Raw genomic sequence first — 258,500 nt, 5'->3', positions numbered from 1 at the left:
CTTGAAGTGGATTAGCTAATGAGCACTCTTGTCCTCTCCTCACCAACCCTGTTCCCTTCATCTCTTCTCAATGTGCTGTCACCAGCCGCTCAGGACAGCCCATGATTGATTCCCCCCTGGGCCATCACGGGAGCAAAGTACAAAGAGTGGGCCGCTCAGAATATTATAACCCCTGCAAACCAAGCTGTCATGTCCACACTCTCACATGCATGGGGCTGGATTGTATTGTATATGCATGCAAAGAAATGCACACAAAAAAATCTGCACATGCACAACACGCCATTTGCACACACACACACACACACATGGAAACGTGAAGCGATGGCCAGAGGGGGGGCGGGTCAGCTACACACTCATCAATAGCTGTCAGTCACATTTACCCAAGATAGCGGCGCAGAGACAAGGGAGGACAACGGCTTTATCAGCTAGTTAGTCCTCTCCTGGTCTCATCACCTCCTCTACCTCACCTCGCCCTCTCTAATCATCGTAACACTGCTGCCACAGCTGAGGGGATTTTATGTGTGTGTGAGGCCGTAAAGGATGAATAACTGGGTGGCGTGTTTATGCCGTTATCTGTGCAAACCTGGAGTTGTGGCTTGTTGTTCTTTTTGTTCCTAAGTTGCCTTCCTACGTGACCTGTGGTGTCGTGTGGGAGGATGGGGAGCTAGCTGCAGTAAAGCCACAGTACACTCTGACAAAAGCAGCGTTTGGACATCCACTGAAGTCTGGACATCTCCCTAACATTTTCTGAAGAGGCTGACACATGATACAAATATCAGTTCCTCTGGGAAATTGTTTGGAAATCTTCTTGCCAGTCCCCACTTGAGGCGATTCTTGTCTTTCCATCTCCTTCCTGTCATTGGTGTAATGTTTCATATCCATCATCATATCGTTGGAACTGGCAGGTTATGGAACATCAGGACATGCGTCATTTGTTCCCTGTGTTTTTCGTCCTGCTTCTCCTCAAGCTCTCAGCAGATATAACAAGGAACTTATGTCGCACTGTCTAATAGAGACTGACATCAGGGAAAGAAAAGTCAGCATATTACTATACATATCTGTAAGCCTCAGGTCTGCAAGGTGTGCACAAGCTATATTTAGGTAAGCATATGGGAATTCCCTCTGCCCAGATAAGTGAGTATGTGGTTAACTTGTATACTTGCATTTACACACTATTGCAGCTCTGCTTATTGTGTTTTCCATCACTACCTTGTCATCTTGTTTAATATGTTTCTGGTTGTAATAAACCTTTTTTTGTGTGAATCCTCCCCTGAGCAGGATGAGACACACTGTCCCACAGAGGTGAGTGCATGCAAATGTCTTGGTGAGTTGCTCTCAATTGAACCACGATGAGGCAGCTGCACCGTTGACTGTGTTAAAATTGAGTTTGACTTTGCCGTGGGAGCGAGATCATGCAAATTCACACGTGGTGCTTATTAATCCGACTGGAACAAGCCTGCAACCAGACGCATTAGAGCATCTGAAACCAGGGTAAATATTCTCTTTTTCTTTCCTTCCTCTTCCTTTCACAAAATCAGTTCACCCCTCAAGCTCATGTAGTCTCTGTTATCATCACAACCACGCTTCTGTTGTTCACGGGACAATTGGCCGTGACCCATGGCAGCTCCCAGAGGTCTTTGGGGTCAAAGGGGACAGGACCCTGACAGGCCCCGGGGTGTGGACGTTTAGCAGCCGCCTCCAGGCTTCCGATGACTGTTTAAGCACCTGATGCTCGGCGGCGGTGCCAAACGTTAGCGCGCGTGAGGCTGGAAGGTCTTAAACCTGCTCATCCGAGAGACGAGGGGCCATGATTCAACAGCCCGTGTGTTGACAGTGATGGAGACGGTGAAGGATGAGTCGGGCACTCAGTGCACTACCGCAGCTAAGAGTGGGTGTGTGGTGCGTCATGCTGTGTGTGTTCCGCGGTGCATTTTTCTGTCCACGCGGGCCACAGGGAAATAGAGTGTCTTGGCCCCCCCCCCCCCGTCCAGCCCCCGGAGCCGAAGTCACCCACCCACCCACCCCCCCCCTGCAGCTCTGAGTCATGATTGCTTTTTGACAGTAGAGCTGGAAGACAGACGCCCCCCCCCGTCCTGCTGAAACATTCATGAAGCCTTATGACCCTCTCCTCCACCTAATGTACCCTAACAGGCCTTTATAGCTCCTCTCTATAGCCTAGCACCACCTTAGTGCTGCTTCCCGGCATCTAACTTCTTATCACCCTGCCGCCACTGGTCCTCTTTACGTCCGTTCAGCAGTTTGGTGGAGCAGCCCCCCCCACCTCCCAGTAAGTCCTCTGTAAGGCGGCTGCAGGTTGGTGGTTGTGCTGGTGTAAGAACGGGTTCTCAGCCTCGTGACCTCTTTTTGGGGCAGTTCAGGCTGACTTTGTCATTCCGTGTCCCCGCGTGTGGTCAGTGACAGATTTTGTAATGTGACTCCCTCGGAGGTCCCCATTGATCTGTTAAGATTGTCACTTTAAAAAGAAAAAAGCCCCATTAGGGTTTAAGGTTTAACAGCTGATATCAACATCCGTTAGTGTTGTGACAGCTTTAAATGCCCTTTGACCCCCCTGTCCCGCCGCCCTGAAAACAAATGAACCTGGGTACTGGGTTGGTCTGTGGATGAGAAAGTTGGGTAAAAGTGAGTTCAGGTGCATGATGGGACATCGCAAGAGTCAGAAGACATAAATCAAATTAAAGGAAAAGATGCAAAAGAAGAGCTTCCTGTGTGGAGCTGGATGACCTCAGCTTGTCATTGGACCTCGACACTGTGTCCTCTGTGTGTGTCCACCCTGTGTGGGTCCACAGGGAGATCTGGTCTGAGCAGTGTGTTTTACTACTCTCCTGGCCTCCCCACTGTGTTTACCTCTCCGTGGTAAAAATGCCATATGCTAAATGGGCTTGTGTTACGGCTCTGGTTACCGGGCGGACCATCGGCCCCACACACACACTCCACCATCAAGCAGAACGGATATCTAAGCCATATCCAAGCCTATAAAGTGCAGCTCCATTGATTTGTTTATGCTTTTTTTAACAATCTCCAACACATGAGATTCATCTCGGCCGCAGACAATCTTCTGATGGTCATTGATTCATCTGGTAACAACAGGACAATTAATTAGTGGTGGCAATCATTGATGCTTTTTGTCGTCTGTCGTTATCACAGCATCGGCATTATTTCATTTATAAAATATTAAATATAATATAAATAAACTGTTTGATTTGTTCGATACTTAAAAAGAAAATCACAAAGCTTTACTTCATACAAACTATACATCCCAGACTACATTATTGACAGTGCTCTTATTGACTGAGGTAATAGAAGTCACAGAGGATGGCTCACAGTCAGGATAGTGGAGTCAGTCTATATCTCTGATAATGTACATTCATCAGAGGGAAACTGCAAAGCTCGGCAAGAATTTTCTTCACTTTAGGATCTATTTTCTGGTGCGGACATGGTGCCGGTGGAGTGGCTGGATTCCGGTTATAAACTCCGCCCTGGCTGCTTTATCGATTAAAAAAAAAGCACATTATTCTATAAAGACGCAATTCTTATCAACATCCATTCTAAAAGCAGAAAAAACCCATTTATGCCTATTTATCTATCACCACTGCATCATAACAAACACGTCCAAAATGCATGCAACAGAAATGTTTGTTTGGCAGGATTATGCGAGAACAGCTGACTGAATTAAAATGAAACCTAGTGGGACGATGCAGTGTGGGTCGGGAAAGAACCTGTCAAATTCTGATAGGATCCACTTTACACTGGGAGATAAGTTATCAAATAATAATTCATGAATCTTGATGAAATGCATCATGCATGTTTTAAGGATATTCAAATGTATTTATAATGCTTTTTTTTTTAGTGTGTGCAATTTGTGCCGAAATTTGGATCCAGTGAAAAATCTAATCTCATTGAGTCAGTGTATTTCCTGTGTGTTAAACTTTCCTTTTTTATTTCAGGACACAGTTACACATGTGCACATGCAGCCAAAAGATCGGCTTAAAATAATCACGTATCATCATCATCAGTGGCTGAATGTGGCCAGGATGTGACACCCAAAACGACCAAGTGGGGTGAACCCCACAAAAGGTGTAGCTAATGGTTGAGTCCGGACAGAGTTAAACTCCACATGCAGCCATGTTGTGGATTTGCTTCACCACAGGAAGCGAATATCAAATTAGACCCACTTCTTATTCGCACAGAAAGGAAATGACCTGGAGATGCAGATATTTTTTGAGTTTTTAGACTTTAAAGTAAACTGACAACCGAAGGACTCCCAGAAAACAGACAAACAAACTTAATCTGTAACCCCCGAGTCAACATTTTCACATCCACCTCTGCTCCTTCTCTCAGGTTCCAGATCGGCTCTGCTGCCCCTCCACTCTGAACGCTCCAGCAGCAAGATCAATGTCTCTGAAATGGAGCCGACCTGCAGTCACATTAATGGTGCACACATTATCTTAAAGAGGCTCTTCCCAGAAGACCCTTCCTGCTCACACTCTCCAACACAGCAGCAAGTACAGGGGGAGACACAGAGGTCAATACAGGCGATCCAGGCTTGTTTAGCCTAGCCGGGCCTGCTAACAGTTAAAGGCTTACATTACAAAGTCCTGCTCATTAAGGACCCTGACAAAACCAGAGATGTTTCTCAGACATGAGGGCGTAACTTATCGTGGAGATGGGGGGTGGGTCGTCTTATGATCTGCTTCTACTCTGCAACTTCTTCTACTAACATGAAAAATGAATCAATAACCTTTCCTTTCAGCCCATTGAAAGCTCTGGGGAATCCTGTTCCGTGGATTAACAGCTCACATTCAAAGGATATCTCTCTCACAAGTGTATACAGTAGGTGACACGTGCGCTGACTGCTTCCATTGGAGCTCACATTAGCTCCATTGATGAGTGTCTTTATTCTAAAGGGCCTGGTGGAGCTGTAAGCTCCTCAGGGGAATACGGTTTGGATCTGCTTCGGCCTCCTGGGTGCAGTGTGAGGGCCTGCTGAGATTCAATAAATTGGTGGAGACTAAGACCAGAGAATAAGGAATGAAGGGTCATGGTTTGAGCATCGCTAAGTCATCGCTCAGACCAGGTATCAACATACATCCTGTGTGATCCAGTCACAAGTGGTCGATGCTACCATACAGATCTAAATGTGCCTGAATGCATCCTGAGATCCGGACACTCAGACCACATTTGGAGGTGGGCTGGGATGCATGTGGCTTTTTTGCTGTGTGAATGCAAATGTATCCAGGGCTATAGATGAAGAACTGCCTACTCAGAGTTGTCCACAATGAGTGAAACGTATTCTTAATCCTCTATAGCAACCATATGTTGATTTGTGTTTTGTATCATTGCCTCTAATCTCTGTGACACAAACCGGCTCATTGGATTATTTAGCTTCCATCAAGTAGAGAGAAGTGAGAACTGTTTTTTCTGCCATAATTAGAAATATACTTTACAGAAACCTCAACTAAAAAGTCGTCAGGAAAGAAACTTTGCATAAAAGGATGGATTGATAGCCAACACTTTATCATTTCTTTAAATGAATGCTGTCCTTTATTTGAAAGTTTATGTACTGCTTTGAATATTCCAATTAACTGCTGTCATGTCCTGTATTGTCTCTGATCATTTCAAACCCAAGGAATCACAACTTTTCCAAAGCAGCCATCGCTCATCATGAAAGTCAGGGCTGGAAAGCTCCAAAGCCTCTGCGACTGAAAGTAATCCTGAAAATCAATCCACCTGTCCTCCTCCTCCTCCTCCTCCTCCTCCTCCTCCTCCTCCTCCTCCTCCTCCTCCTCCTCCTCCTCCTCCTCCTCCTCCTCCTCTCTCCACAGAGCAGCGGGATTGGTTCCACACGCCGTTCATGTGTGTGCCGACTCTATCCCAGCTGCCGAGCACAGGGCAGCCGCACTCTCCCGGTCTCCCCCTCTGTCCTTGCAGTGTTCGGGCCCAGCGCCTTATTGATCAGAATGAGTAAGTTAATAAGCTTTAGACTCATTCATCAGCAGGGTAGAGACTGGAACTGCACGCAGCCGGCTTAATCAAGTCATCAGTGCCCGTCAAGCATGAACACAGTAATTAAAGGAAGAGGGAACGTGGAGACGAGGGGAGAGGAGAGGAAAGAGATAGAGAACTTTAGTGCTCCATTTGTAAGGCACCATCTTTGCAAAGGACACAGTGTGGAGTCGTTACTCTTTCGCCTTTTGCCATATATAGCCCTCACATTAATCTGGCCTTAGTTAATCAGCGGCTGAAATACAATCAGCCAGGTGATCCAAACAGTGACCCGAGGACAGACGATTCATCCCGCTGTGGGCCGAGGGACGAAGAGCAGCACACTCCTCCCTCCTGGGGACACACTCCAATGATCATCGTCATCATCACCCTGGATATCTCAGCACAGTAGCAGAGCGAGGTCCAAAGGGTGAGCTCATTTGGTTTTCTTGGCGAGTGGCAGATGCCTGTCAGATTTACAGCGACTGGCCGTGAGCGATGCTGCACCTCTCGGCAAACAGAAGCCATCAGTCGTGTCTGGAGCAGAGGAGGAGAAAGGCCGGGGGACACTCTTGATGGGCTGCAGGCCCTGATTGAGAGGCTGTGACTGTGGATCCTTGCTGTTTCCACAAAGGTAACAGTGTGTGAGGGATGTTAGACTGGAGCTGCTCCGTGAGGTCAGGGTCACTCGTGATAGGCATCCTGCTTTGGAAGGTGTTTTAAAGGACAGGTTCAGGTTTGTGTCAGCACTGTTGTGATGACTCCTCCAGTCATAGGAAACCATTCCAGTACAAGGAATGTTACCAAATTCACAGTTCAGAAAGTACAACTACACACAATGTGATATTTGTTGTCCCCTTAATTTCATTTAAGTCGCACCAAATTGCAAACACTCATATATAAGTCCCCTAAATATGCTTTTCCTAAAATAATCCCGGAAATATACCCTTTTGAATCAAGACCCAAGAACTTTAGACTCTGGTGAATCTATTAAAATGCAAAATAAAAAATACCCTACCATGTAGCATGTCCCTTACTTCCACCAAGATTTGTCAAAAATCCATTCAGTAGTTTTTACATGATCCGAACAAAGAAGGATTTATTTAACTATTTTAAAGGACATATGTGCATGTGGACTGATGCTTTGAATGATAATATTATACATCCTCTCCTCTTCAGCTGACCAACAGAAAAAGTCTCCTGCTTCCATGTCTGTTTATTCTTTTTTGTGCAGCCTCCACTCTACAGTCCATGTGTTTATACATTAGTGAGGTTATAACAATATGGAAACTGCAGGTCTTACTCAGGTGCTCTTATCCCCCTGTGGCCTATTAGCCTTAAACCTGACCATTAGACTGTTCCTCCAACTCCTGTTAAACACACACACACACACACACACACACAGACACACAGACAAACACACACACACACTCACGCACTTAATGAAGGCAACTCCCAGACTCATTGTCCATTAACTGTGACTGTTGTTGTCCTGAATCCCATCTCCTGCTGGATGCAACTGCCTTGTGTGTATGTGTGTGTATGATTGTGTGTACGTGTGTGCGTGTGTGTGTATGTGGTAGTTAGACAGTATATGTCGCCAGTATGGCCTTTGTGGTGAGGGAGCTGACAGGTAACATTAGGATCACAGGTGACCACGGAAGCATGGAAGGCCACAGAGAAAACATCCCTCACACACACACACACGCATGGTACACACACATGCACATACCCCTACACACTCATAAATACTTTTTAATCCAATACTACTTTGTTAGTATCCCCTCTGAACTCCATTCACATTAATCAGGTTCATGTCAGTGTGTTTTATTAAACACTTTCCCCCCTAAAAAACTGTATTTATGTGGCAGTAAAATACATATTTTCCTATTTCTTATATTCTTTTTTAATTCTACAATTTTTATTGAGTTTTCATATTTATTTTATAACATGTGACATTCAGACGAATATAAAATGGAACAAACACTAATGGCATTCTCAGAAATGTACAATATATTACATTTTAATTCCTTACCTAAACAAGTTGGTTACTTGTTCAAATGATTAACTTTTTCCAGCTTTTATTATATTTTTAACTCTCAAACGTTAGGTCAGTTTTTCAATTACACTTACAGTTTTTGGAACGGTCATCTTTACACTATTCTGTATTTGTTGTTGTATCTTTTCTGCTGCTAAACAGTAAACGTTTAGCCATGTGCTTACTTTTACAGTTACTTTGGTTTTGTGCAACTCCATGAAATAGGTCTATCTTGAAAACAAAAGTCTCACTAATATGTTTTAACAGCTGAGAACCACAAACCATGTTACATGATTCACTTAATCGTAAATAAGGTATTTCTTTAAACTTTGTCCCTGTGTTGATTTTTATGTTTCTGCCTCTGTGCCTAAAACATGCTTGATAAATAAAACTGCCTTGAATGTAGTCAAATATAATGGAATGACAGTATTACATACACATGAAGGGATTTACTTGCATCTGTCTCTGCCTTTGTATTAATTTATCCAACATCTCAATCCAAACTCAAGCCTCCTCCCCTCTCCCAGTCTCTCTAATCACACAGCGCAGTGGAGACACTGAATACTGGTCTCCCTCTGGGACTCAAACCAACAACCGCAATCACAACCTGCTTTACAACTCATAATTAGCACAGGGAGCCCATCTCCCTTCTGGGTCACCAACGTGAAAAACACTTTGAAAAGAGAAAAGCAACTCTGTGTGGCCAAAGGGAGCTGATAATCCTAAACATGCACACATCAGAGGCACGCACACACACACACGCACACACACTCACACACACACATACACACTCCCAGAGAGCAACTCAATTACAGCACGAGTCCCTCATAGATCTGTTAGCTTATCTGATAGTCAGATCACCTGATCGATAGGGAAACAACCACTGAGGGTTTGTTTAAGCCTGCCGATCTTTAATGTGGGTCCTGCAGGGCGGAGAGTGGAGACCTGTTGAAGTGATCCGACACAGATTAGCAGCACAAACAAGGGCAGAGCAGGACGTGTGGAAAGATCACCAGAAGGGTTTTACAAGAGGGAGAGTGCCAACCCAACCTCTCTCACTTTATGGGCTGGCTGTTCTGCAGGTTTCCATCAGAGCGGGTTACAGTAGGAATCACTGGCTGCTCGCCCCATCTCACACAACAGTTGCCCCTTCGCTGTATTGATCCTCATCTAATCATTGACAGAGCCATGATGGGATTCAATTAAAGGCTCGGCCCCCTGATTATTTCTTTTTTTTTTCATCCACCCTGTCCAACACCACCTCCCTCACGGCCTCAATGGCGACAATTAATGGGTTACTAATAAATGAAATGAATGGCCACTTGTTTCTCCGCCACAAAGGCCTGCGATGAGAGGGGCGCGGGCCCTAAACACCGAGGCACGAGGCAGCACACTCCGGTGTTTGCGTTAAAGTGTCGTATAAAAGTTTGCCCCTTTGTGTGGCATGCTTCCTGGCCCACGCGGGAGCTTACTGCCACAAGGCTAATTGTGCCTGTTTTTTTTAAGGCCCTTTGAGGCGCAGCACACTTCTCTTGTGTGAGGTTTGGGGGGGGGTGAAAGAGAGACAGTCCTTTGGAGGAGTTTTGGGGGGGGAGAGGAGAAGCAGGAGGGTGGTGTGCTGGTTATAATGAAGGAGCAGGCACGTATGACCGACAATGGATTCCACGGATTATGGTCAAGACAAAGACAGTGTTGCAGTAATTACAGTGCAAACACTGCTGCATTGTGCGTGTGTGTGTGTGTGTGTGTGTATGTGTGTTCTGACGTGTTGGTCGGGAGCAGAAGGCATTGCTCTATTAGCAGCTGTGTCTCAAGAACCTGATTACTGTAAGAAGGAAGTGTGTGTGTGTGTGTGTGTGTGTGTGTGTGTGTGTGTGTGTGTGTGTGTGTGTGTGTGTGTGTGTGTGTGTGTGTGTGTGTGTGTGTGTGTGTGTGTGTGTGTGTGTGTGTGTGTGTGTGTGTGTGTGTGGGGGTGTGTGGGTGTGTGTGCGTGGTGATGGTGCAGAAGAGGGAAGAAGAACAAGGAACTTGCAGCTTTTGTGTTTCCTCTTTTTTTTGTTATCATCGCTTTGGGTGGGGGGGTCATTACAGCGAATATAGTACCCCCTGGTTAAAAGGGTCTGTCTGTCATGTTTTTGTTGCAAAGACTTTCAGCTGCTGATGTGATGAGATCTCTTCTCTGTGCTTTGTTTCCTATGATGCTGTGAACTGACCGGCTGCAACTGATGCTGTCTCAATCTGCCCTAATCGACTTTCAAATTCAACAAGTACTTTTTTAACTTTGCTATCTGGAAATCATCTCAAAACCCTGTTTCTCACGACAGTGTCCTGACCTCTGGTTTGGGAACATCCTCTCTAAACCAGGTGCACTTCATAAGGCCTCCCAAATACACAGTTGTGTTAATTTGAATTTAAGGTTGTTGCTTAAATATCACACACACCAAGTCTCTTCCAATGCCTCTTTTCTCATTTTGTATAACGTGTAACGAACCTCACTCTCCATTGCTGTTCAAACTCCCTAACCTGCTTCTTCTTCACACCCGTAGTCTTCAGGCCACCTCCGCAGGCGGAAACACACTTAAGAGTGGAAGCTAATCAGCTGTCCAGGTGGATATTGATCTTAAATCAGCGTATCCATCAGGATGATGCCATCAAAACTTTACAAGTTGTCAAACTGAGGCTTTTGGCCCCTGGCTAATCAGTTTCATTGAAAAGCCCCTATATCCTTTCAAACCCCCCCTATCCGTCCCAGGCCTCCCTCTGTCTGCTCCTCTATCCGGCCTTTTCCTCCCAGCTTAGGCTGATTAACAGGAGTGGCCCATTTACAGTATGGCTAGAAGGTAATTAGTGGGATGAGCTGGGCAGAAGGATCCTCTTCAGGGGTTAAGGAGGCACATTCTCAAGTGCCTCTGGCTTCTGAAGTTGTGTGTTTGTGTGTGTGTGTGTGTGTGTGTGTGTGTGTGTGTGTGTGTGTGTGTGTGTGTGTGTGTGTGTGTGTGTGTGTGTGTGTGTGTGTGTGTGTGTGTGTGTGTGTGTGTGTGTGTCTGTGTGTGTGTGTGCTGGGGTGATATGACAACAATAGGACGGGATTTCCCTTTAGATTTAATGCAACCTGTTCAGAGGGCAAGAGGTGACAGTCACCACCACTCATTGATTCAATGAATAAGTCACATTTATATTAGTTCTCAAAAACTGTACTTAGGTCCATATTTGTGCTGCAGATGTCATGATCTGATGTGACTGTATTTAAAGAAACATGTTTTCTTTCCCATGACAACAGAAAAAAAACAACAAAGACGCATTAGTCCTGCCGATTAAAACTTTTTTCCAAGTTTTCCATCTGAAGAGGATCTGTGTCTTGTTTGTTGTCGGTCACTGAGGGGGCATCAACTTCTTTAATTGCTATCTCTGGCAACTTTGCTTCCTTTTCAAAATAAAAACAAACAATAGGTGGGGGAAAAAGTTTAGCATTTCTTTTCAGCTGTTAAGCAATCAGATAAACTATCTGATCAGCTGTATGCACATAACATTCACACACATACACACATACACACCCTTTAAATCATACTGGGACCTACATATTTTTGTTGTTTTATATATATATATTTTATTGTAGTTTCTACTCCAGCAGCACAAGAACACTTCCCTACTGGACACTGACACAATCACATCATTGCATCCCATTCCTGTATCTGTATATATATTCTCCGTATGTGATTCATGTATGCATATCAATGAGGTGTTTAAGTGTTAACTCTATAAGCTACTGGATGATCTGAATTTCCCTCGGGATTAATAAAGTATCCATCTATCTATCTATCTATCTATCTATCTATCTATCTATCTATCTATCTATCTATCTATCTATCTATCTATCTATCTATCTATCTATCTATCTATCTATCTATCTATCTATCTATCTATCTATCTATCTATCTATCTATCTATCTATCTATCTATCTATCTATCTATCTATCTATCTATCTATCTATCTATCTATCTATCTATCTATCTATCTATCTATCTATCTATCTATCTATCTATCTATCTATCTATCTATCTATCTATCTATCTATCTATCTATCTATCTATCTATCTATCTATCTATCTATCTATCTATCTATCTATCTATCTATCTATCTATCTATCTATCTATCTATCTATCTATCTATCTATCTATCTATCTATCTATCTATCTATCTATCTATCTATCTATCTATCTATCTATCTATCTATCTATCTATCTATCTATCTATCTATCTATCTATCTATCTATCTATCTATCTATCTATCTATCTATCTATCTATCTATCTATCTATCTATCTATCTATCTATCTATCTATCTATCTATCTATCTATCTATGTTGCACACTCCTGCCGGCACAGCACTGTAACCCTCCGTCCCTCTAACATTTGAAAGCCCCTCTGCTCGAGGCGGCTGAAGGGGATCTCGTGGCCCCGGGGCCTGAAAAATGCACACATACTTCACTTGGTAGCTTAAGCCTCTAAAGAGCAATTATTCCATTCATATGGAGGTAATTGTGTCCCATGAATATGAAATGTTTGCCAGTCCCTCCTTTAACATTGTGAGGGCTGTGTGGATGCTCTTGGAGGAGGACAAAGCCCCGAAGGTACGGCCCATTTCCATATGCGTTAGTGGAATTGAGGTGGGCTTGAAACAGCCTAATGTTTACAGTAAACTCAGGGTCTGCAGCTTTTTCCAATTCATAGCAGCAGCCCAGCATGTGTCCAGATTATTTCTTGCATGGTACAATGTATATTCTGTTTACATTGAATATATCATTTCATTTCTATTTATATTGTGTATTTATACTGCATGTTTACCTATTTATAACTTTACTGATCATTGACTGTATGTTTTGCATCTGCATCACAGCACACTTCCCTGTTGTGGGACTAATAAACAAATACCTTCTCATATCTGGAGAGTCACTGACACTTAACGTCTATGGGTCTGAGGCATTAGTTTAACAAAGTTGCATCATTTCACTTAGTAGTTACACATTAATTGTGAATGACTGTGCGGATGAGCTACCACTGATCCGCCTCTCAGTGCAACATTGATCGGGAAGCAGCTCACAGTAATGATGTGATTGAAAATTAGAGTTGCGTGTAATAACATCTCCGTGCACGCACGCACGCACGCACACACACACACACACACACACACACACACACACACACTCACACACACACACACACACACACACACACACACACACACTCATTTAAATTTATTTTAATTATATGTATTGAATTAAAGAGACTTTTCCGTTTTTTGTTAATGAATATTCTCATTAACATACAAGAATATTCAATTAAACTCACAAGAAGTAAGTGCCACTGTTTTGCTTTTAAGAAATATTGAATAAATTTAACTAATACTTGAACTTTTCTTGATCCAGGAATTAGCAGCGTCAGAGAAAATGATCAGATTGAAAAAAATCAGTCCAATGTCCCTCCAGCTCCCCCCTCAGCAGGGAGGAATTCCCGGGTTGTTCTTGCTAATCGAAGCTGTGTGTTATCAGTGTTAAAGATCCAATCAGGGAAAAGGAGCTGTTGTGCTCTTTTCATAGCAAGCCACATATTTGTTATTGTCCTCGTGATTTATTAGGAAAGAGACATTCAGTGGGTCTTTGTCATGGAGTAACCTGTGTAGATCCACTCATTGGGTGACCCGGCCCTCCAGTCAGGCTTTCAGAGGTGAGGGGGGGTGAGGACTTTTGCATAAGCATGGGCCCCAATCTGCTGGGATTGCTCTGCACAGTGAGGGGGCCTCTGCAGGCTTATACTAGGGGTCTTTATTTGGGGGGGAGCCTTGCACTTTTTAACACAATTACTACACCACCCTTCTGTCCTGACCTGCTCGTCTTATTCATATGCATCAGTCGCTCTCTGGGCTGCAAAGTTTCCGGATGCAAGTCCTCCTGAATGGGTAAACTAATTTGGGGAGGGGTCCTGCCTACAAACCCAGGAAGAAGAATACCGACCCCAGAAAGCAGCAAAGAGACGATGACTAATTTAAAAGGGAGCCTTTCCCGGAAGCAGAGTGTGGTAAAACAGTTCCACGGAGGGTTATAGTTTAAGCATAGAGTCCTCTTATATCTGTTGAGTGCTGTTGTAAAGCCATTAGCTGATTAAGCCGAGCAACAGTCGCAGACAACTGGGTTGTTTCCTTCGCGTCTCTTCACTGATGCAAAAATAGCAACAAGTCAAGGGGTCTCCAGGTGAAGAGCCCAGTCAGGAGTTTGGATTCTTTTTCAGATGAAGTATCACATATTTTGAGAGGTCCTGGAATTCATCGCCCCCGACTTCCAGTTACACATGCATACACCTCAGCGTCTGCCATTATTGTATTTTCCCGTATGTTGCTTGGCTGACGCGATAGCCAAGGCTACGTGCTGCTGTGTGTGTGTGGAGGTAAACAGCGGTGGGGGGGGGGGGGGGGGGGGGAGTGCACTGTATATTTATGAACACGCATATCTGTGTAAGTTTGGTTCCCTTAACAGACACTGAGATACAGACAGTGTTTCATTAGTGATTCCTGTAAGGTCAATAAAGGTGGGATGGTTAACAGGAATAGTGTGGGATGGAGCAGGGGGGGGGGCAGACTCAAGGCCACGGGAGGTGTCAGACCAGGCTGCAGAAGATGATGATGATGTCATCGCCTATCAGCTGACAGGAAGCACTTTTACCAGACACGGCAAAGACTGATTCTGATAATTGTACTAAAAGAAAGAAAAAGCTAACATCAGTGACATGCTGCTTATCACCAGCTGTTAAATAATATATAGAGCGACAGAGGAATAAATATCCTTAGACAGTTCAAAGTTTTGTTTAAAACATGATGTTGATGATGATGATGATGATGATGATGATGATGATGATGATGATGATGATGATGATGATGATGATGATGATGATGATGATGATGATAAATATGCAGAATAAATCAAATCTGTACTACTAGAATAATGAAGGCTTCACTAATAAAATAAGGATTGGCCCACTCACAATGAAGACATAGTAAGAACAAATACATTTTTCACAGTCTTTGAGTGTATGTGTGTATGTCTGTGTGATGTTTTAATAACAGCTCATACACAATCCATGCAGCAGAGGCAAAGATATTTCCAAGATGCTTCTCGGTAGCATCTTTTGTAAGAGTCTGGATTCACTCAATCAGTCCAGCTCCGTTCCCACAGCTTGTAAAGCAGGTTTAAAAAAAAACTGTGATCCTTCAGATAATAGACAAAAAATTATATAACAGAAATGATATATCATCCCTCTATTCTATACGTAGATTTTGTCTTCACTTGAGATGATATGATGGACAAATATAGTTGGAGGAATGTTTAATGTCATATTACATCACAGGGCCGGGTCTAGACAGGCATGTATGAGGGGGCAGCCACAAATCTTGAGGGGGCATTGTGCTTTATTATATTATTATTATTATAAATTGGGAATTAGTTTGAGGGGGCACAACATTTATTTGAGGGGGCCAGGCCCCCTCTTGCCCCTGCCTAGACCCGGCCCTGTTACATCAACCTGTACACGATGTACTCAGACCTCTGTGTGATGCTGAGAATCCTAAGTACACAGCGTCACCTATGGGCCAGATGTGGACATTACAATCCTGCTGCAGGTCCTGGCTTCATTGTAAACGTTTATCCACCAGAGGGCGGTGTTGAGTCGTTCTCCTTAATGGACTTGGTTCAGTGCACTGCTCTATCAGGTCAAAAAAGATAAATCCAATAGTGCTGTTATTGATTTACAGTTCCATTAGAGTTTATTTTTGTAATAACTCCTCACATCATATTTAACCCTTTGATACACAAGCTATGCAAACCCCTTCTATGGCACAAAATGGGACATAAATTACCCGTATTGACCTACAATGTTATTTCATGCATGGCTGAGTGTTTCTTTGATATATTTTTGGAAATCAATTTATTTCATCATTTAATATTCAAAATATTCAATTCATCCAGGTATGCAAGTGTGATTAAAAAAAAGACATACTGTAAAAATAGTTTTGTTAAAAAATATTATTTTAGCAATGATTTGGACCAAATAATTACACATTTAATATTTGAAATGTTTATTTGTCACTTTGTCTCACTTACACATAGCATACACCATACAACTGATAAAGCTGATGTTGAACTGTAGTGAACTGTGGTGAAAAGAAAACTGATTAAATAAACTCATATGGGTACAGTGCAAATTGCCATCTCAGTGCATACATGCCTCACAAATGACTATCACATGTTTGTGCTCCTTGCACACAGGGCTGGTGCACTTGGAACCCCAGCTGCTGACTTTTCGGTATTTGGCAGCTGGGAAGATCTTGGACCTCTTCCTTTTCAGTTGGCCCTCCAGTCTGATGTCCTCCTGTGGCTGGGTGGTGGCAGCGTTAATTTTTCTTAACCCACATCTTCCCATTGCCTCTGTAATATGCATACAACCCTGTGACTCTGCCGTTAAAAAGCGGCATGAAAACGGACAACTTTTCTGCCGTTAAAAAGCGGCGTGACCCTGAGACTCGGGACGCTTGACCGACCCGTCTCTCTCCATTGTGTACTCGAACTTGTTCCTGCTCAGTGATGCGAAGAAGACTTCTAAATAACTTTATTTAAGACACATTGTCAAATAGCTCTTAATCAGGGGCGTCGTTAGGCCTGTTTTAGGGGGGCTGAAGCCCCCCTAAAATGTTCTTCAGCCCCCCCAAATAATTTTTGGGATTTTTTTTTTTTTTTTTTTTTTTTAATTTAAAAAAAAAATGTAACTATTGTTTTACACATGGACAAGTTAACAAGTTCTAACATGCTACATATGTGAGTGCGTTTCTGCTTTGTATGTTTTCTCCCACTTCAAATTACAATCCAATAGCCTCTCATCATACTTAACAATAAAAGACAGGGCACTAGGACCTTGGGGAGTCTGCATCGCTGCTGCGCTGGCTTTCTCACTCTGCCAAGTAACGTCTCTCATCAAGACAGCAGGATTACAGCCAAGGAGTTTAGCTCATAGTAAATGATGCACGGAGTGAAATTGTAAGTACAGGTGGTTACAGAATGTGGCTATCTGTAGTTGTTAATGATTGTTACCTGCTTAAATTTAGGTTTACCTGAGGCAAATGAAAGGGAATATTGTAATGAGCTATGTTAACACTAAGCTAGCTAGCTAGCTATTTTGTTAGAAAATGTCTCCAGTGAGCATTAATATCTATCTCTAGTATTTTAAAACAATAATAACAGTGCCTATAGAATGTTGTTTATAATCAGTTAATGCTAGTGAAAACTAAATGTCATAGTGTCCCTCATAACGCTATTGTAGCGGTATATCATCCAATTCATTGACCAGATGGATATAAGAAGATTCTTTAGCAGAGGGGACAGATAGCTTCTGTTATCTTATACTGAATGAATGCAAGCAAAGATACAGAGAAAAATCACACTCTTTTTGATTGAACCAATCTATGAACTGTCTGAAACAATGGATATCCGCAGCCCCAAAGGAGCCCAAAAAAAATTGCGCGCAAACATTTAGCTTCCTTAGGGGCTAAGCCCCCCCTTTCTTTCAATCCTATACACGCACACATCATACACCAACCCTAAAATTTTAAAACCAGTGACTGGTTCTCCCCCAGTGAGCACAGGACCTGTCCCACCCCCCACACAGCCCTGAAACCCTCCAAATTGTTAGTCAATGTAAAATACGCATGTGCAATACTCAGCCGAGCTGCCACCAAACCCCTCAAACATCGCAGTGGATCAGTCCAGCCTCCCCCAGCCATTTTGTTCTTTCGACTAATCCAGGTTGCCATTTTTGCATTAGAAAAAAGAAAATTCATTAAAACCATAGTATGTTTTTTTTTTGCTGTGTACTTGGGTCCGAACACAAAAAGTGGCAAAGAGAAAACCTCTCCTAAACCCCCCAACCCCTCCTGCAGTTGTTTAAACATGTCAGCTAACCTGGGACAGGACACCACTAAGTGTTCCAGGGTGTCAGGCAGTGAGCAGAAAGGACACCGCCCCCCCCTCAGTGCTTGGGTCCAGGTGAGCTCTGTATCTGTTTGTAGCTAGAGCTCCATGTATAATTCTCCACTGGATGTCTGCCATCCGTCTCTCCACAGGAGGTTTATACAGGACCCGCCAGCTGCCACTAGGGGAATAGTCTGAGCCAAAAACCTCAGTCCATCTCGACTCCCTGACTCCTGCAAGAGAACATCAGGTCAGGACCTTCACACAGCTATGGTACAACTGTTTCCCTCCAGAGGTGTTGAAGGTGCCCAGTGCTGGAGTCCTGAGGGTTAGCAGTCGGCCGCTCTCTTCTCTCCACTCCCCAGGACTCAACTTCAGGATAGGGAACCTGTATTCTTGTGTTTTGGTCCACTGGTCAGCCTGACTTTGGATCTGGGCGAAGGTCCGCAGAACCTGGGGCAGTGCCTGCCACACCTTGTCCACGAGGCTCCGCAGCACTCTGGTGGATCTTATTCCCGTCACCTCCGCCAGCCTCTCAAGTGACGTCCGTGTCAGGTGGCCCAGCTTCACTATTCCTGCCTTCCTGAACTTGTTTTTTACCGTAGTTGAAGTGGGTGTGGATGTCCGGACTGAGGTGACCAGGAACCCGTTATTGAACAGTGGCTCCTCAAAGAGCCACATCCCAGGTGCGGTGTCAGGAGGTCTCGTGAAGTTAAGAGTCCTCCAGGCATCTATCACTGAGGTATAAAACTGTGTGAGTCCAGTTAGTTTGTGCTGAGGAAGTAGCAGAGGGGGTTGTTAATCAGTTTCAGCTGCATTGGTGTTGATGGAATTAACAACAGGTGCACTAGAGGGGCAACAATGAGACGACCCCCAAAATAGGAGTGGTTTTGCATGTGGAGGCCATTTCAAGTTTTTCCCTCTTGATCACTTCCACTGGTTTTCCATTAGTGTTGGCTTTAGCTAGAGTCATTATCTGTACTGGGAGCATGAGGCGATTTCTTAACCCTACAGAAGTTGCACAGATTGTCCAACTCCTCCAGGATGGCACATCCATGCGTGCCGTTGCAAGGAGATTTGATGTGTCTCCCAGCATAATCTCCAGAGCATGGAGGAGATTCCAGGAGACCGGCAGTTACTCTAGGAGAGCTGGACAGGGCCGTAGAAGGTCCTCAACCCATCAGCAGGACTGATATCTGCTGCTTTGTGCAAGGAGGAACAGGTTGAGCACTGCCCGAGCCCTACAGAATGACCTCCAGCAAACCACTGGTGTGAATATCTCTGCCCAAACAGTCAGAAACAGACTTCATGAGGGTGGCCTCAGGGCGCGACGTCCTGTAGTGTGCCCTGTGCTCACTGCCCAGCACCGTGGAGCTCGATTGGCATATAGAACACCAGAATTGGCATGTCCGCCACTGGCGCCCTGTGCTTTTCACAGATGAGAGCAGGTTCACCCTGAGCACCTGTGATAGACGTGAAAGGGTCTGGAGAAGCCAAGGAGAACGCTATGCTGCCTGCAACATCGTTCAGCATGACCGGTTTGTTGGTGGGTCAGTGATGGTCTGGGGAGGCATATCCATGGAGGGACGCACAGACCTCTACAGGCTAGAGAACCGCAGTCTTACTGCCATTAGGTATCGGAATGAAATCCTTGAACCCATGGTCAGACCCTACGCTGGTGCAGTAGGTCCTGGGTTCCTACTGATGCACGATAATGCCCGGCCTCATGTGGCAAGGGTATGCAGGCACGATCACCTGACCTAAACCCGATAGAACACCTCGGGGACATTATGTTTCCGTCCATCAGACGCCGCCAGGTTGCTCCTCAGACTTTACAGGAGCTCACTGTTGCCCTTAGACAGATCTGGGAGGACATCCCACAAGACACCATCCGTTGTCTCATTAGGAGCATGCCGTGACGTTGTCAAGCATGCATACAAGCACGTGGGGGCCACACAAGATATTGAGAAGCATTTTGAGTTGCAGAAATTGAATTTTGGCAAAATGGACAAACCTGCCACATCACTTTTTCACTATGATTTTCGGGGTGCCTATAAAATTGAGCCCTCTGTAGACTGAAAACTTTTATTTCCATCAAAGATGTGGCATCCTTTTGTTCCTAAGACATTAAACTGTCCATATCAGTATAAATATCCAACATAATTTTTTTTTACAATGAGATCTGATGTGTTTTCAAAGTGTTCCTTTAATTTTTTTGACCAGTGTAGCTTCTGTTGCAGTAAGAGCAGGTAGGTTGCCACCACTAGGGGGCGACGCTAGGCTGGTATGAGCCATCAGCGCGCACCTGAGGGAGAGAGGAGATCACAGCCAGCTTCAATCTTACCGCCTTTATTTCTTTTTCTTTAAAACAGAAAATGATTGCTTCACAACAGGCCTCATTAAGCAAACCCTCACGTTAAACTCGGCAACACCTACAAAACGGTATCAAAAGTGCACCATAGTGTTAATACATCTTCTCAAGGTCTAACATGTTCCAATGATAATATTATCTTTTAATATTTATACAAATACCATTCTGTACACTGTAGAAATACACAACTCTGCGTTCTCCGCAAGTGGGACACCCCCCCCCCCCCCCCCCCCACATGTCCTCCTTTCCATCGACGATCAAAAGCATGATCCACTCGCAGTAAATCCCAATGCACAAGAAGAGTGTGTGGGGGGTGGGGGTGAAGACACCAGGCCAATATTACATCATATGAATTATTAAATACCCATTCAACCCCACACCCAAGGCAAAAACTAATACGCCACTCATACCAACCAACATCTGTACAACCCTCATTTAACGTCTCCTTTTTTAAAAACAATCTTGACGTTTTCATTCATTATCGTCTCATTGTCTCTGCAGCAGCAGCGGCAGCAGCAGCAGCGTCCAGCCAAGGTGAAGGGTATGATGGGAGAGGAGGGACACGGGGGGGGGGGGCAGAACTTCCACGGCTGAGCTGCGGCGCAGAGTGCTGAAAAAAGCACAGGTATGGATTACAGCTGCTGTGGTGCGGTTATGGTCCGCTGCGCCGCCGGAGAGGGAACCGAGCATCTCTCCTGGTTCCCCTGGTGAAACGCTCGGTGACCACATTCAGTCTCTGGACTGGTAAAAGAGGATGTAGCCCGACTCAGAGTTCTTGGAGATTTCAGAAGTGAGACCGTAGAATTCTTCTATGGCCTGGGCGTCGATTTTCTACCAGAACACAGATGGTGACATGAAGCACAGTTAGATTTAATTACACAATCAGACACGTACTTGTAGAGTCTAAAGCAAAGTATGACAATAAAGAAAAACACACTCACCTCCACAATATCGTCATCAAACAGCAACCAGAAGTCGTGACTTTTCACAATTGCAATGTAGTGACCCCTGTTCGGACCACTGAAAAGAAATAAAACAGATTATTAACTCTATGGGGTCAAATTTAGCCTTAAAGGTCCAACACATCCATGACCCACCCTCTTGCTTTAAGTGATTAGATTCCATCCCGGGATAATGAGTGTGTGTTACGGTCACATTTAATTCAATGGAAGGATCTGATCGGAAAGATCCTGACGTCATTAGAAAACTTGTCTCACTGCAGATACTGTGAAGATTAAAATACTGAAAACTGACAACATACCACCACACCCATTAAATATGAGTATAATTACACTATAATTACACTGATGTGTTGGTTCTCCCACATACACATCTGTTTTAGTGAGGGGAACTTGCCTCGTGAAGTTTGGTGACATTGTGTAACTCCAACACAACAAAACTCATTTTAATAGACCTCTTTACTTAGAAGCCTTTTTGTGAAAGTTATTTGGGGGAATTTTGGCTTTTTATTTGACAAGATTCAGCAAATTCAAACAGGAAGTGAAGAGAGGAAATGGGAATGAGATGCAACAGATCTCTGGCCTGACTCAGCACGTTGTGGCTACTTCCTCAGCAGCGTAAACCACTTTTCAACCAGGACACACATAATATGAAAATGTATAACATCAAGAAAAGAAGGGAATAATAACGTTGAAGCATTTCTCAGACTTTAACATATTACTAATGGAGCAGCTTGACTTAAATACTAATTATGAAAAGTATAATAATGTGTATTGTGATCTTGGAGTGGGATAAACTCAGTATTTTGGTTTGAGTACACTTGATCATGCCCTGTAATATGTCTGTGTTAATTACTGTCGGTTGAAGTAGATAAATAAAATTGTTGCATCACTCAAGGATAATCAGCGGAGCTTTCACTAACGCCCACTCGCTCTGGCTCATACCAGGCGAGATGATGAGGGTCGTGTTTTCTGCTGCGAGTTGTGATTTTGAATCTATTGCAAATTAAAATGATTTCTCTGTCTCCCTGCGTGTTGACCTACACACCTCCCACAATGCACCACCACGGCCACCAGGTCATAGAGCCTCTCGGGATTGGTGGCGTCCCCGGACGTGTTGAAGAGGCGGAGCTCCAGGGGGAAGACAACGCGATAGGACAGCTTGGTGTAGCGCTGCAGCTGCTCCATGTACTTGAAACGCTTCAGGTGCAGAGCCAGGATCATCGGCAGCTTCTTCACACGCATCCTAAAAATCACAAATTACAGCATCACACACGGGACCTGAATATACTAAAAGAACAATTTTGAAATTCATACACAGAGACTGAACCTGGTCACTGACCTCTTGTGTGCTTCCTGCTTGCTTCTACATTCTTCACAGTAGTATTTGTACTCACTGCACAGCGTCTCTGTGTTACTGAAACCTCTGAAGAGAAATAAAGAGAAAAACTTGTCAGTTCACATCTGCGAATTAAGGTCTCACTTTAAAAAAAACTGGATTCTCCTTATGCAGGCTGGTGAAGGACAGAGCAGAGAGTAACTTCACCTCATGTTCTTTATTAGTGATGCAAAAATGGTTTTAAGCCTTAAGCCAACAGCATCTGGCATGGGTCCAATATCAAACTTAAACAAAACTTTACACTTTACTGTAATGTAAGAAGAGGACGCTGCTCCTTCCCTCACGGATGAGTTGCAGGAACCAGCATGTTTGACATTTTAGCTTGAAATGACTTTTTGTTGCTTTTTCATACAGTTGCAGATTAACTTTCTGTCAATCAATCAACAACAGTACAAACTCTTCTCCCTCAGCTCTTGCTGCAGGTCGGCCTCTGTGTGGCTGTTGTACCTGAGGCAGTGTGTGATGGAGGTATTCTGTTCTACATCCACTGAAAGGTCCAGAAAGTCCTCATCTTTGCTGCTTATCTGGAAAGAAAGGACAACATCAGAATTAACTAAAACCAAATACTAGAAAAACATGAAACTACAAGCTGTGGCCATATGGCATTATAAACTCTGCTGTATGCTGTTCCATTGTATTTACTCAAAATACTGCAAACAAGCACACACTGACATAATTTATAGCTCAAACACAACCTTGTGCCAACAATCGTCATCCGTGTGAGTTTACTTATCACTGACATGAGCCGCAGGATGGTTCAACGTGAATTAAAACTTTAAACAAGCCTCTGGTGACATACATTAGAAGATGTTTGATGTAATCTCACTCAAAGTTGAGATGTATAGTAGCAGTGAGGCATCCTACCGTTTCGCAGGTGAGGCAGCGTGTCTCATTGGTCAGAGTGCCTTGGAAGATCTCGTGGACCCAGGTGGGAGCGGGCGTGGCATTGCTGTTGTTGTTCTGGGAATCCAAGGTGCCATTGGCAACGCGGCCATTGGTCTTGTCCTGCTTCCTCTCCTCTTGCAGCAGGTCAGCAATGGTGTTGAGTAAGTAGTTCAGGAATTCGTGGGCATCCTGTTGCATGTAGTTGTCAAACAACTCTGCAGGAGAAAAAAAATTTGGAGAAACGCTTTAGTTAATTCAGCTGATTTACGCATTCAGCAGGTACTTCAGGAACTTCTGGCCATCATGTTCTCTACAAACTCTCAACTAACGAGGAGAAAAAAGCAAGTAAAGGTGTTTAAATCGGTTGTTTGGGGGATGAATTGACACTAATCTTCATGAATTTATCCGTTTCCTCTCACCATTCTCCTTGCGTAGTCGTGTGATGAACTTCTTGGGCGGGATGACGCCCACTTTCCTCTTCTGGTTGGCAATACTGTGGAATAGGTCAGCCAGGCAGGTGAGCAGGTTCTCCTTCCGCCGTGGCTGGCTGCGGTACGCCAAAATCTTTTCCCGAAACGGCCGGCAGAAGTACAGCGCCTGCAGCACCGAGTTGCAGTAGCAGGTGTTTCCAAACTATAATTAAAATGTGGAACAGAGTAGAATTAGAGTAGGACACAATGGAAACTTGTCCCTGAGAGTTTCCCTCCTCCATCACGAGTCCTGTTCGTCATTTGTTGACTACTCTGGATCTCTACGGATATTTCTCTATGCATCCGGCTGAATGTTGATCTATGGTTTTATTGACTCTCCCTATTTTCCCATATAAGTACACAGAGAGGCCTCTGAAGGTTGTTTATGGCCTGAAACAGTTACAACTGTGACATGAATTCTAAGTGCTAAGTTTATATATTGTACATTATTTTTCTATGTTTACTTATATTGACAAAACTATGAAATTCTGTTTCGCTAATACATCATATGGTTTGTTCAAAATGGTATGTGGGAATTTAAGATGGCAAATCTGTTCTTTATCAGAAGTCTGATGAAGAGCCTTGTGCTCGGGACGTCACCGGCACAAATAAATCCATTAACTGGAGCTTTAGCTGTGCAGATCTTCTCTTATTCAAACACGTTTGGTGGAACTGTAAACAACAAGACACTGGATATGCACATGGTATCATCTGCTTACATTGACCAGGCCGAAGTAGTGCTCGTTGACCGGAAACTGCTCAGATCCAATCTCTTTCTCCAGAGCAGAGGCATTGGCGCCCTGCATATACACAGAGACAAAAACAACATACATTATATTCAATGGTATTTATACAAGTACAGTGTCAAATCAGATTGGCAGCAGCTTTAGGTTTTCAAGGTCACTTGTTGCTGAGATAAAACCAAATAAAAACGAATGGGCGCTTGAAGGTTTCTGAGACAAAAGCATTTCCTCACACTGACTCCTCTCTGGGCTTTTAGAGCTAGAAGATAATTTTTTTGTGCACATAGTCCAAGTAGAACTGATTCTGATGGGGATGTTCTTTTGGATGTGTTGCAGGTCAGTGAGGCTGTTGAAACGAGACCCCCCCCCCCCCGGGATGTGCAGACAGCAACAGGCTGTGCAGGGAGGCGGACGCGGACATGGAGCTGCTCCGCAACTGCGTAGCTAATGAGAAACCATGTCGTCATTGCGCTGCGTTAATAATAATCTGGTGGATCGTCCGGAGGCCCAAGATCTAAACTGGCCTCTATCTCTTCCCACAAGCTGCAGATGAATCGACCAGTAGCCACCACCCATCAACCAGCTGTGTCCCAGTTGTTGCCAGGGCTGTTACGCTGGTTTTTAGCTTCGGCTACATTCACGGCTAGCTAGTTAGCATCGAGCCCCAGCAGCAGGTGCGCTGTCATTGAGCTTAAAAGGAAACTGCGATGAATAACACGATAGGCTAACTTAGCGAGCTAGCTGTTAGAGAACCACAAAGAGGGGGCGAGTGAGCTGCTGTTAGCGGGAAGGAGGCGAGGGCGGCTGCGGGCTTTGCTGTGCCAGGGGACGGGAAGCTGCTGGGCGAGCACCGCTGCTGGGCGAGCAGCTTCCATTGACGATCCCGCGGCTCCGGGGCCCATTAGCGGCCGGGACGCGGGCCCCCGGGCGGCCTGGGGTCTGAGGGGTGTCGGTGCGAAGCGGCCGGGCACTCACCATCGTACAAAAAGAGGCAAACTTGGAGACTGTCATTAGGATTTCCATTCGGCTAGCGCCATCTTCCTCCACCCCGCTGCGCGCTGACAAGACTGGGCTGGCTCGGTGCGTGAGAGCAGGAACAGCTCGGCAGCCAGAGGAGAAAAGACGAGAGCGTTCACTGCCACTCACTTCCGGTTTAGCTTCGTACAACGCACAAGCGGGTTGCTCCGTTTTCGCCCCACAAGCGTCAGCACGACCCTTGTTGGTAATCTATTTGGACAATCTTAATCCTTAAATTTCTTACATGAACAATATCATCTTCCTCATGGGGTGAAATATCACTTTGGAGGCAGTAAATGGTGAAATTCCAACCTTTCAATTATTTGTTCGTCGCTTAGAGGTTCAGTGTTTAGAGTTTAGCGGCATCTAGTGGTGAAGTGGCATGTTGCAGCTGTACCCTGAGTCCCAAACATGAAAAATAACCTGTGGGAGCCTTCAGTTTTCATAAAAACTCAAACGTTTGTCCAGTCTTGGCTATTGTAAAAACATGGGTGCTTCTGATGTAATATAAAGTATTTAAACATAGAGGTACAATTCAGATGATCACACAATAATGAAAATGACTATTTAGCATTCAATTTCGACTAATAGATCCCTTTCACCTAAATCGTACACACAAGACTATTAAGAAAATTAGATGAATGTACTGTGACAAAGCAATGAAAGTAAATCCTAAGTGTTATTTTAATTATTATTATTAGGGCCCGAGCACTGACAGGCACTGACAGACAGTGAGGCCCTATTGAAATTGTAAGGATTATTATTTATTTTTTGGGGGGAAATCCCCCTAACATATTATTGACATGTTGTATGTACTCTCTGCTATAATTTTGCATGTAGTTTGTGTCTGTTTTGCGGATCAAAATAAATACATTAAAAAAAGCCACATGAAGTTACTTCAAAATCTTTGATGAGTTATTCATTTGTGTTAAATAAGTTAAACGTTAGATAGCATGCCCAGGTGAGCTTAGTTTTCTGGGTTTGCATGATGCACAAAGTGAAAACGTTTGCAGCTGTCAACAATTAAACCAAAAACACAGACTTCTTTTCCATAATAAACAAGCAACTGCACCGATTGGTGTTGTTTGTTTCTCCTTCTATCCACTAAACAATGATAAACTGAGAATTCGCTGCAGAGACGTCCCGGTCAAAATCTGATCTTAATGCAGTCCACGTATATCTCCGTGTCTCTGTGCTCTGCTGTTATCGATAAATAAACTGACTCTGGATCTTCTGCCCATAGATATCATATATAAACACCCTTATATATATATGTCTATGCTTCTGCCTGTTTCACATTTTGTTTTTCTAGGGTCTTACTGTCATTTTGTTCAGGCAAAATCGCGGACTGCCTGGATTGTATTTTACTAGGCGGAGTTTGGGGGCCTCCTCTCTCTCTTTCCGCCGTACCCGCCATCTTGTAGCGACCGGGGGTAAGATCTTCTCCTCCATAAATAACATTTTCTGAGGTATTATCCCAACAAACCTACATAGTTACAGTTAAATACGCACCACACATGTATCCTGACACGTCACAGGCAGGATTCATGGGGAGAACTCGCTCCTCGGAGGGATATTGTTCGTGTAAAGTGAGCAGGAGCAGCAGCGTGGCTCTCCATGTGGGAGCCGCTAGCTCAGAAACAATCAGCATAGAAACTGTATTTTCCTCTAAATCCTCGATTCCACCACTTAAACGCAACTTCACCGACATTTGTATTAAACGCTCGGTCTTATATAACCACAACACTGCGTACAAGTCCCCTACGTAGTTACTGTAGTCCCTAGTTTATCATGAATCTGCTCATAGGCTGTTGAATTAGCTGCCTGGTTGCATAGCGTCAAATTAAACTGCTCTAGATCCACGTATATTTACTTTTATCCATTAACGTGTTTCAGGCACAATGAGCTCAGCTTATGTAGCAACAAGGTGTGGACAGGGTATTGGCCTTTGTAGATTGTCACTGCAATCAAATACACGTTACCCTTTCTAGTGAATTTTAATTGATCCTTTTTAGGACCCTAAACAATACTGAAGTGACACATCTCTGACAAAACAAAGTACACTCGGGCACTGACATCACTTCCCATTATTTAAAAGTAAAATCCTTACTTTAACCCACCATGGCTGACACTTATTTTCTCTCTCTCTCTCTCTCTCAGTAATCAGGCATCATGACGAACACCAGAGGCAAGAGGAGGGGGACCCGGTACATGTTCAGCCGGCAGTTCCGCAAGCACGGTGAGTCCATGGTTTTAAGTGCATTTGTTTTCATTGTTGTGTAACAAAGTTTATTTGTTACAACCAGGAGCAGTGCAAAATAACATGAATTATTTTGCATGTTCTCCACAGGCCCAATCCCCCTGTCCACTTACATGCGTATCTACAAGAAGGGTGACATCGTTGACATCAAGGTAAGACAGTGGGGAAAGTGAAATGCTCTAAGGTCCATGCCATTATGATTTAGTTAAATGGTTAACATGGCTGTTTGTAATGTATCGTTACATGTGATTCTTTCCAGGGCACAGGCACCATTCAGAAGGGAATGCCCCATAAGTGTTACCATGGCAAGACAGGACGTGTCTACAACGTAACCCAACATGCTGTCGGCATCATTGTCAACAAGCAGGTCAAGTAAGTCGGAAGTTGCAATTATTGTGTGAGATAAATGAATGTGTGCGCTTGTGTAACTTTGAACTGGCTCACACCCAAAAACTCAACAAACAAAAGCTGATTACATTTAGTAATTCAAACAGTTTTCCTATTTGTTGAAGCCACACATGTGTTTTGTAATCTCTATGAAATTGCCTGGCATACAAGGACCCAAAATTAAGAACCAACTCTTATGTTTGTGTCTATACTAACCCCATGAAGCCTCTAAGACCAGATGCAACATGATCTTCTGCACAAATTACGTTACCAATTACCAGTAGATGTTGGCAACTTGTGAGCAACATTTAACAGAGTACAACAATCATTAAGATGAAATCCACAATGCAAATACAACTTGAAACAAACCTTTTCAGAGGATATCTTGGGTATTGACTATAAAGAGCCACTGTTCAAAGTTGCATTGAATGTCTGTTGAATAAAAATGTCCTTTCTTTTTGTGTATTTGCTCTTAAACGTCATTTATAGGAAAAATAACGTGACCCCCATCTTCACTTTGCCACCTGGATTCTTAATGTCCTCAGTGGTCATTCAAATGGGGAAAATTATTTCATCCTTAAGCACCCCAGTCTAACTTTTGTTTGACCTGGGGCTGTACTGAGGGGACAGCCGAGTAAAGCAGATCTTTCAATGCCGCTGCTGTTTAGTTTTGTGCAGTCTATATAAATGTTGTATGTGTTGGATATGAACATGTTATCCTCTGGGATTTCACAGGGGCAGGATCCTGGCCAAGAGGATCAACGTGCGCATTGAGCATGTGAAGCACTCAAAGAGCAGGGACAGTTTCCTGCAGCGCGTCAAGGAGAACGAGAGCAGGAAGATGGAGGCCAAGCAGAAGGGCAGCTGGGTGGAACTGAAGCGTCAGGTATGTCTTGGTGAAAACACTCAGGGGAATTCAGATTTTAAATTAACAGAAGAAATGCAGTTGTCATTGCATCTACTTTATTTAATTTGATTTAATTTCTATTTCAATGACCTAAACGTCCCTCCTTGTCTCTGCAGCCCGCTCCTCCTCGTGATGCTCACTTCGTCAGCACCAAGAAGAACGTGCCCCAGCTGCTGGAGCCCATCCCCTTCGAGTTCATGGCTTAAAGTGCTCACAAGAATAAAAATATTTGTACACACAACTGCTCGTCATGGTGTCGTCTGTTCACACTTGTCAATGTATGTTTGTGTGTCATGATTAACTTTTTACTCTGCCTGATGCCTTAAAATTAAATCAGAAGTAGATCACTTAACTGGGCTGAGACCCAACCGTTCCCTTATGGATACCACATTTCATAACCTAGATCTGGTTTTTTTTGGGGGGGAGGGGATCTGCATTAAATTGGACACATAAATATCAGTCCCCTAATCATTCACAATGATCAATTTATCTGATTTAATTATCACATTTTGGAAAACACTAACTTGCAATGTCTAAAGAAAATGTTTTCTGGAGCCTCCTGATCCAGTTCTGTAGTAAAATGAAATGAGTTCTCTGACCCATATTACTGATATAGATGTGAGTCATCCAAACTATCAATCAAATCCAGAGGAAAACTTGGGTAACAAGACTGACTTCAGTCCACCTGCCTCATTTGTAGGGTTCTGGTCTCCACACTGACTCTAATAATGTTTTTCTATAAACGGACAACACGTGTTGTTTGAGAGTCAAACATCTGCAGTGAACTGGGGTTGATAATGTGTTGTACCTAAATGAGTGTTACTGATTACACTTGTGTTTTACTACCTCAACTGATTAACAAGGAGAAATGTTGGAGCACTTTTGAAACCTCACACTTCAACGGCAATGAACACAAGTATGTGTGTGTGGTTATTCAGGCCGACTGATTGGTGCTGCTATATCTGATAAAGTAAATAGTTCACAGCGATTAATGATATATAAACTCCAGAACAGCAGCGTTGAGATCAGATACAAGAACTGGAAACAGTCATGACAACAGGCAAAATATCTGTGATCGTGTCAGGCAGTGGAATAAGGGGATTTATTGTTTAACCTTGAAACCACTCAAGGGGGGAATTAAAAGACACTGGATCTAAGGGCTTTGACTACTTAAATAAATGCTTGTCAAGCTCAGTTCGTCGTGCCACTGAAAGGAGTTGTAAAAGAAAAAATAAATACAATTTAGTTCAATTCTAGTAGTGGATGCCACAACCAGTAATAGTTGTACTGTGTTAGTGCAGTAGGTGGCAGTGTGCACCAGGTTCTGTGAAGAACTCAGAACATGCATTAGGTTTTTCTCTGCTTGTGCTAGTTGATGGGAACAATATGTCATTTATTTGATCACTGAATATAAACTAGAAGGTTTTGCAGGAATTTTCAGAATTATATTAAATTAAACGTGTCCCACACTGTGATTCTTGTAAGGCTTCAGAAGCCAAGGTTGGAAACTACTGGATTATTCTCTAACAATAGGTTTTAAAGCATGTTAAATCATCCAGTATCTAAAATCCAAAAATATAAAAGTAACTTTTAAGTAAGGCTGTCAAATATATGTACTAGAGTAGAAAATACAACGGTTTTCTCTGAAATGTGTATCAAAAGCAGCATTGAATGACCCAGACACAAACACAATAATGTGTCCAGCTCCTTATTGTGCAGTTTCTCATGTGGGCATGCACCTTTCTGTAAAAACATCAGGCCACTCAATCAAGTCATCCTCATCCAATCCAGACACTTCCAAACCTGACACAATTAAAGCCACCAAAGCCCAAAGCAATGAAACATGAGCGTCAACTCGAATCGTTTTCCAGTACAGCTCGACAGTCGCTGTGTGTCCTGCAGTAAACGTACCATGGTGTTTCCGTTTGATCTGGTGCGCTCGTGCTTTGGCCTGGCTGTACTTTATTTTTCAATCTATTGTTGGTCGTGTAGGTAAAAGCCTGGCTTTTATAACGTGCACTGAGGAATGCACATGCACATGAAATCCACCGAATCCAACAAATGTTCCTCCTTACAGTTTTTTTTTTTACTTTCATGTTTCAAAGGATGTTTTTTTACTTTTTGTGTTAAAGGATGTTTTTTTACTTTGAATTTTCAAAGGATGTTTTTTACTTTATGTAGTGGCTATTTGTCCAAAAGATGTTTCTGTCAAAATAAACTCAAGAAAAAGCCACTGAGGCAGCTGGCTAGTTGGGTTGTACTCAAGCAATTAAAGAAGTCCATTGTCATTGTTAACACACCTGCTACCTTTATTGTGAATCATACCTGGTCTAGTGCGTATTGCCCCCTAGTGTCTAAAAATATAAAGGCAAAAATAACAAATAATAATAGTCACAATATATCAACTAATGAAATCCTACAGATGTGAATATGAACACTATACCACAACAAAGTTAAGGGTTGATTGAAGTAGCTATTAATTATTACCATTAACATTATTAATAATAATAAGAGGAAGATTCGATGTATAAAAATGACTGGGTATTTTGTTTATACATATATATATTTGTGTGTGTTTGTGTTTGCTAGCCGTGGTGTTGCAGCACTGTGTGTGTGTGTGTGTGTGTGTGTGTGTGTGTGTGTGTGTGTGTGTGTGTGTGTGTGTGTGTGTGTGTGTGTGTGTGTGTGTGTGTCTGTGTGTGTGTGTGTGTAGAGCACTTGGTGTGTGCTGTTTAATCAGTGGAGGCTGAATGGCTGGCTGGTTATGTGACAAATAGGTTATCTCATCCCACCTCAGTACTTTACCCAATATTTACACGAATTAGGACCAGTTTACAGAGATAGGGGCCAGCAGCTGACAGGATGAAGTGTCTGTGTGTGTGAGTGTGAGTGAGTTTGAGAGAGAGAGAGAGAGAGAGAGAGAGAGAGAGAGAGAGAGAGAGAGAGAGAGAGAGAGAGAGAGAGAGAGAGAGAGAGAGAGAGAGAGAGAGAAGAGAGAGAAGGCCCTTACTGAATCAGTCCAAGGATTTTGTCTAATTCCTAGTGGTGAATCACTTGAATTTTCTTTATTAAGAAAAGTCGAGGATGAGAGAAATAAAAAGCGAGAAGCTAAATAAATGAGGGGAAATAGCACTAAAACAATCCTGGAATGGATCCTTGACGATCAATCTGCAGAGGTCGTCTTTCAACACCTTCATAACCCTGCAGGCCTGAGGTCAGGGAATTCAGACGCGGGTCTTATCAGGGCAGAGTAATAAGTATCCAACAACCCGAGGAGATAAAACCAGGAAAAACAGATAGAAAAATAAAATGCAATCCATCAGTGAGTGGGTTGGCAGCCAAAGCCCTTGGTATTGATCGGTTCGGTCTGGATTTAGCTCTGAGTATTTAGATAAGGGACATTTTTATCTATACATTTTTGTATATTCCCACAGCTTTTATCACTGTTTAATATATTAACTTAGCCGCAAAGGGGATTTGTACTTTGCTGCTTTTCGCAATAAATCATTTAACAATTTTACCAGGAAAGTTGAAAACAATCCTTCTATACCTGTGTGGCCTCATTTGATCAGATTTTTTAAGAATATATCCTGTCTATGCATCTACAGTAGATCCTTTGTGTGTGCGTTCTCACAGATACACCAGAGTGTCATGTGTGGCACTGACTCATGGAAGTTACTGATTGAAGGAAGAAAAAGTCAACAGAGAAGGAGAGAAAGAGAGAGAGGGAGAGAGAGAATGCAAGCGGAGAGGGAGGAGGGCAGAGAGACGAGGCCTGTGGATAAAAGCTGTGGAGCACTATGAACTCCTTAATCACACACGTTTGACAGACACAGATTGAGTCTGTCAGCTCAGCCAGCAGCTCGGAGCAGCTGTATCGACTCGGGGTGTTACATATTAACCAAACACGCACACACACCCACACACGCACGCACACACACACACAGGGTAGATAATTGGATATGGACACAGACTTCTAGCACCAGAGGAGTCGAGCATGATATGAAATTTTACCCATCATAATGCACGTACGATTAAGGGCACTTTCATCCACATAATACAAATACATTTTCCCTCACTTATCTCTGGAGTTACAGTCACATACCGTGGTTTCTTGTGACAATCGTTTGACATCTGTTGCTGAGATTTACAATCGAGATTAATGGGATTCTATCCGTGGGTTGAAATCTCTCAACAGGAAAGTGACCCTCCAGAAAAAGTGGTCTGTGTTCACTGTGGTCTGGATGACAATAAACACAACAGTGTTTTAGATATTGCTGTTATTTCCATTGGATTCATTGTTCTTTATCTAGTGAGACACTAAAGTAAAAGTATTGGTTAGGAAACAGATTAAAGGATGCTACACTGTAGTCCTGGGTTTCTGTTTGGATGTTTCAGAATACTGTGGACGTTGCATGTATAGTAAGAAATCTGCCTGATAACGAGAAGAATTATATAAAAATATGTTTATGCAATGTAAAAAAAACTGTTACTATATAATATAAAAGTCCAGCATCAAAACTATTGTCACAAAATATTTTTTAGAAATAAAGTACTGAAAATGATCAGAGTAAAAGTGTGATAGTATCATGTATTATAAGATTAATTTATTCATATGAATGTGTTAATGTATTATCAGAATATCAGTGTAATTTTGAAGTGTTTTGCACCTGTAATGTGTATAGTATTTTATTAGATCACTGTGTTTTTTTTAATACAAAATCGTAATTTGAAATAAATAAAAATGAAATCTAAATACTCAAGTTAACAACAAAAATGTGGAAATCTGCCTAAATACTTTGAGAACATATGAAATTAAAGTAATTTCCATTGTACTGGGGTGAAGTCCCAGAAGGGCTAGCTGAGAAAAAACACGTTCTCCTTATCTCCCTCATGCTCGCCACAAGAAAAAAGACCTTCATTGGTCATGACAATAATATTTGTGACTGTGATGCAAGTGTGCAAAGGTGTGACAGTGTGTGTTGACATGATGTGTGTGTGTGTGTGCGTGTGTGTGTGTGTGTATGGGATAGGCCTGAGGCTTTGACAAAGGCACAAGGAAATCCCACCTCAGGCCAAACAGAGTGCAGGCTGTATCTCTGTGTGTGTGAGGTGCGGTGATAGAGTCTGTTCGGTTATCAGAGACGGGGGAGGCATGGTCATATATGTGGATATTGGGCCAGCTGTATTGATCCCGGCCCTGACAGCAGAAGAGGAGGAGGAGGAGGAGGTGAGGGCGACCGGAAGAGAAGAGGAGGAGGCTGATAACAGAGTCAACTGACCCAGGCATGTTCACCTGAAGCATGGGAGGGCAGCGAGTTAACGCCCAACAGGCTCTCAATAGGCCTCATTCACAAAAGTCAGTCAAAGGTTTCATGTGAGAGCATGGCATGGGGCACAGGGGTCATCTCCAGCGTTTGCACAAGCAGATAGTGTCACCGGATTGTTAGTGCACTCTGAATTAGTCTTTTAGGCCTTCAAATTTCTCTTGTTTTATTCAAAGCATGACTAGTTAATCTATTTGATCTTAGAAATAAAATTCATAAACAAAAGAAATGCATCTTGGCTAACTTTAATACCCCCAACACACAAGGCAAACATTGTTTTGGACCAGAATTGGCCAACACATGGTTTTGTGTTGTTTGTGCCATATTCACTATTTACCACATGAGCGGTTTTGGGTTCCCATCCCGATCACACCTTTGCCTGGAGAACAGCATGTTTAGCATATTCAGGTCCTCATTCGTTTTGGGATATTTGGTATTTGCTTTTGTACACGTAGGCAACATTATGCTTACTCCATGTTTTTTCAGGCCACAAAAAGGCTGAATCTGAGGCGACCCACATTCATGTGCTATCTAGGTTGGGTGTTTCTGCCACAGGCTTATTTGGACTAGTTTAGGAAGAAGCTTTAGGTGACTAATAGTTACTAATGTGGGCCAAAGTTAGGGAACTTTAAATAAAAACAGCTATAAAACAACACTGCTAATTCAGTCTGTTTGTTTTGTTGACTCAATCTCTTCTAGGTATTGTGCAGCTGTTAAGTGTTTTAGCCGTTTGTCATAAGCTTAAACAGTTGAATTTCTGTTTCAGTAGCATTAGCATCTCCTGTCCTATTATCTGCTTTGGAAAGCAGATTTATTTATAACCCGGAAGCTTATGTTGACTAGAACAGTGATTAGTTTAGGCTAAAGTTAGCAACCTTCAAATAGATACAGACACTGCTAATGAGATTGGTTTCTTTTGTAGATGTAATGCCCTCTAGTTGTCTCACTGTCAGCATGCACACTTCTACTCTCTATTTTTAAAGAAACTTAGACTTACCTCAGATAAATATGGTCTTAGTTGGATAGAGGTGGTCTAACTCTCCAGGATGATTGTGTAAACTTTTCTAAACAGTGGCTACAAATATCATACACTAAATAAAATGCTAAGCTAATGTAACAGTAGCACAAGTGGAGAATGTCTCTAATAGGTGTTCTATATTGACTGTCTAAAAAAGATGGATGACTACTCCCCAGAAGTGAAGCGTCTCAATCTCCACCTGGTGGTTGGCTGCTGTATAGATCCCAAGTCCTGCCTCCTCCATGTTGGGACATGGACAAAAAGTCAAAGAACACATCAAATACATTTCACTTGAAAAATGCTTCCTGTGACATCACTGATGGTCCAAGTTATTTCATAAAAACAAGTCGAAATGTCACGGCTCTATCCTCCAATCGCTATTGAGCAGACTCAAAATGCGCATGTGGCAGAGTTCATTTCTGGAATATTTTGGCTTAATTTCTGGAATTCGATGTGTCATCCATCTTCATGTACAGTTTTTATTGTAGAAAAATATATGAGCCATAAACTGGTCGTATCTAATAAGACCGATAAACCTGTAGAATCTTGTTAATCTCTGTGTTGAACTGTGTATTTTATTGCTTTTGACTTTACTTTCCACTTGTAAGACTTCATATTCTTGCTGTGAGAGTTGATTTAGTTTCAGCTCTGTGGGTCACAAAGGGCCTCAGTGGAGACTAATTTCTTACAACAATAAATCTCACTTATCAGAGAGCAATATTAGAAGGTTGATAAGATTAGGATTAGAGCAGTAAATTCACTATGTGTGTGTGTGTGTGATTGATGGAGACACACAGTCGCCTCACTCCTCGCCCCCGCAGGCAGACGATAGGGACACACACACTGTGAGAAGCCTGTGTGACATATTTAAAGCCCGAATCAATAAACACAGGGGTAGGAGTCATGAACGTTTATAATGTTTGGATATCAATGGGATCACTATTAAACTCAGTGGCTTAAATCATTTTCGAGCAACTGTTGGATCAACTGCACAGCTGAGGGTCTGCTGAACACGGCCCATGAAACAGTACATGGTTTTTCTAAGAGTGTAAATGTTTTAATAAAACTTGTTATTGTCTTGAAAATGTTTATTTTCCATTTTTCAGTTTCAGTGAGGTAGGACACCCCTCTTCCTTCTTCCCAATTGGTACATCCCAATAAGGTAAATAGAGCACAGGTGAGTTGCAGGTTGTAGGTCAGTAAGTGTCCTGCCCCTTAACAACTAGTTTTTCGTGTGTGACCACAACACCACATCTGACATATCTTATTAAAGATGGGGGAGAGGTTGCAAACGCAAAAAAACTACGTTTGCTCATTTTTCGATTGTGATGCTCAATTCACTAAGTCGTGGAAGCTTGAGGCTCATCTTTGCAAACACACAGGATTGGTAAGTGGCTCTGAAGGAGCCAAACAGAATAATCAACCATGAATCCAGAGACAGATTAAAACAGGGAGTGTTTATGTTTGTAGTAAATGTTGATTTCTGTATTGAATGTTCCTCTAACCTCAGAAACCGTTCTCCTGTGAGAACTGTGACAAGAGCTTTTGCACTCGCCATCAACTCACCAGACATGAGCTCGGCCACAGTGGGGAGAAACCACACAAGTAAGACACTGTCCCGGTTTGAAAGTAATTGGCAAAGTAAAATATCGTGTGTTTTGTGTTTCTCAAGCTGCTTTTGACTGTTCTGACCTGTTGTGATTCCTGCTGTGGTCTCCAGGTGTGTGGCTGCCGGGTGCTCGGAGGCCTTCGTCACAAAAAACAGATTGAAGAACCACATGGCTCGGGTTCACCAGCACCAGGAGAAGCCATACAAAGTATAATGATCTTCAAAAAAATGTCTTGTTTTCCCTCTGACGTATGTTGGCCTCTTCCTGTCACTTTTCTTGTCTTTCAGTGTGACCGTCAGGGCTGTGGAAAAGATTTCAAGAAGAGGAACCAGCTTAAATCCCACAAGGGCGAGCATGATCAGGTCCTGCCTTTTCCGTAAGCAGCTACACGTCTGACACAAGAATAACAATCTCATCTGTCCTTGGGCCATCTCTAATCTGATTGTGTATCTTTTGATCTAGCTGCACTTTCAGTGGCTGCACAAAAGAATTAGCCTCTCACGGACAACTGAAGCATCACAACAAAATTCATGACGGTTTGTTGCTTACAGAAAGCGTCCATTTCCTTTTATTAATGAGGTGAATGAGCCCTGACTGTCTTTGCTGCAGGTTACCCCTGTAAGGCGGATGCGTGTCCTTTCCGAGGAAAGACGTGGACCGAATATGTGAAGCACCTAAAAGAACACAAAGGTATGAGACTCATACAGGGAAGTGATTGTTTTGTTGCATTTCATATCTTCCTCCTAATGCTGCAGAGTCACAGATGACAAATACATTTTTGGGACTTCTGTGTTCTCAGTCAAGCTGCCGTGTGACAAGTGCAAGAGGCAGTTCAAAAACGCCTGGTTCCTGCACCAGCACGATCTGCACACCCACTCTGGAACTGGGAGGACGCTGCCGTGCCCCAGAGAGGGGTGCAAGAGAAACTTCACTCGTCGTTTCCAACTGGAGAGTCACGTACTGGGGGACCATGAGGGAAAGAAGCCGTTCAGCTGTGCCTACGCCGGCTGTGGGAAGAGCTTCGCCATGAAGGCAAGTCTGCACTTAAGTCATTTCACCCAAATCAAACCACTTCCTGCTTGATGTAGCCACTGATTTTTTTTTAGGTTGTACTTGTAAAATGTATTATTGGCATGTGCTGCATCCTTGCTGAAACGAGGGGTAAAAAAAGTGCAGATGAAGGAAACTAAATTTCAGTAAGACAAATTATGGTTTGTTTTCAGTTGCCAGTCCAGTTACTAGATAATCTAGCTCTTGTTCTACAACCATTTTTGTCTGGAGCTGTTTTCTACAGAGGAAAGTTAACTGTGATCTGTGAAGATGAACAGATGCTGTTATTTTCAGTAACATTAATTATATCTGGTCTCTTTTGCATACACATAGAAAAATGGATCACCTTAAACAATGTACCTGGTTAGACATCACTAAAAATATATATTTTCTCACACTTGATCCATTAATTTGCTCTTGCTAGTGTCTCTGTTAACTGGTCTCATTGTTTATCAGGAGAGCCTGTGGCGACACGGGGTGGTGCATGACCCAGCAAAGAAAAAGCTGAAGGTAACGTCCTTGTAAACTTTTTCTTTTTTTAACCAGACTTTTTACTTTTTTGGCTTTGACTTTTCTCCCTTTATCTTGTCCTTTAACATTTAATGTTATTCCTCCCGATACAGAACCTGCATCCTAAAAAGAAACAGCAGGTCGGCCCGGCAGCTGCAGCCAATCAGGCGGATGCCAACAAGCTCGCTGCAAAGCTGAGGAACACAACTTTACAGGATAACAAATCTTGAGGCTGTATATTATCTTTATAAATATCCACTTGGATGCCTATGTGAATGTTGCAACAAATTTCAGTTGATTTCTTTATTATTTATGCAAATATAAAAATAAAGCCTCGTTAATACAGCACTATACTGACGCACGTCCTATGCTTGTCTCTAAGTGAACGTTGGTAATAAACGGCCTCCTGCTCTTATCAACCACACATCTGCCTTCTAATGGTCAACTCACACTGATGGAAGAGCAACAATAAATCCTTTAAAGGAAATGTTTATTAACAAACTCACATTCACACATGTAGAAAACTCCAGCTGATGGGGCAGCTGGTTGCCATGGTGATGAGGCCTAGGGGTAGTTGAGCCCCCCCCTCCCCCCCAGGGTGAGGCAGGTTTTCTAATAAGGCCCGAGGCTTATTCAGCTGGATACAGAGCTGGTGTTGCAGAACATCTTGATTAACGTGATTATAGGTCATTATCCTCGATGACAGAGGATCACAGGCTACCTATTACATTTTTCTTAAAATTCTATCTCTACCTGCAACGATGCATCCACCTGAATACAGCCCTGGATTCTACAACTGCCTGGTGAGATGAATACAGCACAGATCGCCTGTTAACAGTTGAAGTACCGTGCTCCCCGTGGGAGTGAAGACAACATGACCATATGAACACAGCAGTCTGTGTGTGAGTGCAGTCTGTCGAGTGACGTGGCACGATCTGGATCAGGTCCCACCTGGTCAGGACAGGCTTCGTCCTGCTGGGTCTACTACAGTTCTGGATGCTTTTGGTCCTGGATTAAGCCCGGTATGGAGCGATATACAGTAGCGTGTACCAGTTCACTTTGGCCAAGGTCGTTCCCAATATAGAACATTCTGGGTTCGGAATCTGCGTGGTGAGCAGCCTGCTTATGTTCTGGCCCAGCTACACCAGGCTGCCGGGCCAGGAGACCACGGTAAGCGCCACCCGGCTGCGCTGCTCCTTCAGCATGGGCACCAGCGCAGAGTGGCTCATTCCTGCTGTCGAAAGGCCGTTGACTGCCACAATCATATCGCCGCATCTAGGATGACACAGAGACAAGTCAGAACGGGAACATTATGACAGAGGCTTAAAAAATACACTTAAAGGATGATTCTTCCATCTTTTCCAATAAAAAGAGTGAAACCCACTAGAGCTGAAACAAGTCAATTATTTCACTAACTGACAAATGGTCAAAAGAGCAACAAAAAATATGATGCTAATTGTTAACTCATTCAACTTAAACTAAATCAGTTCCTGCATCACCTCAAAAACTAATATCTAATAGTTTTGATAGTTACTCTGTAAAACTACAAAAATAACCTGCAGACATCACCTTAGGTTCTGGGGACTTCTTATTGATACACTTCTCTGCTTATGACATTTTACATATGAAACAGTTAATAAATGAATCAAGAAAATTGTGTGTGTCATGCATTTGCTTTCAATAGTATTGTATTAGGACAACAATCGACTTCTGGCACTGAGGAATATGAGGCTCTACTGACTGTTATTTGTTGATATTGGGAGAAATATAAAATATAACCACACTTATCCTGAATCCCTTCAGTAGAAAATGACCTTGAAAATTACTTTTTACTGCAGCAACAGAAGGTAGAGGGAAAACCCTGGGGTCGAGCATCCTGACAGAGTTTAACCTCAGTTCTGTGAAGGGAAATGAAACTGAACAGCTATGGAACTTGTTCTGGAACTTCCAGATTAATGGTTAAAAGTTGCCCATTTACAAAAAAAATGTCAAATCTTTTTTTGTCTGCTTTTTTACTACAGAGGTTTACTCACTTTTTTTAAAACCTACAATAATCAACCTACCTTTTCTTAAGTTAAAAATAAACAAAAGTTAAAAAATAAAGTTGACATTGACCCTTTTAACCTGCAATAGATTATTTTATTCCTGCTATTATATTCAGATAATGATGTGATCAAACAGAATGAATATTGATTTATTGGTAGTTGCCTGCAGTTTGACAATAGATAAGATGCTGATAACGGCAAAAGGCCACGTCTGTGATGTTTGGTATGAAAAGGGAAGAGGGGAGAAAAACAGAGTACGGTAAATACTTTGGTCGATCGTATCTCTTATTAACCGCCTGGCGTTATCACTGCTGAGTGCTGACACAGAGCCGTAGACAATCATGTGAAAGACGGCTGGTCGCTCACTTGAGGCGCCCGTCGTAGTACGCAGGCGTGCCGAGGACTATGGTCTTGATGAAGAATGCCTGGTTGCCGTGAGTCTCCTCGTAGCCGCCAACAATGCTGAAGCCCCAGCTCCCGGGGTGACTCCTCCGCAGCACGATCTCATGACTACTGTGCAGGTAGCTGCATGAAAGGACAAGAGAGGGAAAGTGATGGGAAATGTTCTGTGATTTTTTAAAATTTGTTTTCAAACGTCCTTTGAGACATTTATAGAAAGAATTAATTTTGTAAAAAGAAACTTAAGTATACTCTAATACGGGTGTATAATAAAAATAAAGACGTTCCAAACCATTGCGGATTCCTTTTTTAGTTAGTGGTCACAAATACACATGAAGTGAGAATAACTGCAACAACCAATGACAAATAAAAGCCCACAGTGCCCTATAGTTAATTACAGTATGTTAGAAAAATCAGGAATAATCCATAACATGATTTACAGTCCATCTTTGTTCACATTGCTCAGCTTTAAGAAGAAAAAAACATCTGGTTGATTATGTAAATCCTTTAATGTCCAGAGCTGTGGGATTTGGGGATGTTTTCTCTCCCGTGTGTTTACCTGGGCAGGCCCAGCCACATGACCCACGACGGGGACCAGTTGGCGTCAAAGTCACTGTCATGAGAGTGAGGCAGCAGCTCGTCTCGCTCGTGCTCCTCCAGCATGCTGACCTCCAGCACCCGCAGCTGCACCGAGGGCGAGGCGGCGCTGGCCTTCAAGGTGCCCACTGCCTCGCTGTGACTCAGATACGTTAAGTCCTGCCCGTTGATACTGAGCAGGACGTCACCTGTTGGAGCAAGGAGCCTCTCGCTGTTATCAATGATCTGCGTGGTGAGTAATGGGGCCTTGCAAAATACTCTCTGACGCCGCAGCCGGAGTGCTCACCTCGTTTGATTCGTCCATCCCTGGACAAGCAGCCGTGTGGTTGGACGCTGGTCACAAAGATCGGCAGCTCCCCGCTCTTACTGCCCCTCCCTCCTGCGACGGTCATGCCCAGAGACTCCAGAGGTTCCTTCTTCACAGTGATGTGTTTCTCTTTACAGGTCACACACTGGGAGAGGTCCTGGGAGTGTAAACACACAGAGGTGACACGCACACAAATGAGCCTCAATGCAACAGTGAAGGTGTCAACTCAGAGTCAAATATGGAGGAATCCACTTCCTATTTGACTGATTTTGAGGCAAGAAAAGCAGCATTTTTAACTGATTTTCAAATTATTTGAGGGCTTTTCATGCTGTTAGAACGATGAGGAAAGATAAACACACAATTCAACCCATTTCTACCAACACACACACACACACATAAAGATAAGTCCTCTCCTCACTCTGTGGGTGCTGGTGCGAGACAGGCTCGTGGGCCCAGGACTCGGCGTGTAGCTGTGGTTAGGCAGGAAGTGATCAAGGCAGTAAAGGTCTCTGGTGGAGCTTGATTTTGGCGGTGGGGGTGGAGTTGGTTTGTTGGGTCGGCCGATGAGCAGGTGGACTCGCTCTCCACTGGCCTGCGGAGTCAGAGGGATCAGAGTCAGTGTTTAAGATTCAATCAGATTTATTGTGCTCTTTTCTTCACTCAAATGTCATTGTGTTTAAAGGGAAATCGAGCATGAATGAACCTGAATAATCTGTGCGGCCTGCTCGGGGGTGCCGTGGCGGAGGTCCTGCTCGTTGACTGCCAACACGCGGTCATTACTCCGCAGTCGGCCGTCCTTCGCTGCCAGGCCTCCGTCCAACAGGTCCAACACAAACACCCCCGACTCATCCGTCCGCCGCACCAGCTTGATGCCGAGCTGCTCTGTGGAGTCCCGCTTGCTCAGGGTGATTCTGAGCGTGGCCGGGCTGGACGGCGCCCCCTCGGGGGTGGAGCAGGGGGCGTGGGGCACAGCTGGGGTCGAGGAGGAGGAGGAGGGAGGCGCCCGGGAGGCACAGCGACGCTCCCGGAGCACGGTCAGCTGCAGGGTGGTGCAGGGGCGAGCAAGCGTCGAACGAGCAAAACTGTGCGGCACGTTACTGATGTCCACATTGTTCACCTTAGAAAAGAGACGTGAAATACATCAACTGAATTCTGATTTTAAATGCTTTACTGGGTGATGCCACACTTATACGTTCATCTTGGTTGATTTCTTCATATTTGATATCGTGATACTTTTGTACTTCTTCTTCTTATTTGTATGTATATGCATGGGCGGCTGTGGCTGAGGGGTAGAGTGGTCGTCCTCCAACCTGAAGGTCGGCGGTTCGATCCCCAGTCTGAACCATCTGCATGCTGAAGTGTCCTTGGGCAAGATGCTGAACCCTCAATAGCCCACCATAGAATAACAAAGTGCTGCAAGTAGATGCACTGTATGAATGTGTGTGTGAATGGGTGAATGTGAAACTGTACTGTAAAGCGCTTTGAGTGGTCATCATCCGACTAGAAAAGCGCTATATAAATACAAATCCATTTACCAAATCCCTATATCAGTGTGTGAGTGTATAGATAAAACAACTGAGGAGTAAAAGTCTAATATGAACTTTTCTTTTTGCTCCACCTGAACTTTTCTTTTCTGCACCACCTTCTGAGAGACAAGGGATCGTGACCTCAAACGTCTCTCACCTGTAGAATCTGATCCCCGGCCAGCAGCCTCCCGTCTCGTGCGATGACCCCGTCCCTGTACACCTCCTGGATCACGATGTTGATGAGCGGCGTCTCGTTACCCCCGACGACGCTGATGCCCAGCTCGACGTACGGGTTGGCCCGGTGGACTTCTATGGCAGTTATCTCTCCTTCAGGAAGTGAGGGCAACTTCACGCAGCCTAATGGAAAAACGCAAATCACATCACACGGCTACATTTCAGACTTTAATCTCCACCACTGTATCGTAATGTGATTATCCTGCTGTCTAAGATTACAGCACTTACACTCGTATGGGGAAGATAAGCAGCAATATTTCAGATCTCAGATCTCTAACATGCAGCCCCCTCGGGAAGATGCTCAGTAAAACAGAGGAAGTGATGTCTTACCCTCTTCGGCGGAGAGAGGCGGTGACTCGGCGCAGTCCCAACCGGAGGAAGTGGAGCTGACGGAGCGGAGGAGGTGGATGCAGGGATTACTGAGGGGCCGCTTCACCCTGGGGACCACGCACTCCAACCCGACCACACCTGGAGACATGGAGAGATTAAGAGATTAATGCTGTGTTTATCAATCTAAACTTTGTTGACTTCATTGACAAGTTTAATCTCTATCACGCAGAGGACGGAACTGGGGATCGACTCACTGTCTTCCTCTGTGCTCTCCTCGAAGGCAGGGTTGTCCAGGCCGGCATCGTCCGTCCACACGGGCCCGTTGCTGCCGGCGTTATTAGGTCCATCGGGTGGCGAGGGGGTGCGGTCTCTCAGGTCGGTCTGCGGGGAGCACGGCGACCGGGGGGGGCTGGTCACCATCGCTCGCTCGTCCCCGCTCTCACATCTGGGGCCGTCCACGCTGGTCTGCTGACACCGCGTCCCGGGACACCTTTCACCAAGCAACAGGTGTCAGTTTGTTAGTCCATCTGACGTGTAAAGAAAATCAGGTTCAGCATCAGTTAAATTAATGTGACGGAATTGATCCATAGCAGGGAACTTCTCTTTTTTTTTTGTGCACAATGCAGGTAATTCAGTAATACACACTGATCTGTCTCCGATTAGAGACCAGAGAACATTTCTGCATGGCCTCTTTTATAGATTCTTTAGATGTGAGGAAGCACCACAGAATAAATAAGCATTTATGAGAGGATGTCTGTAGGGGCATGAATATTTATGTGCATATGTGACCATCTGTGTGCTATGTGAATTGCACCGGCTCTGACATTTTTCTCCCCTGAAACAGTAAATGAAAAAGGTCAAAACCAAAGATTTAAACACGATGCGAACAGAACAGGAATTAACACCATGCGGTGGTACGCCTGAGGCCACAGTGACATTGACCTTTGTCCACCAGGATCTACTCAGTTCATCCTTGAGTTCAAGTGAACAGTGTACCAAATTTGGAAGGATTCCCTGGAGGTGTTACTGAGATATATTGTGTTCACAAGGCAAAACAATGTTTTTGTAACGTCACAGCAAATTGTCTTAAAGACTTTGGCTACCAAACTCTATTCAATTCAATCTTCAGTCTGAACATTTGAGCCAAATTTAACGAAATTCCCTCCAGGTGCTCTTGACATACCGTGTTCACAACAATGGGATGGAAGGAGAACCTGAAACACAACTCATGCCACTGGCTGATGCCGGCACGCAGACTTAAAAATCCAGCCATTTATCAGATTTGAGAGGATAGGAAGGGAAAGAAATAATTCAATATAATATATATATGATGTAATGGTGACAAAAAAGTATTTGCTTCAGGGTTTTCTTTCTACCAAAACCAAAATAAATCTGGTGGAGGTGGGTGTATCTATCCTGTCCCACAAATAGAAACTCTTAACTGAAGAACAATTAAAAATAAACACAGGCAGGCAGACTCAGGGGATCAATGTGGTCTCAATCCTTAATAGACTGTGAAGTATTTACTCTAAGTGGCAGCCATACGCTGTTTGAATTATTTAAATGTCCATGTTCTCTCTCTTTCCTTTCCTTTCCTTTCATCTCTTTCCTTTCCTTTCCTTTCCGTGGCTGTCCCATGATTATCTTCTCTTGCAACTATCAAAACAGCAAACACAACCAGTGGCCATGTGACCTGCCGTGATTTGTCACTGTGGGTTTCTTTTCTAAATTATTGATCATTCACATCTATCTTTGACCCACAAACGTCTCCAGAGAATAACTTTTTAAACAAATACTCGGCCCCTGGACAAGTTTAGCTCACACAGAGGCTTAAACTCAACGTCTATGGTTCAGAAACTTTGAAAACTCACCAGCTCTCACACAGACACACCCTCGATAATACGATCAACCGACCCACCTCTCGTCTTCTAATCCTATGTCCAGTGTCCCATCCTTAATCTTTACCATAAACATTTTTGTCACACAGCCACAGCAGGCTCTTGGCTCCTGTTACTAACCTAAACCCTAAGTCTGAGGGGGCAGGGGGACGGCGAGCCCACGAGGGCGACTGAGGTCTAATCTTTGCTAAAGAATGTCCCGTTAGTCCTCACAGTGACCTGCTTAGAACTGTCTTAAACCACAACTCCTCTCCTTCCCAGCAACTAGATGTGTGCAAACTGCGCTGAGACGTATCCAGTTGCTGTACAGAATACGGATCCTTAATTCCGATAGATTTACTTTGAGAAAAACAAAGGACTGATCTCTGGAACTTCCATATTTCCAAACACGGATAAACTTAAAGGACCGCGAATAGATTTCGGACGTTGAATTAAAAGCACTGGATTAAATACAATTGGATATTTTGTTGCTATGGCCTGATTTGGTCGCGTACAGCTTTTTGCCAGATGGGAAGTGTTGAAGAATGGTGTCAGAGGCAAGAAATTATCGCATTTTCGGGAAAACTATGATATCAGATTCATAGCTAAGAGAACAACAATATTTATACTGTATATACAACCAATAAATAAATTGCTTATCTATGCGCAATACTTTCAACAACTATTTAACAACGCTAACAAATCTAGCCACATGAAAAAAAAACATGGTTCAAGCTCCACCTCTGAATCGCTGCCGGTGTCGCCAACACCCTTCGCCAGTCTGCCAAAAATGATTGGCTGCAGAGAAGTCACGTGAAAAGAGATACGGAAAAAAACAACAGACAAATTGTACACGTTCACGTATATTAACACAACAAGCATGCGTATACACAGACACTTTATTTTACGAAACTGGTGATAATACTGTTGCATTTTAGCCTAATTTATCGTACAGAAGAAGGACATAGACCAATATCTAGTAATTATCACTTTTTACACTGTAACTTTGACACTTACACTTTTTTTATGTTAGAGACAGTAAAAACGTAAAACAGCTGACTCAGAAAAGCTTTTAACAGCTTGTAAGCATTATCTTGTTAGTGTGAGCTTGTTAGGGAAAATCTCTTCGACTTAGCTGAGGTGTCAGGAAGTCACAGGATAACGAGTCAATAAGTTAATGTCAGAACACCAGCGGACGGCTCCTTAGCAACAGACACCATCTTTAGAAATTTAGTCGTAGTTACGCTCGAATCTACCAATTATTACAAACTCATTCCAACTCAACTTAAATGACGGTTTTACACATTTAAAGCAACTTTTAACTGAAATACCGTGTAATGTTAAATCTTACAAACACTGATTATTTATCCTCCTCAATTTAAACTCCCACTATTCATTTAACTACTCAGGATTTCTTTTTGGCAATGTTGATGCATAGACATATACAAACACACACACAGACACACACACTGCTCCATGTTTCTGTACAGGACAACAGAGGAAGCTAGGAAGAGAAAGTAAGTAAAGACAGACGCAGAGAAAAGAGGGAAAACTTGAGAGCGAAACGCCTTCTTGTTCTCCCAAGTCCCGCTGACCTCTCCTCCAGCCGTGTCGGACTCACCACAGGCCCGGGTTGCCCTTGGCCGTCTCACAGAAGAAATGGTTGAAAAGGTCTCTGGTGTTGAAGTTGCTCAGCATGATCGCAGAATGAGAACATGGAGCTCCTGGTCCGTCAACCCATGACTGTGGTAGGGAACCACTAATCCCTCATCACATGACCTACAGCCCAATAATCCCCTCAGGGTCTCACAGCACCTGGTCCAAACGGGCCCAAAGCCAGAGCGGGTGGACGGCGGGAAACCTTTAAGGTTGAGGCCAGTGGGAATTGACCTGATCTGGACTGAGATTAATGATATCTCCAAATGGTCCTGCCAGAAACAATGAGGAGTGGCTGGTATGGTTTTTTAAGTATAATGGGCATTTTCATTATTTATTAAAACAAAACACAAAAGCATTTTTTTGTGTGTAAGTTCAAAACCAGAGTGGATGAATCAAAATAACAAAATTTCACTCCTATAAATAGATAAATGGTAAATTGATGGAGTTTTTGCTGTAAAAGATTACTATAATGATTAGCATCGTAGTAACTAAGTGGCCGGTATCTTTGCTAATCATCTTATGAGCACAATAAAGCTGGATTACCTGTATAAATCTTAGTAAATCCTGCCAGTCAGGCATGCATTGTGTGTGATCTGTGAGTGGGTGTGGGTGTGTTCATGCTCTTATGCAAGTCTCAATCTATTATGTCTGTGTGTGAGCTTTATTACCTGTGCTTGAGGTGTGCCTCCAGGTCACAGCGTGGCATGCTGAGGGAGCAGACTGGGGTCAAAGGGCAGGACACAGACAGCTTGTCCAGGAGCTTGTGAACCAGAATGCTGGATCTGCGGCACGCCTGGAGCTGCAGCCGTGTCCTGTCCAGAGGACAGAAGTCCCTCTCCTGGAGGAAGCTGCGCAGGCAGCGGGCGCAGAAGGTGTGTCCACACGGCGTGTCCAGTGGCTGCACCAGCGGCTGCAGGCAGATGTGGCACACCAGGTCGTCGTCCACCTCCAGGCGGTAGTTGTAGAGGTGGTTCTCCCTGTTGCGGTGGATCTGGCCACACTCGGAGCACAGATCTTCAAGTGCTGGCTCCACCGGCCCGGCTAGACCCACCTCGCAGCCCGGGCTGCCCATCCCTGTTCCCTCAGCACAACTCAGCTTTGGCACAAATGACTCCAGTGGTGCTGCAGTGTTGGGAAGGGGCACACACTCCTATCCCATAAGCTTCATCAGAGGATGAACAGGTTGCAGAGAGGACAGATGCCCCCCAGTGGCTGATGGCACATCACCCTGTGGGTCAGAGGGCAAAGCAAGAGGGTTAAACAGCTGTTTCAGAAAAACAACAAGTGTCTGATATATTTATTCATGTGGCAAATGCTTTGTGCACGTGGGCCAACGTGTCGTCATGAGATCGCGAGTGGTACAGTCTGTGTGCGTGTGTCAGTGTGTGTATGTGTGTGTGTGTGTGTGTGCGTGTGTGTCAGTGAGTGTGCTGAGATTATGTATTGCTGCTCCTGTCCACTAATCTGACAGTATAATCTCTCTTTTGCTCTCGCCTGCTGCAATCTTCCAATTCCACAGAGCGGGAATTATCTGGGATTGAGGCAGAGAGAGGACACAGATCAGAGGAAGTGAGAGGGGCAACGCAACAGAGAGGGAGAGTGGCGCCAGACAGAGGAGGAAGCAAGAAGAGAAGAAGAGACAGAGTGGGGAAGAAGGGGAAGTGACAGGAGGAAGGGGGGGGGGCGGGAAATGCATGGGATGTGAAAATCTGAAAGAGCCATAAGACAAGACAAGAAGAGGAGACAGGGAGAGGATGGGAGGGAGCATGAAGGCAGTGAAGTAGACGAAAGAGAAGGAAATTCTTGAAACATTCCCCTCAGAGAACTTGATATTTTTGGCTCAGGCCATGTGCAGGAGATGCACTCAGTCTCCTCTGCAACAGAGAGAGAGAACATGCCTGAAGCAAAGTCTTGAAATAAAGCACTCCAGTGAGCAGAGCCAGCCCCCACAGCTAATGCACCCAGTGTTCGCTGATCACTTCCACAGCGTTTCACATCCACAGCCACTCGCGTCCTCAGCCCCCTCGATCAGCCGAGCCCCCCCCAGTGGGCCCCGGTTGCTCTCAGCAGACGGCAGAGGGCGTACGGCGGCACGCAGCAGGCCAGCCAAGCCACACTGACTACCTGCCTCTGTTCCAGTGAGGGTCTGCTCCTGTCTCCATGACGACCCGGAGCCTGTTCTGTTCAGTGGGGCTTGACATTCAGAGTGGAGCTGGAGACGGATGCAGAGAGAGGAGCCACCAAACAGATGCACTTCTTCTCTCAGCAGGATGCTCTCCTCCTCCCTGGTGCAGCCCGAGCGTTTGTCAGGCGGCCCAGGCGAGGATGAGAGGCCCCTTGGTTTCCTTTTCGCTGCTTCTTGCGTCTCGTCTCTCCGTCGCTGCCCATTTCCGTGACAACCTGTCTCTCCTGTCTCCTTGGCGACCGGACCTGTACTCACTGATTTCAGCCTCCTTTAAGTACGTGCTCCTGTCTGTGTGTGACTGGCTGCTTCTGTCTCCATCCCGCAGCTGGACATGAATTAATCATGAGGACACAAGGCTTCTCTGTTCCTATAACAAAGCTGTGACATCACCACATCTCACACACTCACACACTGACTTGTGGACAAGTATAAATCTACACGAGCAGAACCAACACTCACACATGCATGATGCACAAGAGCTTTTGAGGTACCTGATCCCGCGAATGGTCTTTATCAATAAGTAAAGTCTTCAGGTTTTCACCGTGGCAGCAGTTTAGAGCGTCAGCCATGAAAAGCACTTAAATCTATTTTAAACACAGCTGGACTCGGAGGCAACAGATTCCTTCAGCCAAGTCATAGGAACAGTGGGGAATGCTTGAGGCAAATCTTTCTGTTTAATCTCACTGTGCATGCTTGCGTGTGAGAGGCCAAGGCCACACTGTTATTGTCATTGCACTGCTTTCAATATTAATAAATAACAGTGCAGGCCCTGCACCTGTGCCTGCTCCTTCTATTTTCATTTTTCCAGCCAAGGCAATCTAATCTTACAACCAGCTCCTGCACTACCTCACATGCAGGAATGACATTTTCAGATAAGATGAGATGATGTTTGAGGCCACAGATTTAGAATCTGAGGTCCTCTCGGCTTAGCCTACATTCTCATAAAACCCCATCTCATCCTCTCTTATCTTAGACCCACACACACCATAAAAAAAAGGCTGTTAGCCACTTGGCAAAACCAGGCCTGCTGTTGTTCTGTTGCTGCTTCCAGACATGCAACAACAACACAAAACACACACTCATTTCACTGTAGAGGTGCAAACCCTCACACTTCCCCAGCCCTGAATCACCTTGGCAAGGCAGCAGCTGCACTGTCATGAGCTGAGAGCAACCCGGAGGCTGAGGAGAGCAGAGCCTCTGGAGTCATTGTCCCCGTCTGTGTGTCTCCATCCCTCCCTGCAGCCGCGGAGCAGCGAGGACACAAGAGGCGACCGTGGGGGGATCAGAGCCCGGGCAGCCGCTCAGTGACACATGCACGTCCCCCCGGCGGATGTTGTGCAGATGTGATGTTACCTGATCTTCGCCGCTCCGGCCCCAGCGAGGGGGGGGACGAGTATCAGCCGCGGGACCACGATCACGCATCCACCGCAACGGACCGATCCGCAAAACCCGCACGAAAACGCCCCCGTGCCTTTGGCGGTGCCGGACCCGCCCACTGGTGGCCCGTCAGCGGAGAGGGGCGGGGTCTGCGGCTCTGTCACTCCAGAGCTAACTCGCAGGGTGGCTTCCAAACAGCCTGTCAAAAACACTGCCACTGGTTTAGATGCACTTTGTTGCATTTGGACCCCTTACGTTTGCATAGGTTGTTATATTTTTTTGTAAAAGTTAAGCTATCTTAGGATCAAGGCCTTTGTTTTATTGCAATAAACTATTATGCAAAAGGGGGGGGGGCTGGGATCTTCTTGAAACTTCTAACTTTTTAACGTACAATAAAATTTGATATGATCACTCTGTTATTGAACTGAGTTGAATTCACTTTTTGCCATGGATTTTGTGAGGCGCTTTGGAACCTTGTTCAGATACAAATAAAGTTATTGTAAAATAAATGTTATGATAAGACACAATAATCTTCTATTAGTCCCCCTATTGGGGAAATGGCTATATTCATGCTGCATGAGTGTAAATAGACACTAATCAAAAGTCATCAATCCAATGAGTATGGATGGAAATAAACAAATAAAGCAAATGGTGGCTTATGTCAGTAAAACACATTGTCTGTTGTGCACACAAGTTTTTAAGTTGTGACTCGTGGCGTTAGGTGTTGGGATAGTGAATACATAATTTGGTGATGAGTTGCAGCACAGTTGGAGGTTATTAGTATAATGCCCATGAATTTCTCACCTACAAATTTCTTAATTTCATCCTACAATTCTTCATCTTATTCCTCTTTGTTATTGGTAAACATACAGATAAAATATATCTTTAAAACACCTCCAACAACTGCAGCATTAACAATGATAATAGTGCATGAAGTGAGTATTCTTTCAGCAAATGCAGCTAAAACATGATGATTTGATGGACAGTGTTTAATTTTAGAACACAGTCTGTAAATTGTATTAATAGTAGGGTTTTTCTAAGTTACTTAATCCTATTTTTTAAATCCATTTTGCATGTTACTCGTGTCAAGTTCGTGAAGCAATCAGGCATAACAAAGGACAACCCGGAACGCGGGGTCCTCTGGTGGAAGGACCCCGCAGAGAAGTAAACACAGCAGATGTTGAGTTAATTGAGTCGCAGGCATCGATTTCCAGATGAATTAACTTTGTTGCAGCGTGTAACTTGTTGACATCTCGATGGCGGAAGACAACGAGCTGGAGCAGTGAGTGTTATCGTCCGTGTGTGTGTCGCCAGTGAACGTGTGTACCCGCGGTTTGCCCACAGTGTGTGTGTGTGTGTGTGTGTGTGTGGTGTGTGTGTGTGTGTTTGATTCCCAAACCCTGACACCCGTCCATCATCCGGAGGAGGAGGAGGAGGAGGGGCGGGGTACTTGGGGTCGACAGCTGTTGTTTATGTCGTGTTGAAAGATGGAGAGTGTGTGTGTGTGTGTGTGTAGCGGCTGTAAGTGGATCCTGCTAATAACCAGATAGTGTTAGCTGCCGGGCCTGGTGGTGAAAGGTCGGCTGGGACCAGGGTCCTCCGCCGGGACTCTGCTGACTCACCCGGGGTCAACCCGGGACACCGCCGCTGTCCGTCCACCTCCACCCACCCACCAATGATTCACTTTCCTCCTCCTCCTCCGCGGACCGCATCACTTTGTCTTCTCTCGCTTAATTAGATTATTCTCCTCTGAGGCTTCGTGCCATGTGTGTCCTCCACTTCTCCCTCCGCCCCCCCACCTGAGCCTTGTCTCTGTTTGCCCCCCCCCCCAGGCGAGCGATCGAGGAGCTGCTGAGGGAGACGGACCGGGCCCGGGTGAGAGCAGAGACCATGGGACCCGCAGGATGGTGAGCACCGTGTGTGACATCCCATCTGTCATATCTGGACATGGAGCTGCCACTTATCCTCTTAGCTGTGTTGCACTGGGGGGGGGGGGGGGGTAACAAAAGTATTAACGACAAACAATGAGATTAGACAAAACAACAACTCGAAACGCTCCATGATCCAGACTTCACTGTAATATTTTCACTGTAGAGAATTGAAATCGTCATTTTAATTAATCATTTCTCAATTCACACCCCCAGTGGCAGATCAATGTCGACTGGATAGCTCCTCTCCATTGGAGTCTTTTTAGATAAAACCAGTATATGTATTTACTCCAACTCGGGAGGTTGAATGATGGAGATAGATAGATAGATAGATAGATAGATAGATAGATAGATAGATAGATAGATAGATAGATAGATAGATAGATAGATAGATAGATAGATAGATAGATAGATGGATACTTTATTAATCCCGAGGGAAATTTAGATCATCGAGTAGCTTATACAGTTAACACTTAAACACCACACTGACATACATACATGAATCACATACGGAGAATATATATACAGATACAGGAATGGGATGCAATGATGTGATTGTGTCAGTGTCCAGTAGGGAAGTGTTCTAGTGCTGCTGGAGTGGAAAGTACAATAAAATATATACATATAAAACAACAAAAATATATATATTTATAAATATATAAGAATATGTAGTGGTAAAGTCTGTGCATGGGGCTAGTATAGCCAGTAAAGGGATGGACAGTTGGTTGGTTTATAATAATAAGATGAGAAGAGTAGAGATTGAGGTTGTTTCTTACTTAAATAAATCCAGTCATTTTATTAAATACTAAATAATGTAACTAAATAATTACAATTCAATTCCATGTCACCATTGTTTGACTGTACCTCATAACCTGATTTAGCTCTCATAATAAAATATTTCTTATCTTTCTAAATGGTTCTACATGAGCGCAAATAAACATTATAGTCAATTTTTCACTATTTAAATTTGTGGGAGTCCTGGCCATTTCCAAAACATCCTTGTAATGATTCAGATTTTTAACAAGCATGTTATTAATCCATATCAAATGCATTGTTTGCTTTTTTACACAAGTCTTGATATTGAGCTTTATTTAAGAAAGAATTATCCTTAAGATCAACATCTTTTTTTTTATGGAGGAAATCAATACTGTCCTCAATGACTTATTAATGATAACAGTTTGATGCCTTCTAGCTGCTAATGATCACATCCCTTGTCATCAAGATTAAACAAACACATGTCCCACTGTTACATCAGGGTTAAAAGCTTTGTTCCCTCCTCTGTCAGGTTGAAGTGTCCGCTGCGGAGCACCAACAAACGCTTCCTCCTCAACACCCTGCGCTCCACCGGCCTGCAGCGGCGCTCCAGCGAGCCCAGGGCCAGTCACTCTGCCACAAGGTCGCCCACGAGGAGCAAGAGTCAGGACAGAAGCCTCCACCGCAGCAGGTCACCTCCCAGAGACCGAAAGAGCAACGGAGGCCACACAGAACAGAAAAAGCATCACAGGGAAAGCAGAAGAACTAAAGACAAAACAGAGGACAGAGACAAAGAGAGGAGTCACAGACACAGAGACAAAAGAGACAGGAAACACGGGGACGACGGACAGAACAAACACAGACTTCGTGAGTGAGGCACCTCTGCTTATAGAGGAGGAACACTGCTTTACCAGAGACCACTTCCTGTCCAGGGGGGACAGAGGTGGACATCCCTGAGACTGTTCTCTGTTCAGAACGCACACCTGCCGAGTCCTGTTCACCAGGCTGTTTAAAAGGAGGCAGAAAAGACACTGAATTTAACTTTTTACTAATTCAAGACCTAACTTTGTTTCCCCACAGAGGGACAAGCCTGACAATCGTCTTCTACACTTGTTAATGAGTTGTTTAACATTTGAGGTTACCAACATATTTTAGGTTTAGTTGATTCCTTGACATCGCTCACGCAACCAGTAGTTAAGATTTTCTTTCCCCCCCCCAAGTTTTGCACAGAAGTTTTAAGTAAATAAACTATGAAGGGGCCGTTACAGCTCAGGACATAAGAGCATTTGATTTTTTTGTCCATATCCTCCCCTCTCAAATGATTCATGATTTGTTGTAATTCTGTTTCACTTACAGTAAAGGAGGATTGATTTCAATTATAATGTGATTACCATTCTCCTGTCATCATTCACTTGCCTTAATGTTTACATAAGCCGCGCAACTGTCGCCACTGGGTAAGCACGTTTTATCAGGTGTCTAACTTTCTGACATGTAGACACCGGCTATCAGAAATGCTTTTGTTTGTCAAAGGAGAACTTTTATTTTTTTTCCTGACACTCTTGCTGGTGCCTACGTCCTCAGATCCAACATGAGTAGGTTAATTATCATTTAAATAGGCTGTAACAGAAATAATAGTAAAAAAGACTCACAATAATAATCCTCTCGCTAAACAAAGGTATTCACTATTTCCACATGTTTTAATGGGGTCATGGGGCTTTTTAAAAACAGATGGATTTGCTCAAGTGTTGAAAATGTAATGCCGTTTATATCTGTCCTATCCATGTGGTCAAGGTTAGGCTTCCTTCTTTTTATTGTTCCTCATCCTGGTCATTTTATAAACGTCTTTATGCTCACATATTACCCACATGTCTATTATAGCAAAGTGAAGCTGTGTTTCTCCGGGCCTGAAGCCATTATGCAGAAACATTCTGTCTGTAAAGGGGACTCAAATGCGTTTAACACCCCTCATGCTTCATAAATCACGTTGTCCTTCTCCACTGTAGTGGGGGAATAGCCTGGGTTAACTGTTTCCTTCCTCTTTGCAACAATGATCAAATATAAACACCATTAAGCCATAGTGCAAGCCAGGGGATGATTTATATGGAATTGGTTTACTTGAACTTTATTGCGTCTCTGAGTGCCCCATTAAGATACAGTGGAAAATGCAGCACTTGCTTTTGAAGAACTCAGTGCAAATAGTGTGTCGATAAAACACTATCAAGTTAAAAGCCTCATCGGGCTGCGGCTTACACGAGGAAAAGCTAAATGACACCGATCTCACAGCAGAGGCCCAGGATGTTGCATAAAGGCGCAGGTGAGCTGCACACACGCTCCGTGCACTCGCCTGTTAATTGAGTTCTGTTGCTCTCTCCAACCTAATTGGTTTGACCACGAGAGCTGCTGTTAAATGGGGCGAGCACACACACACGGACACACACATCTGCTAATGGCCGGCAAACATGGTGAGAGTGCAGGCGGAGTACAGCGACCGCTGGTCAAGGGCCCATCGTGCAGGGGACACTCGCTAAATGGTGTTAAATGATGCATTTGCAGAAGTGTCATGGGAACATTTTAAAAGTCACGAAGGTGTAGACAAAGAGGAGGAGGAGGAGGAGGGAGTGAGGTGATGTTTCACCACAGTTTCCAAGACAGCTGTCTCTCTATGCAGGTCTCTTATCTCGCAGGTCAACCAATGTTTGCGCCCATCCGCATCGATTTATCTGCTGCAGTGTGCAGACAGGAGATACATCCCTATAAAGTGTCGATGGGTGCATGTGTTTGAGGGCAAACCCTACATGGGGAACTAAAAAGTGGCACCCCTGACCAGGCTCTTTACGCATGGGTGTAGGGTCCCTGCACAGCTGGAGGGGGCAAACACATGGGTTCAGGTTGTGGTATTTACAGAGGGACATTGATTTTTACGCGCTCACATGCGTTCTGCTCAATTCACTGAAGAAGGAAAAAAAAAAAAAAAAAAAGAAGCTGGACAATATCCTGGAAACTGGGAGTCTGGAGCCAGGTCTGTCGTTGTGAGCAAACAGTGAAGCCAATGGCCTGTGCGCTGCAGAGTCACATGGTGGCACAGTGACACACCTGTGCGGAGCCGCCGGGGGCCACGCAGTTGCGCCAGAGGCAGGTGAGAGGAGAGGAAGGTCCGAGGCGAGCCGAGGCAGGCCAGCAGCTCCGGTACATGTGCGAGCAGACCGGCCCCAGAGCCCCGGGTCATCCGCAGCCATGAATCGGGAAGATCACTACTACCCCTCGCAGGTGTTCAAAGACTCCTGCGCCTACCAGAGGCCGCAGGGCGAGGACTACAGCCACAGCCCGCCGCCCTGCCTCTACATGAGCAGGCAGGTGCACTCCATCTACACGCAGCCGGCCATGGGGGCCCTGGAGCAGTCCGGGCTCTCTGACATCGCCCCCTCCTACAACCTGCCCGGCCTGCGGGAGGACCCCGGGGTGCCACAGCTGCACCACCCGCAGGGGCTCCAGCAGCAGACCCTCCAGCCCGCCGCAGGCTACGGAGACGCGGTGGAGCAGAGCAGATATCACCTCCCTTTCCCCTGGATGAAAACTACAAAATCCCACTCACACACCTGGAAGGGACAGTGGGCAGGTAAACCCCATCAGTAATTAATATGTATTAAAATAAATCCATAATTTAAACCAACTGAACCTCAACAGGGGATTTCTCAGATCAGGCCTAATCGCTCATGTACGAGTCTTTTCAATTCAAAATCCATGTTGAGTTTTTTTGTTTCCAACATTACTGTGTAGTCATTGCACTCACAACTGAGTTTACACTGAGTCTCTGTGACGCCTGAATAATGACATCATGCTCCCAACAATATGATCCTGGGTGGTTCAGTTTACCTTGTCAATCAATTTGTAAAAGGCCCGGAAAGCCAGTGCTGCTTTTTAAAATATTTATTTGTCAGGTCTTATCATCGCAAACAATGTGTGTTTCGTCTTTACACAACATGTTCACAAATCTCTGTATCACAGACACACAATAGATGGAAACTCTAATACTATAATAAGATGTTAAAACGCCCAAATCTGCCACTTCCATGTTTGATTAATGACTTTAAAAGACATGTGGAGATTTGATATTAAGAGTGATTTTAAACTTTTTAAGTATTTATTTGTCAGGTCTTATCATCGCAAAAAATGTGTGTTTCGTTTTTACACAGCATGTTCACAAATCTCTGTATCACAGACACACAATACATGGAAACTATAAGACTATAATAAGATGTTAAAACTCCCAAATCTGCCACTTCCATGTTTGATTAATGACTTTAAAAGACATGTGGAGATTTGATATTAACAGTGATTTTAAACTTTTTAAGTATTTATTTGTCAGGTCTTACCATCGCAAACAATGTGTGTTTCGTCTTTACACAGCATGTTCACAAATGTCTGTATCACAGACACACAATAGATGGAAACTATAAGACTATAATAAGATGTTAAAACGCCCAAATCTGCCACTTCCATGTTTGATTAATGACTTTAAAAGACATGTGGAGATTTTATATTAACAGTGATTTTAAACTTTGCAGCTCAAATGACTTAAATTAATCGTTTTGATGTATAAAGGAATCCCGCAATTTGAATGGCTTTATTAAGGTTTGCAACAAGTGCACAGTATTTGGTTTTGCGATAAGGGAAAAAGTACGTGCTGGTTTTGTTTCCCGACTAAAAGTTTCCTGGAGATTTTTACTTTTTAGACAAAATTCTCAGAAAATCTAAAAAACATTTGTTAGGTTTTTGTAAATTTATACACATGATATTTTAACACTGAGTCTTCAAAGCCAATCACAGCTCTCCTTTAACACAGTTCCCTGCTTTTACGCACAGATTTTTGATTAAGAATGCGTGACTATTAGAGCATATTGTGGACATAATGTGTGTATTGTTTATACCTGATTAATTCCGATAATTTTTTATCAATAAACGGCATGCAATTGTGATATAAAAAAAGTTGATATCGTTTTTTTCTGCCATGAACTGTTAATGGCCTAACACGATTTGTATATTCATAAAAAAGTTCAAATTATATTGTTAGTGTGTAAAAATATATTAATCACAATAATTAAAATGGGGCCTGTTTGGACTCAATTTTCTTACCCATATAATTGAAACTGGACTGACTAAATATGTGAAATATATTAAATATCTGAGTGATCACTGATTTTAGCTGAAACATTTCTAAAGGTAATCAGGGTATAATAATTGCACAATACTTATCTTGGATAAGGCTGAGTAGATTAATTTCTATTTGGGTAGGAGTTCAAGATGAGACTTTGGTGCTATTGGTTAAATTGGCAAATAAATAAGCCCAAGTGACCAAAAGACACAAAATTTACTTTGTCCACAGTTACAGCTAATATAACCAAAGCAGCACAACAAAATTATCTCAACAAGCTTTGCCCCAACAAAATTAAATAAAAGTTAACTTTGTAATTTAAAAACAAATTTCCCCTAAAATAACAAAACAGTGTCCCCATAACACCTGCTGCTTCCCAGTTCCAGCTCGGACTGAGGACGTATATTTAGAGCAAATCAAATTTCCTTATAACATAACAAGTGAATAAGTGTTTATTCTAGCGGCTATCATAAGGCAAATATACCCTGTGGTTTCTGCAGGAGCCGGCATGTAGGTCATCATAACAACACAAAATGCGATATAGGTTAAATTATCACAGACAAATTGAAATTATAATCCAATCAAACATGATAATAAACCTCTACGGTCCCATGTGTAAAGCCTGTGTCTGTCCCTATAGGAGCCTACGTCATGGCTGAGACCGAGGAGAACAAGCGCACCAGGACGGCCTACACGCGTGCGCAGCTGCTCGAGCTGGAGAAGGAGTTCCTGTTCAACCGATACATCTCGAGGCCGCGGCGCGTGGAGCTGGCCCTGACCCTGGGCCTCACCGAGCGGCACATCAAGATCTGGTTCCAGAACCGGCGCATGAAGTGGAAGAAGGAGGAGGACCGCAGGAAGGTGAGGGTCGCGGACCCGGACCAGGACTCCTCCATCACCTCCGGGGACCAGGGGGAGGCCGCGGGAGGCGTCTCCTCCACCAACGGAGCTCACGCCTCCTCGCCGCCCGTGTCCCCGCTGCGCGCCCACTCTCTGTCCGCTGCCGGGTCCCGAGAGACCGCCTAGACCACAGGACACTTACTATGTAAAGGACGACCCAGAGATACTGCAGGGACATTTTTATCCAAGAATATGGAGAGGCGGTGGACAAGTGGCAGAAACTTGGACTATAGGCAGAAAAGGTCTCTGGTTCGACTCCATGGAGAAACAACAAAAAGACGAACCTGGATTGATCTGTCCAAAAATCCAAGAGGATTCTTCCTACCCTGTCTAGTGCCCCTGAGCAAGGCACCTTACTCCCCCAACATCTGCTCCCCGGGCGCCGTACATGGGTGCCCACTGCTCTGTGTGTCCTGCACCAGATGGGTTAAAAGCAGAGGTTAAATTTCCCTCCTTGCATGAGTGTGCTTGTGCATGTCTGTGCATGTGTTTGGGACAAATAAATGTATCTTAATCTTAATATGGAAAACCCCAAATGCACAATTTGAGAGGACTGGTAAAACTCATGTTCCCCCTCTGCTGAAGTTCTTGATCTCCCCCAGGCGCCACTGCAGCCCCTCACTGGACGTCACACTTGGATGTTCCCTAGCTGGACTGAAGGGACATTGCTTTAATCAACTTCTCCATGCATACCCCCCCCCCTTCTGTTTAGAGGCAGCAACATGGATTCAGTTGCACAAACTTGTTTCTCACCTCAGAGATGTGAGAGGACTGTATAGTCACCATTCTGCTAATAAGTGTAAATACACATAATATGACAGGAAGAGGCTAAATATTTGCAATGATCGCATGTGTATATAAGCCTATAGTGTAAATTCTAAAACTATAATCGATGATCCATATATTTTATTGTTTAAAAGATTAATTTCACAGTATAAATAGTCTGTCGCACGTACATTTAGAATAAAACGAATATCATGACGTGTATCTGATAAACTTGCACAGGTGAGATTCAATAATTAAGCCTGTCGTTCGCAAGGCAGCTAAGATTGGACCGAGTGAAACAACATGTTTACTAATGTCCAAACTCTAATGGGATCTTCTTCAAGGACCACTGTAAGCCCTGTGGATGTCAGTTGATGGTTGCTTATCTGGACTGACGGGACATTGCTTTATCTTATGTCTTAATGCACATGTCAGCACACCCCCTCATTTCTGTTTAGAGGCAGCAACATGGATACAGAACCCTGTTTCTCACCTGAGAGACGTGAGAGGCCTGTATTGTCACCATTATGCTTAAGAATGTTGATATACATATCATGAATGTAGAATAAAGTGTCAAACTATAGAATCAGTGATCCAAATCTTTTAATGTATGGATGATTGGCACATAAACATTTGGAATAAATCAAAAAGCATGTGTAGGTTTGATGGCACTGAGGCTTTTAGGGTCATGGTGGGTCATGGCTCACGAGGCCTTGGAGACGCAGGCGGCAGATCTTCTTCACCTCCTCGATGAGTGCTCCTCACGGGACTCCCTGCTCAGAGTGCCCCTCTGGAGGTCCCTGCCCGCCAGGACATTGATTCACCTGAGGAGGCCCTCTTTACCTGGACACATGTTTACTCAGGTCTGTTAATATGTCTATCTACGCCATTACGCACAGGGTACACGTCATTTATATGAACTAAACCCCCTTTAAAGTGCCACTAAACTTTTCTTTGGGGTTGAAATATAAAATAAGACAAGCACTTATTAAATAGTAGCTGTGTCTGTGTCACCTGACTCTTGCAGATCAACAATGAACTCACTAAACGCAGCCTCCAAAGAAGACAAGCTCACAAAGGGACGACTGGACCACACTGCAACAGCTTTTAGGGGACATTTCTCCACCACGTTACCAAACATATTCATAAAATCCTCATAAGACAGAGTGTTCAGAGTGTTGATGTCAGTGTGGAGCATCAGTACACTCTTCAGGGACTTTATGACCCACTTAGCAACAAGCAGGACCGGTTCTTCTGCACTTCAGGTGAAAAATAATTACACCACAACTTACCATAGCAGCACAACACACAAACGCCAATATGCCATACACATAATTGTGCGAGATCACTAGTGCAATCTAGTGCAACTCTAGTGTGCTCAAAGTGCAAACAGTAAAGGACCCATGACGCAATATAGGCCTTTTGCGGATCCATATCATGAGTCATGGCAGCACATATAACTATTTTCCAATTAATCCAATTTCAGCTCCTCAAACCAAATACCAGTGCAAATCTCTTATTCACCAACTTTCTCTTGTGCATCAAACGCACATGCATGAAATATATACGCAGGAAAATGTCCTGAAAAAAAAGATTTGAGATGTTGATAACTCACATATCTGCATATTCCTGTGTAGCTGCTGCCAGAGCCAACTTAATGAGCAATGGTGACACCTGGTGGACGAATTCTGAAATGGAAGTTAGCCCATGGAGCTTTAAGGAATTCAGGACCTGAAGTATTTTATTTCTACCAATATAAACATTTAATATTTGCTAATTTTTGCTCAGATTGATTTGTGGATTAAAATACTTATATATGAAAATACGTTTGTCGTGATTTCTGTATATGCTCTTTAACTATGACTTACAATTCTGATAATTCTAAATGACAGTATTATTTTTTTACTTAGAAATGTAAATATGCCTTGATAACACGTACGCTATGAGAATGTTTAATGGTAACGATAACCACTCAAAGCCTTTACAGTACAGTTTTGCCATTACCACACACATTCATACAGTGCATCCATGTCAGCAGCACCCTCTCCATCTCACAGTAATACAAAATCTTGCCCAAGGACACTTCGGTATGCAGAATAGGGGTGACCGGGGTCCAACCCCCAACCCTCTGGTTAGTGGAGGACCCGCTCTACCTCCTTTATTGTCTAAAAAAGTACACAGAGTAATGGATGAATACCTCACACACATTGGATATAAAACAAGTATCACCAGCATGTAAATGTTTGTTAGTAATGACTGGAGCAGGAGAGATTCCGCACTGATTCAGGGTCATAGCTTGTTTTGTGTGTCATGACACACAAGGCCTTGGAGACGCAGGCGGCCGATCTTCTTCACCTCCTCGATGCCGTGCGCCCTCTCCACCGTGCCCTCGTGCTGACAGCGCTCGGACAGCTGCCGTAAAATGTTCTTCTTGTCGTTCATCCGGGCGCAGATGACGAACGGGAACCCGAACCGCTCTTTGTACTGCTCGTTGAGCCGGGCCATGCTCGAGGCCTCAGCTGACTCCAGCGCGTCTAGGCCGGCTCCTTCCTGCTCCTCAAGCGACTCTTTTGTCAGGGTGCCCCTCTGGAGGTCCCTGCCCGCGAGGTCAGGGTGACACCTGAGGATGCCCTCTTTACCTGGACACACATGGTGACTGATTATTGCTCTGGATTGTTCATATAATGTCTATCTGTGCCATTACGCAAAGAATAGAAGCCATTTGAATGTCACTCAAAAGAGCCACCAAACACAATCATGACATAATATTACCAAACCGTAGGTGTGTGTCTCACCTGACTCTGGCAGAGCATCGATGAACTCACTGAACGCAGCCTCCAGAGCAGACAAGCTGGCAAAGGGACGACTGGACCACACTGCAGCGGCTATGATGGGACATTTCTCCACCACGTTACCAAAAATATTCCCAAAATCTTCATAAGACAGAGTGTTCACTGTGCCGATGTCCATGTCCACGCGGGTGTGAGGGTCCTCAGTGGTTGCAGAGACAGTCTTTGAACTCCACCGAGGTCAATACACTGCTGGACACAGAACCAGACCCCGGACGCCTGGCTATAGGTTAATCATTTATTTGTCATTTCATGTGATGCTGAGGGGAGGAGTTTGCTATAGAGCTCAAACGCAAGGGGCAAACAATTACCACTGGACATAGTGCGATCAAATGACAGAGGAATGGAAAAACAACAGTGAATGTGTTCTTTAATTTTGTACTTAGGTTCATATCCCATCCACTAATATAGAGGAGGGTGAATTTATGACCTATGTAAGCGACAGTGTGGATGGACAGATTTTCTGGTTAGAGAAAAAGCAGCAACTTCTCACCTTCAGATGAAGATTTATTCCAGACAGGAGGAGGCTGCAAACCTGGCAGAGGATAGTGGTAGATTTGTTTGTGTGAGAGTGATATCTGCAAAACACACGATAAGAATAATTATTTCACGTAAGAAACCAGTAATTTAACACAGCAACAGGGATTAAACGTTATGCCACGAATTGACCACAGGGGGGCAGTGCATGCAAGTGATATAGTTACATGTCACTGGGCAAACAGCCACTGACAGAACAGAGGTGGAGCACATACACTCAGCTCAGGGGCTAAGCTAACAGGAGGCTAACTACCACACGAACTTCTAAACTTTAACTTTAATATGAACAACCAGCGTCTAACTGCAATGACACGTCAAATCAGGTTTAAGGGATGATAACTTACTGAGTCACCGACGCTCTCTGATCAAACAGATATTGAACACTATTGCAAAACGGACCTGTCAGACTTGTTCACTTCTATCCAGGTAACATGAGCTGTACACATGCGCACGAGGTTCCAGCGGAACAGAAGCAGAGTTGCCTCATGGGAAATTTGGAAGAATCCACCAGAGATTCAAAATGATTTTATTTTGAGAAAAGATGTCGTCCTAACAAGATACATTTTTTTGATGCTGCCTATTTGTAACAGTTTATCAACCTGACCACATGACTGGAAGGGCCATCGGTTAGTGTAAAGAAATAAATTACCTTAGTGACCTTAGGGTTGACCTTAGTGAGAAAGTTCCAGCTCCACCCAGGCGCTGATGGGCCAGTGCCTTGTAACGTTTAGTGAGACTTTATGATATCCTCATCCACAAGTTGGTCTGGAGCCCGCACAGCGATGTTATGTTCAAGGACCCTGATAGTTTTACCTCTGCCATCTTCACTGCTGTGACTAACTGGTCCTTTTTCCGATGTTCTCTACAAATTGGCACCACTTTATTTTTCGTGATTTTTAAAAAACCAAGTTGTTTCAGCCACCATCTGTACATTGCAACAACGACCCCAGGCCTTAGTATCACAGCCTGTGAGAGGCTTTATCCACCCAGTAAAACTTGGGTCTCTTTCCCTTTCATGCCTGTACTTTTGGTGACAAGGTTTAGGTTGATCCAACAAAGACTCTGCCCTCCTCTTCGTCATAATGTTCATCTTTCTTTTTAGCCACAAACACTTTAAAATTAGCGAACACGCAGGGGTGAAATTGAGCGGCAGGAGAATGTGATCCTAAACAACAAAGGGCAAGATGCCACTTCAGAACGTGAGAGCAAGTGATCGTATTCAGGGCTTGTCGGGAAATGCAGTACATTGAGATGGCCAAGACCAATGATGGTAGCTAAGACTGAATACCACTCATAATACAAAGTGTAGCCAAATCACCAAATTATCGTACATTATGGGACTTTTTGTCATTATTGATCATACATTGTACAGAGGGCAAAATTATCAGACAAATAATTATCATTAATCTGGCAACACCGAACACGAGTGATGAGCTGTGACGTTGATCGTGCTCCAGCAGGGAATTTTACCCAACCTGTACTGCAGCCCTAATGTTCAATCAAACGACTTAATTTAAACAGTAGATAGTCAAATCATTCAGGAAGGACAAACATGCATTGCAAATTTTTTTCTTTTTCTTATTTATTATGCAAAGTACATTATGTTGAAGGTGTTAGGCATAAACTTTTTAACAAAAAATAACAGAAAGCTGGATTAAAAAATATGAATGTATACAAAATGGTATTCAAACTGCCTGTAGCTGCTGATACAAGAATAAGAGCAAAACAATTCCGTTACAATATCTTACAACATATCAAGACAAGGGGTTGTTGCCATGGATAAAATATATTATACAATTGAATAGCAAAAGTTGATCAGTCACTCCATAAACCTGTGAAGTCATAGCTTACATGTCTCCATTTTCGTCCAGAAAATATTTAGGATCCTTTTCTGAAAACTTTCTTTCAGATATAGCTGCACAATTAAACACTGTAGAATAAAACAAATACTGTATTTACATTCAGTTCTCATTATAATTTGCTGAAATTGTAATGCAATGCACAATGAAAATGTATGCTCAGTTTATTTGAGAACATGTAGGATTCTACTATATTTCCTTAAAATACAAAAAAAAGCGCTTTCTGCTGTAACTCTTGGGCTTATAATGCGAGGAAGAACATTGTTGAACTGTTTTTAAAATACGTTCCCTTCAGTTAGAGGCGATCACTCTGTATCAGATGGCTTCAGAGGTTTCTCCCCAGCTGCCACGTTGTCAGAGTCGGACATTTCTGCTTTGCTCTCTTGGGCTGCTTTGGTTTGACAGTAGTCATTCCTTGACTGCGTCTTGTTCTCCTCCTGTTTTGCCAAGGCAGAGATGTCCAACACGGCCCGTGCATTCTGGTAGATGCTGGACGTCTGGTCGATGTTGTGGTAGAGCTGAGAGAGGAAGAAGGTTGGTTAGGAAGAGGAATAACTAGAAGTGACATTCACTGTTCATTGGTGAATGGAAACGACTGAAACTCTACTTCAGGAAGATTATTTCTAAATATCTCTTGTTAGTGGATCCTGCACAAAATACTTTGACCTTGCTCTGCAGACCCACCTTCTCCTCTCTGTCCGTCAGCTGATCACACACAAACGACACCAGTTTGGAGAAAGAAGGGCGGTCACAGGGATCCAGGGTCCAACACTTACACATCATCCCATACCTGCAAGATAAGTGGAAAGATTAAAAAGTCATTAAGATGGTAAGTTATCCATAATATCTAGAGGTCTGCTGGATTTCGGTTCAGATAGACAAAAGTAATTAAAATATTCCATTGCAAGTAAAACCTTTGAATTCATGCATCCAGAGATATTCTCACCAGATTCAGTTTTTAGTATCAAAAGTAATGTAAAATGACTACATTATACTATATTTACTGTATATTAACTGATAATTCTCATTCATGTATTAATAAGTTTCCCTTAAATTAAATCAATATAATCAGTTTCTTGTTCAAGCCATCAAAAGGACTGATCTTGAAGAAGGCTGCATTAGAATTTAAAAAAAATTAATTTTAACAAACTGGGATTTGCATTGAAAACAGGCTGGAATATTCCCATTGCACTGAGAAAACAATCCCTTTGAAATGTAGTAAAGTAGAAATATAAAATACTAATACTAAAGTAGAGTACAAATATAAAAAAAAAGTTAATTGCAGGTACAATCTATGTTATAAAAACCTCCACCAGCATCCAGTACACCTACTAACCCTTTTGTTTTTTACCCTTTCATTTTTTGTGCAAATGATTGAAATATCAGTTCTGTATTGTACAGTGTCAAGCACTGCGGACACCCACACAGACTCGTTGGCGTAGTACGGACACTCCATCTTGAATCCTCTCTCAATCATCGAATAGAACGTGTGATCCACCTTCATCCCGGGGTACGGAGTGACACCTGATACCATCAAATACAAGAGAGACAGACTTCATGTTTCGTATTGCAGCGGGAGCGGTTTTAAACATTCAGCTCGCGGAGAGTATTTGTCTGTGAAAGCTACCGAGTGAGAAGATCTCCCAGAGCAAGATGCCGTAGGCCCAGACGTCACTCTTCATGGTGTACATCCCATGAAAGATGCTCTCTGGTGCCATCCACTTCACTGGTAAACGCACCTGAGGGACGACAAAGCCATGTCACTTGTCACATTCTGTGCCAGAAGTGATAGATAGTGATGTCGCTGTTTCACTTACGTTTCCTCTCACGACGTAGTTAGAGTCGTTGTCGATGTCCCGGGCCAAACCGAAGTCACCGATCTTGACAAGTCGGCCTTTTGTCACTAACACGTTGCGAGCTGCCAGGTCTCGGTGGATACACTGCGGTTGCACATGACCGAGTGTCAATATATTCACTCACACCACACATAACACGTACAAGGACTAGTGGGGCTGCAACTACAATATTTAATTGTAATTAATTATTCTTTTCTGTATTGATTGTTGGGTCTAAAATGTAAAAAATCGATTTGAAAGTAGAAAGTAGAAGTCGATGTCTTAAAATCACTAATTCTGTTTGATTAACAAGCTAAGAACACCAGGTTATTCATTTATTTTCAAGTAATAAAAATAAGAATATACAAAATTATTATTATTATATAGCAGAAACTTGGCATTTTTGCTTAAAAGCCGTTTGTCTCTTACATTCTTGGAGGAGAGGAAATCCATGCCCTTGGCCACTTGGTAGGCGAAGCTCAGCAGGTCATCGAAGGTCAGGGCCTGCAGCTCCTCGGTCTGATCATCGTTGTTCAAATACATCTCTGGGTTCGCACATGGGAAAGAGATGATTTACGATCAACACAGTTCCGACCAGGAGCAAAAAAACATGCATGCTCTCTTCTCATGAGGTGTTTACTGACCTTCGTAAACATCCATTTCACCTGAGCTGAGGGCGAGGAGGGCGATGTCCTCCTGCCCCCTGGTGGCATTATGATACATGGGCACATACGTGTCAACTGCTGTTTGCAGCTCACTGTGAAAATAAAAATTCAGATGTGAGATTCTATAACATCAATAGAGACTTCCAGCAGATCTGCACCTAGATAGAAACTCTATGTTCGCTCTCTCTTGTTCTGAGCAGTGGTGGAGGAAGTACTGAAGTTTAGTACTTAAGTAAAAGTACAAGTACCCAGGAAAATATATACTTAAGTAAAAGTAAAAGTACTACATCAACAATCCTACTTAAGTTAAAGTAAAAAGTACTTACTTTTAAATTTACTAAGTATTAAAAGTAAAAGTACTCACGCAATGGGTTGTCTCTCAATGTCTAGGCTGTGCCATTTTGATAAAGAATGCAGATATAGCTACTGGTAATACTCATGCCTCTACAGATGTCACTACTAGTAATAGTTGTAAGCAGTTGAATGTTTTTTCAGCAAAACAGGCAAGGTTGTAGTGCTGCTGCCAAACGCGCTGTTGCAGGTAGGGCCTGCCCCTTTAAGGAACGGGCCCAGAGAATGACTTAGTGCACCTGGGTAACTTGCGCAAGAAGTGTGTGAATACGAGAAGTGAACGAGCACCTAGAGGTGATGAGAGTGTTGCTCCGGTGGCCAGTCAATAAATAAAGTGGCGGCGTTAAAACTAAAGAAACGTCTCCTCCACCTTCTTCACGGAGTGGTCCGGACGGCTGCTTACCGGCCACTGTGTGTGACTGTGTGTGTGTGTGTGTGTGTGTGCGTATGTGTGTGTCACCCAGATGCGTATGTGTCTGTGTGTGTGTGTCACCAGATGCGGAGCTGACGAGTGGGCACCCTCCGTAGGCCCAGCGCTAAAGTAAAATCAGAGTAGCTGATGGTTAGATAGTGATCAACTACGAACTTTAACAGGAAGAGTGGAAATGTTTGTTGGCGTGTGTGTGACTGTGTGACTGTGTGCGCGTGTGGAGCGCTGGCGGTCAGTGACTGAGCCGCTCCGTCACAGCAACATTTTGGCGAAACTGTGATCATAAAATGTAACGTGTAACGACACATATTGTAGAAATGTAGCGGAGTAAAAGTATAGATAATAGCTGCAAAATGTAACGGAGTAAAAGTAAAAAGTATGCACTATTATTTTTACTTAAGTAAAGTACAGATACGTAAAAATGTACTTAAGTACAGTAACGAAGTAAAAATACTTCGTTACATTCCACCACTGGTTCTGAGTGTGTGTGTGGTTCCCACCTGGAGCCTTTGCGAGGCTGCAGGTTGTTGTACAAGCTGCTGAAGCGGTCCTTGTTGAAGGCGTCGGTCACAGACTTGTTGTAACGCTCGCTGTTGTTCTTCAGGTAGTTCAGCAGGTCTCCATAACAGCAGTACTGGAAAATCAGGTATATGGGTCCTATATAGGGAAACACAAACAATAATAACAATTATCAGCAATAATGCATAGATATTGTAAGCCGAGTTCACTCTAAGATCATGTGATATTGTGATGGAGTTTGTTGTGTATGGTTCTAGGTATCAGTGGTAATTTTTTACCTAAATCTGTGCACGCCCCAAGCAGGTTCACAATGTTGCCGTGCTGACCGATGTGAGTCAGCATCTTCAGCTCGGACATCAGAGCCTCCTTCTCCACCGTCTGGTGTTTCTCTGCAGAGTCAGATATCACATCAGCCACTGACTTGACCTCCTTAACATTCAACATTTCCCTCATGGAGTAAGTGTGTGAAACGCTGACCTTTCAGCATCTTGACAGCCACCTGCTGGGACACCCCAGGCTTGTTGATGCCATAGGCTGTAGCTTGAACCACCGTGCCAAAAGCCCCAGAGCCCAGTTCACTACCTGCACATGACACAGAAACACACTGTGTATGATTTTCATTTTTATCAGATTAGATTCATCCTTATAAGAATATATAAATGCTGTTTTGAGGTATTTTGCTTTGCATTGTTATTTATAATACCATCTACTCTTCTATTTACTTTTCACATTAAGTTTATACATTTAGAAAAACATAGGATGAGCTTTAAAGAATAGTAAGCACTTGAAACTTAACTTAAGTTTACTTGAGTATGATTTTAAATTCAGGGCTCTTACTAGTAATGTGAGTATTTTCACATTATGGTTTAGTACTTTTAATTGATGATCTGAGTTGCTTGATGTCTGGTGTAATTCATACCCAGCTCTAGATTCTCCCTGGGAAACTCCCATTTCTGGTCGTACAGAAAGTCCTTGAAGTTGATGTAGATGTAATCGTTGTCACTGGGTCCCACCATCTGGATCATCTGCAGCTGGGGCTGATACTTGGGTTTCTATGAGAAGCACGAAGGGGGGCACTTATGTCATCATGTGTTTCTGTGAGTATCAATGTGTAACATGCAATTTCTTTTCTCTTCTCTTTTTATCCGCACTGACACTATAAATTCAAGATATTATTATTATTGTTACTATTAACATATACCTTCTTTTTCACAAAGTACAAGAGCACCACACTGACTACTGCCAGAGCCAGAAGCAGAAGGAAACTGCCGACTTTCAGCAGCAGCATGTTGTCGTCCTCTGTATGCCGGCCACCTAAAAACACAGAAGTTTCTAATGACATCAGTGTCATCAAAAAAAATAAGGTAAATGAACAACTTATTCTGAAATGTGAACTAGATCTACCTATGGAGGCCTGTGGTGAAGGTGAGTTGTATTGCGAGTTCGAGCACCAGGAGCCGACTGAGTTTGAGAGGCAGAACTTTACATATTTGTCAGTCGCTTGGTCTCTTCTCAGTGATGTATTGATTGTTTTGTTACAGGAGACGTCAGAGTCTGTCCGATTGGTGTCGGGGATCTTTTCCCAGGAAGAATCGGCTTCACACCTGAATGGAAGCAGTCTGAATCAGAGTGTGTCTGTGCGCGTTTCATTTATCTCACCAAAACTCAATCACTTTTCGAGACTTAATGAGACTTTAGGGCTACAACAGTGACAGTGATCATACCTGCCGTCGACTGAAGAACAAACCATCCAGGAATAATTTGCCGGAACAAGACTCACAACCTCCAGGTTGAGGTTATTATCAATTTCGCTGGAGACGAAACTGAACTTCGGTGCATCTGAAACAAAAATGTGTAGATTTATACATTTTGTGCCATTTAAAACTGCTAAATAAAAGATATTGAAATAATAATAAAAAATTATTATTATTATTAAAGAAATAGCAGATGTGCACAATAAATGTCTCCTACCGACAACACACACTGATATGGTCTTTGTTTCTTTTTGTTTTCCGGCCTCCAAGTGTAACTTGTAATCTCCAGGTTTGAGTGAACCGCAGAGCTGCACACTCCTGACAAAACAGTGTTGTGGTACATGGTAAATAGAGTGTATTCATAACGAGCTTGCTCAAAGCAATACCAGTCATATTCACCATTCATACACCCGCGTTCTCTAGCACACACCATTGATATACGATTGGGTTAATATCTTGCCCAAGGACACACAGCCTGGAGGAGCCGGGGTTAAAACCAATGACCTTCTGATACGTGGACAACCCTCTCTTCCTCCCGAGCCACAGCCGTCCCACAAGTCACAGACTTTATATAAACCTTCACCTGTGTTTCGTCACCCATTTGTCTCTTTGGCATTTCGTGATGGTTTTATCAGGAGCCTCCCAGGAGCAGCTCTGGAGCACAGGGTGGTAGGAGACCTCGGCTTGCAAACAGGAGCTGGAAGCTTTTTGTGCTGGAACGATCTTACTCTCATTCAACTGGACCGAGAGGAAACCTTCAGCTGAGGCAACACAGAATAAAAATCAGGACAGAGACGGATGGTAAACATGAAACTGAATATCAGAGAGAAGTGGAAGCATTAAGAATTATTTATTGGTGACAGTCAGATCAGTTCTACTAACCCTGGACTTGAATGTAGACAGACTTAGTTTTTTTTTTTGGATGCCTGCAGGTGTACATTCCACCGTCCTCCACACTGACTGACTCGATGAACAGGTAGGCCATCTTACTTCCAGAATGGGAGTCATTTTTGATGCAGCTCTGCAAACAAAACATACAAAAATGAAGCGTGAAGGTCATTACAGTTATTTCCAATTTGTGTCTCGGACTAAAGAGTATTAAAATATGATGGATTAGTTTTAAAACCAACATAAAGGGAGGGAATTCACATTTGTTCACATGTTAATTTTAGTAAAAATCTCATTTGTCTTAGTGGAATATCACATCACCTTCTTCTTGACTGTAGAAGAGCATCCTAACGTTTTGGCGTTCAGTAGTTTGCCACCTTTCTCCCAGACAGGATATGGATCTTGATACGTTTTTATCCGAGAGCGAAGGAGTAAAGACTGACCGGGACCCACTGTCACATTAGAAATCTCATTGTCCATTTGCTCACGGTCTAGATCTAAAAGACACAGTAAACGACAATGAGTCACACGACAGATTTGACATTTGATCGTCTGTTTAATTTGGTTGATACAATATCTCAAATTACAAATAATCTCTGAACTGCAAACCACTTTTCGTCCAATTTTTTCAGGGGGTTGAAGACCCAAACTGAGAAAATAATTTTCATTCTGCAATAGTTCATTATGAAATCCTATTTTGTAGTGTGCATTTAATTAATTTGTTTAAATATTAAATTACCATAGTCATAAAGTTGGGAGCACTCTTGTCCTTTTTCATTAGTGGCACAGCACATCATTCCTTCAGCATAGTATTCAGTACTTGATATTTTGCTGTTTGCATTTGTCCCAACTTTTTTTCTGTTCAAAAACAAGGTGAAACATGATTATTCAGAAAATCTAATCTTACTATAATTAAATGGTTGTAGATACACTCTGGATTAACATCTTACCCAGACCATTCGATTTTAGGCTTCGGACAGCCCTCAGAGATGCAGGTGAAAGAGGGGGACGTCATTCGGATTTCGACATCCTGCAGCATCAGCTGGGGTTTTGTTGGACGCCCTGCAAATAATTTCAAGCAAGATGTTAGTTTTACTACCACTGAGGTATCTGCTGCAGTTGTGTTGTTGCCATGTTAACTGTGCATTGTAGGGAGGACATAAAACTGTATGATGAGCAAAATATTCATTGAAATGCCTGTAAACACACCCGGCTCACAGGCTACTAACTTAAACACAGCATTAAGTTTCTGAGCAGCAGTTGGCACATTGGGTTGTCACTTAATGTAAAAGGTTAAATGCAAATAAAACCAAAAGTTAAAAAGCAGAACACATTTAATCTTGGAAGGATTTCCTCAAACAGGCATCTCTTTGCATTCAAGGCAATTTGAATTTAGAAGCAGAAATTCATACCAAGTGTTTTGACAAAACATGAACATCTCAGACATTCTGTACCTCAGATGCCGCCTGGGCTTGAACTCACCCATTACATGAACAGACACAGTCCACGAGGAACTGGTCCCATTACTGGCTTCACAGGTCAGTGTGTACTCCCCAGAATCAGTCTCAGAAAGTCGTGTTAGGACAATCGAGTCATTCCTTTTTTTGGGATAGTGAATGAAAACCCTTCAGTTTAATCAGACTTACTCAAAATAGGAAAACACACCTGAACACAAACACAAAGCATTCACTTACACTTTCAATGGCGGGTGTTCTCCTCGGATCCAGTGACAGACAGGGTACCCGCTGAAGCCCTTCAGTGAAATCACGAGTTTCATACCAGGGCACACGTCTACGCTGACGTGTCCAGATGTTTTCAGGTTACTGGTTAGCTCCCGACAAGCCACCTGAAACACAGAACTCATTTCAACTCTCCCTTCAAGCAGAGTCCTGTGAGGGGGCATGAAACTATCCACTGTTAATTTCTGTTCTGATAAACAGAAACGAAACAAGAGCGGAATTAGTCAGGTTTGTGCCGTTTCCCTCACTGATGTTTTACAACCTTTTTATTTTTCCTGTTGCTAGGTGAATGATATTCTCTCAAATATATCCAGAGTATGTCTCTTTAGTGGGAGGACAGAGGCACTTGTCAACACTGATACAAACATGTTATTACATAAAAGAGCAAAGAAATAAACTCATCTGAAATCATCTTAAATTAAATCCAAAAATCTAAAGGTTGCTTTGTAAAACCTGAAGTGCAGTCTCCTCTAGACCATGGTAATCATGCACATTCTCATTCCATTACAATCAATTAGCGTATACCACAAACAAACCAAATTAAGTGACTAATATAGGTTAGAACAGTTAAACACGAAGATCCTGGCAGCTGTTACCTCATGACTGGGGACACATGGGAGATTCTGTGCTGACAGGACGTCTGAGCCGAGAACCCCAACAGCACAGAGCAGGAGAACAGCTTGAAACACAGAACATTTTAAGGTTAACTTTATTTAATCTATAAACTCTTATTTACATATTATTTATCTAAGATAGAAATGTTTATATAAGAAATGTATGTAAATAGCTTTCCATATTTGAAAAGGGCATTTTAAAGATATGTATATGAATGCAAATTGAAAACAGGTTTCATGGGATAAAGTTTTAGAACCTAACACTTCGAAATGAATTGATTATTTTCATTTTACTTTTCTCTACCTCAACTTATTGATTAACAAACTATATATATACTAAAACTTTTTTTTTTTACCCTTAATATCATGTAAACTATAAAACGTAGATGAAATACACTTATTAAGCGGATTATTACCGGGACGCACGGCCCTGAGAGCCACTCACCTGCTGTCATGTTGGTGTTGGTCTGCCTGCACACGGATGCTCTGCTCACATCCTCATCTCTGACTCACACTTTGAAGAACCAGTTGAGTTCAAACACCTTTTAAACAGAGGAACTGGTGACGTCACCAGCAGAGTTCAGCTGCGCCTCTAAATCCTGTAAATGAAGTTGTCAAAGTGGAAGTGCAGACGGCCGTGTAATATCTATATATATATTATATATTTATACATTATATTTGGCACCACTGTAAACAGAGCGTTATCATGCATGGGACTTTTTTTCAAAAGAAAACAATAATAAAACACTCCATAAGTTTGCAGAGTAAGCAAATGTTATTCTACTGTAAGGTGAAAGCAATTATTCTGTGAAGTAGTGAGGGAGAAATCCCACTAAGTAGGAATCAATAAATGTGGCTGAGAGGTTTGCAGGAGTTGTATTTATAGAGAATACTCAGCATGTAAAAATATATAATATCATATTACAAAACTGAAGCAATTTATTGAAATATTTTAAGCTGATCATTTTAAGTCTAAATAAACTGTCGAGTATTCCCTTTATTATCCTGATGTTCTGTTCTCATGCATCTGGATCTTATTTGTAATGCAGTTATAACCCTCTGCAGCGGACACAACCTCACACATGTTCACTGGAACTTTAGTTCATCATTTGAATCCTGCAAACTTCGCTCAGCAGCCCTGAACTCCCCGAGCTCCAGGTGCCGCTTGGATTCTCCATCTTTAACTTCTCGCATGTTGCCTCTGCAGCAGTGAACTCTCTGTACCCACAATGCAAAGCTATGCTAACTGTAGCACAGCAGCTCCACTGTGAGCAAAAACAACAACAGGCTACTCCGAGCAGGAGGCAGCTGCATGGATAGCGACCGCAGCGACGAGCGGGATCTCACTCATGCACTCGTTTCTCCTTAAACCAAAATGAACCCTAGCCTTGTGATGTGAGTACTGTCGGCTCTAACGCGTTCTGCAGCAGCTGAAGTCATTTTAACACGTTCCTTTAAGTTGAAACTGTTTGCAGGCTAGCTGGCTAGCTCGCTAGCTATCTGCCTCTCTCTATGTGTGAGTGTCTTCCGGCAGCAGCGGCGGCGGCGGCGGTGCCATGAACAGTGGACTCCCAGTTTCAGCTGCTCCGCTCGGGGGTGTCGGGATACCCAATGTCAAGGTGAAGTTCTGCCGATACTACGCGAAAGACAAGACGTGCTTTTACGGAGAAGAGTGTCAGTTCCTGCATGAGGATCCGTCCATGACAAGCCTGCCGCTGCACGGTGGCGGCAGTAGCCCGGTCCCGATGTCTATGGCCGGGGGTGGCGGGACGCCAGCGGGGTATCCCCTCGGAGGTCCCGCGGCGGCCTGCCCGGGTGTCGGGGGGACCGGCGTGTCCAAGAAGAGCGAAGCCTTGGGGCCCGCAGTCGCGTCGCTGGAGGGACAGATGCTAACCAGTGAGTAGTGATCACAGCACAACGAGGCCTCGCATGGACTGACTGGCTGTGACTTTACTTTTGGGCCTTGTGGGGCTGTGTAAAAATTTAGCCCGAGGACTCATGGAGGCCTCTTCACCCCCAAAACAACGTGGGTCACATTTCTCTGCCCAGCATGATCCAAACCTGTCGGTATGCAACCAGCACACCCTGCTCTCCCGGCTGTGATGTGAACAGTGTTCCGGTAGCTGTAGCTGTGCTTGGTAATAACATTAACCTGAGCCATGCTGCTGCACTGGAGGCCTGCTGTGTGACAGCTGTGAGTGGGCACAAATCAGCGAGCTAGTGCGGCTATTAGCCAGCTAGCCTTAGCTACATTAGCATTAAACTGTTTTTAAGTAGCGTTAGTGTTTTTGACTTTGTCTCCGGTGATACTTTGTAAGTCTCAGCGTTGGTGCCGTCATTTCTACTCCAGCTCATATTTGATTATGTGAACTATAGTGTTTCTGTGTAGACGTGAGTTTGAATGTTTGCTAACATTAGCTTAGCTGAGCTAGCTGTCCACGGGGCTTTGTTTTGTGTTGTCTTTTCCAAACCTCCAGTAATAACAAGTTACTAACATTAACCTGCAGCTCCACTGTAAGAAGCTGCTCACGTCCATTTTAACCTGAATCCCTGAAAACCAGCAGGTGCAGTTTCAAAGTTCGTCCCTCTCCACACGTAGTATCCCTCCGTGACAGCATGTTAAACTCCCCCCCTGCAGTTGTGGAAATGTTCCCATGCTCTCTAATGTCTGCTGGAATCTGATAAGCAAACATTCAGTAGTGGTGACTTTGCCTTTGATGTCTGACCCCTAGGGCTTAAGTTATTCTAGGTATTGGAGCAAATATTACAGGTTGAACTGTTTGTCTCTGTCCTCCACAGTCGCAGGGATGGAGGGCGCAACCCTGAGCGATGCCAGTCTCACCAACTCTTACTTCAGCAGCAGCTTTATTGGGGTCAATGGGTTTGGAAGCCCAGCAGAGTCTAAATACTCCATGATGCAGGTACAAGAGGGAATCTGTTGATGTATAGACAATGAAAACGCACAGTGTGATTACAAATAGATGCCGTGTGTTTACATAGCTGTAATTCTCTAGATGACCTGAGGATCTACATTAGTTATTATGTGGTTAGTTGAGCCTGTTTGGTTTGGCATCACACATTTTCATCACAACAGTAATTAATGGCGACAACTGTTCTTGATGGTGCTCTCTTCAGCGAATGACTACCAGCAGCAGCTCCCCCAGTCTCCTCAATGACGGTGCCAAGAACTTCAGCCACAGCACTCACGGTAAGCCAGTGCTCTGTGAAGCAGCAGTCACCACTCGTCCACTGAATATTGTAAGCACCGCTGCACAGGTTTTAACACTCCATGGCCTTTCACAGATCCAGTGAATTCTCCGACCTCCTCACTCTTCAGTGATTTTGGTGCTCTCAGCATTTCTCAAAGGAGAAAGGTGAGCGCACAAGCATTTACTTCAAGAAATCCCAAATAAGTTTAAAGTGCTTTTGAAGTTCAACACAGAACTTGTATGAGCATGTACACAAAACTTAAATATTATGCATTTCCTGCCGTAGTTTGGTCTCTGAGAGCAGTGGTTGACTTTTCATCTTTTTTCTTGTGCTACCAGGCTCCTAACCCAGCAGCGAGTGAGTTCATCCCTAAGGGAGCTCCACGTATGGCCGCCATGCCACAGGCCCCTGTCCAGGCCTTCCCCTCACCGGTCTTTCCACATCCCAGTCTCAGCAGCTCCACAGCTGCAGCACTGGCTCCAGGTGGGTTTTTTGGGGATAAAACTACAACCTGAAAAATCACTGTGCTCCACTTTTTATTGACTATTTATTGAGTTTTGTTTTCCATCTTCAGCTCATTTATAGTTCAGCAAACTTGGGAATTCCCTCTCGTATAAAGCACCACATCTGCTGTTGTTGAAACAAAACTAGATCTCTTTTGCTTCAGTGTTTCTTTCAAACATTTTAATTGATTGCAGCCAGTTAATGCTGGTTTTTCTCTTTTTTCCTGAAAATAATATTTCCTCCTGTTTTCCATTTCAGGCATGTCCTTGTCTGCCGGCTCTTCTCCCCTCCACTCCCCAAAAATCACACCACACACCTCACCCGCCCCTCGTCGGCGCAGTCATACCCCAAACCCTGCAAACTACATGGGGCCCAACAATGCAGCGGACCAGGGCGCTCACATTATCCAGAAGGAAACTGTAGGGGGGACTACCTACTTCTACACAGACAACACCCCAGCACCGATGGCAGGGATGGTATGTGCTGCACCTGCTATTCCATTCTGTGCTTTAGTCAAGAAATATCCGTGTACTGAACCTGGCAAAGCACAACAAAAAACGTACAAAGACGCAATATGACTTTGTGACATTTGCAATTTTTAAAAAAATTGTAAAACGTATGTAAATCTGTATGTAAAAACATGATTTGATCTTAAGCTAAATCCTTAATTCGTTAACACTACGCTTCAGTTCAAAAGCTGCTTTAATTTGGGAATAAATCCACAATATACCAGTTATTTGTCCTCTAATTGCATTGTTATTGTTACCCACTGAACTCAGTTTTGTTTCATCACATTCATGTTGCCAAATGCTTCTTGTCGGGGAGAAGATCTACATGCGCGATCACCATGGTTTTCATTTCTCAATAAATAGGAAGCTGTGTTTTTCTGGTTTCGTCACAGGTGTTTCCTACGTACCATATCTACCCCCCCACGGCACCCCATGTGGCTTACATGCAGCCGAAAGCGAATGCCCCGTCCTTCTTCATGGCTGATGAGCTTCGACAGGTATTATCCAATCGCCCTCCTCGTGTCTCACCAAACATCCCCATTGTTCTCTTCTCTAGAGGTCATTTATTCAAGTTTTTGCCTCCCTGTTTCTCCTTCAGGAGTTAATAAACAGACATCTGATAACCATGGCCCAGATTGACCACTCAGAAAACCCAGGTAAAAGGTCTTCTCTGTTGACACAACAAAGGTGTGTTTTTCGATTCGATAATTTATGTGTGTGCAGCAGAATACAGCAGGCTGACAATAAAACAGTTCCAAATAAAGCTTCATATCAAACCAGAGAGTGTTTTGATGCTCTGTTGTTCACAAGCGAAGAATGTAAAAGTGCTGGCTTATACAAACGTGAAGTCTCTTTAGGAGTTGGCCTCATCATGGTTGTGCGGAAGGGTGTTGTGAAATATGGTTTGAAGTTTGTTAACCACATGTGTTTTTTCTTTTGTGTGGGTCTGTTGTCCCTTAAAAATAAATTGCGAAATTCAAAATCTACTGCTGAATTAGTTTTTCAAAATACTATTACTACTTCGATGGTGTGTGTTAATGCAGAAGCTTGTTTGTCGTGTTATTTACAATTATTTGTTTTTGTTGGTCTGAAACAGATGTACCGTCTGAAGTGGACAGCTACCACAGCCTGTTTCCCATCGAGGCCCTCCCTCCACCAAACCGCATGCAGAAGACCAGCAACTTCAGCTACATCACTTCCTGCTACAAGGCCGTCAACAGCAAGGATGACCTGCCTTACTGCCTGAGGAGGATACATGGTCAGTAATAGTCTTTCAAAGAAGCACAATGCAGATGTCACAGAACCCAAATAGCCGGGGTGGCAAATTATGTAGTTAGGTGTTGACACTTGAAGAAAGCAACATTGGTCCCCTCCCTCTTTAAAAGTAAAACAGAAGCATCACTGTTGTGCAGCAAACACAAGCTAACTTGATTACAAGGCTTATTTGTTAGTTTGGATAATCAGTGCAGGACATGTGTGACTCTTAAGTCAGAAAGAACTCTAAATGTGTGGGTTGTGACCCAGTTGTCACCATATCTGTCTGTGGCACAGCATGTTGTGATCCTGTATGATTTCTTATTGCCTGTATGTTTGTTGTGCATCTTTAAAATGTGTTCAGGTTTCCGCCTCGTTAACACCAAGTGCATGATGCTGGTCGACATGTGGAAGAAGATCCAGCACTCAAACTCTGTAACACTGAGGGAGGTCTTCACCACCAAGGCCTTTGGAGACCACTGTAAGTGTACAGGACTTCTGTGAATCTAATTATACGCTTCTGACAGTTTGTCTTTGTAAATACTGTTCGTCTTAGCACTTGTCTCAGACATTAAGCTTCTGTATAGATGATTATATTTTCCACTTTAATTGTATTTATATCTTATTTGCTCTTTTAGTATTTAGCCCCATTTTTTTCATACAATGGTGGTGATATATTTGTTACTTTATGGCACAGGATAAGTGTAAAAAAGTCAGGGGAGACTCTATCCTTATGCAGATCAATTATGATCTGAAAAACGATGACCTGGCAGCATTAGAACAGCGGAATCTCTCCTGTATCCCAAATTGAGATGACCGACTCACTCGCAGAGTCAGGCTTTTCATTTTACGAGGTTAGCCACTTGCATTCCGAAACTAACCACTAGCGTACGTAAGTGTGCTCCAAAGTAGAAGTGGAAATGTGACCCGGAAGACTCATAAGGAAGAGATTCCCTGGCCTCTCTGTCACCAGCACCAGCTTTTCAATGGTTGGATAAGTAACTGAAGCTTAGAAACTCCATCAACTTCTCTTAACTTTGTTCCTCACACAGTGCCATAATTACTGTAGTACTGCATGTAAACGATGTATCCTTTATCAGAATTGGCCAGGGAGTTTACCCACAGAACTAGTTGAGATTTGCTGATTTTTCAAAGCTCTAATCCATGTCCACTTCTTTTTTGCCTTAGCGTTGGTGTTCTCTTACGACTTCCACGCGGGTGCAGAAACCATGTTCGGCAGACACTTCAATGACCCAGCAGCAGACTCGTTCTTTACGAAGAGGAAGTGGGGTGAGTCGGTCTTGCTTCCCCTCCGCCCTCGCACTGAAATAAGCCCAGCATCACTTCAGATCCCTCTCTGCTTCACACATTTAGAGTGTGACAATTAGGTCATTGCCCAGGGTCTATTTAGGCGTGTGTTCTCACATTTTGCAGTTTGTGTGGTTGTGCTTACATGTTGTTAGATTGCTTTTACGTGTTTATCACCACACAGCAAATTAATGCACATTCTGCCATAAGTTAAACGATTTAAACTTCTCTCTTGTGGTTGTCTTGACACTTAAAATAGGATGTTAATATTTGGAGACTGTTAAGCCTCCTCAGTTTGACAGTTGACATGCATGTGTGAAAGAGAGAGAGACATGAGGACTTGGAGGAAACTGTGGCTGAAACTGATCTCAGGACAGGTGCGGTAAGGCCTACCTACAGGCATTCAAAACAGAGGAAGCAAAACCATTCGGACCCCAGTATCTGTCTAGTCTGTAGTAAACATGCATCATGAAACACGTGAATTCTATAGAAGCAACAGTTTTGGCTTTTAGAGGAACTAATGTTTCGACCAACTCTTACACTCAGTGTGACATTGTGGCTTTTGTTGTGCAGTACACACTCCAACACCATTGCACAACCGCATGTTGTTTATCAGACATACAATCTATGACAAGACAAGTAATAGCAAGATCTGCACGCTATCGCAAACAGAATGATTGTCAAGGACGATTAGGTGACAAAAGATGTGTTTGTTTGCAGGACAACATGAGCCTCCTCCACCGCGGCAGCACGCAGGTCTGCTCCCAGAGTCTCTGATCTGGGCCTACATTGTTCAGCTAAGCTCGGCCCTGCGCACCATCCACACCGCGGGCCTTGCCTGTCGTGTCATGGACCCCAGCAAAATTCTCATCACTGGCAAGACCAGGTATATCACACACACATGAACCCCCTCAGCAGACAGTTCATCACTCAGCATGAGTAGATGGATGTTGATATTGTTGTTTAAAGCCTGTGTCTCATAACCATAAAAGGCGATGTATTTCTGAATTTCAAGTTCAAGCTCAGAAAATGTAGATAAAAGTGAAGCGGACACGTATTTTCAGAGCAGGCTTCCTTTTTCACACCATGTGATCGTGTACACACATGAACACAAACTAATGATAATGTTCTCTTATCTCTGGAGGTTACGGGTGAACTGTGTTGGAGTGTTTGATGTCTTAACATTTGACAGCAGTCAGACCAATCATCTTGCCCTAATGCCACAGTACCAGGTATTTTGAATGATGTTGCCCACTTGTGGTCAATTACACATGAAATCACATCACATAAACATCATGCACAATGTGCAAATGGCGAAAGTCGTTTTGCATACATGTGTGTGGTTTACGTTATTTAAAAAAAATGGGATGTTGGATCATTAACACAAGTATTTCTGTGATGTGTGTGTTTTCTTGTAGCAAGCAGACCTAGTGTCACTGGGCAAGGTGGTGCTGGCGTTGGCATGTAACTCCCTGGCTGGCATTCAAAGGGAGAACCTGCAAAAGGCCATGGAGCTGGTGTCTATCAACTACTCTTCAGACCTCAAGAACCTCATTCTGTAAGGAACATGCATGAAGCAGCATTTGTCACACATTTCAGACAGCACTCTCTGGGGCTGTTGAATTTTGCACACAACAGAGACTTGTTGCTTATTGAAGTTGGAGATGACTCAGAAAATAAATGCCACATATACTCATTGGACATTTCTAACTCACCCTGAGGCTAAACTCTGACTGCTTCTCTGTTTTGTGCAGGTATCTGCTGACGGAACAGTCACGCATGCGCAGCGTCAATGACATTATGCCGATGATCGGAGCCCGATTCTACACACAACTAGATGCATCGCAGATGAGGAACGATGTCATCGAGGAGGACCTGGCCAAGGTATAAGCGGAGCACAACATCTATGTTCAAAAACATGGACAGAGTTTGTGTCTCAATTTGAAAAGCACGTTTTAGTAGGAAAGACTCAGTCACGTTGTTTACAGACGGATGTTGTTTGACGTGGTCAGAAGAAGGCAGGCAGTTAGTTAGTTAAGAGGGAAGTTGTGTGTGCACACAGGATGTTGGACGGTAGATCGCTTTGCAGTCTCACTTTGAATTCAGTTTCCTCATGCTAGTACATGAACCGTGGACCAATCTACTCGCACCTCACTTTTTTTCCCTATTCATTCTTCCCCTTTCCTACAACAACACATCCACCGTTTGTAAATGCAAATGAGGTCAGTTTCCGCTTTTCTTTAATGTCCAGACGATTAAGCGTGACTGTTCCCAAACAAATGCATAGTTTAAATGGGAAGATGTCGATTAAACCATTTAAGAGAACAGCGCAATATCCAGGTAATAACCTTAGTATTTATTACTACAATGGAGTTACAAAAACTATGTTTGGAAAATAAGGTAGCAGGCCAGTGATCTATCTGTGCTGGTGTAAGTGTTCCCTGTACATCAGGCCATCTCTGTTTGATTTAAAACTGAAACCTTTTTTTATTTAAACAGAAGGACACAATGTGTTAAAAATCCTAACTCTGTTAATGTGAGCTGTGACACAGGTTAGTTTTATAGGAAACTGTTGTTGGGATTTGTGGCTGCATCATTGCAACATCACTGTTGTGTCAAGCCTCTGGCTGTGGTTGCTGGGTCATAACATATCATTTTTTGATTTTTCATTTATTAATCTTATGTTTCTTAGGTTAAAACCTTTTTAAAACGTGTTTTTAGAACTGTTGATCTTACACTAGCTGACTTTATTTTCCTTTAACACAGCAATTAGGTTTTTGATGTTATTAAAATTGATAGAAGCATATATACCAGTTTCTTCAAAGAATTATAATTGCAGCTCTGTTTTTCAGCAATAAGTGTAAGTTTCGAGCTACTGTGGCCAGAGAGTTTGGAAAGTATCTTCCTAAGTGCACGGAGGAGGACGTTTGCACCTTCTGTCTTCAATCATATTCACCTTGTCCAACTATGCAGAAAACGTTTGACAGGGTGAGACAGCCAGGGACGAGGAAGGGAAAGGAAAGGCATGAGTAAAAATATATCAGCAGAGATGGAAGGTGAGCTATAACCTGTCCACAATCTGATTTGAGACCACTTGCACATGGTCAGTAGTTCAGCAGCTTGTCGTCTAAACACTGAATTATCTGATCTAGGTGTCCACAGTTGTTTCTGATGTTTAAGCTTCCTAAAATCATCAGTGACGTTGGAGTTGGCCCCTGTTGTCTTTTGTTTCCATAAATCAACAATCAGAGATAAGACTGCATACACAAATAGATATATTTACAAGAACATTGTGACTTTCAAAAAGAAGGAAGTGTCAAATGGAACCTGTGAGAAAACAGGGTCCGGCACCATGTATAGACAGAAGGTCAAGTGACAGAGGTTTCAGTTTCCCTGCAGTGATAAGTTCTTTTTTTTTTCTCTTTTTATTTCAAGTATCCACTGTGTTAATGCTTCAGGGATGCTGCCTGCAACTTTCCACTTATATTAAAACGTTTTTGATGAATAAAACCAGTGTTTACTCAATTGCAGGAGGTACAAAATGGCCGTCTCTTCCGTCTGCTGGCCAAACTGGGCACCATCAATGAGCGTCCAGAGTGAGTCGAGCGTGTGCACAGACCAATTAATATGTGGCATTTATATTCCTGCTACTCCTCGATAACCTTGGCTTGTGTGATCAGGTTTCAGAAGGACCCATCCTGGTCAGAGACGGGGGACCGCTACCTGTTGAAGCTTTTCCGGGATCACTTGTTTCACCAGGTGACAGAAGCTGGGACGCCCTGGATAGACCTCAGCCACATCGTCTCCTGCCTCAACAAAGTCAGTGAAAGTTCCTCTTTTCTTCACGCCCTTATTTGTTGTTTCTTGTACATTTATCACAAGCTGCTAATTTGTTATTTTCTCACTTCTCTTTTCTGATATTTGAAGCCGGTGTAAAAGGGACATTCTGTACTTAACAAACATTTGAGTTTTCGGCTTTATTAATACCCACAAACTTCACACCTACACCAACGAATCTTCATGTGCTTATCTCAGCGATACAAGGTTCACAGTGTTTGTGAGAAGCACAGAATCTTATTCTCTGCATACAACAAGAAGTTATTTTCATCGATTTATCTTCCTCAGTTTTCTAGATGGTGGTAGGTTTCTTCCAAATTTAATTTGAACAACCACAGCTTCCTGAAGGGCAACAAAGTCTAGTCCAAAACCTAACGATGTGGTTTCTATCCGTTAACAAGGCAAATAGGAGAGGGGGTGATACTTTTGCTTGAAAAAATAGTCGCTGATTAATTTGTTTTTATAATTATTCTGAAAAAGATTTTCTTTGAGGAACAAAACAAGGGATTTGTAAAAGTTGCTAGCTTTTTTTTGAACGGTGCAACTCCTTACTCCTGGAATATGCATAAATAAGTGTTGACTTTGTTTTTCTTTAGCTGGATGCTGGTGTTCCTGAGAAGATCAGTCTTGTGTCTCGGGATGAGAAAAGCATCCTGGTTGTGACCTACTCGGACCTGAAGCGCTGCTTTGACAGCACCTTCCAGGAGCTGCAGGCTGCAGCCTCTGGCTCTCTGTAGCGCCCTCTTTGGGCCCGGGGTGTGTCTGCCCCGACCTGGAGCACACTATTGCACTACAGCGGAGGACCAGGCTTAAAAAGATGACATCAGCATGGCGAAGGCAGCGGGGCAGGGCTTCGTGAACCTCAGTCACATACACTGACCCTGTCCACCAGGATGGCTTTTTCTAACGTGTATTTTTTTTAGTTTTCCTAAACCCTGCAGCTGAAAACCGAGATACAAAAGGAAAAACAGAAAAAGGACAAATATGGAAACTGTGACAAACGAGTATGATGACATTTTTTTAGATTTGGGGAACAAAACGAGAAACAAACCACGAGGTTTCGAACTTCTTTCCTGCTTTTATTGTTTCTTTCTACAGTTGGGGTTTATTTTTCTGAGGAGGATGCACTAAGATTTTAATTTTTTGGTTAATTTTTTTATTATTATGAAATGTGTGGGTGGCCTACAGGGTGTACAGAGAGAGCTAAAGTCACACACAGACATCAAAACCAGAGCAGACTCCCAATTCAAACAACGACAGAAGGATCCAGCTTTTTAATGACTGCATCTCTCTTCCGGCTGGAGACCACACCCCTTCATTCTGACGCACAAGGAGACGGGACGCACCACTCGAAGCTTTCATGGGGATATCTGTTTAATGAAATGGGTGCAGCCCACCTTTGCCTTGGTTGTTGGTTCCCCCCCAGAAAGGACAAACCACTTGGGTGGGAGGGAAGGGTTCTTAAAACTGGAAATAAATATGTGGATTTCTGACATTTTAGTTCAGCAGATTGTGAACTAGCTGGCGCATATGTGTTGGAGGGTGGGCTAGCATGGACTGGGATTAGGTTTCATGTGGTTTCTGTTGGCATTGAGGAAGGGGTGTCTTCTCCTGATGCCGTCTACCAAGCGTTTGTTACATACGCAGCAACCACCTTATTGTTTAATGGTCGCCAAGACATGAACTGCTGAATCATGGGTCATTTTGGTTTGGCTGTCCAGCACTTGGTCGTAGACTGTGGGTGGGGCTTCTGTTGAGGTGGAGCCACAGCTGCCTCTTTGTGGAATGTCCTTATTTTGTCCCCCACCTCTCCGCCTGCCCTCATCATCCCCTTACCTACTCCACCTCTCTTCTGTCCCAAACTCTGTTTCCCCTCGGGGGGGTTGGGGTCCTCTGCTTTTGAAAACAAAAGTGACACTTTTTGTGAATTTTCTAGCCCTTTTTTCTCTGCTGTTGTGCAGGAATGCATCATGGGAAATGGGAGGGCAATTCAATCTTTGCCTCAATTCAACTTTTATTATTCTGTGGACCAATTCCAGTAGAGGTTTAGGAAAAAGAGGAAAGGCTGGAGGGCGAAGGTTTGTTTTAGTTGACTTTTTTTTAAAGATCATGCAACGTGCTGGAGACAAAGCAGTGGTGCTCTCTGTGCCACTCACTCGAATGGCTTGGATTTCTCTCAGGATGACAAACAGCTGGAGGGGCCCAATGATTGAATGTGTTTTGCTGTCATTGGCTGCCCCCTGTCCAGTCAGATAGATGAGCTACAGTGGAGTGGGTGGGAGGTTTTAGGAATTTTACAGCGTGGAGAGACGTAGAGATCGCGCAACGAGGGATTTTCCTGTTGCCCTAAAGCACAGTTCATATTCTGTTAATCCGAGTCAAAATTGGTTGAATGAATTTGGTGCAAACCCACTTTAACCCAGAAAAAATTGAACCCAAGCTGTGTCAAATCGCCGTTGTTGATGCCTTCGTCTTGTTCTCAGTAGCTGTTGAATGTGTAAAAACATTAGACTGCAGAACAACAGGGGTCGCACGTCAGATACGGGACAAATCAAAGTGAACGGCGCAAACGTCTTGGCTGCATTCAGTTTCACGTCAACTGTTCAAAGTTGTATCTGATGTCAACGGTCTCTGTTCTTGAGGGCAACAAACGTGCAGGGAGCCAGCTGTGGTAGATCATGTACTACTTCCTCTGTTTTAGTGAAATGAACAGACAAAACATACTTGGTGAATGTGGTGCTTTAGAAAATCCTCAATACACACACACACACACCCACAAACACACACAATCCTACACAATCCTCCCAGACTCGGCCTACACAACGTCAGTGCTCATATCACTCTCCTCCACATGGTAACACATACACACTCCAGTTAATATTAGTGACAACGTTCTCCTCCACCACATCAACAAACCTACAATCACCATCTTAGTATGTTTTAAGCCCCTCTTGTGTTCATTGTCTCAAATTTTGCAATATTTGTGTGTACAGCAGTATTTTAATAAAGAATACCAAAATGGATACATGAGCGATGTTGTCTCGGTTTTTTTTTTTCTCCCAAAAATGTCACGTTTACATCAAAACACTTTATAGCATGTTTATATACGACGAAAAGAAGAATACCAACGTTAGTTTATACCTCAACCGTTACATTCAAAGTGTAAACTGAAAAGATTAGACACTTATTACACCATTAGACACTTGAACCCATATTAAACTGGTAAAACATCAGAAAAGTTTATAAAAACTAAATGCAAAAGTTCATGGATAATAAAAATGTTAGTACTGTAAATATTGTTTTTTCAAGATGGCAATGTTAACCAAGTGGTTTAGACGACAGTATTGTACTGGTTGGATCTCCTGTAGTGGTGCTTCAAACATTTCCTCCACCAAGAAGTTTTCTTTCTGTTAGTTTGCAGGATTTACTTACAACTCCTGCACGGATTTACACAATAGAAGGAAGTGGTGTATAGATCAGGAAAGAACCCATACAAGTTTGGTGCAGTTCTCGATCTGAAATCCAGGAATTGTTTTATAACTTTTATTTAACATAGTAAAATCAGACATTCTTCAACTTTTTCATCCAATTTCCCAGAGAATAAAACATAGACGTTGATGAAAAAAATTTGGCATATTAAGGACACTGAAATAAATACAGATAAGATACACGTACAATACTTCAGTGAGTAATAACTTGTCCAGCATATAGTGGCTGTGTCAGAGGAACGGTTATTTCATACAGCAGTGTTCCTCTGCACAAAGCTCAGAGCATGAGGTACCAGTATATTAATACGCTCAGTGAATACATTCGTTATAAGTGATGTCAGGCAGCTGCTCTGATCACTCTGGTTCATCATCATGCAGTTGTAGATTCTGAGAAAAAAAACTAATGTAAGCTTTATTTCTGACCTAAAAGAAATCAGAAGAGATGATTAATTACAGGTTTTATACTGAGGTAGTGGATGGAAGCAGCGAGTGTGAACAGGCAGAATAACATGTGAGGGAATTAAAAGGAGGAAAGTGTTTACCCTGTGTGAAGTTAGAATAAGAGCAGAGGCTAGAGGGAAGGGTAGAGGAAGGCGGAGTTGTAGTCCGGAGGAGGGGAGCCACCTTCATCTGACTCCCACTCGCAGGGCAGGATGGACGGCTCGTCGTCACGGAGACCAGTGATGTCACTGCACAGGAAGGGCACCTGGTTGTCCCGACACTTGAAGCCGAAGAACCTAGATTTGTGAAAAGATTATATAATCATTGATGATTCTTGAGTGATTGCCTATATCGTCACTCGTCTTTTAGCAAAATGATAAATATTCTCCTGATCCATCATCAATCATTACTGGTGAGGGGAGGGGGGGGGGGGTGTTATGGGTTTAGAGGTGAAAGTCTCCACCTGCTGAATTTCTTGGTGTTGGTGCTGTTACTCCACGTCATTTGCTTCAGCTCCTCAGATGGAAGCACCATGCCACTGTCACTCTGCTCGTCCTGAGGCCGAGAGGACGCAAACATCACAGCATTATTGTGTGTGTGTGTGTGTGTGTGTGTGTGTGTGTGTGTGTGTGTGTGTGTGTGTGTGTGTGTGTGTGTGTGTGTGTGTGTGTGTGTGTGTGTGTGTGTGTGTGTGTGTGTGTGTTTGTGTGTCTGGTGTGCAAGCAGAGGTGAAGAAGTAAAGGTGTTCCTCTTACATCAAGGGTTTCCGGCTCCTCACAGGGAAGTTCCTCAAAAGTCTGAAGTGTGGCCATACCCCTCATGTAACTGTTGGGATTCAGATAAGACGAGTTACTCTACTTTCTCCATCTGTTTCCTGTCGTGTCTGTTGTTACTTTCAGTCACCGCACACACATCTCTCCCATTAAGCCAGCGTGTCCTCCAACGTAGAGGATGCTCCGGCTCAGACCTGCATGCTGCTGCATTTTCATTGTCTCAAGTCCTTACCTCAGGTTTGTGACTGCTAGAGGCTTCTCCATCAGGGTCTCACTGCGACCTTCTCCAGCCATGAACGATCCCAGAGGAATATAATCTTTACCATCCTGTTAAAAGATGCAACGACATTTTTTTAGGTCCCTATACTTTGTGAGATTGTGTTTTTCTGTATCTTATCTAAATGTTGACAAGAAATAAATCATGATCCCGAGGGCTGACCTGCTGAACTCTTGCTTGTAGCAGGTTTCCCAGCGTCTGCACCAGGTCAGTGAAGGTGGGTCGTTCTGAAGGACTGGCCTCCCAACATGCTAGCATCGTGCTGTAACTGTAAACACACACACACACAGGGATAATGTGTCGGTGAAACCATGAACCCAATCACAGTCTGGGCCACTACTGCAGGGTCTTCGATCAAAAATGTGTTTTTCAGAGTACAAATGTGAACAAGATGAAGCTAAAGGCTTCATCTTCATTACACCTCTTTCCTTCCTGGCTGATTTTCAGTGGGTTATAATATTTGAAAAAATATATTTCAACCCACATGTCAGTGGTGCTGTACTCTGGCGCTCGCATCCTGGTCCCGTCCTTCAGCCGGTGGCAGAACTCCTCATCTATGTGAAGACCGGGGTACGGGGAGGCTCCTGTCGGGCGAACACACACATCGGTTCATCAATATGTGAACCTAATATTTCAGAAACCATATTTGAGAAAAATGAATTTAATGTGTGCTTTGACTTTTTAATTTGGTTCATATCCCAACCATTTACATGGAGGAGGCGGGGTTAAGAACATGTTCCGCAGCCAGCCACGCTTTGGCTTCACTTTTGGGGGGGGGTGGGGGGGGGGGGGGTCTATGTTTGAGAACAGTTGGGTGGTGGCTCTTACCCAGAGAGAAGATCTCCCACAGCAGAATGCCAAAGGACCACACGTCGCTCTGGGTGGTGAACAACTTGTCGAAGATGGACTCAGGAGACATCCACTTCAGAGGGAGGCGGGCCTGTCAGCCAATCAGAGCACAGAAGCAGATTTAACCAGCAGCTACATCATGAGGAGATATTTAAAGTCAAAACAGATTGTTCATTGTTTAAAAGAAGCATAGAGATCCATAAAGACCAAGACCAAGACCAAATGTAATACTTGACATCATTTTTGACCACATTATAACTCATGTACAACATTCCTTTTGTTTCAACTGGGTATCTTTTCAGTATGTTTTTTTATTCAAGTAAAACACATTATTCGTATATTCATATCTCTACTAAATTGCAGAAATTATGAGTTTAAAATTTAACACACTTAGAAAAGTAAACAATAGAATATTCCAAAGCTGTCAGCATATTTCTAAAATAGATCCGACAAATACAATTATTTTACTAATAAACTGTACTTTTCACTCTACCGAGGAAGTTGTGTGTTCACCCCTGTTGTTTGTCAGCAAGAATACACAAAAACCACCTGATGGATTTTCATGAAACCTGGTGGAAGGATAGCTCTCTGTGCGGGTCTGCATCAGGGGAACTTTCTTTAACATAACGAGCAATATTGAGCATATTTAGGCAACTGATTCCTGTGAGTGTGTGAAATGTAATGCGGCTTGATAGACTTTAAGGGGACTGTTGGACCTGTGAGTTACATCCTAAGTTGCTTATGTGGACTCACGTCTCCCTTGCGCACGTAGTCGGGGTCTTTGTAGATGTCTCTGGCCAAACCGAAGTCACAGATCTTCACCACTTTATTGTCAGAGAGCAGAATGTTCCTGGCTGCCAGGTCCCTGTGAATACACTGATGTAGGTGCAAAGTGAACACCGGTTTAACATTTTTTATTAAACAAACAGATGTGCACACACACACTGCAGAAAAGAGTCAGACCTTGCGAGAGGCCAGATACTCCATCCCCCGCGCCACCTGGAAGCTGAAGGAGATGAGATCCTCCAGGAATAACAAAGCGTTGGATGCAGATTTGTGATCTAGAAGAAAGAGAGTGGACACAGGCGTAGAAATAAAAAAGCGGTTTGAATTTAAATAGAAAATATATAGGATATAGTTTACAAGGTGCTTGTCTTACCGAGGCCATTCTCTTTGTTCTCCCTGTGATCAAACTCTGCCCTGATGCCGCTCTGTCCGTCAAAATCACCCCCGGCACAAACTGGCCTTCCATCTCTTCCTCTGGACCACTAATACCAAGAGAAATGATCTCAGTCAAACTTTATGAATGCATCAATGTGACTCCTGAGATGTGTTGTGTAGTAGTTTTGGTAAACGTGTTGACTGTGAGGGGGAAGTTCATCCAGTGTGTGTTTCTTTGAGGCCACTGTTTATCTGCAACGTCTAAAACCTGTGATCAAAATACGGAAGTACAGGTCGAGAAGTGATAACATCTCCCGACCTCAAGCGCATTGCAGAAGTGTGCGTTTGTGAGAGATAATTTTGTAATTCTGTGAAGCACATGTTGTTTCTCTCTGGAGGGGAGGAAGAAGAAGATGTGATGTGAGATACACGGCCATCACGACGCCATCTTTAACTGTGTCAGTGGAGCTCACCTGGTCCTGCACAAACACCTCTCTCTTGCTCTTCAGGAAGGTGGAGAGGTTTCCATAGCAACAATACTCCACAATGACCATCAGCGGTCCTGCCCACACAGAAAACAACGACATGTACTCTGACTTCAAAAAAACTTTATCTTTAACTTTATTTCAAGGACTTAATTAAAACAATAGACAACAACAAAATGATAGATAGATAGAGAGAGAGAAAGATAGATAGATAGATAGATAGATAGATAGATAGATAGATAGATAGATAGATAGATAGATAGATAGATAGATAGATAGATAGATAGATAGATAGATAGATAGATAGATAGATAGATAGATAGATAGATAGATAGATAGATAGATAGATAGATAGATAGATAGATAGATAGATAGATAGATAGATAGATAGATAGATAGATAGATAGATAGATAGATAGATAGATAGATAGATAGATAGATAGATAGATAGATAGATAGATAGATAGATAGATAGATAGATAGATAGATAGATAGATAGATAGATAGATAGATAGATAGATAGATAAGCACCTCCTGGTTTGGTGCAGGCTCCCAGCAGGTTGACCACATTCAGATGATGTCCTATGTGGTTCAGGATCTTCAGTTCAGTCATCAGAGCTTTGTGCTCATTGGCTGTAGCGTCCTCTAGTGGACAAAAAGGAAAGAACACAGATAAGTGGCTCACATGTTCATGTTCAGGGTTGTAAATTTAGAGTTTCAGAGTCAGACTTCACTGGCTCCTGATTATATTAACAATAAAATATACAATTATTTTCCTCACCTACAAAAGCCCTGTCACCATCATACCTTAAGATCTTATAGTAACTTCCCACATCCCCAGAGCACTGCGCTCCCAGAATTATGGCTGACTTGTGGTTCCCTAAAGTCTCAACTTCAACTTTATTTGTCTCCAAAGGGCAATTTGTGGTTAAAGAAAGGAACCACAACACATGAGAGAACATGGACATGTACTATTATAAGTGGGAGGAGCCCTGAAGGCCAGAGAAACCCAGAACAGGAGTCGCAGGCGTCGTTAAGCATCATTCCAATCTAAAGGTTTCAATACAATTTGTGGCAGAGTATAACCACATAAACAATAAGTGACTCATCAGTACATGTTACTGTTGAGAGAGGGATTCCTGGCGTTCTGAGGTTTCTACGTTTTTTTCCTCTTGGTAGTTTTCGGTACGGAGGATATTGCACCTTGTTAAGTGTTACGAGGCATATTCGAAATTGGGAATATGAGCTATCGAAGTTGAACGTGATGGATTCATCCTCATCTTGTACCTTTGAGCATCTTCACAGCCACAGTCCTGCAGCCGGTGGCGCCATCGATACCAAACGCAGAGGCCTGAATCACCTTTCCAAAGGCTCCCCGGCCCAGAGGTTTCCCTGTGAGAGAGAGAGAGAGAGAGAGAGAGAGAGAGAGAGAGAGAGAGAGAGAGAGAGAGAGAGGGAAGGTGAGGGCAGCAGGGGAAGGGAGGTGTGTGTGTGTGTGAGTTGGTGTCTAATTGAGCAAACCTATTAATTAGTATTATAATCCATCCCGGATGTGAGCTGCTGATAAGAGATGACTGTAGACTCATATCCACAGTCAATCTAACTGAATCCCACCCTGATGAGAGTGAGAGCTGATTAGGTCCAGTCAACACACACACACACAGACCCACACACACACAGAGTTGATTAGCTCACCACAGACAACACAGAGTCTGATTAATGGAATGGGAGTCACTCCCAATAATAATCAGATAAGACCTCTGAGAAAGTCCTGGTATCTGTCATCTGGTCTTAAAAACCTCCCGTTATATTGCCTAAAATCCTTCCTTATAACATATAACATATAACAATCCAATGTTGTCAGTGTTTAATTTCTGAAGCAAAGAGATGCACCTAATGTGAGCCGCTCCCGAGGGAACTCCCATTGTTTGGGGTCGTATTGCAGTCGCTCACACTGCTCCTGGATTGGTCCGTCTCCGGTGTCCAGGATGATTGACAGGTACTCGGGCTTGGCGTTTGAGGCGTTGGACTTCAGAGAGTGGAGAGATTATTTCATAGAGTAAATAGAAAGATAAACAGATTTCAAAACAAATGTTATGATGAACAATGTATTACACCCCTCAGTGATTTAAAGGTGGAGGCTGCTAATCTAATCTAATGTTTAAAGTGTACTTGTTGATGTGTATGCAACATGGAAGTGACAGAAAAAGCCTGGAGGCTGAAAAATAAGGTAACGAAAGTTGTTGTACTCTGTCAAACCATAAAATGTGCAATTTGTACTTAGAATTAAGCACTGTGTAACCTTGGCAACCACACGTATCCTCCTTACAACAACTTGGTGAAGTAGAGATGACTCAAGAGAAACAAATTCGGGAATTCACCTGTTTCAGTTTCCGTATGAAGAATGTGAGAAAAAGCCAGAGGAGAGTGGCCACCACACACGTACAGGTGAGGGTGGGAATCTCCAAGACTGAGCTTTCTGAGGCACCTGCACAAAAACACACAAGTTTTCATTAGACACAAGATGACCTGGGATAACCTGCATATGTCTTGATTTTACAATTTGAATTTAATATTTTCCTTCACTGACTTGAGTTTGACTGTTGAGGGATTGATTTTTTTGTTTTAATTCATTTGCCTATCAACATTTGTTGCTCGAAACCTCTCTGAGATTCAAAAACAGTTTTGAAATCAGGCGAAACAAAATCAGCGACAAAAATCACAACAAACCACCTCATTAAAAACCTATTGTCCTACAGTACAACATGTTTTATGTCATAATATCACTCATGTGCTTGTGCATAGGGGGTTTTAAGTTTTCCTCCTTGCTTCCAAATGGGGGCACTGCGTTTTCACTATCGCTCCATGATCCCGAGACACGACTGTCCATCCTCCTCCTTAAATCCCAAATTAATCTCAAAGAGAAGATGTAGAAATGCCCAGAGCAGAGCGGAGCCTCTCAGAGATGAAGGCCGGGCCCGTCCGGAGGAAATAAAAACGGGAGACAGTTTCCTTCCTGACTGATCAGAAAATAACAACACACAGCCGCTCATTTCTCCAGAACCAGACTGGGAAGCACATCCACCACTTGTGAACCACACGGGGTCTGCCGCCTCTACCACCACCGGACATGTGTGTGTGTGTGTGTGTGTGTGTCTAGTGCATTAAAATCAAATAAGGACATATCTGATACACCTCAGTGTATAAATACTACATCCATGTACAACAGTGTGATATGCAGTACAATGTGTGGACCAGACATAGACGTATACATCTATTTACAGAGCTGAGAACAATGGATTTACAGACATAGCCATACATGGAGGTTCCCCCCCATCATGTTAAAACACAGCCGATCAAAGGCAGAGAAACTTGAGGTCAGACACTTACTGTTGACCCATATGTGGGCAGAGCTCTCTGCAGCCCCCCTCTCATTGGTGGCCTGGCACGTGTACAGCCCCTGGTCCTCCACTGTGATTCGGTCAATGTGGAGGGTCCCGTCTTCTGGTGAAATGACGATACCTTTAAGATAGTGGCAAACAAAAACAAACTTTAAAATGCCAGATTACAGCAGCAATTTAAATGAATGATGTCTCTTTATTACCTGATCCTTGAGACAGAGCGTGTTCGTCTTTGTACCATGTGATGGTCGGGGGTGGGACGCCGTGAGACGGACAGCTGAGAGTCACTGAGCTGCTGACGTTGACCATGCAGTCTGTCAAATTGTGATGCAGCACTGGAGGCTCCAGAACTGAGGGGAGACACACAAACACACCATGAGGGCTGAAGTATGAGTGTATAGTTATTTCCATGTATAACATGTACTATTGAGGAGTCCTGAACTATTTGAGGTGTTTGTGAATATGAATGTCGTCTTTATACATCACAGTAGAAAATGTCTTGGACAACAGTTTCACTTTGATATAAGCATATTACCAAAAGACAAAAGACACACATGATTTCATCATCCACGTGTTTTTGCAGACTCCAGAGTTTTCATGTAACTATGTACATTAACTCAAGCAGTGTAAATAAGTACTTACTGATAAATATTTATATTTTGTGTAGTATATCACAAGGACATATTGCAACTTTTACCTAAACTACATTTTTGAGAAATAAAGAAATGTATTGTATTAAAGACGTTTGATTAACTTTCAATGCATTTAATGTATTAAGGAAACAATGGTAGCTACAATTATTAATTGAACAATTCTCTTTCCAACATTTAAATGCTGTTTATACACGAATGTATGTACAGTACAATAGTAATATATTGATATACTGCACTGGAAAGGGCCTTTTTATGTCTTTTTTAATGAAACAGCTCCTGCTAGGGTCCAAAAATGGAGATAAGAGCAAAACCAAAAATCAAAGCAATGATCTAAAAAGCTCTGAATAGATTACAGCAGAATCGAGTGACAATTTAAAGTTGGTTGTTATTACAAACCTAAAACCTCATCACATTACAAAACAGTCAAAACAGATATGATAACATGTTGCTGCTCATATTTAAACTCAAGTATATCTTTGAATGGAGGACTTAATCTACCACAGAATATATTTTATATCGTAGTATTTTCACTTTTACTTGAGTAAGAGTATATAAACTTAGATTGTGTCTCGTACACTTAGAGTTATTTATAGACTGCAGGAGATTTCCCATGAAGTGAAATCATAGCATTTTTTCCCCACACCTTGTTGGAGCGGTGCCACTCCGGCACAATGACTGTGACCCTTGAGAGAAGAAGAGCAGCCTTGGGTTCAACCTCTGAGTCAGCTCGTATCTGAGCTCTGAAAAACTTCACAATAAATACGAATTTCCAAAAACCGACTACAATATTGTATTTCATCATGCGAACACTGAGTGCACACAACGATCCCACTCTCATGCACTATAATAACACCACAGGTCTAACGCACTATATCTGGATCAGATGGCTCCTCCATCCCAGCAGTTCTCCGACCCCATGTTTACATTTATTTCCTCCTTTTTCTCTCTTTCAAGCTCCCCCACTCGTCTCTCTCTGGTCACCCTGTCTCTCTAGTAATTCCCCAGTGGGGTCCTGGGGGAGGAAGTTGTTGTGTTGGGAGCCTGATTGTATAGAGAGTAGCAGTAAAGGACATGAAGAGAAGTCACTTAACCAAGGCGACTGATTGTTGTTTCCCCTATCTTCCTCCTGGACAACAATTGATGATTGTCCGCGGGGGCTGGGGCCTGACAGTGTCTGATTGGCTGATTGTTCCTCCGGCCTTGTGTAGGGGCCTGTAAATGTGGCATTGTGGGAAGTGCCATTGTGTGCTCTTCCTCCAGACAAGAGCTCATTCCCACGTGAAAGAGGTGCTGAGCTGGAGCGCAAGAGCAAAGGCAGGGTGGGGCCCCAGGAAGCCGAGGGGACCCGATTCCCAAGCAGTGAGGCTCTGTGAGAGCCTGTTTGTTTGTTTGCATGTATGTATTTATATTTGTGTATGTGCGACACAATGCATGTGCACGAAGAGAATGGGACGAGTTTAACTTGGGAAACGGTCGGTAGTGAACTATCTCCATTATCAATAAAGAAAACCAGAGGTAAACTGTTTTGAATGCATGTGACAGATTCACGGCCCCACGCAATAAATATCAGTGATCTGATCTCTGAGGTCTTTAAGATAAGTTTAAGATGAAGAATTAAAACTTGAAAACTCAGGTCACAAAAGATAGAAAGTTGTAATTCAAATGATCTTAGAAAAAAAAGACAAAAGAGTAACGATCCCTTGACACAAAAGTACATGATATAAATTAGATGATTTATTTTGTATTTTTATAAAAGGAATGAAAGTGAAATTAGAATCTTTTTGAAGAAGGTCATTTCAGTCCAATGTTTAACCCTGATTATCCCATTATATATGTTGTGGATATGAGGAAGAACATTACTCACTGGTCACCACCACCTGTGTGTCCAGATGTGTTTCCTGTCCGGTGAGGAGGTGGTGGGCGGAGCACCTGTAGGCCCCAGAGTCCCCAGCTGTCAGGTTGCTTAGCAACAGGATCAGGGCATTGGAGAACTCCCCTGATGTGAGCAGCTGAATTCTCGGGGCGGGGCTGCGGGATTGGAAGTCCTCTGTGTCGTTCACTCGTTGCCACAGCAACGCCGTGTACAGGTACTTATTGGCTGCGCAGGTGAGGTGGAGGTCCCCCCCCTCTCTTGGCTCCTCCCGCTGGTTTACACTGAAGCCTCCTGGGACGTCTGAGGAGAAACAGGAAGCAGGAACATGACGAGAATATAAACCTCCTGATCTCCTGTGTGATGAATCAGTCTCCTCAGTTTCTTGACACATCAGGATCCTGCCTGGTGCCAGAAACACATACGTTAAGAGCCGATTCCACCAAATCTCCATTTTTGTAACCTTTGATGACAATGTTGAATGCCTATTGTCGGTAAAAAGCAGCTAGTGGAATACAGTGAAAAGGCTTTTTATTTACTTTAGCCATTCGAAACTTCCCGTGGAAACGGCTCAAGAGTTTCCTGATGGCAGATAGTGTTTATCTTTCCCGAACACCCCAAGGCCTCCCGAAATAAAGTGGACCTGCCAGTCCAAGGAAGTGCACTGCACGGGGAAGTGGAACGATAAGAGCCCCAGCTTCCTGTTTCGCTCACACACTAACAGCTCAGCGCAGCCTTGTGCACGGACACATGCACACTCATGCACACAAGAACACCTTCAACTTGTTGTAGGCTTGGTTACAAATCTAACGCCACATCAACGGCGAGATACAGTGTGTACACAATGCACGCACGACACTTTGTTCTGCCAAGTATTTATCCTACATTAACATGTGTATTACACCTTCAGCTTCCATACTCATCATGAGACTGGGTTTGTTTCTATGATGTGATTTATTGCAGTACCTAATATACTTAATGTACTTAATGTTCATAACTTTTTGTCTATATAAAAATAATACCAAAACAGGACCTTTGTAAAATGTTATATTTGTTTGATTTGAAATGAACAATGCCATATAACAGTGTGTATTCTGGGACAGTGACTCCAGACTCCAGTTTAAGCTCTGGGGTCTGCAAATGTGCAGCATCACACCCTCACTGCAGTGTCCCTTTATTCTCTCTGGCACAGCGCCCCCTGTCTTCCTAAAAAGTGAAACAACCTTAACACAGAAGTAGCTTCTTCATTTATTCTTTTGCATGCTGAATAATCATCTTTCATTTGCCTTTTCTGCTTCTCTCACGTTTCCTCGTTTGCTATATCACATGGAGTCGTTCTAAGACAAAACATCTTCTACTGCACAAGCAAAGTTTCTCTTTTACTCCATAAAAGTTAATACTCCATTGTGATAGTGTGCGTGTGAGTGTGTGTGTGTGGGTGTGTGTGTGTGTGTGTGTGTGAAAGCAAATCACAAGTTGAATGAGGAACTGATGACGTGATGAAATATTAAAAATATTCATGTCATAGTTGATTCACTCTTTTCCATTGAGTGAAACTGATAAAGGTCATCGTCCTCCCTCGAGACAGAAATACGACTGTTTCCTGGTTTCACTCTTTATTCTGTGTAAATATCCAAAATTAAGAAATTATACATGATTGATGTTTTGACGTGATACTGAGAAAATCAGGGCGGGTCAGCTGATTCAGGCCATGTGTCATGTCCAGGGAGGGGGGGAGTAAAGGGAGAAAAACTAAAATGGAAAATAGCCATTTTATGAGGAGTGAAAGGAGGAAGGGGAGAGGCGGCGATGGAACTTAAAATAGATCCTTCACTGTAATTTGTGGTCAGTGTAAGCTTTGAAAAAAACTCCCAGATGTCATTACGAAAAACAGAAACACCCATGAGTTCCATATTTGTGGAGATATTATTCATTGTGTATTGTGGGATCACCTGTGATGTAGAAGGAGACGTCCATCTGGTCTGTGCCTGCAGAGCTGGAGGCAACGCAGCGATACACTCCAGACACAAAGGCCTCTGCCACAGTCAGGACCCCCACTGTCTGCAGAGAGCACAAACATCCTCCTGAGCAAACCGACACTGAGCACACTGTTACACACACAGACTCGCACACCCACACGCACCGGACACACACACAGACTCGCACACACACACATACATTAGGCCTGTTACCTCTGCCTCTAATGGTAGGAGTCATACTTTCCAATGGCCCACTCACTAGACAATAGGGGTCTCTGAGCCAGACCTCCTGCCCACTTCCATCCCAGTGGGCAGCTCAACATGCAAGCTGTCGATAAGTAATAATGTAGGTGTGTGTGTGTGTGTGTGTGTGTGTGTGTGTGTGTGTGTGTGTGTGTGTGTGTGTGTGTGTGTGTGTGTGTGTGTGTGTGTGTGTGTGTGGATAGGTTACCAAAGAAGGAGAGAGAGCAGAGATTGAGACAATCTTGTCTCACACTCTACATGTGAATACAAGCATGCGTTCCTTTTTATCCATTATTTCCAATACTTTGAACACAATATCTTGAGAACGCCCAGAGAGCATTTCTTCAAATTTAGCACAAACGTTCAGTTGGTCATAATCAGGAGATTAGAGGTCCAAATTCAAGGGTCAAGATTAAGGAGACCTCAGAAACATATTTTTGGCCTCTTTAATATGTGAAGTCTGCCTTTTAGTGAATTTCTTAAAATGATGATCAGTTGTCACGAAGACTAATTGATTAGATCTCCCTCATCAAAGGTCAAAGGCAACGGTGATCTCATATGAATCTAGAAAATAATATTTGGAGATGGAAACTGCACTAGGGAGGAGGCAAACAATTGCATGGCTGCATTTATAGTTAATATTTTGATACTAAAGTAAAACCTATTTTACCTATGCATTGAACATTTTGCTAAACCTATTTAGAGATCCAGTGAATCCAGTGAACTTTCCCGGATGTCTTTAATAAAATCTGTTAATATCTGCAACAAATCACATGAACTCTTCATATCTTCAGCTCTTTTTGAGGATGTTATTGCACCATTGAGTTTATACATCTGGCTCCATTCCTGGCTCCACTGTCAGAGTGTGTGTTTCAGTGTTTTCCACCTACCCTTCTCTTCCCCTGAAGAACTTCCTGTCTCTGAGTAACACTCAGGATGTGGTTGTGTGTAGACATGGCGGGGAGATCCTCTGTCACTGGGCGCCATAGCGAGGAGGACGCCGGACACACGCACCTTAAAGGAGGAGGAGAGGGACAGGGACTCAGCTGTGTTGATACAAGTCTCCAAGTGTTTGTGTGTGCGTGTGTGTGTTCCTCAGCTGTACTCGGCAGGAGGAAGACCTGAACACCAGGGAAACGCCTTGATCTGCTGCTTGATGTTATCTTCACCGTCATTCACATAACCATCATCATCACCAAACCATTTTTATCAATAGCATCACATCCTCTTTCCCTGTCCTGCAGCCCGACAATAGCGGATTTGCAGAGTGCTATGTAATGCTGGATTGTTCACCTATGGAGGATGCAGAGGTGGTTCTGTCATCCTGTGGATCCGCTTCCTTCCATTCTTAACAAATCATCCCACATTTCCAGGACTAGAGTTCCTGTCGCTGTCAATGACTCTCACAAGTCTAAATCAATAGATTACACGCGAGTGGAGCTGTGGGAACTGGAGCTTATACAAGAGGCTTTGTGGTTCACTTGCATTCATCTCCTGAGGATGAAAAACTGAAGTTGAGCAGCTGCTTGGGAGCGTCCCTTTGCTTGATCTCATAGAGAGAGAAAGGTGCATTAAAGAAGCTTAATATTCATATGATGAATATCGTATTGTTACCTCATCTATAATTATCACACTAGTCATAAAGTAATGCTGGGATATGTATCTGCTTCAATTTCATGATTCCTCTACTCATGGAGTATCAGCAAAATGTGTTAAATATGTTCACTGCTGTTAAACGAAGCAAAAATTGCAAATTTTGTGCAAAAACTAAATCTGTCAATACAATTTACTTTTGTTGATTGATTCTCATCAGGGAAATTGAATTATATTTTTCTGCATTTTACTGTCAATAAACCATTTTGTGTACACATATAGGGCACTGCAGATATATTTGTATTCATTGATATTTAAAATAAAAATGATTTAATACTATTTCCCCTGTACCCTCTGTGAGGTTAATGTCCATGCATAATGCAGCTGTGATTCAGCAGTTAAAAGAAGTAGAAACTGAAACTTGACAATACAAAGCGAACAATTCTGTATTGTTTGAATCACTTATTCTTGTAAAGTGTGTAAGACAACCTAATTATAACATTTTCATTTTCACTTTCCATTTGTGTGTCTGTGGGTGTGATGCAGGACCCAAGTCAGCACAGTTTGACTGTGAAGTTCTTTGGCTGTTCAGATCCTAACCTCATTTATTTTAAAATACACAAAAACTATTATACTCCTAAGAGGAACTGACAGGAACTAGTCAAGTTCAATAGTTTTGGGCTCAAACTAAAAACTAATGTATTTTAGTCTGTTCTATGCAAAAATGCCAAGTGCCAAAAAATTTGGATCACATCCTGAATAAGAGATGAAGATATTATAAGAGTATAAGAGACTAAAATTGGGTAGCATAATATTTATATCCATCTATATGTTAGAATAATGGAGACAGATGTCATAATAGGAATGCCATTTTATTTAAAGACATGAACCATGTTCCTCAGTGTAAACTGTCATTTCCACACAGTTCATTGATGCTCTGTGTGTTTATGGATGTGTTGTCATGTGTCACTGCCCTCTCTGTGTCTCTGTGTCTCAAACTCGGCCTCTCTCCGTCCCTGTCTCTCTCTGTGTCTCTCTGTCTCTGTCTGTATCCTCGTCGTCATCCTGAGCACCTCCCTGAGGTTGGTTCCTCTCTGCTGCTTGATTGCCCTTCCTCTTGGAATCTAGATAATGTGCGACCCACCCTGTGCATGACACTGTGGAGTCTGACGCACTCATACGCACGGGCTGCACAGATGCACAAAACAGGTCTAGTTTTAAAAAAGTCCCACGCATACGCATACATGCATACAAACACGCACACTCACACGCTTGCATATACCAGCAAACACTCCCATGCTTCTCAGGAAAAGCTTTCTCAATCAAAGTGACACCCACATACACAAATGCGATTAGTAACATGGAGGTGTGGAGAGGTCATCGTGGTTAGACACAGAAAACGAACACGTACACATGCAAACAGCCACATTCACACAGTGTGTGTCTGCAAACAGGGTGAGCAGCTGTTTGGCGAATATGAATGAACTGTTCCCAGTTGTGAATCAGTGGGGGGGTCATCTGCTAACTTTTTCTTCCTGCCCTCTAAAGCTGCCTAAACTACTCGTGTGTAGTGTCCCTGTGTGTTCCTGTCTCAGCGCCCAAATAACCACAGAGCTGTAAAAACCAATACACAAATATAAGCAAAGTTTAATGCAAAAACACAATCAACCGATATAACACTTCAGTACATCTTAACAGATTCATACAGAGTTGGCAAATATTGTCATTTCGTCATATGTAAGTTAGTTGTATAAAATTATTAAATATTAGATTCATATATTACTCATAGAACATCTGTATACAAGGAATGGATCACATTGGGAGACACCCGTAGAATGGGGGACACGCACACGCACACGCACGCGCACGCGCACGCACACGCGCACGCACACATGCACGCACACACACACGCACACACACACACACACACACACACACACACACACACACACACACACACACACACACACACACACACACACACACACACACACACACACACTCACTCTCTTAACATGGCTTGTAGTATCACACATACAGTACATTTAGATTTGACTTAACTTTCGATACAAAGACAACAGGGCTGTTATACTGACGTCGTTTGGAACACAAGACGTTTTTTGACACTGGACGACACATCATGACACAACATGACAGAGGGCGGTCATAGTCTCTGGGCCGTGGAGACATCCTACATGGTAGGCGTCTGCTGACCTTCAGTCTTTTAATAGAGAACTGTAGGCATCCCATAGTGAACAACACAAAGCTTGTCCTCTCTCTGTTGGTTCGCCCGTCCATGGTGAGCACATTCGACCCTCTACCGGTGGCTACAAATCGGAACAGAAACTCACAGCTTTGGTGGATGTCAGAATCAGATCGGGGGCTTGAGACAGGCACGGCTCATGCACCCATTATAGTACCACTCTAGGACACAAAAAACAAAGCAAAGCAGCTCCAGGAATGTGGCTGGTGGATGGATGGAATTGCACTTCTTCTGGCTCAAAATGTCTGTGAAATGTAAAAAATAAAAAGCATAAACAACTACAGGATGGCTGGGTGCGAGCGGGGGATGAAACTGGCAGAATGAAGGCAATAAATAAATAATCATTAAAGCAGTGGGTCCTTAAATCCTCAGTGATGAGACTTATATTCTTCCGTGTGTCCTGCGTGTCCTGGTGGTCACTGCTCAGCAGTGGTCCCAGTCACTTTCCTCACTTCCCACAGTTTAGCGAACACAGGATCATCACTTCGGATCTCTGGTTGTGTCACTGAGCGTTGTGGCTGCCGTGCAGAAGCACTGATGAGTTTGTGAGGGTGTGGGCTCCAGGGCGGGAGGCGATGGGGAGTTGTTCTTCTGTAAAGGTGGAGGATGCTGGGATGGGGCGGAGGGCAGAGGTGGTGAGGGAAGGGGTAGGGAGAGGTATGTGTGGGGGGCAGCGGGGTTGGGGGTGGGGGGATGTGTGATGGGGGGCTCTCAAGAATAGATCAAGCTCTTGAGGAAGCGGACTGTGCCACGTTTGAAGACGAAGGGACAATCATGCTGCTGGGAAGCGTCTCGCATCGGAGAGGAAGCCAAACAACGAGAGGAAAAGCGCTCTGATTTTCGCACAGGAAGCCCAGTGCGCCTCCTGCCTGGGCCAGATAAGAGCGCTGCGGTTCCCAGGGCCAGACCCAGGAGTGGACCCGGGACCCAGGCGTGAGGCCCCCCGTCAGCCGGGCCCGGCCTGGTCCACAGTCCCTGGGCCTCCTCCGGCGCGGCGTCAGGCTCGTGGTGCAGCCGGGCTGCAAAGAACAAGGGCCCAGTGAGGATCCAAGCAAAAACACTGGTCTCAAGAAACACACTCAAAACACTGAAGCAGAACCAGAACAGAGCTTTGGGAAGAGCCACATGTCTGTCAGGCAAGACTTTACTTTAAGTCCTCATGTTTAGAATTCATGTCAAGACTAAATAAATGGTTTATAACACACTTTAATGTGGTTGGACAAAGAGTTAAGGAACCTTTGAAGGGTTTTATTGTCCTTTTATACAACATATTCCACTTATGGTTGCCCATAGGAACAGTTAATTATTGTTAATTAATATATCAATACACGCATGTGTTATAAACCATTAATTAAATGTCTATGTGCTACTTCTGAATGCTAAATAAATGGACTTAAAGTAAATGGTTATGAGCCAGTAAAGAGAGCAAATGTAATCTGCACGTGAGCAACAAGCTGAAGCTTCAGTGTACACCTTTGTTTTAACTATATGTTATATTATGTTTATTGTTTTCTTGCACTTGTCATGCTTGTCTGTTATGGGTTTAATTTTTAAATTTGACTCACAATCCAATCAGAATTTTTCTAAACTTAAATATAAAAAAATTATAAAAATAACTGATCATGAATTGGGTGTAACTCAGCAACTTTTCTTCCATGTGCAGATTACATGTCACGTGATAATAAAACACAACAGAAGCATAATATAAAAATACAATTTCAATGAAATCTAAACATTTTGTTTGAATATGCAGCAGATATATGTTAGGTAACGTTTCTGCAGGATGAATATTGTGTATCACAAATATGTCCTGGTTCAGTGCCAGCTGGTCAAGAGCATACATTTTGTATATTTGGTATTTGGCAGAGACGGACGGATGAAACCCGCAGTGGCGGCACCTCGGCATGGTGCCATGTAAGAGTGCCGGGCTCAAGGGTCAAGTACACCGATGATGTCAGTGTGTCTCAGAGGAGGGATCGAGTGTGGGCGGCTGCTGCCGTGCTCGCAGGTAATACTTAACCTCTCTGACTCGGTCATAAGCAACACAATAAGTGTGTGACCTCCAAGAACAACTCAATCAAGGCTTCTGCCAAGTGCTCGCTGGAATACTTGGGTGTGTGTCTGTGTGTGTGTGTGTTTGAGTGAGTAAACTAAATAACTGTCCCTCTGCATCACAGGGTTGGGCCAATTCTCATGAGAACTTTATATATAGTGTGAGTGTGTGAGAGTGAGTGTGTGTGTGTGTGTGTGTGTGTGTGTGTGTGTGTGTGTGTGTGTGTGTGTGTGTGTGTGTGTGTGTGTGTGTGTGTGTGTGTGTGTGTGTGTGTGTGTGTGTGTGTGTGTGTCAGATATAAGAAAAGGCATCACAGGATGCAGTGTGCAATCACAATAATAAACAGGCCCCTCACCCTACGTCCTGCACAGGAAATTCATTAAATCATAGTGTTTGATTTGGAAACCAACAAATCGTGACTGAGAGCACGGAACTGGCTTCTATTGAAGTGTGTTTTTTCTCTGCCCTTTCAAGTCTGAGATACACTGTGTGCTATGCCTGTGAATGTACACACACACACTCACACACACACACACACACGCACACACACAAACACATGCAGGCCACACATTTGTGTGCACTCAAACAAACATATGGAAAAGGACACATGGACAGTAAGAGAACAAACATATGGACAAGCAAGCAAACACACAGACACAGACATGATGAAACGCATACAAGTGGTTGGGGGTGCATGTGCACAAATAAACACACACACATTTTCACACATTCCCGCACATGAAAGGCCCCCAAATGCATCTGTTCTGGTGACAAGAAGGAAACGCTGTCTGAACACACGCTGATGTAGACAAAACATGTCTAGTTTTTCAAAAATCACACACACACACACACCGCTAACACTAACATAACACAAACAATCATTTATGTGTACTGTATATTTTCGTATCATTATTGTATTATTATTTTTGTCCTTGGCAGTTCAAATAAATCAAACTAATAATCTGACCAAAAGTCTTTATTTTTACCATTTAATACTTTTGCGGTTTTGCAGTTTAATTTGTTTGACTAAAAATGTTTTTGCACAACGTCGATCACAAATACTTCCAATAACTCAAGTTAACTGTTTACTATTCGTTTCTAATGTACGTGGTGTGTGTGTTGACACATTTCACTTCACGTTATAACATGACAAATGGCCACAGCCTCTATAGATGGTTTAAAGATTTCCATGGTAACAAATATTATTCAATTCTAAAGCTTTATGTATTTCCAGCTGATGATCTCCAAGGTTTCCTGCTCATGTCTCAATGTGAACACTAAGCTGCACACTTCAGTTTCCTCTGTGCTACTTACAGGCCTTTGGGCGGACAGCGATGCCAGAGCCACTGGACGTGTGGAGGCGGGACTCCGTGGGACGTGCAGTGCAGCGCCTGTCTGCTCCCCCGTGGCACAGAGCCCGGGTCCTGCAACGACACCGCTTTCTCCCCTATCTGAGGACTCACTGTCAAACAACAAGCCCAAACACACACACACATTCATACGGATACAAGAGCAGAGTTCAGTCACCGAGCAGAGTTGTAGTTCGTGCTCAGAGCGGGTGTTGATTTCTCGTTCCTCACCGTTGACAACAAGTGTGAGCGTGAGGTTCTGGTAGAGGCCGTGCTCCTGGATTCGGACCAGGATGGTGTACTTCCCAGCATCCTCCTCTGCAACGTCTCGGATCACCAGGGAATTCCCGTCCATGTGGTATCGGGAGCATTGCTCTGCCGCCACCATGTCGTCCTTCAGCCTGTCAGGGGGAAAAAAAGACTCCTCCTGAGCAAAGTTTTCAATTGGAAAGACTGTGTGATTGTCAAAAAACAGAGTTTTAAGGTAGAGAATATATTGTAATAAGAATATAACAGATTTGAAATGTTTGCTGCAGTGGTCGAAAAAAGAGAAGAAGTTAAAGAGGAAACTCAAACTAGGTGATGATTCACAGCTAGAGCTTCAGATGTGAGGATCAATGTGACGTCTTACCAGATGACTTCAGGGGCAGGAAATGCTTTTAGTTTAGGAGAGACTCTGTAGGATTTCTGTCCAGCCTGAGCCTCCATCACAGATCCACGTCTGGGCTTCAGGCGGATGAACGGACGGTCTGAAGTTGGGGAAACATTGATTTCAGATCAAATTGGTGACACATGGACGAACTCCTGATAGGTGACTCGGAGTCTGAAAACCCCAGAATGGAACTTGAGAAATGAGGAATCTGAGTGTGGGCGAGCTATAAAAGAGAAAGACTCACCGTAGACAGTAACAGTGACTTTCTGTTGTTTGGTCTTTTCCCCGCTGGTGACGCGACATGTGTAGAGGCCTCGGTCGGACCTCTGGAGTCTGGGGATGGTCAGGATGCTGTAGAACAGCAAGTGTGTTCTGTGTTTCAGGAGCCTCTTGGTCGTGGAGCCGACGTTGTTATTCTGAAGGTTCAGAGGAAAAGAATCAGTGCTGAAAGTTCAAACACCTGCATGTTTTTGACATTTAGAGTTGGAATTCATTTAACTGGAGAAATCAGCAGCAATATTAGAATAGACTGGAATGTTTCTGAATATATATTATATTTACATATTATTGAATTACTTGTACTTTGTGGGATATTTATGGTCTATATTTAGGTCAACTTTTGGATGTTCTTGGATGTAATCACAGACACAGACGTAAATGCCCCCAAAAAGTCAAATAAACAAATACTTTTAAATATGAAAAGAGAAAAAAATCCTCAAAACCTGTTAATTAGTTATTTCAATTTACAACTCAAGGCTTGACTAGTGACAGTGAGAAACCAACAGACCATAAATGTTAATGACTCAGTTATTGGCCTTTTAGAAAGTACGAGTTTCTTTCCTTGCAATGATCACTGTCCACAAATTGAGTATTTGTCTCCAGTGGGAGTATACATGGAGTATAAATACATTATGTATCAAGTAATTATACAATCATTGGTTACAAGTTATTAATACCCAATGACCTCAATAGAAAGTAGTTGAGAACTAATATTTCACTGGGAGGGAAGCGATTGAAATCGAATGGGGAGTCACATCCAACAGGACTGGACCAAAAAAACAGTACCTCGCAGATTTGAAACTACCTTCAAAGGAATTAAGCGCAAATCAATTTCAAAGAAACACCACAATGCCAATAAAGTAGTGTCTAGTTTCTCTGTTGTTGCTCATAGGCACTCTGGCAGAACTCGACAAGCACCTGTACCATTCTGTCACCCCACTGCGTAAAGAGATGCACGTTAACCCTCTCCTGTTCAGTCTCTAACATGTAAAAACTGTGGCTCTCTGGTCTCTGACCTTTCCAGGATAGTCCCAGGTGATGTTGACTCTGCTGTTCAACTCCCCGGTGGCTGTGCAGTTCAACACCAGGCTCTTTCCCTTCAGAGCCTCCACAGGTCCACTGCTGTTCAGATACACATCCATGATGTTACTCACTGCAGGGAAGAGAGGGCAAAACGTGAAGGAGATGCATATAATTCAGTTTGCGATTTACATGTTGGGTATAAGCTGACCTTGTCTGTGCACAAAGTATTTCTGGGAATTGTGTGTGACGCCATCGATGACGGTCTGGCAGAAGAAGAGGCCGATGTAGTAGAAGGTGGGAGATCGGATGGTGAAGCCCAGCTCACTGTTCCAGATGATGTTCCTGTAGTCAGGACTCAGGCTGTGGCTAAGAAACTGCTGGAGGAAAAAATCCCACATCAAATATTTTACGGCACATTACCCATGAGAAAATGTGCAAAAGGAAGGAATACGGTCACATGACCCTGCTGAAACACGTGGCAGTGATGTCATGTGCATCAGGTAATAGTATGAATGCATTGCATCAGAAAAATGCGTCCGTTTTCATAACCAGAAATTAAAGGTCATGTTACCATTCAGGTTACACAGGTTTAAAGGCTGCTGCAGCTCTGAGAGATGTTAAGAAGAAAACAACTGGTGGTGTCACCTCAACTTGGGCTAAGGATGGTTTTGATAAAAGGCCTGAAGGGGTGTGCTGTTAGAAACCAGTAAACATGTGCGGTACAGGGAGGATCCAAATAAAAATGCAATTTAATTCCATTATGATAATTATAAGGTCCAGTATTTTGGAAGTCTGATTCAAAGAAGAAAGTGAAAGTTAAATCTTTGTCTCAACTCCTTAAATCTGAGTCTTGCTTCTGCAAAGCTTCTGCAAATTTGATGCAATGCAACCCTCTTTCCTGTATTTTGAGTTTGTTTGATTATAACAATACCAAACTTACAAGCCCTTAGAGACAAGTCCAAGTCTAGATAGTTAAAAATAGAATGTCACTCAGTAGAGTGAATACCTCCGACCAGGCCCGACAGCCCCCAGCAATCTGGTCGAGCTGCACCAAGTTACACACACTCATAAATATCTGTCCCCAAAATGTGCCCGATTTTTTTCACCAAGGTTCATGAACTATTTCCTGGGAAATCAAAGAAAATGTTGAAAAACTTCCTGGTTCCGCCCCCTGATCCGGATCGGTGCCAAAATTGAATGGCTCTTCCCTGACCCATAAGGCCTCCTTCCTCCGAGTTACATGGAAATCTGTCCAGTCGTTTTTACGTAATCTTGTGAACAAACAAGTAAACAACAAAAAAGGACAAGGGTGAAAACACAACTTCCTTCAAGAAAGAGAAATACGCAATTCCCAAGTCTTGTGGTTGACTCTGATCATTTTGATGCACAGGCCTAAATAAAGGATGTGCAGGGTTCGTCTACCACTGTCTTATTTGGTCTTCATCAAGATTCCAGGATTTTGATCAAAGAGGATGAAACGTTTATGCTCATAAATTGTAGGTTTTCATTTATTGAGTCTTCTTGTCGAATCTAAAATACAGAGACGTGAGTTAAAGAAGCCTCCGGAAGAAGCTGATCCCATTCTCACTCTGTTGGTTTTATAACGTGGATTCTTGGCAACCTTGACACATGGATCCTCGTAACCTTGTTGTTTTCTTGGAGGCAGCGTCAAGGAAATGTGACACAGTGGAAGCGTCCCACCCACTCTCAAGGGAACAGGTAGAGACCCCCCCCAACCACCCACCCCCCACCCTTCTCCTCCTGCAACCCCAGTGTGAATTGTCCGATATCCCCCCTCCCAGACACTCCTCTGAGCTCCTCCACTCACACTCCTGCACATTAGATGCTGGTGGCCTTCTTAGCGCCATCAGTGGCCTCTCTGCCCCATCGTCAAGAGGTGGAGATGGTGGTGGAGGTGGAGAACGAGTCGGGGGGGGGGGGGGGTCAGGATGTGAGAAACGTCACTCAGGCCCATCTCCTCGCATCCTGTTTCTCCAGGATATAGACATTTTGACTGGAACCTCAGGTCGACCCCATCGTCCCCGACCTGCTGCTCACTTTCACAGCCACAGAGCAAGAGAGCAGCGCCTCCTGGGTGTGGTTCCCGCTGAGAGGGGGGGGGGGGGGGGTCACGTTAAAGATCCAAGCAAAGTGCAAAAATCCTTCCAGGAAAAAAACACTCCAGGGACAGTGACATCGAGTGGATTCCTGGTTCAGAGCGGCCAGCGCAGGTTGCAGGAGGGAGTGGGAGGTGAGGGGGGGGGCGGGAGGTTATATTTAGAGGAGAACATTGCCAGAAGTTTGCGAGGAGATGGAAGCGAGACAAAAACACAGTTTTACACTTCCTGGATTCTAATTCCGTAAGATTTCAAGTTCCTAGACGTTTCCTCTTGGTGTTCAGAAATGTCAGCAGCATGGCTCTGTGGATGGCAATGACAGTCTGAAATAGATTGGCAAGAAATTTGACTCAGTCTTTATCATGTTCCCTCATCGGATCGAATTCTGACTTTTCATCTGTCGCAACATGACGACAATAACCTTTGTAGTCAGTGAAATTTCTCGCAGAAATTTCATGGTTTGAAGTGAAACTTAACACAGATATTCCAGTACCCCAGAGGATGAATTGAAATAACTTTGGTGATCCTCTGACTTTTTTTATCTCGGACCACAGTCACTTCAAAATTTAATTTGACTGAACAGCAGCAAAACCAGTGACATTCAATCCACTTCAGCTCCGTCTTTTCAGGCTCTGGAGGACTTTTGTCAAAGCTGAAAGAATTACTATATATTAGGATTTAAAGTCATCTATCGGCAGAAATGGAGCATGATATTTAAATTATTTCTATTGGTGTGTAATCATCATCGTGAGAAACCAAGATTTCATGACGGGAAGTGTAGGATCTCGGATATTAATTCCAAAACCACACAGGGTCAGGAAAGTGAGGAACAACTTTCCCATCAACACCTACTTATTATTCCTTTATTGGATTGTCTGCTCCAGCTCCCTCTGCGTGTTCGGCAGCTACTCCATTGTAGTTACACCACAATACGCTTCCTACCGTGACGAACAAGCCCTTATATTATGATTGAGGAGAACGGACGGTACTTTGATTCGTCAGGGGCCAACAGTAGCTGCCTCTGCTTCCTCCACCAGGCACAGCAGCAGCTGTTAAGAGCATCAGTCAGAGGAAGCTGGCAGCCACGGTTCTTACTACAAGAGGCGAGATGGGAAGTGCTTCCCGGCTGCGGGCCAACAGGGCACCGCCGACCCTGCGTCCTGTCTCCAGAGGTGGAAGCCGAGCGGCGGTGGGCACCACGCAAAGGGGGAAAAGCCCCTGAAGAAAGAAGCAGCATGGACAGTTTCCTTTGGCGATGTGCACAAACAGATTCAACGCATTTCAACTTGTGAACTACATTGACCCACAGGCCTATACACTGGTATATTAACATGTGCAATCAAACTCACATGCAGTCAACAAGCACTCTGAACGCTCCTCTTTGCACTTAGAAACTCTGTCTGCTCCCCTCTCTCACTCAGCTCTCAAGCACCAGCACTCACAAACAGATCCGCACACACTTTCACACGTATCCCACAGATGGACCCAAACAAATGGACACACGCCACGGTGCAACGGCTTCCAAGGTCAGAACAATGTGGGCAAGGATCAGGAGAGATACGAGGGAGAGAATCGAGTGCATCGGTGAGCCCCCGGTGGAACAAACTGGGATGTGCAGAAAATGTGTGTGTGGGGTGATCGGCTGAGGTGACGTGTGTGTGTGTGTGTGTGTGTGTGCAGAGGCATGTCAGAAATAATGCTCTTACCTTGACCAGTGTGGTGGTGATATTGGGGTGTGTGACCCGACAGGGGATGACCAGCGGCTGCTTCTCCATCAGGTACACCACACCTGGGCTCAAACCCGTCTGTTCCACAAATGGCCGCTGGCTGTCTGAAACCCAAACACTGGGGTCAGGGACACATATGGTACAGATACAAAAGATGATACAATCAATGCATTGAAGCGTTTACACCCAAATGATAGAAAAACATATTTCATTATATACAGTGGGACTTGCACATACACTAAGTTTTGAGATATTTGTAGTTTATTGTACTTTAAATGAGCAATTATAGAAAAGAGAAAACCAGAGCTTGTTGAATATTTCTGAATATTTCAACTGCCACATTGTGAATAGGATTTCTCTAAACGAATTCATCAATTACTTGACTGACTGTTTTAGCTCTTTAAAATTTTTGTCAGGGGACGAGAGGAATAAAGTTTGTGGTGGTCGCAGCACTGAAAACATTAGTCGGCATCATCTCCATCACTCGCCGCAGCTCCGCTAGATTTCTGCTCTGAGCACAGGGAGATAATTGAGGGAGACTTTGATCCTCTCTTGTTTGGTCAATAAGAGGATAATGTTTGAATTTAGTAAGAAAATTATAAAGTAGAATGATGAAAGGTGAGAGGGATACAAAAAAGACGAACTCCTTGACTGAGTGAGAAAATATGTTTTTCTCATCCACATACGCAGAGGCAAGAAAACAATCAGCTGCTTCTATGCACAAACACACAAACAAACACTTGCAAGTATCAATCTCGGCAACAAACAAAAACAAACAGACACACACTCCCGAACACACACACACACCGACCTCCACACCCATTTATTGAATACCCATTCAGCAGATGACTGCCTGTAGTCAACAATAAACACACAGATTGTTTAGAGGCAATCAAACGGCCTCTCCGTGCGCTCTCCTCCCAGCTAACAGGCCTGTGCCATTGAAAAGGTGTGGGTGTTGCTCGCTGTATTGTTTGTTACCGTAGGGTGTTATTCAAGGAAAGCAAATCTCTGAACATTTGAACAAAAGTACCCCAAGGACTAGCGGACTGAGGGCTTCCTTCTCTCGCTTTGATTCTTAATCGAGGACTCGGGGAGGGAGGCAACGTCTGAGCAAGAGCCGCAGGCCAAGTCTGACGCTTAATGGACATGGCGACCTGAGCGATTGATGGCCCCCGAGGGTCCTGTTGGCCAAACAGTAGCGTGCCCTGTGACCCTGGCCATCGGCCCGCCGCTCCACGCCCACGGGCAGCCCAGTCTGACCAGCGTCATCGTCCAGGACAGGGAGGAGCAGGCCGGGCAGACATTGTGCCTCCTCTGCCCCTGGATACCTCTGAGCCACCGGCCTTCATCCTCTCTCCCTCTCTCAACTCCTCACTTCCACATACCTCCCCGTCGCCACCTTGTAGAGACACAGCGACATCCCCTCCTAGCACACCCCCCCACCCCACCCCCTTCGAACCCTTCCCCTCCTCCCCCAAGCACAGGATGCTTCAAGCAAGGCTGAGCCGAGCAGATAAGGCTGATGCCCTGGGAAACTCTGCCCGGGCCTGAGCCTTTCAGCAGCTGGGCTATTCCTGGCCTCGAGGTAGCACGTAAATGAAAGTAAAAAAGGATTTATATATAGACAAGAGGGAGGCTGAGAAGAGAGAGGCGGGGGGGGAGGGGAGGAGGGGAGGGGAGTGAAACTGTGCCAGAGTCATCTAGAAGGATGTGTTGTTGGGACAAACAGTGTTTAGATATAATTGTCTCTCTGGCATTGGTCTGAATTTAGCACCCACCACGTCCTGTTTAACCTGGGGATGAAAACAATAAGCATGACCGGGTGAAGGAGTGAGACCGAGTCAGAGAGAGAGACACAGAGAGAGAGACAGAAAAGGGAAAAGGGAAAAGGTGCAGTATTGTCTTACCTGTGACATATACATAAACGGAGGCCTGTTTTCGCAGTCGGCGCCGATACCTGCAGCGGAACAGGCCCGTGTCCTGAGGCCGGCTGCGGCTGATGGTCAAGCGGCTGCAGTGATGCTGACCGGTCCTCCCACAGCGAGAGTCCTCCACTGTCACCTGGTCTGTGCTCACACCCGATGGGAACGCCCAGGTCAGCTCCCAGCGACCCCTGGTCCGCAGGCACAGGGGATCCATTCAAATCACACTTTATATTCAGTTACATTCAGCTCACTAAAGAGGAACGTTATCCTTTTATCTAATGATTGTTTTATCATGTATGAAGGTTTTTACTATTGTTTATTTTAGACTTATACTTCCATTAGACTTTAACTGTATATTGTTTTATTGATGTTTTTATTGCCATTTTATCAGTAAGGTGTCCTTGAGTGTCTTGAAAGGTGCTCATAAATAAAATACACTATTAAAGTGAGAGGATGGAGGAATGAAGCCTCAACAAAATGTGTCCCAGAAAGTTTCATTTCACTGAGAGGCCTCATAAAGGTCTTTATAAGAAATATATAATTCTTATGTTTTGGTTTCTTTTGACTGTTGGGATGTGCTGTAGTAGGAGGAAACGTTTAAGAAAAACTCAACTGACTTGGGAGATTTTGCTAATAACTGTAAGTGAAAAATTTTAAATGGAAAAACTGAGACGAACTGAATCATGAGACTAAAAGAGGAACAACCGGAAGAAAAATGCTAAAATGTGACTGAAAAGTTTTGAGCTGTTTTCTGATGTTATCAATTATATAAAACTCTCAAAGTAGATTCAAGTGGGAAAATAATATTTGCATTGTGATATAAAAGTGTTGTAATGAGTCTTGGTGATGAAAGGGAGTGAGTCTGAAAATTCAATATGTTATTTTACAGGTATCAGTCATGATGAAGGTTGCATCGCTGCTTAAATGAAAACTTATTTCCCAAATGCCTGCACCTTCCTGTGGTTTTACATTTTGTATCCCTTAGTATATTTTTGTGGAGGATGTTCTCATATATTTTGTTTAGTGTGTTATGTGATTGATTACTTGCTGGGGTAACCAGTTTCCCAGTTACATCCTAGTTACATCTACCTGAAACTCACCTACAGCTGAGCTGCAGCGGTTGGCTGCTGTTGCGGATCAGCGGATGAGTTTTCACATCCAGGATGGGGACGCTGTATTTCCCTTTCTGTTCTTTATCTGCAGAACCAGAAGAAAAGATGAGAACTCAGAACACAGGCAGCATCATTTTATCAAATGAGAATGTGTAGAATCAGGTTTTTTAATAGTAATTATAAAACAAGGGTTTTTAAACAGTCCTGTGAGGTCAGAGGTCAAGGTCAGGTTATAATTCAAGGTTTGGATAGAATGTGTGTAAATATGGTGAAAGGGAGCTTTGATATAGAGTTATGCTTGTTGCATCTTTTCATTTAAATATATAACTGGCAGCAATTCAGCAACTTTAATCCAAATACAAATCAGTGCAGCTCAACATGAGACCAATTTCAGAGGAAATCCTGGAGGACAAAACACTTTCCAGCCCATAAACACTTTGGACAGTTCCTGTAAACTCTGTCCACTACAAACTAAACTGAACCCAACTTTTGACTGACTGGAGAACCGGTCTCAGTGAGTTCAGGCGCTACAGCACGTCCTCCATCCAGGCCACAGTGTGTGTGACCCTCGCTCGGGCCACTTGACAGCTCGTGTGGAAATGCGTAAGCAGCGTCCCTCTTGTTTACCGAGCGAAGGCATTTCTCCACTCCATCGCCGAGGGTTTATTAATGAGAGATAAAGATGGCTGTCCGTCCGCCCTTCCTTCCTCCAAACAACAGCGGAAACATCATTCAGGGAAATCCGTCCTTCACTCTGACCGCTCGTTACAAAGTTTACCAGCGCTCCTCAAAACACCACCACCCCTCGGCCCTGTGAGGAGTTCAATCACTTAGTGAGTTTATCACTAAAGTCCATTATTCCCATTCACTCTCAGCATCATTGTTCCCAGTGGAGGACCCATTGAGCAGATCTAGCATTACTCACACTACTAGCACTTCCTCTGTGGTTTCCTTGGATTTGACGGTGTGCGAGTGGGCAAGAGACGCACACGCGCACACACACAGACACTCACACACACTAACACACACTAACACACACATAGTGAGGGAAGTGAGGGATCTCCTCCACGCCTTTTGGGGCTTTTTCAACAAGCTGTGAAAACCCAATTTACAAATAATCCAGGACATGTCCGCTACGTCCCCAAGACAAAAGTGAGAGTTCAGTCCTAAACTTCACAGTCCTGATCACAGAAAAGTAGAAGTTTTATAGTCTTGTGGCAGGTTTTCACTCACTCATCATTATCCCTTCTAACTTATGGGGAAGTTTGGAAGAATAATTTGGCTGCATAAAGGGATGATAGGTATCAATGTTCAAATAACTAAAGCACTATTATTCACACAAAAGTGAAATTCAGAGCATCATCTTCATTATATCATACTTTTTCTGCATTATCGAGGAACAAATTTACCAAGTATTGAGTGAGTTGAATATATTTCACAATTTCTAATAGTGTATTTTTCTTATAAATGTAAATATCTTTGACAAAGACATTGAGATGCATGTGAATGAATATTAACGTGAATTCAAATCTGGATACGTTGCATTAGAACAATGATAATCATCAGTCATATCATAATATATGTTGATTATTCTTGTTTTTTCAAGTTTGAAATCAATGCACCCCGAAAATCTCAAAGTAGGACTTTGACAAGATGATTAGTAAACATTTATGATATTATAAATTATATTATAATATAATATTTTTAGGAAAAGTGCTAAATATACTTAAATAGTATGTGTGAAAACAAATAAGGTTTAGTTTAGAGACAGTCGTTGTTAAGCGATACTAACCTTTTAAATTGTATAATATTTATTTAGAATATGGAATGGGTTCTTCATATGAAGTTATTTTTACTTTTGCTGTAACAAATGAGCAACAACACCACATGGATCTGGGCGCACAAAGGCAACCTGCCGACCGCTTTATAAACACATATTAACCCTGGTTCCTTCTCAGTGGATATCCTCCCTCAGTTGGTCGTGACCCCTCGTTCACTTCCATCAGAACTTCCATTTGACAAACTCATCAGTCTCAGGAAACAACGCCCTGCGCGCGTCCATTCAACCGGGGCCAAGCGCACCGGGAGCCCGGTCACAGAGGTCCGCGTTATCCAAACAAGTGCGCTGCAGGATAGGCTTATCTGCCGCTGTGCACTCGGTGCCAACAGGTTTACAAGGAGAGGAGCGTCAGACACACGCGGGCACCGACCACTTATCAGAGCGATTCATGAGCCAACACAACAGACGGCCAAAGCAAGATAGGGATGTGTGCGTCTTTGGTTTTTTTCCCCAAAAGAAAAGCCTGACTGTGGTGTCCTGATGATGGAGATTAGTCTATTTCTTAAAAAGAACCCGTGCGTAAAAGCACCCGCTCGTTAATGGGAAAAATCTTCGAAGTCGTGCGTAAGAGGCTTTATTCCTTGAAGTTTGACAAGACAGCCCAGTTTCCTCTCGTGTTCAAATTCACTGAGAACTTCAAATACAAGCAGAACTTTTGAAATCTGTGACCATGAGCTCTACTCTCAGCAGCAGGTGTCCTGTGCGCCCAGTGCAGAAGCAGAAGCAGACCTGTTACTCACCCTTTGCCCAAACGCCAAACAATCCACAAAGCAGGCAGAGGAGGACGCAGTTCATCATGTCTGCTGACTCCGGTGCAGTTTTCGAATATGAAATGTGACACAAGTTTTTATTCCTGCTGTTCTCGTCCTCCCCAAAGAGCAGACTAGCGGAGGCTCGGCGCGCCTGGCTGCTGCGTGGAGGTGCTGGTTTCCTGAGGAGAGCTGCGTGAGATCACGCAACAGGACACCGCGCCTGGATCCAATGCAACTTTTTCCCATCGGTTAGAGGGATAGCGGTGCAGATTTATACAGTTCCCACAGTGCGGCCACCGGATAGTGGACTTCCGTGACGTCCACTGACACACCCCTGGCGCGTAACCGCGGTCCCCCTTTAGCTCCCCCCCAGTGACCTCCCAGTCGACCAGTGAGGTGATGTTGAAGGAATATTCTATATTGACCCAAATTAGCCCTGTAGACCAGTTGTGAAGAAGTTTTTTATATGCAGGAAACTCTATCTGACAATAGTTCTACAATCTGGCTGAGATATGCACCACATATCAGAGGATGCGCACTGAGCAAGTCTGTGCGTAAATCTCATTCCCTGGTTCGGTACGGGATGATCAGCACGTAGGCACCGATGAGAAGGGGTGGGGGCCTGATCAACAACATACCTCTCACGGTTCTCATCTCTGGCCCAACTGCCAAAATTAATAAGTATCTGAACAAAAGCAGGGAACACATTCCACAACTCCACCACCAGAGGACAGGTAGCTCATACCAAATATGGATACAAGCTAATGATACATCATTCTCTTATCAATTAAAAGCACCAAAGGTGAAGCAGTACTTCCTCACCCAAAGTTTAAAAATGTTAAAATATAAATACAGCGAGCGCAAAGGTTTGGATGAGAAACACACTTTCCGACCTGCTGAGGAGGAAGTGGCGTCTTTAATTCCAGGAATGTAATGTGATATCTTTGAGCAGCCATGTGAGAGGAAGGTGCATCACTCCCTCCTCAGGGGTGAGAGAGGCTGTGGCACAGACTGGCCACTGGGTGGCGATCAGAGATGAATGAGAGGAGGGAGAAGAGTGGATAAAATGTCTGAAACGGTTTTTCACTTGATGATCTTATTTATTCCTCCAGAATCCACTGCATGGTGGTTTCTAGAGCAGCTGTGATCCTGCTTGTCACTGAGCACAAGGTACAGAGGAGACGAGGCACCATAGAGATAAATTAACACGTCACAGTGAATCTGAAATGCAAAATATATTACCACCTCCTACTGTGGGATTATTCACTACAGGATATATTTAACATGAGGCTATGACTCAGATTAACGCATGATATAAAAATGCACATTCATACACACACAGTACAGAAACAACACGTGCAGAGAGTCGTGAACACACATATACAGTACATGGAGGAATGGAGATGAGGGCGGAAATACACGGTTACATACTCGTTGGAGGAGAACTTGTTCCATATTCAAGAAAAAAGACTGAACTGTTTTTGTTGGAACACATGATGTGGTCATCAGCTCTGTTGTGAACAACTGGGACAGCAAAATCACTGAGGGTGGAGACGATAGGAAAACAGGAGGTAATTGGCTATAGAAACATACTCAGTGACCTGGCTGTGGTTCCACGTGAGTGGGTCCTGACCTTTGGAGCCAATTGAGGAGCCTTGAAATGTACCATTACTCTGTCAAAGTTGCAGAATGTAACGTGCATTTTATAGATTCAAAGTAATACTTTACTCTGAAAGCGGAGCAGCTTATCAGACTTCAATATGGATTCATGTTCCTGTTCTTAGACGTTGTGCTTTTAGTTGCAAGAAGACAATATTATAATAACTGAGGTGCCTGTGTGGCAAATGCAGGCCTTGTGTAGAAAAACTGAATTTCACCAAATGAAGTATCCATTTTTTTAAGCAAAAGTTTGGGATTCCAATATTAGCTAAAGGCACTTAAAAATATTTTTGCTTATACCAAAAACATGTCTGGGACCCTGGTTGAAAACTGTAGAGCAAAACACAGTTTAGCTTCATGTGCAGAAAGTATGACTGTATAATTCTTTATTGTCGAGTTTGTATTCTAAGTGAGGAGTTCCAACCAAAGTCGAATAATTACGTGCAATGACCAGAACCAAGTTAATTTAATAATCCGGTTAACGCGGTGATGTTTTGAGAGCACAGATCTTACAGGAGCTGGTTGGTAGAGATGATGCTCCCACTGGTGTTTCCCGTGAACAAGTTCCCCAAAACAGTCGTGACAGCAGTCTGCAGATAGACGCCACGTTTGAAAACCTCCGTCCCGTGTGTTAAGTCTGTCGTTCTTCCCCGTGTCGGTCACACCTGTCCTTTGGTCTGCTGATGGATCCAGTCGGTGAACTTCACCACCTGCGTGTAGACACCGGGGCGGTTTTGCCTGGCGCAGCCCTCGCCCCAGCTCACGATCCCGGCCAGGAACCACCGCCTGCTGCGCTCCAGACACACCAACGGACCTCCGGAGTCACCCTGAGGCCACAGACACACACACAGGGACACAACAAAGTTTAACACTCAAAGAAGAGGCGTTCAGGTACAGTTCTGTCTTTTAAACTGTGCCTGAATGGCTCATGTCATTGTCTTTTACCATATCTTTTTATTAAACATCTTTTTATGAAACATCATCATTTCCTGTTATCTAATTACGACCAATCAATTCCTTGTCTCTCTTGCTGTTTTTTTGTTTCCTGTAAAAAGCTCAACCTCTTCAACCGCTGCTATAAATCGGTTCAGCCTGCTGCATGGTGCTGCCTTCACATGCACAGAGCATGACATGCACACATGCTCGGTTGTAGTTTACACAAGAAGCTCTGGGGAACTTATTGAGTCACACTGGGAATTTTGTGGTTATGACCAAAGGCAAAATAACACCACAACAAACCTGGGAATGTGTTTTGACAGTAGCCGGAATTTAAATGCAAACTCGTACAGTAACAGTAATGCGCACACACTCACCTGGCAGGCATCCACCCCTCCCTGCATGTTCCCAGCGCACAGCATTCTGGGAGTTACGGCGTCGTCATACAGCTTGTTGCACGTGTTCCTGTTGATGATCTTCACTGAGGCCTCTTGTAAGCGAGAGGCCAGCTCACCTTCAGTCAACACAAACACACGAAAGAAACATTTTGGAGAATGGATGTAAATATTTGTGATCTAGCTCTTCAGTTTCAGCAGATACTGTAGACCAGCTCCTACCGTCCTCCATGAGCACCCCCCAGCCTGTCACGTAGCAGTTGGTCCCTGTGGAGAAGGCGTGTGAGGAGGCGGGGACGCACACGGGCTGCACCAGGTCGTTGAAGAAGACGGGAGCGCTGAGCTCCAGGAGGGCGATGTCGTAGTCCGAGGTGAACTGGTCGTACTTAGGGTGCAGGAGAATTCTCCGGATCTGTCTGGTGGCTGCTCCGTTGTTCCCCACGGTCATCACACGCATTCCCATGTAGGCCCGCCATGCTCGGGCATCGGAGTATCTGCGAACAGACTATGCATGAAGAGTTCGCACACGTGTTTTATGACTAACATGATGAGGCATCTTTCTTACTTAATAGCATCTGAGTCCTGGAAGCAGTGAGCTGCAGAGATGAGCCAGCGGCTGGAGACCAGCGTGGCTCCACAGACGTGGCCGTAGCGATCCATCTGGAGGCTGACCTGCCACGGCCAGGAACCCGCTCCGGCATCAGAACCCCCAACTATCTTAGTGCGCTTCCTGGGCCTGGTGCCACAACCTGAGGAGGGAGACACAGAAATAAATGGAGACCAAAGCAAGGGAGGTCAGAGGAATTTCCTCTTTAGTCATAAGTGCTCAACCTGCATTTGGTGGGCGAGTACTTACTACAGCGCATTTCATCCGAGCCGTCATTACAGTCTTTTACTCCATCACACTCAGGGTTGATCTTTCCAACACACTTTCCATTGGGACATTTGTAAGAGGATGAGGAGCAGCCTTTAAAATCTAGAGAGAATAAACCCATAATTATACAAAAAGAATAAAGGACATTTAAAAAAATAACTATGGGCCTCAGAGGAGCACAAACCTCCACCAAGGCCCAACAGTCCCCTTACATTCAATCAAGCTGCACCGAATCACACACATTCAAATATCAGTCCCCTTAATACGCCAATTTTTATAAATCAAGAGCCTTTAATTATTCTCTTAGAAATCAAGGAAAATATAGAAAAATGCTCACAATCAGACAATGTTAAAAAAAGTGAAAAACATTCCTGGATCCGCCCTCCAATCCGGATCTCAACCAGAATTTAAAGAGTTCTTTCTTGACTCATATCCCTTCCTTCAACCAAGTTTCATGGTTTTCCAAGAGTAATTTTTCATAATCTTACTAACGAACCAACAAACAGAGGGTGGACCGGGATGAAAACATAACTTCCTTGGCGGAAATATGGATAAAAATACGTAGAAATACAGCATATTGTTAGAAAAATGACTCATCGGTCATTTAGTGAAACAAATAGTTTCTGAGGTCTTTACTCACATGCTCTGGTACAGTTGAGTTCATCGCTGCGGTCTTTGCAGTCGACGACACCGTCACACATTGAAGACTTTGGCAAACACAACTTGTTGGGACATACGTGATAACATTTACTTCCTGACGGGAAGAAACAGAACAAACCGGAATTAACTTCAGATCTGAAACCGCAGTGGATGTGTTGCGTCATGGTGTCAGTGCTCACCACAGGTTCCCTCTTCGCTGCTGTCATCACACGGGCTCTGACTGAAACACTGGCTGCTGTGAGGTTTGCACTGGCCGTTAGCACACCTCACCTCCCACGGCCTGCAGGACGCTACATGGTTTATACACATGTGCACAGCGAAACACAAAAACACACAGAAAATCGGAGTCAGCCACAAGGTCTGTGTCCTCAAATTCAAAATAACAGTTTCACTTTACCAGATAAAAGAAGACACGGAACTACAGAGACGATAACTAACTGGAGATTACAGCAAAGAGGACAAGACGGGGGGGACAAGCGTCCAGCTCTTACAGCATTTAGCCTCATCCCGTCCATCTGAGCAGTCCTTCACTCCATCACACACCTTTCTCAGAGGGATGCAGCGGCCATCTCCACAGCGAAACTGACGAGGACAAGCTGGACACAGACGGCAAGAAGACTTCATTTTAATTGTTGGATTGGTCACTTGTGTATTTTTTTCAACAACCATGTTTACCGGTGAAAAATCCCTGAGGGGGATTTCACTCACTGCTCTCTGGAGAGAAGGCTCTGAAGAGCAGGTAGAAGCCCTTGTGAGTGAGTGATTCATCGGAGCGGAAGTGAAGGGAGATGGGAGAGGAGTAGACTCGCTTCCTGCTGCTGTCCGACAGCGGGTTACACAGTCTGGAGAGGGAACAGCAAGATAGTTAGAAGTTTATGTCAAACATGCAGCCACAACATCTGGAAAACACATAATTATTGTTTTGTTGTTCTGAAGTGCACTGATTTGAATGAGTGATCCGAACTCATGTATGCGTGCACACAGTCATGACTTACTTGACCCCTCCGATGTCCAGCCAGTCTTTCTCACATCCGTCCGATGACGGGGAATCCTGAATGTCCATCGTCACGATCGTCATGGAGATCAGGTATCCTGGCAACGGCGCCTGATAGAAATAAAAATAAAAGAAAGATGAATAAAGACTGCAGGAATGGGGACAGGCTGAATAACAGAGGGATGATTCACTCTTTCATTCTTTAGTTTCCTCTTTTACTGTTACTGAAACCCTCACACTCAGATGTTTGTATATACACACGCATGTAACTCACCCGTAGAGTCCAGACACAGTCTATATTAGGAGGGTAATAGGAAGGGTAGTAGGGCGAGGAAATGGAGCCGTTCCAAGAGGAAAGAGATCCTCCACAACCTGCAGGGGGAGAAGGCGACATAGATAAAGACACAACAACACTAAGGCAACTTAAGTTCACATATGTTGTATCATTACAACAAAATAATTCCAGCATGAAGGCAGCAACACTGTAGAAACAAGATTTGTGACGGACTCTGACCTGCTTTCGGGATGGCCTGGAAATATGCTTTGAATATGGCTCCATCTCTCTGTCGGCTGAAGGAGAAGGTGACTAACATGACGTTCCCAGAGGACGTCAGCCTCATGACCGGAGACGAACCCAAGACAGGCAGGCCACACCACCTGAGACGAGTACAAGCATCACACCCAGCCACAGATACATCTAAAAGCGTTAACCTCTGACCTCTAATGGAAGGTCATTTACATCTATTTCAGACGATTAAAATATGCTAAAGGCGAAAACAAAAAAGACCATAAACTCTCTTTACCTGGCAATGATCTTGTTCTGTAAAGGAAGCAGGAAGTCGTAGGCCGAGAGCTTGTGGGCGGTGCAGCTTCCTGGCGTGGCGCCATGCAGGGTGAGGATAACCAGCCGCACCACGTGACCCGACGGCACGCGTAGCCGCCACTGGTAGTACGGCTTCTTGGGACTCACAAGGCTCAGCGTGCGGTTGTTGCCGAATTTGGCGTAGAGGTCAAAGGACATTGCTGCGGAGAAGTGATGTGGATATTATAATAATATTATAATGTCTGTGTGGATCACATTAGTGTGCACAGTGTATTAGTTAGATGTTAGGACACAACAAAGCACCAGACAAGCTGTGATGCTCCAGAACATAGATGGAGCCCAAGTGGAGAGATGAACACCAGATATTTATCTTATTACCTCCAACAAGGACGTTGTTGCTTCCCCTTTAATTTGTTTCCCATTGAGTCAAGCACACTTTGATGTGGGCTTATTAGATTTAGACCAGACATCCTTACAGTTTACCCTCATGTAATTTAAAGTAAAGTCTAAATTCACTACAGGGGCAACTCCAACAGCAGCAATACAGAAAACAACCGCGCAGGATTGGTTCAATGCTTCGAATCATAAATTCACCACAGTGTAAGAAAGACAGGATGTTCTCCTCTCACCTTGGAAGCCGAGCTGCCACTTCCCACTCTGCAGGCTGTGGGGATTCTTTATCTTGTCTGATTTTTCATCTGATTCAAAGTCATCAGGGTCCAAACCTGCACAAACACACACACACATACACACAAACACATACACACACACACACACACATGCAGACGCTAAATGCTCAGTTAAACATTTATTGATCGTTTTTTATGTATATATTTTATTCTAGAACTCTAGAGCCTTGTGAGTTTAAGTATAAAATATTGTCAGTATCAGTCCATATTAATAAACTAAAAATGAGTACTTTAAAGATATTAATAAAACACGGGTGAAATTATTCTAAAGCATTTCTAAACAGTTTTTCGTTAATTATTATCGTTTTCAAACCAAATTTTAAGTATTATAGCGTGTTAAGCATTAGTAGAGTTATTATATAGTCGTTAAGTAATATTTATATGTTAAATAGTTTATATATAAAACATGTCATGTCTACATGTGTGTGGTTGATGTGCATGCAGAAAACAGTGCGAGCCTCTACCCAGCAGGTGGAGCATGTCCTCATCCTGCTCCATGGAGTAGCGCTGCTCATTGCGGCTGTAGCGCTGCACCTTGTTGCTGCCGGGGAGCCTGCGCTGCAGCTTCTCTGGGCTGGACATCCGGATCGCCATGGCAACATCGTCCGGGGCGTAGAACTGACTCCAGTAGAAGACATTGAGCCCCTCTGCTCCTTCACTGTCACACAAAGAGTGAACTCTGAATTTATGGACACACAGAGCTGAGAATGATATGGTCTCATTCGTGTTCTTTCTGTGGGTTTTGGTTTCTGTGGGTTTTGCTGTGATGCAGCTTACCTGAAGGCAGTGATCCCTGAGCGCCGGTAGTGAGAGCTCCACGGAGACGACTCGTACAGATCTGACAACTGAAATGGACAAAAAAGAACATTGACAAGAAAAAATTACCACACCTGTACGAACTTGCAGCCTGAATTCAACAAAAACAAGTGTGTGTGAGTGTGAGTGTGAGTGTCAGACTCTGCATGTGTGTATGTTGACTTTGAGCAGCACAGAGCTCCATTGTGTTTCTACCTGCTGACTGTGTACAGGTGAGGACCTGGGCGGTATGGGCTCCTGGGCACCTGTTCTTTAACCCTGCACAGTTACTATGACTACTCAACAACCACCTCACAGCTTCCACTAATCAAGTCCCCATTTCCCAACTGCTGAGCAAGAATGTGTCTGCTTCAAAAAGCCAAATTCCACATCTCATATCTCAGTCCCACCCTCAGTCCATCTGTCATCCCTGCCTGCCCTACTGCCCTGTCTCTCCCACCCACCTCCAGTGTCAACCTGAGGTTCCCCCGGCTCTCCGTCGTGCACAGAGCGGCTGATTGTGTGAAAGCTACACAGACAATGTTTTTATTGAAGGCCTGCTCTTCCTCTCACTCTTGCTGCCTGGGCCGAGCTGGGCTCACAAATGCCGGGCTTGTCCTCGGGCCTGAAAGGGCCCTGTCCCTGGGGCTCCTGGGTACTCGCACAAACACTGTGCCCAGCTCCTGTTTCAGCTTTACATTTAACACCGACAGGGAGAAGAACAGAAGACAGGAAAGTGGTGTGCAGGGAAGAAACAAGGGAGACAGATAAAGGAGGACCAAGCAGATGAGGAGGAAAAGCAACAGAATAGGAATGCAAAGATGGAGGAGAGAGGAGGGCAGGATAAAAACACACGGAGCCTCCTGCAGTCAATCGTATTAATGTTCGAGCAGCAACATCAGCCTGAAGTGGGAAGGTCAAGCAGAGCTCTACAGTGTCATTCAGAGGGGGTGGGGGGGAAGTGACGGACAGGACCACAGCTCCACTTACATAATGGTTCAAAGCCTGAGCCTGCAGGCGGAACTGCGGGGAGGTGGAGTCAGTCAGTTCTGAGGAGAAGCTCAGGTTTGGGAACTCCATGCTGCCACCGATGAAGAACACGGAGGAGGGCGGCGCTGAGGAGGAGGAGGAGGAGGAGGAGGAGGAGGAGGAGGAGGAGGAGGAGGAGGAGAAGGAAGAGATTTGAGACACCGTGTGACTGAAGTCAACATAAACACGTCTGTGAGGACAGAGGAAAAAACTACTCACATGTTAAGTAGTGGAGGGTGAGTGCAATGGCAGCTGTGAAGGGGAAGAAAGGCAGGAGACCCAACATCCACCTCCTCCAGGAGCCACAGGCCGGAGCTCGCCCCCCCTCCGCCCTCTGCTCTGCTCCATCCTCAGGCTTCGTGGGGGGGCTCAGCGACTGGGTGGGCCCCTTCAACTCCCCCTCTCCCTACCAGAGACAAGAACATGACTCAAATATCATACCGGGCTGTTTTATGCCTGTGCTCAAGTTGCTTGTAATTGTCTGGATTTTATTTCTATTTGACCGAAGCAAAGGAGCAATTAAGACAAACGTAGCCTATCTGCCAAAATCAATGAGCCATAGATTTTATGACTGAGCGGACGCTGATTTACTGAGAGCAGCGGTGAGCATCTTTGAGCTGAAAGGATCTCCTTAAACATTGAGGGGTTGGCAGGATTCCTCGGGGGAGCAGACAAAGCGTGGCTGGAGGGGTCTGCTTTCCCACGGCCTGGCCCTGCGGTGTCAGCACTCAATCAAGTGGCACGGACATTCACGAGAATCAGGCCCCGGACTCCCTAGAGACGCATCTCTGCAGGCGAGGATGACTACGTTTGACGGCTTTGAATATTAAGCATGCAACCACTGTTGTGAAAAATCAAATGTTTCGAAATTTAACAGTTCTACTTTGGAGAGAGATGGTTTGGGTACATTTTAGAAAAGAGTTCCTGTAGGAGCCAGAGTCCTGCACAGTGGAGAGAGGGATGTCTTACCTGTGCAGCAGAGCAGCCGGAGTGTCCATGGCCAGAGACGTAGTACACTTCACAAGTTTGGCTTTGGGGCTGAGTCCTCATAGCACTGTCCCGTTTAGCTCCGGAGAGGCGATATGCAACAATACCTCAGGCATAGAAAGGATGGAGAGAGGGAGAGAGAGGGAGAGAGGAAACCCCCACTGTCGCTTCCTTTGAAAAGGTAAAAAAAAAAAAAAAGCACAGAAATCCGACCTGAGTGGCTCGGATGCGGCCGGTATTCACCGCCTCCAGTTTACCTGCACTGGGCGGCAGGTGTCACACGGAGCCCCAGAATGCAGTGCGGGGGACAATGGGAGCACTATGAAAGGGTTCAATCCCCACAACCATCCGTGGCACAGATATTGTGGGCAAACTTCCTCTGTGTGTACGCAGGAGTTCAGCTCGGAGGGACAAAAGAGTGTTTGAGGGGCAAACGTGTGCAAGGTTTTACTATCAGAGCTTGGCTGCCGTGCCCTTGGATGCTCCACTGGGGCGCAAAGCAAGACAAGACCTGCAATTGCAAAAATCTGGCATCAAATATATCCCTTATTACACTGGAAGAGAATTTATAATCTCAGTCTTTTGATGAAAAAGAGTCAAAGAGAGGATGAAAACCTTTCCGGGCCTTTTTAGATTAAGGAGGACATTTCTCCTCAACATCACCTTGGAGTTTCACCCAAGGTCAAACATTGTTGTTAACCTGAGAGAAAGAAAAAAAAAACACACACACACTTTGTACGGCGTCATATTTTTTAATGTGAGCAACAGAATATATAAACATCTGCTGCCGGTGGCTGCTGAGTTTCCTCATGTCAGCTGATATGGCTGTAGATCCAAGAGGTGAACTTGTTGACCCTGGTGTAGACGCCAGGCAGGTTGGGTCGCCCACAGCCCGCCCCCCAGCTGACGATACCAACGAGGAACCAGCGACCCCCGCCCGGTGCCTGACAGGACAGAGGACCCCCAGAATCCCCCTGAAACACAAAAGCGTACAGTTAATGAAGGTAGAAAACAGCAAATGGCCGTTTTACTGTTCACATGCAGGTGTAGGAATCCTCTGAGTCAGATGGGAGCTCACCCGACAGGCGTCCCTCTCTCCGGAGGGGACCCCGGCACACAGCATGCGGGACGACACGGGGCCGTAGCTCTTCTTACACTCGGTCTGACTCATGATGGAAACTTCTGCTTTCTGCAGGACTGACGGCAGCACCTTGTCTGCAAGAGAGCAACACACGGACATGAATCCTGCTCATAAAGAATGCAGGAGCTGATAATGCAGGAGCTGATAAAGAGGATCTCTGTCACCCTACCGCAAGTAAACAAATGTGTTGTCATACAGTGACAAATTTAGAAGGAAACAGAGAAACCTTGATCGTGCAGTTGCATCGTGGATTTGAGGTACGAGTCATTTCCGAGTTACTGCTCACCCTCCTCTGAGCGGTATCCCCACCCGGTGACCCAGCAGCGGTGGCTCTTGGTGACCGTGTGGGAGGTCGGCGGCAGACACACGGGTTGGACCAGCGCGCCGAGATGGGAAGGCCAGGGCTTCTTCAGCTGCAGCAGGGCGATGTCGTAGTCAAACGTGTACGCGTTGTAATACTCGTGCACCACAATCCGCTGGATCTCCGCCACGTGTTTGGCACCGCCCTGCGTCAGCATGCCCAGGTGAGCGCTCCAGTGACGCGGGTCTGACAGCCTGCAGAGTCAGAGGTCAGCGGTCAAACATGCCGAAAGAGGACGTTTACTGAATTATACTGGATGGAGAAAATAGATAATAATAGGCATGATATGTGCAGCAGGTGACAGGTTTGTTCATGAAATCAAAACAGAGAGTCAGTCTTGTAAATTTTATTTGTATTGTTCAAATTCAAAAGACATTTACAGATAAAAATAAAACTGAATTTCATCTGGATTCCTTAATAAGGTCACAACTATTATTACTGTGGATTATTACATTAAAACATATCTGAGCTACAAACTTAGTATAAAGTCTTATAAAGTAATTTTGATATTAGGTATGATTCTGTACAGTGGTTCCCATCCTGTGGCTCTTGACACCAGAGGTAAACACAGGATAAATCTGATGGGTCACGATCACAAAACTAAATAAGACACATTTCTTTGGAACAAAACTTTCCTTTCTCAGTCTAAAAACGTATGTTCACCTTTGATGTGTGTTTTTCGTGGATTCACATGTCAAAGAGTATGTTTCTGATCAGCAGTGACGGTCACTGACCTTTCTTTGCTGAAGCAGTGTGCAGCCGAGATGAGCCAATTAGAGGAGAGGACAGAGGCGCCACAGTAAAGGTTACCAGAGAAGTGTAGGCTGACCTGCCACGGCCACTCCCCTTCCACGGAGTTATCGCCACCCACGATGCGTTCAAGGCCCGAGGAGGAGCCCACCTTCTTTACCGGGGTCGGACGACCACAGGCTGAGGAGCACACAGGGATGGAGTTTCTTATTATACTGGTTCTAATGTAAACCAACATACAGTTTTGTATGTTTGCACAGTTGTAAATGGACACATACATTATATTACATATGAAATATTCTTGCTAGTGCTCCTTTTGACCAACTGCACCCAAGTGAGAGATGTAAGCACCACGTTACCACAGTGTGCATGTGTCGGTGTTAGTCCACGGTCTGAGTGTGCGTTTGTACAGCTACACTAACCACCTACGCTGACATGCTGAGTCATCGCCACGAAAGATGGATCTGCTGCAGCCTTATTAAACAGTAGTGCCCTCGATGCATGCGTGTGTTCACGTGCACACACAGAAACACACACACACATCTGCTCAGTATCAGCGGGCGATCAAAGAGCGGCCTGTTCCTCATCGTGATAAAATAACATCAAACAGAGAGAGAGAGCTATTACAGGGGGGGGGGGGGGGGGTCACCTCGCTGCAGGTCAGCAGGTTTGGAGCTCGCTGCCCAGTGGATTATAAAATGACCACTACTTTCTCATGAGCCCAGATTGAGGGTCTGGAAGAGAACGGACAGTGTCGTGGTTGCATGAGACCGGGGGAAGATACGCTTGATGAAGAGCAGACAACTCAGGTGGGACCAAACCAATTGTGTTTGATCAGGGTTTACGTTAACCTGATATATCATATTTGATCTGGACTTGGAGGGTGGAAGAACTAGGTGGAACAACTCTGGGAGAGATGTAAGGGGAATAATTTGGATGATGATAAAAAGGTGGTATACACTCTAGAGCGTTATCCTAGTTCTACATATTGTTAGATCCTGACTTTTAGGATGAACTGATGATCTATTGAAAAAAGGGAACTGCTTTTCCTAAATCCTACTTGCTACAGTTGTGCGCCTCTGTGCTGCACAACCTGATGTGGAAAGGTGAAAGTGAAATTGTTGAAAATGTTGTGTGAATCATGTCTTTTCTCTTCAGGTGAAGCAGGAGCCTCACCACACTCGGCCTCATCACTGCGGTCCCGACAGTCAGGAACTCCATCGCATTTAGCGTTCTTCTTCAGGATGCAGACGCCGCTGCTGCACTGGTACCTGATGGCAGAGCAGGGGGTTTCTGAGAGAAACAGAGAACACACGTCACAGTCAGTAGCAGGGAGTGAAATATACAGTTCTGTTTTTAACTGAAGTGTAAATATGCAAACCATGAGTGCAGTTGATCTCATCCCTTCCATCGGTGCAGTCTGTCTCCCCATTGCACACAAGCAGAGGATGGGGAGGACTTTTGCCGCCACATTTCCTCGTGGGCCTCGCTGCCAAAACATGCATCATTCTTCCATCATGTGACTTTTTGCATAAATGTTCACCCCATTAAGATGCATTGTCAGACAACATTGAAAACTACTAATAGTTTGAATTGACGTACAGCAGAAGACCTCGTCGCTCTCGTCCTGGCAGTCGTCCAGGCCGTCACAGCGTCGACTCTTCTCCACACACAGTCCAGTGGAGCACAGGAAGTGGCTCTCTGGACAGGCTGGAAGAAAACAGAGGAGCCCATTACGATTGTTGGAGTCCACTCTGAAAACAAAGTCGTTGACTCACATCCACTGGGAGGCACAATGAAACGGCCGAGGCAATTTCCTACACGTACACATTGCAGTGAATCACGCTCTGTCTCTGCGGCGCTTACGTCGGCTGATGTTGTAGCTGCTGTATGACGCCTGAAACGGCTGAGCAGAGTTGCGTGAGCTGCAGCGAAACTCCACCTCTGGGTTGTGGTCGGTGATTCGAAACACCGTGCGGTGTCCCACGTAGCTGCCGCAGAAACTGTGGGAAGAGAGCAACCATCAGAAAACCCTGACAGGATGTTGCAGGCTGCAGTAAATCACAATTGAAAACAAGAACCTCAAAGTGAAAAAGTGGAATATGGCCACTAAATGCCAAATAGCAAGCATCCTGTTGAGTTTTTCAAATTGCACCTATAGACTTTTTTGTTTGTCTGGTCATGATACAAATGTGTATAGATTTTTGTGAAGATCGGTCAATGTCAACATGTTCCCTTACATGTTGGTAAGAATGATTTATAATATATAATAATAATAATAATCCTTACAATTTCAATAGTCTGTCAGTGCTCGGGCCCTAACAAATGAAATGAAATTAAATAAAATGTTGTCATGTTGTCCATATTCTTACCAAAACTTTCTGCAAATTTGGTAAGAATTTAAGCATATTAAAGCCCTCAAAAAGCCTATTCATTTTTGCCTGAATAATAATAATAATAATAATAATAATCCTTACAATTTCAATAGGGCCTCACTGTCTGTCAGTGCCTGTCAGTGCTCCAGCCCTACCTATGTAAAAATATCTTGACTGGTAGTTGATTTGGCCTCGATTTGATTCTTCAAGCTTAGGAAAACAACATATTTTATAAAATAAGAAAAACTTTTCCTATAAGCCTACATAGTATAGTTTTACGCACATACATGATTTCATTGACTTTCCACCAGCCGGAGTCACAGCCCTTCATGCCCTTTGGTTTCAGTATGTAGTTCTGAAACTGCAGAGCGACTCCTAAAGCACGATTAGAGGTCTACAATAAAATATAAAGAGAAACAATCAATAAAAGCCATTGAACTATGGTCATACTTAACAAACATATATATATATATATATATATATATATGTGTGTGAATGTGTGATGTACCTCAAACCTCCAGGTGCAGGAGCACTGAGGGGGCAGCAGGCTGGGGTAGAAGGGGCTGTAGATGTGACCAGGGACGTCTGCCTCGAACTGGGTCTCAATTTGAGACATGCAAACTGAGAGACAGACACAGAGAGGGATTATACTGTATACTATACTACAGACAGTACTTTATGTTACACGGCACTTTTATGTATAAGAGTTCTTAGAAGAGCCTGTGAGATAAGTGTGAGCGCAATCCTGCTTACTAACACAGACAAAAGCAAAGGAACACAAAAACATAGTCTTGGGGGGTGTAATACAGGCTTTGATCCAACTGCCCACAACTCATAGACAAATTAAATCTGTCAAAAAGGATCACATTTACATTTTGCTTCTGGACACAGAATGTGGACATGAGATTGGGGTAAATGTGTTTTACTTTCTTCTGTGATGGCCTCAAAGTGTCCTCTGAAGGTCTTGTTGCCGCTCGTCATTCTGAAGGAGAGCAGCATGACGTTGGAGGTAGAGACGAGGGAGAAGGAGGCGGACACTGGCTCACACAGCCTGCAGCACAGATACACACCTCAGTTCATGTCAAATCTATGAATGAAACTCAGAAATATAAAGAGGAATGTGGGAAGCAGCTCGTTGCATTTGTCAGAAGAGGCCGTGAGGCTCTGTGATCGGGAGCGTGCTTATGTTCCTTCAGCCCAATGTTCCCACAGCCCTATGTTCCTACAGCCCTATATTCCCACAGCAATATGTTCCTTCAGCCCAATGTTCCCTCAGCCCTATATTCCCACATCCCTATGTTCCCACATTTCAAAGAGCTTTTTCAAAATTAGGTCTTATGTTCCCACAGCTCTGTGTTCCCAAATTTCTAATATTCATGACAAAATTAGGTCCTATGTTCCTACAGTTCCCACATTTCTACCCCTGCCTGGTAGTTGAGGGTTCAACATTCCGTAGCTGGCAATTTGAAGGAGCTAGCTAGCTTCCAAACTCTCTTGAGCTAACCCTAACCCTAACCCTAATCCCATATGGTTTAATTTTCAGAAAAATCTAGAAATGTGGGAACATAGGGCTGTGGGAACATCTGGACTAATTTTTCAAAATAAATCTGGGAAAATAGGTCTGTAGGAACATAGGGCTGTGGGAACATAGGGCTGTGGGAACATAGGGCTGTGGGAGCATAGGGCTGACCCCCTGTGATCCACTGGGAGCTTCACACTCACCTGAGCAGAATGCGCCCTCTCATGGGCAGCAGAGCGTCGTACACGGTCAGGGCGTCATGCACACAGTCACTGGGCTCAATGAGGAACCAGGTGATGGTCAGACGGACGAGGGAACCGGGGGCGACGGTGAGCTTCACGTGGCAACTCACACCCCCCCACGATGAAAAGACGTTCAGAGGGACCCTGGCCCCAGGATGGTTGGCGTGCATCTTATCGACACACTGTGAGCCGGCTGGGAGGGTAGACAAAAATACTACTCATTGGAAAACAAAGGTACCAGAACCTTTATGTATCTGAATGAAAGGTTTCCATCTACCTCCAGCATTTGTTGAGTAGTCTGAGCGCAGGACAGCTTCAGGGGGGACACAACAATCAGTCTCTGCATTGGTGAACAAACTGAGAACACGTGGACCGAATTACAGACGCACCATTGATGAGGATGGAGTCGATGTCCACTGGAAGACTCAGTAAGTAGCCGACAGACGTCCTGTTCCTGAGGCTGGTGTGGACAGAGTCCCTGAAGATGACGCCCACACACTCCTCACACACAGCAGCGCTCCTCAGATGGGGGACCACGAACACCATCCAGAAATGCACCAGCACGCCATCTTTACTGTTACTGGACAGGGAGAAACACGTTTATACTGAACCTTTAAAAGTGTGCATTGTAGTGAAACAGAATAAAATAGCAGCACCTAATAGGATGAATATTAATTGTAACTAACTAATATTATGAATAAGAGAACGTTATTTTATCTAGGCTTTTGATTTGATTGATTGGAATTAAATTTTATTTATTTGTATTTGTATAATTATGTCTTTATTTACGTCCATTTATTCTTATATTTTTATATATGTATTTTTTTTATTATTTTATTTCATCTTATTTAAGTTATTTAATTTCTGCCTCTTTTTCTTTACCCTGAGTGTTTGATTGTGGGTTGGGGGTGTTCATAAACACTTGTATGTTTATAAATGTTTGAATGTATGTTTCTTATATGTAAAACTCAATAAATATATTGTTAAAAAAAAAGTGTGCATTGTGTGTTGTAATGTTTCCCCCAAGTCATGTTTATGCGAGCAAAATTACACAAAAACAATTGGATGGACTTCTATAAAAAATGGTGGAAGGATGCAGAATGGGTCAATAAACCAAACCATTAAATTCTGGTGTTGATCTGGTTCAGGGGACGGATCCAGGTATTTGTTTTTGATTGCTTTAACATTGTGATATAGGTGTTTTTTAAAATACAGGGAATAATGACAAAAAAAAGCCTTTACAAAACATTTAGCACATTTCTGAGACTTATATCTGTGAGTGTTTAAAATCTGGTGCAGCTCGATTAAATCTAAGAGGGAATGATGCTTGATTTGTAATCACATGCCAAAAACTGAACACTAATCATCAGCTGGTCCCCTCTTTGCTTTTAGATGCTGACTTTCTCACTCACTGTACCTGAGGTCTGAAATCACAGCTTGCTTGTAGAGTCGGGCCACTGAGGACATCTTGTACACGTCTCTCACCTAAGAGACAACAGCAATTAACGCTTAGTCTCCCCGAGCCGACTCACCATCCTGTGAATAACAAGGCTACACCGATTCATACCACATGTTGTATTTTGTTTGCCATGGACACAAACTCGTGGGACTCAGCCTGCCGGTACTCGGGGATAAACTTCACGTTGGCGAGACGGAACATCCCGGCGAAGTACGCTCCGCTGTTGCTTTCCCTGCGGACTGAGGAAATACATTTCATAATGTGGATCATATGGTGCAGAATCAAAATAGCACAGACACACCGCAGCAACGTGGGACACACAGTACTGCTCTAGACCATAGACCCAGACTTGAGTCCTTATAGGTAAAAACACAGTATTATAATTGTAAAGATATTGATTTACTAATTTTTAAGCATTAGAATCCTTTCACTCACATAAGAAGACCCACAGCAGGGACCATACGATCACCACCACCACAAACACCACCGCCGCTATGATGAGAGCCAGGTGGGGGGTGTTCAGCAGGTGGGCCCACAGCCGCTTGAGTCCCTTGGGCTTCCGTCTGGTCTTCCTGTACTTCCTGCAGAGCTTGTGCAGCGTGTGGTCCACTGTGGCCACCTCCACTGACACGTCTGCAATCTACAGTTAGAGAGAAGGGGGGGGCTCATATTAATGCAAAGTGCCATTAATGCAGCAGTAAATCTGACTTGCCCTTTGAAACAGTCACTTCCAATATGTCCTGGTTCTAATAGGGATGTGGTCAATGGTGCCGAAATAATAAGACGATAACAAACAAGTGGTTCTTGATATTGCAGATCGCTCGCCAAGCGAATGAGTTCACTGAGAATTCAGAGAGCGTGACCCTGCTGCCACCATCATTCCACCTCATCCAGGTCAGAGTTTAACTTCAGCCGGTGAGGTTATGATTTCATTTGCATTTTTTAGTTAGTTGGTTGGTTGACAGGGTTAAGAAAACACTACTCAGCCAATGGAAGAACCAATTCGGTTTTGGTGAGGATCCAGGAATTTTTCTCACTTTTTCTAACATTTTCTTTGATTTCTCAGAGATTAAAAATATATACTGTATTAAAAATAATCCCCAAACAGATGGATGTGGGCCACTTGAAGCAATGATGCAGCACTTCTGTTGTTCTTGTGGTTCCAATGGGAGCCTAAAGTGGCAAAAAAGCCCAAAAACAAATTAGGGCCTTTTTTGTGCTCTAGGTCAGGAGTAATCAGGATGTGAACCAAGAGTAGCACGTGGTTAATGGTGACTATGGCCCAAATAGCACAAAACTAATTCAGGCCAACATTGGCACCTTTTGGTTAACAAGTAGTACTGATGTGGCGCAGATATGGCAAAAAGAAGCTGACTACCCAAAGCCATCACTCCACACGATATGTGGGCCACAACAGGGCCCAAAATATGTTGCTATACAAAGGGGAGCGATTTAGAGGGATTCAATTAAAAGGCAGCTCTAGTAAATTTAAATGTGGTTTCATTAGAGGCCTTGAGGGACGTAAGCACTCTAAGAGCCTTTATAATTTAGAATATAAAAGGCTGAGCGTTGTTAGTCAATTACCATATAAACACTCTTGTGTTTGAAAGGTTTTTGTGCAGTGTTAAACCACCAGTGTTCATGAAGTTGTATTAAAAACTGGAACATGTAGCTGTCGACAGTTATGTAACTTGTGTCTACAGGCGATGACGCCTCATTACAGGTCACTTTAGCTTTTGAAGGGGAATGTGTGAACGAAACTCCATCAGTTTTTCAGGACTCATTGAGTTACCCAGGCCACATGTATTATTCATTCACTGTCATCCCATACTGTGCAAGTTGCTCTTAATCTATCACGTTAGCAGGGTATAGATTCGGAATAGAGGAGAAATAAAGATATTTTAATGTTTTACTTATATTTGAATCAAGCATGAACACAAATGTGACCTCAGACATTTTATGTGCCAGATTACTGTATTTTTACTTTGCTTCTCTTGCACTCAATCTTCAGGGTTAAATCTGGAAATACAGCCACATCTACAGTCACGATTGTACAATCTTGATACCAAGCTTTAATGGAAATAACACAAAGTCATGGGTACTTCTTACTTACACTAGCTGCGTCGTGTTGAGCTGCATCATCGTCTTTGCTCGCCGGCTCGTTCTCCTCGCGCTCTGCGCCCATGACACGGTCATCCCATCCAGCCTCTAATCATCTAACTCCTGACGTTTGGTTTCTTAGATCCATTCTCGTCTCCCTTCGGAATGAAAACTGCCTCACAAACACCCGGCAGCAGACACAGAGACGACGTGAGGAGACACACAGAGCCCGGTGTTTGGATGCACAGCTGACAGGTGCGTGAAACCAGATCCTGCAGTGGAGAAACAGGGAGCTCGCCTCCTCCACTTCTATGGATAAAGTTTCACTCATTGTCGCTTATCGCTGAGTTTGATCAAACTCTCATGAACCAACATTCAGAAGCCAACAGTCACCACCACCACCAGCAGCAGTAGCTATAGTCGCATGAGCAAAGACCTCATTTTAAAGTGACAACATTCTCATTTTGTTTGTACAAGAGTTTTATTTACAGTGTAAGACGGGTTGATGAATGTGTTAGTTACTTTATCCTCTGGCTGTTTGTGCTCACAGCAAAACCAAAAAAAAAAGGGTCCAGCCTTTGTGAAATAACCTACAACCATGTTTGTCAATATTAAAGCAGAAGATACATCGTTGTCATAATTAAGATAAAATAAAAACTCCTGCAGCTGGGAATTAATAAGACAAAGAGGTGGGGTATCATGAGCTTTAGTGAGCAGCATAAACACACCAATAGTCAGTATTTTAACACTTAAGTCACGCCCCATACACAGAAAAGGCACTCAACTCAAAACGTGCAACAACACACATATATAGAGAAGGACATAAGAGGCACAGAGAGCAAACATGAAAGTACATTCACAGACAGGAAACACGAGGAAAAATAAAGTGTTCTTCGAGTCTTCAGGACGGTTCGGACACGCTGCGATAATGCACAGAGGAAACAAGACGAAGGACGAGGGAGCAGAGTCTCACTTCTTGAAAAAGGAGTTGCGGGTGATGCTGTACAACAGTTGATAAGGCTTTCGTTTCGGGGGCTCGGCCAACGAGAAGACCTGCTGCTGAGGCACGCTGGTTGGAATGGTGACGTGACGCTGGTGAAGCGGGTGGAGGTTTTGGTGGTGGGGTGGCACAGAACCAGAGTAACCGAGGGCTGAAAAAAAGAGGTGAAAAGGCAAAAACTAAAAGTCAAACTTCAGAACAAGAGGTAAATTAAACTGAAAATAAATAAAGAGCAGCTTTAAAAGGTTTTAAGACTTATTTTTTTTCTCTTACGTTTGATCTTTCCCTGTTTGGCTCTTCTGGCATTAACAATGGCCTGTTTTCTTTGATCCGCGCTGATTTCCATTCCTGCCAAGAAACACAAAGAATTACACCTTCAGGTCAAAATATTTCCATCCACCCCCTTTTTCAACAATCTGTTCACCCACTTCAGCCTTTATTTGACATCTATCCACAGTAGCTGTTTTGTATCACGAGTCAAAAGGAATCCGTCTGCACTCACCCATCTCTTGGTCTTCCTTGACTCTGTGTCTCTCCTTGGCAAAAGCCTCCAGCCACCTCTGCTTGTCCTGGGCCTTCCTGCAGCACAGCACACACACAAACTCCAGAGTGGAGGCGTGGCGCAGGCGCAGAGCGTTCCGTAGGGTCAGGCCCAGGTCGGGGTCCCGCCCGTCGGGCAGGTCCAATACCTCGGTCTGGTCCATATCCAGCCGACCCCGGTAGTGGAGCAGGTCTCTGCGCAGGACGTCTTTTTTGCAGAAGACCAACTGGTGGTCGAACAGGAAGAAGCTGCGCTGCTGCATTTTGCCTTGTCGGACGGCACGAGTCAGCTCCCCGGAGTGGATGAGCTCTGAACTGCGCTCCAGCACGTCAGGTCCCTGCAACAACAGATTTACAGGGTTCTGGACACATGGTTGGAAAAACACACAGAATACATGTAATTCATAAACAGACGTAATCATCACCTCCCAGTGCAGAATGGCGACCTGCCAGTGAGCGATGGTATCAATACTCTCCAGTCGTCTTTTACTCTCATTTATCAAACTGGCCACATTCTTCATAGCGTCATATGCTTTGCTCACTCCGCTGAAGTCACTGCAATACATCAGCGATAGAACAGTGAGCATGAGACGCAGCAAAGACATAAAGCAAATGTACAATTAAAGTAGCACACTGCCTCCATCTTAAGCTTAGAAAATTAAAGATAAAACATCTGTAATTATATCACAAATCTAAACATAATGCAGGGAGTTGAACCATAGCAACAAGCATCTTTGTGAGATTATAGAAAATACTTTTTTTACACTTAATGGTGCAGGCATGCAAAGACAGAAACTTAACTCCACACACTCCAGAGAGCACCAAATAAAGATGTTAAAAAATGTACATCTAGTGCAAGAAGTAAATGAGCGGTATACTGCAAGTAGTGATGGATCTCCTGAGGAGTACCTGTGGTCCTTTGGGGTGTACTTGAGCAGTTCTCCCAGCTGCAGTGGGTATTTACAGATCTTCTGGACGGGCGTGAGCAAGAAACCGGCGATGGAGATATCGATCATCTGCTGGAGGAGCCGACAGGCCTCAAAGAAATGTTTGAATCGACCCAACTTCATGAGGCGCTGCAGCTCAGCGCAGGCCACTGGGTGGGTGTTACAGTACTCTGAGTAGATAGAAAAACCCTCCTCCTAGAGAAAAATGAGAAAGGTTCAATTCAAATGTCCAATCTGCCAATACATGAGGTGCACAGGGATTCAGTTGATCATCACCTGCAGGAGAAAGCAGGAGCCTATTTCACTGAGATGTGGTTGGTCTTTGTTGTAGTTCTTCTCAAGGTCTTTGACAAACTGCCTCTGAAATATGTAGATGTCCTCTATGTTGCTGAAGATGGTCTTCAGCTGCAGCTCAGTGAACATTTCTGGGTGTTTACGGCACTGGCGGATGTAACCCTGAGAATATGCACAAATATTTGTTTATTTCTGCTGACAGAAGCTATTAAAACAGTTCAGATATTGGCCAACAGGAGGTGCTGGATGGAAGAGTTCAGCTTTTTAGTATAAAACAAAGTAAGATATTTAATACAAATGTAGCTTATTGTAAATATCTCATTTCTAAGAGTAAATATCTGCCTGTTTCAGAAATGTGAATCATGGCAAAAAGACAGAGGGTTTAAACATTGAGGCTCTTACATCACAGATGTCTCTCAGGTGCTTGATGTAGATGCGTTCCGTGTTCATGATTTCCTGAACAACATTGGTTCTCATCTGCTCCTTGTGCTGAGCGCTGTGCGTGTCCCTGGGTGCCGGATCCTCCTGGTCCGCGACACTCTCCACACTTTCTGCACTCGAGTCCTCCTGGTTAACTCGCACCTGAAACACAGCCACCAGAAACACAGTGAGATCACAGAGGCAAAATTTACATTTTAAAAACATATATTTGGTCAAATCTAAAAGCCAGCTCAAAGTCATGATTAGTTTTATCATACAATTTTTTTACAAAAGCAGCAATAGCTACAAACAATTCAGATCTACTTCATATACAAAATGTGTTAGTTTAACCAGCTCCTAGTCGGCAGCTTTGATTCAGCAACAAGCAAATGCACAGCAGAAGCTTATCTGCCAATCAAACGACCTCATTGTGGTGACTCTGGCCTGCCTAATTAAGACTCTAAGTTGTCAATCAGCTCTGATCACCACAGAAACCGTTTGAACATGTGAGGTTTGAACCCCATTCACACTCTGTTAAGGGGGTTGGAGAGGTTGGTTTGGAGCCAAGCCAGTTTGCCAGTCTTTTCTGTGCTGATGGGGAGCAAACATGTGTCAGACACACAGCTCAGTCCACTTACTCTCACGAAGCTGGAGGGGAACCAGGCTTCCCTGTCAGCACCTCTGCCCCACCACCAATCCTTGTGTGAGGCTTCCAGGACGCGGATAACATCTCCAGCCTTGAAGGCCAGCTCCTGCTCCTCCATGGTCACATGGTCCCAGAGAGCCTCAGCATACACCGTGTGGCCTGAGCTTATCCACTGAGTAACACACACACACACAAACAGAGATAAGATAAAGATGCAATTACATGCAGGCTAAGCCCCAAGTTCTAACATGTAAGATTATGTCTAGACATGTGGACACTGCAGAGGTGGTCTGTTGTGCTGAACTGTGGCCAAACATCTTGAAAACACACACAGAAACGTTTGCACATGGCTGTACACAAATCACGCACACAGCGAGATAAATGTCACATCATAAATTGAATGCATATTCTTGGAGGAGATGTTTGGGAGCGTTGCAACACGACAAGTGAGTCAACCTCCCCGGCCTCACCTCGTTTAGCACGGAGATCTCCACCCCTGGCTGGAGGTAGGGCGTGCCATCAGTGAGCTCATCAAGGCTGCCCCCCTCCTCCTCCTCACTCACGCTGTCATCAAGCGTCGCCGAGCACTCAGAAGCTTGATCTGAAACATGGACACAGAGGCTAAAGAACTGCGTTGAGCTGCAAACTTTCTAAAAAGTTTTAATATTCCATGGAACGAGGCACAGATGCAAGCAAACCCACACCTGGCTCCCCACCACGGTTTTCCCCCATCGCAAGTATTAACATTCCCAGACTGCAGACTTTTCCCACAGACTACAGTTTGTGATCCAGTGTCACATAACAAGCAACCCCGGCTCTCACCGCTGAGCACTCTGAGGAGCTTTCGCCGTCCAATGCGATCCAGTCCGATGGGGGTGCTCTGGGAAAGGGTTGATGGGCGATACCTGGCAGACACCCCTCTGTAGGGGGGGACCTGGTGGGAGGGGATGGGCGGGCGTGACACGGGCTGCGGAGAGGACAAAAGGAACATCCTGGGATTTAGAAAAAGCTCAGTTACTATGACTCCCACCACCTACCTGACGATTCAATGTGCCACAAAAACAGCCAGGAAACTTAACAAATAATGTACATTACTAGGACCTCCTCTAAAGACGTTTTATTCTGAGGCTTTTTCTTTACAGATTGCAGAGAGATGATAGAAAATTAGGGAGAAATAAGTTCACAGATGTTGTAATTTACGTTTGACATATTTTAAATCTAAGGCTTTAAGCTTTAGAAGTGCTCTGACTTCTTGTCTTTTGGCACTGTACCAAACCTTTAATGATGTCTTTTTTTATCTATTTTTTAATATGCAATATCAATATATTTTTGATTGTGCCACATCCATTTGTCAAATTTTCTTTCCTATTAATGTTAAAGCTAGGAGTGGTAATCCTGGAATAGCTTGTAAGAGCAGGGTACACTTGAAAATATAAAAAGATGCCACAGATTCTTCCCACCTGCTCCCATCGGCCTTCTTGTCAAAGCTACGCCCCCAAAACACATGAATGCACGTTGCCTAACCACAGCTAGAAGTTGATTTTTCCATGACTCGCTGACTAACTTCTGACTATCGTTTCTGCTCTGGTCAGTGTGTGTCTCTCCGGTTGAAGACTCTGGTCATTTGCAGTAAAAGCACAGGCAGAGTGCAGGCAGGCAGGTCAGTTATTGACAGTCAGGTTCACTGAATTTCATTCAGTCCAAATTAAATAATTGGACATGTTTTCCCCCCCAATTACTTAATTTATTGATGGCTGTAGGGACATTAAGAGGATTTCAACAAAAAATATCAAAAAATGTTTCAGAATTAACTTTTATATATTGAAAAATACAGGTTTTAGATTCCAATATATAAATAACCAGGAATTTACTTATTTGGAATCTGTTATTAGCTACTAGAACAGCCTCTAGCTAATTCAACACTCAAGGAAAGTAGTAGTAGTTCTAGTAGTCCTACAGCCAACGTGCATTTCTCAAAGTGTGACTGTAGCAGCTTACAGAAGGACGGCGGTCTTCCTTCTCCTCAGCATCAGAGGGGAACAGATCCCCGGCTCCTATCACCGAGATGGGTCGATACCTCCTGCACTGACCGTCCCCATCCATGCTCGAGTTCTCAGGGCTTTCTCTGTTCACACACGTGTCGTCATCACTGCAGTCTTTGTGCAGCGATGCTTTTTCTGTCCTTTCCTCAGCACGCATCCCTGCCACTTCCTCAGGAATGGAGTGCTGCCTGGAAGTAAGCTGCCCGTAGTCAGAAATGGGCCGTGGTCGCGAACGGCCGGCCCTCCGCCTAGACTTGACAGAGGACGCTTCTGTGGTCATGGCGGCTGCATCTGTGGGTGAACTGGAAGACGTGGGTGACTCCGAGAGGCTTGTCGGGGAGATAGGAGGTGTGCTGCTGCTGCTGGTTGTTGGAGACATTTCATCTGCCCGGAGAAATGCCTCTCGCACTTCTGATATTCCCTAGGGATCAAAAGGAAAAAGTTGAAAACTCTATATGGTTGATATTATTAACTTTCCTCCTGTTCAGTGACCTGTGACGTACAGAGATGTAGAGCACAATTTCTGCTGGGAAGAACATCTGTTAATCAGAAACAGAGGAAAAACGGTGCTGCGAGTCATTAAAGCCCCGAGAAGAAACAAGAGTGTTGGCTGGCTTCCGAGGCAGAACCACAAGAATCAGTGAGAAACGTTTTCTACAGGATTCTCCTGAGAAACTTGATTAGTGCTCAAATTCACACAGTGATTTCCTTGACACATTGAATGCATCAACCCACATTCTTATCAAGTGCAAACAAGCACCGGCAACTGAAATAGCACAAATATTCCACAATTAGATGTTATCAAACTGTATGTATTGTTTGCTCAGCAGACAAATATTGGCTAATGCCTACTTATTTGGAAATGGTTGTTGTGAGTCTCTTAGTCAGCCGGTGGTATCAAACCTCACCTCTTGATTTTCTTGATCTGGGTCTGCTCCCGAGCGCAAACACCGGAAAGGCACACAGTGGGCTAGCACCATTGTGAAACACCCACCAGCACAGACCTGCGTCCCGAGGCCAAGTTCCTACGGTTTTTGGAGGCCAATAAAAACCACCTGGTTTCTAAAATAAACTATTCCGATTTTTCTGGCTCATCTCTAAAGAGTAAATCTTTTCTCTTTGAACAAAACACATTTCTCTACAACTTTGGGATAATCGTCTCGTCTGCCTGGTGGTGCTGCTCGCTGCCCCAGTGTCCATGGTGCTGGACTTTGATCCATTGGGCTGCAGCTAGAATGAAGAGTGGGGGCGAGTGAGGCAAGGGATGGACTCACTCATTGCCGCCTTCCCTCCCTCCCAGCACCAGGACTATGGAGCCGTTTTTTGCGCAAGGCCCACTAATCATAAAAAAAAGCCTAATCATTAACTCTGCCTGCTCCTTCAGCGTGCGTGATAGCGGAGAACAGCTGGCTGCAGCACGTGACCCTGCTCCAGCAGAAGTCAGCACAACAGACAGCAAAAGGAGGGAAAGTCAATGTTAAGTCGGTGTCACTATTCATTTGATACAGACAGAGCGGACTTTGGACCAGAGGCTTAGATTTGTTGCAGTCACGCACTGTCCTGACAAGTTTCACGTTCACCAGAGGAAATTATCTCTGAGCCTTAGAATCGTGTCAGATTCAAAGATCACATCATGAAATCCTTCCATTTCTTCAGACAAGGGTCAGCGTCACTTCACTGGAACCACTGGCAGCCATTAATGATTATGCTATTCTACGTGATAAGGAGGCTAAATCTGTCCTCTCTCTTTCAGAGGTTTCTTTTTCACTGCAATTTAAAAGAGCACCTGTCATTTTAATGATTTCTAATCCCACGCCTCTATTTGCATTGATAAAGATGTGCTTTTGATGGTGATGGTGTGAGAACATTTCCCAGCTTTGTTGTACCTTAGCTGCAGCACATTTGATGCATCTGCAAACAGTGAAAAGCTGCTTTATCAAACGGGCAACTTCCATAAAGATAAAAAGCGAGTGAGCTTGAAGTGATCAGGATTGTTGGGCAGCTTATCAGAATATCCCCCGGGCCAATGAGGAGGGAGGGAAAGAGCAAAAGTGACTGCTGATAAAAAACTTTATATTTTAACTACCTCCTCACATCTTCATGCACATGATTCACCAACGTCCTCTTACCTTGGCTTGTAGTGACTTCTCCTCATCTTGTGTTGAAGTCTCTTTGTGACCAAGTGGAGATGAATCACAATCCTCCAACTGTTCACTTGTTGCTAAAGCCTGCAGCTCACATTGACCAGGGGAACCAGGTGAAGTCTCTGCTGAGTCTGGAGCCTCCACAGCGACCTGGCTGATGAGAACCCGGTGCTGCTGTGGGTTTATGTCGTCTTCAGGCTGTTGATGAACCAGTGGTGTGTGCTCGACAGACATGACTCGCGCTCTGACCGGCGAAGGCCGGCGCTGTCGTTCACTAGTTTGGCAAGGCAAACGTCTGGAGTAGTCGTCATGGAGACGGCAGAGGGATGACATGGCAGATGTGGGGCTGGGGGAGGGACTTCGCCTGCGTCGGACAGTCAGGTCGGTCAAGCTGCCCACCAGCTTCAGCATTGGCGCCTTGGTCTTCACCGGGTTCTTATTGTTATTAACAGTGTGACCTCGCAGGTCCACTGAGGAGAAGCTGGCTGTCCTCTGGATGTTTGGCTTCCCGTTTGACATACTGGTCCCCTGCGCCTCATCCTGAGGACACTGAGGACCTCGAGATGGGGCTTTGCGTCTGAAAGGTGCCTTGAATATGTGAAGGTTGTCTGCGCTTTTGCTCATTCTGTTCAGCACCTTCACATTCATACTTTTTGTTTGTACGTTGACCGTGCATGTCTGATCTGGTTTCTGACTGTCAGCAGCTTCGTTTGCGCTGCTTCCTGCAACCCTTCGTCTCCCCGAGTCAAATAAAGAAATGCGTCCCGACCCATACGCTCTCTTGATACTCCTGGAGAATCGTGAGTTCCGTGTGAGACCATCTCCTTCATCATTTTCCTCATCTTCATAGTCTTCAAGATCTAAGCTGCACTGCCCCATAGCCAACGTCTGCACAGGGATATTTCCATTCGACAAACTGTATCCTTCTGCTGTTTTTAAATGATTTGTTCCATTATCCAAACCAGGGTCAGTGTCGGCTACAATTGTGCAATTAACCATTTCCGGATCTAATGAAGGTGCATACTCTTCATCGAGGCTCGATGCCCCTCTACTTTGAATACCCTGAAGCACAGAGGAGCGGAGCTTTTTGAAGGAGCCCACAACACCCAGTCCTGGAAGTCCGGACCAGGACTGGGGGCCACCGTTGCCGTCGTTGCTGTCGACTGAGGTGGGAGTGTCAGCGGTTGGACTCTGAGCAGGGACAGGGCCCTTCCTCGGGTTAGAAAAAAGCCTCATGATTCTTGAGGGGTAAGGCTTTCCTTCTGGTTGACCTATTACAGGGTTGGACCAGGCAGAGGAGTTGATGCTGTTCAATTTGTTCTCCTCAGTGAGAGGACCCGCGGTCACAGGCTGTACCTGCGAGCCACATCCAGACAGCAGATATGGGACTGCACTCCTTTCACCTTGACTCTGAAATGGGTAGATGTCACTGAGGGGTCGGCTTCGGATCAATGGATCAGCTTTCGAGTTGTGGACGCACGGGAGAGGGTCTTCGCTTGTAGACAAGCCTCTGTCCTTTTGATCTGCCTGCAAAACCGAATAGATTAGGTTAGTGACACATGTTGAATCAAAGCAGAATTAATGGTTAATATTTGCCATGCTGAAATTACATAACTAGAGACACATTCATTGGAAGCCGGCCAATAAAATAAAAGCTGAATAGAACATGAGCCAAAATAGTACATGCAGTGTGCTTAAGGGGTTGAACAGAGGAGAATTAACAACTGTGTGTTTACAGTGCACTGTTCTCTTGTCCGTATGCAAAAGAGAAGGAACTTAGGGAAGAAAGAAAGAGACAAAGATAAACAAATCGTCAGTATCCCTCAGTGTGCACAGAGTCCAGAGCAGTAAAATATCTTTCACTGAACACTACGCGCATTTGTCCTTGGTGCTATATTTCAATGTCCAAGGAGAGCTGAGGCCCAGGTCGGGGTGGTGTTGTGCCAAGTTCAGCTTTGTGCGTGTGTGTGTGTGTGTGTGTGTGTGTGTGTGTGTGTGTGTGTGTGTGTGTGTGTGTGTGTGTGTGTGTGTGTGTGTGTGTGTGTGTGTGTGTGTGTGTGTGTGTGTGTGTGTGTGTGTGTGTGTGTGTGTGTGTGTGTGTGTGTGTGTGTGTGTGTGTGTGTGTGTGTGTGTGTGTGTGTGTGTGAGATCCAGGGCAGTGGTTAATACAGCTGAGCCTTTGAAGTTGGGCCTTGTGAGCGTGACTAAGCAATGAAATTTGTTAATCCATTGTGATTAATGCAATAAATTGCCCAGTTTTCTCCAGATTACGTCCTTGATGAGGAGCTGTCAAGGTGAAGGTTTGTGTTGCTCATCAAATCAGTGAGAGAGTTTCGACCCTTCATGGTGATACACAGCAAACTCTAAATGTCTGTTTAGAGCCAATTGACTGTTTTAACAGCAAACATTTGACTCACCATTGACTGAAAAGCAGGTGTTAATCATGTCTGTTTCTATGTTGCCAATTTCAAACGTCTGATTCTCCTCCAAATAATATATAAGAAGATAGTACAATAAATACTGATGAAATTATCCTCCCACATTGATGTTTTCCAGAAATTTTAAAGTACATTTGTATCCAAACAATTCCCAAACTTTCAAAACTTAAGACATCCACCATATGAAAGTTGTCCTTCATAATGTTTTTGAATTTGAAATGAGATTACCAATAATTAAATTTCTCAAGTAGTTCACTGAATGACGCAATTCTTCTGCCTCTGTCATATAAACGGGGATGATTCATGGTTATGATGTTAAATATTCAAAAACAGGTTATGAGACTGTGACCAGACATGATTTGGTTGTTAGGATAATAGAACATAATAACAACATTTTAATGAAACACTATAATGTCATTGTGAGCAGATATAAGGACATTTTAAGTGTTTGTTAATGTGCATTAAATCAAAAACATGAAACTTCTCTCAAGATAGCGATATTCTACATATTTACGATTGTTATGTTATTCATTATCTGCATTAAAGCCCTCTTGTGATGTTTCAGTTAAAAACATCTGCTTATAATGACATTACAGTGCATCATAAATCATTATTTAAGTGTTGATGCTAAAAATAAAGTGTTACCACATTCACATTATTGCTGATTGTTTTAATTTTCTGGCTGGAAAACCTTTAACGAACACCGCCCACATCTGTCGATAGTATTCAGATATTCAATCAAAAGATATTGCGATTTCTGTCCGCATCGCTTTGTCAACACATGCGAAAGTAAATTTTAAGGGTCTGTTTGATGTTGTTTGTTTCGCGTGTGCAAATGCACGGAGTTGCAAGGAGCCTGGAACGCTCCCATTCCTCCCGTCTCCAGGCATGTTCAGCACCAGATGGGCTTTCTCTGTCGAATCAGCTGTCACTTCGGCCAGCTCGCTCCATCACACCGAACACTTATGTAAACACAGAGCCGCCGCTGCCAAGCACCACTGCTGACAGACAGTAAGCAGCCCTCGAGAACAATGTGCGGCTTTCAAAGCGACGCTGAATTGTCTTCTTGTGCTTTCTTCTCTTCGGGCACGGAGGAGTTGTGTCGAGTGGCAACTCGAATAGAGGCACGATCAATAATTCCAGCTGTTGTCAGAGCAGAAAGATTGCAGATATGGAAAGAATGTCTGCCGCTGACGTAGTTTGTTTTTGTCACTTTAAAACACCTTTCTCCCGGTTTCTACCTACACTTGGCGCCAACTGGCCTGTGGCAGTTGGCGCCTACGAATACTTGGCGGAGCCGTGCATAAGAATCAAGCTGAGACAGGTGGTCACCATGTCACTGGAACACAACACAGACTTCCACAGAAGACATCCACACCTTATGTGCAATAAGCTCTATACCTAAAGAACAGTGTACAGACTGTTAGTCTTCCTTACTTCTACCAATGCCTTTTGACACTGGTGATGGTTTGATTACTATTATTATCATTTTTGCATCAATATCAGTGGGAATGTAACCTTTCATATCCATGATATCGTAAAATCCAGCACAATTACCAAATATCTAAAACAATGTCAGCAGTGTTTCCTTTCCTTGAATAAAAAGCATCTATGCCCTTAGAGAATGGTATAAACTTGCATTTAAAGGACCGTCTTTATAAACTTTACAAAATCATGCACATCATGCAATTTATAAAGCATTTCTAAGATCAAACGGTTTACGGAAAATATGATTGCTGTAAAAAAGTCCGTAACTACAAACATGCATCCATATCTGTCACATCCACGCAAATAATACTTACGTATATTTCAACATCACTCCCTGTACCGATCACTTTTTCGATGTCAAACTTTCCTGTCTAACCTCTTCCTTTCCAAACTGTGTACCAGGATCGCTGCTCCTTGCTGGCTTCCTCTTGCTAAGCTGTGGATGGGAGCGGCGCACTGGGGCCCTGGTCCACAGTTAATTAAGAGCTCAGGGAGGTCCCCCCCCCCTACACAGCCAGCTGGAGCCAGCCTTAGATTAGACTCCCAGAGATGAGGAGGGACAAGCACCAGGATATGTAAACATGTACACAAGGGCTAAAAAAGCATGCACTCCAAAAACACGTTTGCAAATAGTTGGGAGCATCCTCTCGAATGGTGCTCGGCCCCTGTGCAGAGTTGAGGCATTTTAAATCACTGACTCCCTTCCTGTTTGTTTAGAAAACTCAAGCAGATATATAAGGAGTCCAGTTATAAATGCAAAGTAATAAGTAACCTCCTGCCCATAGTTCCCCTCTGCAGAGGACTGAGGTATGTCCGGCCTGAGGCTGGGATACAAGTCATTAGTGCAAAAATGAACTGAGTATTAAAGTAAAAGACCACCAGACAGGGAGTATCGAGGAAAGTTAGGTTTTCTGTCATTTTCTGACGCACACAAACCCCCACGCAGCAACACTGTCATTCCTCAGTAAGCTGTCACTTTACCAGTCGCTTATTTGTCCTGATGAATAAAAGTCCTAACAAAAGCACGTATCGTTTTAAAGTACAGACCAGCTGATTATAAAATGACAGATCGATAGGTTTATGTGAAAATTAAGCTGATTAACAATAGACAAAAGGTTCCCTGCATTTCTTTCTTTAAAGTGAATGTTTATGTGATGGTGTGGTAAGACTAAGCAACACTTAACAATAGTTGTTATTATAAGATATTTTAATCCGTATTAAAATCGTCTTAGCCTTGATGGCCGTCAGCCAACCTTATCGTTCCAAGCAAAGATGAAAAGTGGTGGAGCTTGTGTATGTGTTAGTGTGTGCTAGTGGAATGTGTATGTCTGTGTGCATATAGCCAATTCTTCTTCCTTCCCAGTAATTATCTGATTAGCAGAGCTTTACCAGTGTGTGTGCAGGACTGGTTTCATCTACACATGATAGCCTAATCAGGACGACAACCAGGTTATTCTGGACTGACTGAGAGGGACACAGAGAATCCACCAAGACTTAACTCTAAGGGAGCGGCTTGGGGGAAGAGATAATAAAAACTAATTGTGATTAAGGTTCAAATTGCACAAGCAGTGTCCAGAGGGAGTGCACCACCTCTTCTGGGGTCAAATTAAAATCACAAACTGCCAATACACCATCATCTTTATTTTTTACGGCACTGGTTTCAACAGCAGGTCCAGTCATTCGATATTTCCAGTGTGGATAAGGGGAGCACAGAGGCTCTGGTTCACTTTCCTGGCTCAAGTCTCATATCTGGCCATGACCTAGTTCCTTTTTTTTGATCTGGCAGACAGGTGGAGAACGGGAGATGCCACGCCCCTTTCTATAGAGCGTGGGAAGAAGGGGCTCCGGCCAAACCAGGGAGTGTCGGCACTCTCACACAGACTGATCACTCACCTGATCTGCTCGGCACTGTCATAGAGACAGACGACCAGAAATTTAACACCACACAGTGTACAAGGCTTAACAGGAACACAACCAGACATAGAGTCTAGCTGTCAACGGTGGAACCCGACTTGAGGGACAACAAAAATCAAAAGGCGGTTCCATCAATATTCATTCAAACACCATGGAAACACAAAGCTTCAAGAGGTCAAATCAACTCATGAAGATCTGCAACTATTTCCCATTAATTTGTGTGTTTAGAAAGAGTTTATACTCCCACTCCTGTACTGTTAATAATGAGCACTCTATGTCCATGGTACAAATACTGCTTTAGCTAAACTTGGTCATAGAACTGAACATGGCTGGATGAAGCAACAAAGAAAATGTATTTGCTTGTCCTATGTACTGAAGTTCAAAAGGAAAGAAACTTAAGCAGATTAAGTTAAGTAGAGTGACAAAGGTCGAGGTATTTTATGTCTCATGAGACAGAGTAGGAAATAAAAGATGTTATAAAAATGTTCTGACACCAGCAAATGCTTCCGATATTGCAGAAAACGCAGGATCTGGCACCGGTACCGATCCGATATCACGTGTATAACAGAATATTAGTGTTACTCAAGATAAAAGTGACCAGTCTGACTTCTTCTTTAATGCTCCAGAAGAGCAGTCACTCTGTTCTGCCACTGACAAAGAAGAAAAGACGACCAGCAGGGCAGCGTTACACAGACGTTACTATAATGTCTGCAATTTGGCAATATTTCATGCTCGAAAGTCCCACAAGGAACTTGGAGATGTGTACTGTATGCAAGGATTCGTTTTCAAGCTATTCAAAGATATCAATTGTGTAATGTCAGATTTAAAGATTTAATTACTTGTGGTACTGGATTCCTACGTTATGTATTCTATCTATTGTTTAAAGGGTTTAACCTGAGCCAGTTCATACAACAATGACGGCAATCATAGTTTCCATGCAGAGGTGGCAGCTTTAAATACACAACGTATAGGTTGTAATTTTCAGATCAGTACTCGGTGTGCTCAAGGTCCAAGTATCGGATTGTGTATCGGTAAAGGAAGAATGATATTGGTTCATCTCTGGTAATACTGGAGTGAAATCAGATTGTTGTACAGTGATTAGTGCGGTTATGCAAAGTAGAGGGAATCCTCTAACCAGCACATTTCGCCTCTGACACTAAAGTCTATCTGAGGAGATATAAGAACAGGTTCATTCATTTTGAGTAAATTGAACTGGTGCCTGCAGACTTGCATTAGTAACGCAGCTAAATCAGTATTACACAGTCTCAGAAAACAATGTTCCCTGAACAGGGGATTACACTGAGAACTTTTCTAAGCTCATAAAGAACTCTGGGGGCCGAACTGCTTATGTATTTCTGCATTAATTAACTTTCTTTGGCCGTGGAGCTCTTTGTAGTAGCCGGGCCCTCCACCTCCTCCTTCAGCTACTCCCTGCACCGCCTGGCATCTCCCACATCACTATAACAACCAGGCGAGCAATGCACCACAATGAGCCCCTCGGGTCCCGTAGGGGGGACATCACTGGGAACGCGATGCAACTGGGAGAATATCTATACTTCACACGATCTGGTTGTTACAATGTGAACGAAAGGACCGGAGACGACTGAGGGAATCTCGTTGCTCACCCAGCTCATAGTCGCTGATGTCGTCCACCTGACTTCTCTTCTTCTCCTCCTCCTCCTCCTCCTCTTCCTCCTCACATCAGCACGGCAGCTGTCCGGCTCGTCTCTGCGTCATGGGGAAGTTTCTCTGGAAGTTTCTCTGAGCTTCCGACTCCTCGTTGTTCTCTCACATGTCGCCCACAGGAAAACTTTAAAAACAAAAGAAGCAGCTCGCAGCTAACTGGTGTCCATGTTGAGACTGGTTGACTTTCTCACTCACACACACACACACACACACACACACACACACCGGGTTAGCAGCTAGAGCTAGCTCGCGGATCCACTGATAAGGAAAAAACTTGTTCAAAACATTGCGCAAGCTCCCCGCGGGGTTCCGACTCCCCGGCCGCCGCGGACCGGTACATCCGGTGGCTGGTGACGTGCGGAGCGAGGCCGAGCGGACACGGTGGTTTTAACCCGAGTTCCGAGCCCGTTCAGCGGCTGTTTGAGTCACAAGGAGCTCCTTTCTCCAGCCGAGCATCATTAATGCACTTGTTGCTGTGTTTGCGAGGGGGCGGGGCAACGCGAGCTTCACGACGCAGGCGACTGGCTGACCGCAGAGTGACCATGCCGCTCGCAGCCAATCAGAGCTCGGGAGACGGGTCCGTGTGACCGCAGAACCACGCCCCCTGTTGGAACGCGCTCCATTGAGGAAAAAAAGACAAACGTAAAAAGTTTGAGACGAGCTCCTTCATTTCCGGCTGCTGCACCGACAGGAACAGACCGGGCCTTCCAGTCGGTGCTGCTGGGTCATGTCTCGATGCTTGTGGCGTGTGTGTGAGTGTGTGTGTGTGTGTGTGTGGGTGTGTGTGTGTGTGTGTGTGTGTGTGTGTGTGTGTGTGTGTGTGCCAAGCCCCAAATACCACACGCACCACTGACTGAACAAGTCTTTATTATAAGAAGAGGAAGCAGGGGATTAATACATAACAACACCTCAGTTTACCCACATATTTAGTCATAATTATGTCACTATGTATACATAGTACATGACCATATATGTATGAGTGTATACAGTGTAGTGTATCTACATGTTATGTTACACACATAACACAATGATCAAGGTGCAAAGAATCCAGAGAAGGTAATGACATCATCCTGATCACCTCATATGGGTGTATGTCTGTGTGTGTGTGTGTGTGTGTGTGTGTTTGTGTGTGTGTGTGTGTAATTATACTTTCATGAATGTAGAAACAAACTCTTACCACTGCAAATATAAACCATTAAAAGCTACCCCGATGTTAGATTGAACAAAGCACCTGGTCATCAGATTTAAAACTGATTTACTGTAACGTATACACACTAGAAATAATAACATTAGCAATTTGCAAACATTAAACATTTGTGTTAGCATCTTAATCAGCACACACACACATATATACATGTGTATACAAAAATACATACAGATATGCATGTATACTAAAAATAATTACATTAGAATCAGAGTCCAGAGGAAAAGTTGTAATTTTCATCTGCACATATATGCATGTGTATTTATATGTATATAAGTATAAACATACATTAAATACAAATATGTATGCATTAACTTTAAATAGTATACTAGAAATGACAAAATCATCAAGCTCCAAAGATTAAAAATCCAGAGAAAGTAGTGTCATCGTCTTCATCAGCAAAGAGCCCATTGAACAACTCTCCTCCAGCCACCTGCAGCCACACTCTGTCGCCCACCTCAAGGTGCAGCACAGCGCCCCCTGCTGCCTGGTCCTCGCTGTTCTGGTAGTTGTCCGTGGTGTGGATGATCTTTACTCCATTCTTCATGAGAACCACCTTCACGTTCCTGGAGAAGACGGTGATGTGGTAGGTGAAGTAGTAGGCGCCTGCTGCGGAGCACGCGAATCGTCCTGTTTGTGGATCGTAGTGATTCTGTCGGTTGTAAATGATCTTGTCAAACCGGATTGGTGCATTGGCTGCTGGGAGTTTAGTCTGTGCTGTGAGTCCCACAGAGAAGGCGCTTTTAGAGATAACAAGTTCTTCTCCCTTGTCGCCCCGATCACCTTTATCTCCTCGACCCCCCCTTTCCCCACGATAACCGATGCTGCCTTTGTGACCCGGAGCACCAATGTCCCCTTTTGGGCCTGGCCTGCCCGGGGGTCCGAGTGGTCCCTGAAAGCCTCTGTCGCCTTGAAGACCAATTTCCCCCTTTTGACCCTCAGGTCCAAGAGCCCCCAAATCACCTTTAGGTCCCTGAGGTCCAGGCAGCCCAAGCTCCCCTTTATTTCCTTTCAAGCCAAGGGGTCCGGAGACTCCTTGAGGCCCCATTTTCCCAGGAGGGCCCCGCTCTCCATTATCCCCCCTTTTTCCTTTGAGCCCTGCTGGGCCGACGGCACCTGTAAATGACAACCAGACAAATAACCCTTCTGTCCTTTTATACTGTGAAAAGGCATATATATATAAATAGTGTTGAATACATTTTAGTTGCGGTTAGAAATAAAGTAATGATTTAACACAGGTTAGTTTAGAGAACTATTTATATTTTGTTGTTTTTTGTTCTCAAGGTACATACCAAGCTCTCCTTTGTCGCCCTTGGCACCATTACTGCCTGCTGGACCAGTTGAACCGACTTCACCTTTTCATGCATGGTTGATGAATAATAATATTGTTACAAAATGTGAAGTTGAAGTTGCAAGAGGATGTGGACATAGTCAAGCTCTACAGGAGAAATTGTGTGTTCTAAACATACCTCTATCCCCCTTTTCAGCGCTATATCCATCTCGTCCATCTCTGCCGGGTGTCCCGTTGTGCCCGGGGTCCCCCGGTATTCCAGGGTATCCACAAACGCAGCCTTTAGTTTGGGCTTCCTCCAATGCAGCACACCAGACAACCAACAGAAGAAGCAACAGAGCAACCCGAAAAATCACCTGCAACATTGTCTTGGATACCCCTGGCCCAAATAAACGCAAGTATCCCTCTATGCAAAAATCTCAAAGTTCAAGCAGGTGCGTAATAAGCCTTATAACCATGCGTCTTAATCACACACAGCAATGAACCTGCTAATTTTCTTTGAGCAGGCAGAGTCGAGATGAGCAGAGTGGAACAATAGACAACCGACCAAAGAACATACATGAGACAGACGAGGACTTTGGACAAAAGGGACGCCTGTTCTCTCACAGCTTGTTCACTGGTCTGTGTTTCTAGCTTAGTTATTGTGTCTGTCAGTTAGACATCTCATGTGCCCCTCTGCACACTAGGCTAATAATAAGCTGACTCGAAGTGCATGTGAGGGACAGACACGCAGAAGGTCACAGAGTGTCACATATACGGCCTTCCTATACAGTGAAGAAATCTATTTTCAACAGAGGACTTTTCTGGATACTTCACAGCTCAAAGCACTTTTACGGCATATGTCTTATTCACACACACATTCACCCACTGATGGGTCAGGAGCGGTAAGGAGTTCAGTGTCTTGCTAAAGGGCACTTCGACACTCGCTGGAGGAAATAAAAAAAAAAACATTCCCCTTAAATTTAACCGAGCTGCAAAAAACGTAAAGATATCAGTTCCCTTAATGTGGCCATTTTTTTACATCAAGATCCATGAATTATTTCCCAGGGAAAATGGTGAAAATATAGAAAAACGCTGCATCTTACAATTCCTAGATCTGCATCCCTGATCCGGGTTCTTTCCCGACCCATACTGCACCTTTTATCCAATTTCATGGAAGTCCGATTAGTTGATCTTGCGTAATCTTGTTTACAAATAAGCACGAACCCATAAATGGAAAGGGGTGAAACCAAAACCTCCTTGGCCCTGGTAATAACATTGGCATTAGGATCCACACCCGAAAATTATAGAAGCTGAATTTAAACAACAGCATTGTAATTGGATCTCTTTACTAATTGGATGCCAATAACAATATGATAAGTTAATTCATGCATGGTTTTCTCATATGTGCTCTTTGAAATGCCAACAGTCGGTAACAACCGACCCCATAAACTGGATCACTGACATCAAATGTGACCTTTAGTGGTCCAAATCTCAGCCCATCGTCACTGGAGTGGCTTAGACAAACACTGGTGCCCACCCTCTCCCCTCAGATGTTATCTCGACGCTGGATCTATGAGTTAATCATCAAAGCATTTAAATTGCTTTAGAAAAAGAACCAAAATTGAGATGCACAGTCATTCCCAGACAGATTGTGAGGTAGTTCAACAGATGCTAGATCAGCTATTAAACAGTTGGGATTAATATCTCACTCAAGGTTACTCAGCAAGCCGGACGTTTTCTGGCAGGCAAGCTTGAATCAGGCCGGTCTGGTAGATGAACCATCATCATTATGCCACACTGCTGCAACTTTATTAGATTGTGCAAAGTAAGGAGAGAGAGAGAGGAGGGATGGGCACAAGGGAGGAACTGAAAATAAAACCAAGATAAGAAAGACAAACCACAACATAGACTACACACTATACAAGCCTGTCTACCCAGTTTGTGTGTTACAAAGACACGTGTCCACAAGTGTGAGTATCTGTTCACATATTTTATTTCTCCAATTATTCTTCTCACAAGCCTCCAGATATAAATATATTCAAAAATATAAACATGACAATACATAAATGTGCACATTCAAGCAGCGTCTCAACCTGGCACCAGAATTGGAAACGTAGCTGTCGCAAATGTTGGCTACTGCACATTGATTTAAACACAAAATGGACACAGTATGGACTAAATCGAACAAATAACGGGGGTGTGGCTCAGACGGAATGAAACTCGTTTATAATTTGAGGCCAATATTATCAGGACCCAGTCACTGACGTCCCAAAACCAGGCACAACGTGAGGTTGGTTTGGTTACAGAAGAAATACCGCAACAAGTCGTCAGACCACATCGCAGAGACATCGTCAGGCGAGAGTTTCATCAGGTTTAAGGCAAAAATAATTACACAGTCACCGATCGATGAATAATGGTAGTTTTAAATGAAGGAATATGCACATACGAATAAATAAATAAATAAAGCACACAACATACTGTAACAGGGGCATTACAGAATTCAGATTTAAAATATGTATAACACTGATGGCTTGTTTCATCAAAATCTACAGTTTCCTATGAGACCTACGGGATGTTGAATGACTACGAGTTCCACATTAACCATTTGGATATAGAAAGTCAGGAAAACAGTCGACAAAGCGAGGGATGGAACAGCACATGGCACAAGGGAAGACAGCGTGAAAGAGGTGATTTACAGCATTTGACATCATTTGATTTAGGATGTGGGTTCGAACAGTGTCTGGGGAAAAGCAGCAGTTCCAGGGAAGTTGAGGTCGACACGGCTAAAGAGGATATAGGGAGGGTTTTTGGGGGCTACAACGCTTGTGATATTAGTAGAAAATAAGGTCTCAGAAGCAGAGGAACAGGTTTGGTAGGAAACGTCCTACATGATCTGACGGTGCATACCGTAGCCCGTCATACCAGCTTGGGAAGCTCCGCGGTTGCTGCCCATCTGCAGGCCAATCAGACTCTGTCCCTGGCGCAGCTGCTCTTCAGAGAACTCTCGTCGATACGCCTGCGCTTTCCTGCACGTGTCAAACGGAAACAAAAAGTCATGTTCAAACTGTCGTGGAGAATTTGATATGCTCTCAATACTGAGTCATCTTTGTCTTTACCTGCGGAACCATTCCCGGTCACCTCTGTAGTGACCATCGTCCTTGGTGACAGCCACGCTGCCCAGAGCCATCAGGGTCCTCTGCACTGCTGCCATGTCCTTTGCTGTGGACAGAGTAACAACATAATTATACTTTCTGCTGCAAATACTCACACATATCCCTCCCCCCCCAGTGATAGATGGAACAAGGCACATCATCAGATTGAAAACTGTGAGCGCAGACGTGGTTTATTAGACCTCTTTACCTTCCCAGAGGTCCACAGTTTGAAAGATGTCGGTGGTCGTCACTCCGTAAGCTTCCGCTGCTTGCAGGAACTGAGAGATCTTCTCCATCTGTTTGAAGGCCATCTGAGTCTCTGCAATCTTCTTGATGGGTTCCTTGCCCCTTGGATAAAGGCTGTTGATGAGTCTACACAGGATCTGGGACAAAGGAGGTGAGATAACTGGCCTGATGAAATGAAAATGGCAATGCCACCCATAACATACAGAGAGAGGGTCCGGGAAAAGAATAGACTCAGTTTTTTGCCATGCTTACATGTAATTATGGTTTGCAGCGTTCTCTCTAGGTGACATGTTCTACTTCTACCAACGATTCAAAAACAACAGTAAGTGTGTCATGCCTCCGGAGAATGGATAACAAATCTTCTGTTAAGTTAATTGCTGTTGCAGAAACAGACGCCTCTGCCTCGTCTCAATGATTTTTTTTCTTAACATGAGCGACAGCCCTGCAGCACTGTGCAGGGAGCCTTTTAGAATTTGTTGTTAATTAGGTCTGATAGTGCAAAGCATTTACAGGCAGGAGACATATGAGTTTTCAATCACACACTCTCACATATTTAAGTCTGGAAAGCAAAGTACAGTTTTTTTAATTCACTGTCAATTATAACGAAAACACTTTTTCCAATGGGAGTTATCGAAATGGTCTATTGTTGCATGTTTTATATTTTTAAAATGTCTCAGTGACTGTGATATCAGATCCATATCATTTACTCAAGCTTTCCAGAGTTTCAGGGAACAGAAATCTAGATGTGTTTTTACTTTCTTAAATGCATGGCCTCTGTAAATCTGACGGGGCTGTTATATCTATCATGTTGCAGCTTTAATAATTCAATGCTCACTTCTATTTTAAGTGCAGGTGCCGCAGCTACTCACTGTGCCATCCAGCAGCCATTTCTGGAAGTTCTCTTTGCCCGTCTGTGGCTTCTCCATGTTTCCTCCACACTGAGCCACGATCCAGTCCACCAGCTTCTGCTCCAGGTCGGAGTCGTACTTCAGGTCGATCTTCTCCTGCACCTCTCGGCTCAGGCCGTACGTGGGCCCTCTGTTCGCCATGGCAGCTCTCGCAACACTCGCAGTATCTCTGAAGAGAACAAATAGCAAAATGAAAAAAAATTCTATAACAATCATGAAAAATGTTGGGAAAAAACCATCAAGATAACCCTTTTTTTATACAATTCAAATCTGTAGCATAAGAGCTTCATCACAAACCACTTCAGTTAATGAGGAACAGCAGGTTTCCATCAGTCTAACAGCACCCAGCAGATCCCAGCATCTCTGGGGGCTGGAGGCTGGAAGGGTGTGGTCCCTGGCATCTGTCCCAGGCAGGGACATGCCCTCTTATTGCCATGGAAACAATCAAGCCCGTTTCCGGCACACTGGGACCCGTGGTGTGCTGCATGACACGATGCTTTTAACTATGGCCTGCAGCTTCATTGACGCAAATTAAATAATCAACTGTATCTTTTAGTCGGAATAAAGTTAGTCCTCTTACAGATACAGCACGCACTCCCACAATGAACACTGGGTCTATATTTAGCCTGCAGGGCACTTCAATTAAATTACGTCAGTGCTCTTTGCCGCATATAATGATTGTGTTGTCTGTGCTGCATCTGTTGTATCTGTTGCGAGGCGCAATTCCGCAAGCTAAAGTAAGTACATTCAAATAAAGTCCGCTCAATCTACTGCTCCCGACCCATTCTGCAGCGTGTTAGAACACGAGGATCTCTGCGAAGGCAACTGCGTAAAAGCTGACGCTCCATCTGCGACACTGCATCGTTTGCACCGTCACATCCAATAAAGCCATGCACAGAGGAAAAAGACAGCGTGAACTCACAGGAGAGGAGAGGAGAGATGGGATGAAGTCCGGTTCACACAGAGTTAGTCCCGCTGGGCTGGGAAGGGCTGAGGATGCTGCACCGCTGCTGAAGCATCCATGAAGCGGGCTGGAGGATCTGTGTCCCGGCGAGGGGATGGATGCTCGTTTTATATGCCTGCTCCTCCAGGAGGGGTCCCGAGAGAGCGCTGCCGGACACTGGTCACTGTGCTCAGAGTCAGGCGGGTGGGGTGGGCGTCAGGACGCACAGGCAACAGGATGGGGTCCAATGAAGTGAAACTATCATTTAACTTTTAGACTGAAACGTTTTGCACCACCTAACACTAAAGTCCCATTTAACCTCATTATAGCTAATGCATTCAGTGCTTTGCTCAATGGCACCCAGGCAGATTGGATGTTGTTTTATTTGGGATGGTTAAGTTTATTGGTAACACAACATTTACAAATGTGGGAAACTGCAAGAATGTGAGTTGCACAAACCTGCTTTATGTAAAACGAGGATATAAGACTTGTCTATCTAATTGGTCTTTTAATGGGAACTTATCACACATATGTCGGTTTCTGCATTCATATTTGCCAACGTGAAAACATTTGTTTTACAGAGTAAACAATGCAGTATGTGCATTTATATTTTGGTAAAATAATGTTTATGTTCTCACATGCAGTTCTACATAGTTGGCTACATTTGCGTTCTTTCTTTAAATTTTTATAGGTATTTATTAAGCTGGAAAATATCAACAAAAGATTACAATTCTTTTTCATAAGGGTTTGATTCCAACAGATCAGGAATCATTGCCAAATTTTTCTATCAAATATCTGTCAATATATTGATATTTTAATTTCCCAATATCTGTATGGGTGGGTGGGCGTCAGGACGCACATGCAACAGGATGGGGCCCAATGAAGTGAAACTATCATTTAACTTTTAGACTGAAACGTTTTACACCACCTAACACTAAAGTCCCATTTAACCTCATTATAGCTAATGCATTCAGTGCTTTGCTCAATGGCACCCAGGCAGATTGGATGTTGTTTTATTTGGGATGGTTACGTTTATTGGTAACACAACATTTACAAATGTTGGAAACTGCAAGAATGTGAGTTGCACAAACCTGCTTTATGTAAAAAGGGTTTATAAGACTTGTCTATCTAATTGGTCTTTTAATGGGAACCTTTCACTCATATGTCGGTATCTGCATTCATATTTGCCAACGTGAAAACATTTGTTTTACAGAGTAAACAATGCAGTATGTGCATTTATGTTTTTGTAAAATAATGTTTATTTTCTCACATGCAGTTCTACATATTTGCGTTCTTTCTTTTCATTTATAGATATTTATTAAGCTGCAAAATATCAACAAAAAAGATTACATTTCTTTTTCATAAGGGTTTGATTCCAACAGATCAGGAATCATTGCCAAATGTTTCTATCAAATATCTGTCAATATATTGATATTTTAATTTCCCAATATCTGTATCCACCCCAAAATCCATACTGGCCATGCTCCAGTAAGAAATATAGCAAAGGGTGAAATCACCACACTGAAATCGTTTTCTACTCGCATTACAACCGTCATGCTGTACGAATCCATAAATCTGTGTTCGGTCATAGTTTTGACGCGAAAAAATGACAGACTCCACAGCTGAGCCGCGAGTTAAAGGTCACAGCTGCAGCTAAGCAGACCTGGGAGTTAAGTGGCTGGATTCGCCCCATTGAGCGCAGTGCGGCTGGTGGCCAATTACATGTTAATAATCAACAGTCCAGTGGCTCCATTCAGCAAGTCGCTCTGTGGCTAAAGGCCAGCAGGTATTAGGAGTCATGTAACAGAATGTCCGGCTATCACGAAAACACCTCCCACGGCTGTAGCCTACAAGTCTGATTTTGACTCGTAAACAATCATAACTCAATTGGTTGATGTGCTAATGTACTGGCTAATTGCATTTCTGTTCAATGTGTTGCTGTTTGAATCATTTTAAAGAAATGCCCTCATGTTATATAATTTCTCATCCTTCTTAATACAGCTTTCAATCCCTACAATTAAGTCATAAATATTTAATGCTACCTAGAACTCCAGTAAGATGTATGCCCCAATCAATTGCACTTTATCTTCATTGATAAAGACGGCTGTTTTTTCCGTTCATGACAGTGTGCACGTGGTGGAACAGACTGAGACCTGCACTCTAGTGTGCAGAGGTTTTATTGGCCAAAATGGGTGAAAAGTGATTAGTTTTTAAAAGGCACAGGGAAAACTAAGGATCTAATTAAAGAGGGAGAAGAAACAGTAAGAACAGTGGCAGAGACAACAGCAATGGCAGACCTAGTAATGGCTGACTAGCATGACAGTCGATACAACAACCTGGAACACAAACAAATGCAACCTGAAGATATAAGGGAGCAGCTAGCAGCCGTGGTGGCATGTGAAAACACCAGATGACGTGCACAGGGAGAAAAACAGACGGTTAAAAGGTCATATTTGGCAGAGAGACATGCCATTGTTTGGTAATTTCCTTGAGGGTTGACTTCCTGGTTAACGTCTCTTCTTAACTCAGCAACCTCTCAAGCTCGCCACTCCCCCCAACCCCTCCCCACACATCCCTTCCTCAGACCAGAGTGGTCAGCTTGTCTATGAGATCGTCAATAGTGTAGACCATGAGCTTGATGTCGTCCTTCTCTTTCATGCGGTGCTGGCCATGTCGCCGCAGGATGACATCCACGTCAGGACTGAGGACGCGTTCTGCCACCTGCATGGAGATGTGCCAGGGGACGTCCTCGTCTTTGAGCCCGTGGATGAGTCGCACGGGACAGGTGACGGGGATGGGACTCTGGAGCACACAGTGATTTTCTGCCTCACGCAGAAAGTCCATGTTAAACTTGTAAACGCCCTCCTCCGAGTGTTTGGTGGGAACTGTCCACTCCCCCTTCTCCTCAAACTCCTTACGTGCCTGCAGATTCCAAAGAGGACAAATCGCTCTTAGAAAACCTCCTAAACAAGTAAATGCCTTGCAAACCTTTAAACACATACTGTATTTTATAATATTATATATTCCTACCTCCAGAGAAAGAGAGTTGAACGATGTGACAAGATGATCTGCAGCAGTGGAGATGCCCACCAGTGCAGCGGTCTTGTCTGGTCTTGCAATGGCTGCCAGCAGCATGAGCCAACCACCTATACTGGAACCCACCATGATCTACGAGTAAGAAAAAACAACAACATTGTAAATCAAATGATTAATCAGAAACAAATAAATCATGATTCAAAACATTGCATAAAGGCAACTTCAGTTTCAGGCAGTATCATCATGGTAGTGGAAGACTAATAACATCACAGACGTGGTCACACAGTGCCACTGTCTGGGGGTATTGAGAATTACAAACATGAAATACAAGGAAAGAGGATTTTAATTCCAGTTGAAACTAGAATGGAACTCAGTGGAGCACAAACCTCCACCAAGGCCAAATAACCCTACAAATAAAAGTCATAATGAGATGACATTCCTCTCCCAGCAAAGTCAAATTATCATACATACTTGTGAAGTTTCATTTAAGAATTGAAAATGGTTATATCTAATGCAGTTATTTTATTGATTTTCTTATCAGTACCTTTTGGACATTTTGCTGAGAGCAAATACAGGTTTTAATAGGTTAAGGTTAATTTACTGTTAATGCAATATCAGATCTCAGTCCAGTGGTGTTGCGCAACAAGTCAAACATCAGAAATCTTATATTGTGATTACAAAATAAGCATTTTTGGTTCATCCTGTCATGATTAAAAACGATAAGAGACTGCCTGTGTGTAACAGATGTTTACATTATAAAGAATGTTAGTATTTTTACAATTTGAATGGAAGGTAACAGACAATTACTTGCTCTGTGAGATCTACTTGCCTATATTTTCAATGTATTAATATTTAACAACTATAGTCGTGCAATTGTAGCTCTGAACTGAAATCAATATTTGACATGCTTCACCTTTTTCCCCTTAATCAGTCTGTTTAAAAAATATAATATGAAAACAAACATTTAAAAGTTGCTCACATGTGAAGCTACGAAAGTGCTCATTCTTGAAAGCAAAATTTCAGTCAAAGATGTTGTTTGTAATGCATCGAAATCAATAACAGACAGTGTCAGACTTTTAATTCTGAACATATTTTCATCACCTCATTGCTTACTTAACACCAGTGCTTATGGTCTCTTAAAACTAATTACCTGTGGCCCCTCTGCTAACTCATCCAACACAAAAAGGACGTCTTTTTTCCAGGTACCAATCGTTCCTTCTGCTAGCACCCCCTCTGAGGCCCCATGTCCCGTGTAGTCAAACCTGCGAAAACATGGAGGCAGGAAACAGGCCAAGGCCATGTTATCAGAGGGTAAAACAAGTATAAGCAATGAGAGGCCGTGGACAAGGTTGCATTTAGCTTATTTAGGATATTTTGAGTACAGCACTTAACATGGGACCGAGCCTTTACTGTATGCGTTTGGTATGATGAGCCGCATCTTTTATATAGAACCACCTATGAGACATATCTGAATGGTTGGAAGTGTTTTTTTAAGTATTGAAATTATTCATTGATTTAATCACACAGTTGTTCAACAGAGAATTTCAACAAATTCAATGTATTTATAGTATAAAATATAAATCTATTTATTTGTTTCCATATGATTAATTGCTAGTTGCATGCTGATATAACTTTGTAATCTGATCATAATCCCATGTTAATTAGTAACATTCTGCTGTTGACAGAGAGCTGCTAATCTAACTTAATCTGATGGTAGCAAGACTTCTTCCTTCTTTTCAATCTCAGTCCACTTATATAAAACCGAGCTTCACATATTGGCTGCATGTGCTTGATCTCTCGTTCTCTCATCAGGAGATGTAGGAGTGTAAATGTGGGCGTGCGGTGGGTGCATGCATTTATTTTGGTTCTTTGCAAATCCTGCGCCTCACTCTGAATCATCCGAGTTGAGTTCAGTGTGATACATGTATAGATTTTCATGATGTGTACGTACAGATTTTGTTAGATAGATAAGTTACTGATCCTGAGGGAAATTAAGGCATCCAGTAGCTCACAAAACAGTCAAACACAAGAACATGAGAATAATGAAAGGTCAAAATAAGTCAAGAATAAGTCCACTGCAAAGCTGTTACAACTTTTGTAGTATATATAAATATAGATAAATAACTGAAATTATACAAAGTTGTGCATTATAGACTAACATAGCCTATCAAATTATGGTATAGAAGACGTAAGAGTATTTAAAAACAAGATTAAAACTTAAAATACAAGATAGACATAGGCAGCCTATAGTGACATGGTTACATTGTCACTTTTTGTCGATAATGCTGCTGTTTCTCAGTTTTGGAAAGTCCCCAGGCTACAAACTCCCAGAGCTTGTGTGTGTGAAGCAGGTCTGTTGTCATGGTCTGTTGTTGCACCTGCATTTATGTGTGTGTGTGTCCCTCTTGTGTGTTGTGTGACAGTCTTACCTAAGGTACGAGTGACCCAGTGACCTACAGAACTCCTCCAGCGCCTCGGCTTTCTGCCCGTTCATGTTGGAGCCGTACCCAGGGAGGAAGACCACCCCGGGGCTCTTCCCCTTCACTCTCCTGTAGGCCAGCTTTGGGAGGTCTGGTCTGGAGGCAAACTGCACTGTGGACTTGTGTCTTCTGTCTCCTGGTGGACACATGGGGGGGGCAAAGTACCATTACTATGGGAAAACATGTTATGTAAACCACGGCTGTGTGTGTGTCTGCTGAATCAGAAAACACAACTCTGCTTGATCAGAACATCACATCCCTTTTTATAAGATAGAGCCTCTTGATGCTAATTAGCTTGATAAGGCTCCTTGATGCTAATTGGGAAACAGCACATGGACACCAGGCAGGCGGTGTGACTCACATCAGACACACATATCAATGATTGTAACACATCGACACACAACTACGTGAAACCAGCGAATGACTAAATATCTTAAAATGCGTACGAAACCAACGCAATCGGCGCAAAGTCAGCCCACACACGTAGAAGCTGCGCCGTTTTCATGCCCTACATTCTGAAGACGACAGAGATCGAGCCACACCCCCTCCCAGAGCCCTGGAACGGCCTCGTTTCTCACTCCAGCTTCCAGGGAAGAACACTACACACTTCAGAGAATGTCACCAACCTGCCAGAGGCCTCGAAGACGAAGCTGCGAGTCCGCCATGAATTGAAATCTGTGAAAGTCCTCTGCGCCAGCACCTCAGCGCCACCGCAGCCATACTGCTCCGAGACTTCTGGGCAAGTATCGCGATAGCAGCGAGCGTAGCGAGAAGTGGCAGAAGGTCCTCGGTCACCAGCGAGGCCATAAGAAGTGTAATTATATTATTACACGTTTTATTCATGGGATACGAGGAGTAAATATAAGAGGTGATAAATAGAAGTACAAACTGTAATACAGTCTGTAGCATGTTATTCTTTAATCTATATAAAGCCTCTCTGTGTTTATTATAAGCACGGGGGGTTAAAGTATTTGTCAATAGGATGTGAACAACCATTATTTTATTCTATTTTATCTTATTTTATTTTATGTTTTATGTATTTTATGTGTATTTGCTTCTAAGTTTTGTCCAGTTATTTTCTACATTTGAGGTATACATATAGATATCATTCACTAACATAGCAGTGCCAAAACCAAAATAAGTATATTAGTATTAAATTATACCAATAATGATACCTATTTTGGTATTGTCAGTATTTATCTTATTTAAATCATTTTTATTTTATTTCATCTTAGTTGTAGTTGGTACTAAGTATAATCTAGCTGAGTATTTGATTCTTCATTGTGACATTTCTGGACGGTAGTGGAATGAATATTGTTCACACTGTAAATACCAACGTCTTGTTGTTAGTATTACAATTTACCCCAAAAATAGGCTATTAATGTGTATGTGTCGTTTTAATATTGCAGGTAGGGACGTGGAGCAAATGTCATGTACTTTATAAGATATTGGGTAGTTAAATCTAATAATAATATTATGGGTTCTTCATGTTTTGGGTTATAAATACTTCCTACAATCTAGATTCACTGTGAAATGCAGTGAAAATACTCAAGTATAGTACAAGTACCTCAAATAGAAAAGTCAGTAGGCTACAAATGTAATCGGTTTCTTTTCTGGTTTAGTTTAATTGTATTTTCAGTACACAGACCCCGAGCAGCCTTTAATGCACTGCTGGTTTATTCCAGCACCAGTGATGGTTGGTTGCAGTGTGCAGTGGGAGAACTGGGGGGGGCTGTGACAGTCATGTGCAGCTTGTGTGTAACATGACTCAGAGCGTCACCAGCGGAAGGTCACGGAGCAGCAGGACGGAGCGGAAGCGGGAGTAAAGAGCCGATCCGCCATTGTGGAATATGGTGAGAGATCTTCCGGAGAGACCCTCGTCACTTTCAGATTGACCCCGCTCATCACAGTCCGTGGCCGGATCGCACACACGCGTCTCTTCGACCGAGCAGCCGTCGGAAGAAGCGACCGGGAAGCAACGGATCGTCGCCAGGGAGGAAGATCTGAGCCTCGCGGGGAGAAGCCGAGCGACGAGCCCGCAGAGAGGCAGGGGGAAGCCGCGGTCAGTGCCACACTCAGCGGATCCGGGTCGGTTCCTGGAGGATGTCTGCGACCACCGTCGATCAGGTTCGTGTGGGCTCGGTGCGGTGGATCCGCTAAAGCAGCAGCGGTGCCGATTGAAACTTTGCCCCCCCCCCACCCCACACCACCACCCCCCTTCGTCGAAAACACAGTTTGATCCGGTTCGGCTCGCCCGGATCAAACGGGCTAAATAAAGTCTTTGGCTACGTGATAGCTGCTTTAGCCGCCATGTAGGCCAGCCGTGCCGCCGACCCGGTCCGGCTTCACCCGGCGGCCGATGCGGCACCGTTCACTGGATGTCACCGCGTCTGACATCCGGTCAATAACGTGAAGCAACCTGTGAACGGCTCCAGGCTGAGGTTACCACACTGCACTGTGTGGTAATCCATGGAGCATATATCTGTGTGTGTGTGTGTCTGTGTGTGTTTCCTGTGCTGATCTGTCAATACACTCATCTCTTGTTTTGTCCATTATTCCAGAGACCCAAAGGACAAGGAAATAAAGGTAAGGGTTTTTTTTCTAAACAGGAAACTGTAGTCTAATAGAAATGTTGACGAGTGGTTCGGATGAAATATCGATACGGAGATATATATCGTCGTGCTGACTCGTGAGATTTGACACACGATACGATTTCCTTGCACCAAATATCGATTGCACGTGTGGAAGTTGACTTAGACTAAAGAGGAACTAAAATAAGACTTTATGCACTTCCCCATATATGGTTTAATCTGAGTTTGTGCCAAACTCCCCACGTTGCAGTAAATAAGTACATGTGAACTGCACTCGACCTCTTTAGCAGTATTTTGTATTCTTCTGCAGTTAGACAGATATCGTGATGTATATGATTGTCTTGCAGCATATTGATTTTCCCAGAATCGCTGCATTGTGATATTATCGTTATCCTGGGTCATTAGTTGTGTATCGTATGGTAAGTTACCCTGCGACTCCCACCCCTAATGGTAACAGTCCTTTAAATCTGTGTTTGTTTGTTTTTAAGTGTCTACTACGTAACCAATGACAATAACATTATCTAGATAGTGATGACATGACCTAATGTCCTCTTTTTCCATCCATAGTGCAAAACGGATCAATGCATCAAAAGGATAGTGTGAATGATGATGATTTTGAGCCTTACTTAAGCGGCCAGACAAATCAGGTAACGGTATATCATAAGCCTCTTTTCCACTGGTCAAGAAGACCCACTAACATCTGGCTTTTGTCAATGTGAATGAATTCAATTCATTTGATGCGTCGTCCTGACGTTACACGATGTACTCGAGAGAAAAAACAGAAAGGCAAACTACTAATGGCAATGGGAAATAAGTCAATTGCCTTTTTCTTGTGGGTTTACTGCATTAAAAAAAAACAACTAACTGCGAATGTTGGTGTAAAAGAAGAAAATGTGTAATCTGCTCAGTGAAAATCGGCATCTATCATCATACTACTTTTATAATCTCATACCACCAGCATACATAAAGCACTATTGTCTCTCCAGGTTGCTTAATTTCTTATTATTTTCCCCTTAAGCTTTCAAACACTGCAACATCCCCATGTTGTTGATTTTTGAATGGCTCCCCCTATGATTCTGTATAAAACATTAACTGGTCATCCTTCTCTTCTTTACAGAGTAACAACTATCAACCAATGTCTGACCCCTACATGCCGAGCTACTATGCTCCATCCATCGGTTTCCCTTACTCTCTGGGAGAGGCTGCTTGGTCCACAGCAGGAGACCCCCCCATGCCCTACCTAGCTACCTATGGACAGATGAGCAATGGCGAGCCGCACTTCATCCCTGACGGCGTCTTCAGCCAGCAAGGTGCCCTGGGGAACACGCCTCCCTTCCTCGGCCAGCACGGCTTCAACTTCTTCCCTGGTAATGCAGACTTTTCCACCTGGGGTACCAGTGTCTCTCAGGGACAGTCCACACAGAGCTCAGTGTACAGCAACAGCTACGGCTACGCCCCCAGCTCACTGAGCCGAGCCATCACGGACGGACAGGCGGGCTTTGGAAGCGACACCCAGCTCAGTAAGGTGCCGGTACTGAACAGCATTGAGCAGGGTATGACCGGGTTAAAACTGGGTACGGACATGGTGGCCGCTGTCACCAAAACCGTGGGCTCTCCCTTAGGAGGCACGGCAGGTATGACCAGCATGGCAGCCAATAACCTCCCTCCGTCTGTGAGCTCGTCAGTGCCTAAACCCGCCTCCTGGGCCGCCATCGCCAAGAAGCCGGCCAAGCCGCAGCCCAAGGTCAAACCCAAGGTCAACATGGGGATGGGGGGAATCGTCACCATTCCTCCACCCCCCATAAAGCACAATATGAACATTGGTACTTGGGACGATAAGGGCTCTCTGAATAAGCCTCCATTAGCTCAGACTATGATGTCCCAACAGCCTCTAGTGCAGCAGCCTCTGTTAGCTCAGCCCCAGCCCTTACTGCAGAGCCCTCTGCCCCCCCAGCATCAACACCAACAACACCACCACCAACAACAACACCACCAACAACAACACCACCACCACCAACAACAACAACACCACCAACAACAACAACACCACCAACAACAACATCACCAACAACAACATCACCAACACCAACACCACCAGTCCTTCCAACTCCAGTCTCTCCAGTCCCCCCAGCATCCCCAGCACCCCCAACACCCCCAGCATCATCAGCATCCCCAGCAACTGCCCCCTGGCCCTCCTCACATGCACCTTTCCTCTCAGCATGGCCCCCCACAGCCCCTTCATCAACAACAACCCCAGCAGCCCGGCCCGCCCCCTAACCGCTGGGTGGCGCCCAGGAACCGGGGCGAGGGCTTCGGCTTTGGTGGTGGGGTCCCCCTAAGTGCCTCCCCCTGCTCGGGAGAGGTGCACCCGGTGCTGGAGAAACTCCGGGCTCTCAACAACTACAACTCCAAAGACTTTGACTGGAACTTGAAAAACGGACGTGTTTTCATAATCAAGAGCTACTCAGAGGATGACATCCACCGCGCCATCAAGTACTCCATCTGGTGCAGCACAGAACATGGCAACAAGCGCCTGGATGGGGCCTACCGCTCCCTGGGCAACAAGGGGCCCCTGTACCTGGTGTTCAGTGTCAATGGCAGCGGGCACTTCTGCGGTGTGGCCGAGATGCGCTCACCGGTGGACTACAATGCCTATGCGGGCGTCTGGTCTCAGGACAAGTGGAAGGGCAAGTTCGAGGTGAAGTGGGTTTTCATCAAAGACGTGCCCAACAACCAGCTGCGACACATCCGGCTGGAGAACAATGACAACAAGCCCGTGACCAACTCCAGGGACACTCAGGAAGTGCCTCTGGAGAAGGCCAAGCAAGTGCTTAAAATTATCGCCACTTACAAGCATACCACCTCAATCTTTGATGACTTTGCACATTATGAGAAACGTCAGGAAGAGGAGGAGGCTCTGAGGAAGGTGAGATAAACGCACACTCAGATAAAAAGCTCGTTTGTATGCAGGAGACACTTCACTTAATTTTTTAGTTCAAACTAACTTTCACTTAGCGGCTGCTACAGACTGTGGTCAGCTGATCTCCCTCAACCTGCCCTTAGACACAGATAGTAACGTTCTGACGTAAACGGAAGTCCTCCGAGGGCTCGACATGCCACCATTACTCATGAGCAGGTTCAGGAATGTCTGATTCCTCATCAGCCATCTTGTGCCGTTGCGATCGCGGTGATCTGCCCAAGTGGAGTTGGATGCATAGAGGTTTCCTGAAATAGCCCACATTCCTGGCATTCCTCCCCTCAGACAAAGGCAGATGTATGCTCTGATCTGCCTGTGAACACCGAGCCGTTCTGCTCTCCGCAGGCTCCTCATGCTTTATTAGTCTTTAACAACATAAGCCCTCGGCCTGCAAACCGGCTGCACTGTGCCTCCGAGCTCAGCTGCTCTGAAGGGTTGATTTTTCAAAAATGTTTCCTTGCAAAAACACATTATAAAATGCATGATTACATTTGCCTTTGCACACAGTTCTAACAGGCGCACACACTGTGCAAGAGGGTAAACTGAAATATGTTGCAGTGGTAACAACAGTGGTGTAGCACAAATGTTAGTTTAAGTAGTAAAACCTCGGTGGGGAGCTACTGCTGTGGAAAACCAGCAGCCGAGGAGAGAATAATATGTTGCCACCGCTGGAATTCAGCTGCAGCCATTCTTAGATCCACCAGTATGCTAATCTAATTGCGTTCAGAAAACCCCCATGACCTGCTCCCTGCCCCCCCCCCTTTCCTCCCACCGCTCCATTGATGCTGTATCGACTCCTCGCCGCTGACCTTGTTAATATGCGCTGGGTTACTTTCTCATAAATATTTCAAGTCAGTGTTTTCAGGCTTCTGAAAACAACCTGTCAGTAGGAAGCCTGTTTCATCCGGCGCCGTGCAGCCACTGTGCTGTGCAGCTTTTGTAGCCTTGACCTCCTACATGACAGCAGCGGCCCGTGTGAGGCCTCACCCTCCTTCGCCTGACAAGGTTAATTGTTCTCAGTTGTTTGGGCCCGTCCTTCCCGAACTTTGAGACATGTCAAACCAGCACAGCCACCTGCGCTGCAGCACTTTCCCAAAGTGCTTTTTAACATCACTGTGGATCCAAATGTTTGTCCAGGATTGAATTAGCATAACTATTTTGGTAATTAATACATAGAGCTGAGCTGCTTAATTCCCACTGCATGTGCTGTAATAAGCTCGTGGCACATGGGGTGAATGCCAGTCTGCTGTAATGTGTCGTACCAGTAAAGCTGGAAGTTAGTGGGTTGATCTTTATTACTGGAATATCAATTAAGTCTTAAGTCCTAATATTAAGTCAGGTGTTGAAAAAAGAACATTTTAACATTTTCTGTTTATTTTAGGAAGAAATAAATCAGTGTGTCATTATTACCCTCCGGCTGTTATACACTATATTAATTAGATACTTTAAATTGATATGACCTAAGGTGTCATAGATCTTTACCAGATCGCTGACATGGACTCTCACTCCCCAGGGAGAACATAGTTGAGTCTGTGTGCGTGACAGTGCGTGAAAATCCCCGACCTATTTGGACTTTTTTATTTCTTCTTTAATGAGAAACCGCAACACTGTCTGGAATATTTGTGATATCTTGTGATTTCTAGAATGCATTTGTTCCAGCCTTGTGTTTTTCTGTAGCTAAGTGAGGGATCAGTATTTTGGTCAGTTTGTGGAGTCGGGTCCTTAAGTCTCAGACCAACTTTTAAATAGAAGATGGTCTCTAGAGAAACAGAGAAAGTTTGCTTCGGTGATTAATACGTTTTCCTCGTCGTGTAAATCCCTATAACGAGAGTAAACTAAAGACGTACCTAATAAAATAACATGTGGTGTGACATATTCTGCAACTTGATATTTGAGTCAACATACAAACATCCGTTGGGGTTTCCACGGTCTAAGTTTAAAGTAAAAATGAAAACGCTGAGGAAAGTTTTGCAAACTGGTACTTTCCAAAGAAAAAGAGAAGCCAAACTGTACAGTGACTGTTCTCAAAGAGCCAGAATAGACAGAGGCCTGTTTATTTCGAGTCTCCTTTCAACAGCACATTTGTATTATTTATTCCTCTTAGTAGTTTTTTTGATGCCCACTTGGCTCCTTGAACAAATAGCAGAGATAAAAATGAAAAGTTAAAACTCACTGAAGCTTTAAGTTGAAATATGAGATTATCACAAACATATTGCTATCTGTGTTTATGTTAGGAAATATGAAAACTTTTATATACAAAATTAACAAATGGAGGAAAGATTTGCACTTATGTTTGCATTTTAGTTTATTTTCTCAATTCAAGCTCTACATATTTTATGTATAGTTATTTATTTAAAAGTTCATGGTTAAACTGTAAAATATTAATGCTCAGTTATATTTCTAAACTTTAAGGGTTTAAAAACAATATTTTAGGGATCATTATCACATTTTATAATATATACATGAGCCAATACAGAGGAATTACATATGTTTTACTCCATAATATCGGTGTTTGCAATCGGGCTCTAGAAGATACTCGAAAGAGAAACATACTTTCTCGGAGATGAAGGACATTAGCAGATTCGTACAAAAGGAGACCGACACAATCAGAGCATTATATCAGTACATGTTGTTCAAGAAGTGAAATCAATACCGATTACCAACATAAATGAGTTTTGATTATCTCTGTTATCTGTTTGTGTCCCAATGTCTTGTTCTGGTGCCATCCACTGATTATCTCTTCTTGGTGTGTTTTTCCCTCTCTTGCCAGGAGCGCAATAGAAATAAACAGTAACCTTCAAGCAAGCTCTCTGCTAGAACTGCAACACTAATGATGTAGGACCTTAAATAAAAATTTGCCTAACCAGGAGGGGGAGGAGGAGGAGAGGCTCTCGCAGTCTTTCCCGCTGAAGACGACAACGTTTCGGATCACTTGAACACGCCGATCGATGGACTCCTCTGTATCCGTTGACTGGTGCAACAAACCCGTGATCCCGTCTCACGAGAAGAAAACCCACTTTGAGAACTCTTGTCTTTAAAGCACTTTCAGTCCTTCTCAACAGCCTCTACCAACACCCTTAACTCTCTAACTCTCTGTTCTTCTATGATTTTTCTTTGTGAGCAACTAACTGACTAACCCAGAGTAGTCAGAAGATTTCACCGGGCTTAATTGTCTTTTCTTTTTTTCTTTTTTAAAAACGCCTCAAATGCTAGGGATGTTTCTGAGCCTCGTTAGCTCCTGGAGAGAATTATGATGAAATGTATAAATTAATCTCGTACTTGAATCCGTGTCCAGCCGTCTGATCGTCCTTTCGACAGAGGCTGTGGATGATTGACGGGCGGGGGGGAAATAATTGGGAAAGGGCCACAGTCATGCCAATCATAGGATGTATCCTCTCTCGACCTGCTCCCTTCCTTTCTGCATCTGTTCTGTGTACTAAAAGATTACAGTTACGCAGCCGGTCGGCACACGTCGGCCCGTGCACATCTTTGTTATTTTTTTTCTCTCTGTCTTTCTCTCTCTCTTGTGATTCTGTCATTCTGAAGTGCATTTGTCTGAGGAGAAACCTGCTGCTCTGACGGAACCGGCCGTGGCCTCCTGTGGCCCCGGTACGTGACTGTCTCTGCTCTGATGTCCACGTACGCCACCGTACCTCCGACTCAATCAGACTGTCCGTCCTCCGCAACTCTTAGAACTTTTGGGAGAACTCCCGCAATCCCCCACCCCCTGCTGCTTGGCTCCACCGGGACTCCCCCCAAAACGGCAAGATATCAACTGCAAGGATGTGACAGTTTTCTCCTCTAGGTAACTCACTAGCTAAATAAAAATTACCCATGTTTAGCGCAAATGTTGTTTTGTGTTTTTTTTCTCTGGAAATGTTTGCCAGACTTCTGGGCCTTTCTCAGCAGCATCACACACGGTCACTGATGAAAAAATATCAACCGCTGAAGTATGAGCAGTTGTTCCCTTTAGGTAAACTTGTGTATTTACAGTTATGGCACTTTCACTTTGGCACATTACCGATAGTGGTTGTTGAAGTGTGTTGGCGCCCAGAGGCCGAGTTTGACCATAAAGTTAAAACATGGAAGCTGTTCAATAAATAGACCAGAAAACGGAAGACACCACGTCCACATTACTGCTATGTGTGAAGCAGCTCTGACAATCTGCAGCGGGTTGGTCACAATGCAGTTGAAACCATACAGCCACAAATACTGAAGCACACACACTTCACTGTAAAAGCTACTGACTCTAATGGGAAAAGTAAAGGTTACTAATATTAAAAATTAAAAAACAATCTAAACAATATTGGTGGACATTTCTCAAACAGATATATGCATTACAGGTTATTTGAATTAATAGTTACTACGAATTGAGAAATCATGAACTGAAAGTGCAGTTTTGAAGTACTTGTTATTTAAGTCACTTTATACTCCTAGCTCAGTATTACAGGGGAAATGATTGTGCTTTTTACTTCACTACACTTGACATTTAGTTACTTTTCAGATTAACATACCACATAAAAGGCTGTAAGCAAGGCCTCTGACATTTATATAATAATAGTTGAGGTTCTTTGACATGTTTCAGATGTCTGTGATCTGTAGACAGTTCCTTCAGAGACATTTCCCCTCACACTATTATTTTAAATACATTTCAGATGATCCATTATATAACATAGATACAAATATCAGAGAAGAGAACAAAAACACACAAAAACAGATTTGTGTGTTAGAACTTTATTTTTCTTCTTCTCTACCACAGTAAAGATCTCATGAGCTCTCAGACTGAACTTGTGACCCTTCGGAGGGGCCCACCCCCGAGGGTTGGGAACCACTGGAGCAAAATATCAGTGACCAGCTTCATCTCTCACAGCTACAACAGAACGATGACATTCTGATGCATCAGTACTAACAGATTTATGTAAAACCATATATAATAAAATCATCCAGTATCTAAAATCCAAAAATGTAAAAGTAACTCTTAAGTAAGGCTGTCAATTATATGTAGTAAAGTAGAAAATACAATGGTTTTCTCTGAAATGTGAATCAAAAAAGCATAGAATGACACAGGCACACACACAAAATAATGTGTCCATTTTTTTCCTGTGCTTAGTTTCTCATGGGAATGAGCAGGTAATCCAATACTTAATGTCAATGTTAGGGCAGGGTGGCCTGGGGAAGAGGCTGTTTCTGGAACCAACGAGAATTCATTTTAAATACAGGTCCTTTTTTGAACATTAGAGCATAAACCTTATCACAGAAATAGAAATAATGACAAAACACATATTGACATTGTTAAATAAATAAAACTAAGAGTTTAATAGACTTTACATCAATGAAACACCATCAATAGAGAACATACAGGGCCAAGTTCTGTTACTTATACACATATTGTAGACAGAAGATGTTCTGTGTGTGTTAAATATATTAATATGTCCTTAAATTAAAGAAAAATAACTCAAGGACATCACTGAGTTGGAAATTAGCAATATACATGTGTCAACTATGTGCAAAGATTTTTTTATAAGGATTTTTATATTCTCTGTGCACCCTTTTCTTTCAGTGTGTGTCCACCAGAGTGCGCCACCACATCATGTTCTGTCAGACATCTCCTCATCTCCCAGGACGCACCACAAATCCCCTTTTTCTTCTAAAGCCCCCCCAACTCCTACAGACACAATTACACCAGGATGAGAAGCACTTGTTGTGCTTCCACAGCTTCTGGGGCAATTAATGCCAGCTCACCAGGCTGTGCAGTGAGAGGTGGAGAGGGAGAGGAGAGGATGTGACAGAAATCCCCCTTTATGTTTGTCGAGGAGGAGGAAAGAGCTGTAATTAAAACATTGGAGGCTCCGCATCGCGACTTCTCTCCTCTCTGTGTTCATTTGTGCATCCATCAGGTTTTTCGCAGGCGGCCTTTGAAAAGACCACACTCCTCCTGCCTCCATTTGTCTGTGAACACAACAGACACACCAAGCAGGGAACTTGCTATTTATTCACCGCACAATGATCCAACAATTACTAGTTGTGAGTGTGATGGTGCTGAGATGTGCTAATTCTCAAACATGCTCAACCCTAATTGATTGGAGGCCTCTGATGGGATGTGGATTTTATACCTTGTTCATTGAAAGGATGACAGAAAAGCAGAATGACTTTTACTCTCTGTTGCTTTTAAATCATCAGACTTAGACAGAAAAAAATATACAGGCACTGCAAAACCATCTGTTTGCAGCAGCTTGTCCAGTGACTGGTTAATGACCTTTCTATCATTTAGTTTGCCCCCTGTCCACTGTGGTCCATGCCGTTCCAGCTAAACCTTCATCTCTCTCCACACCATCAAAAAGTGTCCTTCTGCGGAGGGATTTGCTCGAGTGAGGAAGAGAGAGAAGCGGCATCTTCTGCTTGGCGAGCTGAAATATCTTTGAAGCTTCAGTCACACTCAAGACTCATCAACACATGGCTCAGGGCAAGGTTAGGCCGAGTCTCAGGGTTGGCACTCGCTCAGTGTTTTGAAGGTTTTCACACTCTGGGCCATGGCGTGTCACTCAGAGTCCTCACAGAGCATTAGTCCTATTGATGAGGATGTTAAGTGACGTGCTGTTGATCTTTGAATTATTCTGAATACATGATTCTCGGCTTTTCCCATTAGTTGTAAATGCTGCCAGTGAAAAAAGCAGATGTGCGAGTACATAAACATAAATAAATGATGTCAGCTGAGCTTTGATGTGTTACTCAGCAAGTCCTGTTAAAAATAGTCATCTGTTTTATTTTTCATTTAAAAAAACGAGGGTAAGTCTTCTTCCTGGCCTTTCCCAAGGTGTCTCTGTTGCCATGGTTATATCATTATCTGTGAACTGAAAGTGGAGGCTGAGCATTTTGCTGAGCATGATATGATGTAGATCTGAGCTGAAAAGACTTTATTGTTCTGGATACATTGAAAAAGGTGATCTGCAATGTAATTTTGTTTCTCAATGTTTTTCTGTTTATACAGGTGTCTAACAGAGACAATTATTACCACGTACAAGACAATTGTATTTATGTAGAACTGTGTGGTTCTATTTAACATCACATTTCATGTATTTATGCTATAACTGTATCTGTAGTTCAAGCAAAAATAAAGGTTCAAATAGCAATAGTGCAATTTGGTGTTAAAGCTGTTATTGTCTCTGATGCCCACAGGGAGGCGCCATCCCTAAAAAGATGCAGATTTAAACCTACCTCTTCAAAGACTTAACATGGTTATGAACCTTTAGTCACATTTGCGGTCTAATCAGTGACTAGTTCACAACTATATTCACAAAGCACATTAAGAATGAACAAACGTTCACCATAGTGCTTTTCAAATAAATCATGGGATCATTTGACTTATGATTATTGACCATTTGCAGACAGTACACAGGAGGATATGGATAAACTAATAAAAAAATACATTATCTCACAACACAAGGGATATTTCACAAATAACAGCAAATAATATACAGAGGAATAAAAGCCAGAGTGTGGTCAGCCATTGTTTAATTCAAATAATGAAGAGATGGCTGTTTGATGGGTTTTAGGGTTAGTAGTGTAGCGGCTGGAGGGGAGACGCCAAGCGATTCCACTATTTGGGGCAAATAATTAAAAATAATATATCGCTATTGGGTTTTTAACTGGGTAAGTAAAACATCATCACATTTATAATTATGACTACTATTAGTGTAATTATAACAACCAGTCTGATGGAGCTTTAAGATGATAGTTACACAACCGTTCCTGGAAGCCCACACTGAGTCTGGTTCTGCTGGAGTTTTTTCATGGCAATGGAGCATGGCGATCACATACATGTGATTTTGCTCTATACAAATACAAGAGCAGCGATTGGCCGTCAGATCTGAGGTGTCTGAGGCAGCAGTTCACAGATGTTACCTGGTGCTCGTCCATGTTTCACTTTGAAAAAAACAAAGAAAAGAATCTTAAAATCAATTCAGTACTTGACTGGTGAACCGTGAGGAGAGGCCGGTACAGGGGTGATGTGTGTTTTCTCTTCTTCTTATCAGTAGGGAGTCGTTGCTGCTGCATTTTGAACCTGCTGCAGGCGAGACGGCGCTGACTGACTGATTCCTACATTGAGAGAATTGCAGCAGTCGAGACAACAGGAAGTTGCGAGGGATCTAAGATGGAAGAAGCCAGCGCTGACAATTTAATTTAAGACACTAAAAACAATGAGATTTCCAGTAGTGAAGGATCCTTAACTCTCACATTTATCTTACAAATGATATAAACAAAACACTAATAAATGGGTAGTAAATTAGAAAATAACCAGATACCATAGGAATTTCAAATTAAAGGGACATTCCAGCAATTGAGCATTTCACATCAATGAAGTTGGTTTCCCATGATGCAGTTGAATCTTTCATTTGATTACTTACGTACTGTAAATGTCCAACTCATGTTTGTCATATGCGCTTTATGTTTAAAAATCCAACTCTCTGCAGATACGTAGGTTTTATTAGGCCACTTACAGATCTGGTAGAATTATCGCTGACTGTTTTAAATACTCTTTTGTCCTGGAGATTTATTTATAGTCAGACCATCAGACTGTAAAAAAATCCATAAAGTTTTTACCATGCCTTTCAGTCTCTATATTGATCCTCACTGATGTCGTTGCTCAGGTTGCTCCACCATTTCCTCGAGCCTGTGCTGGTTGTTCGATGAGAGATGCAGCTCTTTTTATGTGGAACATTGAATCTTTGTTTGCAGACTTCTTACCAATAAGTTAGAGCATAATATTTTGCCTATTTCCAAAGCGGCAGGAAGTTTTCCTTGTCAGACATGTTCACACAACAGGAAAAATCTCAGTAACATTCAGTTGAGGGTTGGCACCTGAGAAGAGAAGGAGGAAGGAAATAACGTACACATTCGTCTGCGGAAATAGTTTATTTGTTTGCATATTGGCACCAAAAGCTCTCGAATCTCGTTGTCTTTCCAAGTTGTCGTCTTGTACGTGCATGGCTCTTCTTTTTCATCCTGAGATATCTATTCATGTGTAGTAGGACTTTACAAATGGCTCAATAGCAAACATGGGTAAAATTGACTTAACCTGTTTTGAATGTGGTTAAGCCCAATATTTGTTTTTATAATTTCAACATATACTGTAGATACATGGCAAATATTCACTTCACAAATCCTTTATCTGTATTTGATTTATGAAGCTTTTCCAACAGGAGGAATTACTAATGCAGTCTTTGTAGGCAGCGATCTGTAAGAGCACTCTAGTCAAGCCTGCGTTTGCTGGACAAATGAAATGTTTATGTAACGCATACAGGCAACGTTCAAAGCAACGGGGAATAATTCAAGGCACAGGGTCATTAATCTGTTCAAATGTCTCCTGGCAACAAGAAGCTCTACCGAATCCACGTTGATGCAACTCCTTGGGCAGGAGAAGGATTTTCCCTGTATATCACTAATACAAGTGGAGCTGTGAATGCGTCTCAGCATAAAGAGGAGCGCCTGTGTATCCAGCCGCAGTTAGGATACTTGCATTTGTCCTTCTGAAATCCCAAAATGGGCGCGTACACGAATAAAGAAATTGTGCTTTATAATCCCCTGGAGGGTGAGTGCATATGACTAATGGAGAATAAATAACAGACAGAAAGGCACACATGATGGTAAACAAAAGGAAACGTAGTTTGTGCAAATTCCAAAGGTCTCTTATCTGAGACCATCTGAGAATATGTGGGCCATCGTTATTCATTTTAGAGTAGGTCATGCACAGTCCTGCTTCTGCCCTGAGGTTCCAGGTTATTGTCAATCCACTCTTTAATTTATGGATAAGTGAGAGCAGGGAGAGGGAGGAGGGAAAAAAAAGAAGAGCGCACGAGGGAGGGAGCGAGAAGGAGAAAGTAATGAAAGAGCATCAGCGTGAGGTACAAGGAGACCGAGTGGACGGCCGCTGTATTTTTATCCGCTAATTCCTATCTGTGTTTATTATACTGCACTGCCCTTTTAGGACACTCGGCGACACCCCGGCAGCAGGACTCATAAATATGAATCTGTAATCCATGGAGCAGATGAGTAAAATATATGAAGTGGAGGAATGAGAGAGCACCTCATCCGGAGCTCTGGTACCACATCTATCTGTACCTCATAACTGGACTGCAGCCTCTTTTTTACACTGCGCTGATGAATTCAAAGGTTGGAATGTGTTTTTCGTGCTGGAGCCAAGGTTTTGCATCACAGGGGGTCGTGAGGAATTGGAAAGGTCTGAGATGCAATGCATTTCAAATGAAATGAAAAGGTGCCAAAGGAATGAAATATGACATGCTGGCTGCCGGGGCCTGGAGTCCTGGGAGTCACCGGTCGGGATTATATACCGTATATGTATGTACAGAATGTGTGTGTGTGTGTGTGTGTGTGTGTGAGGGAGGGTCTAAGTGCATGGCAGTGTGTGAGGCTGAGTGTGTTATGTGATGCCGGCTGCCTCTGCTCCTGTGACTTCCTCTTCCAGCGGCCTCCTGTTCGGGCCTGATGGAGATTAAGGGCCATTAAAGGCTCTCTGCTGCATGTGCAGTTTCTATTGATCACATCGACTCAACCCACTGTAGCCAATGATCCGATTACAAGTGTTGTACCCCCCCTCCATCCTTATCCCCTCCCCCTCCTCCTCGCCCCTCCCTTCTCTTCCTCCTTCTTTGCCCACCCTTCGTGGTTCGAGATTCTCCGTGGGGGGTGTGCGACAGCCTCTGCTGATGTCAGCAGTGGGGCATGCCCAGAAGGCCTCATCCCCCCCAGGCCTCTGTGTATCTGCTTGCGTGTCTGTATGTATTTTTGTCCTTTGGCCACGCTCTCCGCCCGCTCATCGCACCCCCCCAATCCCTCGCTCCTGTGCTCTCTCCATCTCCCATCCTCTCCAAACACAGCGGGGTTGTAATGAACCTTGTTTCTACATGAGAGAGAGAGACGGTGGTGGTGAGGCCGTTCCCCATGAAGAGCTAAATGAGTTGAGACAGTCCGAGAGGCATCAGCCCAGAACCTCCTCCACCCCCAACCTCCCCGGACACCCCCCTCCTCCCCATCGCTTGCATGGTCAAACAGCCCTGGGGGAGCTGTCTGCGAGACCACCGAGGTTATTAGCACTGACAGAGGCTCATGGAAATCGTCTTAGTTTCTGCTGTACAGGGAAGGGTCCCACTCTGCTGCTAATTCAGGGGGATTCCCACGTAACTCGCAGTCTATTCTGAGAAGCTCCTGATCTTAAAGCCGTCTGAGCACTTTAGGGGTTTTTAGTTGACGTCACTCAGTCGGACCGCCACCTTGGTCCAGGCGGAAATATTTCCAAGACCATTTGATGAATTGTCATGAAGTTTTGTTCAGATATTCATGGTCTTCAGTTTCCTAAAGTTGCAATCCCCTATCGTTTCCACTAGCGCCACCAACTGGTCCAAATGTACATTTTTTGATCAATGACATTCCCATCAGCTAGCTTGGTGCTAATTAGCAAATATCCAAATGCTATCATGCGAGACTGAGACTAGTGAAACTTAAAGATGGACGACATGACGGCTCCCAAAAGTGAAGCCAAAGTGTCTCGATGTTCGTGAATCATGGACCAAACTGAAAGTCAAACTGCACCTGAATGAAATTTTCCACAAGGTTGGTTTCTGTCATTTCATGTAGTTCTTCTCATACTGATGTCAGTAAGTTTGGTTTAAATTAGTTTTTTGATGCTTTAACAACGTGTTACAGCGTCATGATTGACAGCTGAGACTGCCTCACGATTGGTTGAGCTTTCTGTATTAAAAGGACCTCAATACTGCAGCTTCAATCAGCTCAACAAGAGGAAGGAAAAACTACCAGGAAGTGGAGATACATCGTCCATCTTTAAAATCTATGCGATGAAAATAAGTAACATCTTCTTTTGTCTTAATTTGGAACCCAAATCGTACGCAAACAATCACTGAGTCCAAACTTTCAGACGTGTCAGAGTCAGGATTCGTCCTCTTGAGAGATCATGACTGACAATCCAACATCATTTGTGGCCATCACTGACTGAAAACTGTCTGAATTCCTCAAGGACAAGTTTGATTCCAAGTTAAATATTATAATACATTTTATTTATTGATTTTTTATTTCTTAAAGCTAAATCACATGTTGTGACAGAACTGGGTCTGAAGGCAGCCACAGCTGTGTATTAGGGGTTGTTCTCTGTCCTGGTTCTATCAATCAGCTGCGCCAGTGAGGGATCCACAGCACCCACATCAACGAGGAAACAATACAGAGGGAATAACTGAGGATACATCAAGTCAGCGCAGGATGAGTCGCTCACTACAAAGGCAAACATGCTGGATTTCATTTACAGGGAATATTGTATATTTCACATTGTAGTAAAGGATCTATTTTCCAGGAACAGGTTGTGTTTTTCACCGTCCTTAATAGTAAACATTTGGAAGCTTTACTTTGATCCACAGGAGGATGCTCGGGGCCTGATCAGGGCGGAGGGTTAAAAAAAACAGCTTTGCACCCTGGATGAAAAGCTGCACTGGCTGTGATGTGTGTTCAAGGAGAGAACATGAGAGCGCAGCATTGTAAAGTGAGAGTCAGACCCCTGAGATCATAACAAAACCCAACTCTGGCAATAACACAATTAAAAAACACCTCTTTCAGCAAAGTGTCTGCAAAATGCACAGAGATCACCAAAAGGAAACCTGGAGTGGCGTGTGCTCATCTGGGCTTTGATATTGTGCACGGGCTAAGTATCAGGCACTGACCTTCACCGCTACCGCAATTACATCATAGGCAGCTCCTGCTCTCATGCATATTAATACAGGTTCTGGAGGCATCACACACACCTTTGATTCCCCGGGATCTGAGCCGAGCCACTGCATGGGAAGTGTATCGGGACACAAAGCGTATGCAATGGTTTTTCTACCTCGGCACAGATAGAGACCGCGAGCAAGACCAGATCAAAAGTGCCCCACACTTCTCCTCCGCAGGTGGACGAGATAAACGCTGTGGGTCTGAGCGAGAGAGAGAGAGAGAGAAAACGTGCGTGAGAGTGAGTCGACGTGTCTCAGACAACCGAGCAGAGAAACGCAATTAACACAAACTTAGAGCCAAAGGTTAATCACAATCCTTCTTCTAACCTCATTTTGTGGCACTAGCATTGCATGAATTGGGTCGGTGTAATTTCAACACAGTAGGACATTTTATTTGAGAGCAGATATATTTAGACCGGAAGGTGCACAATATTGTTAATTGCAGGAGCGTCTTGGGTGTATTCAAATGTTTCCGTTGGATTCAATCTACAGTGGTGGACCACAATGTCAATTTTACACTTACAGTCTGGACTATTTCTGCAACAGAGGTTAAAATAGAGATCCATAAGGAATCTTAACAAACAGGTTGAGCTGAAATGAGCACAGGAGGCCCTGCTAGTGTTCTCTGTGTTATATTTGTACATGGGTGCCGCTGCAAAGACCCTTTGTGCCAGTAGAGGGCCTCGTCGGTACAACATGAAGCTCAAAGATGGTCGTTCCATCTTTTAGCTTCCACACACTGATTTGATTCCTGTAGAGAAACAATGTTCATTCACTGCCTTTGGCTTTTATCTAAATTGAGGTGATTCAGATCACACAGATATATAGGTTTGTTAAAGTGTATCATTCCTTATAACATATAAGACTAACATACTGGATAATTCCTGTATTTTATAGAAGCCATTCGAAAAATGATTTAACCTCAGTTTGACATTAGCTTTAAAGATCTTTTACACATTTTTCTTTTGCAAAGAAAAGTATTTAAAAACACAATTTGATGATTCACTTGCTGAGTTAGTAAATGATGAACCCAAACTTCTCTATTTTTCATCATTCCATGAAAGGCCTGAAGCATCAACTCCTCAGAGCTGTGGAAGAGCTTTGCTCACCAGGGAGCCAATAGGAGACTAACCAGCACATGAATCGGCTCCAGTTGCTGCTGCTGCCGCTGCCGCACTGTTTCTGTCATGCCTGGGCATAAAAAATAAATAAATCTGTGCGAAGAAAAACAAAAAAAGATTTATTAAATATTTGGAAATTTAGGTTTGAATAAAATAAGTGAAATGCAGCAGATAGGGGGGGGGTTCGGGGGTGTCTCAATGTGAATTAAGCACCGTGAGTTACTTTCATCTGATCACTGCAGCAGCATTCTCTCATATTAAATCTCCATAATGAGTAAATTAGTGTGTCTCCATCTGTGACATTGCAAACTTACAGTCACACACGCTGGCTACATTCACAGACTCCTGCTGGGCGTGTTGGTGTAGAATAAACACACAGATTATTTCACACACATCACAGCACCGTGCACAAAGGGCCACATTACAGCCTGCATATATAGACAGTAATTCACACACACTGCTGAGAAAAAACCTTGGCACGGCGAAGGCTTCATTTACAGTGTGAAGTCAAAAAAACGGACAGGTCTCTCGAACGCCGCCATTGATCTGACTGCTTGCCGCTCCAACCCCCTCCCCCCCCTGGGCCCTCCCTCTGTGGTTACATTTCTTCCTGTGTCATGAGGAGAGCACTGTAACATATATCTCTGATTCACTGCACATTTGTCATTGATTTACCATGCGAGGGAACAGAGCACACCGGCTTCTGTTTGGCATCGACTGAGCTCGCTTCTCAAAAATCTCTTTGGGCTTTGACGTGATGCTCCTGAGAAGCCGTCAAACAAGAGCAGAGTAAAAACTGAACGTCTCCGTAGACACACTGTGGCCTAGATTCATCTCTCTGCTCTGTGGGCTCAGAGCGACAGAATTTAGAGCACATATACGTGCCAAACAACACATGCTTTTCTAAATCTGTTATATACATATGAAATGGCCAGGGTGCAAAACTATGGGCTTGAGATAATTAAAAGCAAATGTACAACACAGAATTGTAATTATAAGATGAGGAAACAGATTGTTAAACATACATTTGAATGAATCTGCAGCCAGCCTAAAGGAGGCTGCGAGTAATTGCAGAAAAATTGCAACCCATAATTATGTTCTCAGTCATTAACACTTTATCTGGTTGGAATAAAACAATCCATATCAGAATTTAAATTGCCAAGCCTCTTTATCCCTCTATTTATGTGAGTGTGAGAATATGTGTACGTATATGTGTGCACAATCAAAAGGAAAATATAAAAAGGTATAAAACCAATCACACACACACACACACACACACACACACACACACACACACACACACACACACACACACACACACACACACACACACACACACACACACACACACACACACACACACACACACACACATTTACATATCATCTGCAGCCATCTGCTCTAAATGATAGGTAATTAACTCAGGCTTGCTTTTGTCACTCTGGCTGGTGGGCTGACATACAGAGGCTCTTCAGCAGCATATACGTGAATCAAGGACTTCAAAAGAATGAGAGGACAGGAGAGTGAGCGGGGGGGAAGGACAAGGAGCTGGAGGACTGGGTGATGTTTGTGAATGATGCTGCATAAACCCGGAGAGGCAGCACAGAGAACCATTAGGATGATGGGAGGAAAAAAAAGAAACCAGGGGATGATGGAGAGAGGACACGCTGGGTCGGAGAGGATGCACACACATACACAATTGCATAAGCACATACAATATGTGGTGTGTGTGTGTGGTGTGTGTGTGTGTGTGTGTGTGCATGTGTGTGTTGAACCGTGCCGTCAAGCTCACCTACAGTTTTCCGATCAAGGTCAAGCTGTATTAAACAGAGAAGCTCGCACTGTGTAGGCTGGAAGAGAGAAACGGTGGAGCTAACATTGGCACCACCCTATAAATGTAAATATACATTGTAAATATATCCCAACAATATGGATTGTTTTTTACTTCACACAAATCTCTTATTGTGTTAGAATGCAGGGAATGAACATATTTTTATATTGCACAGCATATTACAATATAACTGCAAATATTAAAACAAATTAATTCAATAAATACTTTAAAACTAAATTAGAATGCCATAAAAAAAAGAAAAAAAGAAACATGGATTCAACAGAAATACAAAATTTGGGGTTTACGTTAAAATTGCATTCAGAAAATAAATCTATTCTCCTCTGGCGTCGCTCTGATGTCTTCTACATGAGCAGCAAGACGCCCGTGTTAATCCTCTCTCTTCCATATCCTCCTTTTTCAGCCATACATGCTCCTCCCAGCCACCCTGATACCCAGGTCTGTGTGCATTACAGCGGCACGGCGCTATAATTAGCCAGGTATCTCCTGCAGTAACGATGAGTGGGAGAGAAGCCCTGCTATATACCTGCTTGGGCTGGAGACGACCCTGGAGACAGAGCGGCAGCAGCAGCAGCAGCAGCAGCAGCTCCAGCAGCAGCGGAGGACCCGTTTCTCATCAAACTGGATAATTAGAGTGCGTATGGAGATGTGCTCCCAGGTAGGAGGTGACAGAGAGCACAGGAGAGGACGCTTGTCTACACGCTCACCTCCTCTTCTCAAATAGTTAACGGTGGAGGGAGAGCGAGACTAGAGCGAGGACAAGACATCACAGGGCTGCGTGCCATAGAGAGAGAGAGAGAGAAGAAAAATAGACATGAAGAGAACAAAAAAAAAAGGTCAGACATGAGAAAAAGGTTGTTTGTCAAAGGTCAGACATGAGAAATGTAGTGTGAGGATTTAAAGACGGTGTACGAGCATTTATAGAGGAGAGGATCGTAAAAGTATGAAGGCGAGATGTGAACACGTGGGCATCTTTGGTGTATAGGGTGTGGTGCAGTATGGAAACACTGACGGATGACCTGATGCAGCAGTTCCCCAGCTTGTGTGCTTCATGTTGAACGTGCAAGGAACACACACACACACACACACACACACACACACACACACACACACACACACACACACACACACACACACACACACACACACACACACACACACACACACACACACACACACACACACACACACACACACACACACACACATGATCAAGACGATGATGACGATCTTTAAGACGATGGTGATGGTGGCTCTTCTATCTACATCCAGCATCTGCAGTCAGCCTCCTCTCTAACCGCAGTGTCCCTCCCCAGACGCCTGCCTGACACGCCTGCACCGGTCAGCGAGACGCAAACACACTAATGCGTCTCTCCGCCACACAAACAAACAAACAAACTAACAAGTGTGGCCAAGCCAACTGCAGCGATTAGGAGCTGAGAGCGCCTAGAGACAACTCTACGTTACGGAGGAAGCCCCGAGGGACACCTTCTTGCCGTCTTGCAGAACCAGAGCTGCAGTCGGATTCCAGACACGTGTGATAAAAGCACCACACGCAGGAGATGTGCAGGTCGTGCTGCTGTAAAATATGGAGACACACAATCCCGTGCAGGCCTTTTGTGACAAAAGCACCTTCAGCTTGACTTTCAAAAGGTTTTTCAAAGTAGCGTAATAACCGTCACAGGCCTGATATTTTCAAGACGCAGCAGGGGTTCACAACTTTATACAGGGTGCTATTTACCTCTCTTTAAATGATTTTCCATATGATGTCTGTTCTTTATAGAGCCACACAACTACCACAATCTTCTCCCTATTATTTTAGATTGATTTCTGTAGATGGTGTTCTGCAATGTCTAAATGCTTCAAATTGTAAGGTACCGTCTTATAAAGATTTATTCATGACATTCACACATAGATGGTGCAGACGATAAGTGAAGTATATATAAACTCACACACACACACACACACACACACACACACACACACACACACACACACTATATATATATATATATAAATGTTTCAACTTTTATGATAGCATTTTATACTCAGACCTATATGGTACAAACATTAACAAGCCCACCCCCGACACACAAACACACCCACCGACACACCCACACCCACACACACACACACACACACACACTATTTAATTGGCATGGATTCTAATATGTCCATATGAATATAGCCTACAGAAGAAGATTTTTGATCTTACTATAATGATAAATATAATATTCTTTTAATTTCTTTGTCTTTGGACTCACTTAGTTCTGGATCTGGCCTGTATTCATTGGTGGAGTCTTGTTAGAGGTGTGTTAATATCCGGTGAGCTGCAGGCACCATGTGAATCCACTGATGAAGCACAAAAATAACTCTCTTTTTTAGAAGATAATGTTTCTATTGTGTGGCATTCATTCAACTTGACTTGTTCTCTGATCTGGTGTGCACCGATGTTCACACAACTAATGTAGCCCAGAGTCAAAAGGCAGCACTTTGATCCAGAATATAACGATTACAGTAAAGACAGAGAGGAAGAGGGTAAAATGTTTATGCCCGTTCTGTTCTTCACAGCGATATCACGGCCAGTAAAACTGACTTAGTCACACAGAGAGAGGGCTGAAGGTGTTAGAGGAAAATCAATGGCTGGATTGCAGTGTAGGGTCCTCTGGGTGAGGTAAACATAGTTTGTTCTACATGCTGCCTCAGGAATGTTGCAAAAAGCCTCTGAAGACGGAAACATGTGCATTAAGTGCAGGAGGAAAAAAACCCTGACATGCAGGCACATGGGCGTACGTGAGAAAACATACAAATTATTAATTTTTCCCTCCATGGTTTCCCGCAGATGCAGAACAGCATTAGTTCACAGTTGCTCAGGGTGTGATTGGTTTGAAAGGGGTCTCATGTTTGAACCCACGTGACCTCCATCCACACACTCACACACACACACACACACACACTCACACACGCCCCTCCCAGTGCAGCTCCCCACCTCTCAGGCTATGAGATGTACATCACACCTCCGATCTGAGGGAATCTCACCCCAAATCCTTCCTTTGAATTATTGAAGAGAACCAAGCCGGCTTGACTCTGATTATCCTCCAATCAATACGACCTCTCCTCCTATAATATCAAATACCTCCGCTGATCGATCCGGCCAATCAGGGGGAGCCTCTGCAGCTAGAAATGCAGAGTGTATTGTTCTGCATTGTTTACACTGACACCGCTTGGCGTGTATAATAGGTGTGTTTATGCCCGGGACCGGCGTGATTGCTGATAGACTGAGACGCTCCCGTGTGTTTTCGCTGTCTGGTGTGTGTCACACATAATTCCGCCTGTTTGTTTTGATCTGGTTGTTAGCAGGACAATCAGGTTTGGTTGAGATCTCAAGGATGTGATTAGCAGTTCTCTTTTTCTCTGCGGTGGAACATTCTGTGCTTTCTATTTTTAATCTGTGCTTGTGAGAGTGACACAAGGAAAAAGTATGTGAGTGAATCATTATTGCACTTTATAAAACTCCTGGAGTTGCACGAAATGTCTCAGCTCAGGAAGTCGCTTCATTTCACTCCCCCCCCCCAAAACACTTTTTTCCTTGGAGACTGCAGGTGTGAGTGACTTGTAGTGATTTTCTTTTTCAATTACACACTGCGACGTAAATCATCACCTCACAGCTTTTATTCGATGAGAAGAATGAGTACAAACATAAGCCCGTAACCCTATAGTTATACAAAGCACACACACACACCCTCCCTCTCCGAAGGCCCTGTAATGATTGTGGGAGGCGCTGGGCTATTATTTGCAAAATGGAACGGTTGATGTGTGATTGTTGTCTGTCTCTGGTAAAAGCTGTTCCGATTTAAAATGACGCTGCCGGGCTTGTGCGCCTTTTCTCCTCAACGCACAAGTTCCACACTCAGTCTGCACTATTGCACACATTACCTGGAACACACGGACACGAGAAAGCAAACACTTGAGCGACGCAGGTATGCTTGTTGTTTCACGGCACCGCAAACGTGCATTATACATGAGTACTTTGGCTTAAACGTGCAGATTCTACGTTTTTTTCGATGGGCCTTTAAGTCGCACAATTTGTCGACTGTGTCCCCTGAATTTATTATTTTGTTCCCATAGACAATCAGACACTTGCACTAAAACAATTTGCTGCCCCGCTGTTGCATTTCTCCACACACAGGCTCTCTGCAGTGGGATGGATGTATCAGCATGAGCCAGATGATGGCACTCTTCTCTCTGTGCCCGGCTGCTGGATGCCCCCACTGCGTGCTCTGCCTGCATGATGCAGCCGGCCTCATTTTAATGATTTAAATCACTTGAGGTCTGCCGCCACACATTTTAGAGGCTTGACTGAATTTATCCTCGTTGATAGAGATCAATGCCCTCAGCCCTGGACGTTGCCAGACTACAGTAGAGGGAGAGACCTCTCCGGCTGACACGATTGGATACAGCTCTCCGCTCTGATTTTACTTTTGATCCCGCCGCTCTGACTCTGGCCCTGGGGACAGATGAGTGGAATGGAGCGGTGGAGATAGAGCAGAATGCCACGCAGTCTTTTTCTATCTCACTGGTCAGCCTTTTATACAGACGCAGGTTTAGGATGAATCCTGTTTAAAAGTAAACTCACATGCACGTATATTAATATCAAGCATTTTTACACTGTGTAGCCGCATCCATTATGGTGGTAAGTTACTTTCCATCATCAAACAAACAACAAAGAATATTGCAGCTCGATGGGAAATTTAATTTACTGATAATCTAAAGAACAATTCTTCCAATTTTGCCAGTAAAGAGCTACACAAAGACAGTACACAGGTATGTGTGGGATTTCTTATAAGGACAGAAATAACCACAGGGGTTGTGTTGCTAGCAACTTCCCAGGGTTTTGAGTCACAGTAAGAAAAAAGGCGTTTTTTTTGTTTCTGCAGTTAAGGTAGATACACACACACACACACACATGGGTGTAAAGTGCTCCTGTTCGACAGAAGCTGGAGCGAGCTGGAGGCGGAGGACGAGATGATACAAGTGTAACCTCTATAGAAGAGGTTCAGGAGCCTACATAGTGTTAACACACTCGGCAAATCACACATATGATCAAACATCCCACATACAAAAACACAGGCCTGTGTGCAGCGACCAACAGGTCATCATCCAAATATCGCTTTTAGCCTTTTACACCCTACTCACTACTAAAAACACACACAAACAGACGCACGCACACCTAGGTAACATACTCACCGTCCCACACGTGTGACCAGTCATATCGCTGCAGAGCAAAGGATTTTTCCCAGAAGCCCACTCCACCTGATCACGCACGCTCAGTTAATTCCCTGTGTTGACCCGGAGCCCGTTGCACTATTGATTAGCGGGACGGCAATATGTGTGTGTGTGTGTTTGTGTTTCAGTGTGTGTCTGTAATGACAAGTTGGTGAGCCACAGGGGGGGGGCACAGCGAGGCTAGCAGCACGGCCACAGAGGGCATCGTGGTGCGCCAAGGTCAAATGAAGGACGTTGGCGAGTGCTGCAGAAATAGAGCTGGGAGCCAGAGCCTGCCGGAGCGAGAGGGCCGCGCTGCAGAGGGAGAGCAGGAAATAGGACGGTCGAGGGAGAGAGAGAGACTGGGACAGACAGAGCACGTAAATAACAGGGTGACGATTTCACTACAGCCACTCACTCACCTTTACTACACAGCTAGCTCACCACCAATTTGTGTTGCCTGAAAACTTTTCACTAGCGGTTCAACAGATGAGGGATCTGCAGCTCGGCTTGTCACTGTGACTCCAGCACACACACACACCCAAACACACACACCGACACACACACACACACAGACACACACCAGGCTGGAGTTTATATATCAGGCTCCACATGAGCTGCAGAGCAATATTACTCTCTGTTACGTGTGACATCAGTGGTCACTTGAGACTTTGAAAGTCATAACATGCTGTTTGTGTTAGTGTGTGTGTGTGTGTGTGTGTGTGTGTGTGTGTGTGTGTGTGTGTGTGCGTGTGTGAATGACACATTTATTTCATACTTAAAAATCTGTTTTACATCATCTGGTAGATATAAAAAACACTCCAGGTACTGCAAATAAGTGTATATGTGTGTATGTGTAATGGGCTGCATTCAAATTTTTTGCCGTCAAATTTAACTTGAAAATGCAAAATAAGACAAAAAACACACATCCATCATTTATAATATTCCTCTTGTGTTATAATTTCATACAATGCTTGAAAGTCTGTGCTGCATGTTTATGTTGTAACCAGCGGAGATGGAGTAAATTCTGATAATTTGCTCACTGCTCGCTTGTTTACACTTGGTATTGTGTCATAATCATAAAATTTGGGTGCAAAATTGGAGTAAACAGTGGAGTGAAAATTACATGATTGGAGTGGAAGATTAAAATAGAGAAAAAAATAAAAAAGCAACTTAAAACGGTGGTATTTCACTTACATTCCATCACTGGCGGTCATAATAAAAAAGGCCAAATCCCCTAGAGGTTGATCATTTAAAATAATTCTCATTACAATAATCTGACGTAGTGTTAAAAGGATTTTTTCTGATTTCATTTTGCAATATATTTAATAATCCTATACCAAATTAATGTGAGAACATAAAGTACACAATGTAGAAAGGATACCGATGATACTCGTTATTTTACTGTACACCGTTTACAACTTCAGTCATGTATTTTTTGCCTCACTCCTCACACTTTGTTTGCCATCTGTCTTTCTTTTTATTTATTTTTCTATTTTACAGTGTCATCTATCATGGGAAATTTGACCCATATTGTGTAATTGAGCGATCAATAGCTCTGTAATCGCGGGGGGAGGGGGGATGTGTCCGGGGCCCAAACTCCAGCCACCATGACTAATTGAGAGCTTTTGTTTTAGATGTGTGGGATCGAGACGCGTCCTCTGTGGACCGAGAGGCAGAAGAATCCGTGGACACGAAGTCCTGTGGAAACGCCTGGGAGTCACATGCTGAGATTACTTTGGCGGGAAGTTGAGAAACACAAGCAATTACTATGTAGAATGTGAGATATATTTTCAATTTCACCATTTAAATGACTTTTTGCCATTTCAATGAAAACTGCTGTAATTGAAAACATAGTTTATTTTACTATAATTATTGTGGAGGATATTAAGACTTGGTGACTTTATTTCCAAGGCTACACTGGAATACTTTTCGATGTACCTCAAAGCTTCTATCAAATTATATATTTTTAAAGGATCACATAAAATGGGCACTAGTTTTTTCAATTTGAACAAAGCGAAACATTTATCAATAGATTAGTGACATATTAAATGAGAGAAGCTGCTCGAAAAATGTAAGTTTCATCATTAAGTTACCTTACGTATAGATAAGTTTACATTCCCTGTACGACTGGAATAATAACTAAGTGGTTCCTCGACAGGTGTGTGGGCGTGTTGCCAACATAAAGTGAAATTCCAAGGCAGCAGTTAAAAAATCGACTGTGGGGTAGTTTTGAAAATGCCAGCAGTCATTTCTTATCTCGCATCACAACAATTAAAACTGTCTGGGAGGTAACACATAATGAATCAAACCTGGACTCATGGGCTTCCATTGAAACATGTGTAATTATGGTAATTAGGCCGCTGTGAACAATCTATTCTGTCCAAATTAAGTAAATATGCACCTAAACGGGCTCTGTAGAGAAAATGTGGAGACAAAGGTGTTCCTGACATTAAGAGAGGAAAGAAAAACTTTTGGCTCCTTCAGGCGTCATGACATTTATTACAAAATGAGGATGGAGGTTGCTCCCTATTGATTCTAAGTAGGGGAGCAGTATAACTCCTCAGCATTTGCATTCCTATGCCATGCTATTTGATATCAGTCTTTTCTTTTTGTGAACATGGAAATCTAGTGGACTTTTCTAAATCACTTCATTGTGCAGACAAACAAACAACAGATATAAATGAATGCACATGGTACAGTTAAGGGAGTAATGTGTGGGGTGGGGCTGGAATATTTATATCAAATATAAATAAATAATGTGTATAGTAAAGCACTGTTTTGTTCACTAGCTTCTTTCCTACGCTATTAGTCATCTCACTATCCCCCAAAATGAATCTCATGGAACATCGGTGGGAGTCCCACCTCATGGGAACCACTGGAAACACCTTTATATATAATAATTTAAACAATACGTCCCGAGCAGCCAAAACACTTAATGCATAGTTACCACCTCCAAAGAGGTTATGTTCTCACTGGTGGTTGTTTGTTGTTTCATAAGAGCAGAAATACGCAATAAACAATTGGACATATTACTATGAAATGATGAGGAAAAAGCCCTTTAAAATGTTGGTGCGGCTTTGGATCTGGGGGTGGATCCAATTTGTATTAATTTGTTGACATTGTGAGATATATTCATAGTCAATTTTCTGGATTTCTCAGAGATTAATTAATGGATCTACAAAAACATGCATGTGTAGGGGACTGATCCAAATAAAAATGTGGATCTGGTGAATTTTAATCTGGTTGGTGTTACACCCTCGACTATGTACCGATCGAGTTATGCATTAACAATCTAATAATGTGATATTTACTGAGGACATTTTCCTGTATAAGTATCTTTAGGTTGGATTCTTTCAGTACAGTTTGGTCTTGTACTTTTACTTAAAAAGGATCCGATTACTTATTTCATCACTGGAAATGTAGATGACAGTCCAGCACTTGGCACAAAACATAGCTTTAATAGTGAAAAATTAAAAAGAAAACATCTTCAAAGCCAAATTAGCATCTCTGTCTAAAAGCCCCGGCTGTCATAAAAATGTCAGAGGTTGGTCTTGGTCGCGCAGGTCTGAGGGGACAACGTGAGACGTGAGTTACAACCGCTGCATGACAGCAAAACATGGCCGGCGTGTAGAGAATAACCTCTGGCTTAACATCCTGTCAGATGCTGAACCTGAGAATTACGGTAGCCGTGATATACAGCCGCACAGACGACATGCAAGGGCGTGGTGCGCTCTGATCAATGCACGCCACTCTCTCTGTGATCTACCGTGATACAATTTTAGAGCCGTTGAGGTTTATGGGCTCTTTTTTTTTTTTTTTTTTTTTTCATTCTTTGTCACAGACATCACACTCCCCTTCACTCTCACTTCTAATAATATCGATTCCCCTTCATCATACATCTCCAATGTAAATTGTCCACCGCGACTTCTCGATTGATTGAGCCGGACGATGAGGGGAATGTTAGCACAGTAACAGTGAAGCCATCGATTCGGGAACTGATTGATAAAAAGCATTTATCACTTTGGAGTGGCCATGATAATTAATTGATATTGATTGAAGCGGGCTGTGAATGCTGATACCGGGCGAGCGAGGAGGAGAGGCAGTGGGGACGTGACGCCGATCCAAGACTCGCACTGCTCACGTGTACAGTGTCCTCAGATATCTGATGTTCCTCTTCCTGCCATTCAAGAAGTAAAGGAGATAGATATGCAGATCTTGTGTAATTGAAGGCTATTATGATAATGCACTCTACCTTGTGTATTATTCATATTCAAATGGACATGTTTGAGCTGAAAATGTTTCACAACCCTCAGCCTTGATTGCAGATTGAGAGCCGCAGAATGGCGAACACTGATTTAAATTACACATGTGAAGAGGCAGGATGAGGGCTGGTCTTCTTTGTCCGTGTAGAAGTTCATGCAATTCAAACATCAAATTATCGAGTTCAATATTTGATGTTTCCACTATTGCCGTTAAGAGGAGGATATGAGATCCACTTGTGCTTTGTTGTAAAATGGAGATTCCTGCACCCCCCCTGTATTAGGTGCGGAGGTACGGCGCTAACAGGCGAGTCACTTCAGTGATGAGAAGGGAGAATTTGCAAGAACAGCCATTAGCTTCATTGGAGTTGAGAGAATAATGTGGCTCTTGTGGTAAGAAGTCTTGCTTTCAGCACGGGACATGCGCTCCACACACGTGATATCCAGGAACACATTTTCTCACGTATTGAGGCTCTTTGGCAGCGTCGAGAGAAAGACCCCGGCTGCTCTCACCTGACACAGCAACACGCATTTTAGCTCCAAAACCCATCTGCTCTATTCTCCAAACACTTTGTCGTACAGAGGTGGCCGACGGCATGGATTAAAGAGGCTCTACCCTTTAATTTCTGTATGATTGCCACTTCCGTACTAGCACCCCAGAGCTTTCTCAGATCACTAAATCATTTCCTTGACTCTCTGGAGCCAAAGGTGCGCTACAACAGGCCTACACTGCTTTGTGATCCGCTGGAGCCCACGCTCACCTTTGGGTTATATTTATTTCTCTGGGAATTATCAAGAAGCTTGAACCTTGCTCCCGCTGACCCCCGGTGCACCGCAATCACACTCCGCACAGCACCCTGTTATTACAAACACCGTCTCCTATTCATCAGTGGACAGAAGGAGAAAGCCTGCGAGTATGATGGACTCCTGTATCCTGCCACGAAGCACGATGCTACTGTAAGCTGTGTATTGATTTATTTTCCAATTAAACACCTATGAAATGTAAGTTGAAGAAAAATTATTTTATATAAGATTCTTGAATAAATAAAATTCATGCAATCAACACTCGAGAAGTATTGATTATTTTAATGTAATTTCCTTTTAAAGACGTGCAATCGCTTTTATACTGAGAGTTTGATGAAATACTGAAACCGCTCTTGTATCTGTTTGTTACTGCAGCTGACTGTTAGCATAGCATAGCATTAAGCATAGAGTGTTCACATAGATGAGTGCTAGCTGAGCATTAGCATAGCTGAGTGATCACATAGATGAGTGCTAGTTTAGCTGACAGTTAGCATAGCTGACAGTACAGGTATCTAGCATAAAGACTGGAAACTCATGTTATCTGTTTACTCTGTACATAACAGACGTGTTAAAATAAACACCAAAGTAAAAATTTTACTTTTTGAACAAATTTTATTATTATTGCTTCGGTTAGGCCAGGCACTGTTGTCTGTCAAAATGCTAAGCTAAGCTGATTGCCAGCTAAGCTTACGGAAGCAAATCTCTAGCAGTCATTCTCAAATAACATCAGAAAATATATTAAAATCAATATATTATGCATTTGTACAATATATTTTAAATATGTCACATTTCATTGAACAAGTGTTGGGAAACAAAACCCATTTGATTGAAAAGTCATCCATAATTCAGCTCAGGCCGATTGTACGAGGAGGAGAGAAAGCAGTCTGTGATGTTCTCCATTATCAGGAACATACTCATGATTTTTTTAAATGAGAATTAAGAGGTTTTAATAAATACTGCAGCGCTCCAATGATGTTTCATACAGAGCGGGCTGCTCATGCGGTTTAGATGTACGAGCAGTTTAAAGAATAAAGGATGGGCGCCGTTGAAATGTAGGCAGATGTCAATGGAGAAAATAATGTAAAATCCTCTATATCAAACACAGCAGAGGAGCTCAAGATAGAGACAAAAGAGAGTGGGAGAGAAAATTAAAGAGAGAAAGGAGGGAGGGATGGAGGGAGAAAAAAAACCAGATGAAGCGACGCTGAGATTTCTCCACATGCTTTACTCTGATTTGCTGAAATTCATAATCCTCTCTCATCTTTCCCACACCCAGGATCCTTTCCCAGCATCTGTAATTCTGAGCACTGAACCAATCCCCCCCCTGTTCATTTCTCCAACTCCATTGTTTCTTATCATGCTGGAAGCGGTTGCTGCACAGATGTGGTGCTGCTTCTTTTACACGCCAGCGCTAACACCAACAACCGATAAACACCTTAGTTTGCCTCACCGCCGTTTTTTCTTATTTCAGTGTTTCTCGGCTCTGATTTGAGCTCCTGCAGTGACCGAACCGTAACCAACGACTCGTACGGGCACACACCACACAGCCGAGCGGGCTTTTTCCCTCCGTAGCTCAGTAGCTAAATATACACTGTTACACTCATGTCTTGTTATATTTTTAATGGCTTCAGTGCACTCATGTTGCAAAGGCTCTCCAGGGCAGATTCTTTCTCTTCCCTTCTCCTCTATGGCCCTTATCCTCCTCGCCTCGGGGCACTTGCAGGCCTGCCGAAAGAAATCACCCCCGCATCACTGGAGACATGCACACACACACACACACACATGCACACACACACACATGCACACACGCACACACATGCACACACGCCACCACCACCCCCCCTCTCGCTGCTAAAATAATCTGCTCACCTTCCCTGTGTATTGTTAGTCCATCAGTCTCGCTTTCAGGTGAACAGGCAGCCTCTCCTGCATTCAAGCTCCCCCCCCCCTATGGTTTATTTAGAATCAGCGCAAAGGAAATGGCAGCTTCGGCTCAGCATCGAGCTGAAACAACTAAAAATGTGCACCTAGTCTTTCCCTTTTTTTTCCCTTCGTCGTGTTGCAACAAATATAGCACCATCGGCCTGGAGGGATGAGAGGAGCACATGTGCAGAGGTAGAGGTGGATTTGTTGCAGCGGTTTTGTCCCGGTTGGTGTCCTGGCCAGGGCTCCTCCATTACACGAAGCTCCATGCAGCTGTTCCAAAATGGCTGCCTCCGTGTTTCCGTTTGCCTGGTGTCAGAGGACTGAGCCGGTGGAGGAAATATGTGCTGCGGCGGGTGCATACAGATTAGGATTAGAGCGCGAGCTGCAGCGCTGGGGCCTTTGTCATTAACAGGCAGTTTTAATCAGGGTCGGTCCCAGGGCGCCGCTGCTCGCCTCAGGAGCCCGGCGATCCTCGGAGAGAGAAGCGGAGGCAGAGATAGAGGGAGAGGAAGAAGAAAAGAGGGAGGATAGGCGAAACAGGGAGGAGGAGAGGATGGGGATGAGGGAGTGAAAAAAGGAAGACCCCATAGCATCATTGGGGATGTAGGGTGGGGGGAGGTAGCGTGCAGAGCAAGGAGTGCTGAATGTGTGTTTGCAGCCCGATGCTCTGCACATCCTTTAGTAGGCAAGATGGCTGCTGGATGTGCTGTGCTCTTCATTACACTTCCCTCCATGTGCTATTGATTTTGCTCTGGCCCGGTGTCTGTGTATTATTTAAATGTTAAGATGTCAGTGTTGGTAATCACCGGCTCCATTAAAAGGCGGGCATGGCACGGCCGCAGCCACAGACCTGCAGCGAGCCGAGGCAGGTGGATGAATTATTAAGGAGAGGATGAGGTGGTGGGACGTTTCCACCATCGCCCTCGCGAATGTCATCCCACTCCGCCGGGAGACACACAGGCACGGGCTGGCTTGACAAAAATCGACAGTGACTTCCTCCTCCCCCCACCCGGAACCGGTTTGATCCTGATTGCAGACACTGCAGCTGGCAATTTCCAGAATAATCTGCAGCTCCAGCCCTGCCTGCCTGCCCTGCCCCCCACAGATCCGCCAGCTCTTCCCACCCCCACCCTGCCTTGTGCCCCGGCATCCTCCGCGGCCCTCCGGCAGCATCGATACTATGGACAGGAGGAGAGGCCTTTGATTTGCTGAATCAGAGAATCCCATCTCACCACCAGCAGCAGCACCGTGTGTGTGTGTGTGAACACGGGGATGAGAGACAGAGCAAATACATGCAGTCTAATGGCTGCCGATAAAGTCAATAAAGATACAACATGGATGATATTTTAACACAAACCCCTCAGGTGGGTCGGTAATGAAGGTAATGAAAACAACAGAAACTACATTTATGGATAAAATAGGGAACAATTCGTAATTAAAAGGGATCAAACTTCCCAGAGCTGTGTTATATAGTTGGTGGACTTGTGTACTTACATTGTCCAAAGTGTTTCCAACAATGTTCAAACCCAGACCCAATTGTATTCAAGGTAACTAGACATTTCATTTAGCTCGCCTTTTAATTGGGTCATATCCACTTTATCATCCGGGGGAAACAACGACTGGTGGAGGTAAGAACCCACTGCTAGCTCGTTAGCTGTTCACGATTATTCATTATTCATAACATTTTTAAAAGGTTACCTCACCATTTGTGAACATGATTTGCACCTGAGACGCTTTAAGTAGGTTTTCATCTGCAATGGTGCTGAAGACAAACTATTGTTGAGTTATTGTTTGATGGAGTGACCTCTAGCGGCCTGACTTACTTTGTACGTTTAAACCAAATAAAAGAAAAATAAAAGTGTAGAGATGACATATATATGTTAATCAATAAATGTGAATTAGGAACAGTCACAACAACGAAGACACGCGATGCCATTAAACCTTCAGAATTCTTCATCTACGCTACGCCGCCCATTCATTGTGTGTCTGTGTTTATTATGCTTTTATGTTTATGAACTGATCTTGTTGTCAGAAATAATCACACCGTTGCTTGATTTTATGACATTCATCTAGAATCCTGTCAGCATTAACTAAACCCTGACAGGAAGGTCACAGGCAGTCATACGTGTGGAGGGGTTTGAAGGAAATTGAATTCAAAAGACAATTTCTTTCATGAGGCCAACAGCTTTGGGACATCACTTACACCTGCCCTCTCATAAAAATGCATTATTTCATACGGGTGCGTGGGGCAGAGCATCGATCGTGAGTGCTGTAAACATTCTAGCTGCCTTGATATGGAAAGGCTTTGTCACTCACTCATTGCTGGTGTATAGGGTATATAGTGTAGTATATAGAGGCTGTCCGCCCACAAGCATGCTGCTTATACCAGAAATAAAACGCCCTAGCAGAGGGCCTTTCATTTTTCTGTCAACTATATTAATACAACTCTTCATCACAAAAGCGTGGCCTGAATACCAAGCCTTCTTACACTTGATCAACAGATATCTAGAATGTATTATTTAGGATGTTGGCTTTGTTACCTCCTCTTCCTCCTTTCTCAGCAGGTTTACGCAAAACCTACCAAACAGATATCCTCTAAACGTGTTGGAAAGATGGGACATGGGCCAAAAAGAAGCTATTGCATGGTCACCATATCTTCACAGGCACCTCTGACACGTTGACGGGAAGCATCAATGCTGGGGTGACTGCAATGAGTAGCTATTTCCCCCAGAAATGGAGAGTAATTTTCTCTCTTTTTGAGCTACTAGGTCTCAGCACAGATAGACATAATGAGATGTAAATTGGCTGAGGCCAGATATGGGAGGGGGTGGCTCACTTGAAGTAACATGAACAGCAATTAACCATGGGAGAGACACGTGTGCACGGATGTGAGCTCGAGCTGCTCCACCAACCAGCCCAAGTCCAAACTGAGACCGATTTATAAACGTTCTTTTTGATTCTGGTGTTTTATAGTATTTTTAACTGATTACTAATATAATAGAATAGTCATAATATGGTAAGATTTATATCTCCTGCATACATTTATAGATGCTAAGATGACTTTAAGATAATAAATGCACCATTTTGTTGCATTACTAACAGTGTAATAAATTAAAAAGCCAGTTAGAAATTGTATTTATTCTAGGAAATGACAATTCGCACATGCATACAGTATGAGGACGATATAAGACTTAATGGGCCTTGGGGGTGTCAAATGGCTCTTTGTGCTACCTGCTAAGACCAGGGTGAGAGGATAAGACACAGTGTGTTTGTATGTCTACTTTCCTATTCTTATCTCAGGGTAATCGGTGTACGATGTGACCATTGACTACAAAAAGATGAACGACACATCTCCACTTCCTCCCACTATCCAGAAATAGAGCCAAAATATGATCGTAGCAAGGCCAGTCTCAGCTGTCAATCATGATGTTTCACCTAATGTTTACAACATCAAATAACTAATTCAAACTAAACTTAACAGAAAAACAATTACTTGAACATATATGAGTGTAATAAGAACTACCTAAAATGACAGAATCCATCTTAGTGAAAAATGTATTTGGTATGTAGTTTGACTTTGTAGTTTTGGTTCCCAACCACTAACATGGAGGAGGCAGGATTAACGACCTATGCTGCAGCTAGGCACCATGTGGCGATTGGAGGTTCTTAAGCTTCACTGGTGGGAAGCAGTCATGTCGTCCATCCTTAGTTACATGATTCCCTATATTACTGATATAAGACGACTACTTGGAGGGATTCAATCAGAGATCCAGGAACATTTCCTGTCCAAAAACACAAATCACTGATTTACCATGCGGGGAAAGCTGACAGCGATTTAAAATGCTGCCCATTTTATTTCCCCTCTAATAGATTGAGGAAGGGAAGTTGCCTCCAACTTACGTAACGTCTCTGGTGGATTGGAGCTGCAGTGAGGCCATGTGAGTGGGGGAATTCAATGAGTGAGTCACGTCTAGAGTGCAGTGTCTCTTTAATCCCGGAGGCTGAGAGCAATATGCAACAGCAGGACCTCTGTATCAGTCAATAAAACACTAACGTCTTCCTGGATGGCAAGTGATGAGGGTCAGATGTAACACTGCTCGAAATGCAATTGTCAAATCCATTTGGTTTTCATTGCAGGCTGGTTTTGACTTTAAACACAGGAATCCTGGGAGCTTTCAGAGGACTTTTAAAGGTTATGCACGGAAGGTTATAAATAAATAAAGCAATCAACTAACACATGAGTGGATAGCTGTGCTAACTTTGACCCTTTTTCTTCCTGTGACGTCTTTCAGAGCACACACACACACACACACACACACACACACACACACACACACACACACACACACACACACACACACACACACACACACACACACACACACACACACACACACACACACACACACACACACACACACACTATAAACACACCTGCCACACACACAGACACACACTATAAATACACCTGCCACCTGCCAACCACCCATGATGTTAAAGGAGAAACAGCCATCCACGGAAACGGCTTATAATGCTACATCAACACTGCACAGCGATGCTAATAATACTATCCATGCAATCAAGCTGCTAACCACCACCACGCCCAACTGAGATTGTTTTGAATTTAAAAAAAAAAAATGCATTTACCGTCTAAAGCGTGATGAATCCTTTTCACCAGTCTGCTGGATTGTGTTTTGTTGGCTCTTCCGTACACAGGCTAACTTTGTTCAGTTGTTCACTGGGCTTTGCAAACAGCATTGAACTGTAACTAACCCTAACCCTCGAAGGAAGGATGTTGACGTTTGACAAAGCATTTGTTTACGCTGCTGCAGCTAGTGCGAAACTAAGGGGCAGTGAATATGGTATGTACAACCTTTAAGGAGACTTCTACAGAATAATTAGAGCGGGAAGCAAAAGAATCATCACAACCATTGGACACAGAACGTGCTTTTGTGTTCCCATATATGCATGAACGTGTGTGTACGTGCATCATGTAACATATGAGTGAAGAATGGGGGCCATGCTTGAAGATAGTGAGCATCACCAACCCCACTTTGGAAGTCTAGAAGAGCTGTATAATTCCATAACTTCATTATTATTTTAATATTTCTTCATTTATGTGTGTGGTTAGCCAACAGGAAGTCATGATAACTGTTTGTTGCTGTGCTCTACTGTGGCTGATGCACACCCCCTTCAAAATGTTGGATACAAGAGGTGACGATCTTATTCCTTTCAGTAACACTCATCTCCCTAAGCAGACTCCACTGTAAACCTGCTGTTCGTTGTGATCGCTAGTGAATAAAATAACATCAATTTGACGATTGTCTCAATGACCTGTGATGGGAATTTTGTATTTAGACATGGTTAAATGGAACAGATTACATTTATATAGAAAGAAGTTTACTGAAAGATGTATTTCTGTGTTTAAGACTCATAGTCAGAGTTTAGGTCAAGTTAACACTATGCATAATACTCTTGAAGGGCCTTATAGACGTGGCCTTCTCAGTCTAGTGTGAACAAAAGGTTTCTCAACAGGGGCCAATTAAGTCTTCTGCAGCAGGGAGCTTCAAAGGCTAATAGGTGTGACCTGCAGAGACAGGAGATCTCTGAGAAACTCACAGGGTCTGGAACAAGATGCGTTTAGCATCTTGTTCAAACTTCAAAGAGACCGCCAGAGACCAATGTCTGGTCTTCCTGTAAACGACATGGAGAGAAGCTGATTGGACAAATGTATTTTACTGTGGAGAGGAGGGATCTGATTGTATAAATGGAGTGTACTTTTGAGAGCTCATTGCCATTGCCCTCATATCTGTCACCGTGATGTTTGAGCTCTGTGCCATTGAGGTCAAGTCTGTTGTCGTGACTTGACCTTTGTAAACCGTCCGCAGACGGTTTGAATTAAACATCCAGAATTGATAATTGCTTGTTGTGTCATGATATGTAATAATTTTCCCATTACATTTGGCTGTTGTTGGCAGTGACATCCACGTGAGCGACTCTGGCTCTCGGTGCTGAGGGTAGGTAATTGCGCCGGGGCAGTACGTTTGGAACTAAACCTTTATTATTTCAGTGGGCCTGATGTTCTGAGAATCCGGAGTGCTCACTGAGGTGGGCTAAAGAACCGACTGGGACAGGCAAGCAGTTTCATTCTGGTAAAGTATAATTCTTGTTTTTAGATCTTTTAAGGAAAAAGGTCCAAAGAAATTCACTCATTCAGGGAAGTGAGTTACAGACGTGTATATACTAAGGAGGTCTTAGAGACCGGTATAGGATTCACAATAAGCTTAATAGGTTAAGATTCTTTTCAAAAAAAGATCAAAATGTTAAACAGGGTTTAGCGAAAGAGTTTAATGCTAAATTACTTTAATATTGGGCGCTGCGGCATGCTCATAGTTATTGTAAACAAGCAGAAGAGTAGAATATAAATATATCATAGTATTATTATTTTGAAATGGAGGAAAAGCTGTGACAGAGAGACCTAGGCCAGGTCTGTATCGTCTCAGCATAATAATCTGTTTGAAAATCTGATAAATTCCCATACATTTTATACCTACATGTGTCTTGTTTAAGAGAAATGTGAAATGAAGTTTTCTCTAAGGCGATTTGATTCATGCAGAGTTTTAGAATTGTATTAGAGGAATTAAAATTAAAACTTAGTAATTACAAGAGGTGATTACAGTGGCAATATTATAACTGAAGGGGTTTTTCTCATTGTCTCTTAAAAAGTGTTTTGAAGGTGAAAGGTTACTATCAACGTTACACAAATGTTGATGATTTGATACAAGTAACATGCATGATTTGATGAGACTAATCTGAGAATTACAGCTGAAAAAGAAAAAGTGAGGAGTGAGTGAGAGAGGATTTCTTGGAATTCTCAACACTGGAATAAGGTGAGTATAATTTCAATCATATTTGGGATATATGTGTAAGTTTTAAAGGCTTATATCAAAAGAAAAAGAAAAAGATTCAGATCAATCTTAAAACGAATTTGAAAATAGACGTTTTTTAAGAAATAGGAAAATAATTGGCTTTAGAAATTAATTCTGAAACATTAGGGTCTTTTCCATATCAGTAGAACTTAAATTCCCAAAAGATTCGTATTCTACTGAATAAATCAGAGTTTAAATTGATAAACAACCATTACAGAGATGAATTTACCACAGATTTCTTCTCCTACAGTTCAAGATATGGTTCTGAAGTATGGTCATTATAGTGTTACACAGTTTGGCTTGTGGGTAAAAAACTATGATTTTCCAAACACAGGGAACATAACTTTAAATCAGTTGAAGCAACTTAAGATCAAATTGCTCATTGAACAAGAACGAAGCAAAGAAGCAACAAGAGGGAGAGATGTGGAGCTATTTGTGCCAGACTGGAGAGCATTTGAGTGTTGGTTGACTGAAGTCAACATAAGAGACAGTATACAGAAGGAAGTAACCGAAATAATCTCCAGGTATCAGTCTCTCCAAATAGGTTCTGATCTGGATACATTTCCACTGAGAGGGAGATCATGGAGACAGAGCAGCCATCAAGAGCAGACCATGATGGAGAGAGAGAAGTTCAACAAAACTTCATATAAGTAAGAACACAGCTGCAGACACCATGTGAATTAATGTTACACATAAAGCATATGGTTAACATTATTATAGTTAAAGTAGAAATCAATAAAACTAATTGCTAAAAACACACAAATTAAATCTATTTTTAGGTTCAGGAACTAAAAGCACCAGTAAATATGTGTGAATAGTGTGATATTACTCTTAGAATGAATGTTATATAGCTCATAATGATAGAAAAACATATGCAAAGTTGTAGATAGATCCATTTTTATCATTGGGGTTTAATAATGTGGTTAGAGGCTAAATGCAAGACAAACATTTATCTCTGTTGTCACTTTACTGCTGGGTAAAATTTAGGGGGAAGATAGAATAGTATGCTAAATTTTAAAACAGCAGGGCAGTAGTGGAAGACAGAGTTGAATAACATCTGCATTTATTTAAACGAGAAAGGGGGATCTGACACAAGCGTATCAATGGATGATCCGAGACAAATTTCTCACCTCTAAATTAACATCCTCTTGCAAAGAGCAAGGGGAGAGATCAAATTAGAGCACAAATGGTATTTACTTAGATTTATCTAAACACTTGGTAAGACAAATTTAGTTTTAAAGGTTATATAGTAAGTAAATTAAGGATAAAATAAGTTTGGTTGCATTTAGAATAAGTAAATACGGTGTTGTCTCAGTAGTTTTTGATAGATACATTGGCTATAAGAAAAGAAAATACATTTAATCAAATTAAAAGATTTTAAAAGGAAGGTTTAAAGTTAATCGCAAACGATTTTCTTTCATGCTAAATCACATTGGGGTTTCTGAACACATTTCTGCATGAAAATGTATTTCTTTGATGTAATTGATTGACATTTTTAGTTTGTTGTAAACATTATTGATTTTTCTGAGTTGATAACAGGTACTATCATGTTTGTGAAACGGACACATATATGATTTTGGTCTGATCAGAAGAGCAGACGCAATAGAAAAGAATATCTGAAATCTTCTTGTGGAATATGAGTAATCTTTTGTTTAAACAGAAAAACTTTTTCCTTTAGGGGAAAAGCAACAGATGCAAAGTTTCAAGCAAGTCTCAGAGCAATGGCAGCTTCTGAGAGAACAGAGTAATGTGATATGTGTGATACTTTGAAATAAGACTCTACTAGTGTCATATGCTGTAACAATGATATTTGCTTGAGAAAATAACGTTCACTTTTCAACAGCTAGGAGGTTCAGCTATGATACAGTATTGTTTTGGATGATAGACATTACTATTTACAAATAGAAAGTTTTTAACTAGGAAACTCTTAACTTTATCAGTAGAGCAGATTTAAATGGTTAACAGCTGATTACTGTGAAACTGAAGTGTTTGATGACAGGTTTTCAGCATCACAGTGTGATAACGAATGACAGAGGGGTTTTACGACTCTGTTTGAAACAAAGGAAAACCGTCCCCATCATTACATGCATGGACCAAAGAGATGCAAATATGCTAGTGGCGAGAGTGTCAAGATTTACACTGATAGCTTGTTTGCATGGGGGTTCTGCATGTGATTTGGGCTGAAGAAGAAATTCATGAGATTGACTTCACACCATTGTCTTGCCTTGACTGTGTTACTGGTTGCAAACAGTATGCAGTCTGTAGAGGACATGGAAGGCATTTGAATGATTCTTAACACTGACATTTAATGTGGGTTACAGGAGCGGTTAGCAAGACTACATCAAACTAATTTTTTTTAGAATGCAGATTTTAGTTTCATTAGTTTAGGAATTACGTAGTCTTGATAGACTGTGTTTTGTTTGGTGGTCGATGGACTTTTGATGTGGGATATGGATGATTTTGTTCAACCTGTGTATGTTTTCTCATTAGGTTGGATTGACACATGACTGGAGTCAGTGTGTCAAGAGAGAGGAGTAACATATGCTGGATATAGATGAATTGGGTTATTGGGTGTACACAAGAAACACTCTAAATAATATTCAATAAAACTTTTTTAACAGAGTTATGTAATTTGAGTTACAAATAAAATAGGGACATCCAGATTCTACAAGATTGACATCCACCTCAAAACAAACGGTTTAATCATTTATAGAGAGGTTTAATAAAGATTAAGTTAAATAAAGTAGGTTAGGGAAATAAATAAATACTGTTTTGTTTTATGACATGATTTCTATGCAAGCAGAAGTGTTTCCCAAACATCTAAACAGGATTCTCCAGCGGTGAAACAGATACTGTTCGGAGAACTCATTCCATGATGGAAGATTTCAAAAGGATGTCCGCTGACAAGGGTAACATATTCATAAGTATAGCTTTATGGATACTGGTGAGTATGAGTATCAACACAAGGCAACATCATGCCACATCCCGCCAGGGATGGGACAGTGGAGAGAGAAGGAAGTAAAAAACAAACATAACAAACACATTGAAAAACACATTGAAAAACAAACTGGTAGATATTGTTTTAAACTGTTTCCTGTACTCTTTAAAATCCACAGGCAGACGAGGAGATTCTATCTAAATCCATGGAGAGAGGACTGCGTGACCTGAAACCAGGAGACTGGATTGTGCTTAAGGACGTGCGGACGACGTCGATGGAACGAGTGCAAGCCAAATGCCTCTCAACACAGATGACAGGAAGGTCGCAGAGGTCAACCTGGAGATGAGGGCCAACGCAGGAGGATTTCCAGAGCCAGGGGTGGATCTACAGGACGGGAAGTGCTTTGTGCCAGTGTGTGAGCTTCAGTCTGAAATTTTTAGGTGTTGCAAGGAGAGTCAACACATTTGAAGAGCTACACGCTGAACACAACCGCACCAACAGGAGATCAGCAACACATGATTATACGACTGAGAAGCATTCAAGGGAAAAGAGATGGTTTCCCTGCTCACGAATGCTTGGCAGGAACAACATCAAATTTCTGATCATCAAAGTCAGAGCATACAAGATGTCTCTGAAACAAGATGTTCTTCAACAAGGAGGTGTTCGACACACGATCAGGACGAAGTGTGGCACCAATACAGTGAACATTTTGATAATATGATGATCATCATGTTAATAATTGTAAAATACGTTATTGAAGTTTGTAGAAACTGATCATTTTCAATTGTGTAACTCTGTTGTATTGTTTTTGCACTAAGACTAGTGTTACTTCTTTAATTCACATATCCTGGAAAATTCCCAATCTAAATGATGAGATGTTATAAAGATGTTGATCCCAGATTGATAAAAAGGGAGGAATTGTGATGGGAATTTTGTATTTAGACATGGTTAAATGGAACAGATTACATTTATATAGAAAGAAGTTTACTGAAAGATGTATTTCTGTGTTTAAGACTCATAGTCAGAGTTTAGGTCAAGTTAACACTATGCATAATACTCTTGAAGGGCCTTATAGACGTGGCCTTCTCAGTCTAGTGTGAACAAAAGGTTTCTCAACAGGGGCCAATTAAGTCTTCTGCAGCAGGGAGCTTCAAAGGCTAATAGGTGTGACCTGCAGAGACAGGAGATCTCTGAGAAACTCACAGGGTCTGGAACAAGATGCGTTTAGCATCTTGTTCAAACTTCAAAGAGACCGCCAGAGACCAATGTCTGGTCTTCCTGTAAACGACATGGAGAGAAGCTGATTGGACAAATGTATTTTACTGTGGAGAGGAGGGATCTGATTGTATAAATGGAGTGTACTTTTGAGAGCTCATTGCCATTGCCCTCATATCTGTCACCGTGATGTTTGAGCTCTGTGCCATTGAGGTCAAGTCTGTTGTCGTGACTTGACCTTTGTAAACCGTCCGCAGACGGTTTGAATTAAACATCCAGAATTGATAATTGCTTGTTGTGTCATGATATGTAATAATTTTCCCATTACAGACCCTAAAGAGACTTTCACACTTATTAAAAATGGATGAATGTGCGGAATAAGCAGAACTCAAAACACCAGAGCACCTGATCATGTATGGTACGCCTGTCGAGTGTTCCAGTGGAATCTGTGGGTGATATCTGACATTGAACTATAGATCAATACCTACTTCAAAACTGCCTGCTTCAAACATGGATCCAGTTTTCAAGATATGAAAGAAACGGACAAGGACTCGCAGAGGAAAACTCCTCGAACAAGTTCCAATCAAGTTCAGCCACTTGGACGTTACATGATAATTTAAAACCTCCCACTCTGGTCAGGGCTCTTTGGGTCTCTCATATTGCTCGACCTCAGTTTCATTTATTTTTGTGCGTTTTTTAGTTGTGTTCTGTTTTAGATACACAGAAATCTGGATGTGGGGATCACAGATGAATAAATGATATCAAAAAGCTGTGGGCTTTGAGCTTTCTGGGAATTTTTATTCATATCAGGCCGAGAACCTTCTCCACCTGTCCAGTAGTTCAAGTTCAGTTGTTTGATGTTGGCTGCCTCTGTGGCCCCGGTGTGCTCACACGCAGATGTGTGTGTGTGTGTGTGTGTGCAAGAGGAGAGCAGGCACATAGGAAGAGTGTGTGTGTGTCTGTGTGTGTGTGTGTGTGTGTGTGTGTGTGTGTGTGTGTGTGTGTGTGTGTGTGTGTGTGTGTGGTTGTCTCTGATGTGACAGTATGTGTGTACACTAGCTATGTAATTTAGTCCTTGTAAATGTATAATTCGGTTAGCCCAACTGCTCTCAGAGTCTGCTGGAATTCTGCCAACCTCATGCTGAGTGTGTTTGTGTGTGTTTGGGTTTAAGTGTACGTATGTGAGTCCATTGCCTCTACTACCACGCTGTCCCTCACTCTTCCCTCATCCTCCTGCTTGGCTTCTCACATCAACACAACACAACCTTCGGGAGGCCAAGGTTGCAACTAACCGCTCTCCTCCGTCTCCGGCATGGTGGCGTCACACCGGTTCTTTTCTGCAGCTCCGCAGTCGCCCCTGCCTCCAGTGCGACAGTGCGACACACACAGCCCACCATCTGTATCTGTTGGCTCGACAGTAATGTAATTGCGGCCCTCAGTTTCTGCACAGGGCTGTGGTGGTGTGGTAACCTAGATGGATGGGGAGCAGCTCGCAGCGCTCGGCTTAGGTAATCAGCTGGAGTGCTGGCACGGGCAGAACAACACCTGCTGCTGAGGGGAGTAGCCAGCGCTAATTGCGTGAGAGTGATGGGGGCCTGGTCGCTGCAGACGCCACCGACAGTTCAGCCTAATGCAATTAGCCGCCATGTTCTCCTCTAGCAAAATTGTATTATGGTTTTTTACATTTAATTTAGCCCGTGCAAAATGAAACGGTATCAGAGACGAGAGATAATGAGAGCGAACTGATATTGAAATCTGCACTGGGTTGGGAGGCTATTAATGAGACAATGAAACACTGTGGCTGACAACATGGTATACCATGGTAAAACAGTTTAATAGTGTCATTAGGGAGATTTAGCTTTGTTTTATTGCTCAGAGGAAAAATGTGGCGGTAAAAGCTTCTATTTCCTTTTCTTCTATTTCCTAACTTCAGCTTTAGTTGTTTTTTTTTAGATTATTGATTGAATATTGATCACCAACTGGTTTTATTTTTCTACATTTACTGATAGCAAAAGCCATCTGATGGAGTGCATGTTTATGAGGCTTTTCTATTGATCTGACAAAATGACCTCTTCCTACATGTCTTATTTAATTGTCCAATCAACAAATACTGCGTCTACAATAAATATTAATATTCCATGATTAATATTCATCGCCCCCTCTTGAGTTTTACCAGTGGTCTGCATTTAACCACAAATCAAAGAGAATTTGGTGGTCTGCTGCTGCGTGGTTGTGGAGGTGATGGCAGGGTCTTCGCCCCATTAGTGTGAGCTTCTTTCAGGCTCCAGTCGTCTAACTCAGCTGAAGTAAAAAGCCGTGCAGAGAGACAAGCTGCTGCAGTGTGACTTTGCTCCTCGCTCATGCTTTGATTCATTATTCAGCAGCCGAGAAGTCGTCCTGCAATCCCACAGAGGCACAGAGAAACGTGCACACACGCACGCATAAAGACATGGAATCGGAGAAATAGGAACGCACACAGAGAGAAAGCATTTGCAAACACACAAATCTGTTCCAGGTAAAATGTAGAAATTCACACAAATATGAAGAAACGAACATTCATGCTCCTTCTGTACGTTTAAAACACAAACTGACACTCTTAAATATGAACACATGATCACAGAGGCACGCACAAACACACACACACAGACACACACACACACTGCCCCCTTCTGCCGGCACCACTGGCCTGCACGCTGCATGGAAATGTTTCTCCTAATGACTCCGTAATGACAGCGACTTATGTCCTTACCATAGTTGATTTGTTTCCTGGGTTTTAAGAGTAGATTATTTCCATGGTACAGACTTAGCGTAAGCCGTTCAGAAACCACAAGCACTGCACTTCAGCCCCGGTTTGGGATTTTAGCCAGGTCTAATCAGATTAAAGCACTGTCTCCCCCCCGACAACCCCCCCGGCTTCTCCTTTTTGAAACAACATGCCACACTGCTCTCTCAGTCGTGCTACATGAGCCCGAAGAAGCGGGCCAAAAGCAAATTGCTTTTAGTGGAGGCTGACAAGTAGTTGTGTAGAGAAAATAAAAGGTTGTTTGTGGCAGATTAATTCTCCTTCACAGGAGTGACCGGCTGCCGTGCGCTTTCTTCCCTCAGTGACGGGGAGAAGATATAGCTTCTTTGGGAAAAGCTAAGACAGGAGGAGCTCATTGTCATGGACTTAGGCGGACTGGAGGATACTTTGTGTGAGAGATAAAAGCTAAATAAACCGGCTGTATCCATACCTAACAGACAGCAAATGGCATCATGCTACGGTTCATTCAAACGGAATCAAGTTGGTATTATCCTCTCCCCATACGAGACGGCCGTGTTCGACAAAATGTAGATTCAAAATCATCTCCAGTAAACACAGTCCAGCAAACACACAAACTTGATGTTCTCATATCCACTCCCTGTTCTGCAAACGCTGCTGAGCAAATATAATTTCAGACCGATTCTGTCCTCATTAGTTTCACAGTCATATTACAAACAGAGAAGAAACAGCTGTGGAAATATATTTCTGGGCGATAAGAATTCATCATAAAACATCAAGCCGCTGGTAAGTGATTTTTTTGTCTTGTCCGTGGTTTATGGCAAAGGAGCCCTGACTTCTAACCTGTGAAGGGTGCTCGCTGGCCTGACCTGGATCCTTCAGCATGAATTAAGTGAACAATGGAAGAGCCGGCTGAATGATGGCTCCACGCGCCTTTGTGCCGCTGTTACAAAACAACTCCTAAAAGGGCGGCCTAGATGACACACACTCCAGAAATCGATCACATTTACTCAGCCCCTGGGCCTTCCAAAAGCTGGATTTAAAGCACAAAAAGAAAGGAGTAAAATGGCAAAAGGAGAATGAAATGAAATCCCCTTTGCATTTAAAAACCGAATAGAACAAAAGTGAATGAGGGCGGGTGAAGAGACATGCCTCGGTTCAGGTCTATTTTGCAGACTCCAACGCGCACTCATGCGGCAAATTTCATCAGCAGTAGCCCTATTGATTTTTAACCCTGGAAATATAAGACCAGGGAAGTCGGGCACAGAGATATCCATGGATGTTTGGGTTGGTTATCTGTAGCTCTCCCTTGTCTCTGCCTCCTTCCTGGGAGCGTGAGCAAACCAGTGCTCTCGCAATTGTCTGGCAATACTCCGGCGGGCGGAGGTTGAGCTTTACAGGCATGATACTAGATTGAAAAGACAGACCTTGAACGCAATGCTGGGAAAATTCAATATTTATAGTGAATCCACTGATTCAAGTTAAATCAGTCCTCATTAACTTGACTGTTGAAGCTGATGGTTTAACACAGAAGCTTTTCATGTGAAATCTAATCGATGTACAAAAAAAACAATACAACCAAATAAAATTAAATGAGAAGCCTTGTGAACCTGTCAGCAGTTGCCTCTAAGTGGAGTCTCAATGGATGTGCAAGCCTTTGGCTCAACTGTGCACAAACTGCATTTCCACGCTGACATTGCGCTCAAAGGCTTCAAGGCCCAATCTCTGTGACAAGCCCATCTCCAGCTAATGGGTCGAATTGCCATTCAAGTGTAGAAGGACAAGGGTGGAGGATCAGTCGCTCTGCAGGTTGGATTGTTTCACTGTTTGGTTTCTTACTGTCTGTGAGCTGCAGCGGTGTACAAGCTGCGAGCTGGAGGCGGCAAGGTCTGGTCGGCGCGCGACTAAAGAGGAGAGAAGAGCACGACAGAGCCCTTTAGTCTCCAAACACAAAGCGTGAGTCACTGCTCTGAAAGGGACGGGGACACACAGAAGCCAGCGAGTCCCTTTCTGTTTGGCCTGCAGCTTTTCAGAAGCCTGGAATAAAAAGGAGTGTAGCTGCTGAAAGAGCGGTTGGCTTCATGTCGTACCCTTGTTCCTAATACTTTGAAGATATTAAAACCCGAGCGACCTCAAGGCAGTGCAGTCTGGGTACACACGAGGTCAAGGTTAAGCAACGGTGTCCTGTTATATCGCTCCACTTCCAGACGCAGCCCAGTCCATCTGCTTCAGGTCAGACCTTGCTTTCCATCACAAATGCGCAGTAGATGAAACGTCAGGGGGCGTCTGAGCAATCACCCCCTGCAAATAAAGGGAAGTGATTCCATAATGGTGCCCTATCAGACCTCCACGCGTCGGGGTTATCTGTATGACAAAGCAACTTTCCTATTCTATGCATTTTCATGAGTCGACCAGGAGAGGTGGATGAAAGAGAAGGGTAGCGGTTGGTGACCCCGGGGTCAGGGGGTAGAGGGCTCCAGCTGGTCACACTAGCTCCTCATTGACTGATTCCACATCCACCCTATTGTGTTCGGCGCGTGTCTATTGTTCTGCAGCTGCATTAAAATGCATAGATTCCTGTCAGCCATTTCACTGCTAGTTGACCCTATTAGTTAAGGTGGATACATAAAACATGAAGTTTGGGGTCATTAGATATAGGCAATTCATTTAAAGGGATGATAGCCAACTGCAAAGATAGCCGCGATATCTGAAGGGATGCTCAGCGTTCCTGGCAGAATCTATAGAACATACAGTCTCGTTAAGACACTTGATAGCAAGCAAATCCTGGATGTAGGTAAAGAGATGTATTCAAATAATAAACCGAGGTATAGACGCCTCTGGAAATTCGTTGTGCTTTATGGAATCTCCAGGCAGCCTATTGTAGGTACTTGCCACCCTGCCCCCACTCTCCTCTCTATTTTTCTTCTCTGCACGCTTCATGCAGAGCACACACAGACATACTGCAGCGAGCAGGAGGGAGAGAGGAGGAAGAAAAAGGGGGAGAGGGGAGGAGAGAAGAGGTGCTGATACTCAGTAATTGAGGGGCAACCCTGTCACAGTTGACCTGCAGGAGACCAGGGATAAAAAGAAAAAGGGGGAGAGGGGAGGAGAGAAGAGGTGCTGATACTCAGTAATTGAGGGGCAACCCTGTCACAGTTGACCTGCAGGAGACCAGGGATAAAGTGTATTCCATTTTCTCTCTGCTTTCCTGGGACTGACAGCCTGCAGAGTCCCGGGTCTGACATACCTAACTGAGGGCTGTCACCCTCTCTCCACCTCTCTCATAGCATGTAATACCCATTTCTAGTTTGTGCTCTCACTCACGTGCACACACATACTATGCATGTACGAGCACAACACCAGCGGCTTCTGCAGCTTCCCTGCACGTCAAAATGTGCGCCACACTGACGAATAAATAATGTACTATTGGGGGCATACAATCAAAAATGTTCACAATGCCTCGTGTGTTATACTGATTTAAAATCCATCTTCTGCTGTGCCAGCCACAATACATCTATTTTAAATATCGATTATCTCAACAAGGCCCTCTACTACACCAGGGCACGAGCAGATTTTATACAAACAGAGTGAACTGACAGCCTATGCCTATTTTAGAGGCACTCTAATGCCTCCCTTGTAAAACCAAAGTACCGCCGCTCATCACCAGAAGCGCATCTCCAAAAAAAGGGGCCGGTTCAGCGCCGGATAAAGGGAGTATATTTAGTCCCTCAGTCCCTGCCCTTTGTCTCTTGCCGATTTGTTCTAATGTGGGAGCCTAATCCAGCAGAAGCAGATTATACATGTATTAAATTCCTTAAAATTGCAGTATTTTAATACCACATTTGCAGTGGAAATGCAATGGAAGCAGCTTACAAAGCGTAAACCTCCCAAAACCGTGTCTCTGCCACAATAAAGACGGTGAGACATGCGGGCAAAGCGAAGCGTGTAAATTATGTTTTTTTTTTTTAAAACGGCATTGTTACGCTGCTGATTGTTTGTAAGAAACTAAGAAGAAAACGCTCATCCGTCTCAGAAGGAACAAAAAAAAGTTAGTGATTGTAAAGACTGCAGACGTGTGTGTGTGTGTGTGTGTGTGTGTGTGTGTGTGTGTGTGTGTGTGTGTGTGTGTGTGTAATTGATTGTGCCCTGTGACCCAAATAGCTGCACTAAAAAAAACAAAAAGGTTTTTCCGACTTTACTTATGTTACTTTCCTAAATCAATATAATATCACTTTGCCATTTTCACAGTGTTTTCCTGCTCACAGATTTCTCCGTCTCTGAAGACCCCTCCAGTGGATTCGCTCCAAATGAGAACATGGAAGTGGGCAGAAAGAACAACTCAGCTGAGTTTCTGCCTCACAGGCTTCCTGCGCGTTCTCCAAATCACTTTTTGTTACAATAGCAATCGTATTTATTATTATTTTTTTTTTTTAAAGCATGATTCACAATGACCCACAAAATTTAAAATACATTAAAAAGACTTTCCCATGTGTGGGAGAGGATTTTAGTCGAGAGACAGCCACACTCAAAATGAAGACACCACATTCAGCGTCCGCCTCCGTCCACCTGACCCAGTGAGTGTCCTCTCAATGACAACATGGCTGCCCCCACAAGCTGTAGCCTGGCCGCCATAATGACACAATGTACCCATCTGCCCTTCAAACCCACCCAGCAGCATGAGGATGACCCGTGTGTGTGTGTGTGTGCGTGCATGTGTGTGTGTGTCCCATCTGCCCTTTCAGCCAGGCAAGCAGCATGAAGCTGACCTCTGACCCTTAGGATTATGCTTCTACCATGTGCCAGTGAGCAGGGTGATGAGATTGACCTATGTGGGCTGCTGCTCTGTGTGTGTGTGTGTGTCTGTGTGTGTGTGTGTGTGTGCGCGTGTGTGTGTGCGTTACGGATAACTGACAGCACAAGATCCACCTCCCAATAAACAGACACACGTGCACACTAATGACATACTACCTGCACTGCTCTCTTTTTTGGATCCATAAATCAACGTCTCACTGTTTTAATGAGTGTGTTGTTAATAAATTGATGTGTAGGGTGAAAAGCTTTCAATGCTTCAGTTTACGTGCATGTTCAACAGTGAGCGTGTAGATCCGTTAATACAACCTCTCCAGTGAGTGATCTAATGCGCGTCTGAGGCCAGCCAGATATCCTGAGCTCTGACACAACCAATCATTGCAAAGCCAGCGTGATCGCCTTGGCAACCCCTGTCACCACATAGTTTATCCAGAGCATTCTCCAATCAGGGGGCACCACGGGCTCAGTAAGCTCCTCCCACAGGGGTTGGGGGAGGCGGTGCGAGCCGTTGGTGCAGAGCCTGCTGCATGAGCGGAGGCTCTAATCTGGATCCAGTGAGGAGAGGATCACTAATCCCAGATTATGGCTCCCTGGGATTAAGACATGCTGATGCACAGGTTTGCACTCACCCTGAAATGAGACGTCTTGTTAAAGGTGTTGTCATTTTGGGCTGAATGATTCACAGCTCCCATGCTGCCTGGCTTTAGATGTTTCTTAGCAGTTTCATGTTAAAGTACAAGTGTACAGAATGATTTGCGGTGTGTGGATTCTCTGAACTGTCGAAGGGCGACGGGTTAGCACAAATGAAAGTTTCTCTCAGTCGCCACTATCTGAGTGAGCACAAGTGATGGGGACGTGAGGGAGGGAGGTAAACAAAGCAAAGCAGACACTCCACCTCGGCGGGGTAGCAAATCACAATGCCGATACCTACTGCATGTCATACAGAATAAAAGTGGGGACAACAGGAATCAGCTCAGGCGCGGCGAACACGGAACTTCATGAAAATGTTTTGCGATCTCTCTGCCACGCATAAGAAATTCAATCTCCTCTGACAGCTATTCTCAGAAGTGTTGCTCCAAAACGAAAAATGTTTTTGAGCAAACAAAGCAGAGACACTTTGTGCCGGCAACTCACAGGCAAACATCCCCCAGCCGACGGAGCTTGATTTATAGGTGACAATCTTTGGGATTTAAGCCCCTACATGAGTTTATCATGAGGCCAAATTATCTCTGCACACAGAGAGAAATATCAGGAGTGAGAGAGGTGAGAGACAAAGAGAGCAGGGGAAAAAGAAAAATGGATGTGTGGGGGGGGGAGAGAGAAATAACTGCTCAAATATTGTTCATTACAATAATTCATATATCAAACTGTGACGTGTAAATTAGGACCTCGGAGTCAACACGAGCACAAATAATTAAATTGAAATATTAATGGTGAAATGTCCTCACAAGTGTGCAGCTCATGATCAATTTGGGGTTAATGAGTCGTTTATCTCCATCCAATCCCTGCTCTTCCTCCTGCCAGAGCCGAGCTGCCGGAGCAACACACATGGCTGGCTCCTCCACATAGCATGGATAAATGTGCAAATGATCCCCTAAACAAAATCAATTTATCCTGCAGAGTCGGGTTTGTTTTTTGAGGGCTGAGGAGAGCGAGACAGTGAGTGTGGGAGGAAGCCACGGCCACGAGTTATAGTGCAGGTGAAGTGTGTCAAAATGTGCCGAACAGGGATGAGAGTCAGCAGGCTGTCATATCAAGCAAAAACTACAAAGTGTGATTTCAATGAAAAAGCCCCTCTGCTCTGTCTGAATTACGGGTGTGGAATGAAAAACTGGAAATTCTTAAATATCGCGTCTTCTTTTCGGAATTTTGCAGAGTTTCAGCCCAAGGTTTAAATGGACTAAAGAGAACAATCCACCAGTAGCCGTTTTTTTTTTTTTTATCTTCCATGGTGGCTCATCTGTCTCCATGCTGACTCAGTAACCCTGCTTGCCTGGGGCCTGTATGACAGTGTTATGTGTGTGTGTGTGTGTGTGTGTGTGTGTGTGTGTGTGTGTGTGTGTGTGTGTGTGTGTGTGTGTGTGTGTGTGTGTGTGTGTGTGTGTGTGTGTGTGTGTGTGTGTGTGTGTGTGTGTGTGTGTGTGTGTGTGTGTGTGTGTGTGACATGATGCCTGTTTACATCGGACAGCCGTCGCATCTCTCCATCTTTCTCTCTTTTACTCGTTAGGGACCTTCCTTCTCTTCTGAAGCTGATTAGTCCTGACCTGAGCAAACTAGTGCTGCTATATCCAATCAGCCTAATCACTCAAACTCCTGCCTCAACCCCCCCACCACCACCTTCTTTACGCTAATGGGCTTTCCCTGCTCTGGTGACTTAGCACTTAAGAGTGTTGGGGGGGGGTCACTACTTCAGGAAAACCCTGGTTCATCCGGAACTTCTTAACCCAGCTGTCCTTCATTTTCCAGGCAGCTCGGGTATTTACGAAGAACTATCCAGAGCCATCCGTAGTTATCCTTATTTACTCATATGAGCGGTGGATAACCCAGTTGCCAGCATGCCTTTGTATGAATTTGCATCACCTCCCAAAGGGCAAGCAAATTAATGAATATTCACACTTAATCTATAGCCCACGGCAGCCATGCATTATTCATGAGTTGTTGCTGTTTTTTTTGTGGTAGGACGCACGCGTCTCAGTTTTGTCACCACAAATCATAATTTCATTTTCTCCTCACCTCATTTTCTGCCGTGTGCAAGCGATGGCTGCACTTGTTAAAAGCATGCAGCAAATCACCGCCTGGAATGAGTGACTAATGTCTTCAGCGCCCCACAGTTTTTAATCTGGCGGCTAATGCGGAGCCCTGTCCTCAACGGGCATGCTCCCTAATGCTTACAGCAACATTCCTAATCTCAGATTGGGCCTCCGGTTCTCGCTGGGTTTTCATGTCAGCGAGGACCAGCGCTGTCACTAAGCTGCACAGGGCCCAGAGGAGCAGCGCTACAGACATCAGCGAGACAGGTGCCATCTTGAATCATGGCAGTTTTTTCCGACATGCAAACTAGACTTGGACTCCCGATATGGTATGTCTGTATACGCGTCAAAAAGCCGTTATGTTTACGATGTCAAAACCCACTATGTCACACGCGTACACATCCGCGCATCCCCGAAAAAACAAAGTCTCTGACAGCCGATCGGTCATTAGACTACCGAGCAACCCGGCATCAACACACACCATTGTCCGAGCAGGCGAAGAGGACCTCTAAAAGGTTTCTGTATGAAGGAAGGAGAGAGTGAGGTGACAGTTTAAAAGCTTTCCTTGACATTCACCAAAATGGGCCTACCTTCTTCCACACAATTGCACCGGCAAGTCAAATTGCATTAGTGATGCACAATGTTTTCATGGTGAAAAAGAAAAAAAATCACAATAGAGGTGAAATGCATTGTACTGAGTCGGTGTTTGGAGGTTGATCCTCTTTTTATGGGGAAATACTGCAGAACTCTGCCATAATGTTTCAGAAAATAAAATTGATAATACAGCAGGAAGCGAAATGCCCGACTGCAATAGCTCTCAGGGAGGGAAATTATTAATAAACCAATTAAATATAAATTAACAAAAAAGAAAGTCACACTATGATCATTTTATTTCTTTCTTGAGTTGTGTTATCAAAATAGTATTTCAATAATTACTCAGATATAATCCTCTCTGTTAAACACACACCGAATCCTGACATGGAGACTTACCTCTTTGTTCCTGAAATACATCTGCGTCTGTCAAATAGTTTCAAAACAGAAGCTTTTTCTAAATTAGCTCGCTCTGGAACATCCACGCACAGGAAAAAATAATTGCAGTACTTTTTGGTCAAACATGAATATTCAAAATCCCTGAATCTGCTGTGAGAAAAATAATTAGGAGTTTATTAGCATTTGTTTATTTGTCCATGCATAAAACCTCTTAATGAGAGTGTATTAACAAGCTCTCCACTCTGGGGAGGTGAATTCTCAGCCTTAAGAATGCCTTCCGTCTTTGGAAAATATTATGTTCCAACAGGAGGGGAAAAAAAGGGGAAATTTATTATCCCACGGACAGCTAAATTAACTGCACACGTCTAACGTAGTTTGACATGTCCTCAGCCAACCTCAACTAGTGGGATTTGCTCCATGCATTGAAACGTAAAGAGGAGGAAAATACCAACTCGGGGTAATTATAACACATACAGTGACTTGACATTTGGGGCACAGTGTAGAGAGGGGAGATAGTTGGCCTTATCAGAAGCTATAATGAAAGGTCAATGGCCTCCTCAGTGTTTACCTCCAATCATGTGGTCGGAAAAAAGCTTCTTCTTCCGTCTCTGTTGAAAGAGCAGCGGTGGGGTTGAGAGATAACGCCGCGTGGTCGGCTGCAGGCGAAACAAACAATGATGTGTCATTTTATTTTAAATGCAACAAAGGAAAAAAATTTGTTTGATTTGAGGATTAAACACACACACAAAATAAGTTGGACCTAAGTGTTGATTTCATGATAAGCTAAAAATATATAGATACACACCCACAGACGTAACGACCAGAATTCACCTACGGATATAAAGCATATCGATATATAAATAATGTGAAACTATGTGAAAATTCTATCTCTCTCTCTGTGTGTGTATGTCTCTGGTTTGGTCTCAGTTAGTGGAAGGAAAAAGCTGCATTGATAAATAGGTCAGAGAGCTTTTCCACCCCCCAATGGTTTCAGGCCCAGCTTGGCAAATTGAACATAATTAAGGCCCAAGGCAAAGGTTGCACTTTCCTTGAAATAGAGGGAGGAGTGGTGCAGGAGGTAGCCAGCTACAGGAGGAGTTCAGTACAGCATGCACGGGCGCGCAGGAGCCGGCGAGCCGCCGCAGCAGCCGCGAGACGAGGAGGAGGGAGAGAGAGAGAGAGAAAGAGAGACAGAGAGAGAGAGGATGGCAGCCATTACAGAGCCAGGAGAACTCTCTATACACCGGCGCTCAGTGACTCAGATACAGTGTTCGCTGCTTCGTCCTATCACATTTTGATATGAGCATTAAATGAATAGTTTGACATTTCCGGAGATTTGCTTTCACTGTGAGAGTTTAGAGTTCAGGAGAAGATTGATACCGTTCTCACGTCTCCCTGTTAAATATAAGGCTCCAGCCAGGAGACAGTGTAGCTTAGCATTTAGAATGGAAGCACAAAGAAGTGTCCTGAATTGTTTACATACAATAAAGCCGACTGGATATGCACATGAACGTTTCTCTATTTAGCACATCCTGCTCAGTACCATTTAAATGATAGACTTCACATTGGGATAACATCACAAAACACAACACTTTCACATATTAAAAATTCATACTGCAAGGAGTCTTAATTAACATTAGCTGTACAGGTTGAAGATTTACAGTCGTGTCTTTCCTAATGGCGGAGAAATAAAACTGCCACTTGGTGTGTGAGTGCACATATTTGGACAGAGCCAGGCTGTTCCCAGTGTTTATGCTAATCTAACACTGCTCCGAACAGAAAGATGGATGATGCGTCTCCATTTCCTCCATTTGTACAAAAAAAGGTTGCCAAAATATCCCGTTTAACATATTTAGTCATCATTTGGAGCCATCATTTCTTTTTTCCTTGAACAATAATATGACAACCTTATAAACTTATCTCCACCACAAGTTTGAATCTCTTTTAAACACGATCAGCAAAAGGAAGCCAGTCAGAGGCCTGAGAAGCTCATTGCTCCTCACCTCCTCCTCCTTCAGCTTTGTGTGTTTCATTACAGGGTTTCTACTCCTCATACTGGTGTTCTCGCTCGTGTGGAGATGCTGTCGGCGAGCCGGGATGCAAAGCTCCATTAGTGTCCCTGCGTCCTCCGCTCTGAGGCCTTCACTTTGGTGGGGAGGACACGGAGCAGAGCGTGACCACACGGAGACCGGGCAGGTTCAGGATGAGGAGGTGGAGGTACGGCACAGGAGAGTCAGCTACATTAACCACCCGGCTACATTATTCTTTATGCTGGTGAAAGCAGATTGCAGCGAGCTGGCTGTGTATTAAGGGTCAGCCTGGTTTTACACCGCAGCACCATCTCCATTAATGAGACCTGATGGAGAGCAAGGACTCCCTGCAGCAGCACTACATGGCTTTATCTTCAGCCACCACCAGCACCTCCGCGGCATAAGCTTTCTCATTAGCTTTGCCATTAGCTCCCACATAAGCAGAGGGTCCTTGATAACTGCTTGGATGCTTTTTGAATGAGGCTACATGATGGAAGCAGAAGCACACACACACACACACACACACACAGACACTCACACACTCACACACTCACACACACACACACACACACACACACACACACACACACACACACACACACACACACACACACACACACACACACACACACACACACACAGACACACACACACACTTTTTTTCTTTGCATTAAAAATGAAATGAATTGTGGGATTTAAATGATAAAAAGAAATGTTAAGGCTGATGCTGTACACATGACAGATTATTAACCCTATATAATGAAAGATTATTAAGTTATTCTCTTCCAAAAATGCAAATATCACTCTTTAATAGGAATTCAGGAGTCTTTTGTCTCCATATTAATTATAATGTTGAGAAAAATGCCAAATCTAAATGCATTAAAACTGGCTAATATATCTTAGACAAAGGGAAAATCATAATTTATTCTAGCTACATTTAATGGATAAAATAAAGAATAATTTGTAATGTTTTGAATAATACAATATTTAATGTTTCAATGCAAGATACATTTAATACACCAAACTGTGATTTTTATTATATATTATGTTTTAAATATGTAAAAAATATATATATATAAAAATATGAAATTCAATCTGTTCTGATTCTCGGAATTTACCTGCTTCATTTTTAAATGGATGTGCCGCAGCATCGCACCAGGCACGCTGCCTTCCCTCCCCCACACCACAGACGCTCGGTGTGACCGGACGCCATATGTCGAAAGATTTACCATGGCGACACGGCCAGGAGCCTCTAACTCAAACCTCCATCCGAATGTCAAGGAATGTCAGATAGAGCGAAGGGAGGAGATGACTAGAGGAGGCGAGCAGAGGAGAGGAGAGGAGAGAATACAGTAGCATTGTTCCCTCAGCGCAGCAGGCTCAGCTGGCCTAAACAGTCCCAGTCCCCTCAGCCTCATAAGACTAATGGCGGAAAATCACAACCTGGGGGGTTTGATTCCCTAAAGGCCCACTGAGACCTGATTAATATGCAGCTTTTTTTGTGTGCGGAACACAGACATAAATGCATGCTCTGAAATGTGTGTTGCATGCAGCTCACATTTACACAGACACATGAACAAAAGCACTCATGTATGTGCGCCTGTAGATAGGATGTGCAGGTAGCTGGCACAAAGACGCTCGTGTCTGCGCCGCGGTCGCACACGCGCCATGAATCCCCGGCAATAAAAATATTCAGCTGATTGTATGAAGTATGAAAACCAAACATTTACTACCTCCCTGCCCCTGCGTGGTATATGTGAATGTGCTGTGCAGGCATTTCCGCCATCTCTCTTCTCTATGTATGGCTTCACCTTCCCCCACCCTCTCCATCATACTGTATACTCCTCACCCACACAGCAGGCGCTCCCCTCCCCCACCCGGCTCTCGCCACCCTCCAGGAGGATGGAGCAACCAGAGAGAAATTAATTGAAATCTAAACCCCGGCGCAGGATTAACTAAGTAGGTGAATTCCAGTCGTCACATAATCAGGGCTAGTGTACTGTTTGACTTTCATCAAATGGAGCTGACTGAAACAGCGACCGGGGATAATGACAGGAAAAAAGGAGCCAGCTGCCGTGCTGCCTCCCCCCCCCTCTCCTCTCTCTCTCCATCCCATCCCTTCCCCCCCTCTCCTCAGCATCATCTCTCTATCCATCCCTGCCTCCTAACCTCAGACGGGAATCTTTGCTATACGACCGACGCGCCGTTGGTGCGTGGAGATCTCAGCGGGGGTGAAATCGTGAAAATGCTGCTGTCATATTTTTGTGTGACCTCCTTCCTGCTACACTCACACACTCCTGAAATGAAGAGATAACCAGTGGTAACCAACACCTGCTGGAAATACATCTTCCTTTATCAAAGCAAGTCTTCCCTGGTGATTTAATTGCTTCATCAAGCATATACACCTACATAATGTTCACTTGGAGCTTGGAAATCTTAAATACACAGCCAGGTGTGATTCTAAGGTATTTTGTAAAGTGACTGTGGTATTTACTGTATGAGTATATGGAGCAATTTGCAGAGAAAAACACTATCCTTCCACGATTACTGTAAACGCACCGTGGTATTTGGTTTTGTTTGAGACGACGGAGGATGAAATGTTGAAGCAAAGTGGGTCAAACAGCACGCCGCTCTGATGAAGCATGACTTGCTGCATGAAAAAAAATGAGAGCATGTCAGAAGATTTTTCTTTCACTTTGAGAAGATGATGGAGATAGGGCAACGCAATGCGCTATCAAGCAAAGCCACTTGATCTATTTTGAACGCTGAAAATGGCCTCGGTTCAGTCTGACTCTGTTCTGTATGACAGACATTTTTTTATCAGATATTGCTGCAAAAAAAATCGCTATTAACCGACGTATCTAAGCAGAAACTGCAGCAGAGACATCCAAAGAATACAGAACATAAAGAAGGTTTTTGCTTTTGTTGAGTAAAACCACTGCACATTATTTAAAATGCCACAGTTAAAATGAATAGCATGTCTCCTGGCCTCATTTTTCTTCTAAATATCCATACAAATCAAAGATTTTTTCAAGGCAATATTTTTGTTGCTGCTTTAGTCGGAATAAAACGCTGCTGCTGCCAACAGCTATAAAACCATTACATTTCTTTAGGATTTCATGCTGTTTAAAAATCTATATTCTAGCAAGCTGTGTGTGTGTGTGTGTGTGTGTGTGTGTGTCTAGGTGTGGATAACAGTGGGTGTGGGCAGTAGCATCAGTATGAGCAAGCTGGCAGCTTCTGAGTTGATAATATAGCTTGGGCTTATGCCCAGTTAGATTGACCTCAGCCTGTTGGCTTGCAATGTCATTTACCACCTGCCATACACAGACACACACACACACACACACACACACACACACACAAACACAGACACACACACACACAGACACACACAACACTGTCATATCTCTGCCTTCAGCTCCACCTCCACTCTTTTCTCTCTGCAAACATGCACATACATATATGGGCATATCCCTCAGCACTAAGGGGGCCTACACATGCTACAGGGTACCGGTGCGACTAACTACATGTCAGTGTGTGTGTGTGTCTGTGTGTGTGTAGTGTGTGTGTGTGTGTGTGAAGGTACAGAATTCTTATCAAAGAGTGGATACAATTGTAGGATGAAGTTAGACTCATCAGAGAGTGTTACTGTCTGATGTTCTAGAGAACACTCTGTGATAGGATGATAAAAAAAGCAGTGAAAAAAGACACACACATGCGCAAACACACACAAACACACACACACAAACACACGCTATCACCCCACAGCGATGGCATGCGGAGCAGGATACCTGGACAGATGGCAGACAGTCATCCCATTGGACCTGCCATCAGTGCGCTGCCTGAGAGGAAGAGGAGAACAGAAATAGTTTCATCTATTCTGCTCTTCTTCTTCTTCCACACACACACACACACACAAACACAAACACACACAAACACACACTACCCTAAGATCTGCATTTACAACAAAGGCACACCGTATGGACCCCGACATGCATGTGTGTGCGTTCTTGCCTGTGTTGAGTCACTGAGCAACGCGAGTGTAAGCCGCTGAAGAGAACACGTTGGTATAAATGTGTGGAAGTATCTGCAGACTGGCACCACAGATATTGTTCCATTTTACAGGCTGTAAAATAACCCTGTTCCAACCATGTGCGCACAAGAGGAGCTGCAGGACTGTTTTATTTGGAGTCCCGGATAAATCATTGTACAAATCCAGGCAGAAAACAGTTTGGTTTATTAGTATCAGCTTGAACTCTGACACCTGGATTCTTTTCATGGGATCTAATTACAATTGATTTTTGCTCTGTCAAATGTTTGACTGTGTGACGGACGGACGGGGGGGGGGGGCGGCTGTGGTTGTTGCTGCGGTGAACTTCTCCGCTTGGTAAAAAAACCTGCCTGCGACTCTGATGCTCTCCACTACAGGGAGGAGCGATGGATCGAGTCGCTAACAGACTACAGAAACCCACCACTCCAGCCTAAATCTCATTTCAAGGCATGGAGGAGTCTATTACAGGAAATTAGAAAGGCCTTGGATCTCAACGAGCCCATCCTTCAATTTTATTGAGTCTTCTCAGTAGCCCTTGGTGTATTGTGTATACTTGTCAATAGCAATTCGTCTCCATGTGTTGTGTTGACAAACAGCGGCAGGCGTGTAGGTGCAGCTCACAAACGTGTACGTGTGTTTCAATGAACGCACACACACAGACACACGGACACACAGACACAAGGACACACACACACACACACACACACACACACAAACACGCACACGCACACGCACACGCACACGCACACACACACACACACCCGTGCTGGTTAGACTTGTCTCCTTGATCCTGCCCTTGGGATCAATAATAGGAAAGTGTGTGAAATAGTTTTGGTGATGTTCAGAGGAGAACTTCGTTTTCTAAAATGATTTTCTAAATTCAATTGTAAAGAATTTCCTCACAACACGTGACAGCCTGCTGAGATATACTATTATAAAATGGTATTGACAGTGAGGCTGAAAGGAAGCTTCGCCAGTCACCAGTTGGAGAAGCACGGAAACTGAAGACAGTAATGCTGATGTGTGGTAAACGCTGGCAGAGGGATATGAGGCTGTGCTGTTTTTATCCCGAATAAAGTCAAGTGAATTGGATGTGTACTTTCTCTCCATTATTGCTACAAGTCCTATAAAAGTAGAAATATTACATCCAGATTTCCTGCAGTTTAAATGCAAACCTCCTCTCCTTCATTCTCAGGATATGTAAGTGCATGTTCTTGCTGGCAGCTATAAAGATTTCCAAACCTTCTCCCCCGTTTCTCTTTAGGCTTCAAATATACCTAGACACCCCCCCTCCTCCTAATAACCATCAATCCTCCCTTTTCACACTCCTGCCGTCTGTCCTCGCTGCAGAGAGCCACTGCTCACGACTCACGTGCATCGTGTCAGATAATTTTGTGGTGGAAAATCAATAATGCAACCGTAAATTTCATTTAAATAAACATTAGTGGCCTACTTAATTAATGAAACCTCATCTGCAATTTGTCAGTGTCAGGAGTGCTAACCCCTTTGATGTTGGTATGAATATTCCTTTTCAGAAAATGAGGTTCTTGCACGATTAGTGCTTCTTGTGGCGTTAGCCTCTTCCTGCCTTCTGCGCTGCTGCAGCCTGAATTTGCACAGAGCTCGTTGAGTGTACACAGCATCGCCCAGATTAAAATCATTTACTGTGCACGGAGGACAATGAGAGGCCGTAAAATGAATGTGGGAAAACATCATGAAAAATAGCAGGGGGAATATCTAATGAATCTAATCTACATACGAGCAACCTGATCAAATGCTTGAGCAATTTCAAAGGCCATATATCAAACAGTACATGACATTAACATCGAATCAATAACTGGGAGGTCCACACCCATGAGCAATAACGCTGAGCGTTAATAACCAGCAGGGACATGAGAGATAAATAATAGGGAGAAATATAAAACAACACACTATCATAACGTGAGATGAGTATCTGACCTGTCCTTGTGCGTGTGCACAGAACAGCTGCTCATGACCCAATTTCACTGGGATGCATAATTCATTGGTGAGCTATACGACTTCCTATAAAAATATAAAAATATTCATCAAAAAAAGTTAGCAAATCCATTTCTGCAGACTTGCTCACGAAGCTTCGTTTCGAAATTACAACTGCTTCATTAGTTGGTAGAACCGCTCATAAAAGCTTCACTGACCTAAATAAGTCAAGCTGATCAACGCATCGGCCAAGTTGATAAGTTTAAAAGATTCAAGATGGTATAAAGAGACTTGACTCATTAACCGTGAAACTAAAACTGACAGGCTGACAGCGGTTCAACTCCGAGAAGCACGGAGAGAGTACCTCGTCAGATTATTTTTGGAAATATTATTTCACCTAAAAATCCTCAATCAGAACATGAAATCGAGAAGAACAATAAATTAGAAATGTTAAAACACTATTATCTCCCCAAATGAAAAGAAAAAGCAGATTGACACTTTTCCTACCATTAGTAATTTCTTTAATCATTTTTTTATTATCTTCCCTTTTCGTTTTTTTCCAATTTTGAATAAAACACAGAATAGACTGTAGTTAATCTGACTGTGCTTTTGTTGTGCTGCTGCTGATAAAAACCAAATGAACTAGAGCAACAAATAATAACCGTCTGTTATTACCGGGTACAGTGTGCAGTATAATATACTGACAAAACCCAATTGTTTTTGGGAACAATTCAACAGAACTGTAACTGTATTAAAACAAGCTGCAGTCTTAAATAAAAATATATTCAAAGCTTGCAGACAGGTATATGCTTCAACCAGTATATAAACAAGGAGCAAAGAAAGATATGTTAGTAAATTAATATATGAGATGGTATCACATTTTTCAGAAACACTTTGTACGGAGCCACTTGCACCAGCTGAGTACATCTGTTCCACAGGAGCGAACGCACCCAGTTCATTCATTTTTCAGCAAAATCCAGGTTACAGAACGGAGCCAAAAACTGATTAAAGCTCAAGGTATGAAGGAGACGGAATAAGGAAAATGGAAATCACCCCCCATCCCTTATTTGGGACACCTGAAATAGGCCAGAGGCTGATTTCCTCCTATCAGAGGAGCCCCAGAAAGCCTGGGAGACTGGAGGGAACAGAGGAGAGGGAGGAGGTGGAGGGACCATGGCGGCGGTGGGGGGATTCAGCAGGGGCCTTAAGTGTGCTATCATAGGCGTCTCTTGTGCCTGCCTGCTTTATTTGCAGTAGTCAGGTTAATGAGTCCACCAGCCCACTTGATGTTGAGAGGCCTGCCACAAAGAGTTGCCTCATTAGAGCTAGCCTGGCACATTGCTCTGAGACAAAGGGACATTCACGCTCCTGAATGCCTTTACCCTCCTCAATGCTGCCAGCCTGCGAGGGCCAACGCCGTGGCATAGCCCCCAGCACACGTCCTGGCGCTCGGCCAGCCACGCCACGACCCTCAGCCCGGCTGGATGGACTCGCCGCGCAAGAAAACAGGGGAAGGAAAACTTCATCAGCCGCAGCCAGCCGTGAATCGGGGTGTGTGCGTGTGATTGGAAGAGAGCATGTGCACAAGCCACCGCAGGAAGCCAGAGGACATGCTGCATTATCGATGACTGCGATTGGTTCTCCTGCTCTCAGCGGCGTGTGTGACTGAGCTCTCCCCTCCTGCTTTTCTCCCTCGCTTTATCTTTGCATTCGCCACCAGGCTTCACCTCGACATTCCCTTTCAGCACAACTCACAGCTAAACAATACGTCTATAAACCACAATAAAAGCACAACTGCAGTTCTGACGTCAAGGAACAAATTAGTTTGACAAAATGAATAAAGTGCAGTAACTTTAGGAAGCCACACCTGGAGGCTCCCTGTCTGTGAGACATGCTGCTTTATCAGCCAGGGCGCAGGTCTGACTGATTTAACAGGAGCCAATGCAAGGAATCCAAATGTCACTGCTCTGTGCAATTTCATGCTTCACAACTGGAGGTTGAATTATCCGTTTCAACGAGAAAACAAGATTATCAACATAAATAAAGTCATTTCCCCATTTGAAGATCCTCAATGTGATTAAAACATTTTAATACAAAAATAAAACCAGATGAAATGCAACAGAGCAAAGGCTTGTTCACAATAAATAACAAAGACTATCGAACCAATAATATGAGACAAATGAAAAATGCGTATTTCAAACCTTTTGGTTGATGCTGTTATATCTGAAAAACCTCAAATGATCCAGATTTTATTATATCCTTCAAAATTTCCATCCCTGTGTTTTAAAGCTTAGTCACTGCTCATAAATTCACCAGAGCACAAGATAATACATCACACTTTTACAGAAAACTGTGCAAGGACGTTCAACAATAAGGAGAGCATGAACAAACACCCATATCTCATGATTGATGCACTGGCAAAGATCCAGTTTACCTCTTCCTTGGGAGTAAGAAAAAATCTATTTCTCTCAACGCTCCGGGTCAGGAGTTAAATTTTTTCTGCATAGGCAAGCCGCTCTTTCTGCCACACTATTTATAGCGCAGGCAGAAACAGCTGAGCTGACTGCAGTGATGTCACTTGCGCTGATGGAATGCTTTGTTCCACAGCCTGTGCGCATGCCACCTGGGTCTGTGCAAGCGGCGAGGGGAAGCTCAATGCAGGAGCCAAGATGGCTGACAGTTGCCCCATTTTTCAAGTGTGAAAAACCATCACAATCTTCTTCACTCAGGCTGTCCACGGCCCTAAACGCACCACACACCCTTAAAGAAGCATTCAGCCCTCTGTCACGGCTCTGTCTATTAATGTCACCAGAGATATCGGTATTTGTGGCTGCCATTTAGAGCGGAGCGCTCATGCCAAAGACGAGTAGCATCAGGGTAACTGCACACTGCAGCTGAATAGAAGGAGAATGACACGCAGGGATTTAAAGCTTTTAACTGTTTGTCGTTTTGTGCATAATGCATACGGCTAAGGCGTTGGAGAAGTACTATTCCCATATATATTTTTAGTAAGCCTTTGGGCTTCTTTCAGTGTCCCTAAAAGAGCATGGTTGCCTGGCAACCATTATTGTTGCCATGGAGATTCATGTGTTGGCAGCTGCTGCAATCAGCATTAACTCAAGGCACATATTCTCATTCCGATAGTCAGGCGAAGGGAAGGCAACTAGGACACGCAGTCAGAGAGGGATAGTAATCAGAGTGAAACATATGCTCATCCATTACTCGCTGCATTAATACAATTATATCAAAGGAAATTTATGACTGTGCTTTGGCGCAATGATCACATTGCAGGCAGAGGCATAAAATTCCAGCTCATAACAGATCCCCACTTTCATTTAATAAATGGCACCAGGCTGTAACACGATGGAAAACAATACCATCGCATCTCTGACATAAACGTATCTGTTAAAAAATGCATTTCTTCACAGTCACATTAGAGAACAGTCATTTGTTTTCATTTTGCTCTGCACAGAACCACGGTGGGAAGAAAAAAAAATGTGAAAAGCTGCGCACACCCTGCATTTGTACATGTTACCACCTCAGTGTCCTGCTGTGAAACGTGTAGGGAGCGTATAAAAATGGCACATTCTTACAATATTGTTTAAATATGAAATGATTTTACGGGGAAGGTTATTGTAAAATTAACTGTGCAGCATCTGGGAGACAGTGATTCTTATGCTCAGTGATGAATTGGAGACTTTCAGCAGGTCTCTTCATTTCGACCTGCTGGAGGATAAGTGATATTTACCTCTCTCTTCTTTTCGTATGGATACGCGTCCATGCCCACTGGAACAATTGCAGCCCAGTAGAGGGTAGACGCACACAGAGATCATAATAGCAGTTATTTCCTCTCTGGGTTTTTTTTTTTCTCCTGGGCTCTGCGCTCCCCGGCTCCTCACCGTTGACATCACAGAGCTACGTGGGGGATAAAGAGGCAGGGAAAAACAATAACAGACCCATTGACCCCTATTTCACAAACTTTGGGGGTGTAGGGGGGGGGGTGGAATCCACTTACAAGCCTGGAACAGACCTGCTGATTGGGCCTCAATAGGATTTCTATTAGGGAACAGTGGAAGTGCAGCAGAAGGTCCTGACTGCTGCCATATCTGAACGAGGACGCTTCTCCGTTTGATGGTGCAGATTTACATCTAACCCCTCGAGCACCTTGGAGCGAGACGCCGTTCTGAAGCGCAAACCTCGAATCACAGAGGCGACTGGATAAATGTGCAATGCAGTTATTGAACTATGCATTAATCCACGCTGCCTTGTAGCATCGGTGGTCTGATCATATCACTCCTGCTGCGTCTATTTGACAAAAATAACTGTGGCTGAGGGAAGCAGAGGCAGCAGCGGCGGAACACGAGTTATTAGAGCAAAAGGATTTCCAGAAGCATGAGCACCTGTGTCCAGAATAAATTAATTCATGTGTTTAATGCAATTACCGCTTATGTCCAGACATGGAGGACAAGAGTCTTCACTACGTTTAAAAAGGCACGAGTCGCTGTAAACCGAATCTTTCTGAGACACATCAAGATTAAGCCGCTCATCTTAAATTTATATTAAAGCCAGGGGTTTTTACTCTCAGCACGCCAACCCTCACACCATCTTACTCACAGACATAAAAAAGCTTAGGTTAATGATTCTGTAAATTCCCCCTCTCTCACGGCGTTAATTGCCCGACACAAGAGAAACATGGCTTTGGGAGTCAGACGTGATGATCTTCTGGCATCAGCATTAGAATGGAGGCTGGCCTTGCTTTCTCTGGATGCTGCTGGTTGACATTTAACATCACAGAGAGAGGGGAGGTGGAGAGCCAGGTGCCCTACATGCACATTTGACCCCCCGCTAATGTCAGAGGGGGAAGGTCCCACACACTCATCCCCTCTTCACTCGCACAAAACACTATGCGAGGTCGCAAAGTACCTGTCTCAGTGATAAGGGACAGGATTCGGTTTCCTGATAGAAATGTTCTCATGGCGAAGGGGTGAAACACATCAGTGATATCATCCTTCCAGAAATCAAACAAGCTTTCTAATGGACTGGAATTCGCACTTTACAATATGAGGCACATTTTGCATGATAGTTAAAAAATAGCTTCATGCAAAGAGCTTTTAAATGTACATTAACCGAGTCAAATTACAAACTGCCTACACAACATTTAATTTCAAGAGATCCCTTCCTTTTTTTTTTTACACACCGTTACTAATAAATACTCCTCCTCTCTGATTCGTCCTCCTCTGCAATGACAGATGTTGTTAAATGTGTCAAATTCGACAGCAACTAAGGCAAAAAATATGAAAGATGGGATTTTATACTGAGCAGAGGGCAAATTGTGTGTAGCACGAGGGATGATGCAGAGTGGAGGACACAACACACACAGCCAGCAGGCCTGTAGCCCAGTGCAGATGACCTGCTTCTGCTCGCACGCAACCATGAAACAACAACTGCTGTTTGGTGTTTGATGTTAGCTTGGGGAGCACAGCGTCCCGGCTCGTCCTATGCAGACACATGTTTCCGTCAGGATTTGTTTGCCCTGAAAAATTTGTAAATAAAAAAATATTAAAAAGAACAGGGAGAAAAGAAACAATGAGGTCACACCCGGAAACCAACCAGGATATACGTCTACTGGGTTATTCATTGATTTGTGGCACATATATCATTATGACCCACATCTCGTCATTTTACAAACACGTATTTCACAAGATGATGTTTTGATAGAGGAACTGATGCCTTTAGAGATGCTGGATGATGTCAAGATGTCTGAAATTATGTTTGTAGGGAAAAGCTAAATGCAAAAACAATAAGGTTTATTTCAAGAAACAACAAGCTACTGATGACAAAGTTATTGTAATTAGCATTAAGTATTCTTATAACAACCACACACATACGTATGTTTTGTTCTAAAGGCAAGGATTTGTTTTATGATTTTACAAGCTGATTTGTGTCAGAAAGCAGTTTTCACCCAGTGAAAAATGGCAAATGGATTTTAAATTAAATCTATCTCTATCTTATGTGGAACTGTAGGTATAAGTTCAATTGTCTGTGCTGCTGATGTAACATTATAGACACTACACCATCTTTTGATTTCAGTCAGGGAACCAATACAAACCAAAACAAACCACAAACAGGCTTCTTCCTACTTCTGTACATGAATATTCAAGATCGCAGTGACGGATTTTCACAAAACCGACAATAAATAAAGTTTAGGCTAAAATAAATATATTTAAATATCATAAAACAATGATTCTAATGTTATTTTAATTTGCAGCTTCACACATACACATATATACACACGTGAAGGAAAATACATTTTCCAAATTTCACTTTTAAGTAGTTGAACTGCATTAAAACCTATTTATGATTTAATACAAAATTGTAATCTAAAACTAACTATGCGGGAATAAGTATAATGTTATTAAACGTTAAAAAACGTGTTATAACAAGTTCCACAACCTGAGAGGGGGGGGGGAAATCATCCAGATCGGTCAACTGCAGCACATCGCTAAAGTGCGACGCCATATTTGATGCCGTAAAGTGTTTGTTGTTTACCTTTGTGTCGTGAATAGCCCACACAGCTGTGCTCTGTTCACCTCCACATGTTGACTTTTGGTTTCTTACATGCTCTGCATAATAATAATAATAAAAGCAGTGCTACTACTACTACTAAAAAAAAAAAATCATACAAGAGACCCTGTTTGAAGTAACATAAGAATATGTTAAAATGACATTTAAAAGAAAAGGAAATAGAAAATAACTAATTTTCTGCTAATTTTGGTAAGAAAAATGCATAGTACAAATAATAATAATAATCCTTACAATTCCAATAGTTTGTCCACAGACACTGTCCACTGTCCTGTGCCTGTCAGTGCTTGGGCCCTGATAAAATCTAAATCAGACTAATTGCTGCACGACTCCTAACAAATGTAGTACGGTTATGTGCTAGCAATTATTGATAAGGTAAAAAAAAAATTGATTTAACAGTTGAACTGATCAAAGCTTTGATGCACAGTTTATGGAGAATATAGAGAATTGTGTGATGTTGAGGGGGGAGGCCTGATGCATGATGCAGAAAATAAAGGGGGAGCTGATAGAAAGGCTGCAGATACTGAAGCATCTCGCTGCTGAAACCAATGCAACTGCAGCGTTTAGAAACCACTGCTGCTGCTGCTGCTGCTGCAGAGGACACAGCCTGCAGCAGCAGCAGCCTCGTCCCACAGGCTCGTGTATTTTCGTTTCGATTCGGTTCCCAATTCGTTCCACTGTTTCCCAAACAGAACAACACCGATGCTTGTTAGGTGGCTGTAAAGCCCACGAGCACCTTTAAAACGAAATTAATGCGGGTGTTATTTTAACCGGTGCCAAGTGCTATTTGATCTCGATTGAAATTAAGTTGATTACTATTTTTTGTTTAAAGTAAATTCGTAGCCTATGGGTCATGTGGCCATGCTGCAGCGGGAGGAGGAGGAGGAGGAGGGGGGGAGGAGGAGGAGGAGGAGGAGGAGGAGGCCTGCTTTAGGATTTTAATGTCACCAAATAACTGAATAGCTGTTGTTGATAATGCACGCAAACACAAATCAGTATCATCTCGATATCGCCTCCTAGCTCTGCTCTCCATGTGCGTGTGGAGGGCGATTGGCTCTTGCAGCCCCCCCCCCCCCCCCCCGTGTGTTTTCATGTAAATATTCACTGTGACACTGCGGCTGCCACTGACTCCATTCTGTTCAAGTCGTTTCGTCAGGTCGCTTCAGTCCTGCACCCCCCCTCTTCTCTTCTCTGCCATCAGGTGTGGAGAACGACATGTCGCCTGCCCTCCCGTTCCAGAGATGGCGAACGCGAATCCAACAGAAGAAGAAGAAGAATGAGGTTTGATATCGAGTCCACACGGTCCCGGGTGGCCTCGTGTTTCCATCCTCCTGCTCCTGCTCCTGCTCCTCCTCCTCCTCCTCCTCCTCCTCCTCTTCTTCCTCCTCCTGCTGCTGCGCACAACTCCCTCTTATTGGTGCTGCAACTTTTACAAACTTCCACCTCAGCCCAAATGATGGAATGCTCGTCTGCAGCCACTATGTATATGTCTTTCTGTGGCTGCCTCTTGATTAATAAATGTTTATGTGTTTTGAAGCGCAGGACAAAAGGGGGGGGTGGCCTGTGACCCCGCGGAGACCCCTGTGCGCGCTCATTGTGAGGCGCTGGGAAAGGGGGCTTTGGGGACGGAGACCCCGGGCCACTGACCCACACACACATCCCGGAGCCCTGCCATTCATGTGCGCACCGCTGCATGTCGCCCCGCAGCTCCCATTGTTTCAGGAGGGAACAATAGTCTCAGCCCCCCCCCCCACCACCACCACCCCCCCTCTCTCTCTGAAAGCAGCTTTCAAACTTCCCTCTTCCATGTAGCCTGACGCAAGCCCCCCCTGTAACCCCCCTCTAAAGAAAGAGTTCGAAATGTTGACAAAACGTTAAGGCTGTTAGTGGTGCGTTCAGGGGTTGCATCACACCAGCCAGCAGCCTTGCGTCATCATCATCATCGCACTGGTTGGCGTCAAAGGCCCAAAAAAACACTGTAAGAGGGTGAAACAATACAACAGTACCAGAGTGAAACTGTGAAACAGAAGGAGGGAGAGAGAGAGAGAGAGGGTGAGAGAGAGAGAGAGAGAGAGAAGGGGGGGGAATGGCCCGTGAATAACACCTACAGGCTATTTCTAAATGCTGGAATCAGATCAGGCTGTATATTAATAGGCTGCAGGTATAAGCAGGCATTAGCAGGCCGGTGCGTTCCGCCTGGGCTGCAAGGGGTTAGCGAGGTTATAGCCCAATGACATCATCCACCGGGCCCGGGTTGAGACATCTCTGCCTGGGAGTCAGTCACTGCAGGAAGTGCAGGAGGAAGGGGGGGGGCACACAGGCGCAGAACTTGCCACTTGCTTCAATCAATTACTACCTCAGCGCTGAATGCTCCACCGATGGTTCCCTGTAACTACACTAGCCTCTGTGCTTCTGCAGGAATCAAAAAACCTCAAGCAGCATAAATGGATTCGAATGTGAGAAGAAAACAAGAACGTGTTTCCTTTTTCTGCCAGACATTGTGCAGTTTTAGTATTTGCAATGTTAGACCTTTAATCTAAACACAAACAAGTGCATCCACATAACACAACTGGACTCACACAATCTACGGAGACCCGAGTTGTTATCAGCGACTCCAACGCACTAATGAACCTCTCAAGACAAACGGCATTAAACGTGATTAATCGCGACTGCACATATTTCCTGATGCAGAGCTGCGATCAATTATACAGCAGCTCGTTATGGCTGCACATGTAAAGTACAACGGGCCGACTCCACTGCGCACAGGAAACCAGCTCATCAGCCACACTACATGCACGGAAATAAAGAAATATAAAAAAAAACTCATCAAATTAAATAAAAACACTAGAGGGGTTTTTTTTGTGTATGTATTAATGCGTGTGTGCAGGCGTGTGCATGCGAGGAGAGGGAGGGAGGAGAGGGTGGGAGGGAGGGAGAGGGGGGGAGAGAGAGAGAGAGAGAGAGAGAGAGAGAGAGAGAGAGAGAGAGAGAGAGAGAGAGAGAGAGAGAGAGAGAGAGAGAGAGAGAGAGAGAGAGAGAGAGAGAGAGAGGTTTTTTACTCATTGTAATGCACAGAACGACCTGCCCTCTTTTGAAAAAAAAGGCGAGAGAGCGCAGCCATGCTTTGCAGAGGCTCCGGCGTCGCTCTCAGTGGAAGCATCATCCCGTCGCCAAGCGGAGTCTTTGCTCGTCGAGGACGGACCCGGGAAATACAAGCGACCGTCTCCGGTCAGATGTGCAGATCCGCAGTGAAGTATAAGATTACACAGGTGAAGTGAGAGGGAGAGAGAGAGAGAATTAAAAAAAACCTGCAGAGCACGGATACATACGAGCAGAGCGCGGTGCAGCACCATATGGCGTGGAGCAGATCCTGGTGAGTAATGTCTGCGTTTTGCTTCATGTTCGATCCTCTATATGATCAGATGTAGATTCGTGTTTCACCTTCACCTTCGTCTGAGGGTTAAATGCGCATTTCGGCAGCTCACAGGAGCAATGAGAGCAGCCCTGTATCTGTAGAGGGATAACGGTCCCGGACGCTTCACGCTGCACTTGCCATTGTTATTGCGGGCTTTAGGGAATAACGCCACTTCACGCACGGAGCTGGTAACAAAGAGCGATGCGAAGGCACAGGCGAACCCGCAGTCTTTCCACCTTTTGCGTGAATAAGACGCAGAACGAGAACCACGCTGCGTTTTTCCCCGAACCTCCTCGCTTGTTCGTTGCGCGGCGCTAGAGGACAATGGGGGTCGTGTTACTGTCGGTGTTCGTGATAGCCCACCCCGACGGGACCCGGGACCCCCTCGATGTGCTGCGGACGAGCCGCGGTCCGGCTCCTGAACCCACGCACGGCCGAGGCGAGGGTCGCCCGGGTTTTCGTGGGGATGGGGACGTTTCCGTCTAAAATGGCGATTCCCTTTGTTTCTGCATCCCTCTCCTCTCGGTTCTATAGCGAGAGTGCGATTACCATATCTGCAGCCTGCGCCTCTTCGCTCGCTCCCACTCTTCACACAGCGACGGACACACAATGTGCTGTCAGGTGCAGAGCTGGTGTCAGGCGCGCACTGGAGAGCAGGTACCCGAGTGGCACTGCACTGACATCATTTGAATTCAGTTTGCATTTGTTCGATATGCAGTGCAATCGGTTTCTCTTAAATCTGGGTTAGAATTATAATCTCAGATCTGTGCCATCCACCCCCAAACACTGCATTTATGCAATTTGACCTAAATGAACACTGCACTTCCCCATCACACTTATATAACCATGACGAAAGGAACACGGTGCACCACTTCACCCGCACTCGGATTTGAAGGAGTGAATTTTTAGCTGCAGCTCGTCACACGGAACAGAAACAGAGGATGAGCTCTGACACCAAACTGCAGGCTCAGGATGACAAGAGTACCCCCCCCAGCCATCCATCCATCCATCCATCCATCCATCCCCGTGTGCTAGGGCAGGGTGCATGTGCGCATGCCCGTGCACACGAGTGCGAGTCTGCATTTGGTGTGAGTGCGTACGTGCACGTCTGTTCTCTCTTTTTTTGGAGGGGAGGGGGGGATAGTGCAATGTTGCATAACCGCTCACAGCAAATGCCAGATTTAGGGCTTCACAATTTGTTGGCAATTCGTCCCCTGCACACGCACACGCACACATATATGCAGAGAGTGCAACCAGTCAACTGCGGATCCATTAACACGTTGCGCCGATACACGTTAATAATCCGGGAATGGGAAGTCCTCAGTTTCCCCTCCTAGTTTCAAGGGCACAGGGTAGCGATCCAGGAGGACGCTGGGTAATATAGAGGAACATCTGTTTGCCCGGTGACGTCAGCAATCCCCCCACCCACCCACCCATCCACCCATCCAACCCCAATCCCCAACCCACCCACCCCCCCCCTCCTCCTATCCCAATCCTCTTGTGCTGAAGGCAGATGCCTCATTTGTTTGGCTGGAGCAGCGTTAATCCCAAAGTCAGAGGGAAGGACCTGACGGAGGGAGATCAGTCCCATTAAGGCGGTGTCGCTGCTGGACTCGGTGCGTCTCTGTCTGTCTCTGCGTCCCGGTCCATCACCTCCCCCAACATGGGACACCGCGCTCAGGACACCCGCAGTTACCGAGGCTTCTCTGCGTGCCCCCCATTTGCGGCAGTTTGGCCCGCAAGTACAGGCAGCAGGCTTGCGTATGTGTGCGTGCGTGTTGGGAGGAAAAAAAAAAACTGCGTGGGTTAAGTGAAATCAATATTTTGGACATGGACGGTTACTTTTTTTTCAGTTTCATGGAGGATGCCAAGTGCTTTTTTAAACAGGTCACTGTGGAATATGAGATTGTGTCACCTGTCGTCCGATTTGAAGTTCATGACGCATTTTTGTGTTTTCTTTTTGTAGGTGCATTGTGGGATAACGGAGGACTTTTACGCTTTCTGCAGTTTTGGACGAAGGGAACAGAACACACGGAGCCTTTTTCATCTTCAGTCACGGCCTGGGACGTCTGAGCAAAACTAAACCCGCTGGCATTGCGTTAAAAATCATTCCTTTAACTTAACTTATTTTTCTCCAATTGCATATTCTTTTAGTTTTAGTTTAGTTTTTTACAATATAAGGTAAGCCTTCTACAGCCGGGAGAGGATCTGATCTGTTTGGACCCTGCAAGATGTTTGGGATTTCTTTATTGTATTTCCATTTTTGGACGATACAGTTTGTAGTCGCACAACGTAAAGGCCTCGACGGCTGTAAGATAATGTGATGCTATTCATAATGACAGGTTTCAGAGAACGCTTTTCGATGTGTCTCTTTCTTACAGTAGAGTCAATGCAGCTGGTGGACGAACACACATGCAACCACAGACTCACACACACACACACACACAGACACACACAGACGAGCGGGTTGTGTCTCTCCGTGTTCACAGCGGACCTTGATTTAATGTCTTACAATTAAGGCACGCGGTGAATGCCAAGAGATGATTCCTCTTTCCTCGTTTCTGCAGATCCAACACACGCATTACACACACTACATTATAGTCTTATAAAAACACAGTGACGGTTTAGCTTTTGTCTGTTTTGACTGTAACGTGTAACCCTTGTACTGTTCCTCTTCCCCCTTTCAGAAAATAAAATAAATACACCACGATTTTTGAAAGGTCTGATTTTTATGTGAACATACATGTACTGGCTCCCTTCTGTGTGTGAGTGGGTTGGGGGGGAGAGCTGTCCATATACACGTACATACACACAAACACACACACACACACTCACACACACACACACACACACACACACAAACACACAAACACACACACAGGCTGCCCGAGAGCGCTGTCCACCTACTGTGGTGCTGAAATTTACGCACCACCGATCAGCCTTTTGTTTCACTCGTCTTCCTGTGCACAAGCAGGAATGCCTCGACTATTTCACTGGAGTGCAGGAATGCAGCCCCGGAATCTCGACATATAAACCCTGCACACACACACACACACACAACCACACACACACACACACACACACACACACACACACACACAGATATGTAACCTACAAGCGAGAATGATAGAGGCTATAAGAAAAAGCAGTCATTGCATCCAGCAGTAAGGTCGAAATAAAATCTTAGCAGGACTTTATTTTTCTAAAGTTAAAGAGGGTGGAGTCAGATTGACAGTGTAAAGTAATCCACACTAGATTGATATTGTTTAAGTACATATACAACATTCAATAAAAACTAAACTATCCCTCTAATAGAATTAATATAATAATTTTCGCTTGATTCGAGGGTTGAGCAGATCTCTGGTTCTCGCAACACTTTTGTTTCCTCCCTTTTCTTCATGAGAAACACGGCTCGTTAAAACGACCATGTTTCGCAGTGAAGCACATCCACCGTCGCCCTCCTGCAATAATATAAAAAGGGTTCTGCACGACAGGGATATTAAATGACGATTTATTTGATCTGCATATTAATTTCCATAGGCGCGGGGCCACGTATGGAATGTAAATGAGGAGGTGGGCAGATGAACTCCAGCACAGACGCGAGCTCAAAATGAACAATTAAATCAATATAAAGAGGTTCGGAAATGCCGGCCAACAAATCTTTCAACAAAATTGACGAATAGTCCAGAGGCTGCGAGCGTCTTAGGGTATTTGTGTCGAAAGAAAATCACACCCTGCTGTGTTAGGCTGTCACCTAGTGGCCTTCATGAGCAGTGCACTCAATATCATGCCATGACTGTCGATAGTGTTCCTTCTCCAGTTAAGTGTTTAAAACACAACAACAGAAACTATGATAAGACTTCAGAACAACACTTCTCTTCTTCTGAGATACGCGGAAAAAAATTGCATGAATTTGATTTGTCCTTGCTGTCATCAAACACTGAGGGGGGGTTGTGCACTAGCTCTATGAATAAAGACACGGGTTCCATTTTGCACATTTTGACAGCAGACAATAATCAGATCAAGATTAATGACGCGAGTTTGTGCATATAATCACCGAGAATGGAGGGAGGAGTGATGGATGAATGGAAGAGGGGCCTGCTGATGGTGTGTGTTTGTGTGTGTGTGTGTGTGTTTTCCAATCATTTCATCCACTCATTATTGTCTATTTCCCTAAATCCTTCAAATAGGCATTGAGCAGAAAACAACAACCAATTCTACAACAGCTCGGTGATAAAATCCAAAAATTCAGCCAACAATATATTGGCGTTAACAAGAGATGCATAACTTGAACATTTGATTTAAAACAGTAATATAATTTGGGCTGCACAAAAACAGCTCAAACTTTTCACTCTACACTGCCTATGATCCAGTGGCACACTTAAGACAGAAGATAATACTAATGGAAATGACCCAACAACAGCAATCTAATTATTTCAACCCTTGACCCTAAATGTTGAAGCATGACTCTTTAAAAAGCAGCAGCTCAGTCGCCTACAGAATAAATAGATCAGCTCGCTTGCCACGTCATGCACATGGCACACTGGAGCGTCTCCATGTAGAGCACAACATGACAAAATTGAAATTTCATATCAGGACTCGACAGGCTGAGAGTCTGGTTTTCACTGATAACCAAAATCCTCAAAGTTAAATGAAATCCACCAGGCTGCCATAAAGCATGTTCATCATGCTCCTGCTTTGCCCTCAGCTCCTCCAGCGTGAACTAGGCCTCCCATTAGAAGTCACTCACTGCCCCCTTGTGGGAGAAAAAGAACTGCACGAAGGTCAGTGAAAGTGTATAAAAGTTCAAGTTTCCAATGTATTTAGTACATTAAATACTGTCACATTTAAATATCAGTAGGGCTCCATCAATTTTGGAAGTTACAACCAGTGACCACTTTTGAGGCTGATAAGATGGAGGTACATGCAGCTAAATCTGACCCAAGACCTGGATTTTAAACATGGATTGTACATATTGTAATTTTGTGGACATGCTCTGTTAAGATCTATTGCATCTATTGAGATTTGTGAATATGGGCTGTATAAATAAAATTAGATTTTTTTGATATTGATGAGATTGCTGGGCTCTGTGCGTATGTCTGACACCTTTTAAGGTCACATACTGTAAACTGTAAACCCAATTCTGTGTTTGGAAATGTAATTCATGGTTACAGCGCTTCCTGTCTCGCTCCTACGTCTAAACTTCTTTTATCACAAACTAAAATGATGCTTGTTCTTTTTTCCTCACACGCTTTCCCCTCCACAGTCTCTTCACTAGCAAAGTGCTGACGGACTGCGGCTGTAATGGCGGCGCCACAGTCCCGGCCCATCTTGTCTCATTAGCTCGACCTGATTGGCCATGAAGGTGTTCTCTTGCTGTCTTAGGATAAAGTGACTGTCTCTGCCACTCGTTAGAACATAATTCCTCAAGTATGCTGCCCCTGATGGCCTCTCATGGAGTCTGAGCACAGAGACAGAACATAAGCTAATTGAAATATGCCCCAGAAGGGATGAAGCATTGACCTTGGATGTGTAGAACAAAGTGTCAGACTTTGAGTGTTTGTGATGTAGCTGCAAAAAAATTCTTGGGTGAACATGAAGCCTCGACTAGATAATGAAAACTGCAGTACTTGCACTTGAAAACACACATTTCTTTGCTTCCTTTTGATTTGATCTTCTTTGTGATGATTTTATATTATGATCTCTTTTGAGCTCAAATTTTTAGCTCTTTCTGAAGGTCAAGAGGGAGACAGGCGTTAAACAATGAACGTTGTGCTTTTGTGGTAAGGGCCTTCATCATTTGCTCGACAGATGCTTCAAGATGCGTTTCTTTGAATTTAGTTTATTCTTTTGTGTCTCTTCACGGTCATTTTGCATCGCTTTCTAGTTTTATGATTAAACTTTCCAAAAACAAATTTGGATTACGGGACATTCTGCAACCATTACCTGGGGTGTAAGGAATGTTCGTAGTGGAAGTACAAGAAACATTCTCCCACAGTTATAGTTTGCATTGGGTAAAAAGCTATAAATGTTGGTGAACTTAAAAGCCCACTGTATCCCTCGGGCCCCTATGTACCAATTCAGTCATCTTAACCGTATATAATTATCAGACATCAATATATGTGGGAGATTGAATTTAATACGAAAATTCCATTTATTATTTTTATAATTTGATTATTATTAAAAGATTTGTTGCTGTTTTATAAGCTCATATCTTCATATCTACATGGGGAGAAGGCGCTCCTACCTAGAGCAACCATGTTGCACTGCCATGTTACTACAGTAACCCAAATAAGACTCTGGCTCTATAAAGCATTTTTTGTTGAAATTACCAGAAGAAACACCACAGTGGTTAAACCAACTTACAATGGGAGGAGTGAGAGGGGGTTGTAATCTGCAGCTTCGCCTCTAGATGCCACTAAATCCTACCCACTGAATACTACAGTAATCTTCACTCCAGATGAAGTGGAGGGGACTTTTGGTCTTTCATTCTTTGCACTTAGAGACTACAAACAACTTGGCTTTTTTGTGTAAATGAAGTTGCTGAAGTGAAGGAGAATATGTTTGCAAAGTGCAAGTAGTTATAGAGCAGGTCATATTAGTGTATGTTGAGATGCCTGGGCTATGTGCCTGAATTTAAGAAGTACTTTAGGAGTTTAGGTATAAATACTCTGGAATTGAAAGTAGCTCAGGTAAACCGTGGAGCCGTCAGCACCATGGACAGCACTACAACCCATGAAATAACCCGACTGTAGTTCAGCACGGGTCGAGCTCTCTGAACACTGGATCTTGAACTTTCAATTTGAGCCGTATTGTCTGAAAATACAAATATCATCCACACTTCATGTCACCAGTTTGAAACAGGCTTTCTGTTGAAAAGTAAATGTGTCAAGTCCACATGTCATCATCAGGTTAGAAGATGTTACACATTTGTATTCAAAGATTGGATGTCTTCTTTAAAATTGTCTCCTTTAAGCATCTTAATGGGGTTACAGAAAACTGGATGGAGCATGTGTGTTGACCCTGATGACATTTGATTTCCCATTATGGGTGTACAAAACTAGAAAATCCAGTAGATGGCAGTATGGGCACAAGTTAATCTCGGTAGGAGAGCTGCAGGATATGTCAGTCACGAAAACCTGGTCCTGAAACGGAAATATACAGAATACTGAAACCTAGAAATGCACGTATGTTTTGGGGAAAAGTGATGTAGAACAAAAACATGTGAGAATTCACTGGCTGTGGTTGTCAAAAAATGTATAACAATTGTCTTTCTCTGAATCCAAGTGAAGGTTTTGTGTCACATTCAAAAAGAGAACTGACACACAAATGCATAAACGCACCAAACAAATAGTTGAAAAGATGTGAAAAAATTATTGTTTTCTACTTTCGAACGAGAGACAACTGTTACCTTGATTTGTAACTTTTCTATTCAAACACACAGGAATGAATGTCACACAAAAAGATGATTTTATGAGTAGAGGGCTCCCTCAAAACACCGTCATAAAGAGACACAATCACAGGCACAGGGGTATTGTTTGTCATCGTTTAAATACCATTAATTAAAACGTTAACCTGATTGGGTGGAGAGTGAGAGGGGGGGGGGGGGGGACGGTGTCTCTGTCCCAACAGGCGAATCCTTTTTAATAACCCGCCTGAGATAATGATGTAAAAAGACTCAGGCGTCTTGTGCGTAACGAGGATGATGGTGGAGACTCGGTGAAGGTGAATCACAGACAGAGAGAGAGAGAGAGGGAGGGAGGGAGAGAGAGAGAGAGGGAGGGAGAGAGAGAGAGAGAGAGGGGCAGGAGGGAGCAGCACTTATTACACGAGTCTCCTTCTCGTCTCCACACCTCAGCTGACAAGCCCACAACTTCACCACTGACTCACAACTCCAGTCGTGCAGTGCGCACACAGGAAGAAAGTCGCGGAGACGCGTCCAGAGTTTCCAGAAGCGACCGCAGCTCGCACCAGCGGAACCGAGGCGATGGACAGGGGGATGAACTTGCCCGGCGGCGCAGGGGACATTTTCCACAAAACTCTGAGCGCCGTGTCCACTAAAAAAATGGATCCTTTCAGGTCGTCGGTCGGCAATGAACTACCAGCCAGAGACCGCCAGTCACCGATGAGCTGCTTCGACCAAACCGACCCGGACCCGATTCAGCCGGGAGGACTCGCGGGAGTTCGAGGGGGACCCCTGGGTCTGCCGACCGGATCTTTGTGCTTAAAGTACGGCGAGAGCGCCAACAGGACCTCGGCGGCAGAGAGCAGCGGCGGCGAGCAGAGCCAAGACGATGACAGTGACGAAAGGTGTGAAATGGTCCTCCTGACCGACGGGCGGATGGTGTCCGCGGGGAAAGCAGAAGGAGGTAAGAAATCCAAAGAGCAGAAAACCCTGAGGCTTAACATCAATGCCAGAGAGAGACGACGGATGCACGACCTGAACGACGCGCTAGATGAGCTCCGGGGGGTCATCCCCTACGCGCACAGCCCGTCCGTGCGCAAACTCTCCAAAATTGCCACTTTGCTGCTCGCCAAAAACTACATCCTCATGCAGGCGCAAGCGCTGGAGGAGATGCGGAGGCTGGTTGCGTATCTCAACCAGGGCCAGGCCATCTCTGCCGCCTCGATACCGGCCACCACTGCGCTCGCCAACCCCGGCTTGGGCGCGTACGAGCCGCCGCCCGGATACCCCTTCCCCGGCGGAGTGGCCGCGGCCGCATGCCCGGACAAATGTGCCCTTTTCAACAACGCCAACTCCAGCCTCTGCAAACAGTGCACTGACAAGCCTTAACAGAGACCCAGAGACGCGCAGGGGGGGAGAGCACACGCCACTTGTGAGATCACTTCTGGAGAGTGTCGCTGGAAGTCAGTAGGCTTAGAGACAAAGAAGTTACGCCGACGAATACTTTTGTAATATGTACTAAATGCATTCAAAACGCTTTTTTGTCCAAACAATACTTGATTGTGTATATAAATCATCCTTAAAGTGCTGGTATGAATGGCAGTGGAGGCCCAACACAAGTCCTGGCCTGTGAGAGTGGCTGCAGGTGTGGAGTGCGAGTCGCTCTGTTTGGACCCTTTTGGAGATTTCGGCGACCTGACAACTTGCGACCTTTTCACTTGAATAGATGGACACCTTCCTGGAGAGTTAGTCCAACCTCACTTTCTGCTGCTTCCTCCTTTCATTTTGCGGGTTTTGCTTGATTTGACTCGCCTCAGAGACATTTTGTTTCACCGGTGCCAGGCCTGTTTTCATGAACTTTTCTATTGCGCACGTGGAATGTCCTGAGCAAGGCAACGTTAAAAATGACACAGAGGACGAGTTCAGTGGTTTGAACAGATATTTATGTGCTGATCCTTGACACTTGTTAAAAGTTGCGCACGATGATTACAAATCCCTTTTGTCACATAATAAAAATTTCAGAACATTTTAGAAACCCTGAATCGAGGCTCATCCGGTGTTTCGCTGTGTCTTTTGTAATTTATTTATTTGGATATTTATACGCGGTTTTATTTATTTTGTTTGCTTGTGTTGCACATTGTAGTTTCACTTCAGTTGCTGTATGTGTCTTTTTTTCCGTTTTTTCACACAATGTGATCGAGGTCTTCAGATTATAATCGCGTTGTCAGGTCAAGATGTGGATTATTGTAGATACCTTAGTTATTCTATGAGCAACGAGGGGCCATTTGTATGTATTTCAGTGTTGAAAAGCTTTATTAAAATATTTTGAACAACAGAGATACTGCTGGTGATTCATCTGTGAAGTGTCGAGGAAGTGGAAAATACAACTTGCATTCTACCTTTAACATGATCATATTACATTATAAGATGCATTTGACATTTTATTGTGATTTAAGAAGAATAAATTATGAATGATCCAATTTGTAATTAGTGATTGCTTTTAAATGAGACCTTCGTCGTTCGTGGGAGGGGGGGGGGGTACACACGGTTGTCAGTCTCGTACTTTCACCACGTCTCCAGTAAACTATGGAGGAGGGGGGGAAATGGATCAATAATTTTCTGCTCCATCAAAACCGACAACTTTTACCCTCTTGAGCTTTAAGTCCCGTCCAGTGTTAAGAGCGAAGGCCAGACGAGGTGGTCGACCGTCAGCCTCAGGGCAGGAAGGGGATGTTTTAATAAGAAACACACAAGCAGATAAATAAACCCTGATTATCATTATTAAAGCAGTTGCCACGACGCCGCGTAATAACGTTAATTCGAAAACAAATGTGTATGAAAAGTGTCGACTGTAATACCTGGCTTCACACAATGAAACGCATCGTTAGGGCAATTAGAGCCCCAGAATGTGATTAAGGAATGTAATTACGACACTGCTCATTGTCGTAATTTGGCGTCTTTAATCACAACGCAGCCATCAGCTGCACTCATCCCACCGACTCGCCCTTTGTCCTCCCCTCTCTGCTGTCCTCACCCCACATTCTGACGAGGGCCAAACAGTACAAGTGTGAAAATATCTCGAATATTAACATAAAAGCAGACACATGGAGCTCAATCCTTTAGAGAAGGGGTGGAATTTGACATTTTGCATCAGATGGGAGCACTTGAAACACTCAGGCCAAACAGTGGGGACACCGTTTTTCAATTCAAACACAGGCTTGACAAAAAAAAAGAAAGAGTTAAAGACACAATCTATAAGTGATGATTTAAATGTTCTATTTATTTTAGAAAATCCTATTTTACTGAGGTGTAAGTAACTGATTCTTGATTCTCTGTCCATGGTGCTGAAATCCCTGGAACCAAAACACTGACTTTACTCTTGAGACAGAGGCGACTAAAAACTAAAAATATATAAAAATCCTGCAGTCTTAAAATTGATTTATAGACGTCATTTTCATTTGTATTTTATTTCACACCATTAATTATCTCCTTTAAGACAGAATTTTGATGATGTGTAAGACTGACATGCAGAGATTCACAGATATAAGGAAATAAATAGACATTTAATTAAAGGAAATTATTTTTATCAGTTGGTGCCGGAATAATTATTTTTGGAAGCACATTCTACTATTTTGCGATGGCAAAAAAAGATTATCAGATATTCTGTTTTTCCTCAACATATTTTTTTTTCCCGTCAAATGTGTAAACATGAAAAGTTTTGGTCACTTCAAATTCACTAGATCAGAGTAACATAGGATGTAACCAAATACAATAAGAAATATTTTAACTACCTTTAAACTAACACAATACGCAAAATAAAACACGCAATAAAAAATAGATTAAAATGAACAAAGTTCACCAAATAATTAAAGACAAAAAAGCTAAATATTTTTTCTCTCCTTTCTACATAAAAGTAAACAATGTTATTGTGTTCTATAAGTGTGATTTCCGCCAGGCTGCGATCTCAGAGCTTTGTGTCTGAATGATGAACCATTCCGACAACAAGGTCATTACAGTGTCCGGTTTAATCCCATCACACTCCTGAATGCTTCGAATCTTCAAAGAACAGCCCTAAATCAAGAATGGAAATAATCTGAATACATCAAAACAGCTCTGGCATAAAATCCTGTCAGCAACTCGTCATGGGTATCATCCTGCGTCAGGGTTTAACTGATTATTTTAAGTTTTAGCAAAAATATACTTTTTTATTTCCTCCTGCTGTTAGAAACAGAGACCCCACAAAATACATTAATTATGCAATATGCATTAATGCACAAATGACTGGAGCATTTAACCCATACTAATATTCACATTAGCCCAGAAGAGGATATTCCCCAGGGGTGAGACGGAGCCATATGCGTGTGGAGCACAGAAACAACAGCGCCAACAGGGAAACAGACCACAGCACAAATATGTGTTCAAATGCAAAGAAAGATTCTCAACCACTACAGGGACGACAACATGAAGGAGATGTAGGATCTTCCAAACTGAACGCGACCACGTTCCTCTTGATGTGGGAACTGCTAGATACTTGTTGGTATTTCTGTCTTCGTTACGAGCTGACGGTGAAATGTCATGTACACACGAGGGTCTGTGAAATGCTATGTGGGCGGGTTGGACTGGGCGACGCCACAGCACTCACAAGTGTCAGGGAAAGAGAAAACCAGGAGGCTCAAGCTTTCTCCAGTGGCCACCAACACAGGGCCAGTATAGTCATAATAGGCAGCACCGTTTTTATTCATGAGTCTAATAAAGGTGAATCTGTCTTAAACACATTTACAGGGAGAATCAGGGCTCATGAATAAAAGTGGGAGATAAAAAAAAACGCTCCTTTTCATAAACCATAAAATGTCCAATTTACCATATCAAGGGCCAGCAGGGTGCCTATACATAACGCTGATGTGATGTATGCTAAGAATGATAAACACGAAAGTCAAAATATACATAAGCGTGTTGAGTTGAAACGTCCCCTTCATATCAGTAGCAGGCAAAACTCTGCCAATGGATTCATCCAGTCTGTGTCACACTGTGTAAAGATATATGTGCTGCACCGGCTGAGGCACCAAATCAACGCTTGGTGGTAATTCACTTTTGTCAGGCCATTGATAGCAATGCATAATGTTGTCTTTGTGTGCACACACAATGCAGACCAACACAAGTGTACACCTGAAGGGGATTCAGAACTGTTGTGTCATTATTATCAGATACAGAGACCCAATGTTGTCGAAAATATTAAGCTGGTCTCCCTTCTTTATGAATTCTTCAGGTTTTGTGCTATGGTCATACTTAATAAACTTTTATTTAAAGTTTGGATATTTAGTATTAAATCAGACTCCTCAGTCGGAGGGAAAACATCTTTATTTGATCAACTTTTCAACCTGCAGATTGTCTCTTTAAATATTTCATTATCAGCATGTGGTGCAGTTGGAGTTTGGGGTATAAGAGAAGAGCAATGGGATCAGGCTACAGCAGGAAAGTGACTACATACGACTTCAGGTAAAATGGTCAAAATGTAATGTTGTACAAGGTTAAAAATGTTTCCTAAAGTGCAGATCACTCTCCATCTATCTTACTCTGCAGAATTGTCTTCCATCATTGGAGCTCTATTTTCTTTTTTTAGAGCAATTCATTAAATATTGATACATTTTACATAATTGTACTTTCCACAAGTTACTCACAGTCGCTGCTGTTTTTATCATTGGCTATATTTTATTCCTACCCACATACAAATAATTGCCTCTCTCTCTCTCACACACACACTATTTGCAGCTCTATTTTCAAAACACTTTTTTTGGACAGCTTTTAAACCTCATCCTCCAACTGCTTTACTTGAGATCTCAGGCGAAAAGAATAGAACAGGATGGACAATAATAATTTTACTGAAGCTATATCATATAAAATGTATATTTATTGAACTGCAAAAGTCCAAGACCCTCTCGTCACACACTGGAAGAAGTTATGAAACACTTGAAATTTGCCTTTGAAAAAAAAGGAATACAGTTGACTTGTTTGAAATAGGTTAACATTAGGAGGTCCTGAATTTTGTCAATTGTAGTGGATGCTGTGAAGAATATATTTATTATTATACATCTCATTATAATATTTATGTTGATCCTTATGTTGTCCCCTGTCAGTGTATTTGCATGATATTGTTTGATATCATTGTGGTCAAAAAACAAAAAACCTCAATTCAAAGTTTATGGGATAATTATTATGATTAGAAATACAGGAATATAACCTTTTTTTTAAATATGACAGTATATCCCTAAATGTAAAGATCCTTTTTTCAGAAAACCATGTTAAAAGTTTTTATCACAAAGAGGAGTTCATTCAGTGATTCTTGGTCAAAACACTGAAATGTCCTGTACATTCCTGACTGTATGTTTTGCTGTTTGCCTAATGAGCTCCTAATTCATTATAGGGGGAATGTTTTTCCTCTCTGAGGCAGCCTGGAGGTCAGGTAAACATATGGTGCCGTGTTTAGCTCTGAAACCTCTAACTGGGTACAATAAATTACGTAGTAATGTGTGATTATCCTCTCATCTGGAATACAGTTGTTGAGTAACAATCTCTAATATTCCAACTGCCTCCATATTAATCAGATTAAAGTCCCAATCCCCTAATCCCTGTTTACTGATGGCTCTGCCTTTGTGTCGTAATCTGATGTTCTTTTATTCCTCTGGGATTAAACTGTGTCATGGCAGAGGGCTGTAATTTGTGGTGTTGTTGTGGACAGAGCTGTACAGGTTTTCTTTTCCCACAATAACAATTCACTCTGTGTTTGAACAAACAAAAACAGGTGCAATGAGATCATGTGCTTTCATAAATAAATCAAATTATGATCGTGATGTGAGGCCATTGATTGGATTATAAGAAACATCAAGTAGGGTTGTTTTTCACCCACATTTTCAAATTTGAAGTTTGCATGCTGAGAAATTGCTTAACTGGTTCACAACGTGATCAAATTACCTACAAATGTCAACAATCCCAGTATACAATCATGTCATTAAACAAACCTTGCGACGATGAAAGTGTCACAGCAACACATAAAGGATGTTTAGTGTATTTTTGTCTTTATACCGTGGCTGTAGTTTATAAGTCAGCTGTGAAGTGTCCTTCTCTGTGAATTTAGCATTCAGAGAATGTGCTGCTGTTTGATTAGAGCGGATGTAGCGTTCTCAGTGACCCTGCATCCTCCATGGGTCACATGAACAGGAAAAAACAATACAACACTAAGCTGCACTCAGACACAACACAGCTACAAACTCACACACAAAAACAGCTGAAAAGCAACAAAAAAAAATATATCATTTAGGCCAAATTCATGAAACACTTTTTCTGATTTGGACTGGGTAGGAATCACTATCTTTTCTGTGTGTGTGTGTGTGTGTGTGTGTGTGTGTGTGTGTGTGTGTGTGTGTGAGTACGTTGTGCGTGTTCTCCGGCAGCTTCGTCCCGTGCACGAGGGATCACTTGTCCTGATCGATATTCAGATCCTGATCCTCTCAGGGTTCATTAAAACTCAGGCGAGGCGGGTTTCATCTCCAGTCTGATGTTCATTAATTGTGGCTTCCACATTGATATAAAGACGTGAGGATGACACAATAACAGTGTGAATCACTCAATGTGCCGTTCTCACAGACACACACACACACACCGTCATAGGTCACTTCTGAGGACATAACATTCATTTCCTGGAGACTTTCCCTAACCATTACATTAACCACCGACCCAGAAGTCAGCCTAATCCCAATTTAGGGACACAGCTTTTATCCCAAGTCAGACAAGCCGTCCCATATTTAGTCAGATATTTGTCCAAAAGGTAGCTTATGTAAGAGACACACACACTCTTTAAAACAAAGAGATTATGAGATAAATAAAAGGCCTGAGCGTTTACAGCCTTGTGAGTAAAGCTATAACAAAGCTGCCATCTAACACAGCCTGAACTGTGTGTTGAGATACTGACAACTACTTGTTTACATGTTGTTTATTACCTGATTGCCGGACACTTTTCTGATTGCAGTGTAATCTGAAGATTAAGATGTACCATGAACAAGGTCAAGTGTATTATAAACAGAGGCATAAAAACAGACACAACGCCGACATAAAAACAATCTGACGCTGACGAGATCTGAGGTCGTCCGCTGAATCTCAATCAGCTGCGTCTTTTCTAGCAATGTAAGAGAATTTATAAAGTGGATTTCAATCTGAAATGTGAAAAGAAAAAGTGGACGATGCGCTTCCCTCTGTTGAAAATCTGTCATGTTACTAGAGCATGAAACCCCGGCCGTTAGTGTAACACTTGCTTGGCTGATCTTACTGATGTGCTGAGTGCTACTCGAGGCTTCAGTGTATCTGTCTGAGTAGAGGTCTTTAACAGCCATGAATGCCAAGCATGGGGGAGGCAGGCCAGGCCAAGCGTAACCGCGGCGGCCCAATGTCCTTGGCTCCTCGGCGGCCTTCACCTCACACTCCCTGCACAGTGAATTTTATGGCTAATTTCCGGCAATTTATCCTGGCAC

General features: G+C 43.7%; 18 protein-coding genes across 23 annotated transcripts; 7 read left to right on the top strand and 11 right to left on the bottom strand.

Moving 5' to 3' along the window:
• Positions 1 to 20,646: 20,646 nt before the first annotated feature.
• usp12a (ubiquitin specific peptidase 12a) lies at positions 20,647 to 25,979 on the bottom strand. The gene is made up of 9 exons (XM_061093593.1): positions 25,855 to 25,979; positions 24,856 to 24,936; positions 24,086 to 24,299; positions 23,646 to 23,881; positions 23,229 to 23,305; positions 22,725 to 22,808; positions 22,431 to 22,628; positions 21,365 to 21,443; positions 20,647 to 21,254 (listed from the first exon to the last, which is right to left on the bottom strand). The coding sequence occupies exons 1-9, from the start codon at positions 25,900 to 25,902 to the stop codon at positions 21,153 to 21,155; spliced, it is 1,119 nt and encodes a 372-aa protein (XP_060949576.1). The 5' UTR covers positions 25,903 to 25,979; the 3' UTR covers positions 20,647 to 21,152.
• A 1,279-nt stretch (positions 25,980 to 27,258) lies between these two features.
• On the top strand, positions 27,259 to 29,691 carry rpl21 (ribosomal protein L21). Of its 2 annotated transcripts, none has more exons than XM_061093667.1 (6): positions 27,259 to 27,329; positions 28,057 to 28,135; positions 28,247 to 28,308; positions 28,416 to 28,528; positions 29,279 to 29,429; positions 29,567 to 29,691. In XM_061093667.1, exons 2-6 carry the CDS (start codon positions 28,069 to 28,071, stop codon positions 29,654 to 29,656), a joined length of 483 nt encoding a protein of 160 aa, XP_060949650.1. In that variant the 5' UTR covers positions 27,259 to 27,329; positions 28,057 to 28,068; the 3' UTR covers positions 29,657 to 29,691. The 2 variants fall into 2 exon arrangements, with proteins under 2 accessions (XP_060949650.1, XP_060949649.1); XM_061093666.1 differs by having other exon boundaries at positions 27,320 to 27,365.
• Positions 29,692 to 37,068: 7,377 nt separating this feature from the next.
• On the top strand, positions 37,069 to 39,195 carry gtf3ab (general transcription factor IIIA, b). Its single transcript, XM_061094166.1, has 9 exons — positions 37,069 to 37,182; positions 37,306 to 37,400; positions 37,516 to 37,612; positions 37,693 to 37,781; positions 37,868 to 37,941; positions 38,015 to 38,095; positions 38,205 to 38,437; positions 38,912 to 38,965; positions 39,079 to 39,195. Exons 1-9 carry the CDS (start codon positions 37,069 to 37,071, stop codon positions 39,193 to 39,195), a joined length of 954 nt encoding a protein of 317 aa, XP_060950149.1.
• A 380-nt stretch (positions 39,196 to 39,575) lies between these two features.
• On the bottom strand, positions 39,576 to 51,519 carry lnx2a (ligand of numb-protein X 2a). The gene is made up of 11 exons (XM_061094030.1): positions 51,478 to 51,519; positions 48,608 to 49,167; positions 44,658 to 44,893; positions 44,404 to 44,541; positions 43,997 to 44,196; positions 43,017 to 43,430; positions 42,732 to 42,905; positions 42,293 to 42,470; positions 41,969 to 42,194; positions 41,377 to 41,535; positions 39,576 to 40,240 (listed from the first exon to the last, which is right to left on the bottom strand). Exons 2-11 carry the CDS (start codon positions 49,009 to 49,011, stop codon positions 40,105 to 40,107), a joined length of 2,265 nt encoding a protein of 754 aa, XP_060950013.1. The 5' UTR covers positions 49,012 to 49,167; positions 51,478 to 51,519; the 3' UTR covers positions 39,576 to 40,104.
• Positions 51,520 to 52,661: 1,142 nt separating this feature from the next.
• si:ch211-140b10.6 (protein POLR1D-like) lies at positions 52,662 to 55,569 on the top strand. Its single transcript, XM_061094032.1, has 3 exons — positions 52,662 to 52,783; positions 53,334 to 53,408; positions 54,715 to 55,569. Exons 1-3 carry the CDS (start codon positions 52,758 to 52,760, stop codon positions 55,055 to 55,057), a joined length of 444 nt encoding a protein of 147 aa, XP_060950015.1. The 5' UTR covers positions 52,662 to 52,757; the 3' UTR covers positions 55,058 to 55,569.
• Positions 55,570 to 57,372: 1,803 nt separating this feature from the next.
• Positions 57,373 to 60,360, top strand: pdx1 (pancreatic and duodenal homeobox 1). The gene is given in 3 exon segments (XM_061094031.1): positions 57,373 to 57,397; positions 57,400 to 57,798; positions 59,975 to 60,360. Coding segments are annotated over 3 exon segments (810 nt in total).
• A 2,727-nt stretch (positions 60,361 to 63,087) lies between these two features.
• urad (ureidoimidazoline (2-oxo-4-hydroxy-4-carboxy-5-) decarboxylase) lies at positions 63,088 to 64,822 on the bottom strand. Of its 2 annotated transcripts, none has more exons than XM_061093644.1 (4): positions 64,730 to 64,822; positions 64,342 to 64,426; positions 63,795 to 64,040; positions 63,088 to 63,638 (listed from the first exon to the last, which is right to left on the bottom strand). In XM_061093644.1, the coding sequence occupies exons 3-4, from the start codon at positions 63,967 to 63,969 to the stop codon at positions 63,289 to 63,291; spliced, it is 525 nt and encodes a 174-aa protein (XP_060949627.1). In that variant the 5' UTR covers positions 63,970 to 64,040; positions 64,342 to 64,426; positions 64,730 to 64,822; the 3' UTR covers positions 63,088 to 63,288. The 2 variants fall into 2 exon arrangements, with proteins under 2 accessions (XP_060949627.1, XP_060949629.1); XM_061093646.1 differs by having other exon boundaries at positions 63,795 to 64,037.
• Positions 64,823 to 65,998: 1,176 nt separating this feature from the next.
• Positions 65,999 to 75,542, bottom strand: flt3 (fms related receptor tyrosine kinase 3). The gene is made up of 24 exons (XM_061094029.1): positions 75,485 to 75,542; positions 75,022 to 75,104; positions 74,381 to 74,532; positions 74,169 to 74,284; positions 73,637 to 73,748; positions 73,426 to 73,544; positions 73,008 to 73,183; positions 72,681 to 72,819; positions 72,382 to 72,559; positions 72,016 to 72,116; positions 71,769 to 71,883; positions 71,449 to 71,648; positions 71,246 to 71,358; positions 70,964 to 71,096; positions 70,522 to 70,626; positions 70,323 to 70,433; positions 70,026 to 70,182; positions 68,724 to 68,836; positions 68,509 to 68,624; positions 68,062 to 68,184; positions 67,872 to 67,983; positions 67,669 to 67,768; positions 66,929 to 67,034; positions 65,999 to 66,762 (listed from the first exon to the last, which is right to left on the bottom strand). The coding sequence occupies exons 1-24, from the start codon at positions 75,492 to 75,494 to the stop codon at positions 66,550 to 66,552; spliced, it is 3,003 nt and encodes a 1,000-aa protein (XP_060950012.1). The 5' UTR covers positions 75,495 to 75,542; the 3' UTR covers positions 65,999 to 66,549.
• Positions 75,543 to 76,326: 784 nt separating this feature from the next.
• On the top strand, positions 76,327 to 88,691 carry pan3 (poly(A) specific ribonuclease subunit PAN3). Of its 3 annotated transcripts, none has more exons than XM_061093663.1 (19): positions 76,327 to 76,434; positions 76,577 to 76,935; positions 77,839 to 77,960; positions 78,175 to 78,247; positions 78,343 to 78,413; positions 78,588 to 78,732; positions 79,012 to 79,229; positions 79,655 to 79,759; positions 79,861 to 79,918; positions 80,359 to 80,520; positions 80,881 to 80,997; positions 81,705 to 81,806; positions 82,545 to 82,710; positions 82,969 to 83,056; positions 83,243 to 83,382; positions 83,579 to 83,708; positions 85,356 to 85,420; positions 85,505 to 85,643; positions 86,258 to 88,691. In XM_061093663.1, exons 1-19 carry the CDS (start codon positions 76,415 to 76,417, stop codon positions 86,396 to 86,398), a joined length of 2,421 nt encoding a protein of 806 aa, XP_060949646.1. In that variant the 5' UTR covers positions 76,327 to 76,414; the 3' UTR covers positions 86,399 to 88,691. The 3 variants fall into 3 exon arrangements, with proteins under 3 accessions (XP_060949646.1, XP_060949645.1, XP_060949647.1); XM_061093662.1 differs by having other exon boundaries at positions 76,574 to 76,935; XM_061093664.1 differs by having other exon boundaries at positions 76,515 to 76,935.
• A 541-nt stretch (positions 88,692 to 89,232) lies between these two features.
• On the bottom strand, positions 89,233 to 120,199 carry flt1 (fms related receptor tyrosine kinase 1). Its single transcript, XM_061093967.1, has 30 exons — positions 119,958 to 120,199; positions 117,366 to 117,462; positions 116,248 to 116,453; positions 114,317 to 114,441; positions 110,702 to 110,870; positions 110,487 to 110,623; positions 109,436 to 109,607; positions 109,171 to 109,288; positions 108,771 to 108,940; positions 108,505 to 108,652; positions 102,172 to 102,295; positions 101,012 to 101,120; positions 99,054 to 99,362; positions 96,740 to 96,886; positions 96,526 to 96,657; positions 95,517 to 95,623; positions 95,029 to 95,164; positions 94,423 to 94,527; positions 93,667 to 93,780; positions 93,124 to 93,212; positions 92,649 to 92,757; positions 92,453 to 92,550; positions 92,243 to 92,365; positions 91,469 to 91,580; positions 91,125 to 91,224; positions 90,803 to 90,908; positions 90,596 to 90,690; positions 90,346 to 90,415; positions 90,054 to 90,145; positions 89,233 to 89,886 (listed from the first exon to the last, which is right to left on the bottom strand). The coding sequence occupies exons 1-30, from the start codon at positions 120,013 to 120,015 to the stop codon at positions 89,721 to 89,723; spliced, it is 3,843 nt and encodes a 1,280-aa protein (XP_060949950.1). The 5' UTR covers positions 120,016 to 120,199; the 3' UTR covers positions 89,233 to 89,720.
• A 2,026-nt stretch (positions 120,200 to 122,225) lies between these two features.
• Positions 122,226 to 129,912, bottom strand: LOC133026651 (suppressor of tumorigenicity 14 protein homolog). The gene is made up of 19 exons (XM_061093567.1): positions 129,793 to 129,912; positions 129,043 to 129,229; positions 128,785 to 128,909; positions 127,777 to 127,844; positions 127,464 to 127,657; positions 126,940 to 127,035; positions 126,291 to 126,510; positions 126,002 to 126,144; positions 125,762 to 125,859; positions 125,489 to 125,598; positions 125,202 to 125,335; positions 124,985 to 125,089; positions 124,673 to 124,783; positions 124,474 to 124,587; positions 123,816 to 123,935; positions 123,525 to 123,708; positions 123,182 to 123,453; positions 122,942 to 123,078; positions 122,226 to 122,455 (listed from the first exon to the last, which is right to left on the bottom strand). The coding sequence occupies exons 1-19, from the start codon at positions 129,871 to 129,873 to the stop codon at positions 122,288 to 122,290; spliced, it is 2,667 nt and encodes an 888-aa protein (XP_060949550.1). The 5' UTR covers positions 129,874 to 129,912; the 3' UTR covers positions 122,226 to 122,287.
• A 710-nt stretch (positions 129,913 to 130,622) lies between these two features.
• On the bottom strand, positions 130,623 to 139,842 carry tmprss7 (transmembrane serine protease 7). Its single transcript, XM_061093566.1, has 18 exons — positions 139,771 to 139,842; positions 138,093 to 138,297; positions 137,766 to 137,896; positions 137,607 to 137,683; positions 136,588 to 136,772; positions 136,476 to 136,511; positions 136,160 to 136,391; positions 135,364 to 135,488; positions 134,946 to 135,058; positions 134,725 to 134,831; positions 133,929 to 134,065; positions 133,665 to 133,772; positions 133,444 to 133,551; positions 133,239 to 133,355; positions 132,047 to 132,242; positions 131,238 to 131,506; positions 130,889 to 131,025; positions 130,623 to 130,784 (listed from the first exon to the last, which is right to left on the bottom strand). Exons 1-18 carry the CDS (start codon positions 139,840 to 139,842, stop codon positions 130,623 to 130,625), a joined length of 2,517 nt encoding a protein of 838 aa, XP_060949549.1.
• A 377-nt stretch (positions 139,843 to 140,219) lies between these two features.
• On the bottom strand, positions 140,220 to 155,749 carry spata13 (spermatogenesis associated 13). 2 transcript variants are annotated; one of them, XM_061093564.1, is made up of 13 exons: positions 155,256 to 155,749; positions 147,776 to 149,317; positions 145,603 to 146,067; positions 144,427 to 144,571; positions 144,075 to 144,205; positions 143,597 to 143,776; positions 142,941 to 143,120; positions 142,521 to 142,700; positions 142,207 to 142,439; positions 141,723 to 141,852; positions 141,260 to 141,635; positions 141,031 to 141,105; positions 140,220 to 140,908 (listed from the first exon to the last, which is right to left on the bottom strand). In XM_061093564.1, exons 1-13 carry the CDS (start codon positions 155,262 to 155,264, stop codon positions 140,727 to 140,729), a joined length of 3,828 nt encoding a protein of 1,275 aa, XP_060949547.1. In that variant the 5' UTR covers positions 155,265 to 155,749; the 3' UTR covers positions 140,220 to 140,726. The 2 variants fall into 2 exon arrangements, with proteins under 2 accessions (XP_060949547.1, XP_060949548.1); XM_061093565.1 differs by lacking the exons at positions 147,776 to 149,317; positions 155,256 to 155,749 and adding an exon at positions 146,555 to 146,869.
• A 1,117-nt stretch (positions 155,750 to 156,866) lies between these two features.
• c1qtnf9 (C1q and TNF related 9) lies at positions 156,867 to 158,176 on the bottom strand. The gene is made up of 3 exons (XM_061094211.1): positions 157,990 to 158,176; positions 157,813 to 157,875; positions 156,867 to 157,636 (listed from the first exon to the last, which is right to left on the bottom strand). Exons 1-3 carry the CDS (start codon positions 158,174 to 158,176, stop codon positions 156,867 to 156,869), a joined length of 1,020 nt encoding a protein of 339 aa, XP_060950194.1.
• A 2,501-nt stretch (positions 158,177 to 160,677) lies between these two features.
• tagln3b (transgelin 3b) lies at positions 160,678 to 162,246 on the bottom strand. Its single transcript, XM_061094109.1, has 4 exons — positions 162,061 to 162,246; positions 161,154 to 161,328; positions 160,910 to 161,012; positions 160,678 to 160,819 (listed from the first exon to the last, which is right to left on the bottom strand). The coding sequence occupies exons 1-4, from the start codon at positions 162,238 to 162,240 to the stop codon at positions 160,678 to 160,680; spliced, it is 600 nt and encodes a 199-aa protein (XP_060950092.1). The 5' UTR covers positions 162,241 to 162,246.
• A 2,957-nt stretch (positions 162,247 to 165,203) lies between these two features.
• abhd10b (abhydrolase domain containing 10, depalmitoylase b) lies at positions 165,204 to 169,285 on the bottom strand. Its single transcript, XM_061093530.1, has 5 exons — positions 169,185 to 169,285; positions 168,508 to 168,694; positions 167,229 to 167,340; positions 166,073 to 166,210; positions 165,204 to 165,964 (listed from the first exon to the last, which is right to left on the bottom strand). The coding sequence occupies exons 1-5, from the start codon at positions 169,276 to 169,278 to the stop codon at positions 165,623 to 165,625; spliced, it is 873 nt and encodes a 290-aa protein (XP_060949513.1). The 5' UTR covers positions 169,279 to 169,285; the 3' UTR covers positions 165,204 to 165,622.
• A 1,077-nt stretch (positions 169,286 to 170,362) lies between these two features.
• Positions 170,363 to 177,974, top strand: ythdf3 (YTH N6-methyladenosine RNA binding protein F3). Its single transcript, XM_061093980.1, has 5 exons — positions 170,363 to 170,685; positions 171,120 to 171,144; positions 171,717 to 171,796; positions 172,267 to 174,075; positions 176,897 to 177,974. The coding sequence occupies exons 1-5, from the start codon at positions 170,662 to 170,664 to the stop codon at positions 176,918 to 176,920; spliced, it is 1,962 nt and encodes a 653-aa protein (XP_060949963.1). The 5' UTR covers positions 170,363 to 170,661; the 3' UTR covers positions 176,921 to 177,974.
• Positions 177,975 to 250,560: 72,586 nt separating this feature from the next.
• bhlhe22 (basic helix-loop-helix family, member e22) lies at positions 250,561 to 251,367 on the top strand. The gene has a single exon (XM_061094200.1). It carries the CDS (start codon positions 250,561 to 250,563, stop codon positions 251,365 to 251,367), a length of 807 nt encoding a protein of 268 aa, XP_060950183.1.
• The last annotated feature ends 7,133 nt before the right edge of the window (positions 251,368 to 258,500 follow it).

This window comes from Limanda limanda, chromosome 20 (assembly GCF_963576545.1).
Source record: "Limanda limanda chromosome 20, fLimLim1.1, whole genome shotgun sequence".
Lineage (NCBI taxonomy): Eukaryota > Metazoa > Chordata > Actinopteri > Pleuronectiformes > Pleuronectidae > Limanda > Limanda limanda.
This window is presented reverse-complemented; position numbering and strand designations above follow the sequence as displayed.

Bases quoted from the DNA above. Each gene is read 5' to 3' on its own strand.
- usp12a (XM_061093593.1), bottom strand. From the start codon at position 25,902: ATGGAAATCCTAATGACAGTCTCCAAGTTTGCCTCTTTTTGTACGATG. The intron at 23,882-24,085 runs GTGAGAGGAAAC...TTTCTCCTGCAG, and splicing joins ACGACTACGCAAGGAGAATG to AGTTGTTTGACAACTACATG. The intron at 22,809-23,228 runs GTACAACAGCCA...ATTTCTCTTCAG, and splicing joins TCCATCACACACTGCCTCAG to AGGTTTCAGTAACACAGAGA.
- rpl21 (XM_061093667.1), top strand. From the start codon at position 28,069: ATGACGAACACCAGAGGCAAGAGGAGGGGGACCCGGTACATGTTCAGC. The intron at 28,136-28,246 runs GTGAGTCCATGG...TGTTCTCCACAG, and splicing joins CCGGCAGTTCCGCAAGCACG to GCCCAATCCCCCTGTCCACT. The intron at 28,309-28,415 runs GTAAGACAGTGG...GATTCTTTCCAG, and splicing joins GTGACATCGTTGACATCAAG to GGCACAGGCACCATTCAGAA.
- gtf3ab (XM_061094166.1), top strand. From the start codon at position 37,069: ATGGGGGAGAGGTTGCAAACGCAAAAAAACTACGTTTGCTCATTTTTC. The intron at 37,183-37,305 runs GTAAGTGGCTCT...CTCTAACCTCAG, and splicing joins TTTGCAAACACACAGGATTG to AAACCGTTCTCCTGTGAGAA. The intron at 38,966-39,078 runs GTAACGTCCTTG...CTCCCGATACAG, and splicing joins CAGCAAAGAAAAAGCTGAAG to AACCTGCATCCTAAAAAGAA.
- lnx2a (XM_061094030.1), bottom strand. From the start codon at position 49,011: ATGGGCAGCCCGGGCTGCGAGGTGGGTCTAGCCGGGCCGGTGGAGCCA. The intron at 44,542-44,657 runs GTGAGTCGATCC...CCATGTCTCCAG, and splicing joins GGAGAGCACAGAGGAAGACA to GTGTGGTCGGGTTGGAGTGC. The intron at 40,241-41,376 runs GTGAGCGACCAG...GTGTCATCCTAG, and splicing joins TACTACGACGGGCGCCTCAA to ATGCGGCGATATGATTGTGG.
- si:ch211-140b10.6 (XM_061094032.1), top strand. From the start codon at position 52,758: ATGGCGGAAGACAACGAGCTGGAGCA. The intron at 52,784-53,333 runs GTGAGTGTTATC...CCCCCCCCCCAG, and splicing joins GAAGACAACGAGCTGGAGCA to GCGAGCGATCGAGGAGCTGC. The intron at 53,409-54,714 runs GTGAGCACCGTG...CTCCTCTGTCAG, and splicing joins ACCATGGGACCCGCAGGATG to GTTGAAGTGTCCGCTGCGGA.
- urad (XM_061093644.1), bottom strand. From the start codon at position 63,969: ATGGACATCGGCACAGTGAACACTCTGTCTTATGAAGATTTTGGGAAT. The intron at 63,639-63,794 runs GTGAGACACACA...ATGTGTGTCCAG, and splicing joins CGATGCTCTGCCAGAGTCAG to GTAAAGAGGGCATCCTCAGG.
- flt3 (XM_061094029.1), bottom strand. The intron at 73,749-74,168 runs GTGAGTTCAAGC...AATTATTTGCAG, and splicing joins TGTGTCTGTTCATGTAATGG to GGCGTCCAACAAAACCCCAG. The intron at 70,434-70,521 runs GTCAGCGTTTCA...CTGACTCTGCAG, and splicing joins GGCTGTCAAGATGCTGAAAG to AGAAACACCAGACGGTGGAG.
- pan3 (XM_061093662.1), top strand. From the start codon at position 76,415: ATGAACCCTAGCCTTGTGAT. The intron at 80,521-80,880 runs GTCAGTAATAGT...AAATGTGTTCAG, and splicing joins CTGCCTGAGGAGGATACATG to GTTTCCGCCTCGTTAACACC. The intron at 80,998-81,704 runs GTAAGTGTACAG...TTTTTGCCTTAG, and splicing joins CAAGGCCTTTGGAGACCACT to CGTTGGTGTTCTCTTACGAC.
- flt1 (XM_061093967.1), bottom strand. From the start codon at position 120,015: ATGATGAACTGCGTCCTCCTCTGCCTGCTTTGTGGATTGTTTGGCGTT. The intron at 109,289-109,435 runs GTGAGTCTTTCT...CCCCAACTTCAG, and splicing joins AGTCACTGTTACTGTCTACG to ACCGTCCGTTCATCCGCCTG. The intron at 90,146-90,345 runs GTAAGAGGAACA...TCTCGGCCTCAG, and splicing joins AGGAGCCGGAAACCCTTGAT to GACGAGCAGAGTGACAGTGG.
- LOC133026651 (XM_061093567.1), bottom strand. From the start codon at position 129,873: ATGAGGACTCAGCCCCAAAGCCAAACTTGTGAAGTGTACTACGTCTCT. The intron at 127,658-127,776 runs GTAAGCTGCATC...TTTGTGTGACAG, and splicing joins TCAGGGATCACTGCCTTCAG to TGAAGGAGCAGAGGGGCTCA. The intron at 123,079-123,181 runs GTAGGAGCTGGT...TGTTGACTGAAG, and splicing joins GGGGGTGCTCATGGAGGACG to GTGAGCTGGCCTCTCGCTTA.
- tmprss7 (XM_061093566.1), bottom strand. From the start codon at position 139,842: ATGGGCGCAGAGCGCGAGGAGAACGAGCCGGCGAGCAAAGACGATGAT. The intron at 135,489-136,159 runs GTGAGTGTGAAG...TCTGTGCTGCAG, and splicing joins AGAGGGCGCATTCTGCTCAG to GCTGTGTGAGCCAGTGTCCG. The intron at 134,832-134,945 runs GTACATCACACA...ATTTTATTGTAG, and splicing joins CCTGCACCTGGAGGTTTGAG to ACCTCTAATCGTGCTTTAGG.
- spata13 (XM_061093564.1), bottom strand. The intron at 143,777-144,074 runs GTGAGGCCGGGG...TGTGTTACTCAG, and splicing joins AGATCTCCGTGCTAAACGAG to TGGATAAGCTCAGGCCACAC. The intron at 140,909-141,030 runs GTAAGAGAAAAA...TCTTTTTTTCAG, and splicing joins CAAACAGGGAAAGATCAAAC to CCCTCGGTTACTCTGGTTCT.
- c1qtnf9 (XM_061094211.1), bottom strand. From the start codon at position 158,176: ATGTTGCAGGTGATTTTTCGGGTTGCTCTGTTGCTTCTTCTGTTGGTT. The intron at 157,876-157,989 runs GTATGTTTAGAA...ATGCATGAAAAG, and splicing joins CGCTGAAAAGGGGGATAGAG to GTGAAGTCGGTTCAACTGGT. The intron at 157,637-157,812 runs GTATGTACCTTG...TGTCATTTACAG, and splicing joins GGGCGACAAAGGAGAGCTTG to GTGCCGTCGGCCCAGCAGGG.
- tagln3b (XM_061094109.1), bottom strand. From the start codon at position 162,240: ATGGCGAACAGAGGGCCCACGTACGGCCTGAGCCGAGAGGTGCAGGAG. The intron at 161,329-162,060 runs GTGAGTAGCTGC...CCTTTGTCCCAG, and splicing joins AATGGCTGCTGGATGGCACA to ATCCTGTGTAGACTCATCAA. The intron at 160,820-160,909 runs GTAAAGACAAAG...TGACACGTGCAG, and splicing joins GACCGGGAATGGTTCCGCAG to GAAAGCGCAGGCGTATCGAC.
- abhd10b (XM_061093530.1), bottom strand. From the start codon at position 169,278: ATGGCTGCGGTGGCGCTGAGGTGCTGGCGCAGAGGACTTTCACAGATT. The intron at 167,341-168,507 runs GTAAGACTGTCA...ATGTTTTCGCAG, and splicing joins CTGGGTCACTCGTACCTTAG to GTTTGACTACACGGGACATG. The intron at 165,965-166,072 runs GTAGGAATATAT...TGGAATCTGCAG, and splicing joins TCAACTCTCTTTCTCTGGAG to GCACGTAAGGAGTTTGAGGA.
- ythdf3 (XM_061093980.1), top strand. From the start codon at position 170,662: ATGTCTGCGACCACCGTCGATCAG. The intron at 171,145-171,716 runs GTAAGGGTTTTT...TTCCATCCATAG, and splicing joins CAAAGGACAAGGAAATAAAG to TGCAAAACGGATCAATGCAT. The intron at 174,076-176,896 runs GTGAGATAAACG...CTCTCTTGCCAG, and splicing joins AGGAGGAGGCTCTGAGGAAG to GAGCGCAATAGAAATAAACA.
- bhlhe22 (XM_061094200.1), top strand. From the start codon at position 250,561: ATGGACAGGGGGATGAACTTGCCCGGCGGCGCAGGGGACATTTTCCAC.